The sequence below is a fragment of the Carassius carassius genome, chromosome 26 (assembly GCF_963082965.1).
Source record: "Carassius carassius chromosome 26, fCarCar2.1, whole genome shotgun sequence".
In the NCBI taxonomy this organism is placed as follows: domain Eukaryota; kingdom Metazoa; phylum Chordata; class Actinopteri; order Cypriniformes; family Cyprinidae; genus Carassius; species Carassius carassius.
The window spans coordinates 13,820,665-14,039,627 of record NC_081780.1 but is presented as its reverse complement, the minus strand read 5'-3'; the positions used below and the strand labels follow the sequence as shown (position 1 = coordinate 14,039,627).

The 218,963-nt window shown below is 38.8% G+C and overlaps 1 protein-coding gene across 4 annotated transcripts; it reads right to left on the bottom strand.

Annotated features, from left to right (window-relative positions):
• Positions 1 to 2,239: 2,239 nt before the first annotated feature.
• LOC132105860 (neuron navigator 3) lies at positions 2,240 to 171,849 on the bottom strand. Of its 4 annotated transcripts, XM_059511319.1 has the most exons (42): positions 171,340 to 171,849; positions 104,479 to 104,596; positions 103,804 to 103,856; positions 91,472 to 91,544; positions 85,238 to 85,421; positions 77,695 to 77,763; positions 73,849 to 73,997; positions 69,366 to 70,392; positions 64,558 to 64,670; positions 57,118 to 57,226; positions 47,202 to 47,570; positions 44,763 to 44,894; positions 33,272 to 33,392; positions 32,781 to 33,048; positions 29,832 to 30,561; positions 27,935 to 28,369; positions 27,722 to 27,763; positions 26,336 to 26,487; positions 26,021 to 26,209; positions 25,812 to 25,864; positions 24,041 to 24,061; positions 23,678 to 23,701; positions 23,077 to 23,100; positions 22,766 to 22,843; positions 20,122 to 20,205; positions 19,180 to 19,291; positions 18,970 to 19,091; positions 14,587 to 14,610; positions 13,608 to 13,783; positions 13,216 to 13,302; positions 12,286 to 12,439; positions 11,039 to 11,225; positions 9,084 to 9,181; positions 8,909 to 9,004; positions 8,656 to 8,824; positions 8,330 to 8,565; positions 7,944 to 8,101; positions 7,750 to 7,821; positions 7,388 to 7,584; positions 7,191 to 7,309; positions 6,893 to 7,096; positions 2,240 to 4,094 (listed from the first exon to the last, which is right to left on the bottom strand). In XM_059511319.1, the coding sequence occupies exons 1-42, from the start codon at positions 171,613 to 171,615 to the stop codon at positions 3,975 to 3,977; spliced, it is 7,224 nt and encodes a 2,407-aa protein (XP_059367302.1). In that variant the 5' UTR covers positions 171,616 to 171,849; the 3' UTR covers positions 2,240 to 3,974. The 4 variants fall into 4 exon arrangements, with proteins under 4 accessions (XP_059367302.1, XP_059367303.1, XP_059367305.1 ...); XM_059511320.1 differs by lacking the exon at positions 14,587 to 14,610; XM_059511322.1 differs by lacking the exons at positions 13,216 to 13,302; positions 14,587 to 14,610 and having other exon boundaries at positions 7,944 to 8,098; positions 171,340 to 171,848.
• Positions 171,850 to 218,963: the final 47,114 nt, after the last annotated feature.

The window sequence follows — 218,963 nt, the reverse complement described above, 5'->3', positions numbered from 1 at the left end:
TAGCATTACATCACTTGCCAACCGATGGATCCAGTGCAATGAGAATAAAAGTATAATATAACACACATGAACACAAAATGTTTAAAGGCTTATATACATGAAATAGATTAGTTTTAGATGGTGTTTATTGTTGTACATATTTAAGAATTCTATATACAAATATACTTCTGTATAATAATGCTTATGCATGTCACTTAAATTTACAGTAAATTTACAGCTATCACAAACAGGCAGTTCTGAGACACCTTATTCCAGTTGATATTTAAGTTCACGGTTTGGTTTCTGGGAAAAAGCCACAAGTTTCATTAAAGGTCACCTGATTGAATAAAGTGTGGTGGTAATACACACTTTTAAGAACAAACCTATAGACAACATCTTTATTAGCACTTATATAATGCAGTCAGACTACAGATCACTCAGAGGTCAATCATGCCAGCATGATTTCCGCAGATCATCTGAAACATGTATTTATTGTTTGGTTCTTTCATAGCAAGCATGCATAGTAATGCAACACAAAGAATGCAAAGATTCTGAAGTGCACGTCCAATGGAGACTTGACTATATGATTTGTTCATTGCGGTGAATGAGCTTTAGGTCACATCACATGCAGTACATCTGGATTACGTTCAGACACATCGATTCTTTATAGAATGTACATTCCATAAAGAATACACTGTGATGGCTGAAATGTAATTACATATTCTATTAAGACAGCATTCAACTTCATAAGCTTGGCAACCTGAAAAAGACCTTTTTGAAGATAATCTAAAAATGTGCTTATTTTTAAATATTGCTTTCTTGATACATGCAGTAGGGTTATTGCAAATGAGACACCCTGAAACCTCAGCTCATCACAAGTCTAAAGCGAGGTACTCTGGTCTAACACACTGTAATGAATTCAGAAGAAGATGAGGCCACAGCGCAGACGTGATGCTATTACTTCCAGAAGCACAAGAGGGCACAACAAGGTTCATGAGCGAATCATTTATTGGTAAAACTGAACTGAATAGTACTTTGCCACACAAAATATGACATACACACAAAACAGATAAAAAAAGAAAAGAAAAGACAAAACATAATTATAAAAGCATGTTGATAAATATATAAATAATAAATCAACACTCAATGCCCAGGTGACACCAAATACCATTTATTAGGGCTTTACAAAGACTACAAAATCCCCCAGATGAATTAAATTGTGGTCTCTTTCTATTTACATGATATGTTACTTACAAATGTACAAAATATAAAACATCTACCAACAAATGTTTCGCCTGAAAAGAAACATTTTTCAAAGTAGTTCAATGTTATGCGCTCACCGAGAGATGTGTTTGCAATAACATGAAGAAACTGAAAAAAAATTGGATTTCTGATGTACCATGGACAATCACTATTTGTGTTTGAGGTTAGGGACCAGTAGGCAGTTGGAAACCTTTACTGCACTTCTTATAAATGTTTCTGTCGAGTAGTTTTACACTGAACATGGTTGACAAGCAAAGCATCAGGCACAGAGTCACAGAGTTTGGAGGTTAATATATAGCACCGCTGTAGTGCCGAGGAATTAAAAAGAAGCAGTTTCCTGAATCAACAAAAAGGTAGATTGGAAAGACTCGAAGGTTAAAGCCTGTAAAACTGTGGCAGTGAGGATGACTTACTTTGAGAAGTAGTTTGAGTCAGAAGGTGAAGCTGGATGTGGTAAAGGCCTGATCGGATAAGACGCAGAGCTTTTCAATGATTCACCTTTAGCACCTTGTATGAAACACCTTGTATCTTCCTGACCATGTACATCAAGCAAGCAGAGATTCATTTACTGTAAACATGTGCAAACTCTTAAAATGTAATCCAATGAAAAGTCTTTCACAGTAAACTGGGATTCATTTTTACTTAATTGTAAGTGATTTTCAGTGGCCCTAATTAGTATTCAGACACTTTATTCAAACTTGAATACTGTTGGATTACATTAGATAGCAAAACACCAAATCAAGTTGCATCTTCATAACAAATGATGTTAAACCTTCAACTAACTTTTTTTTTTTCGTCTCCTGTTGATTTAGTGGTTGAGCAAAGTAACAACCTGTTGTAACAAAGTAACAACAGGTGTAGTTCTTCTATGTCTGATGACCAGAAAGTGTCCTCTAATACTTTTTGTATTCATTTTGAACACTGTAATGCTTCATTATTTAAAAACATCACAAATTTTGTGAAATGATAGCTTGCAAAATACATGCCGCTTGATTTGATTTTGTTATCTAGTGCAATGCTACACATGAGTTTTAAAAAATCCTATGAAATCAAAATGAAGAGTCTTGTGGTTTTTTGTCTGCCTATTAGTTTTGAGGTCATTTATAAGCTCTTGTACTCTTAAAAGTACTCTTGAAATACTTTAAGCTGATATACACTTTTAAAATGTACAGTTTTTATCTTTCATAAACATATTTGCATTTAAGGATGCATACACATTTCATTCCAATCTTTAGAATGGCTATTTTGTACGGCAGTCGGGTTCTACAATAAAACATTCATGGGGTCTTTAAGTGAGGTTTACGTCCAAAAGGACCAGTGTCTCTGAAAGCTGCAGGACAGGAAGTGTAACAGTGTTATGCAGGTTTAGATATGGTTGGGCTCTGATGCATTGTGAAGATAAAACAGTGAATCGCTTTGAATGATTTTACGCCCTTAACACTAAGGTTTTCTGAAATTGAAAAACACTTCACCTCTCACTGTACAGTTTAGAGCTCTGTATAATAAGCAGTCAATACAAGACATATACAGTTTGGACAGGTTGCTGGTTTGCCTTTTTTTTTTTTTCTCTGTAAATCACAAGAGCGTAATGCTAGTCTAGAAGAGCAGAAACGCAATACCGACCGGGCAGAGTGCATCTTTAAGAGGCTGTGCAAGACTTGGATATTTACAATCACCTTTTCAACTGTGCAAAACCCATGTAGCAAACTAAAGAAAGGATGAATGAACGTCGACTACACAAACACTGGCGCACGGGAGAGTAAAACGTTTCCGTGTGCAAGTACACACATAAAGCAAAGTAAAAACCGCATGCTAGCGAAGCGACGAGTCGGATTTGTGCTCTCGTTTCAAGTGATCCCAGCTCAACTGGGATTACATAAAGATCTTTTTTTTTACTTTTATACATTTGGACCTTTTTAATGCCATGTTTTACACTAATGTAACAAAAATAAAATATGTGGACGTGGCATATTTCGGAAAATGTCCGATTGGTTCTGTCCTACCCCATCATTTCTGCGAAAAAGGACAGTGGCACCACATTTAAATGTCTTCAGAGCTCAGCACATTTAAGGCAGCAAGAAAGCACCATTTTCTGCTCTTTTTCACAAAGCTGGTACACTCTCCTACAAGCGGTTGCCTCGTACCTGCGGAGAGGAGAAAGAACTACGCACACAGCCGTGGGATCCAACGAAATACTAGTGCATGGAACGGTGTGGTGCAGGGGTGCTGTAGGTCACTATACGCTTGGCAGTGAAACGAGTGGTGGAGATTTGCGAATTTGCGTATGATTTCACAGTAGCGGTAATGACACGTTGCACGTTTGTGCTTGTTGGCTGGAGCCGTTTCATGAATGGTGCTGGCGAGATAAGTGTAAGCCGCAAGTTGGTTTTGGCACCACGGCAGCACCAGTTTATCAACTGAGGTCAGATTTCAGAATGTTGCCCTTTAGGTTTTTGCACCTCAGTGAATTTAAAAGAAACACTTGCCTCTGTAAACATGTTTAACTAACAGATCACCTCCAACAAATTCCAGTTGTTGTGTTTTTTTTTTCTTTATTATGTGGGCACACACACTTTTCGCCAGTGTTGTGTGTGCCACCAGCACCTTTTCATTCCCCATATCCTGGACTCTGCATCGTTTTACCACTGGAGGCATGTACCACAAAAGTCCTGTAGGCCCTTTGCTCTGCTTTTAAACCAATTAGAAGACGACTTCTTCTGATGGGGCGGGGCTTAGAGGGCAGACTCCAGTGAGGAGTCCAGCAGGTCGTCGTGGTGACTGGCACTGTCGCTGTCACAGCTCTGGGCACTGGAGTAGTTAGCAGCTTCCTGTAGCCTCATTAGCATATTCATCTAATGGACAGAGAAGGAAATATATACAGAAAGATGTTACTCAACAGAGCATGAAGTCTGGGTTACAACTAACAAATCTATGGAATTAAGTTACTTTTCAATCGTAAGAAGTATGTTATGCATTAAATTTATTTCCAGTATGTAACATACCTCTCTATTTATTTACTTACAAATAGAATTAAAAAAAGTAATTTGTCTTCTAGGTCACTAGATCATTGTAAACAATGTAATTAAACAATTTAGCTAAATATTTAAAACAATGAATAGACTTGTTGCTGTATATTGTTCTGGGAAAAAACATAGGCTGAAAGAAAATGGAAACACAAGTAGCCAGAATCTTCAGATATAGTCACATTCACAGTTCACCAAAAAATTTTAATTCTGTCATTAATTACTCACCACATGTCGTTTCAAATCCGTAAGACCTTCATCTTCAAAACACAAATTAAGATACAGTATTTCTGATAAAATACAAGAGCTCTCTGGCTCGCCATAGACAGCAAGGGTCCAAACACAATCAAGGCTCAGGAACGTAGCAATGAGATTGTTAAAATAGTTGAATAAAGTAGTTATTTTTTTCGCACAAAAAAAGTATTTGTAAAAAAAAAGTATAAAACAAAATTACGGTTGATCTACTGAAGTCACGTGGATTATTTTAACAATCTCCTTATATGTTTCTGGACCTTGATCGTGTTAGGATCCTTGCCGTCTATGGGGGGGTCAGAGAGAGCTCGGAATTCATCAAAAATATCTTAATTGGTGTTCCGAAGATTAACGAAGGTCTGACGGGTTTGGAACGACATGAGGTTAATTCATGACAGAATTTTGAGTTTTGGGTGGACTAACCCTTTAATAGTGTAGCAATGTACTGTACGAAGCAAAGCAGACACAGAAGTCACTTTCAAACCAAGCAGCTTTCTGTTGGTCAACATTTTGAATTGATGTAACCAACTTGAACCTGTTGTGAAATCTGTGTGGGGTTTTTTCCCCTAATGCAAAATTCACACTTGCATATATTTGTATTGATGAAATGAAATTAATGCCTGCAAAATTTGCCAAATATTTCTAAATGTGACCACCTTTCACACGTTCCACAAAAAGTAACATTAAATGTTTTTGAACTTACGTTTTTGATAAGGGCACATGTAGTGTAACACGTTACTTTGAAATGTAACATTCCCCAATAATACTCTGCTAATCAAACAAACAGCACACTGCTTTAGTTATACAACACATGAACTCACACATCCACACTAGTGATGTTCAAAAACACAGCCACAAAGCTCAAAACTGATGGTGTTTACAAAAACTCATACATAAATTCACATCAATGGCTGTGAATAATCTAAACACCAGCTCAACACATCTGGAATGTAAATATAAAGTGTAACTAAAAGACAAACACTGGATCAAACACAGACAGATGAAATGTTTGTACCTCAACATTCACACAAGAGACACTACAACATTAAAATCCTTTAATCTATAAACACAAGCGCTATCAGACTCAATTAGATCCAACTAATCACTGATATTTAAACAAACAACAGCAGTTCTGTCACCTTATAATCTCTGAACGTCTGTTCTCAGAAAAAAAAGAAATGAGAGGAGACAGCAAGATGAGACAGCGCACCAATGTTTGTTTAAAAAAGGTGTGCCATAGACCTTAGGAAGCCAAAGTTATTATTATTCCAATGATTAATAATTAACACTATTAGATATTTGTACAACATAAAAATGTGTAGAGAACAGTGTTTTTGACACTGGGCCTTATTCGTGAAAAAGATATCAGAACAAATTTCTATGTACAAGTCCATTCTCATATAAACTGTGCAATTTCACTGAATGCAACAAGTTACAAGATTAAAAAGTTAAGATTTACAAAGACATTTGTTCTGCCCATGTGTCATGATTCATGGATAAGTCCCACTGCTTGTGCTGAATATCTAAGTGGTGCCACCTAGAGGACATTAATATCATAGCGTTCATAATCAGACTCTTACAGTACAGTGATGTCCACAGGAGGGTAGGAGAGAGCTCGACTCTTTGACACACACTCTCTCTCTCTCTCTCTCTCTCTCTCTCTCATCACTGACAGACAGATTATCTGAGCCCCTAGTCTTTATTGTCCATTGACATGTTAGAAAAATACTCTATGTGAGAATTAGATCTAGATAACACTGTAGACTTCACAGTTTCTATGAAATATTATCTTATTCTCTGAAATATTGCCCATGTTTCACCTTGCTCCTCTGGGCAGTTTCTAGTCTATATAGAAAAAGATCTGGTTATCTGGCAAGACAAAATGTAGCACAGTATCTTTTAGTATCTTATAACATACAGTATACACTACCGTTAAAGGTTTGGGATAAATAAGAAATTCATGATTTTATTCAACAAGGACACATTAAACTGATCAAACGTTACAGTTAGGACGTATAATATTACAAAATATGTATTTAGAATAAATACTTTAATTCTAAACTTCCTAATCATCCTGAAAAACGGTTCCCACAAAACTTAAGGCAGCACAACTGTTTTCAATACTACAAATAATAACGAATGAATGATTCTTAAGAAGCAAATAAGAATATCAGAATGATTTCTTAAGAAAGAGTAATGCTGCTGAAAATTCAGCTTTGCTATCACAAGAATAAATCACATATGAAAAATACACTAAAAAAATACATTTGAAATTAATAATATTCCATAATATTGCTATATTTTTTATTCAAGCCCAAACTTTTGAACAGTAGTGTATTATCTAAATGAACTATGTTTTCTGAAGCTATCTTTACCAGTGGGTCTCCCTCTGTGTCGCTCTGAGATACTTGTTTGGAGGCGGCTCCGTCTTTAGAGGAGCTGTAGCCATCATAGCCCACGTCCTCCGGCCGCAGCTGCAGCAGTGACTGGCCTTCATGCTGCAGGGAGGCGGAGCTCCAGGGGTAGGTGTCAATCACCCATTTGGACGGGTCCTCCCATGCCGCCCTCTTACCATACAGCTGGAACAATGAGCCAAGCAGATAACGAAAAGTTTTAGCTACAAACTGTGAGAAAAAAAAATATATGCATGAGTGTGTGTGGCTGCATGTGTACCTGCAGTCCTTCTCGTACTGCTTCCAGCAGATATGGCACCAGAGAATAGTTCCACAGGTCAGTAAACCACACACGTGAGCCACCAGCGTCCATCGGACAGGACAGAAACAGCCGAGGACCTGGGAGTGACATTAAATATCTCACCTCTGCTCTGTGAATAAACAGATCAAATGCGGATCATGCGTTGTGTGTATTACCGATGGTGACGTCTGAGGAGCTGTGAGCCTCTAAGAAGGAATTGAGGTGTTGCCAGGTTTTAGGAATCCAGTCGATGATCTTGATGAGGTCGTTACTGCGCATGTTTTTATCAATCTCCGTTTCAATCAGCTTTCTTCTCAGGAATCGGCCCAGGAAGCCCTTCACTGGCTCAGTGTGATTGGCACACAGCACCCACCTGAGGGAAAGAAGGTCTGATATTACACTGAGAACATTACTGGAAAGATTTATGTACTGTACGAGTTTCTATATGTTATTGACAAATGTAAAATATGATCATTTATGGCCCCCATGTGGCAAGAGGCTGTAATAACAATCATCAGATCCTATCTGAGCACCATACCTGAAGTTGTGATGCAGCTCCAGGTTTGGAGATGAGGACACACCCTGGTTCATAGTTCCTATGACATACGGGCTGTGAAAGGGACAGTTGCACGTTATTAGATGTAATTAATTTATATTTGATCAGTTTGATAGACAAGAATATACACACAGCTAAATAAATATGTATAAATGTAAAATAAGAGGAATATTCACCATTTGTGATATTTACAGTTGAGGAATCCATTAAAGATGTCACTAAGGGAGCCAATGTGATGGAGGTTATCAAGAATAACTACAGAGGGCAGCTCGATCTCACACTCCTCTGTGTTGCACTGCTCAGCCAGGCTTGAAAGGAACTGCCGAAGATCCTGCTTAAAGCAAAGCAAGAGCACATTAAGTGTTACAGTCTGCAGAAACCCTACTTAAATACTATTATATAACATATATTTCAGCAACATTGATGGATGGACTAAGATTAAGGTGGTTCAACCAACGGCAGATGGGGAAAATATGGAAAAACTTAATTAAAACACTTATTTAGCCATTTTCTCTAGCATCACACATTACAATAATTTATTTAGAGTCCTGGAAATATGTACCTTGCTGGATTTCTGGTCCACATTGAAGCTAGCCAGGTTAGTGTCAGTCACCTCTTGACCAGTCTTGGAGATGATGTAGTAAGCTAGTTTAGTGGCTAGGAAGGATTTACCGGTTCCACTGGGACCAGACAGGATAATTCTACGGTGCTCCATCAGCAGGTTTAAGTAGCGTTGAATGATGGGTTTAGGAATCAGTGTGTCAAACACCAGGTCATCAATGCTACCCTCCTTCACACCTACATAAACAAAACGACACTTGCGTCAAATCTTTGCAGCACATTTGGCCTCTTTTATGGAGCCTCCAAGAACCTTCTGAGGATTCTCACCTTTGAGACTGACTGTGATGACGTTGTTGTCGCCCACAAGATATCCACACGGCAAGAGTTCAGGAACCTCGAAAGCATGAGATCGGATCACATCCCCCATCCTGTAGCACACTATACTATCCGAATTCAGGCCCAAACTGGTCAATGGATCCACACGGAACACATACTCCTAAACCCAAGCAAATGAATCTGTAAGATTTCAAATATGGCACCTGAAATATACCTCTAATTTAGCAAAAGGCTAAACTGGCACCTTAAACAAGCGCCGTATTACACTGTCCAAAACATCCCACTTAGTCTTGCCGCTGACGCCAATGGAGCCAATCAGATACTCCTTCTTCTGCATAGCCTAAAATGATATAAAAAGGTCTTTTTCATGTCAAAATAGCTACTGTAATTAAAACAGACTAGTTAAAGTCACTCTATACCTTGGTTTTGTTGGAGTCGCTGTTGATGGTGACCACTATACGGACACTTCTGCCCTCTTTGCGTAGATTGCCCTCATAGCCATCATCCAGCAGAATATCTGTGCACACAAACGCAAACTTTCAACTCACTCTGTGACAAAAATATCAAAGGCTGAACAACTCAAAAGACTTAATGAATCATTAACTGTGGGGGAGAAGAACTTTTTTCAGCAACGAAGACACTAATGTTCAGCTTTGACTGTAGTTAAACGCCGACTGCTTTAAGCTTTGCTGTCTGCGGGGTTGAGCTGTTTGGTTTTAACAGGGCTTTGAATACAGGAAGAAGGCTGTTAGTGGAGGAGTGCGGCTTTGATGGGCATTGAACGAAGAGCTTGTGAATGGGCGGGAGGGAGGTGCTTTGTTTCATCTGGCACGCTTTGCTCTGCAGAGGGGTGATAACGTCCTTCCACCGCACGCCTGCCCACGCTCTAGTGCTCGTCCACACATCTCTCCATCAATTAAGCAGCCCGAAGTCCAGAGAGAACTCAGAAGTCGCTACTTTTAATTAGCCAGAGCACAGACGAGCCTCCACCAACCTGTCCCGAGATGTGGCCACAGGCCCGGCGTTCAAATCCTCCCTTACAGAAAAGAGGCCATTTCACTCTTCGCTGCGTTCATTCTCTTCCGGCACAGGTGTGAAATGGTCTTCCCCATGCCAGAGTTTTAATCAGCGCCACAGTAGAATCATCAATAATACAGCCATATGCAAATCTACTCTGCGGTCCGTGTGCCCGTGCACACTGGTGGAAAACAAAATCATCAGTTCGAAAAAATCTACATGCACAGTTATGATGAGAAGATTATATGTATCAAGTTTGCTTGCAGTGCTTTTAATGGTGACCTTATATGCCAAATAGAAACACTAATGCAGCACTGTTTATCATGTATCAACAAAACATTTGAGTCATAAACTTTGCTTGGTTAGATCTCTGTCTGCTTCTCCGTTTCTGTTACAAGATTTGCACCTCGAGGCAACTACGAATTACACAAGCTTCAGTCTGGATCCAACACTTACGAAGATCTGAGATGATGCTAACCCTGGAACAACCTAGAAAACTACCAAATTTTGCTTAATCGCAATCACAACATATAATCATTGCAGTTAATAGTTTTCACTGTCTGTTTGATCACGTGTAATTTAGAACTAACTGCATCATTTTAACTGTACATTTCTGCCATAGTCACCGCTAATAACCTACTCCGAAATATAATGTATAAACGTAAAATTTTCAGTAAAGTTGCTTTGCAACAATTTGCATCGTGAAAAGCTCTTTACAAATAAACTTAAATTGAACTGAATTTTAAACAGCCATTTTTATGGCTCACATATAATAATTAAGGCTTATCTGGCCTTTACACCAGATTTCAATTTTATTTTATTTTTTTTAAATATGAGTTGTACTTGCCCATGTAAATTGTCAATGCCTTGACGCTAGTTACAGATGGTTGCAAGGGTATTGCTCATTGGTTTGTAAGGTGTTCTGAGATGTGGTTAAAGGGTGATTTTAAAGGTTGAGAGATGGTTGCTTATTGGTCCATATTCAAATAGTCCAATCCCAAATCTCTATGATATTTAGATTAAAAGATAGGGCCCCATTAATGTAAGCCTATGGGATTTTGTCAATGATTTTATCATCCAGCACTAACAATCAAGATTTGTATCTTTTTTATTTATCTGTAAACTGTTATGCTGTACTTTTGTTGCATAATATGAGGTATTAGCTTTTATACTGTGAATGCCCATGTTGCATAATGTATATACTGTTATATCTGACCAGGATAATTGCAGGAAAATAATAATAACATCTGCAGAACATCCCAGGGCTTTACAGGATCCTCCAAAACAAGGCCAGAGCCACATTTTGATGTTGCATACTTCACATAGAAATTGTTAGACCCAAATAACAAAGTCTAACCTGACATTATGGTGTCTGTGATGTTGAGGTTGTTCAGCGACAGCCCCAGAGATTGCCGTGAGGATGAGGAGGATGTGCTGGAGGTTTCTGAAGGGGGACGGGCTGTTTTAGCAGGTGTGGCAGCAGGTGTGGTGTTGCCGCTGGACTTCAGTCTGTCGTTCTCAGCCTTCAGCAGCTCAATCTCATTCTGCATGCAAAAAACCCCCCAAAAAAACAGGTAATGTCAACAATACAGCAACAGTTTTGACAAATCTATGAATATATCCCTAACTGAACAGAACCACATATTCAATTCACACACAATATTAGGTGAAAAAATAAAATAAAATCACTAATCCACATTTGGTAATGTTAAGAAGGGAAAAGTGAAAGTAACCTTCCCCACTCACTTTTCCCATTGCTTAAGACTTGCTTTCTGTTGGTTAAGTTTTTGAACACTCTCAATGACTGTGAGAAGTTAGTTTAAAGATTTCTTTAATCTTAAGATTAGTCTTGCATTTCAGGCTCTGCAAACTGGTGCTAAGGGAGCTCAGATAGATACTTCAAAAGTATGAACAAACTCGTGAAATTAGATTAGTTTAGCCCTTTTATCAACAGTTTCTCTGATCTCAGTCATTCAATCACTCTGTTACAACTTTAAATTATGTGGTCTGACTTTGTAGCACAATGTAACACAAGTATTTGCCAGAAAACAGTCTCTTAAACAATTAACTCTCTCTGGTTGATCATAATAGTGTGCTTTGCCATAATATTAAAACACAAATATTCATGTATTATTATTATTATTATTATATACACAACTGTTCAAAGTTGAATTAAATTAATGAATACCTTTATTCAGCTAGGACACATTAAAGTGACAGTAAAGACATTTATAATTTTACAAATAAATGCTGTTCTTTTGAACATGAAAGTATCCTAAAAATTCATCATGGTTTTAACACTAAAGACTGGAGCAATGGCTGCTGACAATTTAGCATTTCCATCACAGGAATATATGACATTTTAAAATATACTGAAATAGAAAACACTGATTTTAAATTGTTTTAATATTCCAAAAATGTTTTATGCAAAGACATAAATCCTTGATAATCATGAGAGAATTAAATGTTACTCAGATTTCCATAGATCACTGCACTGCACAAAAACACTATACGAGTTCACAAGGCATTGTTATAATGTTACAGTGCTGTATACGCGGTTATGTGTGTGTGAGTATGTGTGTGTGTGTGTGTGTGTGTGTGTACCTGCATGCGGTTCATGGCTTCTCGTATCTGGTCAAGGTGGTGGGCGGAGCTTAACGCCTCCAGCCTGATATCAGTCAGCTTCAGCTCCTTCTCTCTCAGCTCGTTCTTCAGCTGGAGGATGATCTCTGCCTCGGCCTCTGTACATTCACACAGTCTGCACAAACATACACCGCACAGGGAGGAGGGATTCACAACACTGTTACACATCCAAGAGAGCTACAAAACACAGGCGGGTGTAATGCACAACAAACTCCTGGAGTATTAAACCTGGTCAGAATATTTATGTACACAACTACTTTACACTCTGGGCTATGTGTGTTATATTTGTGAGGGGTGGTTGCTGCATTCCATTCAAAGTTGGACATAGTTATTGATATCTCTGAAATATTGTTTAAAGTTTGAAAGTAAATGTTTAGCATTAACTGTGTAATTTTCCTTGGGTGCCACCATGTTCAACTGACATCATACATCAACATGTTTGAAATCCAGACTTTTACTAGCAGTCTATCTGGCTTTTCCAGGTAAGAAATTCCAACATTTTGAATTAAATAGAATGCAGCTTTAGAGATTACGTACATTAACGACAAAAACAGGAAGTGGAAATCCTCCATGTTGTCCAGTATTAAGCACAGGCAAATTATTAGTTGAAGCACCATGTATTAAATACAATTTTAATGTAGCAACTTTTCAAACTCTGGCAATCTCTGATTTTATTACCATTATACGAGTCTGACTAAATTTATGTAGTTTTTACAAAAATGTTCTAATAAAATTACATTTTAAAATGATTACATTTCCCATCACAATTTAAATTCAAATTAGTTTGCTCATGTGAAATGTGCCTGAAATATAGGGGAAGGGATATATTTTGTTAATTTTAGTCACTGCACACTCTCAACCCTTCCCAGCATGCCACACTCTGCCTGTTACCGAGATCTGTGCTTGTAGACCACATGACCGTTTGACTTTTTCTTTGGCATCCAAATTGGGGAGGACTTGCTATCGCAAAAACACTTTCTAAAGACACATGACATTGAGGAACAGGGACAGAATACATATGATTAAGGGAAAGGGTGAAATATGAATATGATTATCAAAAAAGAAAGAAAGCAAAAGATAATATATTTAAAAATATATATATATATTTAGCAATAAAATCACTGAACAATACAACAAGTGGAAGTTACTGATGAAGAATAATGATGATTTATTGGATGTGTTGTGGTCCTTCATGAAATAGAAATGAAGTGTGTAAATGTTTTTGCATGTACCTGATTTCACAGAGGTGTCTATGTACTGTATGTGTGTGTGTCTGTACTCACTCAGTGGTGGAGGGTGAAGAGCGCAGTGGTTGGGGGGTGCTGGTCTGTCTGTTGGCGTGTTGTAGTTTGGGTGAAGAAGGGAGGGAGGAATCAGTCATCTCTTCAATCTCATCGTGAGACGACTGGGGCTTGTTGCTCTTTTTCTTGCTGAAGGCCTGCTTGAAGGAGCTCCGCAACTGGAAGTAAACAACACAAATCAACACAATTAATATAGCCAGACAACATTCGCTTGTTTCAAACTATTCTGTGGTCAAAAAATGGATTCAAAAGATTCATAGCTCGGGAGAATTATGTATCTGTATTACCTCTGGATATTTCAGTGACAATTTATATCAAATTTCATTAATACTATTAAAGGAATAATCTGGCTCACTTGCACGCTGTCAGTTACCACAGAAAATAACTTACCTTACAATTAATCAACAAGGTCAAGTTTGTACAGAAATGCACTTACAATGAAACTTATACAGCATACAAGCTTTCTGTATGACATATATTACATATATATTACTGTAAACATATATTTTATTTTTACAAGGATAATTTTCCTTGGCACATGAGTTTTATGTAGCCCAAAATATTCCTTTAGCCTTTTTTTCCATATATATATATACACATACACTTACAGAATTGTCCATACAATCCAAAATTAAATACTGAATTGCATTAAAAAGTTGTATAAAGTGTTACTGTTTAGATAAACACATCACATGGGTTATTTTTGGTCAGTTTAAGATAAAGGTTAAAAATAAGCTTGATTGCAACATTTCGGAAGGGGAGATAAGGTTTTGCTCGTATAATTCACTGAGCAGAACTAATTAAGCAGCAGAAACATACTGGCAGTCAGTGGGACTGGGGATGCTGGTGGCATGCACATGTTTCTGGAAACACTTAGGATTTGGCCGGGAGGGGGAAGTTAATGGGGGTAAGGTTATCAGAGGCAATCGGCCGCAGTGATGCGGGACGTGGAAACACTGACCTGGGCGGGGATGGAATCAGCCACCTAAGGACAAAACACATTCACTGTTACCATTGACTGAAACACGCACCGCTGGACCAGTATATCCAGACACAGCGGCATCATTTGTTCATTGTTCATTTGATTAGTTCTGAATGACTTATGGCTGTCTGTCTGCATGGAACTATATAATTTCACTTAACAACATTCCACAGGATTTTTTTTTTCTCAGCTAATATCAAATTTCATATTTTTATGTATATATGTATGTATGCATGTATTTTTAAAAATATATATTTAAATGTATTTTTATGTTTTTAATTAAACAGTTAATTTTTATTTTGTACACAAAAAATAATTTGTTACATATTAAATATTAATTTATTTACTTATTTATATTTATTTTATATCTATTTGTATGTGTTTTAATGAAACATTTTCTTTTTTTTCATGTACACACAAATAACATATTACATATCAATTATTAATTAATTTTTTATTAAAACTATAATATATTATATATTATTTAGAAAAATCTGAAGGGATGTAAGATGCAGTGATAATGAGGTGTATTGAAATATCAGTGTATTAAAAAAGTATTTTTATGTGTTAGAACAAATTTATAATATATATTTTTTCCTTTTTATACAATAATAACATTTAATTCATGACATTTAGACATTATAAATTAAGACATTTATATTTATCATATATCTTAATTAAAATATGTAGTATACACAAAAAATTTAAACAATCATGGAACATAGAGTGAAGTGACAGTGCAAGAATAGTGTATAAGATTTTATTTTTAGATTTTATCTAGATTTAGAAAAAAACTGAATTTTATTTCATTAAATATTTCCATATATGAATATAAAGTGATTTTTTTCATAAGCTAGTCCTGCCAGTCTCTCCTTATTGATAAGCCCTGCTGTGAATATATTGTTTTGCAACCCGTCTAACTCACTTCCTCTTTAGTTTGCTCTCTCACTGTCTTTCACCTTTGAGCAGCATTTCCAGAGCCTTTGAATCCAGAGACCACACTGCCTCAAATTATGCAGATGAATAATTAATAGGCGCAGAAATAAAGAGGTGATTTGTATTTATGAGCTCAGTTTGAGCTCTGCTCTCATTACAAGAATCCAGGGCAGCTCGAGGAAAAGTAGCCATAACTGCTGCACACAATGCCAATGTTATTTTTCAAACAGCTGTTTACCTCCAGTGCTCTTGACTTAATGCACACCCTTAATGAGAATAAACAACAACCCTCTAGCATTTGGAGATAATAAATCTGTGAAACTACAACAGCTGACTAGAACTAATACATGCACAATTGCATCTTAACAACATAAATATATCATCAGCAGTGTTGGGAAGGTTACTTTGGAAATGTAATAGGTTACAGATTACAAGTTACCCTGTTTAAAATTTAATAGTAGTGTAACTTTTTCAATTACTTTATTAAAGTAATGTAACTAATTTGAGTACTTTTTGATTACTTTCTAAATTTGTGAAAATTAAAGAATAATAAATAAAAGCATATACATCAACTTCAATACAGTTATCTAATAAGCATGTGACGTATTCTGTGTAATAAACTCCTGAAACATTGGTGTTTTTTTGAAACTGCTGTCTCTGTATATGATGATAGTTTTCTCAAAATAAGTAAAATGCACATGAAGTGACACAGAGCAGTTCTAGAAATTATGTTTATGTGCTCGTGTACTCCTATACTGAGGCAGGCCTATGTGTAGTAAATGAAACCATGTCTTTGCCATTAATTTAAAAAAACTATTTTTGTATGGACCTGAAATAAAAAAGGTTTAAATCTTTAATTTGGGGACATGCAAAATAATTAAAAGTTCTCTCCTGAACTGCACCTTCACTTCCATTTTTCTCTTCAGTCTCTTTATTTTGCCCTGTTATCCATCTCTCTTATGACTTTAATACTCAAGATTGAACAAAACTATACTTTACAATACAATACTCTACAATACTACAATATCTTTATAGAAAAATCCTAATACTGTACACGAGTCATGTTTTTCCCTTACAAAAAATTAACATGCTTTTATTAGCCTATATAAAAGTAAAATAACCTTGTTTTTTTGCAAATGGATTTGTATTTATTTTTAAATAAATACATTTGTAAAATAATTTTACATTTTTGGTTATCACAGTTAAACAATAGTAGGCTAACCATTTTCTCTGGATTTATAGTTAAATATTAAAATGTTAATTTTCTTAAGGGTTGTGTTGTTGTCTGTCGTAGCTCCCCCTAAACCTATAAAAAAAATCGGAATTTTTTTCAGCTAAATTACTACTGTAACATTACAACAGATAATAATGATGTCCTTTATATAGTATTTTGAGTAATGACTGATGAGCAACGTGCTGCTGCTTAATTAAATAAATAAAAAAACAAAGACAAAAAAGCATCTTTACAGATGAAACCCAGAACAGGAGTTCTGCTTCTCTGCTCCAGCAGTCCACTCTAGTCAGTCTCTCTCTCTCTCTCTCTCTCTCTCTCTCTCTCTCTCTCTCTCTCTCTCTCTCTCTCTCTCTCTCTCTCTCTCTCGCATTGATTACTCTGAGTCTGATCCAAACCGTTTGTCGGAGGCGCGGAGAGCGCGCGAGTCATGACTAACAATTCATGACTTATTAGAGATTTAATTATCAAATGGCGGATTCGCAAATGATCGCTTTAGTACATTCGGCAGGCAATTATACAATAATGATATTAAATAGTGGGGCAAAATGGGCTGCCAGGTCACCGGGAATTGTCCCGGTTCTCCCGGTGTCCAGTCCGCGCCTGATTTCCACAGACACGCAGAATGTGCAAGTCATAAATTGCATTTTTGGGGCTTTATATTCACAGACACTAGTCAATGTCATGTTTTGATTCAAGTGTACTGACCTACTTTTGATTTAGTCATCCAAAATGTGGCATATTCCGTCCGCGTTTCGTTTTTATGACTGGATTCTACGAACCAGACTGTATTTCCGCATCCCGGAAATTATTAGGGCGGTATGTCTCAGAATAGTCAGTGCAATTTGGGAAATAAATCAGTTAAATCTGTATGTGGATGTGTGTAAATATTCAAATGTAATCCCCTTTGTAATCGTAAAAAATTTCATAAGTAACTGTAATTTAATTACTCATTTTTTCTTAGTAACTGTAACTAATTACAGTTACAATAATTTTGTAATTAAATTACGTAACGCCGTTACATGTAACTAGTTACTCCCCAACACTGATCATCAGTAATGACTGCAACTTGAGCAGAAAGATGTTCTTAATTAGTGCATTCCTCAAAAGAAGATATAAAGATTGGTTTTCTAAAGGGTAAACACTGAAGGGTGAGGAAGTTTAGGGGTTTGAAGGGCCAGTGATGGGGAAAAAAGTGGCAAGAGCATGTCGGATCCTCCATAAGGGCATGCAGGAGAGTTTGAGGGTGTGTTATAGTCACCTTGTGCCCTCTATCCTCGCCCTGGTGGTGTGGTGAGAAAGTGAGAGAGAGGGCGAGAAAGAGGGAGAGACAGCCGGAAGGGGGTGAAATGACAGAAATGTTTGTGTACGTGTACTTCATGTTCCCAAAGTCGAAACTGAGTGAGAGTAAATGCCACTACTAGAATGATGACTGAATTAATATCACTTCATAGTAAAATAATTTGACAAATGCCTTATAATATTATCTTGTTAGTTTTTGCAATGCAGGTCAGCATTGCAAAAGCAGTTGCTAAATACCTAAAATGCATTAATATATAGACATAGTTTACAACGCCATAACTGAGATGGCTTTCCATAGATTGGGGAAATATATTTGGACACTTACTGTAAGTCACATTTATACATGGACATCATTACATAATAACGAAATGTGTGAATGATTACTTAATAAAAATATGAAAGAAAATAGTGATTCTTTAAAGACAAGAAAATCACATTTTATGTAAAACTAGATATTTTTCTTTTTTTTTTCTATATTTGAATATTAAATTATATTTAATATATAAGGCAAAAAAAAAAAAAAAACAGTCCTGTGATCATTCAATATAAATCATTCAATATCTGTTCAAAATTAAGTTATGGAACATTTCTGCTTATAAAATCTTAAAGGTCACTAAAATAACCTGGACAAAAAACGCAGGAAATTTAGTTTTGAGTGAAGTTCTAACATATTTAATGCAATATGCTACTAAGTATGATATTTTGTTGTAGTGACATCAATATATAATTTTTTAAATCTTGCTTATGTGTCCGCATAATTTTGAGGGCACTGAAGTTCATCAAATTCTTTTTTTTTTTTATGTATTCTGTGCTCTTTCATCCGAGTTGTAGTCATCATTCTAAATGTGGACGAGCTTTGTGGTGTGATGATGAAGCTTTGTGCAATGACTCACCCAGCTTTTCTTCTTTTTCTTCTTGTCATCTGCATCTTTAGTGCTACCCATACTGGAGTGGCTGGCTGCACTGTTAATACTGGACATACTTTCTGATGAGTGCTGTCGACGGATCCTCAGGTCTGCTACACACACAAAGGTCAATTTGTATTTATTTATATTCATGTAAAACAGAAAGTTCTGACAGATTTCAATGTACACAAGCAGCACCTTTATGAATGTGATCGGGGCCGTTGAGGGCCACTTGAATGGCCGTCTGAGCATCTGTGTTCTGAGCTTTCAATGCCTCAATGGTCTCTCTTAACTCTGCAAGCTCAGACTCCTACAACACAATCACACAAACACAGCTACATTAAACACGAACCACTTCCTTTAATTGCTTAGAAAAGTAAAAGCACACCTCTTCCCATCAAGCCACGCGATTATGATTAAAGTCTGTTGCTCAAACAGTACAGGGCTGAAGTTGAACACTTACAGTCAGTGGTTTGTTCAAAGTATGCACAATAATATTAATATAATATAGCAAACATTGCTAATTAAAATATCACATCAGCTTAACTTCGGAATCACTAGACAGGAAGTGAGCCACATGGCACTTTCAGTTTTTGACCCTACACAAACTCTTTTGTATGCAAAATGCAAACTCCCCCTCGTACCACCAGCTGTCTTATTCCTCTATCAGATGTTTCCTGCCAAAAAAAGCACATGTGGAGATAAGCTCCCTGCTGATCTGAGGAACCGAGCATGTGTTGTGGGCCCACAACCCTCCTTTTCACCACCACTTGGTCTCTGTATATGCAGAGTTTAGGATTTTACAGCCTTTGATAGAGTTTCTGATTTAATTGAAAGTCGGGCCGCTTTAACAAAGATGTCCCTCTGTAATCTCTGATGGTTTATTCAAGAGGGATTAACAGCGGCAGGAACTCATTAAGATGATGATGGTGCTTCGTGCAAATTAAGGGAGCAGTTTCACGTTTTAACTTGAAGGTTACATTTACATGATGACTGGAAGGTTTTGTTGAGGGAGGTTGGAAGAAAGGAACATTTTCTGATTGGTAGAATACGGTATGTGCTATTGAATCTCAACTAATATTGAAAACTTTTCAATGTTTTAGTTATTGGGCTTATTTTTGTGAGCAAGACCCATCGAACCTTTTGCTCCGCTGTCATGGTTAGACTCTGCAGTCGACAGGTCATGTTCGTCAGACTTTTCTCAAACGCCGCCACCAGGTGTGCCTGTCAAAACACACACAGAGGTTAACACAAGGTTCTCATAAGATCCTCATAAGAGACAGAATTCTGGGAAAACTGATGCAAAGTGAAACTTGCAATTACTATAGGTTCAAGCTAGGTTATCAAAGTTCAGTCATTGAAAATCTAGAGGAAGACATATGAAGAAATGATAGCTATCTAATATCTCACTGATACAAACCTTTAAGATTTTGAAAGACATTTCATTTCAAAAACCTTTTCACGGCAATGTATTACATTGCAAACATATGAAATCAACTCACATTGTCTGTTTTCCTTTCAGCTATACAAACTGATGACGCCAGTAGTGTGAATGCAGTGGGTGTAAAACAAGTGCACGGTGAGACCTGCATTATAGATTCACAGCTCTATTAGGTTTATCCTTCCGTGTATGAAAACTTTAAGCACACTCTGGGCATCTGAGCACGAAAAAGTATTATATATTTTTGTATCCACCTAGTATGAGCCTCCAGAGAGTTTCTCCTGGGTAATTCTGATCTATACTGCACCGGCAAGCTGAATAGTGCTGTGAACAACTCAACAGTCGCCAAGGGCTTTGAAGCATGTTTCAGGTTTAAGCTACTGCGATGGAGTTCAAAGGATCCACAATGTCTAAGGCTTGTCTGAACATAAAGCCCCAGGGCTTTGGTGGAGGAGACGTCTCTAACGCTGACCTCAGCTACTCGGAAAGACTTCTGATGTCAGTGAACGCTAAGGAGAATATATAAATGAGCATGTTCAGAGAATAGGAGAATATACGAATATACAAATATTCACACAACAAAATGTAAGACTTTGATTTAAAACATCAAAAACATCGTTTGCCAATAGAAATGACCCAGTTTATCATCTGACCTTTGACTCATAGTCAAAACAAAACAAAACTCACACAAAATAAATAAATAAAAAAAACAACAGCAAAAAAGCTAAACAAAACAAAATGAAACAAAACAGACTTTAATAATGCATACGATAGTCAAAGCTGTTGTAAAACTAGCAATAAAAGTAAAATAAAATAAAAGTGGTAAATGCATATCTTGTCCTTATTGATTATTTCTTGTTATATTTATTACTTTACTACAACAATGACACAATAACCAAATATCACAATTTAAATAAAAGCTATAAACTGTTATACAATAACATTCTAATAATTTTAAGTAAATACCACTGAGTTGTATTATACATTCAGCAGTAAGCAGAGCTGTACTGAAAAGGTTCTTGGTCCATTCTATTTAAAATCCCTGCCAGGAATTGAAGCCAAGCGAACACTGAGAGGCACAATGCCAAATGCTTGAGTGATTCTAATGGGAGAGCGCCTCTATAAACACACTTTTACGACATGCCCTGCCCTGCCCTGACCTGTTTGTCCATCCATTTATATTCCTTCAACTATCTTTCCACACTGAGTCTCTCAGCCCAGTCCAGAAACCTGCAGAAACCGTAAACAAAGGTGCCTGGCACATGAATCCCTCAAAACAAACTCTCGCCTGTCTACAATCTTTCAATCTTTTCAAAGTTGTGAATGGAAGAAAAAAGAGAAACTTTGAAGGTTCATACCCAATCTTGGAAACTTATCCTAATCTTTGAAGCATTTTTTTTTACCTTTTGCTTGTTATTTGTAGCTGATTTTCAGTGGACGATTATCTTAAATTCACACAGGTGTCAAGTGTTTTGTTTAAAAAGTGTGCTTGTGCAAATTTTTTTAATAAAAGGTTTGATATTGGTTTGATATCTAATGGAATGGCAATCAGGCAACTTTAAATTATTTTTGGGTCCAAATGTAACAACATTTCTTCTTCATGTAATACGTTGTTAATTCATAGTTTTAGAATACACCATCTTGCCGTGGAGCATCAGGATTCAACAGAAAGAAACAATCTCTTTTGAATCCCTGAACAATGAAAACCAACTTCCAAAAGTTGTTCTGACACTGAGAATTTCAAAAACAACCGGCTGGAGAGCAGACATTTCAATCCACTCAACTATTGTACAACTTGAATAGATGTAGTTCGGAGCCGTTCTCCCATACACGATTCCTGTCAAACACAAATCACAGAGGAGGTCGAGTGGAGAGACAGCAACCGTCTCATGCTCTGTCACACTTCTCACTAAACTGTCAGAGAGCAAAGCCCTTCATCACACCTGCCTTCATCACTCCAGGGACAGCAAAGTGAACAGAGCTCAGCCCGGTCCAAACTTTGCTCTCTTCCTGCGGTGCCTTCACACAGAAATCTAATGTGACGCTGTGAAACACAATGTCTTAGTTTGACAATGTAGGGACACAAAGTAAGACTTCTCAGAATACCACAGTCAAAAATTGAACGTCTGGGATTTTGAGCTGCTTTCAGTGCACAACTCAGATTATGACAATTCAAATTCCCAAACATATTGACTGTGAACAGTTTATCTTTAAAAGTAAAAAATGCTGTGCATTTAAAATCAAAGATTTTTTCTGCTATAACCAATAGTGTTATATTATATTTAATATTTAACATTAACTTTATTATTTTCAAAATTAGCATTTTTTTTTCATTATACTTACGTTGGCTGCCAGTTGAGAGGTCAGGGTCGCCACTTTCTCCTGAGAAGCATCCAGCTCTCTCCGCAGTTTTCTGATTTGCTGTAGGAAAAGAAGTGGTTTCTCATTACAAACCTCTATGAGCTGTGCCTGAAGTAATGGAGAATAAACTTTCTCTTTCTCTTTTAACATTGTCTTTGGCTAACAGTAATAAAATAACCTATATATCAGTCAGTGGCCTCTGGTAAGCACTTTGGCATGTAAGATTTTGAAATACTTTCCAGTGCTTTCTCTTGTATTATTCTAGATAGAGTGTATGTAAAATGAGAAATTACCGTTGTATTTTGGACTGTTTGGCCCTTGATTGAGAAAAGAAAAGTACAATTAACTCTATGTTGCATGTTCATACAAAATGCAGGTTTAACCATGAAATAGGAATACATGTGTTTTTAGCACATCTAGGGAAAAGTTAACCATTACATATGAAACATTACATGACACAGCATACATGTATACAAAAGTTTGCAGTCTTGGACAAAAATGTTAGCAGGAGAAAGAACTGTGATGGCACACAACTACAAAAGGAGTGAAATAAAAGGAAAATCAGTGATCAAATGAACAAGAGTCCAAATCAAAGTGAACCTGGGAAATTATGGATGTGTGTGTTAAATATGTTTGTCCATGACTGTATCTGTGCCAGTAAGAAAGTGAATTATAGATACTGATTCCATTAAAGTATTTATTGAAATAATGCAACATAGGGTTAAATTTTCAATTTTGAAAACAATTGTTAAATGCATTGGTTTGTTTGTCCGATTCAGTCAACCAGCTGATGTTGGACTTTGTGAAAGTGTATCACTGTTTGACCTTTTATTACTTTTACATATTTAATTCAACCAAAATTACAAATATAAGTAGGAAACAAGATATTCTTACCTCTGAGTGGGCCTTCTCCTCTGTCTGTGGAAGAAAACAACAGTTAAAGGACACAAAATTACCCAATCACAATATTAAGAATTCCCCAACAGCTTTTTTTGCACACATAACCTCAAAATCAGTCTCCTAATAGATTTAGAATTAAGAAGCCAAAATCCACACCAACTCTTTGCAAACAATTAAAAAAGTAAGTCACAAAGCCATACTCAATAACCAATGATCAGAATTTTGCCATTTGGATCAGAATTTTGGTTATCTGTTAGTAGCAGCTGATTTGAAGCCAAATGTTAGACTGTTAGGGTTTGCAATGTAATTAAAATGTGAAGGTAAATACAAACTGCTTTCTGCATGATGAATTATTACCTTGTCTAAAAATGCCAGCACCTGAAAGTGAGAAAATGTGTGTTCAAATAGTGGCAAAGACACATGCTGAGCCACCATGAGCTTCTGAGGTGGATAAACTACCTCTCTAAATCACCTCATTATTCTTTATTCATAGCCTTGATGAATAGTGGATGTTGTACTGTAAGTATACTGTAAGTATTCAAATGAATGACTTTTTAAAGAAATGAATCTTTAAAGTTCTTAGTTTTTTAAGCTCAGGCAAATGAAAACAGTACGTATGATGTTACTGTTATTTAGAGACTAGAAGTTAATATCGATGAATCTGCTATGAACTAAATGTTCCCTTTCTAGGGAACTCCACGCTGCGCCCTCTAGGGGCACATTGGCAGATGCAGTCTGTATGTGCGTTGCCTGAAGCACATGTGAAATAATGCCAATTTATTGGTCCACCTGGCCCACGACATCATAGGCGGCCTCCTTAGTATAGCCATCTGAGGGTGATTATATTATAGCCATTGTTATGGCAGAACGGGCTAACTTGAATACAGCTATCTGAGGCTAGCTATATGGTATGGTAGCCTCTTCCTAGGTACAAAGCTATCTGAGGATAGCTATAGTACAGACCAAAAGTTTGGACACACCTTCTCATTCAAAGAGTTTTCTTTATTTTCATGACTATGAAAATTGAAGATTCACACTGAAGGCACAAAACTATGAATTAACACATGTGGAATTATATATGGAATTATATACATAACAAAAAAGTGTGGAACAACTGAAAATATGTCATATTCTAGGTTCTTCAAAGTAGCCACCTTTTGCTTTGATTACTGCTTTGCACACTCTTGGCATTCTCTTGATGAGCTTCAAGAGGTAGTCACCTGAAATGGTCTTCCAACAGTCTTGAAGGAGTTCCCCAAGAGATGCTTAGCACTTGTTGGCTCTTTTGCCTTCAGTCTGCGGTCCAGCTCACCCCTAAACCATCTCGATTGGGTTCAGGTCCGGTGACTGTGGAGGCCAGGTCATCTGGCGCAGCACCCCATCACTCTCCTTCTTGGTCAAATAGCCCTTGATGCCTTCAGTGTGACTCTACAATTTTCATAGTCATGAAAATAAAGAAAACTCTTTGAATGAGAAGGTGTGTCCAAACTTTTGGTCTGTACTGTATGTCTGTCGTTTCCTTGGTGCTCCCTCACCAGGTGGAACAGCATGTGCCCCTCGGGACGGCATGGTTAGATTTCATTCCCCAATGTGCCCCCAGGGGGGCGCAGCGTGGCGTTCCCTCTCTGGGAACCATGGTTACATGCGTAACCCGAGATGATTTTTAATATAGATAGCATGGTACAAGCATGGAATGTAAACTGTATATATTATATTGGGAAGGGAAACAGTTATACAATTAAAAAGATAAATAGATACATACATATCAAATATTTAACAAATTAAAAGCAAAATGTAAACAAAAATGAGTTAAAATACATAACTGTACTCAAACCGTACACTTAAAAAAGTCTTTATCATTATATGGAACAACAGGGCTTAAGTCATAACTTATGGAAAATCTGTTTTGATAAATAATTGTATTTTATTTTATTCAATAAATACATTGTCATAAAATGTTAATTATGAGTACAACTTTTAAATCAAGAAACATGCCTATTCACAAATGTAAAAAATCCCAAAGAAAGCTAAAGCCAAGATTAGCTAATTCTCTTGCTAAATTGAAATTTGACTGTTTAGTCAGTCTGTTTATTACAACCTTTCATAAGAACACTACAACGTGACTCACCGCAGAATACAAAGAGGATGTGCTCGAGACCAAAGACAGAGAAGAGCCATGAACTGCAGATAGAACAGAACACAAGAGTGTAAATTTTTTTATTTTTTTAATGTTACAACCAACTGTTTTCTAACAGACATCTGTATAAATAAAAAAGTTATCGATGTAAAGATGTAAATAAATAAACTGTTTTCAAGTAAAGTAATTTCTATGCTAACCTTCATCTGTGCTGTCCCGGAAGGAGCCGGACCGGCTCATCCCATGTGGTCGTTCCTCCAGCGAGGTGGCACTGCCCCCCAAAGTGTGCCCCTCCCCATACAGCTCAAATGAGTCCTGTGCTGGAATACTGTTGGAGCGGCTCATACTGGTGCTGGGAAGATTATACTGCGACATACTGGTGGGGCTCACTGCAACACAAATAGCAGGATGACACGAAATATAGTTCATTTTTTTATATTTGTCCATGGTATAATGAGGAATCATAGGGGCGGTTCTACCACTGAAAATCACATATCAGATATATGTTAACATACGCAGGTTTGAGTAGTGGTATTTGCCAGTGTTGGTGCTGGTTGTGCCCGGTGGTGAAAGTGGACTTCCTGTGTCCTGCAGTCCTCCAGTGGAGTGAGAACGCAACCATTCCTTTCCTTCCTCATGTGACGTCTGTCTGGAGGATGGAGGGTACCTTATTGGGTGCAAACAGACTATTTTAGCCTTTCTGTGAGATAATAATATTTCCCCTAAATGCAATGCTTTTTCAAATACTTTTTTGGAAAATAAATTATGTTCCAAATATTAAGTCTATAAAACTAAAAGCACTAAATATCTGTCTGAAAGGTGTAAAAATGATTTATGCAATAAAGCCTGATGATAATAACAGCCCACAGAGTTTCACATCCATTGTTCTGCAGTAATAGCTTTAGGAAGTGGGCATTCTTATCAGCATGCTTGAAAGACAGTTTCCATAAAACTAACAGAGATCACATGGATCTTCCTGGCTGGACTATCTTCAGTGTGCACATCACAACTGACCCGAGCCTTTAGTATTAAAATACCATATTGTGACCTAACAGACTATAACTGATTTGATCACATTTCAATTTAACTGCAAACAGAATGTCACATGCATGCAGCATTTAGGCAGTTTATCATTCATCATGACTGTGTGTCTCTTTTATAGTAGTTTGAACACAAAAGTCTGACTTTATTTTAATGCTGTGCTTATCTTTGTGAATATTTAATTGCTTCTTAAGAGCATTGTGATGTTTTCCTGCTGTGGTTTCTGTGGTCGTCTCTTGCTAAAAGTGTTAATAAATGGAAGACTGGTTTGACAACTCACTGTGAATACAGTATGCAAAACATTTCCAAACACTGCTAGAATTGTGGTTCATTGTCAGAAAGATGCTATGCAGTTGCTAAGGTGTTCTAAGTGGTTGTTTGGTAGTTACTTAATGGCTCAGGTCAAAAGAGCCCAAACCTAAGTCTCTTGATGGGCTATAGATCTGACTCAAATGCGTTACTGTACTATTTATAATAAAAAAAAGTAATCTGATTACATAACTTACGTTACACCCAACACAGCTTTTAAATAATTTAATGAGTCCCTGCTCAATTAAAATATTAATTTCTTTTCACCCATTTTACCATTCACCAGGTAAAAATGTAGATTTATTCACTTTGAAAAGTAAACACACAAGTCTCATGATTTGAGATACGTTGTGATACGTAGAGCTGGCAAGCAAGTTTAGTATCTAGGGTTAGGGGTTTGTTCAAATCGCTAACTTAGTGTTATAGCAAACACCCCTGATACATAGACTGGCACATGTAGTGACAAATCCAACTGCTAGTTACTCGATAGAGGTGAGAAGACAAAAACATACTTATGAGGACAATTAGATGGATAGTGGTTACATTAGTACCTTAATCCCTTTTTGGGGAGAGTGTTTCTGTCAAGAGGCATGCTGTTAAAACAGAAGAAAAATAAGACTGTTATCTATGACAAACAGGCAGATTTAAATAGCTAAGATAAAATCACGACTAATAGATTTAATGCTCCATTACTTCATTAACATATCATGTAATAAGCCTTTTATCACTCAACGAATACTATTTGCTGGATATATTCCACTTACCCCTCAGAGAGGGTGGATTTGACGCTGCCTGTGCGGGTGACTTTTGGCCCATGGTGGTGTGGGAGCGGCAGGTCGATGGACTCTGAGCTTGTGTGTAAACTGGTCATACTGTGGCAGCTCAGTGTGTCTTTACTGCCTGCAGATGAACTGCTGAGGTTTGGTGGCCAAGGCCGGGCGTTAGAGGGCAGAGAGAGGCCTGACGCCGGACTAGATGCCGGGGAGTCTGTACACAGGTCGGGGGTTTTGCCATATAGTGGGCTGCTGCCTCCGCTCTGCCCACCCATGCTGCCCAGGCTACCTGTTCCTGAGGAGGGTGAATCCAGGCTGGCCTGCCGTGCCAGTGTGCCATGAGGGCTGCTCAGTGCTGATGGGCATTTACCAGAGTCAGGGGTGCCAGGGGAACTGGGTTTACTGCTGGCCTTACTGCCAAACAACCTGGGCAAAATGATAAGGCAATAAATTAATCATGTACATTGTTGCATAGAATTGAGGTGATTTCACAAACAGTTTACACATGAAAGAATGTAAATGTAACATGCAATTTCAATTTCATTTGCCAGATTTTACTCCAAAATAATCAGTGGTGGATCTGCCTATGGTTATCTCTGTAAGGCTCCAGCTATAACAATTAACAGTCTGAGGTGATTCAAGCAAATCCAGTTATACACTTCGGCTTCACAGAGCAGAGGAGCGCAACACGCATACATGTTTTTAAATGGACACACCTAATAATACAAAGATCAGTGTGCTGGAAACTTGCTCACATGTCTGCTTTAATTAGCTCTGAATTGATCTGATCTGAATAGCAAATCATGCTCCCTGAGGAGTGTTTCCATATATGCACTTATACACTATAACCACCAGGTGGCAATGTGACCCTCCACCGTCTCATGCACAATTGTCCTCTGAAGTGAGAAAGAAATGCTAAGACAGACTGCATAAAATAGATAAAGATAAAAAAATGTTTTAAATATAACAGATACAGCTGGAGTGTGATTTAGATTTTCAAAAATGGGTTGCAGGTCTAATATGAGAGCAGAGTCACAGACAACAGGGAAATACAATGCTAAATGCATAAATGATAAAGTACAATTTTGAATTCTTGAATCTTACAATACAATTTAACGCTTAATTGTGTAAATTAAACAGGATTAACTTTTAAAGGCTTTTGGCAACTTTTGTTGAGATGAAGGCTGTGTTCAATCAAACTTCATAGTGTTTTAGCACAAAATCAGTTTTTTAGAAGCTAACCAAATTAGCTAGTCACCACGGACAGGTTGCATAACAAGACCTCATCCTCATAAGCAATGAACAAAAGTATAAAAAAAAGAAAAAGAAAAATTAGCTTATGCCGTGGTTAATCAATTTGCATATTGTTTAGCCTATCTCAGTCCTATCCTCACTGCATTGGGTCATCCCTTGATGTCCACAGTGAAATCTGGTCCTGAAGCAAAACCAGTTAAGAAGCACCGATTTAGATTATATCCTGGTCTATTTATCAGAGCTTCTATGGGCTGCTGACAAGATTTCAGTTTGGATAAGACTAAAACAATGAGTTCTGTAATCCATCAAAAAATTTCCTAGATCTCCAAGGTAAGCCTTAAACTCATTGGCGAACCAATTCAGCAATGCAGCGCAGCCCGAGGCAGCTCACATACTAAGGAACACTTCCTCCACTCTGGACAAGAGGTCACGACATCACAGGAGTGAGCCTAGCCACAAAAAGCAACTGTTCTTTCTTACTGTCTGCCTGTGTCTATTTGTCTCATGCTAACTGCCTACTTTGCTTTCATATTTTAGTCTTATCTCTGCTTATGTCTGCCCTTTGTCATCTTTGTCTAACTTTTCTTGTCCTCCTATTACCCCAGTCATTTTATTCAGAAAGAAAGTCAGTTACCTGCGGAATGTGGGGGATGCAATGTCTGGATATTTGGAGCCTGGCTGTCTGAGTCCAGATTGGGTGGACGTGGGACTGGATTTGGGGGAGGTAGACAACCCTGTTCCCTCCTGATCTGACCCTGCCACTTTCTCTTTATCAGTCTGGTTGATGGTGATGGGACTTGAGCGTCCTGAGCTTACTTTCCCAGGGTCTCTTCTCTTTGTGCTGGTTGGGGTTCCTGCCACCCCTCCACTACCTCCTGCAGACTTTCCACTGACATTTGAATCAATGCTGCTAGAGCTAGAACGATGCCCGCTGTGGCCCACCACGCTGCTTCCCCCACTAGATGACTTTGCTGGTCTAGGTAGGGAGCGATACTGGAGTGGAACCTTTGAGCCTCCACAACCTAACAAAACAGCGTCGTCCTGGTGTTGAGCATCATCAAGACTCGTCTTCCGCCCATTGCCAATTCCTGTGCCTTTCCCGATGCCTGCAGACTTGGGTACCTTTCCTAAAGTAGCAGAACCACTTGACAGAGTTGCTCCACTGGCTGTGATGAGGGCTCCAGCGGGACCTGAAATCTTCTTAAAGCCAAAGGAACTTGTGGTTGGCGGCCGACCAATGCCTGATGGTGGCTTCTTCCCTTCATCTCCGCTACTCTTGCCCGCATCTGATGGTGAGCGCTGAATACTTGGACTCTTAGATGGGGCTTTAACTTTCTCAGACGCTTTGACATCATCTGTTTTACCTGTCAGCATAAAGATGTTTGTTAGGGCACTGGTACCTCTGGGCTTCTTCGGGTCAAAAAAGACCGAAACCATGTACGTTTTAAATTTTTAAATTTTTTTGCTTCATCGGAGGGGGATGAAACTTGGTGACTTTTGTTGTATTACCTATGTGAACACACAAAAAAATCAAGGAGATGATTCTGATATGTTAAAGGGTCGTAAAAAAAAATTGCACACTTAGCTTCCTACGGGTCAAAAATGACCCACATAGGAAATGAATGGGAAATACAAGAAAATCCGAAAACTCAGAGAAACTTTGGTGGTACAAACTACAGATCAGCCACTGTGCAGAAAAAAAGTGTACAGCAATGAAGGGGTGACACTCTAAAACATCAAGAGTGCAAATAAGACACCCTCCCCCCCACACACACACACCCACACACACAAACACACACACACACAGAGAAATTAACTGGTAAGACTGAAACAGCAAATTTTGCTATATTTTACTATATAATCATAATAACTCCAAAACTATAGCAAGGAGAGTCAAAAGGTAGGTATCGTTTGAAAGAACTCTTTTTAAATTTTTCAAAAATATAAATTAGATTACATTTAGACATTGTCCTGCAGAGAAATTGCGGATAAAAGACAAAATATATATATAATTTGTATTATGATTTTGCATATCTTTCTTATTTGTCATGGAATAACTCAGGAAGGAAATAAGGTAGGAGGAAAATTCTTTTTTAGTGAAGTCCCCCTACATGTTAGCTGCATCTGGATAAAAAATAATAATAATTTGGATAAAGGAATCAAAAGTTACAGCATTTGGAACAGAGATAGCCTTTTTGTACAGTCTTTGACGCCCCCTCATGGGCAATTGTTTCTCCATGAAGAATATCTAGTCATAAAAGCAATAGATTATGTTAATTTTAGGCTCATTGTAATTGTAATAATATGCTGTAAAAAATGAAGTGCCATTTTCAATGATCTGTGAATGTTTCATGAGCTGTATGATGTTTTTGACACATTGCAGTACATTATTTTATAGATTATGAAAAAAAAAGAAATTGTATTTATCACCAAATAACTCAGCAATACTTAAGATTTTTTCAAAGTGGATACATTCACTGTAAAGGTCATACCCTAAGCTTTCAAATGACATCAACTTTGTGTTAATCAAGGCAATATTTTTGAAAAATATGGTAATGAATATTTTCGCAGCTAGGTGGCGCCTGCTGGCGGTACACTCGGTTTTAGAGGGATTACTCAGCACTCGTTAAGAGTTAATAAATGTGATTAGATGCATTAAAAAGCTGAGATCCTAAGCTTTAAAATGATATATAGATTGTGTTGTTCCATTCAGTGGTTGCTTAGTAATTCGATTTTTTTTCTTTCCAAATGGGAATAAAAAAAATAAATAAAAAAAAGCTATGGCAGCCTATAGGCGGTTACAGGACATTACACACATTTATTATATTTTAAAGCCACTGGATGGCGCTCTTCTCACTTGAATTTTTTTTTATTTTAGGCCTGCACTCTATTTTGATGTGCAATGGTGCATTTATTGAAAAAAAATTAAAATTAAAATAAAATAAAAATATATATATTAATTCTAATGGAAAAAATTGCTCATAAAAAATATATAATTAATGCAAAGTATCATAAAAATCTTTAAAAATTCTAAATAATATACAAAAAATATTATTGAACAAAAATATATTTGATTGGTTTTCCTGGGAAAAAAAAAGTTACATTTTTAAGGCTTCGGTCTTTTTTGACCCGGAGAAAGCTAAGTGTAACCCATTTACGAAGAAGCCCAGAGGGTTAAATCATTCAATACTGCTAGCCATGGGTGGCCAGTTTTTGCACATTTTTTGCCAATACTTTCATAACCCAATCAATCATCACCAATACAATGCAAAGCCACTCTGCCAAACACTGCTGTTCTAGCCAGTGGCACTTCTTTGCAACTCAGCAAACAGCACAGTTACAGTTCTCACAGCCAAAGTTATTTGTTCCTGCTGAGTATCCCAAAAAAAGTAGCTTGACAGAGGTTCAGTTGCAAAAGTTGGCTGAAAAAAAAACACTCAACAGTCCCTTAAAGTTACCAAAAAGCCTCTACTCTTTTGATTTCACCTTCTCTTTGAAGCTACAGTAAGCAATTTTCAACATTCTGAGGAATTCCTGCTTCTTTTAATTTTTTACAACATACAACTGTATAAGAGTTTGATACCTGGTGTTTTGAGAGAAGTGGATGTGCCTTTGGTCCTTGGTGGCGTGATGCCAACCTGGGCACTCATGCCCCTCCTCCAGGAGCCTGTTTGAGACATGGACAAACCTGTCTTCTGGCCAACATCCTCACCCTGACATGAAGAGGAAGGGGATGAAGTCTTCCACTTGTCCATTCCTGGCTCCATCTCTTCATCAACCTTCTTCAGATCCTCAGCACCAGCCCAGCTGCTAGCATCCTGCTCGGTATGTCTGTGCGTATCTTTATTTGACTGTGAATCACACAGACGCACAGAATATAGCTCACACACAGAAATCTCACTTTGGCAATCCAACTGACAGATGGCCAAACTTTTCTTACTAGCCAAAGCAAAATGTCCAAAACTCTCAGTCTGTTCAATCTGCTGTGGCCTACTGACAGATTGCTGATCCAAAGCTATTTATAAAAGAAGTGTCTGTGAGGAGAAGAAATACAGAAGACTAGAGTATGCACACCTGTGCTGCTTTGCTCTTGCGAGATGAGATGCCAGAATATGTGGATGGATTCAGATCGTCAGTGCCGATGTTATCTAAAGTATCACTCAAACCACTGCTGACTGAACTACTGTCATCCCAGCTGTAAAGACAGAAAGAGAAAAGTGTGAAAAATATATTACCTTAATAAGCAGAAACAAAAACAGCCAAAAAGTATCATTAAACTCACACTTAAAGTAAGCTTGCCTGGTTACCATGCCTGGTTAAGCAATGGTGTAGCACTAATGCATCTTTGCCATTTTTAGATTCAGTTAAGACATTATTTGTTTGATTTATGAGCATGTTTTGTCTTGGGGACATGATCGTGCTTTGGTCTTTTTGAAATGTGAAGTTCATTAGTCCTTTCCAAACATTCTTCAAAAAGACCAGAAATACGATTGCAATGCACGTTCATTCATATCTCAAACCCCGCTATTGTTGACTCACTGTCACCATCTTATTCATATTAATTTGCTTAATTAGTCCACTCTGCAGCTTCGCCACTTCAATTCTCATTAACTATTGACAATATTTCTCATTTCTCTCCATTTACCAGACCGTGTCTAATTAATGAAGGATATTAAACAGTAGCTATGACACCCTCGACTTTGTTGACCCAGTTGAAAATCCTAAAAGAAAGCCAAGTGTGAATGCATATTAACCTATTATTACCGCCAAAGTGGAATTGTAAAGACTTGGCCCAGTCAAATGCAAACTAATTTTCTGTCTATTACACCAGATATATCATATATTTATCACCTTTTTCTCTCGTGTTGCTAAGCGAACTGTGTTTGATCATGTGTGTGAACACAAATGTCCTCATATTTAATGAATTCTTCAGATCTGATCATAGAGATATTGTCTTCAAATCTCTGATGACTGGTGGCTGTTTGCTACCCGGCTCTACAGACTAAATTGACAGCTTTACCGACACAAAATCCATTTATACAAGACAAAGAGAAACATCCAGGCATTTACCGACATCTTCTGACATAAAAAGAGACCACTGAAATATTCAAACCTCTTTTCTGATGTCAGTATCTACAGTTCAATTATTCATATCAATTCTAGGATTCTGAGTAATGCTTACAGAACAGTGTTGGCATTGAAAATTCATTATATTCACATCTACCCAGGAGACGTGCCTGTCCAGGATGTTTCTCTTTTTGAAATGTTTGACGAGCTAGTAAAGATTCGCTCAACTTTTATAATGTATGCAGGACAGAGCGAGAAGGAAAGAAAAAGTTTGAGAGGCTGAAAGCGACTGGATAATAATTGTTAGAGACCCCGCAGGGCTCTTAACACCAGCGTGTGGGTGTTTCTGAAGATTCTAGCATTAGAAAGAGGCTCGGTGGGTGCGAGTATGTGCGCAATCACTCTAAAAATATCATTATTGATTTTTCAAAATCCTTTCTCCCTTATTTAACTCCAGGAGCACTTGGCACATTTTGCTGGAGATCTGATACTGTTATATAATGATGTAAATTAAAGATTAGACATGCCAAACTTTAAAGTCTATTATACAACAGACCGGTTTCTTTAATATGATTAGATGGGCATTTGAAGTCAGTGTAACATATGCACAAATTCTATATTAATGCAAAAAGCTGCTACACAACATTAGTCTATACTTGGCAGATAGTCTCACTTGTGATCCTCTCAGTCTTTCAAGCATAATAATCATTAAAATCTATTGATAACATCAACAATGGTTGTGCCTAAAACTTGTGTCTAAACAATGCATTAGTTGGAACCTTTCAAGAGTGAAATGACTTCAGAATCTAGTGGCCTGATACACATTAGCAGCTAATGCTTTAACACCTGGGTAGAGTTATTGACTTGTTTGGTGCTATGATGTGCTGGCAGTCCTGAATTCAGACAATTGTTAAATCAAGCTTAATACTGCAAGTTGAAGTGCAAAGTGTTGCAACAGAGCACCTACACAAATCAATAACCACCAAATGCTCAAGTCCAGTTGACAGTTTCCTATTATGCAGTCTGCTGAAACCTTACCCTGCCTGAGAGCTTTTTCTGCATTTGCCCTCCCACAATGTAACAGTAAATATCTAAAACTGTGGTACTCAAGCTTAGGTGGGAATCCTTTGCCAGCGGGACATTTTTTGGCAGGGGCTCACTGGTTAAGGTCACCTTGACAGTCTTGTTGCCACACACCCTTGTCCCTGCTGAGTGTGCCCACTGCTTCGAGAGAATGACATCAGTAGGAAAAGAGCACCATCACTGTTATGCAGCCAGAATGGTGACTAAAGCTCTACTTTAAAGCTCCACTGCACATAGGAAACAAATTATCTCATTTTGGGTATGTATGTTAAAAATTTATTTTTGGGACTTACTTTTACATATTATTTCATAATATCTTGAATTTTGAGAATTAATGCTTAGGGCCATGGGCAGCATTTCAAATATAAATTCGCGGTAATTGACCATGAGAAATGAACTGTGACAAATTTTATATATATCAAAGCACATTGTCAATGATGGCAAAATTCTTTTAAGTGCAATTTAAGATAACATTACAAGGCTTTCTACAAAGCACATGACTAGAATTTGAACAGTTTGATAGTTTAAAAGCATAATCTTTTTTCTTTACATTTTCTTATGCTTATTCGGCAGAATATAATTGTTTGTTCTCTTGAACACATGGAAATGAACCTAAATATCAATTAATCAATTAATATTTTAATGAAGTAGTGAATAATTACCTCAACATTTGACTAAAATTTGGCACAGTTAATTCAGCACAATAGCCATGAGGTGTCTGTCAGTGAATATCTAGGGTGGTACATTTCTTTTCTTTCTTTTTTTTGGTTTTTGATTTTTGAGAAATGCGATGCCCTACAGACAGCAGTGGATCCCGGAAAAGGCTAAATATATCATAAGCAGTCTGTTAGGGAGGTAGGAATCTCTGCCTCAGCATACAATGAGACAAACAGTCCACTTTTGAGTTATCTGCTGCCATTTTACAGGAATATGCATGCTGTCTGTTTCAGTGTTTCTTATTTAAAATGAATCGTGATTAAGCAGATATGTTTTCCAAGCCTAGTCATAAATTTTCCTTTTCTATCCCCTCTCTTCCATTTTAGGCCACTATGCATCATGAAAAAAAAATTGCTAAAATGCTATGCTTTATATGCTAAAAGTCAATAGTTAATAAAATCAGAGCACTAAGCTGTGGAAGAAGCAGCTGATTACCACGATCTGGTATGCTTTACTGGGACTGTACAACATGAATCCCCTGCGATTCAGTATATATAATTTTTTTAATTTTTTTTTTAAACAGTCAGACCTAATGCTGCTGGCGAGATAAAGACCTGAGAGAGCTGCCCTTGAAGCTTGCCTATATGGGCTGAATATTTTATTGAATAATTTTTCCTGTGCTGTTGTATTTGTGATGGGACTGACAGTCAGACCAGGGTTACATGCAGTCTCTGGACTATGTCCTTAGACACCTGTCCATTCATGACAGCAATTTCAGCCTGAGAAAACACACTCATACTGCCTGCAATGTTTGCCTCCACTTCTGTCTTATTGAAGATGATGTATTTTCTAGTTACAACCCATCCATAATTCACAGATTATTTACATAAAATGTGTTTCTGACTGTTTTTGACTCACGCACTTGTGATTGCTTTTTTTTTTCTTTACGCCTCACAGTATGAGTGCAGGCATTCACTTTACTTTCATTGAGTGTGTGGTGCAAATGTCCATTCAAGCATACAGTAATATTCTCATGCAATATTCAGTGATGAAAGAACCATGCAACAATAACACTCAATAAAAATAGATTTGCATCCTGCGTGGATCAAAACAAATCAATTTCTCGATCGCTAGCTGTGTCCATTGGTCTGTTAAATATGTTTCATGCTGTGGAGTAATTATAGAAAACCAACATTTCAGAGGAAATTAACCATTGTCTGCATGGTTGCATAACAGTCCTGTATCTGTACATATATATATATATATATATACATGTATAAAGAACTAATTCTGTCATTTCCACCTATATAAATCTACTTAAATCCTCAAACAAGAAATACAAGAATTCAAAGATTACAATAAAAAGTCTTAAGGACATGATGCAATATTAAATATTTTTTAATTCTTCATGATGCCACGTTAATAAATTGAAAAAAAAAACAAAAAAAACCCTCATTTACAGAAACAATGTCTGCTATCCAATGATCCTCAATGGGAAAACTTACAGCATTTAGCAGTCTTTTAATTTTGAAGCTGATAAAACCGCACACTGACAGCTTTTTCAAATGTACAACATAAAGAATAATCCAATTTAACTGAGTAAATCTTCTTAACATTCATCAAAAAATGAAAACACAGTATTTTGTACTAACCTGATGTTAATATCTAGAGCTTTAGCTGTACATTAAACCAAATGAAGACAGGCCTGTTAGACTCACCAACGTACCAAAGTATGTCTCAAAACCAGTGACCAGTATTGAGTGAGGCGAAAGGGTGAACACTAACTCACCGCTTTGCGATTGATGCTGTCTGTCTGTGTGCAAGCTGCCCATGTCATGCTGTAGCTCCAGGGGAGGAGAAATCAAAAGAAGAAAAGCAAAGGAGAGGGAAAAAAGGAGGGGAAAGAAGATAGAGGAATAATGCAACCCACCTGCTTGGTTACGAAACACAGGCTGAAGGGAAGAGAACGACATCTCGCCACTTCTTACAGCTCCACCCCACCCCCCACACCTCACCCCTCCCCTGGGCCCATCATGCACTCTGAGAAATGCTTCAGACATCCTCAACCAACTGGGGCGTTGCCAGAAGAGACAGACTCCAATCAAAGTCAGAGTCAGGGTCAAACTTGAAGTTTGCTTGCTGGGTAGCACAAGGGAAATGACGCACAATGACCTTAATGCGCTAAAACTTTGGGAAATGAAAATATCCAGCTCCTCTTTATAAATTCTTAATGGTCCTGATTAAATAAATGCATACTGGCCTTAACAAAATGCATCATTTAAAGTTAATTATGAATTAAATCAGTTTGAAAGAAATGACCTTGTGGAGGCAGGGCATGACAACGTCTCTTATGAAATCAGGGACAGTCAAACGTCACTCCACTGGATTGAGTGAATTTTTTTTTACTTGATTTCTGCATTGCCAAGGAAATCGACAAATAGCCACCACGAAACGCTAAATCCTCAGACCTGAGCTTCAGATACACAGCACTGCTTCTGTAAATCAATAGACTGGCACCACTCAGGGCTATAGAAGCTTCAAACAGACAAACCCACAATCACGGAAGCAGTAAACTTCATTGTTGATTAGTAATTGTATGACAACATGTAGAAAGGACAGCTGATAAACAGTATGACTGTGGTGATCGTGCTAAAAAAAATCTGTCTAAATGTCCAATCCTCATTATTCTGTTTCTACCACAGCAGTGCATGTGCCCAATCTGGCTCGGTCCCATTTGTTCCTTATAAAATAAATATAATGAGATCAATTTTGTCTGAGAATGCACTCAATACTGTCTATATACCCCCCCCCCCCCCCAAAAAAAAATAAAAAAAATAAAAAATAAACAAATAGACAGACAGACAGGAAACTAAAATATATACTACAAGTTAACATAAAATGTAATAAAAACAAATATATATTATAATATATATATATTAATAAGTTGCTTTGAATTTATTTATTTTTTATTTATATTAATATTACTGTGAATAAATAATATATTCAAGATAACATTTTAGTATTTGCTTCTGAATTAAGTGCAATGACAACATACAATTACTACTTTATATACTACACAGTATAAATGAGTCTAAAAATATATATCTGACTTTATACTATAGAAAGTGAGACTTTATATTTAGAGGTCTTCTGCTTTAAAAAGTTGAAAAACCCACTACATAATGTAGTAATGCATTTCTGCCTGGGCACTAATGAAACCTCTTGTTTGTTTATGCGGACAGTGTTTCTGTTTACATCCCCAGGGCAATGATCAATCCAAGTGCTCTATTACTTACTGACTTTGAACAGTGTTTGTCACTAGCAGAGTTTCCTATTAAATCTATTATTTAAACAGATGCACACCGTCTGCATGAAGAATTGAGTAGGAATCCCAAAAACCCAGACAATGCAAGCAGAGAAAGAATGGCTTGATTTTTGTATCATTCATTCTAGAAAACTATGCCGATAGTTATGACATACATTAACATCCCTGGGGGAGTTTGAAGAGATTTACATTGATATACCAACAGAGTCTGTATACTGAAAATTATGTAGAAAAGTCTCAAGAGAAGAGAAAATTGTATTAACATGAAACTGTTACTTCTGAGGAAAGAAACTATGTGGGTTGACCATAAACTGTCTAGAGTCAGGTTCTGGTTGATTTGGTGGACTTTGATGGATGGTCTTGAATGCAAATGGAAGGAAACACAAACCGGGAGGCTGGCAGGGGGTCTCAGTATCTGGAGTCATGGGAAACATGGATGGAAATTGCAGAGTTTTACTAGAGACTTCAAATATGTTTTCAAATGGTGAAAACATAGTTATCATTAAACCACCTTATCAAGCACCTATCCACTTTTAATAAGCAATTTAACTTGTTTTTGCAATTTCAATGCACTTTATCTAGATTATTAATAAACTGCACATAATGCACCATCATGTTTTGAAAAAAAAAAGTGTATTTTGCATTTTGGAGACAAACCACAATATAAGTGTAATAAAATCTATATATTATGGTTTAAAAATTATAACCTGTTTGAATTACTGACAATTTTCAACCTTTGTTTGATGTTTGATATAAATTTGATTAGATACAATTATAAAACAAATATCGTTTTTTGTTTGTTTTTTTAAAGTCTCTCTCTCTCAAACTCTCCCTATATATATATATATATATATATATATATATATATATATATATACAATTAATCGTGATAAATCGCTTTCAAAATAAACGTTTTTGTTTAAATAATATTTGTGTGTGTACTGTGTATATTTATTATGTATATATAAATACACACACACACACACACATGCATGAATATATTTAAAAAAAGAAGTTGTTTATATTTTAAATATATTTTTTTATAATATAAATTATCTGAATATAAATATATACATGTTAATACATGTAAATATTTTCGAAATATATACTGTATTTTTGTGTATTTATTTATAACAAATATACATTACACACATACATTATGTAAACAAAAACTTTTTAGTAATATTAATCGTTTGACACACACACACACACACACACACACACACACACACACACACACACACACACATATATATTAACCTTTAAATCTAATGGTGAGGAATCAATAATGAGTTAAAAGAGCAGCTTTGTGGAGCAGGGCAAGAATAGTCATTAATTTATGAAGCGAGCAAATGAATCTCAATTAGCGAGTTATTTCCTGCACCAAATGAGATAGTACGGTGACCATCTATAACCTGAAAGAACTCCATGACTCCATTTCAGTGTGATAAATGAAGGTGTGAGAATTTGAATCATTTTCAGTTTAGAATAATAATTCATCCTGTCAGACTTGTGTATAAAAACACTGAATCAGTCACAAAACCACATTTGTCTAATAGGAATCTTTGTAAATGACTGTGAAATCACATCCCTACAAAATCCTCCCGCTGTTTACCACAGAATAACAAAACCACAGATCAGTTTAACATCAGTCCTTCAAACACACACAAACCCTCATATCTTCGCTCGCTCTCACTCCCTGTTCACGAATAACACAACCCAATCCCCAAAGTTTTCCTTTCAAGTACAAAAATGCAGAGCAAGCTGTCATAAGCAGCCAGCCTTTTTCTCTGATTCTGAAAGCGAAGGGTTTTACTTATTCATGTCCGCTCGCTGTCGCACGGGTCCTGCTTTCTCAACCTCGGAGCTGCCGCTAGCCATGCCTCATCTATGTTGCATGATGGGAGTATTTATAGATAAAGTCTTTTAGCCACCATTGGATTAATCTCATGGTAACTGATTTCCAGACATCATCACAATGATGCATATAAAACTTTTTGTCAGACAGACACTCAATTCCCATTCCATTCAGCCTGCAAAGGCTTCAAATGACCTGTTTCATGCAAGTCAACGCTGTCTTTTGTCTTTTTAATGAATATATTACAGGATTACTAAAGGCAACACTGTGAGATTATGGTGAGATTTACTAGCAGCAGCCCACTTTTGCACGTTAGGCTGGATTTCTATGAGATTGCCATTATACGGGAGACGTGTTGCTGTTGGCCCGGGCTGCATCACTGCTTATTCAGCAGTCAGAGTTTTAAAAGGGCAACAGCAGATTGAAATAATCTCATTTTCCCCAGCCTGAGGGTTTCAAACTGAGCTACACGCCACAGCAGGAGAGAGAGGGAGTAAGCTTTGTTTAAATGCCCAAATCTCAGCAGTCACACTCTTTGAGGTACTACACACAGATGGCCGCTCAAAGCATATGACAGCCACAGTTACACTACTACACACTGCCAGTATGCAAACACACTACTGACTGGCTCTTTTATTTCAAACGGATGAAAGTTAGCGAGCCTCCAGCATGTTGAGCGATGATATGTATTGCTAACATCAGCCGCATATGTCAACACTTCAGCCTTTGCCTGGATGCTCATGTAGGCAATGCTACTTTGAGTCTGGCTCGCATCATTTTTTTTGCTTCTGTCTTCTCTTTAGGGTCAATCAAAATGGGCTAAAATACATATATATATATATATATATATATATATATATATATATGTATTTTTTTTTTGTCAGTGTTGCAAAATAAGAACAAAAGTTCCCATTTGGTGAAAACTCTTCTTTTGATACCATAAACTTTACAATTGTCTAATATCAATGAGATTTTATATAATTATTGTATAATTAAAATATAAAATATCATGCAATATAACAATATATACTTATTTATTTATAACAACATTACAATATATTACATTATATTGTATATTATACAACATAATACAAATATAACATAACTTGTCTATTTAATTAATTAATATTGTCTATTTAAATTCTTAACCCTTAAAAAACAAAAAACCCTGTACAATATTAAGTATGTTCATCATTTTTGGAAGAAAATACAAGCTATCCCCATTCACCAAATAATATAATATAATATAATATAATATAATATAATATAATATAATATAATATAATATAATATAATATAATATAATATAATATAATATAATATAATATAATATAATATAATATAATATAATATAATATAATATAATATAATATAATATAATATAATATAATATTCGGCGTCTGATCAAATCACTAACCCATAATCCTTGGAAACACCACTTATATTAAAAACAGTTAATCTTTAAGTCTTAATCTTAATCTTGTTTTGATTAATTTTCAGTATTATTCAGATTACTGCAGCAGGAACCAAAGTGATGCTGCAGATTATCAGTGCTTTGCAGAGAAGAGTCAGATTCGGACTCGGAACGACATTACGCAGCGACTGTAATGAGTCCCTCTGGAACATTCTGCTCTCTCCACCCCATAACATCACAGCGCACAGAGAACAAGCACACAGGGATCATGTTTATCTTGCCAATTAGAGCTGGTAATTGGTCAGAGAGTCAGGGGTCGGTGAAATAAAAAGCATAAAACACACAGGTACTGACTACTAAACATTCAGTAATCATTCACAGCAATAAAATAAATGATATGCTACTAAAATAAAGTGAAAGCTATCATGATTGGAGAGAGAGAATACTCAGTGCCAATCTAAAGTCGCAGGGGCTCTGAGCTGACAGTTTTCTTCAGTCACATCCCCTTTGGACAGGTGGGGTTCATTAGTCTGGGGAGCGAGGTTCAGTCTGGGGACCTTCAGCACAGCTGATCCTCCTCCACAGAATGACTGACTGTTACTGGAGGCAAGACCAAAATACGATGCCTCCCTGAGGCTCGAGACTCTGCCAGCTTACTGGATTTTAGGTTGTGAAAAACATTTGACACCGGTGGGGAATGGAAACTGTTTGAATGCCAAGAATTCAAAGCGAAGCAGCAGGTAGTCCATGGACGGAACTGTCTAACGCAAACTGTACACAGAAATGGCAAGAGCTGTCAAAATCATAAGCTCCAAACTTCATCATTGCATCATGCACTTTCAATGAAACGTACACGGATCATATCATATAAAATTTTATAATACTAATATTAATACTACTGTTACTACTAGTGGTTGTTGTTGTGGTTATGATCAGGGTTATTACAGTTAACTAAAACTAAAAATGCAACGAAAAAAGTTACATGAATAAATAAAATACAAGACAATAATAATAATAAATAAATAAAAAAACAGCTAGTTCCACAAAGGTAATATTTCTTAATTTAATTAAGTTGAACTCAACATATTAACATAAATTAAATGAATAAAAATAGACGTTCAAAAACATACTAAAAAGGAAAAAAAAAGAAAAACCACAACAAAATGACAAAAACTTTAACAAAAATATAAAAAATAACAACTATAAATATAACAATAGTATCTCAATTATACTAAATTAACATTGGTTATGATCATTATTTTAAAACAGGCTAAATAGTTTACAATTAACAATCCTACTGGTTATTCCTACAGTAAAATGAATGAATAACCAAATAAATAAAATATCCTTTGCTTGACTACTAGGAAAAAGTAAACAACATATTGTTTAACACACTTGTATTTCATTTAGTTCTCAGAATTACATTTTACCGAAATTACCGATTTTATATGCACGACCCTAAACGTCTTGTACACACTGATGTTCGGTCACTAATTGATTTTGGCCAAAAGGTTGCTTGATATATAATCAAGCAATTTTCAGTCCAAATAAGCTCTTATGTAGAAGAGGCATTATGCCGACTGCACCAGCTATGTGAAACTAACCAACAGTTGAATCCTGTCAAAATATGCTTTGCATTTTAGATTTGCAAAGATTTGTTTATATACAGATACTAAAAAGATGTTTGGCAGCAGACAAGATGCAGGTCATATGAGACTGACAGGCCGCTGTGATACCGTCTGGACCTCATCAGTTACAGTCACATCCCAGTCATTAATCTCTGCTCTCGAACAGCACAGACAAAGATCATTGATCACAGGATTGTCCATCAAACACTGAATCTCATTCATCACCTGACTTGAACTCTGTAAAAGTCTTGAAAGAGTTAGGCATCACGAAATGGTGTTACATTCATTTAAATCACGTGGATTAAAAAAATAAGAAAAGTATCAAATGACACAGTGTATGAGACCAGCAATGTAATGAACTCATTAAAAAAAAAAAATTGCCAATATCCCATGGTTATGGAAGGTGTCACACATTCATTTAAATCTTGTCAAAACTTCTTACTTTCCTCTCAACCTGTCAACACTTGGCTGTTTCAATGAAGTAAATGTATTGGTGAACTCTTATTTGTTTGATCCATGACAGGAGGTCTTACCTGTCTTCCCCTTGCATCTCTTTGACCCCTTTCTGAACGACCTCTTGAGCAGGTGGCATCTCAGGTGGGCGTCCAACATTTCGAGAGTAGAGGTCGACATTCCGAGAGTAAAGGCCCCCATCAGTGTGGTACCTTATAATTAAACAACAAAATAATAGTGAACTATTATCTGAGAACATTCGTCGTGGGTTATGTTAGTGGGTTTAAATAAAGTGAGGTTATATATAGGTTATAGCCTTTTGGGAATACAAACAGTTCACCCAGAAAATGAATAATTGTTCATCATTTACTCAAATTTAGTTTGACCATGTTTTTCAGTGTGGGCAAATGCTATTGGTCCTTGCATGTCTTGTAAGTTTGTGCAGACGCACAAATTGTATTTGAGAGCTATGACAGGGATATTCAGAGAATGATGACTTCAATTACAGCCTGTTTCTCACACAAAGTTGTTTGATAAAAAAAAAACTGCAGTGCATGAGCTTTATGAACTATGTATATATGTTTTTATGTATTCATTCATTCATTCATTCCTCGAAAATATCAATTAAATTCCAGTTTGGAATGGGAAGATTGACATTTAAGTTTTTGGTAAATTCCTTTCTTAATGTAATATATACAGTACAGACCAAAAGTTTGGACACACCTTCTCATTCAAAGAGTTTTCTTTATTTTCATGACTATGAAAATTGTAGAGTCACACTGAAGGCATCAAGGGCTATTTGACCAAGAAGGAGAGTGATGGGGTGCTGCGCCAGATGAACTGGCCTCCACAGTCACCGGACCTGAACCCAATCGAGATGGTTTAGGGGTGAGCTGGACCGCAGACTGAAGGCAAAAGGGCCAACAAGTGCTAAGCATCTCTCGGGGAACTCCTTCAAGACTGTTGGAAGACCATTTCAGGTGACTACCTCTTGAAGCTCATCAAGAGAATGCCAAGAGTGTGCAAAGCAGTAATCAAAGCAAAAGGTGGCTACTTTGAAGAACCTACATTATGACATATTTTCAGTTGTTTCACACTTGTATATAATTCCATATATAATTCCACATGTGTTAATTCATAGTTTTGATGCCTTCAGTGTGAATCTACAATTTTCATAGTCATGAAAATAAAGAAAACTCTTTGAATGAGAAGGTGTGTCCAAACTTTTGGTCTGTACTGTATATATATATATATAATTTTATTCTATATTAAAAAGCGACATCAAAATAAATTTACATTTAATCATTTAGCAGACACTTTTATCCAAAGCGACTTACAAATGAGAACAATAGAAGCAGTCAGGTCAACAAGAGAACAACAACAGTATACAAGTATAGAACGCATAGCCAGGTTTATTTTTTTATTTTTTCATTTTTTATTTTTATAAATGAAAAGACAAGAAAAGGAAAAGTGCTAGTATTAGTTGGTTAAGTGCTGTCAAAAAAGATGAGTCTTTAGATGTTTCTTGAAGATGAGTAAAGACTCTGTACGAATTTAGATTGGGAGGTCATTCCACCAGCTGGAAATACATTTCATTGTGTCAGTGTTGTTGTATCAAAACCAAATAAACTATTAAAACAATATTGTTTTATCTGAAATAATGCTGAAATATAAATATAAGATGGACAAAACTGCACTAACATGACTAAAACAGAAATAAAAAGAAAAATGGCAAACACATACAAAATTACTAAAACAAACTAAAATTCTAATAAAAACTGAAAATATCAAATAAAAACTGAAAACATCAAATAAAACTAATTCAAAATATAAAAAAATATACTTAACACTTCTTTGTGTGTATATATGAGCATCATTTTTGTGTTAATGCTCCTAGGTGTGAGTCAGTGAGTTATGAACACGTCACAGATGAGAGAACACCAAAAACATTAATGTTCTGATAATTAGCCTCATGCTTCAGCTAATTGCTGCTTTAGGCTGATGTACTGCCTGCAGCTTTGACGGCAGGAGCTTTATTGTGTTTTTAATATTCGCAAATCCATCACTTTCACGCTAGTTTCTTCAGGTTCAAGTAGCAATACTTCAGTTCCCGTGCGAGTCAGTCTTTTATAGACTTCATTTCTAGTGTTATTTTTCTTTCTCCATCTATTCATCAGCATTGAGACAGCAAGGGCAGAAGCAATAGTGCATCGCACAGTGATGTATATGTGACCCTGAGCTATTCTTCCAAACAGAGATATATGACGGTGTTTCTCACCCACATAAGGATGTTGGGAGACAGTTGCAACTGCTTCTCTGCTCTGATGGAATGTGTGTAAATGTTATAAATCGATCATCATTTTTTCAAACAGCCTTCCTTTTGTGAACATTGCATACGGCAACAGAAAAAGTGACTGATAGTTTGACCCTACCTGATGAAACTATAATAATCTCATCTGTAAAAAAAAAAAAGGCCTTGTTTGTTTTTCAACCTGGTTTCTAAATTCATAGTTTCTTACCCGCTGATATTATCTGCGTGTACATTCTTGGCGAGTATGTCACCATCGCTCCCGTATCCGGTCACATCCACCTCAGGCCCCGTCTCCAAGACCCCACCCTTCTCTCCCGGCTCTGGCCCTCGAGCCCCTGAGGCGGCCGCTCTCCTCAGGGGGGCAGTGTATAATAACCTCGAGGGGTCACCATAGCGAGCAGTGGTGCTGGCACTGGATCTGGGCGGAGCGTAGCTAGGAGCGTCGCCGGCCTGAAGACGGGGACTCGACGCTTGGCCGAGACGCCAAGACATTGGGGAGGAGCGGCTTGAGAGGGCGGGGAGGCCACGACCGTTCACTTCTGTAGTTACAGTGGTGTCGAATGTTGTCTCAAGGGTACTACAAAGAAAAAAAATAGAGGAAGTGAAGGAGATTAGAGAAGAGAATTTTGGGACTGCAGGCGGATTTGGGTAATTAGATCAATATCCTGCTTCCGAAAGAAGCTGACATGGCATTTAAAGGGATAAGGTGAGGAGTCTGCTTGACAATTTGAGGACAGATCTGTACCCTGCAATGCAGCACTGTTTTTAAGTTTAGAGAGAAAATATCCACCAAGTGTCTTGACTATTTGCACTGACTCAGACTTATATGTTGAATACTCAGATATGATTGACAACTGAGCTGATTCGTTACAAAACAATTGTATCACCACTTTCTAAAAGTTTGTGGTCAGTAAGATTTTTTAAATGTTCTCGAAAACAGTATCTTATGTTCTCCCAAGTTCCATTTATCTGAGCAAAAATACAGTAAAAACACTAATACTGTGAACTATTATTAAGATTTCAAATAACTGTTTTCTATTTGAATATATCTTAATAATATATTGAGATGGCAAAGATGAATTTTCAGCATCCAGTCTTCAGAATCACACGATCCTTCAGAAATCATTCTACATTACATTTACATTTAGTCATTTAGCAGACGCTTTTAACCAAAGCAACTTACAAATGAGGAAGCAAGTCAGTGGAAGCAATCAAAAACAACAAAAGAGCAATGATATATAAGTGCTATAACAAGTCTCAGTTTGCTTAAACACTGTACACATACCAAGGGCTTTTAAATAATATAATAAATATAAAGAAAACAGATAGAATAGAAAAAGAATAAAGAGCAAGCTAGTGTTATAATTATTCTAATATGCTGTTTTGAAAACAGCTGTGCTGCTTAATATTTTTTGTAGAAACTGTTACCATTTTTTTCAGGATTCTTTGATAAATAGAAAGCTCCAAATAAAATAATTTGCAACATTATGAATATATTTTGTCAATGTTGATCAATTTGACACATTTGTGCTAAGTAAAAGTAATAATTTGCTCAGTTTTGAATGGTAGTGCTTTCCATAAAAGTGCCGATGGGAGGGGCAAATTCTGCAGGTGATTTACTAACAATGCGCACAGTTAATTTATACTAGTTAACCTGAAATTTGGCAGTCCAAAAATAAAAATAATAAAATAAACAGCTATGAGTTATTTTATTTTAGTTAACATGAAATGTGGCCGTTCATAAGATAAAATAAATTAAAATAAATGTCAGCGCCAATAGCCCTGTGGGTAGTGTGTCGACATATAGCGTTGTGCGACAGGTGTCCCGAGTTCGAGCTCCTTTCCCCATCCCACCCCCCCTCCTCCCACTTCACTTCCTGTCTAAATACTGTCCTATCACAATTAAAAGGGCAAAAATGGCACCCAAAAATAATCAAATAAAGTAAAACTATTAAAAAAACTATTCAAAATGATAATAACTAAGCTGATACATACAGTAGTGTCTTTATAAGATCCTGCCCACATCAGATCCTTGACATATCTATATTAGACCGAGTCTCTCTCCACAGCAGGTCTTCTATCTGTAGGTTGTGAGTGTTCAGCGTGGTGTGAAGGACTCAGCTGAAGCAGAAAGATTGCCAATGTGGCTGTGTTTGATTCCTGCTCTCTATAAAATGGAAGCTATTCTCATCGTGTCTAATCCACTTCAACAAGCAGCAGCCCATCAACAAGCATGTTAGGACGGGCACAACTTTAGTCTGACCTCCTGACCCTTGATAAGTGCTCCATCCACGTCTCTGAATGCGTGACTATCAATGTGTGAACTGACGTGTGCATAGGCGTCTCCACACATCACAAGCTTGTTGATGCGGGAACGTGTGAGAAAACAGCATATGGACAGATGCTCAAATGCAGATGCATCTTGACACACCCATAACGAAAGAAGACTGTCCTGCAACAGCGCTCTCTCGTGGTGAGACAATCACATTACAGGGACATTTTTCCATTTCTAGGGTAAATTTTGAGGTGCTGTTTAATCTTAGAATGAATATAAATATTCAGCATTATTCATGAACATAAAATAGTCTGTTTAAACAATCTTTACAAGCAACAAATCCACAATAATATGAGAGTCAGTTACTTGCATGAGGGGACAACAGCAGGGGGCAAAAATGAGTGTAACTTAACAAATAAGTCATCGGCACAAGGCGATGTTGTCAGGACTACAACGCCGGAATATTAATATCCTCATCATCAAAGTCAATTCAAAATGAGTCTCATTAGTGGTTAGCTTAGCATGCAAGCAGGTTAACAAGGTCCTATGAAAGAGAGACACTTTCAAATACTGTGAAAAAGTGAGCTACAGTTTAATTGTACTGAACGATCCAAAGCTCTCATTTACAGAAACAGCTTCATGCTTATTGTTATTCTGCTGTGCTTGGTATATTTGAAAGGGTGGCCGCCAGCGCTAAGTGTGGCTATCAAAGCATGTTCTGTTTGTGTGTGGATGCTCTTGTTATGAAATACACCAGAGACGTGTGACTCAGCAGCAATGGAGGATGGATAACAAGCCAGTGATGGTCATATACATGGCTGACCAGTGTTTTTGTATAGATAGGACATCTGAGCAGTAACATTGAATTTTGCAGTCTGAACACAACACAGTTTATTCATTTGAAGTTTTTTATTAAAATAGTGCCAGTATGTGGACAAAGACAAATAAAAATGAGAAGCATGCATATACAAACATACAAGCAAAAAAAAGAAGGGTGCTTTGATCGGGTACACTGTAGGAATCATTTGAATAAAGATTACGGAAGTATGTTTAAAGAAAATACCATACCATTCAAATATTTCAAAATTTCATGTTTAATTCAATGTGTTACTTTGTTGTTTGTTTGTAGTTATTTGTAAAATTTTACTAGCAACGTCTTTGAAGTAAGCAATTACTTTAAAGAAATAAATCCTATTTATTTATTTTATTTATTTATTTATTTTTAGTACAGGCAGAAATGTATTAGATGGATTCATGCAGGAAGGCAAGGACTACTAATGTTTTGCAATCTATAATTATTTTTTAATTATTGGGGTACAGAAACATTTTACAATAAGGTTCAGTTTATCAACATTATGCATTAAATATCATAAACTAACATTTTTCACAATTTATTAATCTAGGCCATAATATAATAATAATAATAATAATGATAATAATGATAATAATAATAATTATATATATATTTATATATATATAAAAATAATATATAAAATAATATATAAAATAAACCTGACAGAAATATTAAAAAAATATACAACAACCAATAAAACTGCACAAAGCACATTATAAATCACTCAAATTAAAGTAAAAAAAAATACTGAAAATATGAAAATAAATGCAAATTAAAAATATCAATAAAAACTCTAAATTAACAAAATCGATTCATACAATTCAAGATAAAATCAATGCTGTGAAAACACTGTTCATTGTTATTTAATCGCACCTAATAATCAATGTTAATAAATGTGAATGCCTTTTGCAGCATTTTTAAACTTCAATCTGTCAGAATTTTGTTTAGATGCTAAATTTGGTCAGGTTTAAAGCCATCTGGTCGCCCTGCATTTTCTAAAAGTGGCTCCGGAACTGTGTATTGTGAGCATCCCTGCAGTATGGTATTATGTGCTACTCCCAATAGTGTTGAACAAAGAACCCAGACCAACTAAGAAACAATGACTTTCCTTTTCGTCTACAAAAAACTAAGTCAACAAGAAGTGTATAAGCTGAGGTTCATGGCTTGCTAAGACCATAAATCATGTATTTGGAGTAAGTAAATGTCACTGGATGCAGCAGATTTGGGCAGGTTGCTCTTTCTAATCTATTGATCAGCTGAATCCCCCTCTGGCCCAGTCACCAGCGTTTATTTCCCTCTCTGATGTCACTCCTCATGACAGCTGACAGTTCAACTATATATATATTCCTGATGTCTTGTCTTCTCGACAACCCCCGTTTCTTAGCAACATGCTAGTGCTATTGGGAAAGGGTAAGACTGCAGCATTTTTCTGAATCTGCCATCCTCCTCTGCTATCCCTTGAACGGACGGCCAGAAATCAAATGGCCAGATGAAACAGGAACACAATTACAGAAGCCACCGGTGGGAAAAGAGCTAGAGGTTATTTCATTTCAACATTCTATTAGATGAATGGGATCCTATGGGATTCTACTAGATAGGGAGGTGCTGATCAGTTACATATTAGTCCGTTATGGCTTATGATGCTTTGGAATCTTGATTCACATGTACACTACATACAATGAGACATGAAACAAGCTCTAGATTGATAAATATGCCAACATTTTGAGATTATATCAAGCATGCTTGTCAGTTAACACAAGCGGTTCCAAAAACCAAATTCATAATGCATAAATATTTGTGTGAAATTTGAGTAAATGCTTTGAGTAAAATAAGTGTTTAGTTAAGGTTAGCAATTTCATACACATAAATCTGGAAACATATACAAATATTTTATATTTTTAAAGTTATGGGGTAAAACAGAAGAAATATTCTATTTCTAGTACACTACTGAAGATTTTGCAATAAAAATGAAAAATATAAAAATTTAAAACAATTAGTAATTAATAATAATAATAATACAAGGACAAGGTTGACTAAATATAATAAACGTACATCTGACATAGGAGTAAGACTTAGTCTAATTTAAAAGACTAAGGGGCAGATTTACTATCAACTTGCACCAGCGCAAACCCTCATGTGATGTAAAAAAAACTACTATCCGAATTTACTAAAGACACACAGGGGGAAATTATATGGAATTACATTTAGTTCAATAATAATGAACGTAACTTTTTCAGAAACTATCAAACATATGCCATTACAAAAGAAAAAAAAACAAAATGAAAATGAAAAAAAATTAACTCAGTCGCACAAATGTAACAGGCTCTTCAAATATGCTTCATTTTTGTTAATGTTTTTCAAAGATTCGTTTTCGCTGATCGTGGATTCTGAATGCATTGCCACAGACTTCGCTTTTGCTTCACAGTTTTTGTTTGGAGTTTTGACACAAACTTCTCATGGGGGCAGGGTTTACAGTGATCTACCCTGATTGGATAGTGAGCTTTTGATGGACAGGTGCTCTCTGACCGGGAAGTACAGACGCCACTCAGTGGCACGCGCCGCGCATATTGAAAGCTCTCGTGGTGATTTAATCTGGTCTCTACTGCAAAAATATTTACAGGTTCTACCCTGTAAAGAAGTTTATACAAAGATTTAAATCTGACATTGATCTTACACGCTCTTTTTGTTCGAGTTCTGAAGAAACTGTACACTATTTTGGTCATGTCACTACACTCAGAAACTTTGGGATGGCATTGGTGTGTTTGTCAAGTGTACAATTTTGCCAGACTTCTCAGTACATATGAAAAACATTATATTTGGGAAATATGACCCCACAAACGAAAATATCAGTTTTGTTATTAATTTAAATTTGTTCCTAAACAAATTTCACATTCACAAATGCAAATTCTCCAACTGTAAACCTGTCTTCTCTGTTTTTCTAAAAGAAATGGAAAACTATTTGAATGTAATCTCAGTGTCTAATAAGAAAGGACTGTTAGAATTTGCTCCGCCTTTGATCGCGGTGATTTGTACGCAATACAGTAGGTCGTGCCTTGTATTACTAAATATGTAAATAGTATTTGACCTTCGCTCATCTCAGTCTGTAAAGATGAGCTCTCAGGAGAGACGGAGTGGCGCCATCTTCCTCTTTTTGTCCATCAAGGCAGCTTGAAGTAAGCTTGTGTTACTGAAGTCACCAATAACATCGATACAAGTTTTTCATGTTAGTGTGCAACAGTTGTTGCGGGTAATTATTGTCATTCAGTAACACAAGCTTACTTCAAGCTGCCTTGAAGGACAAGAGCTCATCTTTACAGACTGAGACGATCGAAGGTCAAATATTATTTACATATTTAGTATACAAATCACTGCGAGAGCTTTCCAATATGCGCGCCACTCTCTGGCGCCACTGACTGAGTGGCGTCTGTACTTCCCGGTCAGAGAGCACCTGTCCATCAAAAGCTCACTATCCAATCAGAGTAGATCACTGTTAACCCCGACCCCACGAGAAGTTTGTGTCAAAACTCCAAACGAAAAACTGCGAAGCAAAAGTGAAATCTGTGGCAATGCATTCAGAATCCATAATCAGCGAAAATGAATCTTTGAAAAACATTAACAAAAATGAAGCATATTTGAAGAGCCTGTTACATTTGTGCAACTGTGTTAATTTTTTTCATTTTCATTGTGTTGTTTTTCTTTTGTAATGGCATATTTTTGATAGTTTCTGAAAAAGTTACGTTCAGTTTTATAAAGTTTCGTTCATTTTTATTGAAGCAAATGTAATTCCATAAAATTAGAGCTATTTCTGTGGCTCACCTTTTTTTAATTTGCATTTGTAGGAGGTTTCTTTTCGATCTGTAAATTCATGGGAGGAGAGTATTTAAATGAATCATGCAATGGAATTTACTAAGATTTGCGCTTGCCAATTCACTGGTATTTGCAGATTTATTTAATGCCCCAAGAAAGCATGTCTTAAAGCAGTTTGGTTATTGGCGTTGCTCTTAGACAAAGACAAAATTTAAAAAGGCTGAAAAAAATTAACACTAACGTAAACTAGCTATATAGTAACTACATAGTTTTTCTGAGTCAACATTTGATAAATCCTTTTGAGATTCTTGATTTTAAGTCTAGAGACTTCTAGGCTGGGAAGTTGTGGCCTAATGGTTAGAGATTTGGACTCTTAATCCAAAGGTTGCTCTGGGTGTGTGTGTGTTCACTGCTGTGTGTGTGCACGTTGTATGCGTTAAATGCAGAGCCAGATTTCTGAGTATGGGTCACCATACTTGGCTGTACCCCACTTCACCTTTACTTTTTTCTCTTTTTTTTCCGAGACAGAGAGGTTGTCTTGACCTTGAAAAAGGATTTTTTTTATTCTACAACATCAATCAATACAATATTTCATCTCTGAGAATTTTCAAAACGTGAACACAGGCTCAGATCAATGGAGCTTTGTGGCGTTCCCAACACAGCGGTGAATAGATGTGAGCAGAAGCTTCTGAAAGAACACTTACATTCCATACTCTTTCAGAATATATACCATATGGTTTGGAGATGAATGGAAGTCAATTTGAAAAGCTCTTTTGAGACTCCCCTATGTATGATGGAATCCACATAGTGGGCCAATGTCTCAGGAAACCACACTTTAACCTTCTGACGGCCAAACAGTGTCACAAAGGTGAAAAATGGAGCTCTTCCGTACAATTAAAACAGTCCTGGCTGGATCACTATCTTCTTTCCATCTGTCAGATGTAATGAAACATATTCTACTGAATTACTCGGTTTAGTTTGTAACAGTGAAGAATAGCTTTTCCTTATCTTCATTCATTGCGAGCATAGCCTGACAGCCGTGTGTCAACAATATATATCTGACCATTATGAACTCCAAGGGTTGGAGTTTTTTGATTCATGGGCTCTTTACTGGTTAGCTTTACTGGCGAGGGAGTGTGAGGAAGTGTCTAACACCTTTTTGGCTCCTTTGAGAAGCAATGTGCTATAAAAAAAAAAAAAGGCCAAGCATTGATTTCCAAAGAAGATGCTCCCAGTGAGGGAAAGAGAGAGAGTTAGGGCCAACACCATCTGTCATGTCAGTGCGCTGCCTCTGAACCACTTTCCTGTGAAATTACATTCACATTGTGAGTGAGATAAAGAGAGAGGTGCTGAAATAGGCTGGACAAATGTGGTTACGCTTATGTATTTTCTGCAGTAATTGGCTGTTTGGGAATTTGTGTTTTAATAAATGATTATCTCGACAAAAATGAACACATTTTTCTTTTCACAATGAGATTGGTGAACATCTTTGTTAGCAAAGATGTTGGCACAGCAAGGGTTTGCATTGTTTATGAATGCCAAACTGAGCTCTGTCTTTAAAGAAATTAAATTGGCAAAAGAGACCCAATTTTTGGAAAGTGCAGCTGTCACTGCTTTGGAGCTAATGAACTGTCTTTTCATGATGTCTTACTCAACTGCTATATATATCTTTGTGGATAAGGCAATCCCAGAACGCACTGCGACAACTTTGCAAAAAGCTTTACAAGTAAGATCATGCTTGTTCATCAGCTTCACCATCTACATTTTGCTGTCCATTAGCTAAATTAGAGCTAAACCAGCATTAACTAGCCTGGAAATCTGTCATTGCACTATTTTTCCTCAATGGCCAAACACCAGAGGTGGGGGACTCGAGTCACATGACTTACAATTTTCAGGACTTGCGACTTGCTTGATTAAAGAATAAAAATGACTTGACTTGACTTTGACTTGAGAACAAGTTACTAGAGACTTGACTTGACTTGAAGTGGAAGACTCGACAATGACTTGAACGTATAATAAACAATCAGCAATAAAATTGATTGTGACATCAGCACCACTAATCAGCGTCTGTGCCTTTAACGCTGCAAAATTCAAACTGCGTCAAACATGGCAGACAGTTGTCGAGCTCCACAAATAGGACTTTGAAGTGGACCGTTCCGATAAAAAAAATATTTGCCAGATGCAAAATATGCAACGCAAGAATATCCGACACGACAACGTCAAATTTCATTCGACATTTCAAGAACCACAAAGAAAGGTAAGAAAGTAATCTCTTTATAGTTAGTTTCATTAAGATCTATAACGATTACTCATGTACGTTAATTAATTAATCTTTTATGTTTGTCATAATTTGGCCCTGGTTGCATTTTCTTTTTTACTTATTAGAAATGTGACCATTATCATTACTGATATGTCTCTTAAATAGATGTATTGGGGAATTTAGCTATAACAGTGGCATAACCTGAATTTTAATGCTGGACGCGTCTGAAGGAAACGGTTCTCGGAAACTGGATCTTGACTTGAGAACGAGTCAATTGATTGTTCGTTATCTGGCTCGGCTCGGTGTTCATCTTCAGTTCTCTCTTCACAGCAGTTCAGTCAGTGTACTGTTTGAGTAAATGAATTACTCCGGGATATTGCTTTATATTAACTCAGAGGGAGTGTTAGCCACATTAAAAAAGTTAACAGCTTAAGTCATTTGTGGATTAATGGCAAACCTTGTTTTCTGTAAATGCAACACATTTTAGACTGTTTCAATTAAATTGAATTAGACGACTGGATTATACATTTTAGACTCGATACATCTTAGGCTCGAAACGTTTTGTGTAAACAACACAATTTAATTTTATTATATATCAGATATTAATGTAGCACATATATGCGTATGATTCATATATAGCAAATGTATAATGAATAAGATACATAATAATTGTATACAAGTTCATATTTTCTGTGCAAAAATAAATATGTATCGAACAAAATTTACCTCTATTTATTTTAGTACTGACTTTACTTGACTTGAAACTTATCAGGACTCGACTTGACTTGCTTAGGGTGAACGCTTGACTTGACTTGCTTGATTTATCTGATCTGTGACTTGAGACTTGACTCGAGACTTGATGATTAAGACTTGAGACTTGCTTGGACTTGACCATGTGTGACTTGTCCCCACCTCTGCCAAACACTAACCTGTGGCTAATCTGCGTCCCGCGTAAATTAGACATGGTTTCTTCAAGATTCTGTCTCAGGTCGGCAATGTTCTTCACTGTACGCATTCGTCTAGTTTCTGGATCCTCCCCTGGTGGATAGAAAGAAGAAAACATTGGTTACTGACCCTATTACAGGCACCAAGTCGCTTGCTAGTAAATAGTCTGGAAGGCAGAACGTCATATGAACCAGTCAAACATGCTGCGGCCAGCGGTTAGGGAGTGGAGGCTGTCTGCTTCTGCATGTCAACTCAGATGCTAAAGTTACAGCTTGCTGTGCAGCTGATGGGATAAAGGGACAGATTTCACGGTCATCACTTTTCCGCGAAGCATGGAGTAATCTGTGTGCTATGACACCACTTCTTAACCCCTAAGCCCTGCTCAAAATTTGGCTGGAGCATGATTTGCCTATAAAGCAGAAATCTGCCAAATTTAAACAGACATTTTACTGCACAGATTTTAATACTCGTTTTCTGAACACAAGTGGATTCCTTTCAGTGATATACAAGTTATTTGGATCTGTGCCCTCAGTAAAAATTGATTTAGTGAATCTTTTCTGCAGGTTACAGCATTATTGTTATTGACTAATGAGTCATTCACTCAACTGATTCATTTAAAAATCTACTTTGAGATACAAAGTAGATTCCAGAAATGCTGTTTTTTAATGCTGTTTTCCCACAAATGTATATCTATTGTTTTTATCCATTCTCTATAATTTTATAAAATAAATAAATTATAATAAGTAAATTAACTAATAATAAATTGCGAAGCCAGAAAAAGACATCAAAGGTAAGAACCTTGATTTGAATATGTTTTGTTCACTTGAAAGAGTTGTTCATCATTTTGTGTGTTCAACACCACTAGAACACAGGCTCTGGATCTGCAGAGGTTCAGTTAAGTGCTTCTTTTCCACTGCATTAAACTCATTGAACAAAGACTCTCATACAGGCTGATGATGGCAGTAGGAGGTCTAACAGCAGGTCTGCAGAGCTCCCACATCCCATCTGAGACTTGCTAATTTGATCCAATCTGGTCCTAATGCACACCTCCTGACTATAAAATACAATGCCAATTGCATATAATGTAAAACACTAATTATAAAACGGAAAAAAAAAATAGTATAGCTGTTCACTGATTTTAGGTGTGTTGCTTGTATGATTTTGTTGCAGTAAAACAGTGAGACAGTATGTTAACATTTAAAATGAGTGTTACAGAGCATCAGAACTGCTCTACTTTCACAACACACATTCATTTTACAATTTATTTTAAATGTGACCTCATAGATAAATATATATATATAAAAGGTGATTCCCATGTTGAACCATGATGAATCGCATTAAGATTTACACCCACAACCATTTCCAACAGCACTTCTCACTTGTCAAACACCTTAAGGTCAAAGCTTATTTTTCTCTTGTGTAAGTAAACGTCACCCCATACTTGTTAGCACATCTGTGCTTCTGCTGAAAGAACCGGACACTCTCCTATACACAGATAAACAGTCAAATCAGTCTGTTTTTTTAGAACACAAACTGACAAACAAGACGCACTCATGCAAGTGAGCCTGACTCAAGCCATCTGAGTGGAAGATCCGTCTGAGAGGGTAGAAGATCGATGAAGAGCACAACCAAGTGCAAGAGTGTCATGACAAACTAACAATCCTAGGCGAAAATGAAAGCAAAAAAATTGGTCTTGAAGTGGTTTTATATTCCTTTTTTCAGAAACATTTGCAATAGTTATTATTATAATCAAAATAGTATTAAATTGCTAAACTTCAATCTAAAAAAAGCAAAGTTAATGGTCTAAAGCAGTATAAGATGTCTGTTTTTTATAGGTACTATACATAGAGCACTGAATATAGTGGTGAAGTAAAGAGAATGTCTATAAAATGACACAATGCATCCAATATATAAGCAAAAACGTCAACCTAATGAAGAAAAAAAAACACATTTAATGAGTTGACCATCCTGATCCCTACAGCACAGAAAGGAATGACCCTGGGCACAAACAAACACATACTGAGTCACTGTGAATGTATCATGCTCTCTTTTACCCAGAAGGCTTTGTTTTATGGGATTGTAATGAACCATTCAGCCAAATTTTGTAACGCAAATAAAGTAATTTCACCCCCTTGCATCTCACATAAAGAGCTACAGGGCCATTTCAAACCCACACACACATAGCAGGTGCATGGCTATTCTCACTGGATGTGAATGCTGGATACGAACAAACCATACAACAGCTTTTGACTCTTCTGACAATATTTGATGATCAAGAGGGCTCTGGGTGGCATAATGTGCACTTGTTGCCCTCTGGGTGAGCAGACACATTTCTGCAAGCACCACTTGAGCCTGTCAGCAGCAAAGGAGGACGTGAGGACACAACGCTGGTTCTGTCTGATCAGATGGTAACTGAGAGTTTGCACTGATTTAACCTCATTGTGGCAGTGTGAAAGCTAACCTCAGAGTCTACAGCTTCAAACCGGAATCGAATGCATTGTGAGGTTTGTGTTTTGAATAATTCAGACCTGTGTTGTACTGTATCACTCATTTCAAATGGAGATGCAAATGTGTGACACAGCAGGTTTGTGTGCCCTCATAGCAAAGAGCTTAGCAATTTACATACAGTGTTAAAGGTACAGTAGCAAAAAAAACTCCTTTATTCTCAGTGCCAGAGAGAGGATGGAAAATGTTCATGTAAAAGAAAACAATGACCACAAAAACAATTTTTGGTCAAAGAAACCTTGATTAATATTAAAAGTTGACTTTAGAGGGAAAAATAAATTGTACAAATTTGAGTGCCATAATGCTAGGATGTACTGGTTGATTGATAGGGTCTTGCTATACATTTATGAGTTATGAGTGGGTGTTAAGGTGTTCCAAGTGGTTGCTTTTTGTTATTCAATAGTGATATTGTGGTCACTATCACTTTTTTTTTGTCTTTTTGTCATCTGTAAGGCTAAAATCATTAGTCAGGTTGCGTTATAGGCTAGCACATTTTCTCTGAAAAAGCTGCATGATTCATCTCCATAACAAATAACTGTGCATAATGAGTTACATTCCAGAGTTTCTTAAGCACAGATACTTGAACAGACCTCTAACTTTATAGAGATTACCCTCATGTCTTTCAAAATAGTATTTCTCTTTTCTGAGAATATTTTGAAGAATGCTGGGGTCCAAATAATATCAGAGCCTACTGACTTTCAAAACATCTTCATTTGTGTTTCACAAAAGAAGAAATGCACAAAGGACGTGATTTTTAGACAGAATGTTATTTTGTTGTTCTTGAGCTATTCATTTAAACATTACCAAAAGTAAAATTTACCACTAAAAAAATAGCATTTAAAGCACTGCCTTAGTCAACTCAAAAGCTGAACTACAGGGAACTGAATTACTTCAATAAGATGCGGTGTTGGGCTTGTGAACAAACAGCCCCTCGGTTGACGGTTAACACAGGATGGACTAGGAATAAAAGCATGGATCACACAGATGGGAGGGTAAATAGAGCTATTGATCAGAGCAGCAGACATCATGGCAGCACTTCAATAGCCGGCAGGTGAATCTGGCTTCTAAATGTTCTCCTATAGCACAATCAGAGAACCATAATTCAACCAGACACCTCCCAGATCTGTTTCTAATGCAGTTACACACACACTCGACCCAGAGTTCAAGGATAAAACTGACCATTACAACAGCAATGCACAATCAAAGACTCTTAAAGTATGTTACTGATGTGTTTTAGTGATTCGCTATGCGGCATTGCACTTACGGTGTGACTGTGGGTTCAAAACCTGCTCCAGGTCTCCCAACATAGTGAGTATAACCTCTTTATCCAGCTGTGCTGTCTCCTCCCTGGCACTCTCAAGCTCCCAGTCTCCTCCAGAGCCTGCCGGACCTGCCTGGAGGTCCTCATCCGATTTACGATTGCTGCCCGCTTTCTCCATCATCTCGGGCCGCTGGTGCTGATGGGCAGGAGCCATCCGGGTGGACTTACGACCCCAGGGCACAGGAATAAGGGAGTGTTCGGATTGGGAAAGCACCTTGGTGAGGGACAGCGAGAGTGAGCGAGCTCGGGCGCTGCTGTCCGGATGTCTACGGGCACTACCTCGGCCATGTAGGGGCGAGGGCGATGAAGACGATGTCCCGGAGGATGTCGAAGGTGGGCAAGGAGGTTCATCCAGCTCAAAGGCATAAACCCTCTGCTCCCCATCACTAAGCAGCACGAGATTGCCGAGAGAACGTTGCTTGCGGAGGTTTAAGTTGTCTAGGAGAGGCTGCGGTGACTTGCGAGGTGGGCTGCCGCCCTGGAATACAGAGAACTCGGCTCCTCGCTTCATATTTTCACACGTTCTTTATACTTTTTCTTCCTTATGTTGAAGTTAGTTCCTCCTCACATGATCTGCGAGCCTCAGGTGGCTGCAGGCACACACGCTCAGTCGCAAAACTGCCCCTTGCACCAGGGAGCTTCAAATATCATCCTGCCCACACGCACGCTCGCTCGCCGCAGCCAATAACCAGCATCCAGGTGCATGCTCCTCCTGTCTTCCTCCTCTCTTTCTCTTCTCTCACTTCTTTCCTTCAATGCAGCACGGAGGCTCGTGGGAAGAAGATCTGCACCAGATTACGGTGAAATTGTGATACACGTCATTCACGGCATCTCCCCCTCTTTCTCTTTCAGCGAGCGAAGACTCTTCACACACTCTGTCTATTAATTACCGGCTGGAGCGAATGCATGTGGTTCGCTTCAAGGGACAGCAGGAGAGACTGAGTGTGTTTGTGTGCACTCTCAGACACTAGCTCAGGGTCCGCCTGCTCCTTTTAACATGCTGTGAGCTGCTTCATTCTCTTTATCCATCTCCCTCTTTCTTCTCTCTGTTTCCCTTTGCAGCAATGATGGCTGTTTCCCTGTTGCTGATAGCTACCAGTTTAGCACACACCTTTGCAGCAAAACGTGTATGTGTGTGTGTGTGTGTGTGTGTGTCTGTGTGTGTGTGTGTAGTGGGAATAACATAAGATGAAACTAGCTTGTAACACTGTGATCTCTCCTTAGACTTCCTTTACACTGAAGAAGGTTGTTTAGATGATCCATTTGTAAATGCTGCAGCACACTGCTTAACTATCAGGAAATTATACAAAAAACAATATAATATAATATAATATGATGGCTTTCTCCATCATCTCGGGCCGCTGGTGCTGATGGGCAGGAGCCATCCGGGTGGACTTACGACCCCAGGGCACAGGAATAAGGGAGTGTTCGGATTGGGAAAGCACCTTGGTGAGGGACAGCGAGAGTGAGCGAGCTCGGGCGCTGCTGTCCGGATGTCTACGGGCACTACCTCGGCCATGTAGGGGCGAGGGCGATGAAGACGATGTCCCGGAGGATGTCGAAGGTGGGCAAGGAGGTTCATCCAGCTCAAAGGCATAAACCCTATTATAATATATTATTATAATATAATATAATATAATATAATATAATATAATATAATATAATATAATATAATATAATATAATATAATATAATATAATATAATAATACTTTTAAATAAATATTGTAATAACATTCTATAAAATTACTATATAGCACTAAAAACAGGCATATTATATTATATTTTATTTCATGATTAATTCATTATTATTTTTTTCATTCACTGTTCTGACAAGCTATTTACAAATTGCTTGCCTAATATTTCATTTTTTTCTCAGCACTGAACTAATAGGTTACAACACAGAAGATTACCCTAACCAGACTCCAGAGAATTCAGAAAATAATGATTTTTTTTTTGCCATTAACTTCAGCAACACCACCGACCAATCAGCCATCTAAAAACGAACAGGTGCATACAGAGATTTTGCTTCTGTACTTGCATCGAGTGTAGCATATTTTAAAACTAGGCGGAACCCACAGTGCACTTCAACAGGAAGTGAGTTCTGAGGTTAACATCTATAAACAGTAGATGTGAGGGTTTTCCTGACCGCATCACTGGCCAAACCACGGCATTTCAAACATGGACAGATGTAGAGAAAAGCCTGCAGACATGCTTCCTAAGATGAAAAAAAAGCTTTTTCTCAGATGTTCCAATTTCACAGAAAAAGAAATATTTTCTGTTTAAAGTACGGATCATCTCAGATGTTTCTTCTAAAATTAAAACAAAAATTAAGGCTGTTGTTAGATCTGAAAAATCTGAGATTTTTTCAAGACTCCATTTGATTTCCATTTAATCCCACTGCTGTCTACAACAGGTGCAACTATTAAGGTAATAAAGCAATATTTTTACTTCTATGGGACAATTAATACTTTCTATGCATATCAATCTGGAAATTTCAAATGCTTATAACAACTTAATCTGTATTAATTTTTAATAAAAACTAGTAAAAACAATCTTGAATCTACATGTACCACTTAGAATGTGTGTTCATTTTCTTCATTTGTTTTCAGCAGCTCAGGAACCAATAACAATTTTATGCTTTCCTAACTTTCTTCAGCCATAAACTGTCCCAAAACTCTCCAAAAGCAGTGCAGCACATAAAACAAACATCTGATCATGAGTCAGAATGCTATTGCTGCTTCTAGAAACACTTGCAAACAACATTGTCCCTCACCTTCAAAATGACCACAGCAGGGCTGCGATCTCATTGACGTGCAAACACTGACCGCTTTTTGCTTATGTGTTCGTCGCTGCAGTTTATTCGCTTTAATTTGACATTCCAGGCATTTTTGTGCAAGCTGGAGCCCTAATTTATATCTCATTAAAGAATTTGAGGAACTATTTTCCAGTCGGGTTTGTTTTGAGCTTTTTTAGATTGTTAATTACAAACAAAATGCATTAAAGTAACGACAGGGAACCTCATAAAATGATCAGATTCCAAACCGATTAAATCTCATCGCGTACAGAATTAATGAAAAGCACCAAAAGCATTTGCAGAGGGATATAACGACAGTGGCTGTGCTGATAAATATGCACACAGGAAATGAACAACTAGGAACGCATGTCATAGTGCACTCTCCAATTCCAGAAACTGCAGTGCAGGTAAATGCAGCATTTGGGCACAATTTGCATTTATTTCTTACAGTTGCTCGCCGACTGGTTGTTAAGAGATGTGTGCGAGCAGCGCCTGAGCCCTAGGCACCTATCTTCAGCTATCAGCTGTCACATCACAGTCCCACACACACAGAAATACACACAAGCACAAATAAACAACACATTCTGCAGCCTGGCTTCCCAAACAAGGCCAGCCTTTGTCCACCTGTCATATCTGACCTTTTCTTGCTGCGACAGCAACATGGAACTAGCAGCCTGCAGAGAGAATCTGTGGCTGATTTCAGCTTCTCTGTGTGTGTGTTAGGCTTGTGTCGGTCTCATACAGTATGTCTGACTGTGTGTAGGTATGCATGTGCACATGTGGCAGTACTCGTCCTACTGTACCTGAGATCTCCTCCAGGCACTGTTTAGCGGTCTTGCCGTAGACCAGGTCTTTTGTGGGACTGAGACACGGTTCAGGGGGGACCACAGTAGTGCAGTCATTCTCTGAATACGTCCTGAGTGAAGCAAAAGGAAAAATTAAATACAAATTAGCTTTTCACATAGAGTAGATTTTTTATTTTTTTTACAGGCATGCATAAATACTATCATACAGTCAACATGAATTTTGCATTAGATTAACCCAAGTGCCACTTATTTTAAAAGAAAGCAACCTTAAAAAAACTTTTAAAAAAGCATCTATGCACTTTTTATTTTAGTAACATTGATATACTATTATAGTTTTGGATATATTTTCAATTAGATGTCATTTTTAGATTTTATGTTTCCGTTTTAATTAAAACATTTTAAACTTTTTAAACTGTGTTTTTGTCATTTTATTAGTTTATTTTTTTCCTGTTTATTTATTTAAATATGTCTATATGTTTTTTATTAAGTTTTAGTTTTCAGTAGATTTTTTTTTACATTTATTTTTGTTTTATTTTAGCACTTAAAAAATAGCTGAAATAAAAGTTGTTGTTATTTTTAAATATTTAATTTTTATTTCAGTTTTATTTATGTACTTAATTGTTTACTTTTCAGTAGTTTTATTGTCAGGTACAAGTTAACAATAACCCTGCCACTAATAACAACCCTGGAACCATATGGCCACAAGTCATTTAAATTATAAAATATTATTATTATTATTATTATTATTATTATATAAAATTGTTTATTACATATATGTATAATAATAATAATAATAGAGCTGTTTAGGCTCCTACCTTTCCCTATATTTTTTCTCTAAGGAATAAATCACAGATTAATGACTTTATGTAGCTGTTTTCTTTATAGGGTTTTTTCGGTTTTACAACAGGTTTGTCATTGTGGGGACACCTGGCCTCCCAAAATATACAAAAACCTGGCAAACACATGCACATACAATGCTGTTCAGACATAGGTGAAATAGACTGGGAAAAACTCTGATTGAAAATGCATAACAACAACACCTACAACAAAGCCATCCCAGGACACCTGCACTCGCCCAGATAAACATTCCCTCTCACACACACAGGCACACACACATACACACACACACACACACACACACACACACACACACACACACACACACACACACACACACACAATTCACCAGCCAAATATTTCAGTGGCATATAACACTGTTAGTTTCACCATGTGTTCCACACTCTTGCCATTGAGATGCTGCATTACCTGTGACAGCACACACACATATGAACTCACACGCTGAATGAACTCAAACAAAACAGACAGATTCAACAGAAGGTCACCTCATGACACACAGATTTTACTGGGAGCAGATGCATAGTTTAATCTTTTTAATATATTTTTCGAGCAACATCACTGAAGCTGAGGGTGTTGATGTGAGCAGAGGCAGTGAATGGGAGGTCAACCTACTATTCTCAATGCCAGTGGAGACAAATACAAAAGCTCTCTTCCAAACCTACGTGAGCTGCCCACCTAGACAACATTTTTAGGCATTTTCACTCCCAACATAAAGGCTCGAAAAGTAGTATGCAAAATTAGACTGCTTCAAACAGTACCTAAGGCAGCAGTACCTATACATACTAGGATAAGAAAAACCTTTACTGTGGATATTAAAAATATTTATATTTTAAGCTATGTGTCAACCAAACCATTTTTTTTAAGAGGCTAACATATTTTTTCCAATAGGAATGGTGCATTTCTTGCCATTTATCAGCCCCGAAAGTTGAAGAATATTTAACTTTGGGTAAAACGCAACGCTCATCACTGTCACTTACTCAGCTGTCCAATCACAGTGGAGGATGGGCAGGACAAATTCCACAATGACCAACCACCTCATCCTAATTGTACAACAGCAACAGACATCAACAAGAAGCACAACAAATCAGATCGTTACAGTGCAGCATATATTCTGTATCATAACAGCCAAAGCAACTTAAATGAAAAAAAATGCTGCACCTTAAAAGCAGTCAAGCGCTCATAGCTAGGCATTTTCAGCAGAATGCCTGGTGTTTTCAGCTTTCCTAATACGCTTCGGTGAACACGTGACCTTAATGTATATTATATATTATTTAGTGCAGAAAAGTACTGAATAATCGGATAGATCGGTGCACTGTGTTTTTGTGTTTATTACCCTAATGTAAACATAAAAAATAAAACATTTTACAATTGTGGTTCATATATATGACTTATTATTCATATATTTATATATATATATAAAATTACATTTTAAAATATAAGCAAATAGGAAATGGTTATAAAAGTTGTAATAACAATATCATAATATTGCTATTATACTATATTTTTTAATTAAATAAAGCCCCCTTGGTAAAAAATAAAATACAATTCTTAAAAAAAACTAAAAAATTCTAAACATAACTGAAACCTTAGAATGATATGAAATATATAAGTGAAGTTATATAAAAAATAAATCAATCAATCAATCAATTTTGAGGCTGGTAATACAATGCTCTCAACTCACTTGCCCTCACATGCTAAACTAAAAGTTTAAATCTAAGTGTAGTTCTTAGAGCATGATAACCACGCGGACTTGTTCAAAATGCATTGTATCATCTCGCACACCGTCAAGTGCTGTCACAGCCCTGCGGGTTTTACAGAGTCAAGCAGAGCTCTCCAGAGGAAGATCTGCAGTGGTGGAAGGGAGTGTGATAAGGGCTCCACTTTAAAATTCCATAAAGACTTTAGGTTATAATCCTTATGAGATGGCACTAAGAATGCCAAACACAGCATTAAGAAAACAGCATCATCTTCCTGTGAATAATGAACCTGTGCAAAGAGTGTGTTTTTATGAGAACTGTTAAACTCTTAAGGTTCAGTGTGTGCAGGTATGACACACAGAGGTCACCGGTTTTGAAAGCTATTTATTCAAGCAAAGGATTAAACCTGTTACTGAACATAGACTATCGCTCAAGGACAATTCCCTTCCACTCTGGTTTCCAACCCTTTCTCGTCTTTCATGTCAGTTTTTGTCTATCACAGGCCCATTAACGCTCTCTTTGTCTCTTTAATAAGCTGACTCAAACTGTTATGAATGCCCTCTGCCAATCAATCACATATCCTCTTTTCTGTTCCCACTTCATCTTCCTCCACTCTAACCTATTCACCCTCATTAGTCATCATTTGTGATGTCATCCATCTATTGATAAGGACTGAAGGAGGCCACGCCCCTTAAACGAGGCGGTCTGGCAAACGGCTCATCGGTTCCCACTCGGCCTAATAATACAGTCGAGATGAGACATTTACCCACTGCTTTTTCTTGCAAAGTATTGCACGATTGGATAAGTGGCGCAAGGGACAGATGATCAGTGGGTGTGTGTTTGCGCATCTAGAAGATGGTTTGATAAACTATAGATAGATTGCTGGTTCAACATATATTTGCCTGTAATTAACAATGCTTTATGATGCTCTGTGTGTAAACGGGGTCTCGCTCCGTCTGGTCAAAAAAGGACTCTTGTCTAGACAGTCTATCCTGAAAAGAGATCCATTCTGTTAACATCACCCCCCACAGTCAGATTTAACAAGACATCTTCCAAATTTCACGTTCTGCCTTAACTGACAGCAGAGCAAAGAAATGATTGATTTGAAAATGAAACCCGGGTTGCCTGCACAGAAACACCACAGAAACACCACAGTTCCCTCCAGGCCACCTCTAAAACACTCAGATTTTGGTAGATCTTTCATCTTTCAGATATTATATTAAAATAAATTATCTTTTTTGTATTGTTTATGGTGCATCTTCATGATTAATGATTACGAATTGGTTACACCCGTTACATTTGGCATCAGAGATTCTTTAAAGTATCTGTCTTGTTAGTGGTGTGCAGAATAAGTAAAAGATGAGGTAATTATTCTGGACCTCCTGGGGATAAGGGTTTCATCTTTGCCTGTCTATTGAGGGTAATTACAGAGACATGGTCGTGCTGTCTCACGGATAATGATTTCACATCCCAGAATAGAACCCAGAAACTGAGTCTGAGTCTTGCCCTTTTATGTCTCTAAGCATCATTGAATATATGGACCCCAGTAGCCCTACCAGGACTAAAAGTCAGCTGAGTCTATGATGAGGACATAGTAAGTCTGAAAAATGACCAGTTCTGTCCAAATGAACTGTTCTGTTCAACTAAGCTAGTTCCAAAATAATTTTATCCAAAGGAACGAAGTAGTCTGATCACAAGGAAAGCCCACCTGCCATTAATTATCTTGCCTGGGGACGCAATGATAAATGAAAGTGACAGCCCTAGTGAAAAATAAAAGTACTAAAATATATTTGAAATAGATTTAAATTTAGATTAAAACACATTTTAGGCTTAATATAAAGGAAATGTGCATTGTGCCAAAGTAGTACTCTAAATAAAGTTAAATATAACTTTTATATCAGTAAGTCTCGAGCGATACATCAATAAATATACTAATAGATTTGAACTGTATTTTTTTCTTTTTCTTTTTATATGAACAAAATAACATTCATTCAAACAAACAAACAGGGAAGGGGGAGCAACAGACATATTATTGATAATTTACAAAGATTTGAACTGTATTTTAAATATATTCCTTTTTATTAGGGAGAAGTGGGATCTTACGTACTTTTCTGTGATTGAACATGACAGATCCAGATCTGTAATCTTTAAGCTACTACTCACAACTTCAGCAACCATCATTAACAACATGCAAAGCAAGAGATCAGAAAATGCAGCAATCATGTGCATTTGTGTTTAGGAATCACTCACCGATACATGAAGGGGGCGACAGTTGCCGTGTTGGGATGGTTGTGTTGTTGCTGCTGGGGAAGTTGTACTGCCCCGTTACCTCCTAGAGCTCCTCCACCACCCAGCCCAGATGTGGCGGATCCAGAAAGTGCTGAGGTACTTGTTGATGACACCATGCTGGTCTTCCGATTCTCCAATCCTCCCAAAGATCTCTGCATATATATAGACTGACCACCTTTACTAAGTTTGGTTTTCTCACCACCTGTAGCAGGTACACTAGTTGCAGGTACACTGGATTGGCTAGCTGCAGGCTTGGCAGTTGCTGTTGGAGCCTTCAGACCAGGCTTGGGGATGCCGCTAGAGGCGGGGATTGCACTTTCTTTCTTCACTGAGGCTGTGGACGTTTTGTTTCCTTTGGGGATGAGGCTGGCAATCTTGGAGCCTTTCTTAGATGCCTCAACTATTACTGGCTCCTCTTTGGGTGGCGTGCTTGCTTTGCTCTTGGTCTTGTTCTTGTCCTCTTTGTCTTTGGGTTGTGGCAAGGACTTATTGTTCTGGTTCTTGCAGTTATTGGTCTTGTTTGGGGGTGGAAAGGAGGATGCTGGGGTCTTGCCCTGCTGTTTTGAGATCCCACAAGGTGGTGTGGGACTGAAGGTCCCCTCATCTCCAAACTCAGACAAATCGTCCTCCTCCTGGAGAGCCATTTCAGCCACCGAGGGAGAAGTTCTGGAAGCGGATCGAGGGTTGATGAGCCGGAATTTCTCCAACATGGAGCGCTGGTTGCCGGGAGCTGATTTGGAGGAGTCTGTGATTGGAGGACGGAGACGATCGGATGATGAGGGAGGGGTTGGGGAAGTGGTTGGGCTGGGTGGCTTGGTGGCCAGCATAGACGAGGTGGCACTGTGCTTCATGTTCATGGACTTGCTGCGCCAGGATTTTCCAGCAGTGGGAGAGGGGATGGCAGAGGCCAGCTGCTGCCCGCTGGTGCTGGAAGGCACCACACCACTGCTGTTCATGCTGCCTGGTAGAGGAATGCCCTTCACCGACTCTGTATCATAGAACAGACCACACAGCGGACACATCTGTTAGTCTGATATACAATAACTACACCCTAGAAGCAATACAAAGTTTGTTTTTGGCAAGGAGGAAAAAATATGACTACAACAATAATCAAATATTAGCATAAGTGGAAAGAGATTGTGGGAAGGCAAAGCGTTCCACAAACACATGAGGAACAGATAGCGCCCCGTCCAAATCTTTACTCTGCAATCCCACCGCATACTGAAATCCCAAGCAATGCTGCAATGCACTCAGCACTCAAACTATTTCTGCTTAAATTCTAATTACCATAATATAAAAATTGGTATATTGCACTAATAAAAATGAGAATCTCATCACTGAGAATTATTTTAATTCCAAAAAAATAGGAAATAAAATTAATACACTTTTAAAACACAATATATATTTTATGAGCCATAAAACTGTCATGAAAATGAATAGATAGACAGACAGACAGACAGACAGACAGACAGACAGACAGACCGACCGACCGACCGATCGATAGATAGATAGATAGATAGATAGATAGATAGATAGATAGATAGATAGATAGATAGATAGATAGATAGATAGATAGATAGATAGATAGATAGATAGATAGATAGATAGATAGATGGATGGATGGATGGATACTGCAACTCAGGTTGTCCCTAACTTTGATTTGCACCCAGATGTATCAAAGGGTCAAGTTGAAAAATTCTAAGCACAAAGGAAGAAAGGCAGTGATGGGACTTCATTTGGTTCCATTGAAAATCGTGTAGAGTGAACAGTGATTGGACTGCGAATGAGCTCTGTGTGGATCGGGCTTCAGTGCATGTGTCAGCTAAATTAACCCCGTCTTTGGAGATAACAGCAGCTTAAATAACAGCCTCTCTCACACACATCAGACCAATCGAAACATGGTTACCATAGCTACCCTTTTCTCCACACCAATCTCTGTGTTGAAAGTGAAACGCCACTTTGTTCTAGGAAGTCTGATAGGATGCCACGCACATTTCAAAACAAACACATTGACAGGTGTGATGAAAGAAAACATGGCATTGAAGACTTTCCATCTTAATTTACTATTGTCTACTCCACAATGGATTGCATTAGCCATTTTCTTTGCCTCTGGCTCTATTTGTTATCTCTTCTGCCCAGTTCTGATATCTTAGTCACAGGTGCTACTGTAGGAAGCTATGCCAAAAGTTCAATGAATGTACTAAAAACACTGATTTCCTGCAAAGTAATCCAGGAATTGGACACAGGGCTTTTGAAAGCTGAGCTAGTGCTATAACAAACATGCTGATTCACTCCTGCAGCCAGTGTGGATGGTGAAATTAGCTTTGTTATACAAGACTACTTAACATGCAAGTGTTTGTGCCCACTACATTGGTATAGGGCTTATAAACAGTGTGAGATTGTGACCACAGAGAGGCGTTGTGCTGAAATATGTAGGTAAGACTACATAGAACCTAGTGAGCTGCCTAGCGGGCTACAAAGGCAGCATCCTAACTGTCACGAAACCCCATAAGTAACCACTTTTGAACATTTTATGTATGCAAAATTAAGCACAAATTAGATTCAACTCACAATTTAGATATTAGCATGTTGCTAAGCTGACAAAGTTGATAAAATAACCAACATCAAAGATCTGTGAACATCTGAATGTGTCTTCAAAAATATTTTATGTCAGAGGAATTTGTAACTGTTGTTAGAAATTATGCTTTAACAACACATTTCAAATCAGGATTAAAATTCTACAACTGTATCATAAAAAATGGTGCTTTTTAAGCTCAAATGATTTTTTTTTTTTCAGGATGATCCAGCTAATGCATGCCTGTGATGTAAAAACAAACATGCAATTTGCTCTTTTAAATGTACCGTTATTCCTACAGGCAACAATTTAAATGCTAGAAAGCCTCTTTAACAGGTTTAACTGTCTTTTAACAGTGCAACAAAAGCCATGATCTCTCCCATTTCTGAATGCATTTCAGAATAGCTTCCTTGTGAAGGACACGTGATGCTGTCTTTATGTACAGTCACATGTATTTATTTATTTCCGCAGGCAAAATTCAGTCATTTTTGTAGAAAACCACAAAATCTCGTTTTTATTTGAGGGTGATGGATTTCCTCAGGCAGATTTGGCAGTGGGTCAAACAGATTCACCATGTTGACCAGAAAGATGATTGAAATCTATTGCTATGTGAGCTTTGCTTCATACATTGCTACAAATTTGACAGTAGATCTGTTTTGCCTGCAAAATTTCACTAAAATGACTGCACCTTTAGAATTTGGCCAAAACACTGTATCTCACAAGGCAGCATAATTTTCTGCCTACTGCATGGAACAGCTTTTGTGTCAACTGTACCCCTACGATGCCTTAAAATGCTAGGTAGGCAGCTCACTAGGTTTTGGAACAGAGCTCTGTTCTCTCCCTACCAGCCCCTCCCATAGTTCCTTCACAGTGTGACAGACTTTTTGAACAAAGGAAAAAGGAAGATGAGGGAAAAAAAGCAGATGGGAGTTTGCTTTTCTCATCTGTATAAGTATTAGCGCAGTAGCCCTGTAAATCAAGGTTTTGAGTAATGTCAGGCCCGTTGCAAAAGGGCAGGAATGGGTTTAGAGAGAGACGTCGCCTATTAGGACTCTCTGATTCATCTAAGCCACATCTGCCATGTGAGACCCTTCTGTCTGGCTTTGTGTGTAACATCTCGCCCTGTCCCGTAACCAGTGTCTGGGAACACCAGCATCTGTGCTAACAACGAACGAGGACCAGTAAAGTCCGGTATAAATCTAACTAGCCAGTACAGCCAAAACAAACAGTCTGTGAGGGAAATCAGTTGCATTTTGTTCATGGATTCTTGCTGGGAGGGGTGAATCAGGGGCGAAATACGGGTCACACGTCTTTGAACTCCCAACCCGGCTTCAATCGACACACTCCATCAAGTCTAGCACAGATTTATATAGTAACCAACTAGCCTGTGGAGATTTACACACTGGTTGCTAAATAGCCATGTGGTTTTATGAAGTCAGCTTTGAATGATGGTTCGGCTTTGACAGGAAGATGAAATCAGAAGTGAACTCTGAATAGGCTGGTTATGTGGAAGAAGCAGAAATGTAACATGAACGTCATCTCCAAATATGTAGGAGGAGGACAGTGAATGCCGAGGGCAGATCACCTATTCAGATGTGAATAACACACCAGAGAGGAACCACAGTGCAATATTATACTTAAATTTCCCAGGAAATTGTGTTTTCCCACAGATTTACTGTATTTCATTATGAAAATGTAATAATAAATGCATGAGGGAGCCACCTCAGAGCATCTTGCCCTGTGCCACAGCGCCGTAGTTCCTGTGATAGTGGCACCATCTAGTGGATAACAGGATATAGCTGTTGCTGTTCCATTTGAGTATCATACAGAAATTTTGATTTTTATATTAAGATTCTGTATATCACTCACCTCTGTCATTGCCGCTAGCATACTGAAGTGGTTTGCTCTTGTCAATACTGTTGAAGCTCTGGCTTCGTCTGTTCAGGTTTAAGGATCCGTGGGCTTTACTACTGCTACTGCCGCTGCCTGCAGCGGGGACTCTGGAGGGACCTGGTAACCTGGAACACATAAAACACACTTATTAGTTGGCTTTTAATCAAATGACATTATTAAATATGAACTGTATCAAGTGGAGGGTAGGCATATGTTTAGCTGTATAAATTAGAGATCTGGTATTGGTAATAATTTGACTAATATACAGTCTCCTAAAACAGCTTTTCCAATATGTCAACACAATAAACCTCTTAATTGCTCTAAAATTTGCCTGGAGTGTGTGCGTGTGTGTGTGTTTCTTTCTATTGTGTATTATTGTATTCATATTGTTGATGATTTATTCGTGCACAAAGCTTGTTAATGACTCACAAGTGCCAGTTTTTAATTGGGAAACACGACCCTGTGACACATCAACCTAACAACGGCTCATAAACATGTCGTGGAGGAACAAAACAGCCGGAATTTAACATTCTTTGACACCGTCGCTGTTTCTTATAGCTGATTCAATTTTGCACCAAACAAAGATGTTTCTCTTTACTCCAATCTGATTACGGCCCCAAAAAATTGATTTTAACAAACCAAACTGATGACCTAATAAAGACCTAGTTATAGTTTCATTTTAAAAACCATCTGAAATTCCCATCATCATTTGAAATTCTCATTACTAATCAAATGTTTTGAAAACTCTTATTACAAAGATTCAGAGCAAATAGCTTTCCTAGAATTGATGGATTGGAGAACGATGATTCAGGCAGTTAGGTGCATGTCTCATCAAGCTTCTAATGACACTGCTTCATCACTCGCTCATTTCCCATCAGGCACTTCTGCTTTTCCCCATTAACCTGTTGTGCAGGCAACCATTGCCAGCTATGATAATATGCAAGCATATCTGATACTATTTCTCATACAGGTTATTTGGGTGAAAATTGGGATGGACTTGTGTCTGAATTGAGGACAGGGACTTAATGGAAGAGTTTTAGACGTTTTAGTTTTAGCAGGCCCACACAGAACTGGCATCAGAGAGCTGCAGATTCCCAGTGGGTTATATGTGTTTGTTTATTAAATATTCCACTTAATTTCATCATGTTTTTATCTCAGTAAGACTGTGTTACTCTCAGCTGCACATGACACATTTTATCAAGTAAAAATCAGCAGATTTTCCCTTCAAAAAAACTATCAAAAGTGAGCAGATTCAGTTTGGCCTGGCTCAAAGACAAGGTAACATCTGACACCAGCATTAATAACACATTTGGTTTTCTGATTTGATCTTGAAATGTTCCTTAGAACATAAATATGTATCACGTATACATCCACAAACACAAATATGCCTGTAGATTAGTGCTTACCAGGCATCCGAAGACAGTGAACGTTGCTAAAATAGACCTGAATTAAAGCTGCGGTGCATCATTTCTCTTTATTCTATCCCGACTTACAATCAGAGACAAGTATGATATTTATAAGTTGATGTGCCTGGAAAATCCATGTCACTTTCAAAGCATTGCTCTTTTTTGAGCATCCCAACGAAGCCGACACAACAACACACTGGCTTAACCAATGACATTAGTTGGGGGCAGGACTATCTGTTTGTTTGGCCAGTAGCAAGGAAGCAGTTAACATGAAATGTTTCATGAAAAAACAGTTTACAAGTTTTAATGACACTAATGTTAAAGATGTGACATATTCTGCTTTAAAGGCTATTACTGAAAAGTCAGTACCTGAATCTGACTGAAGTGGTCAGCTGGAAGACCAGATCTCTGGATTTGCTCTTGTTTATATTAGGGTATTAATTAAAGTGTCAATGGGGCTAAGATGGAAGCGTGAGGATTCAACTGTGAAACATCTCTTCTTCTGAATAAATCACAGATTTTTAATAACACGTCACCTCTTATCCAATCTGCATACATAAAAAGGCCTTATGGAAGATACAATTTTTCAAATTATGCCTATTAAAATTTAGAGCAGGATGTTTAAGGATCAAGTAAGACTCCTTCTGTCATCTGTGAATGAATCTCTTAATACTATCTTTCCAAATGAAGTACACTGAATATAGCTTGCAAGTTTTGGATTCTAGAGGACAGCTAATTTTATGCATTAATATATATCCTGCTTTCCTTACTTTAAGAAACAAGATTATAGGTTGTTACAATTTTCTCTCTAACCCAGATTACTGCACAATAATCTTGTGTTGAATTGATCAATTAGGCCTCAGACATAGAGTTTCATATGCATCTCTCGGAAGAAACAAACAGGAGTGTGTATTTTTGTTTGTGTGAATGTATGTGTGTTAGTCACCTCTGAAGCCTCATATCAAATGTCAATTCAATGTAAGAACAAATAAATCCATAACACTGCTGAAATTAAATTAACACTAATTTTAACATGTACTCAAAAAACAGATTTATTTATGAATAATAGAATTGAATAGAACCCGCCAGCCTATCACTGGAACATATTAAATATTAATTAACTATAATTAAAATGTGTCTGAAATTCATTAATTGGCTTACGAAGGCTGCACTTATTTGATCACACACGCACACACACACACACACACACACACACACCCGTTACTCCAATCCTCATGTCACATGATCCTTCAGATATCATTCAAATATGCTGATTTGGTGCAAAAGAAACATTTATTATTATCAATGTTGAAAACAGTTTTGTTGCATCTTTTTTTTTTTTGGAACTTTTTTTTTTAAGATTTAAGATTCTTTGATGAATAAAACGAGCAGCATTTATTTGAAATAGAAAACTTTGTAACATTATAAATGTCTTCACTCTCCCTTTCAATCAATTTAATGCCTCCTTTCTGATGAAAAGTATTAATTTCTTAACAATGAATTATTCATTCATTTTTATAGTTTTCTCTTTGGAGATAATGCTTTTTGCAAACACCAATAAATCTGATTTCTTATCTGACTTTCAAAAGAAGCTATGCCCAGTTGTGAAGCCCACTGATAACATTAGGTGTGAACGTCTCTCTACACCCTTGTGCTGAATCTAAACTTCTAAATAATAAAGTACACAGCACATCTAAACTTAGGATGGGACCAAAGTCTAGCATTAAAAAACTGATTCAGGACAGAATGAGTGTCTCTTACGTTTGTATATCAGTGCTTTGAGAGAAGATCTCAGATTTCAGATACTTCAATTAAAACTGCAACGTCTTCATTCCCATTCCTCTCCCTGCAGACATATGTTGTCTTTGAGTAAATAATGCCGTCAGTCGAACCCTACCCATCAGGTTGTCAGTGGAGTAAGCACTATATCACACATAGTGTCCATCACATATCTCACATAGTTTGGCCAGGGGCTGCTTGAAATGCTTTGCCAGCACAAAGGTTCCCACCAGCTCTGAGATGAAGCAAATGCTTTCAGGGCCAAACAACTGCTGCTTGAGCTTGAAACAGCAAAAAACCTCCGGTCAGAAATAAACCGCATTCAAGATCTAGGGTTCATCAGGCACTTTCTGTATCCGTTCATCATGACTCAACCAAGCTATTCAGCTCAAAACCCTCTAAAAAGCTCAAGAAAGATTTCTGAAACGTGAAAAAGCCAGACTACAGTTGAAGAACGGACACCATCAGCAAGCATTTATATCGTACACCACTCCCATCACCCAAATCTGTTGCTACATCAGTAGATCAGCTTTGAACATCAGAAGATCAGCTTTCCCGGTCTCTAGTCTGAAGGTCTGCGGAGAGTTTCAGGTGTCAGAACAGAACGAGAGCAGGCAGATACAGTTGAAGACTCTACCTTGTGTTTTTCTTCTGAGGGGCTGCTATTCCACTGTGACCTGGTGGACTTGTATATCGTGCGGTGAGACTGTAAAGAGGTAGTGGGAGAGAACGAGAGAGAAACAGGAGAGAAAAAGAGGGAGGGAGAGAGAGAGGAATGAGGTTAATGATTGGATTGAATTTTTTTTCAAACTGTGGCATCTTTCTCTCTAATGCAATAAGGGCGGCACTTGGCAAGGGCTGGGCGCACACGTGCAAACACAAACAGCATGGCCTCTGTGTGCGCCTACTCAGATTCACATGACATGTCACTCGTCTCAAACCACAAGTATGTGCATTTCCTTCAACCGTCCTACTGTTCTAGTCAATGTTGTATGTTGCAGATCTGAACAAGTTCAAAGCCAAATCACAATCTCCATATATTGTACAGACCAAAAGTTTGGACACACCTTCTCATTCAAAGAGTTTTCTTTATTTTCATGACTATGAAAATTGTAGAGTCACACTGAAGGCATCAAGGGCTATTTGAACAAGAAGGAGAGTGATGGGGTGCTGCGCCAGATGAACTGGCCTCCACAGTCACCGGACCTGAACCCAATCGAGATGGTTTAGGGGTGAGCTAGACCGCAGACAGAAGGCAAAAGGGCCAACAAGTGCTAAGCATCTCTCGGGGAACTCCTTCAAGACTGTTGGAAGACCATTTCAGGTGACTACCTCTTGAAGCTCATCAAGAGAATGCCAAGAGTGTGCAAAGCAGTAATCAAAGCAAAAGGTGGCTTCTTTGAAGAACCTAGAATATGACATATTTTCAGTTGTTTCACACTTTTTTGTTATGTATATAATTCCATATATAATTCCACATGTGTTAATTCATAGTTTTGATGCCTTCAGTGTGAATCTACAATTTTCATAGTCATGAAAATAAAGAAAACTCTTTGAATGAGAAGGTGTGTCCAAACTTTTGGTCTGTACTGTACCTGTACCTTCGAGTATGTGTGTGAATGCAGTGAGGGTTTAATCCCAATAGTGGTGACTCACTGAAGGGTTTAGATTTACCTCCACAACAACTCAAAGAAAGAAATCCCACACAACAGAGAAGATATTCCTGTAGGTCCAGTCACAATGTTAAAAAAGACATATTCACACACACACACACACACACACACACACACTCTGTCTCACAGTGTATATACAGTAAAACTTGCTACTACATTAATACAGAATTCAATATAAAATTAACTTTGGTTATAGGACAGAGTAGTGTATCAGCTTTAATGGCTTTAAAAGTGTTTAATCCAATGAGATATTGGAACCCCAAAATGGTAGAACTTTATTTTGCAGTCTTGTTCCTTAAGTAAATACTATGTTCTTATTATAGCAATTACAATAACTAGGTAATAACTAGGTACCAACTCTAAACCTACCCCTAAACATAACCCTAGCCCATGTAGTTACTAGTTACTATACATAGTTATATTACCAGAACTTTATTCGATAGGTACACTGCAAGAACATGTAAGTACATGTACTGTAATATAAATTGCAACCCAAAATATAATATAATATACATATCTTATATCATGAAATACATGAACTGTGTATGTTTTAAAGGTATAACCATGAAGATATAAGTAGCACATGTAGTATATCTACAATTACTGTGAAAATGCATACTTCAATGTACAATACGGCATTAGATTTACTGACATCAAAATAAGTCTTATCCAGTTTCCTTAAATTCAGAGTGAATGTAAAGTAAATATAGTATATTGTATGTGTTTTGGGAAGATTTTTGGTCATTAGTACCATAGATGTAACTGAGTCCATATAAAGCCAGAGGCTGGATTGGCTTTCCTGTAAGACTTGATGCATTACTGAAATAAACTTCAGGCAAACATGTTTTATGGCTGCTTAGGTGAAAGTACTATACATTTCTGAGCTGATCACTGTACGGGCAGAGAAGACCCTTGCCTGAAGCTGAGATGAATGAGTGAATTTTGTCAGATCTTATATATGATGGATGGAGGCCCTGCTAGTAGGACTTGTACTTACAAAACACACACACACACACACACACACACACACACACACACACACACACACACACACACACACACACAAAACAAAGCACAAACACCCTAGGCCAAAGCACACATACAGGTCTCAAATCTCTTACTCTCCAGCCACTGACAGCTGATTGACACTGACTTTGTTTGTTCTGGGTGTGCGGCTGTGTTTGTCTATGTTTGGATATGCTGTGTCTAAGTGGGAAATGTGCCTTGACAAGCTTTGGCATGTAGCAGGTTTGTGAGCGCTGTGTGCTGGAATGAGAGTGTCTGTGAATGGATGGAAGTTGATTACAGTCAAAGGACGAGAGAGAATGTGAAAGAGGGGATGTCCAGTTCGCAATGAATCAACAATTACTCCATCTAAACAGCATCTAGGTGGTATTCCCATCTGCCATGTTGAAAAACAACAGATCATTTTAGCTGAAGGTCAGCAGTATGATTTGTTGCCAGTCCAAAGTGGTCTACCACATCCAATCAGCCTGACTAAGATGGTTTACAAGGTCAAAACCAGGTCTAACAAGTGGCAATTAAGCTGATCAACCATCTACACCATCTTGAAGCAGCTAAAGATCATGAACCAACTGTAAATGTATGATGATGTATGTTTTCAGTCATCTGATTTTTGTTTATTTGGTGTTCCATGCTAGATAACCCCAACCACAGTGATCTCTTCAATCCAAAAACCTGTTCCACATTATTGAATATAAAAAAATTTCTGATTGGTTGCGATTGTGCAATACCCCATCAAGTTAGTCATCCTTCTGAATTCCAAAAGAAATTCCAAAAAGAGTCACACATTTGATTTATTTTTCAAATTGAAAAAGTTTCTTCCAAAAGTTGCCCAAAATGAGTGAGAAGGTGGGTGTGTATCCTCAGAAGGAGATCATTATGACCACCATGAACGCTTCACTTTAACAAGTTTCTACGGCGAGTGCGTGACAAGGAGCTGGCTTAAAATTACAGACTCCCTCAAGTGAAACCTTGAGGAGAGACAAAGACTTCACCAGACTGGGAGAACCAGAGGAAGACAGTGAAACAGGGAGGCAAGACAGCAGGTTAACAAGCATTGTAACCAAAGACAGCTCCAGTGAGACACTAACATTGTCTTTCACTCTCACATTTACTCTCTCTCATGAGAGCGTGATCATGTCCACGTGATTAATGAGGCCCATCGTTTCTCCTCCTGCTCAAACAGGGACTCAGCTGGGACAGAATGGACAAAAAAAAAACACTTGTTTCTCTACAACTTACTTTCTTTTCCCCTCACTCCTTAAAGCGTTCAGCCAAGCAGCATGACAGTGGTGAGTCAAACAATTTCAAGAATAAATTTGTTTGCCATGGGGTATCTAGACACACTTCACAGTGAGAAATCATAGACAGAACAACTGTGTCATGGTAACTATTCTGAACATTTTAAAATGAATATAAACAACAAGGTTTATTGAGGAATACAAACCCACTCACTACGGTTTCTAATAAGATCTGCTCAATTTAAAAACATCAAAATGTCGAGGATGCTTATGAAATGTACTTTTAAATAAAGGTTTCCAGTCATATACGCAACAACTTTTGTGTGTGGGTACAGTACATTCACAAAAGGTGTCAGTATAGAGTTCAACACCACTGTCTTATCAAACAGAGACATTAGACACATTACAAAAGTGTAAATCAAAAACATCTATCTTCTTTAGAACTTATTAGTAAGTTCTAATGCAATAATACTATGCCTTCCAACAGTAAAAGACAGGAAGCAGAGAATGACCAAACTCCAGAAAAGTTTTGAAACTGAGAGAAGCTCAACAACCCATAAAATGAGTTTAAACTTAGCTCCCGAGAGAGAAACATCTCATTTTCAAAGCGGAACAGACAACTTCCAAAAAAAGGAACTAAACACCTAAATATAAAATGTCACACTGTGGACCCAGAATAATGATCAAATCTGGAGGGACACAGTAGCCTCAATACACCACAAAGCACAGACCAAAAACTTGTGCTATAAATGTTTAAAAACTATCAAAAAATAAGCAACAACCATATGGCTTCCCATCAAAGTTCCTGATATGTAACATGGGTAGTACTACTGTACCTAATGCTGCCAGACTTTTTCCCATAGGACAGTCGGCTCTTCCTGTCCCGTGAGCTGAGGCCAGACAATCGTGAGCATGAGACCACCGAGTCGAGCTGTTCACCTCGGGACATGGTGCGCTGAGAGAGAGGGATGACACTTCACCCCCCATCTCTTCCCCAGACCTAAAGGCACCGCAGTGTCCAGCTATCCCTCTCTCTCTCTGACCGTCACTCCAGCAGGTGTTGGCTATAGAAAGCCTGGACCTCTAAAACTGTAAATGAGAGCAGTGCCTATGGATAAAACCAACCAGTGTGTGTTATAAAAAGCTCACCCCTCATTGCCAGGGATCTCAGACAGTGCTGTATTATGGTACTTAGATCTTTAAAACAAAACAGATACCCAGCTGACAGCTCACAGTGTTAAAAGTGATTTTTTTATTTTATTCTTTTAAAGCAAAAGCAACAGCTTCCTTTACCATATACTAACTAGCAACAAGTGCTAAAAGTTCTTTTCTTTCACTAATCGCAGCAGTCTGGGTGCTTTTTTTGTCTTCCTGTGCCAGTGTACTTCCTATAAGCAAGGATTCATTAAATTGATACGTTTAAAACGGAAAAGACATTGACATTGTTACAAAAGATTTCACCAAATCAGCACATTAGAATGATTTCTGAGGAATTATGTGGCTCTGAACAATGGAAAAATGGCTGATGGAAATTGTAAATTAAAACAGAAAATAGTCATTTTAAATTAATAATACATAAATAATAATAATAATAATATAATATAATTATAAATTCACAATATTGCTATTATTACTGTGTTTTCATCAAATAAAGGCCTTGTAAGAATAAGAATTAATTCAAAAGTATTGAAAAACGTAAAGAGCCCAAACCTTTGAAAGATGGAGTACATTATATTTAATTGAATTTAAAAAAAAGTTTCCCCTCAGATGAGAAGCAATGGGAGCAAAGTGAAATTTAATTGGTCCTTCTGTACTGTATTTAAACATGAAATATCTTCTCACTGGCTTTTGAATTAATTATTTAGCACCAGCAATCTGATGAATGATGCTTACTTTAGGACAGCATAAGGAAGACCATTTTAACAATTAATTATTTTTTTAAAGGAAAAAAGCACCATAAGGGCATTAAACATAATGAGTTTATTCACTGAGTATGCAGTACACTTTTGCCAGTAAGCTAAAATGCTTTAAGAAACCCCAAGAGTCTGTTTAAGTGTTTCTGTGCAGTTGGCCAGAGACCAGAGTTGATGAATCTCCCAGACCCCTGTAACTGTACAACACACACACTCACACAAAGATAATCAGACTGCCACCCATTTTAACACCTGCAACCCCAAGCCAGTAAACTTTTGAAGATACACTTCCAAAATGCCATTGTGACGAGTGGGGCGGGGCCGAGGGACATGGGAGCGAGGCCGGTGGAGTGATTGGAGATGAGCTACACCTGTTCGACCCACCGGTCTCGAGGCCCACGGAGGAGATGGAAGGATATAAAACTGGAGCGACGACAGTGAAGGACGAGAGAGGACCAGGCCTGGGCTTTTAGTTGTGTTTTGGTTTTTATTTGCGCGCACCGGTCGTCTGTGAGGGGCTGGTGCGCTGTTTTGTGTTTATTTTTGCTTTATTAAAATGTTGTTTTGATTGTCCGCCGGTTCCCGCCTCCTTCTTCCCGATGATTATTAGAGTTTAATTCATTACAGTGGTGCCGAAACCCGGGAGAAGGAGGGACGCGCTGCTGAAGATCCCTCGCCGCTGTGGTGAATCCGCGGTGCCAACGAGCAGGCGAGGAGTGTGCCGCCATGGACGCTCGAGGCGGTGGGCTGGAGCGAGTTGCCGGGGACGGGCGAGCTCGCTACCGGCCGCCCACGATGTGGAGAGACGGCTGCCGTCCGTGAGGGAGCGGAGGAGTCGGCGCCGTTCGCCAGGTGGCCGGAGCCTGCTGCCATCCGCCGGAACGGGGAGGAGCAGGGAACGGGGGACTCCTGCCGGCTGCCCAAAACCGGAGGAGCCGTCGCCGTCCACCGGGCGGCGGAGGAGTGTCGTGCCGTCCACCGAGGGCCGTCCAGTGCCACCGCCAGGTACCGCGGAGGAGATCGCCCAGCTGGTGGAGGGCCGAGCAGCGGTGCGTCTGGGAACCGGATTTTTTTTTTTTTTCTCCTCTCTCCCCTCTCTCGTCTCTGTCGCTCCTCCTTCCATCTCCTTTTCTCTCGCCTCGCCTGTCCTACCCCCAGGTTCCCGCAGGTCCCCGTGAGCGGTCCCCCCCGGAGGGAGGGGGGGGGTGGGGAGTAGAGCGCAGTCTCGGGAGTACCCCCCGGCCTGCGAGGGGCGATGGGGGTATGTGACGAGTGGGGCGGGGCCGAGGGACATGGGAGCGAGGCCGGTGGAGTGATTGGAGATGAGCTACACCTGTTCGACCCACCGGTCTCGAGGCCCACGGAGGAGATGGAAGGATATAAAACTGGAGCGACGACAGTGAAGGACGAGAGAGGACCAGACCTGGGCTTTTAGTTGTGTTTTGGTTTTTATTTGCGCGCACCAGTCGTCTGTGAGGGGCTGGTGCGCTGTTTTGTGTTTATTTTTGCTTTATTAAAATGTTGTTTTGATTGTCCGCCGGTTCCCGCCTCCTTCTTCCCGATGATTATTAGAGTTTAATTCATTACAGCCATACAATAGCTTCCTTTTTACCCGACTTTCTGGAGCTGGACAGAGAACTAAGATAGTTATCTGAGGAGACTGCGTTTACAACATCCTCCAGCAGTGCAGCCAATCTACAGCGCTCCTGGCCCAGTTCTGCTTGCTGATGTCATCTGGTTGTGGGAGTGTGTGTGTGTGTGTGTTTCAGGCTGGCAGTCCAAGGCCCTCTGAACACCTGTCACTGCTGGATGTGGGTTGAGAGAGCTCCCATGGGCCCTGGACAAGAATGAGGGGCAGCTGTTGTCTTTCTCTCACTCTCTTCCTCTCTTTGCACTTGTGAATGCTGACAGGACAGAGAACTTAGCACTACAAAATGCACACTCGTGTTTTACTGCCTCACATACACACAAATGCATTCTGGGTCAGGTAACGTGAGCCAGGCTGGGTAACGCCACTCATGTGTGGCATCTCCTCTTCATAGCTGCTGCTAAGATTACTCATCTATTTACATCACAGTCGTGGCATTGCTTTTTTACCAACACACACACACTCACTCACACTCACACACACACACACACACACACACACACACACACACACACACACACACACACACACAGTATAGAATATCTATTGCTTTTATATACAAACATTTATAAATACTGTAAACTAACCCTAACCCTAGCCATTTATTTCATGATGGAATGCAGAAAGATACAGAAGTCAAATGGAGGAGCAAAATCAATAGATATCATTAGATGTGTCGTACCTGGACTGCATGTCTTGTGATTTGTGTTGGCTCGCTGGCGCCGCCCCTGTGGTCTGATGTGTGACGTGCTGCTGAAGCTCCACTAACGACTGCAGGTACTGCTGCTGGTGCTGCTGTTGCTGCTTGTAGCGAGACAGGATGAAGAACAGACCCAGGATGCTCTTCAGATTCCCATTACACACTTCTGAAGATCAAACACACCAGATTTAGAAAGTACCACAGGAAGAGCTCTTTAATCCTGCATTCAACTGATGCACTAAACCTTAAATACAGCATGTTTTTAAGTACAGAATCAAGTCATGAGAAACCGTCGTTGTGTCGCATGGTAGTTAACCTCATCATAGGGAAGTTGAGGTTTTGTTGACATTGAGCTGAAAATATGGTGCAGATAAGTTCACCTCTGAATGAGGAAGTGATATACAGTATGACAATATGCAACTGTCTGGAGAATCCAAGTTTAGCGCGGTCATTTGACCGTCTGGAATCTTGTGCGTCATGAATTAGACGTTAACATTTATAAACAGTCACTGAAATTATTGACTTCTAATTGATACCTTTTATGAGGAGACACTGATTCAATAAGCAAAGCTTTGAAGTGGCGGATGGAGTTTAGAAGCCCGAATGCTATTATCCTGATAAAGAGCCGATGCAAAGGAGCGCTGTGAGGTGTCCTATGAGGAATGCTTTTCAAACTTCCTTCCAAAATTGAAGTTGTGAGTTTAAATAAGTGCCAGCACGGCGTTTCTGATCACAGAGATAAAGGACTTAAGATGAAGGCTAAGGCATTGATTGTCTGTGCTCCGCCTGCCAGCGACGCTTTACTCTCCCGTGCCCGTTTATGAAATGGCCTTCATTCATACTTACACACTGCTAATAGCTGGTGCTGAAAGCGACTGAAGGATGGTGGTGCTGAGGCAGCGCTAAAGAGAAGAATCCGGCTTCATTCTGACAGCCTGCCTGTTTGTTCTGCCCGTCAGCAATGTTTGGGGTTATTAATCTCCCCCCGGTTCAATTTGGGATCGTACAGAGCTGTAATTTGCATTCTACATAATAAAGCACTCAGATGGTATGTTTCAGTCGAACATATTTTCTGGGTCAGGCAACAGAAATTTGGCACTATTTGGTGTCGCTGCAATACAGATCAATATGGAAAATGAAAAGCACGATAATGTGTTTAACTGTTTATTCTGGCATGCTAATTTGCTAAATAAATTTTGTATGTTTGCATTAATGGAGGGAAATAATATTTTTCTTCACAATTGCTCTGAGCAACAGCATATTGAATGGTTTGGATTTTGGCAAAGGCTATGTCGATTCACATTAAGCTAATACCACGCTGTATGATAGCCACAAACACCAGTGTATGCCATTATAGAAAATAATAGTTACTAGTATAGTACTACCATAAAATCATAATAACTACTGTAAAATCATAATAAATTATTATGGCATCTACTTCAATGAAGGAATCTTTCCGAATCTTTGTATTTTTTCATGAAAGTGCAAGTACAGTTTAGTTTAGTTACAATGTTATTACAGTTTAGTTACAATTTTATTTATCAAAAAATCCTGAAAAAAGTATCATGGTTCCCCCAAAAATATTAAGTAACAACAGTTTTTTAACATTGATAATAATAAGAAACTTGAAATAATAACAAAAAATGATTATTTATCTGCTTTTCTATCAATAACCAGATAAATAAATAGATAACTAGTCACAACCAGAAACAGTAATGAATATTTTTCATACGAAATCCTCTTCTAGTGTGTTAAATTATTGCACTTGCATAAACCTGTAAATACACTAGCTAATAGATCATGCTACACTTTTTGCAAACTAACACCAGTGAGCTAGGACTTAAATTGGAAACTTGAGGTAAAAAGCTGTCAGTAAATTAACACACTTTTAACAGAAGTTTAAATGTGAAGTCATTAGGTCTTACTGTCGCTAGCTGCACAAGGTCAAATGTGTATCTGTTCAGACAGGCTCATTAAGGGAAGTGAGATCAGAGAAGTGTGAATGCATTATCTATTTACGGTGATGTGCCCTTGACCACTTCCTCTGTGTACAGTTGTGTTCTAGCATTCGCTGGCCAAAATAGTCATTAAACACTTAAAACTTTGTTTAGATTTACAAAAGTGGATTGGATGTGTGTAAAAATTATCATTCAAACGTTTGGGGCAAGTAAGATTTTTTCAAAATGTTTTTGAAAAGTCACTTACAGTATGCTCACCAAGGGTTTATTTTATCAAAAGTAAAAACACCAATATTTTCAAATATTATTAGGTCTTAAAATAGCTGTTTAATATATTCTAAATTGCAATTTATTCCCATGATAGCAATGCTGGATTTTGAGCAAGTCACACAGCTTTGCAATGAGGGTGAGTAAATGATGAGAAATTCCTTTTTTGAGTGAATCATCTTTAAGGCAGCAAAGATTAAGAAAAGTGATTTCTATGAAAACAGGCTTCCTGTATTTAACATATTAATGAATGTCTTTAAATTTGAATACCTCAGAAGGACATGCTTGATCTCCTTTGACTAGTGAGAATTCCTTTTTTTTTTGAGCGAAAGGATTAAACAGCTCAGCGGAAGTGCCTTTTCAGAGTGAGCTTGGAGTGTCTTCATACACGTGTGTGTTTCTTGTCAAGGTGGGTTTCATGGTCAGGTCACCAGTGAAGGTGCCCCCTCTGAACCTAGGAGAAGTCTTTTTTTTTGTTAAATTTGTTACAGTTACATTTATTTGTTACATTAATATTATTTACATCAAGCTTTTGAATGGTATAGTATTGTATATTGTTATTGAAACTTCATAATATTTCACTTGATTATACATTTAGTCAGGAATTATAGTTTGGAAAAAGTCTAACTAGTAAAATGTTTACACGTTTAGACATTTCTCAAATCCTCAACCACATCACATCTTTTTGGGGTGAATTATGTCTTATTCCTCTCATCGCGAAGCAAACAGTAAAATAAAAAAACTTGAAGAACAGTCTGGCTGCGTTTTCTTCTGTGTGGGCGTATTCAAGCCGTGCACTTCAGTTTGAATCTGAATAGCGCGTTCAGCGCGGGGGCGTGGTCACATTAGATATAATGAAGGGAGACGTGAAAAACGGACATCGCGTTGTTTTCATATGGATTACTTTATCACAGAATATCTGTTTTCGGCGGCACTTGTTTAGTTTAAAAGTAGACATGTCAAGCTTTCTATAGATATCTCTCATGTCTCTTCGTTGAGTATTCACGGAGTTACAATTAATTTTAATGACATGTTTGTAAATGACGCAATCGTTAGCCTATTTTTACAAAAACTGTTTCTACGGGGCCATAATGTAACATAGAAGGTAATGGAGCCCTTTATACATTGTCGTGTATCTTTAGAAATAAATAATGGACAAATGGAGTCTTTAAACGCCTCAGATGTAAAGTTATTCGCTGTCAAAGTGACGCCAAAATGAATGGGAGTCAATGGGATGCTAATGCAAGTGAAGTTCTGCTACAAGATGGTGGCACGCGGCCGACTTCAACTTCCGGTCGACTTCCTTCCCGCCTGAGACTGACATGCTCTATAACAAATGGCACCTTTTTCACCAGATCCTCACAGCCAATGACATCAAAGCTCACTCTGTGCAGAGGTCACTGCGTGCCCTGCACTTAGAAACACTTAAAAACGGGGCCCCGCTGTGCATTCTGATACCCTACAAACTGTGAACAGGGAGTCATGGCCACTGCAGCAGGAAAAGGAATATTGAGGTTTTGCACCTATCATTATTGGGGAAAGAAGGCTAGGATAACACTCAGCAGGGGTCAAGAGCAAACTTTCCCAGAGGACGGTTTTATTGCACAGATGATGTGCTTTCATGGCACAGGAGGTTAGGTTTCATTTTAGTATCAACTTTGTCTCAAGTGTTTCTTAAAAAATTCCTTCTGGAAATAAAAATAGAAACAAACAACTGTAAATATACAGTGCCATTCTATGAAACCAATGCAATTTGGAAATATGTTTTGTTTTAAAATACATTAAACATTCTATCAGACAAAGAATGGCATTAAGTGCTAATAAAATATCTGAAAGTAACTTAATTCAGATTAAAGTGACAAAAATATTCATTAATAATAATAATAATAATAATAATAAACATTGTCTGACTTTTTTATTTTTCTGTTTTATTTGTAATTTATATATTTAAGCTTGCAACAAATCTTCTTTTTGACAGAGTTATTCAATTAAAACATTTTATTTAATAAATTCATGAAACTTCAGGAGTAGTGAAGTTTAATCTGCTGTAAATCTTATCATTTAATAAGTAAAAAAAAAAATATCAAAAGTAAAGAGAAAATTCTATATATGTGACATACTGTCTGTGGTTTAGACATTATTGCTCTTATTTTCCTTGGAAAACTCCTACACACTCAGGCACATCAAATACAAAAAAACAACTTCTTTCATAAAGGTCTCGAGTCGGCATGCCTCATAAAAAACTAAACACAAGCGTATGCAAGCCTTCAAACACCCTAACTCTGGAACCTCCACTAATTTAATTAAGATTGCTACTCACAGCTTTAGAAAAGATGCTCAAAAAGCACAAACACAGCCCTGTGCAAGGAAAAGTGTGTGTGATAAAAACCTTGAGAAACCCAATACACTGTATATTTATGGACCCTGTGCACTCACGGCTCTGAATTTAGCAGGACAGTGAATAGAGTATCCAAGCTGCTTTAGGTTAATGATATCATTCCACACTGCATTTAGTACACTTAAGCTTCTACTTATGCTAAAAAAGAAAATCAAGGATATCTGCGGTTTGTCGATGCAGCAGTTCTAAGAAACCTAAAACGTTTCAAAAATGATCAGATTCAAACATCAACAGGTCTCTATGGACTCAAACACACTACACTCATGCAGCTTATGAATGAATTAAAATGATGTGGTACTTAACGGTGCATGTATGGAATTAAATGGAAATTATAAAATTATTATTATTCCATCTTGTTTTGAGATGTTAATGTGTGGTTGTTAATATTTCCTTTGGTATTTCTGCTATATTTATGACAATTTTTTTTTTTTTACTTTTTTGTTAACAGAAACTGGAAGTGTTAACACATTCAATTAATTAAACACTATTTATTAAAAACCTGCTTCTATTACATTTTTAGATTTAGATTCTGAATGTTTTTCAATAAAAATAATGGTAACACTTCACAATAAGATCCCACTAGTAGTTTAATGTAGTTACTGCATTAAATAACTTTGACTAATAGCGAGCAATACATTTATTACAGCATTAATCTTTGTTAATAATAAAAATACAATTGTTCATTGTTAGTTCATGTTTGCTCAAGTCCATTAAACAGTATTAACAGATACAGCTTTTGATTTTTAATAATGCATTAGTAAACATTTGAATGAACATTAAAGTTCATTATATATATATATATATATATATATATATATAAGCACTTTCTAAGCACTCAAAGCACTGTACATGGTCAGGGGGGTATCTCCTCATCCACCACCAGTGGACCATTAGTTAACTAATGTATATTAGATAATGTTAACAAATGTAACTTACAGTAAAGTAAAAGTTATTTAAGGGGTACAAAACATAATTCATGGAATATTTGTATAATTCAATTTTAACTACTGTTATTATAATTATTATTTATATAGTAGTCAACATTTGAAGTGGATCAAAAAAGTACACAAAGTCTTGGTTCTACGTTTTAGGACAATTTTGATGAAAGGTTTTGATTCTCTTCAAATGCTGACTACTCTACTTTAGTTTGGGGACCAATTCTCATGATTAACTGACTACTATGACTTTTGCCTCAATAAACTCCTAACTTGCTTAGTAATAGTTAGTAAGGTAGTTATTAAGTTTAGGTATTGGGTATTGGTTTTTCTATAAATTCTGGGGTCCCTAGACATGCCTTAAGCCCCTCCTTCTATGCAAATCTATGGGAGTTTTACCCATTTTATAATTTGGGATGCAAATTCCATTCTTTGATTAAAAACTTTGATTAATGCTAACTAACCACACAATTAGATGTAACATTAATATTCCTAACCCTTCAATTCTTTAAAAACTGTTCAAAGGCCATTCATTCTAATTATAAACAGTAATAACACTGATGTAAACAGCACTAATGATAAGAATAGCAGGCCTATTTGTGTATATGAAGGCATTTAGCAGTTGTTATCGAGTTTTAAGCAGACAGAAGGGTCTTACCTTCAGCAGAGAGCCCTTGAACACTGACTCCTCTGGCCCCTAAGAAATTCAGACAAGCCTCCACATTCTCAATCTGAAAGACAAAAACAAAGAGATCAGACATACAGCAAACTCATCAGCGGATGGTTTTGGCAATGAGGATGTGGACCGTGTAAGTGGGAGGTGGTGTCAGAGAAGTGGCTTTTGAACCTCACACACATTTCTGTCAGAATACAGAGTTCAACAAAGTCTTTGATGCAGAGTGCGATGTTTTCTTCAGAGGGTCGCCTTCAGAAAAAGGGTATTTCAGCATGTCTGACAGCTCAACTGGTGGCTGACGCACGCATGTCGTCGTTGTGCGAGGACAAGTCTTCGGCCTTATGCCCACAAAGGCTCTATTGTCGGGCGTCAGACAGTGTCATGACCCCTGACTAACCTTTGTGGGTCGGACCCGGAGTGGACAGCCAGACCAGGCGTGACGTTGTGGCCCAATCGAGGGTTGTTATAATACAGCACTTGACTGAAAGTGGGGTAATATCCTGGCGCCTACACTCATGGGTGCACAAAAGGACTTTGGCCATGTGATACGCATGTTACACATTTTTTGCATTAGTACAGGGCAGAATGCTGGAGAAGTTGTACAGTAAGGTCAGAGCTGGTCAATGGGCCAGACCGCACTATATTATTATGCGACAAGCGCAGTCTTATGTGGAATGCATTGTGCTGTATGACAGTTGACTCAGCTCGTACAGTATGAAACCCTGAAGGATTGCTATTGTGCACAGTTATTAATATTGTCTATAATACACTGTCTCACTCTAGCTACAATTTCCACTGTTTTAATGCTGTTTCAAAGAGTGTTTGTAAAGCCCCAGCTATCCCGTTTAGATGATTGTGAAATATTAATAGATAATATTCAGGTCACACTTTAGTTTGGGGGCCAATTCTCACAATTAACTTCGACTTTTACCTCAATAAACTCCTAATTTGCTGCTTAAAAATAGTAAGGTAGTTGTTAAGTTTAGATATGGGGTAGATTAAAGGATTTAAAATATGGTTATGAAGAATAATGCATTAATATGGGCTTTATAAACAGCTAATATGCTAGTACTATGCATGGTGATAATCAACTAGTTAATAGAAATAATTGTTCCTAAAAATAAGGTGTCAGCCATTTTCATATTTAATATACACACACAGTGCAATAATATATAATTTTATGTTTATTGTAATATTATTAGATTACCTTTAGTTTTTTTTCTGGCCATTAACATTAATTCATAACTCTTTTCATGCTGAAAAGTTAATGCTAGCTTGTTGATTCTAATATGTGTTTCATTAAGCATATTCATATTACAGAAAAAATTATCTGAATAAACTTTTTCATATAGTGGTTAAAATATCAGATATTATTACATGGCAATATAAAAGTAGAGAGAAATAAAAGTACTTGAAGGTGACTGGAATACATTATTCTGATTGGTCAGTCACAGCTGTCTATGGTTATTGGTACATGCCATTTGTAATTTTTATTTATTAATTCATTTATTCATTCATTCATTCATTCATTCATTCATTCATTTATTTAACAAGGCAAAAATGTCTATGAGGACTCAAATAATGAAGTGTATATCCACAGTTCATACACTGACATTATTTACAAAAAACAACAACAACAAATAAAACTTTGCTGCAGTGCCGCTGTGAGGGATGATTGGACTAAATTTAAGGTCATTCTCACAGCTGTCCTAGTGCAGAAGCAATTTACAGTCTTCCACCAACTCCATCCATCCAGTACCCTCTGACCTCAGTGCCTCACAGCCTCCGACATTGAGCCTGAAAGATCCACACAGATCGCATACAGTATTAACTCCCACACACACTCGGAAACAAATAGGACACTGAATGAATGAGCAATTGTTAACGTGATCCGTATCGACAGCATCTTGTTTCTTCTTACATCTGTCCCAACGGCAAGTAGTTGTTTTTCAGATGACACACACATCCCACACACAGCCACACATGCAAAGAGCCTAATGCACTTTAAACATTTGATTATCTTCTCTCATAAACCTCTTTTAATAGCAACATGGTGCAGAACATGTGTGGTGCACCAGAGACGGGCTGTTTTTCATTGCAGTATCATTAAAACGACGGCACCCACGCACATGGGTACCCGACAGCATGTCCCGACCAAAAACTGATTCAGACATTCTCAACGAAAATCAAACATTCTAATGTGGTTGAATGCTAAACACTGGCCTGGCATTTTAACCGCATCATTTAACTGTTTTCTGGAGTGTTTATGATATATGATATCTGGTAATGTCCCAGCGATGGATTGAACATTTGTTGCCGACACTAAAAGTGTGAGCGGACGCTCTTGATTGACAGACATGTGCGAACAGACGTACAAATGGGGTTTACGTTCTAAAAGCGAGGAGATCATCAAGTCTGGTGTCCGTTACGGATATAATCCCCTAAGTAAGGATGGAAATTCCATCCACGTTTTAATAGCGGTCCCATCAGCCCATCGTTCTGTTTATTTTTAGTCTGTCTCTCGGCCTACAGCGATGTACACAAACATAAACCGTGATTCTGTTCGCTAATACAGCTTTAGATGCCGAACCGCCGCTTGCCGAGCGGTTTTTCAAACCATGTGGGATTTTAACAACTCTCCGGGAAAGTCAGATCATCTGTTTTTCCGACATAAACTGACATTTTCCAGCACCAGATATGTCATTAAACGAAATTAGGGAGGATAATGTTTTTGATGAGGTATATTTTCACAAAATAATATTGAGAAATTTATAAGCGATCACTTTTCAGGGCTGACATGGATGCAAAACGGATGGAAAATTACTACAGGTCGGCTTATGTCCCTTACTTGAAATGACAACGACGAGCCGTTTAATTTTACTGCCGCTACGAAAGGCAAACATCATAAATCTGATCGTGTTTAATCTATACAACACACTTATCAGAGCAAGGCTTTAATGCAGAGTAAATGTTTGCACTTGGGTCCGGCTGTGCAGATCCAGATGCTGAGGGGCCCAGCTAGTTGCGCAGGGACCGGCTCCAAGCATATCGGATAACCGTAGGGTGAGTGCTGGCTTTGGAAAGTGTTGCTGCTCCAACACTACCAGGAAATACAAATGGTCTCAAGCCTCAATTATATGGCTTTCACTTAAAAACCACTCAAAGCCAAGAGAACAGATAAATGCTGTATTTTCTCCAGCACTTTTGGTTTTACAGAGAAACAGCTGCAGTCGTTTTGCTCATTTCATTTCCTCTGATCGTAGTGACCACATGCATATGAATTTGATGAGCTGTCCATAAGAACACAGCAAAAACATGGATTTTTTTTTTTTTTTTTTTAAATATGAATAAGTACATTGTGCAAATCATGTACATACATAAAATCATCCATACAACGTTTTGGAAAACTGAAAAAAACTGGAAAAGTAAAAAGTAGTCCCACCTACTTCTACGTAATTTAATCAAACAGTTATTTATTTATTTACTTACTTACTATAAAGTAGGGATGCACTGATACTACTTTTTTCTGGAGGAGACTGATACCGATACTTTCATTTCTGGTACTCTGAGATACACATACCGATACCAGTATTATTACCGATATTTTCACAGTACTTTTCAATTTTACAAATATTGGGTACAGAGACAAAATAATAATAATAATAATAAGAAGAAGAAGAAGAAGAAGAAGAAGAAGAAGAAGAGGAAGAAGAAAAAGAAGAAGCTCCATTGCAGCAGCTCAATACTGTAAACACAAAACATTTTCCTAAAATAATGCACGGAACCACTCGTTATATATTATACAAGTACATGCACACTATTTTGGTGATGTAATTTGCATCACGCACACTGTAAACAGACCGTCGCATATGAATAAAAAACCTAATTTTAAAGCAAGCTAAACATTCGCAGTGTGCACACGTTTGCACTGGTGCAGAATGAGAGAGAAACTTATAGCCTAGTGCATTTTCACACAGTCTGCTAGTTTCACTTTTGCTTTAATCGTGTATGCTTGACATTTAAAATAAATGTTGTTTTTAGTAAATGCCCCTATAATTTTTGTTTGTTTTATATTTAAGATTTAGTTTTAATCCAAATGCATGCGCTAATGGAGCAAACAGCAATCAAGATCATGCAACAGAAGTTCATGCTCTCTGACTCTCTCTCTCTCCTTACCGTCAAATAACTTTAGTAACATGTGCACTGTTTTGTTTGCTTGCTTTTGACATATCCGACTGAATTACAAACTTTCCAGTGATGTCTGTGAAATATTCACTTGTCAAGCTTGTGTATCTGTGTAGCTGCACGCTCAATCCACTCACCGTGCTCTGCTTATCAGCCCTTGCACGTCCGCTATACAGGGGTGAATATTGAATGTTTAACATTATATTAATTACTTACATGTACTTTATAGACATCCTTAATCTGTAATAACTCCATTTTACTCTCTGTTGATTTGTTGTCTGTGTCTCTTTTTCTGGGCACAGCTCTGTTCACACGCTGTGTAGTATTGGCTTTTGGTATCGGGGGATTTTTACAATACAAATACAGTAGCGCAGTATTGTGCCCGATACCGGTATCAGTGCATCCCTATTATAAAGTGCGATACTGAATGGCTAAAAGGCATTATTAGAATTAAAAGTACTGTATAATCCAAGTCAAAATAAAAATGTCACACTTTGCTCATCCCGGACTTCTGTGCTAAATTAATTATAACTTTTCTTAATGGTTTTAATTCACAGATGCAACAAATAAGACCACATAAAATAATTTCTGCACTAATATTATTACAGTAATGCTTGGCAGGTCTCTTTGTTAGAGCGACCTCAGTGCCAACTTTAGCAAGGCATTCTATGTGCCCAGTGGGCACCGAGACAAACAACCGTAGCTGAGCCATTATGATGCCAGCCAATGAAGACAGCCATTAAATTCCTGTTGCCTCTGTTTAATTAACAACTAAATGGATCAGGCTGCAGCACTGCCCTGCACAAGACTGGTGGAGGTACAGTACAGCACCAGCGGATGGCCAGCCTGAAACATGTGCTTGGAAGTGTCTGCTTTCTCAAAGCATCTGACAATGCCAAGATTTCATATTACAGATCCACCATTTAGGACAAGGTAAAATGGCTGCAATTTTTAAGAAAGCACTTATGCTGTTCCAAACCCATATTATTTTCTTACTTGAAACCTCAAAAAAGACTCAAAAGCACCACAAAGTATCATAAAAGTGGTATATGTGCAGTATATTCCAAGTCCACAATATGTTGTTTTGTGTGAGTTGGTGGCTTAAACTCCAGAACTGAATCAATCTGAGTCTTTTTTTTTAACTAAATTGTTAACAAGATTTGACTCAAAGAATCTGATTCTTTTATTAATTTGTGTTGACACACAACTAGAGAAAATGTCAAGATTTATAATAATAAATGACTTGGAATATATCACACTTTTACAATACTTTTGTATGCTTTTTTTGAATCTCAAAAGCTTCAGTTCACTTTCTTTGTAAATGCATAGATTGGAGTGACCAGCACAGTCTCACATTTTTCTCCTTTTTGTGTCCCACATAAGAAAGATGGTAATACAGGTTTGGAACCAGTAAATGTTGACAATTTTCATTTTTGGGTATTCCTTCCTTTAAAGGCCATCATCTCATAAATGAGGCTTGCGGATCTTTGAGTAATGTTTTGGGTGACGGATTTGCTCTCTTAGTCACGTCACACATCTAGCTCTTCCATATTACCATCTGGAACCAAGAGCTTTTGCTGTGGTTCTCCTTGTCACTGTCTGTTTTACGGTTTGATCTTTGTAGATTTCTTAAAAGAGTCAGAGTTGCTCTGGGATTTAACAGGCTCACTTCTTTAGTTTTCTCTGTGTTGTATTATTAAGCTTCCTATTGTTGCAGAGCAGAATTTGAATGAACCACAGAAAAGCATTCAAGTGAGATGTAATCAGAGGCTTTGACGTTCTGATTTTCACTCTGGGAGACTGGATATTTGGAGCTCTATTAAAATATCTGTCAAATATGTTTGTCGACCATACAGTGTAGTAACAATTCCTTCTTTCGTCTGACTGTAAAAATGTCTTCAAAGACATGTCAAATGCTGCACGTCACAAATCAAATGCGAACGTCAATTGTCACTATGTGGTGTTAAACACATGAAATGTCAAGGCGAGAATCTTGAGGTCAATATCATACTGGTCATCCCCTCTGAGAGAGCTTTGCAGAGAAAGAAAGAAAGAAAGTTTAACCAAATGACTGATATTTAAGCTGACCACCACCTGCTAGACCAAAAAGTGTCACAGTAGAAGAGAGAAAACAGGGATAAAAGGGAAAAGTCTGTTAAAAAAAGTGTGTGCTTAATTATTAAATGTAATGTGTTCTATTTAAAGGACACTTGTTAATAATTTACTAAAAATCGAACTCAAACAAGTCCAAAAATACATCCTTTCAATAATCTCACTAAGCAACCATACAAAGTCATGTTTCTCGGAGAACTTACTTAGTAAACAAAATAACTGATTAATCACCAAAAGCAAATTCTTTTGATGAACTACCTCATTAACTAACTAAATGAATTCAATAAAGTTCCAAAGTTTATTCTCTTCAGGAACAGGCTAAATAACCAGACCAACTCAGTTATGACCCATCGCCATGCTTAACTCATTATGCAAACTAACTAAATCAACACCAAAAAGCCAATCCTTTTGATGAACTAACTTTACGACAAACTAGACTAACTCAATAAAGTTCCAAAGCTCATTCTCGAGAACTTAATCACTGACCAAATCTAATAACTTAATCAAAGCCATCATGAATCAACATGTTAACTAACCAAACAAACTCAATAAAGAACCAAAGTCCATCAGTTAAGTGCTTCATTGATCGTGACATCATGTGGACCAGCCAGCTGATATATACAGCAGGAGATTAAACCAGCTGAGAATCATGTGCTCTCTAGCCAACAGTTGGGTGGAATGCTGTATAAATCACATGAAGGTGAATGCGGTATGCCATCAGAGGGATATGCTGATCTCTGTAGACGAAGCAAGGATTGTATCACTCAGCTGTCAGGCTGTACGCTGCTAACAGATGGAGCCCAGATGATGCAGCCACTTTACAAGCCCTAACACACTTAACTGCACCAGTCCTCCCACACGACCTGGAGAGGTAGCCAATCAGTCAGCATCTCTTGATGGCCACAAACTCAAACCTGCAGAAGACACTGGCAGCAACTCATATGTACTGTATATAGAAAGATGTGACGTTACAAGAGTAAGAGTTTACAATACCGAGGTTTATGTGGTGCATTCTGGGAAGGGCAGTCCAATTACGGTATATGCTTACACATCTGTAGACTTTTGAAGTGCAATGTGGTTTATTAATGAATGTTTTAATGACATAGATTAGTATTCTGACGTTTTGTTTTGAGTCGAATGGTTTGAATTTCTTTCTGTCTTTTTCCGAGCTGGAGGGTGTCTGGTTGTGTTCAAAGACACTCTCTGCATGCTCAGTTCCTGTGGTTTCCAGTTTTAGGGACGAGACAACACCGTCAGACCGAATTTGTCTTAACAATGCTTGATGAGAGAGGAAAGAGGTGCAAACAGGGATTTGATGAAGCTGCCATCAGCCACAAATCAACCACTAAGAAACCAAGAGACTCCTCAGTGACATCTTAATGTTAATACTAAATGAGATTACAAACTGCATATTAAATCGGCCAATTTTCTGGTTAATGCAGACTAACCATGTTCCATACACAATGATGTTCAATACAGATTAAATTTTAGCGGTGATCGCTACATAAATACTTCGAAGGTCATACATAAACTATTATATCCGTATCGTCTTTTCTCCTTATTTCACTCCGGATCAAGACAGAGACCCACCCGCCGTTTGTTTCAGTGTTAAAATAAATACTATTTGGCTGGCTAAAGAGGCAGATAACATGGCTAATTAACTAGCTAATGACAACTAGTTTCCTCCCTCACGTTACTTCACAGAGTTGGGAATAGCAGAATACAGTACTACGTTTCTGCGATTTAGTACAGTAATTAAATTTAGCTGGTATCACGTCTATACTTTTACACCTCCTGCCATTGTTTACATCTGTTCAAAATCACGACATTTAAAAAACAAACAAACTGCTGGCTCTCAGGTGTCTTTGCCACTGTTTGAGTGTTGTACAAAAAAAGACCTTGTGTGTGTGTGTGTAACACGCACACTTTCTCTTTCCTCCAAACTTGATCCAGGAAATGTGAACATTCCTGCATCATAACTTGGACTGAAAAATGCATGTGTAGAAAGTCAGCATGGGCAACAATTTATAATATACAAGTGATGAGTAGTTTACACTTTAGATTAGGGGATGCAGAAAATGTTATAATTGACTTGTGTACATATTCAAATAATTTGTAACAGGTAAGAAAGATCTTCAAATGATATGTAACACATTTACAAGTGATGAATAGTTTACACTTTAGATTAGGGGATGCAGAAAGCTTTGTAAATTATTTATCCATGTGTTTACACATCATCTATAACAGGTGTTGAACACTTTGTAGTGTGTATTAGGTACTGACTGGTGAGGGTATAGACAGCTGTCTTCTCTGACACACATGGAGTCTTCAACTCTGTGCACCTGATCAGTGGAAGGTAAAAGCGGTTGAGAGGTTCACTTCATCACTAGATCCACACACTCCAGACAGAACACAAGTCTGTGCAAGGAAGAGTGTAAGGATTTAGCACAAGCCACTGGAATCACCTGACTAAGGCATTTAGAAATGTTTATCCACTTCAAAACAAATGAGTTACTCTTCTTAAAAATAGTGCTTTAGCATACCTGCATGTTTGTGCTTTTGAACACAAACCAGCTAACATATTTGCCAATAAATCATATACTGATCATTTACTAATGGGTTGTTCATCATTTGTTTATGATTAACAATTGTTTATTGAGATAATTATACAAAACAATTTTGACATAAATACTTAAATGATTTATAAGTGATAAATAATGTATCAACTAATAACTTAAATCAGTTTGATTTATTTCATGATTTCAACTTTTTAAGATAACTTACAACACATTTGTAAATCGTTAGCATTCCACTCATTAATCATTTATGAACATATAGTCATGTTTTGTAAATGATTCGTTCATCATTAACCAATAACTTATAAGTGACTTATAACTGAATTAATAAATCATAACTAAACGGTTAACTTATTACTTATTAATCATTTCTGAAAGTATAGTCATGTTTTGTAAATGATTAGTTCATCATTAACTAATAATTTATAAATAACTTATAACAGAACATTATTATTAAGTGTTAAATTTTTTTTTTTACAAAAATTATGTTTTGATTACGTCTTTGTTTATTGAGCTGCAGGTTTAAGCTCACTGAAGTGACTGCATTTTTTCTACAGAAAATAATTTATGTTCTGATTATTGTTGAGCTGCAGGTTTAGGCTCACTTAAGTGATTATTTAACCTGACATGTTTACAGTTCCAAAATGTTCTATATGTTTCTTAAAAATAAAATATATTGTGTTCTGTGGGAAAAATGTATATATATATATATATATATATATATATAATTATTATAATTTTTTTTTTCTATCTAATATAATCATACTGTCAGAATCTCATACCGACCCATGCCTACTCAGAGACATCTCCACATGTTGCAATCCCTGGATCTGCTAATCAAGGCAGGCTTATGGGATATGCTCATGTCAAGGGGAACTCCTATTCTGATGCATAACTTTCAAAAATAGCTGTCTCTCACTGACTAGTCCAAAAATGGCAGCAAGGGCCATTGTTGGTCCATTTGGTGGACCAACATGTTCAGAATTCCAGACTAGTCAGAATACCAGCCTTGGGGTCTTAGCCAATGTTTTTGGGAAAAGTGGGTCTTACCTTTTTAGCTTCTGGTGAAGCTGCGGTTCAAAACACAAACATTTCCATAAGGGTCAGTGAATGAACAGCATGTAGGCAGCGATTTATCTGCCTCTCTTCATGCCAGTTTAATTAACCCCCAAGAGACCAATCAGATCAATGAGAGAGAGTTTATTACGCATGTAATTTAGCAACCATTTTCACTGCCTGGGAAAGCACCCAACAGTACACTCATTTAACTGAAGCTGAGTAACTTTTAACAGGTGCTTTTAATGGATATGAGCAAGTATTTTTTACTAAGTTGTAAATTTTTATTGGTTCATAGCAGAAAAGGCATGGAGGGCTATCTAATCCTAATTGATTAGGAATTTCCTTTCTGAAGAATAGTTATAACTGATCATTCCACAATGGCAGATTGCAGACTCCCTGAGCAATGAGGCTTGACGTGATTTACTGTTTAATATTAACTGCCACACAGTAACAAATACAGGAAAAGGGGCACAATAGATTAGCTTCCTGACTTATTCCTGAACATGTTAACCAGACTGTGGCCAGGATATTTCTTATCCTCTCATTTAACACACATAAATGACCCCATCCTACATAACACCCTCCAGAAAAGACCTGCTTAACCAAGCATGAATTATAATGGTGAACCAGCAAAACAAAAAAATGTTTCTGATCAAGCTTGATTATGGGAGGTGGAGCTGGTTAAAGGACTAGTTCCAAACCGCTATGGTAAAAAAAATAAAAAAATAAAAATAATAATAAAATATTAGGAGACACAAAAAATTATTTTAGAACATTTTGATTTGTTTTTGTCCATTCAGATCAATTCAATTGGGTCAACTGGCTCACTTTGTATACACGCGTTTGTATATATGTGTCCCTCCAACAATGTTAGGTAACACTTTATTTTAGGGTCTCTTAACTATTTGCTTATTAGCATGAATATTGCTGGAATATTAGCCATTTATTAGTAGTAATTAAGCACACATTAATGCCTTATTCCACATGACCTTATTCTACATCCCTAATCCTACCCATAACTAAACTTATCTTACTACCTAATAATAAGCAGCAAATTAGGAATTTATTGAGGGAAAAGTCGTAGTTAATAGTGAATAAGTGTTCCCTATTCTAAAGTGCTACCTAATGGGACCAATATGTCAGCATATTGACTTTCACTGCATGGACAAAGAAAAAAATAATAATTATTGGCTGAACTATTCCTACAATCTATTTAAGAACCCTGTATACCAGCACCCTATCCATCAACAAAACTTGCTGTATTTACACAATACCTGTTACTATCCATCAAATACTGGCAAATACCTCAGCAATCATAGAGAAGTCCCTCCATTAATCTGCAACGACATGCTGATGTTTTGGTTGTGAAGCTTGGCTGTGATACAGTGTGTGTAGGTCAAATTCCTCCATAACCTCAACTTCCCGTAAATAGTTTCTCATAAACAGACACACTTCCTCAGTGTAAAACCTCTACATACGTGTACACACTCATGCTGGCAGCAGGTGCAAGATCAATGGGCACTGAATGGAACAATGAAACCTCCTACGCCTTCCCCAAAACACTCTCACACACAAACCACAGTTAGCCTTGATTGTAAGCTTTTACTGGGGTCTTTGTGCTGTTCCAAACTGACAAGCATTGCTACATGGGAGTTATTAGTAGAAGCCCACAGCAAATATCCCAGGATTCTCTGCTGTATTCATTGACATGCAGAGAGCTATAGCCTAGGACTCGGCTGGGCCATTCTATTGCAGAAAAGACCTGTGGGGCCACTAAAGCCTTTACTTTAGTACAGTTTAGCAAGAGTTTAATCACTGCAATGTGCTATAGTGGAAACAAAACATAAGCATATAAATCTTATCTACACAGATAATCTTTATTTTGCAGAATCATCAAAAACGTCATGATTTGGCAGGCCAGAAGAAACTAAATAATAATATGTTTTCTTGATTTTCTGACAGGTGCAATTTGACAGTTTTTTTCTAAATGACACAGAAACATGTGCTGTTTATGGTAAATATGCTATAAAAATAACACTATTATACTGTTGTGACATTTAAATAATAAATAAATAATAAATAAATAAATGAAATTTTATTTGCATGAAATTTGGACACTTGTTTCCTTCACTATTAGTTAGTAATAATATTAATTTATACGCAGACACAATTTTGTGTCACAATTACAGCATTTTCGCTTTTTGACCAAAATATTTATAACTGTAAGAATGATCTATAGCTGTTAGATGTTTACAAATAAAAACAAAGTTAATATGCCAGGGAAAAACAATCAAATATAGACAAGAAACATTAATGGAGAGAACAGGCATCATGCTGTTAATGTATTACATTATAAAAAAAAACAAAAAACAAAACACTTACCATTTGAGAGTGACTCTTGGGGCAGCTGTTGATATCTTCTACTTTCTCATTAGCTGCAACAGATATATTGCTGGGTTAAACCTCTGCAGAACCACAACCTCTGGCCTTTCTATCCACAGGTTACTGTCATACTGTCACAGGTTAATTTGCCTTTGCAGTTTGTGAGAGCTTGTGATTGAATGAGCATGTGTATGTTTGCAGTGTGGGAGAAAACGCTGAGAAAATGAACGGCTGTTAATTCATCAGCTGTTGGTTGCGAGTTTGTGACATAAAATCTGCCATTGTTTGCTAGCGGTTCATAATAAAGTTTCAGGACAGCCCAGAGGAGGGAAAAATTGGGATGGGGAAAAGAAAAAAGAAAAAAGGAAAAAGAAAAAAGACAGACTGACACACATGCACACAACGCACACCACTCTGGGCTCTCTAAAGTGAACACATGGGAGACACATGCTTTAATAGTGCTGAAATAGCATTCAATTCTCATGTTGCAGATTTTCTACAGCTTCTAATCCAGTTTAACGTGAGCAGAATAACTTAAAGCTGAATCACAGTAAGTAGTTAGGTTTTACACAAATAATTGTATCACTGAAATGAGCTGTGAAGATTTATTAGCCTGCACTGTGTGTGTTTGTGTGTGTATGTGTGTGTGTACAGTATGCACGCTTGTATCCTTACCTATTATCTGGATGATTTCTGCCAGCAGAACTCCATCGGGTATGTCCTGAGTCAGGTCCTTAATAAGCCTCGGACAGCCGGACTTGGCCAAATAATGGTTCGCCCAATCAGTGTAGATCTATAGGGAATATGAGGGAAAAATTCTGATGAGGAACAGAAGATGGATGAACAACAATGGAAAAAAAACATCTAAAAAGACGATATAGATTAATGAAAACTTGTCAAAGAGGACCTGGGCAGATAAAATGCTTCTGTGGTTTGATTGACAGAAGATTGAGTCATGTTGACCAGAACCATTAGGAAAACAAAAACTATTAGAGTAAGAGAAAAAACATAGCAGCTGGCTTGAGCATAAGGGCAATTTGATCAAAACTATCCCTCAAATGCCATAACATTTGTAATAGATTACCTGGATTTTCTAATGATTTTCTTACATGACATTGTGACGCCACTGATCCATTTAATAACTTGCTACAAGTTACAACAAATTAACTTTTCCAAAGGCTAATTCCTCTCTAAAGGATGTTGTCATTGCACATTAAGCTTTTAAACCATTGTTAAAGTCTTTTAAATTAAGTCCTTGCGCGGCAAGTTTTTATAAAACTCTTTCAGAGCAATACCAGAAGTGCAACAGCAAAAATGTTGAAACAGCATGCAGGGAACACTAAATTAAGAAAGGCCTTATTTATTGCTTAATATACTGGGTCTGTATGAACAAATGCAACCCCCTGGTGACTCAGTAATATGTCTAAAAGATTCCTTGGATAGGTGTTCCTCAGGGGTCTGTTCCAGGGCCCCTTAAAAACTCATGTCACAAATCTTAGAGCTCTGCTCTTTCATTGTGAAACGGTTTTCCATTTCCCACTTTGGCGAAAGCACCCCAGTGGCAAGGGACACTCATGTGTCATCACATCCTCTCACTAACAGAATCGCCTGTACAGGTCTTTTGTCTGTATGGTTTCAAATCATTGTGTGAATTATACAAATACTACTGGGAGGTTCAGCTTTTTCAGCTCATCCAGACAGCATGCATTTTACTTTTTATGTTTTGTCAAAGTACCAGCCGATTTTGATCCTGACAGACAATGATCAACCATCCTATTGTTTCCATAGTAAAAACTTTTGTTCTGGCTTCTTTTAGACAGTTTCAGCCTTAATTAGGGTGAAGAGACCTCCCCAAACCCCCATAATCTGCACCCTGCATAATGATAAAGTTATGAATGACATACTAAAATGTATTTAAAGTGGTCAATTTAATTTACACCCACATATTCAGTAAAAGTTCAAAGGATTTTTCCTCTACATAGTTATGTTTATTTTAGACCATATTATAATGCCTCATAATATATATATATATATATATATATATATATATATATATCATATCAATCAGCCATTCTGTCTCACCACCTCAAACACAGTGACCAATTAAGCACATTTATGCCTTCGCCAGACAAAAGAAAGCATTCCGCTCAAAGATGCCACAGTTAAAAGGTTTGTCTTTTGTGGTTTCAGCATATGATGAGGAGTCGTTAACAAGAGCAGGGTGATGAAGAGCTTTTTAGTCATCCTCCCACTTAAACTCAACATAATACAAAAGAAAGCCAATAAAGGCCTCTGCTCACCACTCCAAACCACAGTCAGCTCCAAAATTAAACAAACTGTCACACTACCACACATGCCAACACCTCCAGTCATGGCAGAGAAAACAGCAAAGAATTTACACATTTTCACATCTAGAAAACCAGGTGAATTCAGCTCTGGTTTGGCTATGGCATATATGCTTTGGTTCATCTTGCGGCCCAGGATGTAGAAGGAATTTGTATTTCTGTGGCATAACCTGAGTTAGTGAGGTAAACTTAAAGGGATAGTTCACCCCAAAATCATAATTATGTCATTAATAACTCAACCTCATGTCGTTCCAAACCAGTAAGACCTCCATTTATCTTCGGAACACAGTTTAAGATATTTTAGATTTAGTCTGAGAGCTCTCAGTCCTTCCATTGAAACTGTGTGTACGGTATACTGTCCATGTCCAGAAAGGTAAGAAAAACATAATCAAAGTATTCCATGTGACATCAGAGGGTCAGTTAGAATTTTTTGAAGCATCGAAAATACATTTTGGTCCAAAAATAGCAAAAACTAAGACTTAATTAAGCATTGTCTTCTCTTCCATGTCTGTTATGAGAGAGTTCAAATCAAAGCAGTTTGTCATATCCGGTTCGCGAATGAATCATTCGATGTAACCGGATCTTTTTGAATCAGTTCACCAAATCGAACTGAATCATTTTAAACGGTTCACGTCTCCAATACGCATTAATCCACAAATGACTTGAGCTGTTACCTTTTTAAATGTGGCTGACACTCCCTCTGAGTTAAAACAAACCAATATCCCGGAGTAATTCATTTACTCAAACAGTACACTGACTGAACTGATGTGAAGAGAGAACTGAAGATGAACACAGAGCCGAGCCAGATAATGACTCGTTCATGAGTCAAGAACCGGTTGCATCCGTTTTCGGAAGACCAGTAGTTCTTTCGGACAGTTCGATTCAATAAATCAGTTGAAGAAAACGGTTCTCCTGTTCTTTTGCGCTCGACGTAATGGCATCATTAGCGATGCCCTTGATTCAAGCCTTCGGTCTACCCGCGCTCATAACATTAGCACAGAATCAGTTCAGAATCAATCACCAAAAGAATCAGTTCGGTTCAGACGCTCTGTGTGTCAGTCTGCTTCACGCTGAATCACTCATGCGCAGTATCATCAGCTCCTCGGTTCTCGAATCAGACGCGTCTGACAGAAACGGTTCTTGACTCGTGAACGAGTCATTATCTGGCTCGGCTCGGTGTTCATCTTCAGTTCTCTCTTCACAGCAATTCAGTCAGTGTACTGTTTGAGTAAATGAATTACTTCGGGATATTGGTTTGTTTGAACTCAGAGGAAGTGTCAGCCACATTAAAAAAGTTAAAGTCATTTGTGGATTAATGCGTATTGGAGACGCGAACCGTTTCAAACGATTCAGTTTGATTTGGTGAACTGGTTCAAAAAGATCTGGATACATCGAATGATTCGTGCACGAACCGGATATGACAAACTGCTTTGTTTTGAACACAACAGACACGGAAGAGAAGACAATGCTGAATAAAGTCGTAGTTTTTGCTATTTTTGGACCAAAATGTATTTTTGATGCTTCAAAAAATTCTAACTGACCCTCTGATGTCACATGGACTACTTTGAAGATGTTTTTATTACCTTTCTGGACATGGACAGTATACCGTACACACAGCTTCAATGGAGGGACTAAGAGCTCTCGGACTAAATCTAAAATATTTTAAACTGTGTTCCAAAAATAAACGGAGGTCTTACGGGTTTGGAACAACATGAGGGTGAGTTATTAATGACATAATTTTGCAAATTGGGCGAACTAACCCTTTAAATTTAAAAAAAGAAGTGGAGTATAAGACAGTGATTCGCTGCAGCCTAACCTTGTTCCCCTTTTTCCTGCCTGACGGAGGGCTGAGAGAATTAGGGGCGCCGCAGTGCCACAGTAGTTCATGCGCTCAACGGGCAGAAAATGTCCATCTGGACCTTTGAAAGGAAGGAAAGAGAAATCACTCTGTCTTCCGCTTATTGCCCCAAGCGCCCAGAGATCCACAAAGAAAGCAAGTGAGACATGGGAAGAGAAAGCAAGATGAGAGAACGAAATGACAGAGATAGAGAGAGAGAGAGAGAGAGAGAGAGAGAGAGAGAGAGAGAGAGAGAGAAATACAGCAAAGAACAAGAGGAAAATCAAGAGACTAGTGCACATATTTAAAATTGTTAACCCAGAATCTCGTTCATGCTTTACAGTAGTAAGGTTTTTCGCACAGTATATTTTTAACCTTGGGTTTCCTATTTGCATATTAATGGTTAATAACATCAACTGGACAGATACAGGACACAGTGAGAAAACGACCTGAAGAAAGCTAGTAGAAAATTTGTGATTGTTGTGACTGGCCGAATATCTCAAGAGTGTGACGGAAATGTTACGCCCCTTCCCATACTGTGATGCCTTGTCCCAGTCAGAACACAGGCACAATGAGACAAAAACAATAAAACACATTACAAAACGAGCCATTTGTTGCACCCAGTGGGGACATAATTACAGATTATAATGACATATATTGTCTTTTTACACACTGCGTTGCATATGGCGCTGAGCAAACATAAAACCATGTCTGCATTTGTGATCAGAGAAATGACAAACAACAAGCACTGCTCTACAAAGGGTTAAAACTCATGTTTGAATCATCAGTGGCAAATCTTTTAAATATGTAAATGTACTTACAGATGGCACTATAGTCTTTCCGTACTCTCCCAGGATCAGGAAACAGTCCTCCATAAAATTTGAAAATACAATCTAATCACTGATTTCTAGTCGTGTCCTCTTTTGGAAGGCGAAACTAAGTATTTTCGCTTTTACAATGAAACACACAGTGTCTCCGCAACATGGCGGCAGCAACAATACTACAGCTAGAATCAAAGTTACATCTTCTTTCTGTGCATGAGCATTTGGGTGGCGTTATGCAAATCTTCCCACATCGTGACGTAGACATGTGGGGCATGTTTTAAAAGAGGCATTTTAGGAGGGCGTGGATGAGTCTTAACTTTTATAAAGAATATCTCTTTGGGTTTGAGAATTTAGTCTTTGCAACTTCAGGGATCTTATCTATTCACGAACAGCTTGTAACATTCCAAAGAGAAAGGAAAACGTCTGGGGTTACGTATGTAACCCTGGTTCCTCGAAGGAACGAGACGCTGCGTCGAGAACGTTTGGGGAACGCGTCCAGTGTGACGTCTCTGAATAATGTGTATAATCAGTCAAAAGGAAGGGCGAGACGTCATTGGCGGGTGACGTCAGAGACCAGGAAGCATAAAGCATGAGCGGCGAAGCCGGAAACCAGCCTCAGAGGATGAAGCAAGCGCCAGCCAGAGATGCCGGAAGTGTGGCACTGCGACGCAGCATCTCGTTCCTTCGAGGAACCAGGGTTACATACGTAACCCCAGACGTTCCTCTTCAGGAACTCGAGCTGCGTCGAGAACGTTTGGGGAACGAGAATGCCCACGCTGCCAGACTTTCAAATCTCTGCCTAGTGTGGAAGAGCACAGCTAAAGCAAGAGAAGGAGCATGACAGAATTCGGGGACAACCCGTCCAATGGCCAAACTTCAGAAGGAGTGAGTCTTGACCCCCAGGAGAGGGGAGATCAGAGGACTCGAGGCTTAGGATAACATCCTGATCATCACTTAGCATAAGCTTCTTCTGGCCGGAGGCCTCAGCCTCAGCGCACCATGGAGGAAACATGTAACCAGAGGGTTTCTGCCCACTGACTGGCCACCGAGAGGGGCGCAGTAGGCCACCATGGCAGCCACGTAGACCTTCAGGGTGGAGTGGGTCAACCCTGCGGAGAGCCTGCAGGAACTCCAGCACTGTACCATACGGGCAGTTAACTGGGTCAAGCTGGCGGTCTCCGCACCAAGAAGTGAAAAGCTTCCACTTCAAGGCATACAGTTTCCTCATTGAGGGAGCTCTGGATTGGAGAACGGTCTTACAACCTCGGTTGAGAGACGGGAAGCTAAGAGTTGTGCCTCTTCAGAGACCACACCTACAGTCTCTAAGCTCCATGCGGGGGCGCACCCTCCGCCTGCGAGAGGAGATCTCTCCTGACGGGAACCTCCCATGGAGTGCCATCAAAAAGAGAAATCAGGCCCAGGAACCATTCCCGGCCCGGCCAGAACGGGGCTACTAACAGCAGCCGACTCCGTCCCAGCGCAATCTCTCCAGAATTTTAGAGAGCAAAATCGGGGGAAAAAATGTACAGATGAAGCCTCGGCCACGTCTGTACCATGGCGTCCAGCCCCAGTGGAGCTGGATGAGTCAGAGGAAGCCAGAGGGGACAGTGCGATGTGTCTCGAGTCGCAAACAGATCCACCCGAGTCTGGCCCAACTCTCCAACTCTGCTTCATCACCTTGGTGTGAAGTCGCCATTCCCCGGGCCTTGGCCCCTGCTTCAACAGGATGTCTGCTCCCATATTAAGATGTCCAGGAATGTGAACTGCTCTGAGCGAGAGGAATTCGTCCTGGGCCCACACAAGGATCTGGTACGCTATTATATAGTGCAGACCTCCTTGGTGGTTGATGTAAGAGACCACCGCTGTGTTGTCGGTGCGCACCAACACATGGTGTAACTGGTGCTTGTGTGACTGGTGCTTGAACAACTGGTGAGCTCATCGACGCCTTTCCATATCAATCTCCTCTGAGAAAGACAGGCAGTGCGTCGCGCCCTCTCATCGGGGAGAAAGTACTGCAAACGCGGGCTTCCGAACCCCCGAGAGCGGCTCCGGATCTGGTGGCTAAGAAAGAAGATAGGGACTGCTGCCCGTCTTACATTCCTTCCAGCAGATCCGAAAGCGAATCCCGCGCGCACAACCACCGCTCCGTTTTTTCATCGACAAAAGCGGGGCTGGCACCGCGAGAAATGCCAGTGAAAGCTCTCTCTTCAAAGAGAGCCTTCTGAGAGTGAAGCAAAGGCTCGAATCGCAGCCGTCAAACCCCCTCGAGAGCTGACACTGCGCGCTTCACTCTCAAGCAGACAACACACGAGCTGCGTGTGTCCCTACCTTTTTTTTTTTTTTTGGCAGGGAAAACACACAGCCTGAACGCTGCCTGCTCTCGCCCAAAACTTCTCTTGATTGAAGCTTTGACAATGGAGTTTATCAGTGGACAAACGACACTAAATAAGACTCACAAACAGATAGCGACTGACGCACACACACAGAGCGCTTGCTGAAGACTTCCTGGTCTCTGACGTCACCCGCCTATGACGTCTCGCCCTTCCTTTTGACGGATTATACACATTATTCAGAGACGTCACGCTGGACGAGTTCCCCAAACGTTCTCGACGCAGCTCGAGTTCCTGAAGAGGAACTTGAAAATGCATCATATGATCCCTTTAAAATAAAGTGTGAACTTTAATACTGTATTCTCTACCTTTAAGACTAAAAAAATTAAGCTTTATAAACTAGGGTAGGGCTGCAATTAATGATTATTTTGATAAGTGATTAGTTGTCCGATTATTGCTTTCAATTAATCAATTAATCGGATTAAAACCCCTATTTTCTTTATTTTAATTTTACTGACAAAAACACACTATTCCACATTCTGCCCAATGTTCTTAATACAAATGTGCCAACTGAATGCTAGCAAAACATACAGTGCTTAACAATTTAATAGACCACCTGTCATAAGAAAAAACACAAATATTTTAGGAATCTGTCAAAAAAATGAATTATATTTTGAATTCTAATGTTATTGTAATTTTTGGACAAATAACAAACTGAAACAACTAAATATTATTTATTCACATAATAACAAAAATGTCCTCCTTTGCCTTTGATATCAGCTCACATGCTTGCTGGCATTTTTTATGTACTTTTTGATCAATTGGGTATATGAATAAAAAAAACCCCACTATAAATCAATATAGTGCAATATATCTGCCTTTCACAGATAACAGCAAAAATTATATATAATAATTATATATAAAAATTCAATTATATATAATAATAAAAGGCTTTCGCATATTGGAGGTATAACCAATACAATAAGCTAAAAAATTATTTTGGTAAATACCAATACTGATACTTAAGAGCAGCAGTGGCTGCTAAAACCCTAAAACAATGGTTAAAAACCTTACATAAATTTTTTTAAATAAATTTTTAATCACTGTAGGCTACATAGTGAATATAAAGTTTAAATCTCTAGATCAAACATTAAAACAATAAAGATAATAAAGACATCACAGTAATGTTCTGCAGGAACACGCGTCGCGTGGACTTTGATCACAGTTAATCTACTCTTACTGTCATTTCTTTATCCTGTAAAAGCGTCTGATTATTAATATTCAGACAATTACATGCTGCTGTCCCTTTACAGTTCCTACTCTCAAAAATTACTTGCACGGCATGTTGAGTATTATACCTAAATATAAATGTTAAACAACAGATATTTCAGCACAGTGAATGTTTCTGCACTGAATATTGTGTCCCTCGTCTCTCTGTGTTCTGTCTGTTTAATGCACACCCGCCGCTCCAGCGATATTTCAGTAAAAACGTAAACAACGCAGACTGTCAGGGAGTGCCTTTATGCAAAAATGGAAAGGCTTGCGTGAATTTGTGACATTTACAGATAAGGATATGATTGGTAACTGAATGTTTTAAAATAAAGTTAAAATAAAGATTTATCAAGTTTTGGGCAGCTTGGATCACGTACTTTTCCTGCAGGAGCTAATTCTCTTTTCTCCAGTATTTGTAGATGCATTTTTTCTCCATAGAAATGCATTATTCAGTTCTATAATTAGCTGGCTGCAGTTGTAAATGCACTGTGGGTAGACCTGACTAATCGATAATGAGAATCTTTGTCGATGATTTTAATTATCGATAATAATCAATTTCATCGATTAGTTGTTGCAGCCCTTTTTTTTAGTAATTTATCAAAATAGTTTTTTGGAGAACAAAAAACAATATATATATAGTCACATTTTATTCTTTCATTCAGAAATAGGCCTAATGCAGACACAAAATGTTTACAGACATTATGGTAAACACTGTAAACATTAGTTCCCCTCACTCCACATCAAATCCTTTCATTTGACAGTATTTAGAAAAGAACAAGAATTAAATATATAAGAAGCTATAGCAATATAAACGACAAGCCAAAGCCAGTTAATTTAGGCTATAACGAAACTGAAAGCAACGTTGGGTCTCTCATTTGACACAAAATCAAATCACAGAAGAAGCAACTACTCCTTTCAGTCAAAAAGATAATCAGAATTGTAAAAAGTTTGCCTTTATTTGTGTACATTGACATTAAAAACAAATCTTTGTGCTTTTGTAAAATAACCCTAAAGAAAAATAGGATGCTGCTTTCTGCTGTCTGGTTTCCTTTCGCATAGCACAAGAGCCAAAGCGTTCTCACTTTTCAGGGAAATTGGTTTATTAAAAGTTGTCTCTGGATATTAAGCTTTAACTTGGGGTTTAAAAGATAAGCAAAAAAAATTAAAATGATAAAGCTGACAGGTAGAGGAAGAGGAGATTCTCATTAAAAGAAGTATCTTCGCCGTGGAATACGAGCGAAATCTCCCTGAGAGAACCATTACCACAGTCATTTACTTTCTTAGAAACAGATTGGTTTATCTGAAAACCACCATTAACATTTTATCAGCCTAGACAGCCAACAGTATACCGAAGAGAAGCTCTGTTGCAAGCGAGCTGGCATCTCGAATGCACATGATAACCAGCAATGCACTGTAAATGCTTTAATCAATGCTGCCATTAACACTCAGGCACGAGGGAGAGTGAAACGGGCCGGTCTGCAGCTGTAAATAAGCGACTGTTATGGCAGAAGGAAACTGGCTGTAAAGCAGTCTTTCAATCTGATAGTTTCACAGAGGGAAGTACACCGAGCCAAGGTGAAACAGTTTCCCGTCCCGTTATTTTAGGGGATGAACTTGCTGGTGTTTCCCACTGTGAGACCGGTAGAAGCTCATATGAAAACAAACACATCACAAAGTCAGTCCCAATGCTCCATAGTCCCCAGATGTGGGCTGAATCCCATCTAAACAGCATTAATCTAATGCCCTAGTGCCCTGTGACTTCACTCACAGCTATTCATCATGCGTCACTGTTTCTTTTCCTGCGACCCATTATTTTCGATTCATCCCAACAGCTCTGGCACTGTGGTTTTGTCTCTATTAATGAGCAAGCGCTTGTTTGGCTTATGCATCACTTCACTGTGAAACCCAACTATGCCACCCTCAGCGTTCACACAGCATTAAACAGACACACACACACACTCATACGGCCGTCATTCATGAGCGCTGCCTCCTCCCCTCAAGAGCAGGTTGCCAACGCACACATACATGCGTCCAGACACACACATCCATCAAACAAACACACAAATTCCCTGGCTTTGTCCCTGACTTAAGCAGTTAACAGTCCCTGCTGTTTCAGCCTGCTAGAGTTAAGCTCAAGTGAAGTGTGTGTACCTCTTAAGAGTATCTGAGCCCAGGTTGTCCCCGTCCTCAGTGCCCCGCTGATAAACGGCAGTGTTCGGCTCGCTCTACAGTCTGCTCTCTATGCAGTGCCTATAACTGCGCAGGTACTGGAAGCCTGCATTTACAATAGTCAGGCAATAGGGGGAGTCAGCTGCTGAGAAAATCTGTCATGCATCAGCCAGAAGGGTCTGTGAGTTTATCTCTTTGCGGTCCAAAGACCGTATTTGGGGTTTATTTGAATGCTTTTAGATCAAGTTCAGATTACAGATCACAGAACAGGGGGTGGAGAAGGGATATAATTGTGTTGTTAATAAAAAATGGATAGCATACAGAATATTTACCAGCCTTGAAAGACTTGAGAGCTGTTGTATAATGCTGTAAATTAAGTTATATTGTACTGTACGGGACTGTAAAACCTTCTATATCTTACTAGAGGAATTTATGATAATTGAAAACAATATCAAGGCAAAAGGAAAGAGCTAAAAAAGGAAGGAATTAAAGAATTAAAATATTGGCCATTATTTACTTCCCCTTATGTTGTCCCCAACCAGTATGACTTTTCTTTTCCTTCTGTAGACGATATTCTGAAGAGAGTTTGGAATGACATGAAGAGGGAAGATGAAACATTTTAATTGCTTGCACAAATTATCAAAATAAAGTTAGGGTGTGCTGCGTTGGGTAGAGCATACAGAATGTGTTTGCAGCATTCAGGGATAGAGAGACAGTTCAAGGAAAACGAATCATCGTGTGACACTGTAACTGAGAGACAAACAAGACTGCTGAATCAGGGCTGAGGCGGCAGCGATTGCAGCTCACCGCTGTTTACCCATAACGCACCAGCAGTCATTCTGCAGTTTAATGCAGTTTCTCCATTGATTTCATGGTAGTTTTCCATTTATACCGAGGCACGGCGTTCCGCCACATGAGTGGGAACGCAGACGGCTGACATATGGCTGTGATTCTCTCATTTGGCTTGGGGGAGAGTGGAAGAGGATGGGGTCTAGGGTTTTATTGCGTGTGTATGGTTGTGTATGTGTATTTTAAACATCACTCCAAGACGAGACCCTCAGCGGAGAAGGGCGAGAATGTTTGTCGTTTCTGCAAGGACGAGACGCCACTGTGCGCTTTCACAGGAAGTGCCGGCAGTTGGGCTGTCAGTACAAGTTTCCTGTGTGTGCGCTGGCCCTTGGCTGCCCCTCGTCCCATTGAAAGATGTGCCTCCTAAATACTCTCAGACAGGACACCCACACAAACTCGAACCCAGTGAGACCATGACAAATGTCTCTTCCTCTTACCTGGCATGACATTATCATTGTTGACTTGGCATAAAGTTGACATTTGGAAATGAACTTGATGTTGAGACCCCATACGTCAGGCGAAGGTGAAATTAATAGGGAACGAAACCATGCCTACTCGGTTACACCACGTTCTCATTGGCCCGTTGATGAAATTTCTAAATAAACTGGCAAAACGTCCCTCCTAATTGTATATCAGATAAATACCAGCACATAGAAAGATAACAGGTTTGCCATTTGCGTGCTCTTGACAGAAGACCGACACAACCGACAGCTAGATTCATTAAGTGACCTGAATTAATCAGTGTCAGTTGCTGTCAATGGAGTTCATTGTGTTTATTTGAAGGTTGATTGTGCATCAGAATCTTCATGAGTGTTTCAAACAGAGACTCATTTAGTCTAGTTTCCCTCAAGAATCCCCACGGAGCAGCTAACATCCATACTAAAGCAGTGAAGCACACAGACACTGAGAATACCCAACTCTGCTGTTCAGCAATTAAAGTATCTTCACAGAATATTCTCCAGAGTGATGAAGACCATAAAAATCAATGGATGATGGTGCTTGCGAAACAAGGTTACATAATGGTAAAACGACCCTTTGTCTTTCTCTCAGTATTATAAGTTTGGATATAATACTTGTTTGTGATCAACAGTTCTCCATTTGAGCTGTAACAGTAACAGTAAAGTTTCAAGTCTGAGTTTAAATAGTTTATCAGCATACTGCCTACTTAGCAAAGACAAATATTTCAAATAGTAATATGCAACATGGTTGACACCTTGAGATATCTACTGAATGAACCAAACGGAACACATCTGGAATATATCACCATGCCAAACCTTTCTTCTCAATGCAACTTTAAACAGTTCCTGGTTTTCCTCTTTCCAGGAAAAACATCATTATCTTGTCCAAGGGAGCCAGTAGCCCTTCATCTCATTTAATCTTCCCAATAATAGCACCTGTCAGCCCCACGGTCGCTTCATTAAAGGTCTACAAACACTCAAAGCAACAGCCAAACTCTTCTACTTTGAGCACTGTACGGAAAAAAAATCCCTCTTTAAGTGTAAAGTAATGCAACACATTGTAAAAGCAAACACATTTGTAACCTTGCCACTTGTTAATGGCTGGAACCTCTGCCAAGCAACAAATAAAATACCTTTCTATTATGTAAATGGACTGTAGTTTGTTTTTATAAAACCCAAGGTGCGTCTGTTTTCCACACAAAACCCTTCAAGAAACATTTCTAGGCCACATTTCACCATAAAAAAATATAAATGCATAAATAATATTTTAAGTGATGTATAAAATGTTTATAATTTATATGATTATATTATTAAATTATATAAAGTAATAAAGATATTTAAAATAATGCATTGCATTAATGAATATCCAGTCAGATTCAACTTTAAGAATAAATAAATATAACACTCACTTCTACAACTTTTCAAATACTTTTCTGAAAACCGGAAAAGTGGGAAAGTTTTTCAATCTGTTACAGAGACACATGCCAACAAAGCACTCTTCGTTTGATGAGAGCTGAAACAGAGATATGAAGGACCTCACGGCAGGGGAGCCAGTGTCTTAAATTCTCCTCCAGTTGTCAATCAACAGAAGTGGAGAGAGTGAAAGCAAGAAGCAGGGACAGAAAGATACAGAGATTATGAAAGCTAGAGACTGAACTGTGAGGGAAGAAAGTACATAAGCCGTTTTAAGCTTGAGGCATTTTATAATGGCTCCTTGAATTTCTCGAGTACAAACGGTGAAGGACACACTGTTCCTAGCGTCAGATGAAAAACTTTGGCAAAAATGGCACGATTTAATTGGATCAAATATGACTGGTTGGTTTTACACAACCTCAAAAATGTGACAAAACTGTGGTAAACAAAAAGTTGGTTGCTTTATATGTCCATCAAATAGTCTTCCTATCCGAGTGGGTTGATCTTGACCAGAATAAACTGCAACGAGGACCAGATTTATGTCACAAGTCTTCACGACAACACTGACCTCAACCTCGGTGGGGTTTGAGTGACAGCACTCCGTCATTCAACTAGTTACCTCAGAAATCATAATAAACACAGCTAGATGTCGTTTACCTTGACCTACGACATGGTCACACTGTTGCAGAAAAGAAGAATCTCCCTCGGCCTGCTCCATTTCAAAACACGTCATTACTAAAACAGGCAGTGCTTCCAGAGGAATATTTGTCAGCTTATTAGTAAGCACATTTCATTCAGTGGAAAGGAATAATGAGCGCCACGCTAGAAAATGAAAGTATATCCAGTGGGATCTTGGGAGAAATAGAGCTTAACCATCTAAATCTTTAAATAATTCTGTTGTCTCAAGGTGAAATGTAGCAGTGGGATGCGGCAACACTCAGTAAGACTTTCTATGAAGCCTGTAGCCTATATATAATGCATTAAAGGTATTCATAATGCATTACAGTACAAATTATAATCAGGTTTATGTTGCCATGAATAATTGTAGCTGCTGTTTAATATATTGTAATACTCGTCTTTCCACATTCATCGAGTACGGTGCATTTTAACACTTGGTAAACCCCAAATGTGATGCTGATTGTGTGCTATAACGAAAAGTCAAATAATTAATCACTAAGTGTTGATATGTCTCACAACTGTGATTAGACTTTTACAAGTATAAATGTATCATATGAATGCACAGAGAGTGAATAGCTCATTACTACTGCATTTATACACACTTCATGAAAAGTGTTACTCAAAACTCCTTTAAATAACTAAACTTAACTCATTATTTAATCTGAAATAAAACACTATTTATCTTAATATATGTAGCTCTGGTCTGAGAAATAGCATCTTAGCTCTACTAGCTAGAACTGCTTGGTCTCTTAGTGACACAAAGCTATTCCTGTCTCTCCGTGTGTCTCTATAATTAGAAGCAGACCTGTAAGAGCCACCTTCACTAAATTACCCAGAAAAAGTAAATACCAAATACCAAATTAGCTTCCATCAACTCCTTACCGAGCACCAGTTAGACTGCAACAAGTGACTGGTGTGTGTGAGAATGAGGGTAGAGGCATTAGCTGTGTTCCAAAACCTATGAGCTGCCTACCTGGACAGTTTTTTAAGGCATCATTGAATGCTATAATTATTATGCTACCAATCAAAGGTTGAAGAAAAAAAAACACTTTTATTAAGCAAGGATAAATTAAAATGATCATAAGTAACTGTAAGGACATACACGTTACAAAATTGTACAATCAAGTAAATTTTATATTTGATTTTGATTTTGTTTTTGTATATGATGTTTAAATAAATGTTGTGAAAGTTATAATAATAAATAATTATACTACCAATCAAAAGTCAAAAGTTTATTATAAAATAATAAATACAACTAATAATTTAATAAAATAAAAGTATTCAGATAGAATAAATTAAACTTATGAAAAGTAAAAGAAAGAATGTACATTTACATTACAAAATATTTTTAATTCCGTTTTTTTTTTCATAAAAAAGTTTCCACAGACATATCAAGCAACAAAACAAATTCCGATATTGATAATAAATCATGTTTCTTAAGCAGCAAATCTGTATTCTAGAATGATTTGTGAAGAATCATGTGACACTGAAGACTGCGATAAAGGCTGATGAAAACAGCTTTTCTGTTACAGGAATTAATTAATACATTTTAAAATGTATTGCAATAGAAAACAATTATTTGAAATTGTAATATTTCACAATATTACAGCTTTTATTGTATTTTTTAATCAAAGAAATGCAGCCCAGGTGAGCATAAAAGACTAAACAGCATAAACAATAGTACAAATTAATTAAATTTTTATGATTATTAGAGCAACATTATATTACTTGCGCAATATGCTGAACTGTACTGGAAACGATTGTGAGTCGAGGTTTTCTTGCACTTCACATGAGTTTGTGCGGCCAATGTAGAGCATTCCAAATCAGTCACTTATAAGGTCCCATTTACAGTTTCGAACTTAGAAAGCAGCTGCATATAGACGACTCACTAGGGTTTAAAATAGAGCACTAGATCTGCATTTAATTATCGTTATCTGACATATATTTGTAAAGATGCCAATAGGATAGGCAGGGGTTTTTCCTCCGTATTTCCCAATCAAGAAAAAAAAAACTCACAAGCCGTCCTGTTAATACATGACAACAGGCCAATAAGTAAGCTGGGGTCATAGTGAAAATCAACGCACTTGTTTTCCTGTATCAGGCGTCTGACTTAACATCCCATGAGTGGATATCAGTGAGGATGTATTGCATTTGGAAGAGCAGCGATTGCAGCATTGCAGCAAATCAGTCTGCTTCCTTTGGGTGATTAGTCACACTTCCTGCTACTTTTCAATTAAGTCTGGCCTCATGCTCACCCGCGACAGAAAGGTGAGTCAAAGCCTGTGGAGAACCAGTGACACACACCAAAATAACTGTGCACTCAATGATAGCATGAACCTGTGACCTTCACTATAGAGAATATATGAATGCACACTATCTGCTTTTCATTTATTTGATTTTTTTCCCCCTTCCACTCACACACACACACACACACACACACACACACAGTTGCAGTTAAGCCGATTGTAGAAACACGGAAATGTTACTGATTAGATTTAATGCCCAAGTACTTTCATGAAGCCTTCAAAAAGTCAAAGTGTGCTGCCAGTTAACTGAACTGCATCCCATCGGCCCTGATATCATAAACTGAGGAATTACGGGTAATGTAGCTACCATGTGTATTCTGTACCCAAAACCCCCTGATTTTCACATAACCATGATGCAAGAGGGATGCCACATAATAAGTGTCAAACCCAGAGCTCATCTTTGGTTTTGACGTGGCATTAAACTAATATTTAATACAGATGGGGCTGTTTTTCATCTGGATTTTGCTGCACATTCCCGTCACATTGACGTAACTTTAATTGGTTTTATAATCAATAATTATGTGGGCTGGTCAGTCGAACACTTGATGCAGAAACGTTGTCATGTTCCATGGACACAGAGAGTGGGATTATGGTTACTTTGAATTCAGGAGACACATTCTCTCTCTATGTAAATCAATCTGTGCAACCTTCACAAATGTGATTTAACTCGCTGGCTTTCTCTAATGGCTTTTTGATTTGCATCTTCACCCGGACTGGTTGGAGCCTGACTGTCTGCTTACCACCCCACTACCAGCAGCTCCCACTAGAGGGCACCAATTTCACTCAATACTGTGGTGTATATATCGGAGGGTGGGGGGAAGCTTGGAATTTTACCCACACCAGAATCCAACAAGCAAGAAACCAAATAAATGCTGAGTCACAAAACGCAAAAAATAATGGGTACAATTTGATACAAAAGCCTTGCCGTATAGCAGTGCTGTATATCTCTGTGCTTCAAATCTTATGAACCAATAAAACAGGCTTTCATCACGTCACGCCGACCTCCTATCAGAGCCGTGGGGTCTGTCATCATTCTTATTGACAGCGAGAATGGGGTTGCTGGGTTTGGGTTTGCTCTGACCTCCACGATCCACACACACACACACACAGACACACACACACACACACACAGAGAGAGAGAAACACACTTTGTAATAGAGCAGTTCATTTTGTGGTTAAAAGTCTTTTGTTGAAGACCCAATGAAATCAAAATGAGATGTACATCACCATGTGCATCAGACTTAAGTCCATCCAGATGCAGGTTTACTTGCTGACAAAATAAATTTCTAACACATTTTTCTCTTTTAGGAAAGACTGAAGATACTGATTGTATCTTCTCACTTTACACATAACTGTGTTCAATCAAATGGTGTTTATATGAGAACATACTCGTTCGTCCTAAAAGTCCTGTTTCAACAGGAAACATATCAACACACACCAAACGTTGCTTCTCAAGCAAGACTTTAAAATCAATTAAAAAGATTTTGTTCTACAACATAACTCTCATTTTGAAAACCACTTCGTGCTTTAAAACTTGTTAAAAGTTTATAAGTTACTACAAACGTACTACAAATACCACAAGGATGTTCATGTATGTGATTGATCAGACAACTTTGGTATAAACTTATATTATAGACCTTAATCAGGTTAGACGACACTGAATTTCAACACGGATGAAAACATTAGTTTCATTAGTTGAGCAATCAGTGTGTTGTTAAATAACAGTTAAATCCATTGAACATACTGCACTTTTATCTCTCACAGCCGTGTTTTATTCCTGACACAGATCTTTTAAAGTCATTTTAAGCCATGTTTTGAAATCATTGTGTGATTTAAAACACAAGATGCTAAGCACTGCAACTACCATCAAGTGGTCAGATTAAGTGCTTGATGAATCAGACAATTGTTGTAGTCCTTTTATAGAATTGTGCATTCTTAAAGCAAAAATCAATGTAAATTCACTATTCTAAAAACCCATTAGAAATTCCAGAGGGAACTTATGGTGAATTAGCCTTCCAGGTCAGCCTAAAAACTGACGTCATGACTGAACACCTCTTTATACAGCAGTCATCCAATCCTCTCCGGGAGAAAAGGACAACATTAGTCATCATACAGAGGAAAAAAGCCAGACTTTTTGTGTGTGTATGTGTGTTGATGGATAGCACGAGTCTGCACTAAGACCCTTAACAAGTTAGTGGCTGCTAGACATTAAGTTTTAGTCGACCGTGTCACGTTAATTTACTTTATGTAATCCATAATGATGGCATTTACAGTAAAAGCTTATTTTCTGGATGTTTGAAACATCTGCCAGCGAATGAGTGTGTGTTTGTGTATTACTCATGTCTGACATACCGTGAGTCATCACTGGTAAGTGACAGCTACTTATTTTTTGTGTGTTTACCTCATTTTAGCTTTTTCATCTGCCTTTAATCAGTGCTGACTCATTCAGGTTCAAATGCACTTCCCGCTATCTGAGTCATGTGACAATAAGAGGTCAGAGGTCAAGAGCACTCCAGTCGTTCAGGATTTCCCTGGGATGCTTTTTAAAACGCCTTGATCTGCTTTACCAGTTTTCCTGCATGAAATTTCCTCCTCCACTCGACTGAAAGCTTTTGCTCGTGTTGGCACATGGCTCATCCTTCCACTCTTTCACTCAGCACAGCTATAATAACAATATCAGCTCAGGAAAGAGAGGGGAAACACACAGGCACATGAGTGCACACCTGCCAGGGCAACAGGAAGAGAGAACCCAGTCTTAAGATCACTTTAAGGATGTTTATAAAGGCCAGACTAGCTGCTAGAGGGAGAAAGATGATTCTGAGTCATCTGAAAGGAATGTTCAAAATAAGTTATATCGACAGCTTTTGAATAATGGTATTGATTGCAACTGAAATGAAGCATAAATAAATAAACAAGAAATTAGTATTACTATTTTCATTATCTGTAATCATATACACAATACTGCTAAAATTCTAATAAAATCAAATGTTTTTTTTTTCTTTTTACAATTTAAATATTAAAATAATAATAATCTGTAATAATAATTATAACAGCAACAACAGTGTAGTTGTTATTAATTAAAATCACTAACATTATACACATTGTTATATAAATTATTGCGATTTAAATATTATTATTATTATTATTGATGTAATAATAACAGTGATAGTAGTAATAGCAAGTAGAAAGCTTGCTTAGCTTGTTTGTAACTTCCCCATCACACTTTTTCCTCTCTCTTTATTGTTCAACTGTGTCTTAAAAATACAATTTGCCTCAAGACACTAAAACACACAGTCACAACTTCAGAGTTCTAATATGATGTGGCTCACAGAGCAAAGCCTTCGGAGATGAGAGCTATCTAAGGAGAGGGCTGTCAGAAGATGAAACCTGAGGGGGGAAACCCAAAATCCCTCTCCTTTCCCCTCTTTCTGCAGTTGGCAGGTGGGGAAACTGAGATGGCAAAGGCCCCCCTTATATGGCTGGAAAATCGAGTGTCACAAATCACATCAGTTCTTTTAAAAGAACCCTTTAGGAAAACGTCAACAGCTCTTGCTGCTTTTTTTCTCACTCCTTCCGTTCTAAAGGTCTATTAACTTTCCAAATTATTATATTTCTTCCAGAGTGAACTGCAGTAGTCAAGCCCTGGGCGACAAACAGACCTAGATGAGTTACAATGGCCACGGCAGTAGTATTAGTTAAAGGCTGTCGCTAAAAGGCCTCACACACACACACACACACACACACACACACACACACACACACACACACACACACACACACACACACACACACACACACACACTCCTTTCTCTCATTCTCAAATGGGTTAAAGGTGAAGAAGAGTTGAGCTACTAGAGTTCTGTGATGTATTGGCAGATTAAAGACAAAGATTTGCAGTCTCTCTCTCTCTCTCTCTCTCTGTCTCTCTCTCACACACACACACACACACAGATGCGAAGCCCTCCAGCATTTCGATGTGAGGACACTACATCCACTCTCTATCTCTGGCCTTCTCTATTTGCTGTCCGTCTAGACCCACAGTCAACTCTGCAGTCGTAGAGAGGGAAAAACTGAGATCTAAAATTACAACAGTAATGGCTTGTCAGTTCAGCTGGTCAAGTGTTGAGAACTTCTCAGTGGCCCTTTGAAGCCTTTGCTGTGACCCAAAACTCTCTCCTCCTGAGCTCAGTGCTTAAACTCTGAGAATTTTGGGCCGCCACAGCTGAATGAAAAGCTTAAATAATATTCCAGCTCTCCTGACCACGTGGCTGAAACTAAATAAACACATTTTTCTAATAAGTCCTGTTGAGTACATGGAATACACAAGCGTTTTTATGAACTATTAGTCATTTTTTAGTTATTGGCTTGATTAATGATCTTTAACTTGATATATGTGTGAATGCTGAATACATTAAAGAGGGTCAAAAAAGACTGGATTTGAAAACTTCCTGACATTTGGATCCAAATATCTGTTGGGAATTTAATTTGTCACTGCCAGATCTACAGCAATGTGCATGAGCAGGTTGGAATATTTTAATGAATGAATGAATGAATGAATGATTGAATGAATGAATGAAAAAGTAGGATTGACTGACTAAAATGAATGAATGATTGAATGAATGAATGACAATGGACAAGCAAAGGAGGACTGAGTGAATGAATAAATGAATGAATGAATGAACAGAGAAGTGAATGAATGAAAAAAGTAGGACTGGCTGACTAAATGAATGAATGAATGAATGACAATGAATGAGCAAAGGAGGACTGAGTGAATGAATGAATGAAAGAAATGAATGAACAGAAAAGTGAATGAATGAATGAATGAATGAATGAATGGGTAAAGTAGGACTTCATGAATGAATGAATGAACCGACAAGTGAATGAATGAATGAATGAAAAAAGTAGGACTGGCTGACTAAATGAATGAATGACAATGAATGAGCAAAGGAGGACTGAGTAAATGAATGAATGAATGAATGAATGAATGAATGAACAGAAAAGTGAATGAATGAATGGGTAAAGTAGGACTTCATGAATGAATGAACCGACAAGTGAATGAATGAATGAATGAGCGAAGGGGGACTGAATGAATTAATGAATGGCTAGATGGATGGATGGATGGATGGATGGATGGATGAATAAATGAACAAACAAGTTAATGAATGAATGAACAGACAGCTAAACAAACTGATGGATTCATGAATAAAAAATTTACAAATGCATAAATGAACAACAATGTATGAATAAATGAACAAACAAGCAAAATGAACACAATGAATGAAGGAATGAATGATTGCTGGACCAAAGGAAATGATGAATAAATAAGTGTACAAATGAACAAACTGATTGATGAAAGAATGAATGAATGAACGAATAAATGAAATGAGGAAAGAAACAGACAGAAGAATAAAAAACAAGTAAATAAGCTGATGAATGGACCAACTCATGAATGTGTGAATTAAAAAAATGAGCATGACTAAATGAAGAAATTAATGAATGAATAAATTAACAAGCACATTAAATTATGTACAAATGAACAAACTGTTGAATGAACAAAAGTATGAATCATCAGATTAATAATAAACAAATATTAATGAAAGAATGAATGAATCCATTGAGCTGCTCAGCATGTGCGTCTGGATTTTCACTAGATGAACCGTCTTTATGGAATGATATTGCGGACTTTATTCAAAAGGAATTGCAAATTGTATTTGCAATTGCGTTTTCAATTTGTGGACGCATAAAATGTGACATAATCCAAACGCAAATGCAAATCGCGCATTACCGTTTTCATTTCCGATTAAGTGAACGCACAGTGTCTGCCAAATTTAAAATGGAAATGCAAAGTCCGTTTGCAATTGTGTTTCCCATATCTTACGAGCTATGAACCTGTCATATTTAAATAGCAATATTAATTACCACATTTGCCTTTTCACTCTCTCTGCACTGTGCATGTAAACTGCCAAAACTCAAATGGAATCGCAATACCTTTTGCATTTGAATTTCCAACGTCTACACGGAAACCTGTCAATCAAGTGACAGGGGTGGGGCCATTTTATTGGGCGTGTTTGCATTGGGAAGTGACGATCGTACTAAAATGTACCATGTTTTTACTAGGGTAAATGAGTTAACGATAGTGTTTATAATTAAGCCACAGTAGCCACAAATGTACAGTTGTCTGAGACGTTATGAAATGTTCTTTAACATCATGAACCATAAAATGTAGTCAGTGTTCTGCTATTGTTTATTTTCATAATAGGTAAACACAGGCCACAAGTTAACATGGTCACATTTCCTTGATTCAGCAGCTGCACGATGTACAGCCGAGCGTTCTGACTTGAATTTAGAGATCTGGTGCTGCTTCAGTGTAGCTTGGTAGCTCAGTGGTTAGTGACTGTCATCTCTCATGGCATACCGTCTTTTTTGCGCGTGTTCGAAACCCGGGCCAACACAGACGTTCTTTATTTTTTTGTTTATCCTACTAACTTCAGCCGCCAAACGGGCGATCATACAGTGAGGAAAATTGCAGTAGTCAAGGCGAGCTAACATGTTATCAAGTACGCTGCTGTTTGCAGAATTACCGGACCTGCGTCCTCGCAGACATCACACTCCCGAATCGAATGCACAAAGTCTGAACTACTGAGGATGCAAGTCCGAAATCAGCGGCTGAAGTTAGTAGGATAAACAAAAAAATAAAGAACGTCTGTGTTGGCCCGGGTTTCGAACACGCGCTAAAAGACGGTATGCCATGAGAGATGACAGTCACTAACCACTGAGCTACCTCACTCAGCTGTTGAATCAAGGAAATGTGACCGTGTTAACTTGTGGCCTGTGTTTACCTATTATGAAAATAAACAATAGCAGAACACTGACTACATTTTATGGTTCATGATGTTAAAAAACATTTCATAACGTCTCAGACAACTGTACATTTGTGGCTACTGTGGCTTAATTATAAACACTATCGTTAACTCATATTTACCCTAGTAAAAACATGGTACATTTTAGTACGATCGTCACTTCCCAATGCAAACACGCCCAATAATATGGCCCCACCCCTGTCACTTGATTGACAGGTTTCCGTGTAGACGTTGGAAATTCAAATGCAAAAGGTATTGCGATTCCATTTGAGTTTTGGCAGTTTACATGCACAGTGCAGAGAGAGTGAAAAGGCAAATGTGGTAATTAATATTGCTATTTAAATATGACAGGCTCATAGCTCGTAAGATATAGGAAACACAATTGCAAACGGACTTTGCATTTCCATTTTAAATTTAGCAGACACTGTGCGTTCACTTAATCGAAAATGAAAACGGTAATGCGCGATTTGCATTTGCGTTTGGATTATGTCACATTTTATGCGTCCACAAATTGAAAACGCAATTGCAAATACAATTTGCAATGCCTTTTGAATAAAGTCCGAAATATCATTCCATACCGTCTTTGTGCGCAAGCCCACAATACACAGACAAACACATCTGTCCTTCATGAAGAACACAGTGTGTCTTAACGCTTTCGTAAACGTGAATCTGACCTGTATTTGAATGAGGACGCAGGACAATCAAAGGAGCTGAATGAAAGAATGACAGTGAGCAACAGAAAATGAGGCAGTGCAGCTCAACTATCCTTAACCTCACTGTGCCAACACGCTGCATCACCATGGAAACAAAAGAGCCTTAAAAAATACATGTGAACACAAGAAAACTATGCCTTGAAAAATGACACAGAGATGGAGGACTTAGAGATCAGTTTCATTGCTTCACTGCATTCTGCGTTCTAAATACTCATAAAGACATTTCTCAAATCATTACTGAAACCTGAGAAGTATGAAGAGCAAACAACCTTCACCTTTTGTAAAGGTGCATTCACGTTGACTTCTGTTTGATTCACCTTTGTAGACAAAATCCATGACATTACAATAGGAATCCAAATGATTGGGAAGTTCTCAGAAGGGATAAATATTTCTCCACAAAGATTTTGCATAAAGATTTTGCATAAGGTTTGCATAAGATTTTGCATTACGTTGGTAATGCGAAAAATGTCACCCACAACAGCCACAAATGTTTTATAAAAGTGGTACAGCACTTGAGGCAGTGTAATATTATCAATATAGTCAATGCTAAATGGGTTATAGACCACTAAACCACCCTTTAGTAGTGACTTTTCTCAATATAGTATCAAAATAAGCCTTTTTATGTATTTTTTCTTTAAAGGAATATTCCAGGTTCAATATAAATTAAGCTCAACTCAATCTTACAATGGCCATAAATGCACTATAAAAATAGTTTTTCACAGTTGTAAAAAAAAAAAGGAAACCTTTCTGCTTGAAAATGTTACATTTAATTCAACATGTTTCTAGACTTCACTTACAATTTATGAGTAACAATTGTTTCACTTTTTCACGTTCAAATACATTATTTGTTTGAAGCTTTTAATTTGATAAAAAAGCACAATGTACAATAACTGTTCTGTTAAAACTGATGTAAAAATAATTTTTACAGTTAATTTTAGAATTGTAATGGCAATCAAACTGGAAAATTGGAAATTGAAATCATGTTAACACGCTTATTTTATAGCTTAAAACATTGAGCACTCTCCAAACTGTTTCCATTTACTTCCATTGTAAATGTCTCACTGTAACCCAGATCAAGTGAAATGATTTGTTCGTGCCATCGATTGAGAATCCAGAATACTATTTAATTGTCACTGATACTGAACTCAAAACGCTATATTGCCTCATCATAGTGGTTTGTATATAATAAAAATGAACCATAAACATCTTTATTTACTATAGAGGTCTAGTGTGCTATTAAAGGCACTAGGCCAGCATGTGTACTCTCCCATCTAACAGAAAAAATGGGAAAGAGCAACAGGAGGGAAGAGGTTTGTCTGGTAAGCTGATGAGAGAATCAGGTGCTGAGTCGTCTGGTGACATAATATGATATAAAAGCCATCTCATCCCAGACTGCTTTCTCCCGTTCTGTCTCTCTCTCACTCCGATATGACTGGAAACGTGAGCCACTGCGACAATCGATTTTCCAGCTAGCCCTTCCTGCATTTTTTCTTTCTTTCTTTGCAAAGAGAAAGAAGCAAAGCGTGTTTTTGATTTAGCATCTCAATATGTGGTGGCGGGGCACGAGCTATAGAGGGAGAGATCGCCTTTCCATTCCTATTAAGTTCTCACATAGAGGCAGGCACTGATGCAGCAGGCACTGACGCAGCAGGCGAGCGGCCTGTGTGATTTTGTATGATTACTTTATTACCAATTTGCTCTGGATGCAGCAGTAAATATCCTAGTGATATAGTGGCGCAGGCTAATAGCCTGTAAATGTCTGTTTGATATGAATGAGGCTGGACTGATGGAGCGATGTTGCGCCTATCCATTGTGGCAAGTCTCACTGCACGTCTATCCAATCCAAATAGCCGTGGAAAGTGACGGTCACTCGCAATTTGAAAAGTGGGGCTTCACTGGAGTCATCAAGCAAAGGCTCTTGAGAAATACATCCATCAGTTCTGATAGAAACCTACAGAGAACGAGTGTGTGTGAGAGAGACAGAGAAAGAAAGAGTGAAAAAAGAGAGGCAGGCAGTGCCTGTGCAGTTTAGATGTGTCTGTCTGGATGCAGTGGCCAATCACCATTAAATCCCATATGCTCATAAGACACTTGAGACACTTAAAAATGCAGTTCAGAATTTGTTTTTTTATTGCCTTTTCTTTGAGTTACTGGATTAAAAAAAATAAAATATCAACTATTAAATAATGATGCACAGAAATTTCGGGAACTGAAAATATTCAGCCAAATAGCAAAAATATAAGTGTTTAATTAGCACTTATCTGATGACACGTTTTAACTGTGTTAGTGCACACATTTCATGTACATAATGTGGATAATTTCACAGGGACCAAAAATTATGCTCGAGTAGCAATATGTAAAATATTTTAGCTGAATTTTATGTAAAATAAATATATAAAAAGGCTCATGGACAAGAATTTTTAATTTGATGTTTAAATCATCACCTGAAAACATGACACTCTGAACAGCAGAATGTTTAATTACGGAAATCTAAATTACTCTTTTAAGTTTAAGGCTTTCGATTAAAAAAACTCCAGCTGGTGTTTCTGTAAAAATATATAATTTGGAGCATCACTAGTAATAAAATCACTTTCCTTCGTAATCAGACTTCCATTTTTTGCTTGGCAGATGATAAAACAGGTAAAAAAAAAAACCCACTGAAGAAGAGAAATCCAGAGACCTGATAATCATTGAGACTGCTTCGAACAGTAAGCAACCACCTAGCAACCACTCAGAACACCCTAGCAACCACATAACAACTTCCTTAAAATAATTTACAACCATACAACAACACCCATAGAAACCATCCATAATATTGTAGCAACGTTAAACAAACAAAATGGCAGGGACTTGTTTGTTTGTCCTTTTCTTTTCTTCTTTACTTTCTTTCTTTTCTCACGCTCCTCTTGTTTTTCTCTTTTTTCTCTCTCTGGGTCATGTAGCGCTTTCAGGGAGCTCTGTTGGAGGTTTTTCTAACATATGTATTTTGGTCGTTTTAAACTCATTCATCAGACTCTAACCGTGGCCTCTTTGAACGCAAAACGGCAAATAAAAGAAACTTTTTAAGAGCGTGATGATTTTCTGAGAGAGAGAAACCACTAATTACCACAAAACCAAAAACGTTCATCTCTGGCGATGTAAACTGGCACAGATTTAAAAAAAAAAAACCCTCCAAACAACACGCATTGACAGTGGCTCTGTGAAAATCTGCTCTCTGGCCCAATTCATGAGTCATACTGACCGATAAAAATGCAGTCCCGGGGAATGCTTTGTAAATGATACAGCCTGCTCAGAAAAGGTCTTTAAATCTGCTGCCTGTAACTCAAACCCGACTGCTGGTTTTTGTGGTTCATGTCGTTAATTCTTCCCAATGGGCAGAAAAGTGATATTTTGCTGCCGTAGGGGGAATGCCCTTGTCACCACAAACCCATCTTACCCCTCACATACGCTCACATACACCCTCACACACAGCTTAGTGCTGAGAAAACTGTCTCTTTCATAATATGTCAGATCACACATGGGTAAAGTGTTCTGTCATTCCCACCTACGTGTTAGCACACCTGATAAAAGTGCTATAGCTCCATACAGACCCGCGGTTCTCCCACAGGAACTTGATCCCTTGCACTTCAGAGCTCCCAGAAGCTCCAGCACCTGCTGCATTGTTTCACATGTTCCTTGAATACAGAAGTAGAGCAGCGTCAAACGCGCACGTTTGAGGAGAGATGGCAAACTCTCTGTGAAAATCTGCTCAAGTGTCAGGCCTGGTGTTCTCTGTGAACATGTGTGTATAAAAACAAGGACAAAAAGCCCTGAACACAATATCACTGTCAGATTCTATTCATGACATGGCCTGTGGTGTCAGAACCAATAAATTAAAGTGAATCGGTTTTGTTACCAAGAGTTCTGTTACCAAGGAGGATCAAAAATTGCATTAACCTCTTTAACTAAACTTCTTTAAATTCCATAATCAATTTAAATATCTAATTCCGGTGCTGTAGTCGAGACCAGCTCATTCGAGTCCGAGTCCAGACCGAGTTCAGAGAGGGTTGAGTCCGAGTCCAGACCGAGACCAGAGTGTTGCGAAGAACCAGACGGAGTTTGATCCATTTGCAGCTCTTTATTTGGGATAGTCAAACAGACGGGGTCAAACGACAGCAAACAGCTTATATGGGTGTGGAAATGAGGTGCAGGTGTAAGTGTAATTAGTCCCAGTTATGTGGCCTCGTGGGAAATGGAGTTCATAGTAAAACTAATATTCGGGCGATGGCTCCCTCTGGTGGTGCCAGGGAAGCGGTTGAGGAACGTCCTCTGTAACAGAGCCCCTCCCCTGCGAGCGGCTCCTGAAGTGAGGATGCAACTGACGCCGGGGTCTTCCTCGAGGTCGGGGGGCCGGCCTCTCTGGATGCGTCCGGTGAAACTCCTCAGTGAGTGTAGGGTCGAGAATATCATCTGCATTAACCCAAGAACGCTCCTCCGCACCGAATCCCTCCCAGTCGACCAAGTACTGCAGCGTACCCCCACGGCCCCACCCCCACGGAGCAGATGGGTATAAGCCTGATCCCAGATGGCCTCGCTTTTCTGCAGCCATTCGGTTACTGAGGGTAGGTCGGTGGGTTCACCTGACCAGGGGAATAGCGGTGGTTGGTAACCCAGGATACATTTGAAAGGTGTCATACCTGTGGCAGGCTTGGTGAGGGAATTTTGGGCGTATTCTGCCCAGAACAAATACCGGCTTCACTCAGTTTGATGTTGTTGACAGTATGACCTTAGGAACCGGATAACCTCTTGATTGAGACGTTCCGTTTGTCCGTTTGATTCCGGGTGATATCCGGATCTGAGGCTGACATTGACATTGAGATGTTTAAAGAACACTGTTCAGACTCGGGAGGTGAATTGTGGTCCTCGATCTGACACAATATCCTCGGGTAGACCATAGAACCTGAATACTTGACTGCAGAGAAATTCGGCGGTTTCCAAGGATGTTGGTAGTTTAGGTAGGGGAATAAGGTGGCAGGCTTTGGAGAAACGGTCAATGATGGTGAATATAGTGGTGTTACCCTGTGAGTTGGGTAAGTCAGTGATGAAATCGATAGCAATGTGTGACCAAGGTCGATGTGGTGTGGGTAGCGGAGTCAGGAGGCCGGCTGGTACTTGTCGGGGAGTCTTTGACATGTTGCAGTTGGTGCAGTCATGAATGAATGTGCTTGTATCAGTTAGCAGAGTGGGCCACCAGAAGCGGTTTCGAAGGAGTTTTGTTGTGGCTGTGATTCCGGGATGACCTGAGCTGGGTGTCGTGTGTACCTGGGTCAATGAGTTGTTTGCGTAGAGTCTCAGGGACATAGATGAGGTTGGCCGGACATTCGGCTGGAGGTGGTTCTTGACTGTTAAATTGTTCAATTTCTGTCATATTTCATGTCATCATTCTGTCAATTTCTGGATATCCCATTGCACTGGGGCTAAGAGCAGACTCTCCGGGATGATGTTCTCAGAAAGGGTGGTGTGAACCGATTCCTCCATTTGGCGGGATAGAGCATCAGCCTTCGTATTTTTGGATCCTGGACGGTAGGTCACAGAGAAGTTAAATCGTGTAAAGAACAGTGCCCACCTGGCCTGACGTGGATTCAAGCGTTTGGCTGAACAGAGATATTCCAAGTTTTTGTGGTCGGTGAGTACAATGAAGGGGTGTGTGGATCCCTCTAACCAATGTCGCCACTCCTCAAGGGCCAATTTCATAGCCAGAAGCTCACGATTGCCCACATCATAATTGCGTTCAGCATCAGACAATTTGCGAGAGAAGAATGCGCATGGGTACATCTTGGCCGGTTGTCCATGACCGTGATAGAACTGCCCCTACCCCTGTGCTAGAAGCGTCGACCTCGACGATGAACTGTCGTTCAGGAACTGGGTGTCATAAGATGGGCGCTGAAGTGAATCTGATCTTTAGTTCTTCGAAAGCCTGATGTGATTCTGTGGACCAACTCAGACGGGTTGTATGACGTTTTGTCATGGTGGTTAAAGGTGAAGCAATTGTACTGAAGTTCCTGATAAAGCGGCGGTAAAAGTTGGCGAATCCTAAGAAACATTGGAGCTCCTTCACTTTTTGAGGTAAAGGCCATTCCAGAACTGCACTAACCTTCTTGTCCTCCATGGTGACTCTCTGCTGACTGATCACGTACCCTAGAAATGATATACTGGTCTGGTGGAATTCACATTTCTCAGCTTTGGCATAGAGTTGATGCTGGCTGAGACGATTTAACACTGACCTGACGTGACGGATATGTTCCTCCATGGTGTTAGAGTAGATTAAGATGTCATCGATGTATACTATTACCCATTTATTTTGCATGTCCCGGAAGACGTCATTCATGAAAGACTGGAAGACAGACTGACTGTTGGCTAGGCTGAAGGGCATGACAAGATACTCATAGTGCCCACTAGTGGTCGAGAAGGCGGTCTTCCACTCATCCCCTGCACGAATGCGGAGGAGATTATTATCATTGCGGAGATCCAATGACACTCTGAACAGCAGAATGTTTAATTACGGAAATCTAATTGGATCCATGGCCCGATTGAGCTGTTCTCACGCAGCTGGTACCAATGGCAGTGGGTAATGAAATTTCACAGTGATATCATTCAGGCCACGAAAGTCAATACAGGGCCGCAATCCCCCATCCTTCTTTTTAACAAAAAAGAACCCGGCTGAAGCTGGTGAAGATGAAGGTCTGATGAAGCCCTTGACTGATTCTTCCTCGATGTAGCGCTTCATTGCTTCAGATTCTGGTTGTGAGAGAGGGAAGATTCTTTCCTTAGGCGGTGTGGTACTGGGTATTAGGTCAATAGCGCAGTCTACAGAGCGGTGTTCAGGTAATTGAGATGCTTTTCTCTTGCTGAAGGCTGTTTAAGTCTAGGCTGTTAACGTCTGGATCAGAAGGGTCAGAGGCCTTGCTGTGGATTCTTGAAATCTTGGACAAACAGCGAACTTGACAAGAGGGGTCCCACTGGATAATTTGATTCTCTCTCCAGGAGATGTGAGGGTTATGGGTGCGCAGCCAGGGTAGTCCAAGGATAATGGAGTGAGTGGATGAATTGATGACATAGAATCGGATGGTTTCTGTATGCAAGGTTCCAATGAGGAGCGTGGCTTCCTCCGTGATCTGGAGAATCCTCCCGTCGCCGAGGGGTCGTCCATCTAGCGCCTCCACTGCCAAGAGTGAGTTACAGGGAGTTAGGGTCAATTGGCACTGAATAACAAACTCACTTGAAATGAAATTCCCCGCTGCCCCCGAATCTACGAGTGCTGAAGTCAAAAATACTTTGTTCTGAGTGATTAACTGAGCTGGTAGATTAAAGCAAGAGGAGGAGGGGGAGTTCTTGGTTCGTTGACTCACCGTTTGAGACCTTGTCGACAGACGTACAGGGCAGGAAGTCCTCATATGTCCCGGTTGACCGCAGTAAAAACAGAGGTGATTTTGCATATGACGTTCGCGTTCCTCAGACGTGATGTGGGTCGTTCCTAGTTGCATTGGTTCCTGATTCATGGCCGCTTCGTGAGACATGTGGACTGGAGCTTGTGTTGGGCGTCATGAGCGGATCAAATTGTCAATTCGGATGGTGAGACCAATGAATTCATTCAGATTCCTACCCTCGTTGCGGCAAGCCAATTCGGACTGTAACTATGGTCTTAATCCTTTTCAAAACAGCAGTTTCAGTGGGTCCTCTACCCAGGTGGTTTGAGCTGCGAGTGTGCGGAATGAGAGAGCATACTCCACAGCGAGCTCCTCCCTTGAGTAAGGGTTAATAGCTGCTCTCCAGCATCTCCTCTCTCGTAGAATGTTCGAATACCTCACGGAACTGTTGAAGGAATGCCTCGAATGAGGGAAAAGTGGAACCATCCGTCCTCCAAACTGCTGTTGCCCACTCTAACGCCCTCCCGGTGAGCAGCGAACAAACAAATGCTATACGGCTGGATTCCGTGGGGCATAATAGTGGTTGTTGATTGACAAAAAGAGACCACTGTAACAGGAAACCCCTACACTTAGTCGGAGTTCCGTCAAACCGTTCTGGGAAGGTGAGGCGAGGGCTGACCGGGGAAGTCATCGACGGCGAAAGGTTACTTGGCGCTGGCGGTTGGGCAGCCATGGCGCTGGTTGTCGAATGACGGATACCTTGAAATGCTTGAACAAGCTCCTCCGTTAGAGTTGTCAGTCGGTTCAGCTGATGCTGTTGTGATGCCAGCTGAGATGCTTGGGCGGTCAATTCGGTGGAGAGTTGCGCGAAGGCCGATGGATCACTAAATGGCGAAGTCTTCTGTTGCGAAGAACAAGACGGAGTTTGATCCATTTGCAGCTCTTTATTTGGGATAGTCAAACAGAAGGGGTCAAACGACAGCAAACTGAGCAATAGGGGCGAGGCAGAGACAGAGTCGGGAAATCAGGCAGAAAGTCGAGGCAGGCAGAAAACAATCAATAACGTGAAACAGTCCAGGGTCAAGAGAAGAAAACAAAACACGGGTAATAACGCTCAGAACTGACAGCCGGGGCAAATCAAGACTTCGCAATGAGTGTGTGTGTGTGAGCAGCTTATATGGGTGTGGAAATGAGGTGCAGGTGTAAGTGTTATTAGTCCCAGGTATGAGGCCTTGTGGGAAATGGAGTTCATAGTAAAACTAATATTCAGACGATGGCTCCCTCTGGTGGTGCAAGGGAAGCAGTAAAGGAACGTCCTCTGTAACACAGAGAGGGTTGAGTCCGAGTCGAGACCGAGACCAGAGAGGGTTGAGTCCGAGTCGAGACCGAGACCAGAGAGATTGGGTCTGAGACAAGACCTATAGAAATCTTCAAGAGTATGTAAAATGTTTGGTGAAAAACAATAAAATTGGTACCATACTCAAACAGTATATAAAATATAACATGGCTTGTACACTGTATTTGATTTACTTGATATAGGTTTAAAAAATATTATCAGTTAAGGGTAAAAAGTCTACATATCACAGAATGTTTCTTTTTTTAGAGTCTTACTGCACACAAACTCTTTGTGGCTCTTATATGCAAACTGAATAATAGATGATGTAACAGACGTTTTAAAAAGTTTATTTGATAAGTTCATGAGACATCCTGACCTTCATGTCCTGCTGCCACTGTACTAACGTTACTCTAACATCTCACGTCACAAGAAAATCACAAATCATTGAATGTGTCAATCATATGAAATCTGTTTTATTTTTTCCCAAATTCCATTTTATTTTTTTCCAAATTCCGTTTTTTCGGTTTTAATTTCTCCTTTTTAATGGTTAAATTTAATTGTATTCATCAAAAAGCATGTGTAATTAATTAATCTAATTAATTAAAATCATAACACTTATACATTTTCACAACAATTTATAAAAAGTTTAACAAAAATTACATGTTTAGGGACCTAATGTTTTATTTTTTTCTTTACCATATGTTTTATTGTTACCTAATTCTGTGTTTTAGAATTTCTAATTATTTAAATGCATTAAATTTTTCTTTTAATGATTGAAAATTGAGCAAACTTTATTTTTTTGGTAAACAAAGGGGATTTACTATTAAAAATAAAACATGGAAGAAATGTTGTGTGATTATTCCTTAAAAAAATAATGTTTGTTTCATTTTAGTAGTAGTAGTAGTAGTAGTAGGCTAGGGACATTCTGCTGAACAATAGTAATACATTTCTGGGTTACCGTGAATACCTTTACAGTTCTGTGCATGTGATATGACGCTAGTTTTACTCAAGTAAAACGGTCAAATGCTCATGAAGTGACTCAGTGCAGCTCTGGAGATGTTGTTCATGTGTTTACGTCCTCATTTTGTGAGACGACAGACACTGAAATCACTGCGAGCGTCACACGCGCTTCAGTGTGTATGTGTGTGTGTGTGTGTGTGTAAACCGCGCATCTGCGCAATTCATTAACAGCGATAGGCAGAACATAGCCTACATGATTCATATTTAAATATACTTTTCCAGCTTAATATTTACAGATATTAGTCCATATCGTGATTTGATGTAAGTGCAATAACCTACTTTTTATTAATTCATTCAAAATGGGACAAATTCTGTGACATTCCGTGTTAAACTGTAAATTCCGTTTTTATGACTGGATTCTGCTATTCCGTTCGTGTTTTCTGCATTGCAGAAATCATGGGGCCCTACAAACATATATCAATTTAAAGAAATATTAACATATAGTAATAATCATGAAATACTTTGATTGGGACTCGAGTGGACTCCGATTCCGAAATAAGTCCGATTCCTAGTATGTTCGAGTCCGAGTCAATACCGAGTCAAAATGCACACGAGTCCATGACAAGCCCAAGACCATTAAAGTACGGTCTCGAGACCGAGTTCAAGACAGAGCCCGAGTCTCTAGTACTCAACACTAATTCTTTAGAAGAAAGACTTTTTATACACTGCAAAACATTTTTTTAAATTAATATTGGTGTATGTATTACATGAAAATACCTTTTCAGTCTTTCTACTTCAAAATTTCAAATGTAATTAAATGTTTCTTGATGTTTCTTTGTAAATATGAGTGCAATTTTTAAGAGCGATTTCTGAGTAAAAATTATTTCACCACTTTTATTTGTTCAGTGTTGGAAGGACATCAACATATTTCTGATGACATCAGGAACTCTCTTAAGAGCGTTAAGAACTGTATATAGTGTAGTAGTAAAAATTATGTTATGTAGAGAGGTTTTAGTTTAATCTGCAGTGCAAATTTAGTTCTCCTTTTCCTGTCTGCCTTTCCCTTTCTGAAAATGAAGACTTTAAAACCAAAGTGAAAATGCACAAAGAATGTATCACATGAGAAAATGACAGTTTATTCAGTTATAAAGTGCCGCTTTAGATAAAGACTGTAACTACTCCTCATAATGTTCATAAACAAAACTTTGCGTCTTTATGGAGCTCTGCTAAATATCCACAGAACCTCTGAGGCAGTAATAATCTCCTGTCTCTTTTCCACATGGCCACAGAATACTCCCCTGTCTTTTTTTCACATGGCCACAGAATACCCCCCCCCCCCTCACCCACATACCCCGTGAGGTCAGATGAGCATGGTAGGTATGCAGCCTTGGGCTGGGATCTCATTGTAAATATTGGCCTTATCTCCTTTTCTGTTTGACTTCTAAATCCATTCATCTCCCTAATGGTCACTGGCTAAATACCTGTCATTTTGGTGAGCTGCACAAGCATCTTATAGACTAAAAATGGCCCCAGCAGGCAGATTCCTGTTAAACTTTCACTCGCAGTATCTCTTTAGAGGGATTAAGTCAGAAGATCTTAGATTTCATATCACGAATCTTCATGTGATTTATCAGCAGCGTGGTGAACCACCATGCCTGTGCCCACACATATATATGATTTAAGATTGGACCACCAGTTAAGCTCTGCTCCAACTTTATTTCATCTCTAATAGATCTGGAATGTGACCTATCAGTACTTCATTTATCTCCATTCCATCCTCAACAATATGGTGGACAACACATCAGAATCTCCACAACACAATGGAAACAAGCCGCAACACAATGAAATTAGCACAACAACGGAAACAAGCCATAACTCATCTGAAACAAGTCACAACTTAAACAAATTAGCACAACGCAATGGAAAACAAGCCGCAACACAACAAAATTAGTAAAACACAATGGAAACAAGTCTCAACACAATGGAAACAAGCCACAACACAACAGAAACAAGTTGCAACACAACCGAAAAAAAGCCGCAACATAACATAAACATATTTCGCAACAACGAAAATGAGCTGCGACACAACAAAAATAGCCCAGTGCAATGAAATTGGCACAACACAACGAAATTAGCACAACACAACGGAAGCAAGCTGCAACACAACTAAATTAACACAACACAATGGAAACAAGCCACACAACACAATGGAAATTAGTTGCAACACAACAAAATTGGCCCAATACAATGTAAACAAGCCACAACACAATGAAATTACCATAACACAACAGAAACAAGTAGCAACACAACAAAATTAGTACAACACAATGGAACAAGCCACAACACAGCGAAATGAGCTGACAACACTATGAAATCAGTCCTTCGTGTTGTGGTGTAGTGCTTTCGTTGTGTTGTGCACTAAAGGGCCACTGTACAACAACCTTCTAAACAAGAGATTTTCAAGCTTTCTGATGGCAAAGACCCCCAAAACTGATGATTTTCTCCTGAGAGACTCACTTCCTAAAAACAATAATTGGCTTTTATAGCATTACTGTACTGAAGTAAATTAATAAAACCTTTAGCTAAGATTTAATAATTAACATTTGAGTAGCACCACCGTGGGAGTTCCCTAACCGAAGTTTACAAAGCTCTTTGGAACACAGTTTCGAATGAAAAAAAGACTAGGCTACATGGCCAAATGAATAAATGAACAAATGAGCACTTCACTATCTGTTCCTTTAATATGCTGGGGAAGCCTGATGAGAAAGTGAGAACTGATTTGTGGCAGCTGGTGTTTGTATTTTGTTTTTCATGAGGGGATGCAGCTCACTGTGAGGAAGAATGCAACGAAGAACAAATGTCACTGAATGAGCATGTGAAGACAATTAAACTGCACAAAAAAAGGGATGGTCTGCAATGGAGAAACCAGAGTGATGTCAGAAGACATTAACATTAACAGGATATCAGTCTCCAGCTGAGGAAACGACATTAGACTACAACTGCTTTGATACATCAGGTTCATTTCCGTGACTAAAGGGCTTAACACAGAGTTTAATTAGAATAACAGGTCAAGATTTGTATCGAAACACAACAACAGAGACAAATTCTGTATTAAGACACAATCTCCATCGATGGCAATTAGATCTGAGAGTCTTATCAGTCACCTTGACTCTTTAACAGTATAACAAATGTAGTTTAAGACAGTGCTCTCGGTTTTCTTAAGCAATGATAGAGCAGGTTATCTCATTGCGGCAGCCTTGGCTAATCGAATTCAGAGCACCAGATACAATCAGCTCAATGTGTCAATAGATTAGTGGGAATTTGCGCATGTGGTAGCTCTGGTAACGGCGGAGAGGGCTTCCTTCCTGATGAGCACACGACATCAGTACTGAGTATCAAGAGATAAAAAAAGAGACAAAGAGCCTTGAATTTGTTTATCAGGAGGAAATGAGAGAGATGGAGTTGATGGGGATTTGTTCCTGATGAGCCGTGCATCAGGTGCTCCTTAGAGAGAAGGGATATCTATTAATAAGATGCATGTGGAAGGATGTTTGATTGAACCTCGTTGTTGTTTGTCTGACTGTCTTTTTTGGTCCTTTCCTATTTTGCCATTTTATCTCATTGTAGAATGATGCAAACACACAAAAGCTGTGTGTTCGGAATGGAATACCAGTAGTCTAAATAAAAACTAAGTCAAGAAAAAGAATCAATCAAAAGTCAAGCCAAACATGATGCATTGTGGAATACAGTATCCATTTTAGTGTGCTCTACATAAAATCCTGCATACTTAGTATTCATACACACAATGTACACAACATACAGTATACTGGTGAAATCAATTGAGTAGTATGATATTCCAAACACACACATACACACACACATGCAAGAACATAGAGACACACATACAGTTTACACTAATAGACTGTTTTATAGTGCCTCAGTTGCAAAGTCATACTCCCTGCTGATCCAAGTCGAGTGAGTGAGTGAATCAGTGGAGTGGAAGCAGAAACCACATGACCAGTTTGGCCATGTTCCTCTCAGGTAGATAGGCAGCAAGCTCATAGCACACTAACACGCTCCGAACTTTCAAATCTGCATTGCCTCAGAATGAAGAAGAACAGCCTGAGGAAAATGTTTCCAAAAAAGAATCCTCCCGGATATAGAAAGATCTTCTCTCTTCTAAGTTCTGCTGTTCACATGATCTCAGCCAGCTCACTCAGCTGACCCCAAATTAACTACCCTTCCTCCCACTCTTCTTCCTCTTTCTGTGCCTCTCAGGAACACAACAGTATTTGGAAACTCAAAGAAACAGAAGAAATATCTAAAGAGAAATCCCTGGTCTACTGTAGAATGCATTAAAAGCAAATCCAAGAATATTTTCACATAATTTTGACAAATCCAAGCCCAAGCTTTGAGATACAGTGCATACAGGTGGTGGATCAGAGGAGAAATCACCACTACTACATAGCTGAAAGTTAAAGAACAAGACTAAGCAGTTTAAAGTTTCTGTCGCACTCTCACTTTTCATGTTTCATGGCTGATTTCCAGCAAGTGTAAACCTCTTACACAACATGAGAGACATGAAAGCGAAAACATCGGTGGTCACAGGAGTCATTGCCGCCCCTATCATAAAAAACAGCTCAGGGAAAACAATAACCTGGATCTGGTCCAAACAGGTGCTGATTGTTTCCTCCAGTCAGCAGCGACTGATCTGAAGGAAAGCACTTTTACGGCCTTATGGTTATGGTTTCATTATGTCTTTTAAGGCTTTTTTAATTGGCTTCCAGCTTATCACTGACTATCTAGAGCGATGGAGATAAATAGAGGTGCTCTTTTGTATCAGTTCCAGCTGAGGTGAATAATAAGACTTCAAACTCAAAAGTTGCACACAGGTTTTTGACAAAGGTTGACAGGTATTGATGTTTTCTAATGCCTTAAGAGAGCACAGGTGGCTTTAAAAAGCCTCTCTGACAACTATCTTGAGGGGGAGGTGTATACTCTCAATTGGCATGAAATGTACATATACCCTGTGGAAAATTCAATGAAACCCTATTTAAGGTAGCAGCTAGTTCTACATGATTTCTAGTTGGTCCAAACTGAGTACAAGTCACTTCTGATTTCAACCTAGTACACCAACTTTACTTGTAGACAAATCTAGACCAGCAACATATCTACTGTTTCTTGTTCAAAACCCATCTGGACCACCTTACTTATGCTGGTATGACTTTCCAGTATATGGAGTTTTCCAGCAGTGCAGCAAACAAAATATGACATGGTTATACATGGTAACATTTTTATAAGAGGACCCACATACAAAAACTGTTAAACACAAACATATTTAGGCCTGGAGACACTAGCACTATTTTATCTTTCAGTCAATATATTATGCTCTCTTAAGAAGACAAGAAGACACTGGAAGACTGTTGTCTGGAAGCTGTGGGAAGATGAAGGTGGCATCAAAGTATCTCTCCCACAGTGTCAGATCACTCAGTGCTCCAGATGACCCTGCCGTCGATCTGTAAGTGTACACCGGAAGATACCACTGAGAGAAATGAGAACACAAGATCACCCTGACACTCGACTGAAAAAGCAGTTTGTAATTCATCAAAGCTGACACAAGAGACTTTGAAGTCAAATTTCATAAAAGCATAACACATGCAGTGCAGTTTATGTGAGACTTACTCTCTGGGAATGTGTGTTCTTGTATGGGCCAATCGAGTTAAGCCAGTAGCAACAGGAACAATCTTCAGTTTAGCAGTAAAACATGATACTAAACACTTCACTGCAATGCTAATTCAAGAAAACAAACCTTTCTCACATTTGGATCCTGTGTTTCCTTTGAGACTTTGTGGAGATTCATGATTTCCTGTGAGACAACGGGTTGTGGGAATGAGGACAGAGAAAGTATGGATGCAATCACAGCAGTTTTAAAGAAGAGTTTGCTAATAACTCCCCTACCCTATCTTACACTCTCTCTGCCAGATGATATTGCATAACCATCATCAAATCAGTTCTCGACGTGGGAATGTCAGCGATTGTACCAAGGAAGCGCTTGTTTTAAGCAAGCTGTGGATCTGTCTGCTTGTCTATGATTGTGAATGTAGGACAATGGGTATTTGTCCAGCCGTGAGCAATAGGATCAAAGCCTTCTATCTTATCATCAGCCACCTGAATCAATATGGTGTATTCATAACACCTGTATGACTATGACTAAGCAGAACCTGTGCTGCCCATCTGGATGTACCCTTCTCCGCAGGACTGTGACGTCTATGTTCCTCTTTCGACTCATTAGCGCAGCAATCTGCACCATTTCACACTCCCTGTTAGGCTTCAAGGTGGCATAAGACACTTTCAAAATATTGTGTCTAAAAATGCCAGATCAACTTTCGCAATTCCACCCAGGGGTTTCGAAAATTGTAGACCTGCCAAAAGACCAACAGCTGGAGATTAGAAGGGATGTCAGCAAATAAATCTGTGAAGCAGAAGAGGTCGAAAAATAAAACAGTACACTGGTGCATGACATAGTTATTATACAGGGCACGGACAACAAATAATAAAAACACCAGTACTGAATTCAGTAGCTCTAACAAGCTACTATGCTAAAAGACTCCAAGCTCAACAAACAGAGTTCTTCATAACCACAGATTAGATTTTAACACAGGGAAGAAAAGCCACTTTGGCAGAGGTGATGGTCTTAAACCAGCAAACCTGGCATTTGCATCTTGACCTTGGAAAAAGAACAGAGAGTGTGAATATCATTAAGACTCTCTCTCTATATATCACCTCCCTAATTAATAAACCCAAATGCAAAGTTCGGTGAATATTTGTAGCTTTGGGCAATCAGTGTATCATGGCTGAAGGTCATAGCTGGGGGACTTGGGCTACAAGAGTAATCAACCACAGGCTTTGAAAATATCTACTCTGGCTTAAGGGTCAATATTGCGTGTGGGATGCTTGTAATAAACTACTTTCAAGAATGCTCTCAAATTCGGAGAATGGTGAAAACACTGTTCCATAAAACCTATTAACCCCTATGATCTAGCAGAGCCGTTTTCAATGTCAGGACACGGTAAAGTTCAGGACAGGCTTAACAGGGAGGTGATGACTGCAATTCTAGGTACAACTTTTCAAGGAGGGTATGGATTTATCAGTCATAATTTTGATCTGGCACACTCACACAGTATAGGCAGTGCACAGTATAATTTCCAGATATTTAAATACAGATTCAAAGAGCTAAAATTGCTCTCCAACTGAAGATGAACAGAAGGAAGTGGAGACCGGGTCTCAAGTGAATAACCAGGTTATGACATTATATTGACCTGCACCCAAACTCTTGGAGAGCTGTTTGATTGGCTTTCAATTTCTGAATCTTTGGATTGGCTTCCTTTTTTCACTCTACAGAACAGGAGAGAATGTCTCTGTCTTGCTTTCTGCTTCTTATTTCTCTCTCACACACATTAAGAGTTCCCACCTGAGGGGCCCTGCGCTCAGAGACTGTCCAAATAGGGCAGACATGTATCCGTGAGTCTGAGGAAATGATGCCAAGCACAACAGTATAAAGTTTCAGCAGTCACCCTTGAGAAGCCGTCCACTTTTTCTCGAACCAAACCACCAGCAGCAACCTACAGGACCCTGCTTCACTGTTTAACCAACATCCCTCAGTAGGTCACTTTAAAGATGTTCTCTCCCTGATGTTTATACGAGTATGAATCTAAATGTGTATATCTATGTCAGTGTGCGTAGATTATGCCCTGTCGCTCTTATCCAGACAGGAAGGGCGATGTTTGGATTGAAAGCAACGGTTGCAGAGGCAGACAGTGTCTCTGAATTGGCCTGAATTGTCAACGTTTGCTCACAGAGGATCCCGCTGGGCCAGCATGAGGCCAAGGCCGTCACCTGACTTGCTCCTGTCCTCTTGCAGCTGTGTAAATACAGACTACGACACATTCGCTTGAATGCACAGAGTGCTGCTCCGTTGGAAGCCCACATAAAAAAAACAGGTGGATTTTATAATAGTGTCTGCATGCAAGACATTTAGCCATTGTTGGAATGGTTTATGCACACATAGATAGATTTGTTGACCTTTATTGAGACAGTCACGCAGACATCTGAATGTCTTTGTAAACACATCACATGCAGATGCTAGAGAGCATGTGATGCTGCTTTTCCAAATTTGATTAACTACTTAGGCACTGATTAGTTTTTGTGTTCAAGCCAGGTGCAGCTATTACATTTATATTCTTGCAGTTATGAGCCTGAAATGTAGGAAATACACAGGGCTTCCTTCTGCACCTGACCTTCTTGTGTACAATCAGCCTTGGCTCGATTTGAACCCTTAAAGCCTCTTCTGAGGGAAGCAGACCACCCCTGAGTTTTACTACACCAAACGCTTTGAAAATCCAGACATTAGGCCTGGGCCCGGCAGCCCGTATGAGAGATTAAATCAAAAACATCCGACACAAAATTTACTTTTTTTTTCTGAGGAAGTCCAACACGGTTGTTAAATGATTCATTATGGACCGCTGTGGAACAAAAGACTTCAGAGACCTGCTTCAGTCATAGATAAACCAATGTCAATCAGCAGGTGACCTTTATAAAGAAGCCACTTAACTGCTGAAAAACTGGACAGTATAGGAATAGACCTTAAATGGTCATGTCTTATAACCTATACTGAGAAAGAGGAGGTTTATATTCCAAGCCATAAAGATGTGAAAAAAGACAGAGTCTCTACTGACCAAGTGCAAGGGTAGCAAAGAGAGAGTGAGACGATGAATCTAAAGAGGAAAACCCAGAAACATATGCACTCATCAATTACTCGCAACCTCTGGGAGAGTACTTGTGGAATTTTTCAGTGTGGACAAATAGAGCCAAGGCCAAACTCTTCCTTCTGAGAGCCAGGACCTTATGAACGGTTGCCAGGCGTATGAGAGAGATGAACATAATTCTCCATGTCATTGACCATCAACAAGTACAACAAATAGTTGAACAAATTTCCTAAATTATAGTCTTTACAGTAGTGGGAATGGAAGTCCTGTTGGAGCTATCAGCGGGGGATCGTGTTGGAGAGACCACAAATGCAATCCTGGTTTAAATCTGCCCGATAGCTTCACCAGTCTGTGTGAGTCTTGAATAAGCGGTGTACCCCTTAATGCAGATGTGGTCCAATCCAAACATTCCTTAAGGAGCTGTCTGCCAGGGTTAAGAAGTTTGGTCTCTCTCTATACCATCATCTGCCTTCTCAAGGTCTCGACAGAAGGCTTAGCTATTGGCGGATGGCTACCCCTGTCCTGGGTTCAATGGGTTCTCTAATCTCTATTACAGGGTACCGTTGAGTCCCATCAAAGCCAGGCCTCTATATTGTAGATCACGCAATGGCTTACCGCAATAACAACCTTTCATTTTTGTCCTCAATCAAGATCATCACGTAAACCAAAGCCCAATCTGCTCTGCATTTCCTATGAGCAAGAGATGAAAGATCAGGTGCATGTGGCATTCATGCTGCCTCTTGGCCAGATGTAAAAAAGTCCAGCATTTGGCAAGCACACCTCTTCTTTCATCCCAAACAGACTCCCCCACTGGACCCCCTGTCTCAATTTAATCCTTTCCTTTCAGGATGCAACAGAAAGCTTATGGACCCAATATCTATTCATGCAAGCCATCTGAACACATTGTCTGTGAGTCAGTGAGTTCACAGTGTTTATCACCCTGTGGTGTTGAATAAGTCAGAATGAAGTAGGCCTAAAACGGAGGTGGGTCTATTTCCCAAGCTCGTTTGCATTACCTATAGCTATCATAAAAGAGAGGCACTATCTGGGCAGATTGTAAAATCAGTTAGTAAGATGGTGGTGGGCATGATACAATGTTAACTTTACTGCTCAAAGCGTACCTGGCAGCAAAGTGGCAGGATGCAAAGTAGAGTGCATCCAGAGTGGGTCTGCAGAAAAGAGTAAACAACTGGCCTATTAAAGTGTAACTGCTTTCAGCCAGCAGCCAAGTGCTACTTCAGAGTATAAACCTGAGAAAACAAGCTCACAACATGCACATGAACAATGAAGGATCAGGGCAAGCATGGCACGCCTGTAGGTCCTCTGTCTGCCAGACAAATATTTTAAGAACTATGCCTACCCACAGTAAAATATTGTGCAAAAACAATGCTTCTCAGGTCCAAGTTTTAATGTTTGCCATCATACTCCTTTTACATTTATGTGGGAGCAATTTGATTGGACCACCAGGAATACATATCCAACTTGTTGACTAATCACTATACTTGCATGAAATCAAATGGAATTCTGTGCAAAGCTCTATGGAATTGGGAAATTATACCTCCCTTTGCTAATCTGATCAGAGTGCATTCAGTAATATAAACTCCTACTTTAACACTCTTTTTAACCACATCCATTCCAAAATTACACAGATTTTCAGCTCACAATCAATGCACAAATATAATGCAGGGATCAAAAATAAAGATTATGTTTTTCTGCTCGTCTAAAGGTAGTTCCATAACTAATCCTACACTACTCTCTGTAGCATTGCACTTTATATATGCTAGGAATATCCATGTCCATATATACAGGTGTATCTCAATAAATTAGAATGTTGTTGAAAAGTTCATTTCAGTAATTCAACTCAAATTGTGAAACTCGCGTATTAAATAAATTCACTGCACACAGACTGAAGTAGTTTAAGTCTTTGGTTCTTTTAATTGTGATGATTTTGGCTCAACAATAAATACTCAACAAATTAGACCAATAAAAAGACAGTTTTAGTGACTTGTTGGCCTTCTGGAAAGTATGTTAATTTACTGTACATTTACTCAATACTTGGTAGGAGCTCCTTTTGCTTTAATTACTGATTCAATTCAGCGTGGCATGGAGGTGATCAGTTTGTGGCAATGCTGAGGTGGTATGGAAGCCCAGGTTTCTTTGACAGTGGCCTTCAGCTCATCTGCATTTTTGGTCTCTTGTTTCTCATTTTCCTCTTGACAATACCCCATAGATTTTCTCTGGGGTTCAGGTCTGGTGAGTTTGCTGGCCAGTCAAGCACACCAACACCATGGTAATTTAACCAACTTTTGATGGTTTTGGCAGTGTGGGCAGGTGCCAAATCCTGCTGGAAAATGAAATCAGCATCCTCAAAAAGCTGGCCAGCGGAAGGAAGCATGAAGTGCTCCAAAATGTCTTGGTAAATGGGTGCAGTAACTTTGGTTTTCAAAAACACAATTGAACCAACACGAGCACATGAAATTGCACCCCAATATTGCACTTCCATATTTGTTCCTTCCACTCAACTTTCTCTTAACATGCTTGGATGCAGCACTCTGTGGAGAGCCAGCTTCTTTGGCAATTCATGTTTGTGGCTTACCATTTTGACCATTTCGAAGGCTCAGGAAAACTTTGCAGGTGTTTTGAGCTGATTAGCTGATTGGCATGTCACCGTATTCTAATTTGTTGAGATTGAATTGTGAATTGGTGGGTTTTTGTTGAATGTGAGCCAAAATCATCACAATTAAAAAAACCAAAGACTTAAACTACTTCAGTCTGTGTGCAATGAGTTTATTTAATACACGAGTTTCACAATTGGAGTTGAATTACTAAAATAAATGAACATTTCGATGACATTCTAATTTATTGAGATGCACCTGTATATAATATCCAAAAATTATACATATTATCAATTCTAATATAATAATATATATTATTATATTATAATATAAAATTATACAATTATAATGAAACACTTACTGACACTTTCAATATTATCACAAGGGTTTTTTCTTTTTTTTTGCTAAGTGGTTTTACAGGTCATTTTTGCTAACAAACAAACAAATAAATAATCTATATTTATGTCAGCCATCTAGTTTCTTATTGAATTGGCAGAACCTGCAAAATCAGTGCAGAACATATTGCAGACAATATCAGTGTACATGGCAATAAAAAATGGATGAACTTTTCATTGGCAACACAGCAAAGGCTTGAAACTCTCACACAGGTACTGTTGAGCCCTGTAAAGTCATACAAAAAAGAGACCTTCAACCATGGGGTAGTACACTAATTCACCTAAAGGTCACCTTTCTGTCGAGATGGTGCAAAAAATATCTTTCTTCCTTTCCCCGTCTCCCTCCCTCTTTTCTTTTCACCCAATATTTCATTCTGCACATCAGTAATACTGCACTCCAGCATCCTGTTTTTATGCAACTCTCAGCAAAACAGGCTTTGCCCCCTAAGGCAGCAAGTGCAAGGATCATCTTTTGCCCAGAATATAAGAGCTGTCACATGCTGCCACACCTATGAACAATTTAACAGAAAAGCAAAAATTGCTGGCAAGTAGTTCCAAGGCTGTTGCAGTTTTGAAGTACACACAGAGATACATAGCAGCACAGTAGGAACTGGCATTTTCTCAATGCTGTGCTCTTTAGCCTGTAGCAATGTAACTTAGCCATCCTTCGTATGACTAATAGCTCCTGTCAACGTGGGAAAATGAATATCAGTGCATGCCTTGGTTATATACACCAGCAAAGCAGCCCGCTTGGAGACTCTGTGCCAGTGCTATGGGTGTATGTCTGGCATATGAGTGTATGTATGAGATCAAAGTACTTACTTACTTACTTTCCAGATTACTATAATATTGGCTCACTTTGACTACACAGAAAGGAGGTTTGTGATCCGTGAAAGACAAGCAGACCTCTTCATCCACCCTCTCTTCCCTTACCCAGTCCTATTTGTTCTTTCCCTTCTTCTCTCAGCTGCTCCTTTATGAAATTATTATAAAGCATGAGTGAGAGAGAGTGGAAACAGGCAGATGTGGGCCGATTAAAGCTTTAAAAATCTGCAGTAGGTGCTTCCAAGTCTTTCTCATGCACATCTTCTTTGAAGGTGAGCAGGGGTGTGAGCCAGACACCCATCACCACTTCAGCACGCAGTGCCAATTCAGCTGAACTAGTCTTGCTGAAAAGACCAGCATTATGCTGTGTTTTAGATGCTGGTGTACTGGCACTGGTGCTTGTGTGCTGGTACACTGGTCTATCCATTAGGCTTCTTAAAGGGATGGAGAAAATTATGTTGTAATTTTCTTGCACTCATGTTTTTCTAAACCTGTATTGTAATTTGCTAATTAAAACGAAAACTACTAAAAATAGATAAATGATTAAATGAATGGATGAAAAAACAAACGAATGAATGAATGTTTTCTTCGCAAATAACCACAATACGTTTAAGCTGAAGTGCTACACTAAACAAAAATAAAGTAAACAAACTGAAGCTAAATATAAAAAAAAGTCAAATGACAAAAGCACAACAAAATTACTAGAACAAACTAAAATAAAAATAAAAAATAAAAATAAAGCTAAAACAAAATAACAATACATACTCAAATAGAATATAAATAATGCTAAAATTTCACTCTTCCAAACTTGTATGATTTTATTTCTTCTGACAAACACAGTATTATACACACACACACACACACACACACACACACACACACACACACACACACACATATAAAAAAGAAGAGTGCTTGATTTTCTTTCTTTTGATGAACACAGTTCAAACAACAAGATTAATTTGTTTATTCAAATATATACAGTATTATATATATATACACACATTAAAAATCATACCCGTTTGGAAGAGTGTCATTTTAGCATTATTTATATTATACTGTATAATGTATTATTATTTTAAATTAGCTTTGTTTGTATTTTTTATTTTTATTTTAGTTTGTTCTAGTAATTTTGTTGTGTTTTTCTCTTAGATTTTTGTAGATACCTGGTATGCCGATATTTATCAACTTATTTTGGCCAATAGCCAATGCCGATACCAATATATTTCCTTTTGTTTGGAAACAACACCAAGTCTTGCCTGTGTGGAAATTATAAACGTCTCATGTTACGAATGTAACCATGGTTCCCTGAGAGGGAACGAGACACTGCGTCCTCTGAGGGGACACTATGGGGAACACCTCGTCGTGACCCGTGTCTGAAGTATACTTTGAAAAACGCCAACGTGTTGGCCGGCGACAGCCTCTGACGTCACTACCAGCACGACTATAAATATGTGCCCGTAGGACCCGTCATTTATTTTCTTCGTGAAGCTTGCGTCCAAGCATGGCAGGGAGCTAGAGGATGCAGTGTCTCGTTCCCTCTCAGGGAACCATGGTTACATTCGTAACCTGAGACGTTCCCTGTAAAGGGAACTTCGAACTGCGTCCTCTGAGGGGACACTATGGGGAACAGTATACCCATGCCACCATGCTGAGGGGAGTGCAGACCAGAATCATGGCAAACACTAAGTACCAACTCTACCACTTCATCGGGAGTCGCCCCTGGGACGGTTCAATGGCTGTCTATGACATTATCCCTTACGGCCAAAGGCCTAAGCTACATACCCAACTTACCTGTAGGGCCCTGGCCCGGGGTAGAGCTGAAGGCTTGGAATCACAAAAGATTCCTTTAAAGGGATACGGCTCAGAGCCTAGCACTTTCTTCTACCAAGTCTTGCCTGTCACACAGGGGCTACTGCTAGCTTTCGCAAAAACTTGCCGAAAGAGCTGTCCCAACAGTACTCTAGTAGCGGCGCCCTGTTCTAGATAGGTATCAGAGGATACCTGGGTGGAGTGGTGCCCAAGATGAACGGGGCTTTAACCGACTTAAGAAAGGGCACGAAGCAGCCGCGCGAAGCCCTTACCATATAGGATTTTAGAAAGAATTCAGAGTACTAGCGTGCGAACTTACCACAGTGTGGATTTCAGAAAGTGTGCAAAGACTTCACATGCACACTTACCATAACATGGATTTACAAATACTGTTCTAAGGAGGGGCTCTCGTGGAACTCTGATAGAGCAGCTCGTAGATGGAATGGCCCGGGAGCAGAGCAATTGGAGGACGGAACGTACAGATGAAGCCTCGGCCACGCCTGTACCATGGCGTCCAGCCCCCAATGGAGCTGGATGAGTCAGGGGAAGCCAGAGGGGATTGTGCGATGCTCTCTCGAGCCGCAAAACCGATCCACCCAAGTCTGGCCAACCTCTCCAACTCTGCTTCAACACCTTGGTGCGAAGGCGCCATTCCCCGAGCCTCAGCCCCTGCCTCAGCAGGATGTCTGCTCTCACAGTGCGTCTCAAAACAGTATGTATTACTGGAGCGCTCTGAAAGAACCGAGAATCAGTCTCCCATGAGAGGAGGACTCAGAGCTCCGAGCAGCATGCTCATAGGCGACCCTTTCAGAAAAGGGGAGCGCTGCTAAACTACCGCGAGAATTGCCCACACAGCCCCCCATGTTGAGGGGCGACGCTTGAGGTGTATAACAAATACACACCGGTTGAATGAAGCCCAAGGAACCCCGGGGCTAATCATCTCAAGAAAGGGAACGAAGCGGAGCGCGTAACCCTTACCGTACAGGATTTCAGAAAGTGCGCAGAATCTTGCGTGCACACTTACCACTTTACGTGGATTTCAGCAAGTGCGCAGAGTCTTGCGTGCACACTTACCACTTAGGTGGATTTCAGACAGTGTGCAAAGCGTTAACGTGCACACTGACCACCATGTGGTTTTGAGAAAGTACACAGGCTTAGCGTGTGTACTGAAAGGTTACCTGACAACCACAGTATGTGGGAGCTCACATTCAGAGAGACCTGTGAAGTCTACTACCTGATAACCACAATATGTGGGAGTTCACCTACAGAGAGGCCTACTACCTGTGACCAGATAACCACCTCAAGTGGAAACTGAAAGTAATATGGAACTCGACTCCAGGGAGGCCTGGTGAGGCCTACAACCTGACAACCACAAACCGTGGGAGCTCGCTTTTTAGTGGAAACGCACAGTATGTGGGAGCTAAATCTCCAGGGAGGCCTGGTGAGGCCTACTACCTGACAACCACAGAATGTGGGAGCTCACCATCAGAGAGGCCTGATGAAGCCTACTACCTGATATCCACAATATGTGGGAGTCCACCCAGCCCCTCATGTTGAGGGAAGCGATGCTTGAGGTGTATAACAAATACACACTGGTTGAATGAAGCCCATGGAACCCAGGGCTAATCATCTTAAGAAAGGGAACGAAGCGGAGCGCGTAACCCCTACCGTACAGGATTTCAGAAAGTGCGCAAAGTGTTCACGTGCACACTGACCACCATGTGGTTTTGAGAAAGTACACAGGCTTAGCGTGTGTACAAAAAGGTTCCTAAGCATCGCAGAGGCGCAGGATCGCACGGGAGAGGCGAGCTCCAACCCTCAAGCGAGGGGAGCATCACATACAGTACATACAGAAGAATTCCGTAACTACCACCTCCCCGGATGCGCCAAGCGGCCAGACGGCCCCTCAGGGTGACCTGGCCGGACGTCCATGAAATTCCCCACAGTGCTGTGCCAGTTCTGACGATCAGCCAGGCTCCTCTGAAGGGGGTGTGGGATCGACAACTGCAGAGCGCTTGCCTCCCACACGCGGGTCTGACTCCGCGATGGGTGTCGCGCTCCGGGGGGGGCGGAACCCACGCAGTGCGGCCGCCTGCCGAAAGCCTGTGATCTTGGCCACCTAATACCTAGAGCACTGTAAAGGAAACTCACAGAGTTTGTTAGTAGACATATAACCACCAGCAACATAACACCCATAAGCAGGTAAAGCAAGGGTTACGTACTCACCCACCCTCCTTTACTGGAGTCCCGCTTGCGGGGCGCCCCGTTCTGGTCCGGACTGTCAGTAAGGGGGTTACTATGAACATAGAACCAACCAATTATAGGTCCAGGACAGGAGACTGTTATGTGAGAAACTTTCCACCTAACCTCGATCAGGTGGAAAGCTGGTGGCTACAGGGGAATTAGGCAGAGGAGGATAAAACAGAAGTTAAAACAGAGGTTAAAACATCCAGAGCTACTAGGTATCGCTCTGATCCGAACGAGGATGCTGCCTCGTCTGAATCACATCCCTTAGACCCTGCTTACCTCTCCATGACCCGCGACTCCTCTTGTCCCTGCCCTTAGGCGGGGAAGGAGCGCGAGCCGCGACACTAGCCTTCTGCGCCCGTCTCCGATCCTCAGATCGAGATGGGCCAGGACCCCTTTGTTGTTCGGGCTCGGACCTGGACCTTCGCCTGTATCCAGGTCCTTCAGCAGGCCAGCCTGGTAAGCCTAAAGCACTGCCATCGTGTGCAACGAAGCCACAGCCTGACCTGCTACCGCGTATGATTTGCCATTTAAGCGGGATGTATCCTGGAGGGGCTTAGATGGCAAAGAGGGAGATTTAAGAGAGGACGTTTCCCCCACAGAGAGATGGCTAGCCAGCATCTCTTCTACAGGGGGCATCCTCTCATAGCCGTTTTCGTGCATGCCTTCGATATCAGCATAACTCGTATGCTGAAACCGATGGATGCGAGAGGAAAATGGCCTCTTCCATTCCTTTTCGACTTCGCCCAAACAAGAGACGCAAATAGTGTGTGTGTCATCAGGTGTCAAATAACGCTGACACGGATGCACACACTGTTTAAACGCCTTGCTAGTGGATGCCATGACAACAATAATAGATCGCTCTTACAGTTTTGGTCGTTTCTCAGATGCACGCTTCAAACAAAACAGTCAATGAAGACAAAGAAGATGAGTGACGGGTCCTACGGGCGCGTATTTATAGTCGCGCTGGTAGTGACGTCAGAGGCTGTCGCTGGCCAACACGTTGGCGTTTTTCAAAGTATGCTTCAGACACGGGCCACGACGAGGTGTTCCCCATAGTGTCCCCTCAGAGGACGCAGTTCGAAGTTCCCTTGACAGGGAACACATTATTATTAATAGATCGTAGGAGACATCTTGAAACACTTGTTAAGTAATCCCAGAAGGTGCTTTTTGGTTAGGTTTGAAGCAACTATTATATAAAAAAAGAAGAATCCAAGGCACTTCTTCGGGTCCAAAAAAAGTTAAATCAGAATCATAATCAGCTTTATTGCTAGGTATGTTTACACATACAAGGAATTTGTTTTCATGACAGAAGCTTCCGCAGTTCAACAGAATGACAGTGACAGAACAAAAACACAGAAGAAACAAAAAAGGACAAGTAAATAAGGAACTGTAAATAAGCAATACACAAATTTACAATTTACATATGTATGTGCAGGTATATTCCAATAGACAGTTTTGTATTTACAGGTAAATTATGTGCAAATTTGAAGTGTAGACTAAGTGTGTGTTAGATAAATAAGTGTATGAGTGTATACATAGTGTTGTGTGTTCCACAGTTATGTCAAGTGTTCATGAGATGGACTGCCTGAGGGAAGAAACTGTTCCTGTGTCTGGCCGTTCTGGTGCTCAGAGCTCTGTAGCGTCGACCAGATGGCAACAGTTCAAGGAGAGAGTGTGCTGGATGTGAAGGGTCCCGAGTGATTTTGCCAGCCCCAGATTTTTTGCTCACTCTGGATGAGTACAGTTTTTGGAGAGTGGGGAGGGTTGTACCAATAATTCGCTCAGCAGTCCGGACTACCCTCTGTAGTCTTCTGAGGTCAGATTTGGTAGCTGAGCTGAACCAGACAGGTACTGAAGTGAAGAGGACGGATTCAATGATGGCAGAGTAAAATTGTTTCAGCAACTCCTGTGGCAGGTGGAACTTCCTCAGCTGGCGAAGGAAGTACAACCTCTGCTGGGCCTTTTTAACAATGGAGTCAATGTGAATGTCCCATTTCAGGTCCTGAGAGATAGTAGTGCCCAGGAACCTGATTGGCTCCACTGCAGTCACAGTGCTGTCCATGATGGTGAGTGAGGGAAGTGCAGGGGGTTTCTCCTGAAGTCCATGATCATCTCCACAGTTTTGAGCGTGTTCAGCTCCAGCCAGGTCTTTAACCTCCTGTCTGTAAACAGACTCGTTGCCATCCTGAATAAGGCCGATGAGTGTCGTGTCGTCTGCAAACTTCAGGAGCTTAACAGAGGGGTCTTTAGAGGGTGCAGTCATTGGTGTAGAGGGAGAAGAGCAGTGGGGAAAGAACACAACCCCGAGGAGCTCCAGTGTTGATCGTACGAGAGCTGGATGTGAGTTTTCCCAGCCTCACTAGCTGCTGCCTGTCTGTTAGGAGGCTGTTGATCCACTGACAGATGGAGGTGGGCACAGAGAGCTGAGTTAGTTTGGGCAGGAGGAGGTTTGGAATGATCATGTTAAAGGGCGAGCTGAAGTCCACAAACAGGATCCTCACATAAGTCCCTGGTCTGTCTAGATGTTGCAGAACATAATGCAGCCCCATGTTACTGCATCGTCTAAAGACATATTTGCTCTGTAGGCAAACTTAAAGAGGATCCAGCAAGGGTCCAGTAATGTACTTCAGGTGGGCCAGCACCAGTATTTCAAATGACTCCATGACCACAGACATTAGAGCCACAGGCCTGTAATTATTTAGTCATGTACAGTACAGACCAAAAGTTTGGACACACCTTCTCATTCAAAGAGTTTTCTTTATTTTCATGACTATGAAAATTGTAGAGTCACACTGAAGGCATCAAGGGCTATTTGACCAAGAATGAGAGTGATGGGGTGCTGCACCAGATGACCTGGCCTCCACAGTCACCGGACCTGAACCCAATCGAGATGGTTTAGGGGTGAGCTGGACCGCAGACAGAAGGCAAAAGGGCCAACAAGTGCTAAGCATCTCTCGGGGAACTCCTTCAAGACTGTTGGAAGACCATTTCAGGTGACTAACTCTTGAAGCTCATCAAGAGAATGCCAAGAGTGTCCAAAGCAGTAATCAAAGCAAAAGGTGGCTACTTTGAAGAACCTAGAATATGACATATTTTCAGTTGTTTCACACTTTTTTGTTATGTGTATAATTCCATATATAATTCCACGTGTTAATTCATAGTTTTGATGCCTTCAGTGTGAATCTACAATTTTCATAGTCATGAAAATAAAGAAAACTCTTTGAATGAGAAGGTGTGTCCAAACTTTTGGTCTGTACTGTAAGTTTGGATTTCTTTAGGATGGGGATGATGGTGGAGCATTTGAAGCATGAAGGGACTTCGCACAGCTCCAGCGATCTGTTGAAGATCTGTGTGAAGATGGGGGCCAGCTGGTCAGCACAGGATTTCAGACAGGCTGGTGTAACACAATCTGGGGCTGGTGCTTTTTTCCTTTTCTGCTTCCGGAAGACCTGGCGCACCTCGTCTTCGCTGATCTGAATTGCAGGTGTGGGGGAGAGGTGGGTTGCAGGAGGTGTGAATGGTCGTGTGGAGAGGTGTTCAGGGTGGGTGTGGGTTTTTTTTCAAACCTGCAGTAATACTCATTCAGATTGTCTGCCAGTTGTTGATTCTCCACGGTACTGGGGATGGTGTCTTGTAGTTGGTGATCTCTTTCAGACCTTTCCACACTGATGCTGAAGTCGCTGGAGGTGAACTGAGTCCTTAGTTTTTCCGAATAATTCCTCTTTGCCACTCTGATCTCCTTTTCCAGTGTGTATTTGGCCTGTTTATACAAGACATTGTCTCCCTTCCTGTAAACATCTTCTTTGGCCTGACGGAGCTGTCTGAGTTTGGCAGTGAATCAAGGCTTGTCGTTGTTGTAAGTTAGATGAGTACTGGTAGGAATGCACATAACTTCACAGAAACTGACATATGATGTTACAGTCTCTGTCAGCTTATCCAGATAAAAAGCCTTTATTCACATTCTGGCCATCTCAATAAACAATTAACATCTCAATAAATGCATCAGTGTGCAGAGCTTTAGGCATTTTGATCATGTCTGTGAATAAAGGCTTTTTAAAACTTTTTTGGGCATTGGATTCTTTTCGGTTTTTTTTTTGCCGTTATGATGTAAATGTTACCATAATCACAAACCAACATACCTCCCAGACAGCTTCAAATTGAAGTCCGTGCGAAGGTACACCCACTTACCGACATAGCAGCGGAGGAAAAGAGACAATGAGCCTGCGATTGGCTCGAGTCACTATCTGCAATGATGAGTGTGTTATCATGGCTTCACTGAGACACAACGGACCCCTGTGCCACTGTCATAACCCCAGTAATGGACTGTTCACTCAAGTATAACCTCCCTTTCACACTAGATCATTATGAGAGAAAATCTGTTTGCCCATTTTTTTATTTTTTTATTTTGTTGGATATTCAAGGCCCATCAAACATCAGCCACTCCATTAATGGCTGACCTAAACCATGCATGAACCATTTGCAAGCCAATAGTTCTCTCTCTCTCTCTCTCTCTCTCTCTCACTTCCAGTGTGACGTTTGACTGCTGAGTGTGAGAGGAGCGTTTGTGAGGGTATTGGAGATTGTGCTCGAGTGTTTGTTGAGAGCAAGTCTGTTTTCTGTTTCATGCTTTACTTTTTTCTTATTTTTTTCTATCTTTCTTTCTTTCTTTTTTTCCCTTCGGTATTTGTTTCTAATCTCTTAGGTAGAGGGAAAGGGCAGGGATAGGAAAGTTGCGGCTCTGAAGTCGCGTGCGTTTAGACGCCGGTATGGCGTCTGCTCCCGGGTCAGCACTGACACTCCGGCATGGTTGCAGGTGCGTGCCAGAGCCGGGAGTGATGGTAGAAGATCTGCTTCTGGTTATTGGGGAGCAGATCGGGTTTGAGAATATAGTGTCGGCATCACGTATGAATAAAGCTATTGTGGTGTTTTTGAAAACTGAATCGCTGGTTAATCAGTTGACAGCGAGCGGCCTGTGGGTTAAAGAAGCGTTTGTTGCTGTTAGCCCTCTATCCGCTCCGGCAACAAAAATTACGATCTCAAACGCACCTCCGTTTGTCTCAAATGAAGCAATTACAAAAGAGTTATTAAGGTTCGGGAAGATTGCGAGCCCAGTTAAAATGATTTCTCTCTGGTGCAAAAATGCAGCGCTCAAACATGTACTCTCTTTTAGACGTCAGGTCTATATGTTTCTTACTTCACCGACACGTACTTTAGAGGTTTCTTTCAATGTGACTCACGGAGAAAACTCGTATATGGTTTATGCGAGTACAGAGAGTTTGAGGTGTTACGAGTGCGGTATTTTAGGACACAAAAGTTTCTCTTGCCCTAATAGAGATGTTCAACGGCCATCCACATCTACAGCTAGTGATGTTGGACTTCAGAGAAATGATGAATCAGAGCAGAGGAGTGTGGAACAAGGTGAAGGAGTCACAGAAGAGGTGAAAAGACAAGAGGAGGTGAGTGAAAATAGTGTCAATGCTGGAGATGGGAATGTTATTGATGTTACTGATAGGAATATCTTGCAGTCTGGTGCTGCTGTGGCTGATGATGATGAGGATGATGATGATGATGATGATGATGATGATGATGAGGATGATGATATAATGGAGATGTATGATGGAAAAAAGGGAGTAATACAGGAGGTGAATGATGGAGCTCAGGCTAGAGGCTCAGAGGAGAACACTGTTGATGAGTTAGAATGTTTGTCACAGTTTACTGAAGATGCTATGGGAGAAGGTGAGCAGGATTCAGATAGACTAGAAGAGACTGGTGAAGATCTGTGCACTGTTGAAGAGATCAATGCTTTCCTAGATAAGACCAAAGGAAAAGCAGGGGTTGATGTTGGTAATTATTTCCCTGACATTGAAAAGTTTGTCAAATCCGTGATGAAGGCAAGAAAAGTGAATAGTCATGAAGAACTTTAACAACAAAAAAGATTTCGTCTGAAAAAACAAATAACTGCTATTAGACAAAATAGGAGAAGTGGAAGAATAACGAGGGAAAATACTAAACATTTATGATGTATTTAAGTATTGTCTTTTTTCTTTTCTGCCCCCCCCCCCCATTTCTTCTTATGGAAATCTTGCGGGGGGGATCTCTCAATATTAATGGGATGAGAGATGAGAATGGGAGGAAAAATGTGTTTTTTTTATCAGAAATGATACATTTGAAGGAGTTGAATGTTACTTTCCTACAAGAGACCCATAGTACATATGATAATGAAGTTGATTGGGGTTTATGGTGGAAAGGAAAGTATGTTTTGAGTCATGGGACTAATTTAAGTGCTGGTGTAGCTGTTCTTTTTTCCCCTACTATTAAAGCTAAAGTTTTATCTAAAACTGAAATGGTGCCCGGAAGGTGCTTAATAGTAAAGTCTGAAATTGGTAGTTTTAAGTTTTTGTTTGTGAATATCTATGCTCCTAATGTTGGAGTGGAACGAATACATTTTTTTTACTAAGTTAGAAAATCTTATCAAAGGACAAAACAATGATATAATTTTTTTTTTTTTTGGAGGAGACTAGAACTGTACTATTGATTTCACACTAGATAGAAATGGAGAAGAGCCCCATGCAATGTCAGCTGCCTATTTTCCTGGCGTTGTAAAAAAGTTAAAGTTCTTAGATGTATGGAGAGAACATAAACCCTTTTTAAAGCAATACACATGGGTGAATGTTTGTCATGGAAATATTTCTGCTGCCCGTCCGGATCGTTTTTATATATCTCAAAATATGAGGAATAGCGTTGTTAATACAAATATTATTCCTAAAGCTATTTCTGATCATAAATTAATAACTGTTGCTTTAGAAAGAAATAAACATGCTTTAGAAAGAAATAAACATAAGAGTTGTTTTTGGCATTTTAATACTAAACTTTTAGAAGATAAGCACTTTTGTGAAGCTTTTAAATTGTTTTGGGAGACCTGGAAAACAGAAAATTGTTTTTTTGAAAGTATTACACAATGGTGGGAAGTTGGGTAAGTGCATATAAGAGATTTCTTGCCAAAAATACACATCTCATTCTTCTTTTCACTTAAAAACGACTTTGGAGTGGCTGGAAACTGAGATTTTGGACATTGAAAAAAAAAAGACTGATAATGATGATGATAATCTAAAGGGATTATGGACTGAACAAAAAAGTCAACTGAGCTCAATCCTGAATGAAAGAGTTAAAGGAGCTCTCATAAGAAGCCGGTTTCTGACTGTAAAAGACATAGATGTTCCTACTACTTATTTTTTTAACTTGGAGCACAAAAAGGGTCAACAAAAACAGATGCATTTGCTGAAGGATGATAACGGATATGTCACCTCAGATCCGACAGAGATGCGTAGACTGGCCGTGGGTTTTTATTCAAAGTTGTATGCTGCTGAAAACTCAGATGAACATTCTAGGAATGAGCTACTTAAGGATCTTCCTGTTTTATCTGAAGAACACAAGGGTCTTTTAGAGGCTGAGCTAACTTTTGAGGAAATCACTTCGGCCGTTATGAGTCTCTCTTCAGGTCATACTCCAGGATTGGATGGACTGCCTGGTGAATTCTATAAAGTTTTTTTGGCCACTATTGGTGAAGATTATTTTAAAATGGTTAAAAAATGCTTTCTTGATGGAATTCTTACTACAAGTTGTCAACGTGCTGTTTTATCTTTACTCCCAAAAAAGGGTGATTTGACACTTTTAAAGAACTGGAGGCCAGTAGCGATTTTATGTACTGAATATGAAATAATTTCTAAATGTTTGGCTAATAGATTGAATAAGGTGTTACAAGAAATTGTGCATAAGGATCAATCTTATTGTATAAAGAATAGATCAATTACTGATAATCTTCACCTAATAAGGGATGTTTTTGATTTTACGCATTGTGATAATAATGTGAACTTGGGTTTGCTATCTTTGGATCAAGAAAAGGCTTTCGACAGGGTTGACCATGTTTTTCTGTTTGATACTTTGAAAGCTTTTGGTTTTGGGGATAATTTTATTTCAAAAAATAAGTTTTTATATAATGAGGCCTCATGTATGATTAAAATGGCGGGAGGACTAAGCATCCCAATAAAAGTAAAAAGAAGTATCAGACAGGGTTGTCCTCTCTCAGGACAATTATACAGTATTGTAATTGAACCTTTGCTGTGTAAATTGAGGAGAGGGCTAATGGGTCTACAGGTTAACACCCTACACTCCAACATTAAACTTTCTGCATACGCTGATGATGTCACAGTCATAATTCAGGAACAAAATGACATTCAGATGCTAAAGGAGGCTTTAAATTGTTATGGTAAAGCCTCTTCAGCTGTTGTTAACTGGGGTAAATGTCATGCTTTGTGGTGTGGAAGAGATTTTAAAGGTCCAGTACTTCCTGGTGGTTTAAATTGGGGAAGAGTAGGTTTTAAATATTTAGGGGTATTTATAGGGACAGAAGAGTACCAAAGAAAAAACTGGGAGGGCCTTGTGGAGAAAGTGTGTGCTCGGTTGTCTAAATGGAAGTGGTTGCTACCCCAGTTATCCTACAGGGGGAGGGTACTAGTTTGTAATAATTTGGTTGCTTCTTCTTTATGGCACAAAATGACAATAATTGAGCCTCCTGTTGACTTGGTGAGCGAGATCCAGCAGCGACTAGTGGATTTTTTCTGGTCAGGCCATAATTTGTTAAAGGTGGCGGTGTTGTATTTGCCTGTACTGGAAGGAGGCCAGGGGCTGATTGATGTCGCATCAAGAATAAAGGCCTTCAGAATCCAGACAACACGAAGATTGCTTTATGAGGAGGATGTAAGTTGGGCAGGAATTGCTTGTGCTCTACTGAGGAGAGCGGGAAACATGGGCCTAGATCTTCATCTCTTCCTTATGGATGTTAACAAGCTGAACCTTTCTGGACTGAGCCCTTTTTATAGATCAATTTTAAGATCATGGACACTTTTTAAGTTTTCACGGAGTGGAAATGGATCACAGAGTCTATGGCTGAAAGAAGAACCACTACGTTTTAATCTCGAATTGGATTTGGACATTTCTAAATCAGAGACTCTTAGAAAACCCATGTGGAAAGCAAATATTATAAAAATTGGTCATTTAATGGAAACTACAAGATGGATTACTGCGGAAGTTTTTGCTTCAAAACTGGGACTAAGATCAATCAGAGTGGCACAGACAATGTTGAATCAGATTTTAGAGTCACTACCACAGGACTATAGACTGGCAATGGAATCTTTTAATAATGAGGTGGATAAATGTGTGTTTCCAGAGCTAAGAGTCTCTGCAGAGACTGGAACTTGGCAAGAAAATAAAGGTAGCTTGCTATCCTTTAAAGCATCTCAGCTGTTCCGTGATGCTGGAAAGAAAGATATTTACACTCTGTATGTTAAAACATGGCATTTCAAAACACTAGAGAGTGTTAAAGAATCCAAATGGCAGGAGATGTTCGGGTTAGACGCTTCCCCTAAAGATAGCTGGAGGTCCTTGTACAAACCACCCCTGGAGAAAAGGTCTGGAGACCTTCAGTGGAGAATTGTACACGGTATTATAGCTACAAACAGATACAGAGCACACCTTGACCCACAGGTAGGGAGGGGTTGTCCTTTATGCGGTGAACAGGAAACAGTTTTTCATTTGTTTCTAAAGTGTGAAAGGCTTCAGCCTCTTTTTTACAAATTGGAAGAGTTGTGTAATACTTTGGGGGAAGTTTTAACACCAGTTTATTTCATTTATGGACCAAAATTTAGTAGAAATAGAAGGGAAGTTCATGTTTTAATTAATTTCTTATTTGGGCAGGCAAAACTAGCAATATGGTTGTCACGGAAAAAGCTTTTGAATGGTGATGGATCAATTGATGTGGTGTCCATTTTAAATGGATTAGTAAAATCTCTAATTAAGATAGAATTTACTTTCTATAATTTGATCAATGATATTGAATTGTTTAAAAACAAATGGGGAGTAAACCAGTGTTTTTGTGATGTTGTTGATGGTTGTTTGGAAATTTATATTTGAGTGTAACTGTGTGAGGAAATGGTTTTTTTTTTTTCTTCTCCTCCTGTAAATATCATTGTTTATGTTAAGAGTTAATTGTTGTTAATTTATTCTTTGTAAATAAATATACCTTTAAAAATCAAAATCTCTCTCTCTCTCTCTCTCTCTCTCTATATATATATATATATATATATATATATAGACTCAGTACCAAGAAAATGTTCAAAGCATTATACTATTAAGAAGATTACATCATAATTATGAGATTAGGAGGCTCTGTTATTCGTCAATGAAGCACAGAGAAGAGTTTGTGCGGTAAGAGAGAGAGAGAGAGAGAGAGAGAGAGAGAGAGAGAAAGAAAGAGAGTCAAAGTATGTGGTAAAAGCCAGACCCCATCATGTCTGGTCTCCCAGGTCTCGACCTCAACAGTTTTGTTGTCCATAAGGCTGCACTTCACTTTTAAACACTGTTAATGAGGAGCTTAACACCTTTCCAACGTAATATTAAATTATTATTATTAAATATTAATAGTTATTAAATATTAATATTAAATATTCAATTTTAAATGATGGGAAATATTTAACCTCTGGTCTGCAGGGGCAAGATGGTGAGGCGGGATATGAGGATCAATTTTCAGAAATGATCAATGTTTAAACTGACTACAAAGGTAAATATAAAGCTGAGGTTTTTAAAGGAGGAAGTAATTTGCCACTCACTTTACAAAACAGAATTGCTAGAATAAAAACCCAAAACATTGGTGCTGAGCAAATAAATCTGAACAATCTCTTAAAAAATAAATTGCTTATCTGATTTATTTTGTTTATGCTGGCACAGAGGGATGTTTTTTTTATTGTATGTTAACTGGTGTGACAGGACACACACACACACACACACACAATGTTTTCAAAAGAGGTCTCTCATTCTCATTAATGATGCATTTATTTAATTAAAAATACAATAAAACTGATCAGGAGCCATTACTCCAGTCTTCAGTGTCACATGATCTTTCAGAAATCATTCTATTATGATGATTTGAGGCATTCATTCAACAATAAAAAACAGGCAGACTTCCAAGATGATTTCTGTGATCTTGTAATATTTGAAGATGCATGTGACATTTTGAAGAAGAAAAAAATCAGTTAAACAGTAGCCAGCAAAAGTTTCCTGGAGTGTCCAGTAACCTCTAAACATTCACAAATGTTAGTGCACGAAAACACTTTTGCCCATGGGGCAGGAAATCCCATGATTCTGTAGCAGGTCACAATGTTATCATGCAGTCTGACTCACAGAGGGGCTGACAAACTGAACTCTTTCTGTTTACCTCTGCTCTACTTTATGAACGAGTCAACTAGTCGTTTTAGTAGAAAATGAGACTAGTAAATGGTGCCTAGTGAACACAACCCTGAACTAGCAGGAACAAACAGGGTTCCTATAGACCAGCTCGTCTAGTAGTTGTTCAGACAAGCTCACAGCTAGTCGATCATGAAAATACGTAGCCATGCGCATCTCTCCTTTCCTTTCCTGGTGTGCATTAACGGCACGCTGAGATGTCAGCTCTGTCCCAGTCCCTGCTGATTGCTAATGAACCCCATGCTTTGCTTTCACAGATGTTCCTCCTTTGTGCCGAGCCAAGAGAAAGACTGTGTGTGTGTATGTGTGACCTCTGTGTGCGGCATTGGGCTCGTGGCGTGTATCAGAGCCAGTTATAGAGACAGTGCCAGGTGTGTGCACTGCCTCCATCCCTTTATCAGCACAACATCAGAGAGAGAGAGAGAGAGAGAGAGAGAGAGAGAGAGAGAGAGAGAGAGAGAGAGAGAGAGAGAGAGAGAGAGAGAGAGAGAGAGAGAGAGAGTGCACAAGCTGTGAGAATGAGAAAAGGAGAGCAGGGGTCTGGAATGAAGTGAATGCTCCAGGAAAATGAGAGAAGTTTATGTAACAAATGGCAAATGCAGCTGATTAGAGCAATGAAGAAAAGGGAGTACAAGACCAGAAAGATTAAACTAGAAGACTGGAAGTAAAAGGTAGTAGACTAACCACTTAAATGTGGGTGTTCACAGGTTTGCTTACACACACTTTGTGCAAAATTATCCATAGAAGTTAGCTGACGAAATCATGTTTTCAAAGCTAGAATGATTCATAAATAAAGTCAATTATTTTGTATTTATTTTAAAATATTGCATTTAAAATAAAGACTATTCCGGCTTATATACATATTTATTTATTAACTGATTTATTTATTCATTAATTCCAAAAAAACAAAAGGTTCCACAACAATATTCCACACTTGTCGATATGTGTTCATAATGTACTTATTGATAAGGATTTTTAAAAATATATTTTACTCACAATTTCATAAGCAGTAAACTGAATTAAAATACAGTTTTATTTTTGATTTAGATTATTTTTAAAAGCTAATTTGAATGCTTGTTTTATCTCATTCAAAAGTAATTCATCTTGGATGACTGCTGAGGGCCCCTAGTGGGCCCCGGCCCCCTGGTTGAGAACTACAAGTCTTTGGTATGTCATTAGATAACTAGGTAAATTTGTCTTCACTAGTCAGTCTGTTCTTTGGGTACTTTTATGGCATTACACAACACAAAAGTGGAAGGGTATACAGTTTTTGTCCCTCTCTTTGATTATTTAATGGCAAAAACTTTGAAATAGCACAATGCCTGGAGGTACTGCCTGGTGTGTGCGAGCAGTTGTCTGAAAGCATATAGGTAACTTCCGCCTATTGGCTGCACTGTGCAAATAGGTAAGACATTTTGCAGCTCTGCAGTGCCTCGTCAATAAACACCATTCTAGAATATCAGATATAGCAGGGGGGCTCGACCACTTAATGATACTGGTGATAAAGTCCTCAACTGAACCGAGGGAAACTAAATGACATCTGCCAGATCATTAAATGTTATTAGACGTAATTTTTTCTTTCAGATTGAGCTGTGTGCACAGAATGTTCTTGGTCTCTGGACTGCTCACCCCTGTAAAAAAAAACAAAAAAAAAAACACACACACAAAAAAAAACAGGATGCCTGGCAGGATCTTTTGTGTAGGTTGCATGCTGTTTTTCTCACCAATTTTTCTTCCTGTTTTAACTAAAGACTGATTTGGCTTCCGGGGAAGTTAAATATAAGCTTGCACGGCTGTTTTGTAAACAAACTCTATAATGCGACCACAAAACACTTACAGGAATAGTTTACCAAAATATCTAAATTCTTTTATCATTCACTCAACATTTATTTAAAACTGACAAGAATTTCTTTCTTCAGTAAAACATAAAATTTGAAATTCTGAATAATGAGCTGGTTGTTCTTTTCCTTGGAATTATAGTGGATGGGACGGGGAGTGAAGCTTTTCCGTAAATAAATGAAATAAATAATAACAAAAGTGAAACTTTTTGGTGCTTCTGCATCTCTTTTGAAGCTTGAAAGCTTTATATTATCTGAATGAAAAAGTTTGGAAATAACATGGGGGTGTGTAGATAATGACAATTTTTGTTTGCAGGAATCTGAATGAGCATTTATATTAAAATAAATGACTTGACTCTGAGCAGGAAACCCTTAAAATTAAACTACACAGTATAAAGCAATAGGTCTGATTTTATCTGAATAAGCACCATAATCACTCAACCCTTGAGTAGGCACAGTGGAAAAGAATTTGAGTTATTAGATTATTTATATTTTTTCCAGTCACACCTCTTAAGAGAGCTGTAGGATAGTATGTTGAGTTGTCTAATGGTTCTGAGCCTCCACCTCTGCTTGTCTAAGGTTGAGCATCATCACTTGTCTTCAGTGTCCTGCACTGTTCCAGATAAGGAATGCAGCACGCCAGACCACCCATGGCTGCAACATACACAGACAGAAGAACCCCCCTTCCATCCTCAAGCCTCAGTGTTTCAACAGTGACAACACCTTTGTTGCTGGGAAACGCTGGCACTGTCCCCTTGAACTTTCAACATTCTCCTGCCTCCCCTTCTAAAACACTGTGAGCTGTCAGTGGCTTGTTTACATTTACTGACTTCTTAAACTTACACATACAAAACTTGAATGGGACAAGTACAGCGCTCTGGGGAACTTCGCTATTAGACAGCACCAATAAGCTTACTAAGAATGAAGATGAATATGCAAAAACAAGTTTAATATTCTTCAAAATATCCTCTTTTTGTTAGAAAGTCATACAGGTTTTAAACTACTGTATCCCCCCTAGATACACAAAAATTTAGCAACTGTGAGATCTGAGTTTAAGGGAGTCTGCTTTTCACTGGATAGTTAAACTGTCAACAAAAATGAGAGGTGTAAATACAGCAGCCTAATCGCATCTTATTGTTGACAATCCAGTTTTGACAGTTAAGAACATCTGGGGCTTTTCACATAACTTTAATCCAAAAGACATGCACCCCAACAAAACACATTAAAGAAATATGTAAGGTGGCAAATCAGACTGAAGATTTGCACAGGGCAAAAGACCCATGCTTTTCTTAGAATGGGATTTTTGGTGCCATACTTCTACACTGGATGCTAGAACAACATCTCAGACAAATCTCAATTTCCACATGCAGTATAGAAGACTGTCTTAACCACCCCATATGCATTCAAAGCCAAGCACTCGAAAGATTTTCACAAAGCTGTTGGGATAATAAATAATGCAATAAATATGAGTAATAATTTATAACAGATGGATATATCTCAACAAAACATTTCTGGATCATTATTTTTGGATCTATATCAACAGCTGTTTTATTTGATGATCTAAACACAACAAAAAAGTGCTCGCTCTGAACAAGAAGAGAATTCTTCATGTCCCAATTTTTGCCTTGTATAACAGTGAACAGCACCCTGTGTAGTCATTCCATTTTCAATTCAGTTGTCAAGTGCGTGGAATGCAGTGCAACAGAAGCTGAATTAGAGTACTTTTCTGATTTTCATTTACTGTACTAGAGTTGTTTAACACAGAACATTGTTAATTAAAATACCCTTTTGTTTCCTTCTTGTTCTCATGTATTTTCTCTCACCAAGCCTTCCAAACACACCTCACTGCCCTTGCTCTCAGGAGTAAAAAAGTGTATAGAGTCAGCTATAATCACTTCACCAACGAGACCAACCATATATTTCCTGTTTACTACGAGATATTGCACTTTTGTCCTTTTTTACACTTTCTAACACTGTCGTGAGAGGAGGCCCTTGCACACTGTAAACGTGTCTCCTGTGGATGGCTTCTCTTACAGGCATCCAAAAGTGCTTCTACAGCACACCCACAGTCTATCTACACATTAGCCATGAAGTTGTTCTATGGGTTTACTTTAAATCTTGCTCTGCAGAGCTTTTGTTTGTTTGGAAACTTGATAAATTGCACCGGCAGATCACAACACCGCCAGCTGCGCTGTAGACTGATGTCCTTGAGTGCAAAGTTTGTCATGAGTTTGTTGTCCCGCCACACGATTCAAATCAAACTGTAGCCGCATAAAGCCTGTGTCAACACCAAACAAGGTGATAATGCTGCCCTCTGTGGGACTGACTACAAACGTGTCCAAACAGGCAAGTGGGTATAAACAAATCCACATATACTGAATGAATGCACTCTGACATGCCATTGGATTATGATATTCACTAGCCCCACCAAAACTAGACTGTCAGGAGAAAGTAAGTACTCCCTCAGGCTCTTCAGCCCTTTCAAAGTGAGTTGAAAGACCTGAGTGGACAAGCCCACATTAGGACTAATTGTTCCCCTGTGATCAGTCAGGAAGGGACAGGTGGGACATTTCTTTTTATTTAAGGAGACAGAAAAACATTTAAAAAATCAGTCACATGACATACAATAACATTATTAAAATTCAAATATAGTGCCTTCTCTGTTGAGAATTAATGACTAGTCTTAACATTCTCACTGCATTTTTAACAGCAAACTAAAGTGAAAAGACAAGTATAGTCTTTCTTCTCACTAAAGAGCATGACACTTGAGTGAACAGTGTCTTAGGTCACAGAGCACTGAGTTAATAATAAAACACACTTCCCTTCTTTCTTGGCCCCGCTGCCCTGCAGCAACCCTGAACATGCTTGTGACCGCTGCACCAGAAACCCTGCTTAGTCAACCACAACCCTGCTTTGAAGTTAGCACACACTTCCTGCAGGTTACAAGAAAATACTGCCTTTTAGGATCTGAAAATGAGGGGTCTACTAAATCTCAAATGAATCTGCTTGGCGGGATTTTTTGAAAGATTCTCACTTCCTTCACTCAAAAGCACCCCGCCTTCATTCTGTCTCCGCTCTGGTTTCCAGCCAAATGTAAAGCCAAAATTGCTTTCAGAAACCTTGGCATGCTTTTGTTTTGAATGGGAAGGAGTTCAGTGCAATCCATACTTCTCTATCATTTGCTAGCAACTGTGCTTTTTTTCAATATAGAGATGCCTGAGAAAAAAGCAGTAGAGCAGGGGGGAGACACCAACCATCTATCTGTAACTGAGCACCACACGTGGGGGATAGGAAGTTAGTGTTCTGCACCGCTCCACTACACACAAGGGTTTCTCAGGTGGCCGAATCTCCCCTGCAAGCACCCCCCTAAAACTGCCCTCATGCTTCATTTCACAGATAAAGATCTTAATAGCCTCAGAAAAACTACTACAACAGCCAGCTTGCAAAATGGAACTATCAGCCACATGAATGGCATGGTTTGTAATGATAAACTAGTCATGCTCAAGCAGTACACAATTCAGCAGTGCGAGTTTTCTTGCAGATATTAAAGGGATAGTTAAGTCATAAAGTAAAATTCTGTCATTATTATGTCACTCTCATTTTCTATGACATAGGTAATTAATTCTATAGTTAAAAAATAATAACTTCGTTTGGAATGACATGAAGGTGAGTAAATAACATAATTTTCATTTTTGGAAATAAATAAATACATCCAAATGTATAAATATGCACTACAGCTTAACTGCTACCACATAGAATACAAATGTCTAGACATGACAGATCTATGGCACCTGCTAAAATTTTGCAGTGGTGAACCGGGCATCTAGCTGGTCTATTTCCAAACATGCATGAAATCATAATTCCACAAGAAGAGTTACCAGCTTGAGGCAACATGAGAGCCACCTGTAGAGCGAATCAGTACCTGCTCCAAACACCAACCCAAACACAGCACATTTTAAATGCCATCATCAGTCTCACTGACCTTACAGATCTTGCTCTCCTCTGCCTCTCTGCTACTACGTGCCAAAGTTGTGGCTGGAGCCGGGACCAAGCTTGACCTCCTATCATGGATCTCCGTCTTGAGTGACAGCTGACAGGAGAGCAAAGAAGATTCTGTGACTCTGAGCTCCGAGCTCCTGGGTGAGAGTCCATGTGCCATGCTGCTTCTCCCAGGATTGGGGATGGGCAGTGCAGTGTGGATGGGTTTGGACCCCACAGCTGGCTGCCGGAGTTTCGATGCAATGCCAACTACCGGCATAATCCCTCAGAGTGCAAGTCGGAGAGAGAAATAAGGAGGGGAAAAAGTGGAGGAGTTCTCTCTTGTGGTTTTCTCCCACGAGAGAGAGAGAGAGAGATAGCCCTGGATCTGCTCTTAACGTCTGGCAGGGACTGTAAGATGTGGGAGGGGGCGAATGGTCTCTTAGAGAGTGCTGTTAGCGGGAGAGAGCGCGGACACGCTCATTCTGTTGCCGACAGCGTGTGCTGCTCTCACTTACTGAGAAGGCTCCTCCACTACACATTATCCCCTCCTCCTCTCTCTCTTCCACTCCTCCTCTGACAGAGTGCCACTACACAACCAAACAGCTCTCGGGGGCGTGAACTTCCCTGGAAGGTAACCACCACTCTGCTCTCTTCACTGTCTGATTACCCAGACCTGAGTCTCTCTCACATGCACACACATGGATCTAACTCTCTGGTTCCTCCTCTGTCATTTGAAGAACATTCCACAGCAACACGTCACACTTCGAATGAAACTGTCAAAACAGTCTCTCAGTAACCCAGCTTAGTTTGGTGGACATAGACACCTCGCACTGGCTGCAGTTGGATCAACTGAATCCAGTGATGAAAGAATGAGTGCAAAAAGAACACTCCAAAGACAGGGGAAACGTCTAAGGTTGTTTGGAGTGAAAGTAAGTCTGTATATATGTGACGTCCAACACAAACAGATATTGGAGAAGGTCTATTCTTTTTAATCCTGAAACAATCCACATTAAAGTTGTTTGTCTGGTTCCCTGGATTTAGCTGCCAAACTCCAATTCGCTGTGTCTAGTTTCCTTTTTTTGTGCTGTCAACTTTACTTTCACTCTCATCTCATCTATCATCCCCACCCAGTTAATGGAAACAGTTGGTGAAGAATCAGAAAGACAGGAAGGCTCGGAAAGGTGGACTGACAACAAAATTTGTGTTAGACAATTTGCACACATTTGTGGCGGGTGAAGAGAAGAACCTGAGAGTGGCGCTGACAGCACTGGCACTGACCTCCCTGCTAATTCATGTCAAATAAATAATCAGGGCATTTTCTTGTGTTTAGCCCAGGAGATATGATTCATTTCACATGAACAGAAGACAGACAAATGATCATTGAACAGTCTGTCATTTTGTACCTGTCAAAATGTCTGCATACATGGATTTTCAATGGTGGTGTGAAACTGAGCAGCCCTTGATGTATTAAAGACTTTATTAAGTGGGCAAAATATGACATGTACCATGGTTTTTAACAGCCGTTAGCCCGGTGTGAGACTTGAAAGGGAGTGAAAGTTTTATATGGAAAGAGCTCATCTGGTTCAGTTTAAAAGCAGGGATGTGTGGAGGAACAGCAAGGATTTCCACCACATCGGAACACTTTAACACTGCAACGTCCAGTTCCTAAGCCTACACTGAGCACCTAAAGTTTATTTAATACCTCAAGGGATAGACTCAACACTCACAAAACTAAGCCTATGTGTATGTCTGTTTGGTATATTTAGAATCAAGTGCATTTAATGAGATGATGAACATGTTCCTCCTTCATTAACATCATATTTTACTGTAGAGTGCATTCCAACGATTTTGCAAAGCAATGAATGACACCTATACCTTCAATCTGAGAAAATTATATACAATTATATATTGAAAGAAACTGCTGTGATTTACTCTTCAGTATTCCAGGTGCTCAGAGAATTCAACACAACAGTGAAGCAGGATTTACATTTTCATGTCTTCCGTGTAGAGTTCACCAAGCCATTCTGGAAAGCACTGCTGAATGCTGTACTTCAAGCTACCCGTGTTTTCTGAAGGCGCTGCGGTGAAGCTGAGCTAAAAATCTGCCACTAACTGCCTTGGAGAAGCCAAAGTCAACAGGAGCAGAGCAACCTCCAGGTTCAGTTCCATCTGAGCTCGGTAGGTCATGGCTAGTGCGCTGTTCAGACATTCGGCAGCATTTCTCCACATCAGAGCCCATTCTCTTAACGAGCTGGTTAAGTGGGGACAAAGATCATAAAACATGATTTGGATGTTGATGGGAATGACAGCAATATTGTTGTTGATGCCGCAGGGTGATGATGGTAATCATAGAGTTTGCTCCCTCGGGCTTGTCTAGTGATGCACAGTTGACAACTGTGGCTTGTACCTCTGAAGTACCATAATTCCTATAACAAACAATGCGTCTTATGAGATTGGCCATGGGCAATGCTCTTTGGAAGAGGCTAGGAGCCCTGACAAGAGCTAAATTTACAGCCTTAATCTCTATTTCTGAATGTGGGCTCAGCAGAGTTGCTCAATTCTAGGTAGCCTCCAAAGCCACAGTGGAGTATCTTGTGGCAGGGAAAAAGGGCATTCCAACAGGACCGGGGGAAGGGGTGGGCTGAGGGAGAAACCTCAAGATTTTCGGGTTGGGGGAGAATTATGGAACACGCAAAAGCCACAGCCCAAGAGAGGAAATAGGAACTCAGCAACTCAAGACTCAAACCTCCTGGCCAAGCATCATAGTGTATGATTAAGTCAACTTGCTGCTTTCCACGAAAGAGCCTGAAAGTAAATCTGCTGCTGTGTTTGCTGAGATACTCTCTTTTCTTTCTGTCTGATAAAAGCAGGGGTTCAGCATTATACAATGAGTCCAAGCATGCATTGGGAAATCACCAGCTGACTTGCTCCCAGTTGCCACATTCATCCATGAATCGGAATATTGTGAGAGGCCTGAAGCTTTGCAGTGACCGTTTGCAGAAAAATAAATACCAGGCAGAACCAAAGCAGTGGTTCCTGATTATACGGAACATCCCTGTGTGGGACCTGACGTCAGAGAGTGGCCTGCGCTCTCTGTGAAAACAAGCAGGGTGAGAGAGATGGCAGAAAGAGAGACTGAAAAAGAGAACAAGAGAGGGGTTGACCCTCTTGCATCCCCTCTGGACCTTCCCCTGTCAAAACAAATCCCTTGAGAGGCTGATAGTCACGCACCTGGTCCCCACCACAAGCACATGCTTATCTCGCCTCTGCATATAGGATGTCATGGAAATGAAAACACACACAGGGTGCTGGAGTCATGGATTCCTACTCTCCAGTGAACCTTTGATGCCCTCAATGGGCTCTCACCCTCTGCCTGATGGGCTACAGGTTCTAGAGATAAGCTTTATATGGCACTATGATCGTATTCATTTTTTCATCATTAGCATCAGAAGAGCCATGCTAATCCTCAAGAAGACTTCTAGTCTGGAGTGAATCATAGAGTATCAAGACATGACAAGGGTTAGAGGTGATGGAAGAACATCTCTTCAATTTATTATTTGTCGTTTCTTCTTCGTATTGAAGTCTTGAGCTCTTAAGGCCACCATGATGGAGAAAAGTAGTGAAACAGATTGAAACAATTCATTTTAGTGGGAGCAATTGCACTCTATTTTGGATTCAAAGGGGTGGGAACAAATGGAATGTGAACTATCCTTTTTTCAGACGGCCAAACTTATAAACACGCATTTAACAAAAATGTCAAAGAAATTCCAGCTGCCCGGAGAACATGTTTGGAGCGGGTGGCTTGGCCACAACCCAAATAGGAGTAGGTGGAAACAGTACTACATTCAATCAAAGCCGCATCCTGCTTCCCAACAGGAAATCTTCTACTTTCACCCCAAAACAGTGCTGCCACTGTCCTTATTTGCAGTCAATTTCAGATCGTCTACAACAATCAAACCTCAAAACCTGCTGAGTAATCAAGGGTCAATGATATATAACCATGTATTTGATAAAAAAAAAAAAAAAAAAAAAAAAAAAAAAAATATATATATATATATATATATATATATATATATATATATATATAAATATATATATAAAAAAAATATATATATAAAATATATATATATATATATATATATATATAAACTGGTATAACACCTGTGCCAAAATCTCAGCAATGAACTCTTTTCAATTATGTTGGTTTTATGTAGCTTAACACACTTTTATACCATATTAAAGAAAAGCTAAAGAGATAAATAATCAAGTTAAACAACTGTATTATAAATGTAAGTATACACATCTTAGTCACTACTAAAAATAATTTAAAGCAAATCTTTTTCTAAGAAACCACAATGGTCCAATTATTCTTTTAACAATGTTAAATTCCTCATTATGATTTTATGACTTGTATTCCCTTTCGACTACTGAATTGAATTCTTCAAAAAATATACTCAGGTCATTGTAAATTATATAAAACATAAGTGCACAATAATATAATAAAGCCGTGCAGACCTTACTCCAGATTCTGTGCAATTTCTTTTAGATAACAACTATGGTCTTCCCCTATCAGTCCGCATGTCTTGGTATCTCCCTCTGTTTATTTCTGCTGCCAGATTTTGACTCTTTCTTAACATTTTACAGCTGGTTTTGATAAAACCCAAGCAGGGAACCAGTGCCTTACCATTCAGAACAATAAGCGAAAGGCAGGGATGTACAGGAACTACAAATGTGTCTATTGTGGCCTAAAAATAACATGAAAAGGGAGGTCAGCCATCATTCCGGACAAGAGAAAGAGGCCACTGGGCTCAGTCCCAACTAAAGATCCCAGCAGAATAACACTAACATGCACAATAGTAGATCAGTGAACACTCAGCTGCCCAGGAGTCAGCAGTTATGTAGCCAAGGTCAGAATAACAAACATAGACAAACTGTTAAAGGTCTGGCCCTCTATGAGACTGACTGAGAGATTATTGGATCCAGAAATGTGCACACCAGACATTGTGAAAATTAGATGGAAAGCTATGTAAATAAAAACACACTGATACTGTAGATCATTCAGAGAGAGCAGAAATGCTGCTGTAATGCTTCTCTGAGGCTCTATTTCAAACCCAGAGCCGGACAGTAACGGAGTACATTTACTTGAGTACAGTACTTAAGTACAATTTTGAGGTATCTGTACTTTACTCGAGTATCATTTTTGAGGAATACTCATGACTTTACTCAAGTACATTTGAGAGGCAAATATTTTACTCTTTCCTCCGCTACATTTCTATCCATGACCGTAAGTACCCGTTACTTCTTCGGCCCCGTCCACAAGGAGACGGAGCTTACCCCAATCCGATCTTTTTTTTCTCGTCTCAAGAAATATTCGCGTCCACACGAAACCATAAAACGATGTAGTATACATGCCAGACCAACATGTGGCGCTGTAATTCTGCCACAGAGATAAACTTAAAGCGGAGATGAAGACATGGCCTATTCGTACATTCTTGATAAACCTTGCGCGTGGTTCACAAACAAACATGGAACAATAATATTAGTTAATAAAAAGACATTTGTTCAGTGTTTGTTCATGTTTTTGTTCATGTTTTTGTTGCTGTTATGGGACGTAGTGGTGTCTGACTAGGGGCGTGACGTGGGCTGATGACGTCATCGTTTCAGAAAATATACGGATTCACCATCCAGATGAAAACGCAAAGGCAGCGTTTTCAAATTTATCAACTCTGGGCCACGGTTTAAAAAAAACATCGGTTTCACTGTCCCAAAATGCCGGATCCATGTAGACGAAACGCCTATCGTTAGCCGAAAAGGCCACGACTTCGGGCATTTGCATTTGCTTTGTTCTTGAGTATGCGGTGTGTTTAACACAGTCAGGTTCAAATGTGGGTGCAAAAAATCTATTAAAACTCTAGCAGAGGTTTGTCAGAGCGTTGACATTGTGCTATTGCCTTGTGGGCAAGTGAGAAATGTTAAATAAAGCAACATGGTAAAAAGATGAAAAAGACTTGATTTTACTTTCAATTCCTTTTACATTCTCCAAGGCATTAACATTAACATTTTTCATAACTCCATGTAGGACGTTTCTGTACATAAATGTAAGCACTGTGGCAGTAGTAATGGAATATTTAGAAAATGTACTCTTGTACTCTTGATACTCAAGTACTTTTAAAAACAAGTATTTCAGTACTTTTACTTAAGTAGACATCTGACTGTAGTACTTGTACTTGAGTAAAATGTAGCAAGGGGTATCTGTACTTTTACTCAAGTAATGAAGCTGTGTATTCTGTCCGCCTCTGATTAAACCCTAACATATTACATCGGCACACACACAGCTGGCTCATCAGTAAATAGTCTAGTCTTTTCACATCAACACTAACACACCAGCCTGCATTCCGAGGTGGCTTATCCTGGCACAAGTTTCTTTTAACAAACAGCATGGAGTCACAGCCATCCAATGCCTTACAGGGTAAAAGCATTTACCAAAGCCAAGGATGGGTGGCTGACAAATGACAGCTAAACGTAACCTCATATAGCAATACCTCAGCACTGAGTCATTAAAGTGCAATTTAATAATAGTAATAATAATAATTCCTTACATTTATACAGCACTTTTCTGGGCACTCAAAGCACTTACAGAAGGGGGGAATCTCCTACTAATAATAATAATAAATTAATTAATTAAAAAAGAACAAATCAGGTGATCAGTTAATCACAATAATTATATAATTTATTATAATCATATATAACAAACAAGCAAACAAGTAAGTAAATAAATAAGTAAATGAATATAATAAAATCAGGTGGTCATTTAGTCACCTATATGATTTTTTTTTAAAGAAATAAAAAAAAAATAAAAGAAATACAATAACAACATAAAAACAATAAATGAATACATTATTTTATAACTAAAAATAAACAGCTGCAAAAATGTGTCATTCAAAAACCACATGCCTTTTATGTCACAACCTATTAAAACATTACTCTAGAATTAATGCTATTTACATTTAGACAACTTAAACGTAAGGTAGTAAAAACAGCCTGTTTAATCAAATACAGTCATTTAAAACTATGGTTACTTTGAAAAGTTTCTGGTGCAAGAACTCTTATTAGTTTGCTTTAATGGGGGGAAATGCTATGAATAAAAAGAGCCTCTGATACATGACATGTCTATAAATTTTGGAGCCTCCAGGTTGTGTTTAGAGCACACTCTCCCCCTATGTAAACAGGTCTGTTGCATCTGTTTTTATTTTAAACATTCTTTTATACTAGATGCCCCCCCCCCCAAGAATCATTATAGTGTTTGCTGTGGAAATCAGCATGTGTGCCTTGTAAATAGCACTCAGTCTCACAGTTTCTCCATGCGATAAACATACAGTGCTGTCACCTGTGGCTGCATCTCCTGCTCATTACAGATCGCTCATAACACTGGAGCTGTGCTCCCAGAGAGAGAGATTCTGATTAAAGGCTCTGCAAATGAGCCCGCGCTCCTGTGGTACTCTGCTATCAGTTCCTTGCACCAGCCTCAGCACCGCAGCACCAGATGTGGAGACACTGGGTCATTACTGGAGGCCTCCCATGTGGTATGTGCTAACTGTCTTCCAGCTCATTACATGGAAAAGCTCATGGGAAGTCGTGGCCTAGTGGTTAGAGAGTTTGACTCCTAACCCTAGGGTTGTGGGTTCGAATCTGAACCACTTCAGGCCTACGAGAGCCTGGTCTAAGCCTTAGACGGCACACGCACAGACATTTAAGAAACAAGTGATGTGTACCCTGTTGAAAAAAAGCCTGTTCCTGCCAGGCTTCTTGACCAGTTAAACATTAAAGAATGTGCTGGTCGACCAACTGTAGCAGCTAAATCTTGCTGGTGAACAGCCTGGCTTAAAGGGGTCATATGATGCTGATTATTTGGTGTAATGAAATATGTTTATGTGGTTTAAGGTAAAAAAAAAAAAAAAAAAAAAACATTATGCGAACCATTCAAACAATTCAGTTTGATTTGGTGAACTGGTTCGACTGGTTCACTAAGAAGATCTAGTTAAATAGAAAGATTTGTTCGCGATCCGGACATCACTAGACAAGACAAAACCAATACAGCCCATTACAAACGAGGCATTTGTTGTTAGGTGTGTGTGGTTGACTGTTAATTTTATAAATAATATCTCTCTGGAGATATTACTCCAGAGAGAATCTGAACTTTACAGATCTTCTTTATGCACCAAAAGCTTTTAACACTCCAAAGAGAAAGGAAAAATTGAAACCGCATCATATGACCCCTTTAAGGTTTTCTTTGAGACATGTATCATGCTCTCAGGCTTCTATACAATTTCAGATGAAATATTTGTAATCATTTTTTAAATCTTTTTATTAATTCAATGGATAATCAGGTATTGCTGGATATTGATTTGTTTCATTTGTTCCATCTGAGGTTGAGGGAGAAAACTAGGACTAGTTTGCAAAAGTAGGTTTTTAACATGCTCACCAAGTTTCATTCTGTTTGGCCTCTGTTAACCTTGTCCAATAGGTGCTTAAACTTCATTGGCCAATGGAAATGTTTTTTGATATACACAAATGTCCTCATAGACCTTTGTGGCACTTTGGATACTGCAAATAAATTTTCAAGTCAACTATTTTCACTGTCTAGAGAATCTTTCTGCATTGGCTTGGTTACAATAAGGCAAAAAAAAAAAATTAGGACTATCTCGCAAAAGTAGGTTTTGGTTGGTAGAGGTCTGTAAGCTGAGTCCATTCAAGCCAGACTCTGGCCATTTTATTTAAAAAAATTTGCACAGATCGGGATTGGATCAGACTCAGGCTTATTTAGCTTCTCTCCTTTTATTGAGCCCATATATGAGCAAAGCACACATAGAATACTTGATTAAATATTGTTATTTTGATTGCATTATAAATATTATACATCGGCTATGCAATATGTAATGCATATTCGCACACATTAGCACACAAGTGACAGTTGACCATGCACAACATCAAAGAGAAGTTGGAGCGTGGGGAGTTACTAAAGTTCCCAATGCTTCATGAAAAGCTGCATTTTGGATCATACATGCATTTGAAGATGATCCTGACTCGCCATCTTCTCAATGGATGCACCTTTAGTGAGAAATGCATCTTTAGGGATTTTATAATGAAAGCAATTTTGTTTTTGATTTGAATTATTTTGCTTTAAAGTAGTAACTCAAAACGTTCTATAGATATATTTATTTTGAGTCCACACAAATAAAAGTACACCCTTTACAGTTCAGAACAATGTATTACTCTTACATTTATGAGCAAAAATGATGGCGTATTTTGAAATGTTTTTCAATGCAAGTGATTGCACTGCCACCTCCATGTCCTGTAAAGTGTGCTTCAGCTTCCACTCACTGCACAAACGATTGGATATGCGTAAGCGCACATTTATCTAGGTTAAGAATTTAAACTAACATTGTGGAGCTGTTTTATAACTATAGATTTAATTTTAGACTAGTCATGATGATTTGAAAAGCCTAAATTGATCAAACACAGGATATGATCAACTCACTGTCTGCCGCTGGACACTTGGTCATTACTTTAAAAAACAAAAACTTACATTTAACGAATAAAAATGATCCAAAGGTTTTTCTAAGTTAACTTAATAAAATAACGAAACCAAATACAATCACTTTGCCATTTCATACAAAACTGAACTATTTTAATAGCTGAAACAGTACTATAAGCTGTTTTGGTAGAAAGACTCGGGAAAAGTGTCGGAATTGGGCAGAGAATTGTGATCAACTGTCAGACATGGGACAAGCTAGGGTCTGAGTGTCTCGGCCAGGGCTGGGCTAGGGCCTAGATTTGTGTCTTGTGAAAGGCTCTTCACTAGAGTCTATGACAAATGGTCTAGGAGTTAGCTGTAGCCCCCCTTATTGGTCAATTGTAGTGAGTCTTTGGACCTGAGTAATACAGTAGCTATGAATTCTAAAATCAGATGGCCAACTTCTATCTAAATGGGCAATTTGTATCCAGAATTAGAAAAAGGAAATGGGTTGTTCAATACAGAGTTTATCCCACTGTTTGTCTAGCTTCCTGTTTGTCTTCAACAAATTTGGGCAGGTGCTTTCCTACAGTACTAGTGGAACATCATACAAATGTTTTCCCCCATCAGTTGTGATACAAACAGCCTCAGGTTGGCATAGCCAGAAGGCCAACTACATACAATATGAGCATATACAAGACTGTGTATATATAATGGAAGTGCTGATATTCATCTGCAGAGTGAATTATCCCTCTTCACTCCATCCCTCATTTACAGATAGGTATAAGAGGTTGTAGAGTCAGCACTTTGTCCCATGTATGTGAGCATGCTGAAAGCTTAATGGTGCTTTGCCCACACCGCTTGTGAAAATCAGAGATTAGCGTGTGTTTGAGCAGAGAGCACGACTCTTTCATCTGCAGCAGTTTACGATGGGCCTCTGCTCTGTGTAATCATCAACTCTGAAAGACTTAAAGAGAAACTTAAAATGCCCAAGTGGCTGCGATGCGAGAAGAAAGGCCCCTTTAATGGATTCTGACTCATTAGCTACGAGATACTGTATTTACATCATGTGCATTATCCTCTATTACTAATCACCCACGCACACAGATCACTGCTCTGAAAAAAATCTTCTCCACTAAAGCTATTCAAATGTCAGATTCACTAAGATTATGGGATTTTTTTCTTTTGAACTTCTTTAACATTTTAGCGCAGAGGGCAAATTTAGCTCCTTGACTGTTAAGTAGGATTGGGTATCGATTGGGTTTTTTACGATACCGGTGCCTTATCAATACTTTTAAAACGATACCGGTGCCTGAATTGATACTTTATAAAAAAGCCACAAAAAATTATGGATAACATTAAAAATATTTAAAATAAATCCATACCATTCACATGTTCCTTGGATGCTCTCATTTCCCAAGCTTCCCTTACTCTAAGGCTAATAAATGTATTTCCCGATCTGGGTCATTATTTAATACAAAACCAGACATAATGTTTCTACTGTATCTCTGTCAATCACTCTGATATTTAGTTCAAATGAGTGCTGTCTGTAACTGTCTTTAAACAGTTCTGTGAATGACTGTATGGTCATTCTTTATAAAGTAGCAACAATGTCATTTGTAAAGTACGGTACTGTGCAAAAGTCTTAGGGTTTTAAGCCATTTATTTATATATTTTGCTGTAGTGTGTCAGTAGACACTAAATCCAGAAGAACTGTAGCAACGTCTTCAAGACATTTTAAGAAACCTGCCTCCAAAGCTACAGTACTTTAGGCACTTGTGTAAATATGCTGTAAAGTAAGGATGCTTTCAAAAATATTGTCATAAATGGATTGTATTTATCAATTAACTTCTATTAACTAAATCAAATCAATATTTGGTATGACCAGCCTTTGCATTTAAAACAGCTTTTGTCCAGGTACAATTGCACATTGTTTTTCAGGTAGCTTTGCAGGAAGGTTTCTTCAAGCGTCTTGGAGATACGAACACAGTTCTTCTGGATTTAGTTTGTCTCAGTTTCATCTGTTTCTTCATGTAATCACAGACAGATTCGATGATGGTGAGATCAGATCTCCATGTAGAGCACCAGGTGTTGTCAGACTGCTTGTGCATTGAAAAAATCTCACTAGATTATTATTAAAATTAATGGCAAAATTAATGTTTGGAAATGTAAACTGATATTTTCTACTGACACACTACAGCAAAATATATAAATAACTGTCCGAACACCATTCTTTGAGGTGAAAATACTAAAGTGCCTATGACTTTTGCACAGTAGTGTATGTATAAAGTAAGTATAATTAAATGATTAAATAATTATAATTAAAGTATGCATTAATGTGTGTTAAGGGCTAGATTTTTGCTGGAGGAAACAGCTGAGGTGAGATGAGTGGTGAAGGGAACGAAAACGGAAGCCGATTGCTCCCTCGAGACCTTTTGTAAACTGTATTTATGACAAAGAACTGAACAGATACAGATATTTTAACAATCTATCAATAAACACACCTTGTGTCCTCTGTTTCTGTTTGAGACCGCTAGCGCTGCTCTGCCACAGTCCGCGGATTGCGCTGAAAGATGAGGAAGAGATAGGTCTGCCGCCACTTTCATATGAAATTTAAGGGGACTGACTCTGAGGTGATTGCAAATTTGTGTACAATTTATGGAGCTAAATTCTATAGCCCCACTAAAAATACCTAGCGACGCCCATGCTTCTTGCATACATTTTGGAGAACCAGGACAAATATTTAAATTGATCACTCAGATATTTAAGAGGCACCGAAATGAGGCACTGAAATCTGCGTTCTGATTTGGTTCGGTTAACACCGGTTAGGTACATATTACATAGGGTTTCAGTACCCAACCCTACTGTTGAAGCCCCGATATAATTCAAATAAAGTTCTTTTTTATTGATCTATTCAATGGCAAAGCAAAAGAACAATGACAAATGAGGTGGTATGTGTGTCCACTTAATGAAAACAGAAAGAATGGCGATGGCGAGTTTGCCCTTTTTATTCAGCAAATGTAGAGCACAGATGAGTAAGTGCATATTTCATACTTCAGAATGTGTACGTACGGTTTGGGTTTGACAATCTCTTGAAAAGTGTATCGCCATTTGTGAAAAAAAAAAGGAATAAATGGGTACACACAGGTGCATTCTGGTTTTCTACCTGCACATAAGGCATGTAAACATTCAAATTTCAAAACTGTATTTATTTTAGTATTTCATTTTTTATATAAAACTTTCAAACTAGATTTTGTCTTGTTTGTGACATCAAATCAAATTCAGTTACAAAGCAGTGTTATTTTAGTATTGTTTGTTAGTATTGTAAGCTTCAAACTTCAAAAACATATTTATTTTAAATATATTTCAAAAAAAATTTAAGCAGTACTTTTTACTTTAGTTTTTTTTTTACATTGTTTAATTGTAATATTTATATCCCATTATATTTCAGCTTTATTTCAATTTCCTGATTTTTTACAGTTTTTAACAATAACAAAATTGCCATTCTCAACTAAATTCTGAATGATGCACAACTAAATTTATCCAACTTGCTCCTCCCATATAAAAAAGACAGTTTTGAATATTGCCATCTACAGCACTCCATGCTAAATGATATAAATTAAATGATCCGTGAAATCAAGCTTGTGTACTCTAGCTAGCAGCAGTTGCCTTCATATATGTGGATAAAGAATGTTTCAGGCCTTCCTCTCAAAAAACCCATCACAAAATTGTTCTTCTTTATTTGTGCACACATATAGTCAGTTTAGACCATGAAACGAACATATTATACATTTATAAATTCTTCCCATTGTAATTCAAAGACTAATATGAGCGATGGTGGACTTCCATACAGTTTCTAGAAACTAGAATAAAATTTACTTTTGGGATACGAAGTGGACCTTTGCTATCACAGAAGTACTGTAAGTATAATAATCAATATCCAGGTCCACATTCTATTAATCTCACAACCAATCTAATAATTTAAGCAGAGAGTTTTGGAGCCTGTTTGCTTAACTCTTGGAACTGTATGGCCTCCAGCACATGATTACATGGGATGCTGTGTTTTCTAACAGTGGATGTATTGTCTTTGGCCAGGAAGCAGGTCCGGCCTCTGGAAGAGCGTCTAGTACTGTGTTAGGTTTGGCACGACAGTCTCACCTCCGTCAGCATATACAGATTGTCTTGAGTTCCCACTCCCATTCTCCCCTTACACATGTACTCGTACACTTGAACAAACTCTTTTTCCAGGGCTATTCCCAAACTCATTGGTGACATTGACAGGATGTAAACTAATATTTACTACAAGCTTATCAGATCTTAACTCGCCTCAAAAAGGCAAGAACAACTGAGGGTTTTGGATTAAGGGCTCCGCAGGTAAAATATCACAATCTGCTTAGACGTGTCAAACAGATAAAGCCATTAGAAACAATAATACCCACAGCACCCAGTTTTAAGAACATGCCCACCGTCAGATCTCCACAGCCAAGCTGTGGCCTGGGAGGCGAAAGCACTCACTACATTTCTCTTCATTATGGCCAGCTGACGAAAACCAAATGGGAAGCTGGAACCGGCAGGAATCCAGAGCACGTGGTGCCCAATTAAGGGCCTGAGCAGGGAAAAGGGTATGGCATTGCCAGAGCATAAATAGCGGTGCTAATCTGTGCCATGTCTGCCTTATGAATGACCCAGCACTTCATCATTTTATGGGTGGGTACTAGTGTGTGGGGAAAGGCCTGAGAGAGGATGAGGGCCGTCTAATCCTGAGAGTGCTTGTGCAGTGCGGCCCCTAGTGAGAAACTGGTGGGGGCCCGTAGCAGTTCAGTGGAACATAAGGACTGGATTTACAAAGGAAAAAATTATTTTGATTAATCCCTAATCCTTATTTTTAAAAAAAAAGGTTGTGGTGAGGCACTCTGCAGTACTTATTATAGAAGTGAACGAGGACAATTTTATGGAGGATTTAAAAGCAAATCTTTAAAAGCAAAGTTCTTAATAAACTTTGTTAGAACTGTAATGTTGTTTTCATCATTTTCAGGGTTACTATCGTTAACTAAATCTATTTTATATGGTGGCCCAGTAGTGCACAACACATCAAAATCTCCACAATACAACAAAATTGCCACAACACAACAAAATCACCACAACACATTGTGCAAAGGACTAATTTTGCGGTTTTGTGGCTTCTGTTTCTGTTCTCTGTAAATGTCTTTTTTTTAAGAACCAATTTTTTTAACAGGCGCGAATCATTTTTGTAGTAATTTCAACATCATGCAAGAATTGCTTTCAAATGAGCTTAACTAGCACTGAAGTAAAAATGTTCCTTTAACTGTGAGATTGTTTGGAACGATAAAATCCATTGATATCTGATTATCATGTCACGAAAAGGTTCCTCTACATCCAAAGAAAGCTTTCCGAAGGAGATTGAGTCATGCACACTGGGCTGACATCGCATTTGTCAGCCTGATTCAGTTTTTCCACACAACGACTAACATTTTCTTATTATGCAGAACTTTCCTGCTGTTTGTTTACATCAGTGCGGTGCGTAACACTGTGCGAGGTGATTGATAGTAGAAAAGCTTGGCTGGAGGAGAACAATCAGTTTTGTCTGTGTCTTCAAAAGAGCCGATGCATGCATTATCTCAACATCACAGAATACTCGGTCCGGCATGCAATTTGTAAAGTGCTTTCATCCAATGAGGAAAATTAGTCTGTCTGCAGGTCTAGACACAAGGTGATTGATCGAGTCAGATAATTTCGCAAACACGTCACGGCGTTCCCGCAGATTTAGGGTTTTCTCTTCCTACATCAGCTCATCAACCTCCCATCGTTTTAAACAAACCAGAATGTTGAATGATTTCATTTTCTTAGCTTCAACAAATGCCCGGTAAGTAATTAGTCCCACTTTTGGGCTTTTCTTACTTATCTGGAAGGAATGTGGTAGAACTCGCTTCACATGTTTGGCTTCACTGATACGGTGGCTCCAGCAATGTTCTCCACTCAGCGACCCGGGCAAAATCAGTTGTGCTCCTTGTATTGTACGAGCTTATTCAAAGACAAGTTTTGTTCTTAATAAAAAGGTAGGCAAGATGCTTAAATATCCTTTGCAAAAGCTACACTGTTTTCCATTAAGATTCACAGGCTCTGTCATAAGGCTGCGAATCCTTATTGGACTCGGTCTGTGAGCATAATGCCTCTGCTCTGCTGTGATATGATTTTCAACCCAAACAAATGCTGTCATGGCACATGTCAAGCCAGCAGACACAAAATGCTACAGACAAAGAGAGAGACAGCTAGCTTACAGTTCAGGCCAAAATTGAGCCAAAGCAGGACCTTCTGACCAAATGATGCTGTAAGAATTAATTCATACAGTTGTTAAGATCACATGGTGATGCCTCATGCCTGTGCTCTGAACTGAATTAACTAGAGAACTGTCAAATACAGATGTTTTAAAAATCATCACTTGACAAATGACAAATTAGGCTTCTTGGCAGCAAATGCATAATGCCCCCTTTTAGTTATTGCACAGTATCCCTGAATAGGGATGCACAATATATCACATAATATCAGTTATCAGTGCATATTAGATACATATCAACCAATATTGGTTATTCAACTGTGCATGCTCTTTTTTTTGCCCATTTTAATTTTGGATTACCTTGTCTAGAGCTCAAAGTTATTCTTTAATAACACTAATACTTTCATAAAACTGCTTAATAATGTACAGATAAGAAAACAAAATCAATATGTCAAAATCAATAAAAATTTATCCATCTATAACTCATTGACTTCTTCTCTGCCGAGCAACCAGTTTAAACAAATTGCTGAAGGGTACTATATAGTGATAGCGGTATCAAATGAGTTTAACCAAAAACTTACACTATAATAATAAACTATGAGAAATAAAGCAGTATATGCAGTACATACTACAAAATTCATATACAAATGCATATACACGATATGTGAACACACTTCTAGTTACTGGCTTTGGCTATTTCAGTAACATTGATGACTAACAGGTGCATAACATCAAGTATAGAGCCAAACATTTTTACTAAAATGAAGTATGCTTTCTTTTCTGATGACAATGTCCCTCTGCGCAAAGCAAGGTCCATTAAGGTGTGGAAGAACTAGACATGAACCCCACTAAAGACCTAAAGATGAATTGGTATGGCGACTATTCATCCCCTTTGCATGATTTCTTTGACACATTTTAGGATTCTTTTTGAATAAATTTTGTCAAACTTAAAATAAACCCCTGAGTCTCTGAACTGTAAGCAAGCACAATAGTTCTGGGCTCAAGACTGAAGGAAAGCTTACCTAGAAGCCGTAAAAGCAGCAAACAGAGGACCATCTTAATTTTAATCCCAGTGGTATTGAAATTAAATTCTCAATTGGCATTGAGTGTCCTCATAATTGTGGTCAAATAGTGTTTTTTTTCAGATCTACCAATAGTGTGGTAGATTGTAGGGTAGCTAAATGTTCTTGGATAAGGACCACGTCACACTGGGTTTGAGTTTGAACAGCCAGTGAGATCTCAGATTCAAAGGCAGGAGGCTCTCTGGGAAATACTCCGATCGCTCATCTGTGAAATTGCAACAGATATACAAGAAATCTCTATTTTTCTTAATCCTAGAATGTTAATTTAATAGAAATCCTCCTAAGTGCAACACTTATATTGCATCATTAGCATTTTGAGCACTGCATACTCATACAAAAACAGATATAAAAAAGGGGGAATTAAAAATGTAACATCAGCTTCATTCAGAAAAAGGGCTGCAAAAAAATAAAGATAAAATACTGTATATAAAAAGAAAGCCATGTATTGATGTTATATGAACAAATTTTATATACCACAGAAAAGCTGCAACACAGCCAAGTGCAAATGACAGAAAAACACAAATACACTTAGACAAATGCACAAAACAACAAAAAGCCATGAATAAATGTATAAATCAGCTAAATATGGCTTGCAGAAAACCTCAAAAACAGTAAATGCAGGGTGAGAGAGAAGCCATAATTAGATCCACGTAATGATTTTCCTTAGTCGTTTGTAGTTTTCCTTCATTTTATTTCTTTTAACCCAGAGCAACATTCTTTGCACACCCACTTAAACATGAGGTCAGTGGGGAGCTCGGGCTTGGCCGGGCCTCATCAGTGGGAAAGAGCTTCTCTCAGCTTAATATCACTGGAGACGCTGAACAGGAGCATGGAGAAATACACTCGGCAGGCAGCTAATAGCAGAGGGGGGAAACACTTTTGGCAAATGCTAGCGAGATGCTCCGCTGAATGTTTGCACAAATGGGATTGCACTTACTAATTATGGTAACGGAGTGCACTTAAAGGCTGACGTATGGACAAACTGTTGTGGTTAGCTGGCATGGACGAAAGACCGAGGTCGTGAGGTTCCAGGACCAAGCCAAGGCTGCGTAACCCTTCTGGTGGTAGAAATTTTAATAGGCCTTATGGCCGACGTGATGAGCAGTTTGTGAGAATATCACAAACCCTTTCAAGAACATGTCATGGTCATATTAAAAACCAAAAGAAATGAATCATTTTAAGACAATGAAGCACATTTTAAGTTCAACATGACACTTTAGAAGTCATTTCCATAACAATTAAGATATATGTACATTTAGCTATATACTGTGTATAAAATGTATTTTATTATCGTAAAAATACAATTGCAGCTATGTATCCGCCATAGCACTTTATAACTATGCTGGTTTGGTATGCTATACAAAACAAAACAAAGATCTATTTTCTGTTATCTTTTGTTACTATAATTAAGATTGCATCTTTTTCAAAATGCAATATTGAACATCACTCAGAAATAAGGTGGTCAATTATTAACCTATAACAGATCAAATAAAATAAAGATAATATAATTTGGAGTACACTTACATAACAAATAAATATATAAAATACAATAAAAACTGAATGAATGAATGAATGAATGAATTAATTAATGAGCTTACTTTTTATATTTAAAAAACAACAAAACAACAACAACAACAACAAAATCTAAAAAATGAACTGGTACATGGCCTTGACAGGTTTTGTGAAATTCACCCATATAGGAGAAGTATACTGTAATGTCAACACATAAGGATAGTGTTCCACTACAACCAAAGGTTATGTCAAGTCAGAGCGTGACGGATACACTGCTAATTTGCTTGAATGATACTCCTATCCCTTCCATGGCATGTATCAGACAGCAGTATCCAGACAAATGCTAATCTAATCTGCAGAAGTACTGATAACAACTGTTCTAAACACAAACACCTGTGACTGTTCAAGGCACTGAACTTCAAGGCATCATGTCTGCTTGTAAAACACTGCAGTTCAACAAGATTTTCTGCGTTGGTCTGTAGAATACATCTAAAACTAGCACTGACATGCTCGGAGAAGAAGAAGACCTTTCCCCTGCGGACCTCCGATGATCCAGCTTAAATGAACAGAGACTGTGTGGGCTATAGATCTGAAGGGAAGAGTTCAATAGCAGGAAACCCAGTGGACTACTTCTCTCACAGCAGCATTGTGTAAGCTTGTCCCTTTGCTCCCTCTGGTTGAAATCCCTTTGAATGCATAGGAATAATGAATAGAGAGACTGAGATTAGAAAGTTCTTCTATGACCAAGCATGTATCTTCATCTCTGACAGTCATCCAATATTAAAAATGATGTCAATTAAAGCAGGATGATATTGTGTTTGGCCATGTGACGTAAGAACCAATGGAGTTTGGTGTCACTGATTTTCAATAAAAAAAAATAATAATAATAATAAATTAATTAAATACTGTAAATTTTTGTTATACAAGTTTTCACACACAGAAACTACTGCATGGCTTCAGAAGACTTTAAGAGGTTTATGTGAATTTTTAAATCATTTTAATGGTAGTTTTGTGGTGTTTTTTGAACCTCAAACTATGAGAAAATGGAAAAGAGACAAATGGGAAAATAGAAGTGTTAACATGATTCATAATGTTTCCTTTAATGTTGCATGGAAAAAATAAAATCATATTGATTTGGAACAACATGTGTGAGTAAGTGATGGCTATTTTCATTTTGAGTGAACTGTTCCTTCAAGAAAAGTAAAGTTTGAGACTGGAAAACCTAAGCTGACAAGCCAATGGGGAAAACGGCACACGCTGTGAGACAAAGCATAAGCAATGAGTTTGATCTGTTGATAGTCTGTCTTATTTTTTTGTGGGTAAACAAATAAGAAAGCTACATGTGTTTTTGCATCTTCAAACTAAAATAAAGACAGCTGACAGCTCACCAACTCGATGGGAAGCAGTTGTAATAGTGAACAGGCAAAAAAAAGATGATTGAAAAGAAGACAAGCTTTTTAAAGGGATAGCCTAGTTCAACAAAATTTCAACAAAAACCAGACAAATGCTGGTAACCAAACAGTTGACTGTAGCCATTGACTTCAATAGTATGAGGAAAAAATAGTATGTAAGTCAATGGCTACTGTCAATTCTTTTGTGATCAACAGAAGAACAAAACTTTTACAGGTTTGGAAAAACTTGATCTTGAGTAAATGATGACAGAATTTCCATTTCTGGGTGAATTATCCAGACCGTTCTCATCCCAAGGCGTCATATACTGACACTCTTGACATTTCGTCAACATCCTACGCACATGGCACCCTCTAGCGTCAATATTAGAAGCAGATAAAAATGGGCCAGAAGGCGCCTCCTAGCGGTCTAACCCTAACCCTAACCCTAACCCTAACCTTAACCCATAATCTGTGTCTCATATTGACGCTAGAGGGTGCCATATGCGTAGGATGTTGACGAAATGTCAAGAGTGTCAGTATATGACGCCTTGGGATGAGAATGCGTTAGAATTATCCCTTTTAAGAAAGTATGGTAATAAGTGACTAGAAAGAAAGAATTGTATAAATGCACGTTTGACAGCAAACATTCCTAATCTAGAAGTGCTGAAGAATGGGATCATGTTCCAAAAAGCACCTTTGTATAAGCATGCTTGATCACAATGGATTCCATATCATATCCACAGAGGTTTGTGAGACTGGCTTAGTTTCTCTGTTCTTTAAAACGTCCGCTCAATGTATAGCTAATACTCTGTGGTAAAAAGAGCTGTCAGAACAGGGATTAAAACCACAGTATTCTTTAACAATGACACTTCAGTCTCACTGCCAAAATAATTACAAACACTTTCTCGTATAACGTAACTAGAGCATTTGTGGTGTAAAACAAAGCCTTGTTTCTGTACTCCCATTTGCACAGACAACCGAATAAATGCATATTTACACACAGAGGTTGACAGCACTGACTAATATCTATGTCTATAATCTAGACTAAAGAAAAAAATACTCTATATTTTACCATGAAAAACTTACAGTAATAATAATTTTTATACATATGATTTTTATAGAATTTTTCAATTGCTTGGCAAGATTTTTTTTTTTTCGCAGCAATGATATAATTTACCCAAATAATAGATGGTGGTAGAGTAGGATGGTGGGTTTGCATCTCTTTAAAATACATGCTGAGAGACCAGCCAACTGTGATTTCTAAAAGATTTCAAGAAACCAGGCTATTTTATAATTTCCAATTAAATTCATGTAACTCCTTTAATTGTAGCTGGTTTTCCTCTATCAACTTACAACACGGTAATATAAATGTCTGTCATTCATCAACGTGCTTCCTATCATCTTACTGGAATACCATCAACAAAATACCTCATTCTGTATCCCTGGACTACTGTAGCATGAAGCTCATTTATCTGTACGACAGTCAGGAAATGCTTGGCCGCAAGTAACCAATGCAGACATCTTTAAACTGAGCTATGGCGACTTGATTGATGCGAGCACATATATATCCAGGCCTCAGGCAAATTATGATATTTTGGCAGTATATAGTTGTAAAATGCCACAGGATGTTAAAATAAGGACTAAAATCAAAGGAAAAGGGAGGGAGTGAAGCGAGAAAGTGAGGAATGCCATCGAAACCTTGGAATATGTGGAATATCCCACTTGCTCTGACGGAGCCATGAGTCAGATCTAGTCACGCTGCCACACGGCAGCTATTCATTCATGAAGTGCTTTTTAATGAGAGCCTTGTGAGTGCGGATTTCACTCTGATTACGGCCTTGGAAGGCATCCTGCATTTTCAAACCATGTTTCAGTTCGCTCGCGAGAACTAAGGCCAGTTTTGAAGAATGTCGCTGCATCCTGGTTTCAGAGAGAACCTGGTTTTCCTAGTTCAGCGTAACATCCAGCCAGTGTATCCAGGGTTGGTCCCGCACTCTGATTGGACCACTGTTGGGAAACAGACACAGACCACTCAAACAAACGAACCGTGCTGGGAAAGCTTGCACATAATCATCTTCAAACCCACACAATTTTATTTAGCAGCACACTGGAGTAATTACACGAAACTTTCCCATGAAAAATCATTGTGTAACTTTCGCTTTTTTCACGACTTTTTACTTTCACTCTTTCTCCGCTGTTTTCCAGCCTTGGAGGAGGCGTAAGATTTAGAGACCTTGTTGCAAGGCACTGTGGGATGGTTAATCTGGGATGTGCCACATGGAGGATTACACGGAAACAGGGAAAGCGCTGAGCTGAAGATGGAAAGAGAGTGATAGAGAGCTTCCTTTCATTTTTTTCTTGGAAAGAATCCGCACGAGGTCGCAGCAGCTGTGGGGAAGAGCAGCAAAGAAAAAAAAAAAAAAAAAAACAAAGAACAGCCAGGAAGCGGATCAGAAACGCAGCTGCATCCCAACAACCCACTGACACGTGTGACGAAGCAGTCGCACATGCTGTTAGTCAGCATCCAGCGTCCTGGAGAGCTTCTTCACACGCAAGTGAAGAAAGAGAGATGGACGTGGCAATACCATCAAGATATCAAGCTGTGCCAGACTGCAGAGGCTCGATGAAAAACTGCAGGGAGCTTGAAACTCCAGGCAGCAGCAGGAATGACAAATACAAGACTTCATAGAACATGATAATATGAGGTCTTCCAGTCATTGGACAATAGTCAAAATCAGGTAATTTGGGGCTGATGCATTTGCCTACATAAGCATCAGAGCCTTTTTTGTCTGCAAAGGGAAAAGAGGCAGAGCTTTGAGGTCAAAGGTTAATGCTGCTAATAGCCCTCATTTACTCATAATACATTCTGAGGAAGTGGAGGCTCATTGTATGCGTTAGAGGTCTGCATTAAGTTGAAGCCTCAATTTAGCTTGTAAATGAGGACCTGTGTCTTAACCCGACCTGACCTGACTGGTACTGTCAAATTTAAGGACCCAAACCCAAATTAGCTCTCGTCTTTTATTTCCTCCTAGAGCAAAAGGACCCAGAAGCATTCTTGTAGCAATAAAGGTTGAAAGTATATGTGGATATAAAATGAACACATAAAATAAATTCTGCAGCAAATCAAAATGATCATATTTACGAGATAAGTGCACATCCGCCACAATGTCATGATTATTGCTGGGACAATTCTTTTAGCTCACAGTTGGTGTTATCAATTAAAGACTGACAGAAGCAAATTGAATAGGTGATAATTCAGTTTGCTGTGAATGGTTACAATTTAAGTGGTAACTGACTGAAACCAACCAAATCTGGATTGCAACAGCAAAAGCTAGCTGTTAGCATCCCCATTCATCTTAATGTCATTGATCTCCCCTTTGGCTCAGGTCGGGCAGACCTCCCATGTGTGCATATTGTATGTTAGAACAAGCCGTCTTTTGCTAATGTTCAGAGAAAGAGGGAACAAAAGAAAGAAAGCAGCTGAACAAGATACAGAGAGTGGTTTGTTTTACTCCCTCGCATCGATGAGAGGCCCACTAACATTAGTTCAGGGTGATTTGGGTAATTATTCCAAAAGCAGTTGAACGTGCTTGGACAAATAACAGCGGTGCCGCCCAATCTCAAAGGCGCTGAGTGAGCAGGTAGAACAGCTCTCAGGTAACCAATGCAGTGCTGACCTTCTCACCTATAATACAATCAAATGAATAAGAGGAATCAGTGACTGCAGGCGTCCACTTTGATTCCTCTGCACTACTGTAAACGGGAATGTTTTTCAGCATGGGAATATAATGAGAGGATTTAAAGTAGCTTCTGACTCAGCGTTTTCTCCAATGAATAAATAAATGGAGCAGAGCATTTTCTGGCAGCATTTAAACTGAATATAGTGTTGTGGTCAACAGTGATGGACAAGTGTGGTTGTTACAGAGGGAAATAGAAAGGAATGGTTGTTAAAACCTGGCTACTGTACCCATTCCTTCGAGGTTAGTGGGTAGAGCTAGTGTTGCTTTCGTCAACAAAAATTATGACTAAATATCGTCATCAACAAACATTTATCACGTGATGAAAATGAGACAAGATGCAACATAAATGCTGGTCATGTGACGATGACTATTATTAAATGTATAATGCAGTATTGCATTACTAAAATGTCTCTTCATTTTCGTTGACCAAAACGAGACGAAACAAAATGTTATAACGTTATTTCCTCTCTTTTAGTCGCATTATTATTATTATTATTTTGCAGTATTTCTGCTTCCTGTGTCGCACTGCGCAGATGCAGGCAACATCACTTCCTACTTCCACAACATGACTATAATTAAATGTATAATGCAATATTGTTGATGAATAAAAACAAGATTAAATGTGATTTACAAAATAAAAACTATGCTAAAATGTCTCTTCATTTTCATTGACCAAAATGAGACAAAACAAAATGTTATAACATTATTTCCTCTCTTTAGTCGCATTATTATTATTATTATTATTATTATTATTTTGCAGTATTTCTGTTTCCTGTGTCGCACTGCGCAGATGCAGGCAACATCACTTCCTCAAGCCCCACTTGGCCATTATTTAGAAGTCTGACACAGATAAAGGGACCGATGTGTGTACTTCTAACATGTTTGGTTGGTAAAATAAATGTTGTAAATTCAAATCAGAGGGTCTTCCGTGTCTGGAATGGATATATTCTTGAGTCTATAAAGTAACAATAATATAATAAGATAACTTTGTTTGAAATGGGTTTGGCTAAAATAAAATTTTGGTTTTGTCTATACTTCTAGGTACTTATACTATATTAACTGGGTTAAATAGAATTGCATATAAAAAGCGACTCAAATATGATTTTCGTCGACTAAAACTAGACGAAAACAGTCATGTCTAATTCTGACTAAGATAAGACTAAAATGCTCAGACTTTTAGTTGACTGAAACTTGACTATACTAAAAAGAGTATGAACGTGACTTAAACTAATACAAACTAAAAAGACACAAGGGCTAGACTAAAACTCAAATTAAAACACACAGCCAAAAACAACACTAGGTAAAGCAAGAAACTGAATAAAAAATACTGTGATAAGAATACAGATATTGGCACAGAAAAGTTGTGCCAATCTTACCAGTTGATATAAAATAACCTGCATGAGCGTTTACTGGGAAATGAACCCATGATCTTTGTATTGCAAGTGCAATGCTCTACCTTTTTATCTACAATGGACAAAGCATTTTTCAGTGTTGTAGTCAAAACCAGATCATTACAATCGGAGCCCAAATCAAGACAAGTGGGCAAAAAGGAGGCTAATTTGAGTAAAGACCAAGAACATAAGAGGGTCAAGTTTAAGTCAAAACCAAGAGGGTTGAGTCTGAGCCTTGATCATGTCCACATGCTTCCAAGTTCATGACAAGACCAAGACAATGAAAATGGGATCTTGGACTTGAACTCAAATAAGCTGGTTTTGACTACAACACTGACATGTACAAGACAGGACCAAGAGCAAAAACTTTACTTTAACTTTTTCCTCCTCCTTTGGTTCCTCAAGCATTTCCTCTTTGGATATCATCCAAACATAATGAGAATTAGTTTTTCCCCAAAAGTGGTTTTAAAACATCGAGGTGATTTGACGGTAAGCGGTCATAAATCGTTGACTGTGGGTGTGCTGGTCCTGTGCTGAGTGGGTTGTTGAACTGTCATTATCCGTCATTAGACTAATGCAGTCAGGCGCTAAGCCCTTGTCAGACCTCGAGTCAGTTCCTGTAGACCTTGTCTGCCGTCTGTGGGATAACAGAGTCATTTAACATGCACTGGCTGATCTTCATTAGTCATGAGATTGTACAAACATGGCACAAACCTCACCACCCACATATCTCAACACTCAAAGTGAGATTTTAAAGTCCATATGTGAAGCCTAATTGGCATTCCTGTAACACAAAACTAAAATCTGCTTTTTCACACATCAGATGTCTTTCAGATGTGTTCAAAGCTGTATTTTAAGGCTCCAAACCCAGTGACCAAACATTTCTAAAAATTAAATGAATAGAATAAGTGTATAAAAATAATTACATATTAACAATATTTATAAAATCTTAACACACAAATACATTATTATATGAATGACAGTATTACAATAAAAAAAATGTCTAGCCCTAGATAGAACAGGATATTATTAATAAACTAATTATGAATGCAAAATGAAAAAAATAAATAAATAAAAAATTAACGTGCTAGCAAACTGTCTGTCTGCACTGTCAACAACAATTTGGCATGAAGCTTGAATGTTAAGTATGACACTGAGGGAAAGGGTATTAACTTTCTGATTGGGATTTTATGGGTGCTTCTCAGAGATAAGCCTGGAAGCCATAAAGATATTATCATACAATAACGGTGTCATCAGCCAGCCAGCAGGACTTAATGCATCTGAAGCACGCCATGAAATCCAGACAAAGCAAATCCAAACAGAGTGCACACGAATAAAACACATATACATTCAAATTAATGCATATAGAGGGGCTTTATTCTGTAAAAAATTATTGTGATGCTTCATGGATTAAAGTCGCTGGGCTACTGCATGTAAGTTATCAGATAGATATTCTAAAAATCTCAATAAAACAATCAACCACAGAATATATTGCACTTATGACTGCATGGACTAATTATTTATTTGAGTCTCCAAATGAAGCACCACTTGCAATTTAGCCATGGCTTCAATCTATCTTTCTCTTCAGATTTCTTACCTGCTTGGCCGAGAGGTCCTTCTTTGAGGGCATGCTCGGGCTGGAGGTAGGGGTCACCGGGGCACTGCGACTGCCCCTTTTGAACAACGATCGCACAGTCTCCAACCACCTCATCTTGGAAAAGAAATTTGATTTTCAAGAAGTTTGGACTTCTCAAAGTTGGAGTAGGCCTGAAGACCTTGAAAGAGCAGTTTGTAACTTTGAGATCTTCTGAAGAAGTCCTGCTAGATGTGTCTAGAGGTATAGATGGAGTAGAGGCCAGATACCGGAGCAGATTACAGAGCAGACTGGTTATGATCTGCTTTACAGGTCTTGTCGTTCTCTGATCCCCCCTCCTGCCTTCGCTCCAGCAGCCACCAACAGAGTGACACTCAATCCTTTTCCTGCATTTCTCCTGCCACCATCTGTCGCTTTCCCTTTCGCCCCCTCCCAATCTCTGTCTCTCTCCCTATCTGCTACCCCCTCCCCCATTTCTTGCCCTTCCGAAGTCCCCATCTTTCCTCTCTGCATTTGACTGAGCACAGTCCCCTGGGGTGTCCCATGTTGTAATTGAGATCATTGAGTTGATTCAGTGGCATTTGGCCTAGCACTCAAGATTCCTTAACGCAAACTAAGCCTTAATACAATACAATCACACTGTATATGCTAGGTAGCTTAGCATTAGCATAACAAAGCATTGGCGGCAGGTACTATAGACAGCCTCTTTAAACAGAACAGACTGAAAGTAGCAGCTTAGAGTGTACCAGACAGAATGAAGAATGCTAAGCCGCAGATATGGGCACTCAGTAGTGTGCCAGACCCCCAACTGTTTCTGACACAGCCGGAACAGTAGCTTTCCACTGGCTAACAAATATCCCAACATGCTCTCTGTTGCGACAGGCATGTGTGCTTTTGTTTTAAATGTTTTCAAATAATCATTGAGAGACAAAACTAAGAAAACAAAAGAAAGTTAGTATATAGTTATAGTACACCCAAAAATGACAGTGACAGTCAATGGGGTCCAGTGTTAATTTAATTGTATGGAATAGAAAAAACCTGGATCATTCTTTAAAATATCATTTGTGTCATACAGGTCTGATAAGAGGGTGAGTAAATTATGATTTTTTTTTTCATGAGCTTTCCCTTTAACTGGCTATAAACAGTAGCACTGTATGCATGGATACACTCAGTCCCAGCTGTATGTGTCTGATCTTCAATTAAACGCTGTCCTGGAGCATCTTGTCAAACTCTCTTATGCTCTGTGTGCCTTCACAGTGTCTTCATGCAGACATGAAAAGAGACACATTGGAAAACTTCTGACAAGGACAGGATAGGACATGAGACCAGGCAAAGTCAATATTATAGACAAAATGAATGCAGATTAATAGCACTCTATATTAAATATTCTATTATATGCGGTTTACTGCATAAGAGGCACCTGTGTTCCAATTAGGTTTTTTTTTTTTTTGACTTTGCATTTGAAGGCACCATGTTTGACTTTTAAAAGAAACAAATATGTCCTATTTCCAGATTTGGAGCACTTAAGTAAAATAATGAGCTAATAATGCAATATTCCAATAATCTATTTTTAAGGAAAATGTTTTCCTACTGAATGCAATTTTATTTAAATAAAACAGTTTCTTGACTCGTACTGTACTCTATGTTATATGTTCTCCTTTTTTCCCCACTAAAATTGTCAGGATATATTCTGGGTTTTGCATTTTCTGTGAAGGATACATGCAATGCTGCCTTAACATTTGGCTAAAATAGGTATCTTAAGCCAGTATAATTCTGCAGTTGAAAAAGCCCTTTAATTGAGAGTTCAAAATTATGCCTTAAAATGATGTCTATGCAGACAGCATGCTGGGTTTTGAAAAAAAAAAATGGAACTGCTGTGACTTTCAACTGAAGTAAAAACAGGAAAAGATTTAGGGATATCTATCAAATACATCTAAAGAAATTGTTGAGAAAAGAAAAAAAGAAGGCAAAAACATGGTTAATGTCAGTTACAGTATATTTGAAATGACCATTTTTCAGTATGTGTGTCATTACGTTAATCATTCGGCATTAGGAGAGGCAAGTTTGACAGGGTCAGACACACAGGCTGCCCCATCTGTGGCCCACGGCTCCGGCCGTACTGTCTGCGGAGAACTGGATACTACAAAGCAGAAATCATATGGAAAGCTTTGGCTTAACTTGTCTCGGTAATCTCTTTCATATACCACCACGACTTCACACTGCGAATGACTGTGCCAAACCGCATTTTACTTGTACTTTTGGAAGGATGAACGTGAGAACAGGGAGTGATATATTTTATGAGGCAAATAAGATGTGTCAAAATGCGGTTATTCAGCAAAGAATAGAACAAATCTTGCAGGAGAAACACGAATCAACTCCTCATCTTTGTCTCCGTGGGTTTACCTTCTCATTTCCCATTATGCTACATGTTTAGCCTCTAAACGTTGCAGACCAGACGCGGGGGATATGCATTTGTCATACATAATGTGTTTTGTGTTTACATGCCAGCACGTAATAGACTTGCTCTGTATGTAAAATCATTCAGCTCCGGACTCGTAACAATCCAATTAAGCTTTAAACGAAGTCAAACAGAACAATATCCCAGTTTAAATAAGCCCAGAGGGAGGGCAAAGAACAATGGATGGAGAAAGTATTCCTCAGCTGCTTCACTGGAGTCTATTTTAGATGTTATTATGAATATAATTCACCCAAAGCCCCTGAAATAAATAGATTTGCTCTTGGCAGATCCAGATCATTCAGTACAGGAAGACCCCATATCTGCTTCATTTGTAGCATCTGCTGAGCTAAAACAAGCTAAATAAGCCTGGCACGAGTGTAAAAATAAATAAATTGATTTGCTGTGCGGGCAAGTGAGCATTTTAGAGTTGAGAGGGTATGTGTTAAGACTTCACACGTTGAGTGCTTTAAAACAGATGGTGTGAAGACCGGCTGGAATAGTGCGCTGTTTCCAAAACTGAACTTTCAGCAACGCAATTATGGGCTGAATCTGAAAAATCTACTTATTTAGATGTGTGTTTAGATGAATTTAGAAACATCACAGTGTTTACAGAGTAAAAGGCAAGCAGTTGTGCTCCATAAATCTCCCCACAATCTTCAATTAGATTTCCAGTTATGCTACTTCCAAATTACACCACAAGCATCTGTTGACCAAACATTGATACTATTGACATCATAGAGAAACATTGGAATTCAGTTTTTCCCACTACAGTCATTTCTATTACAGACTTAAAATGTCATAAAAAGCAGACTTAGTTACTTTAAAGCAGAAATATTATACATGTATTATTATTATTTTTAATTATAAAACTAAATCTGTGCCAAAATATGCCACATAAACTGCTAAAATATTCTGCTGTTTCCAATAGGGCCGGGGCGATATTTCTAATGATATGATCATGCGCATCTAGTCAGTAAATCTGGTTCCGTGATTACCACTAAATCGCCATCACCTGCTTTCAAATGGAGCAGCATTTAATAGAGCCGTAGATCACTGACAAGCTACGCAATATCGAGTTCATTATCGCCTTTGATTCATATACAATATGATCTTGATATTTCGTAGCTTGTCAGTGATCTACGGCTCTGTCTATTAAATGCTGCTCCATTTGAAAGCAGGTGATGGCGATTTAGTGGTAATCACGGAACCAGATTTACTGACTAGATGTGCATTATCATATCATTAGATATATCGCCCAGCCCTATCGGAAACAGCAGAACATTTACAAACATTCTGGGTTTCTGATCAGCTAATGCTCATCACTGACCTGAAAAAGTGGGTTGTAGTGCTTAGGCACTAACTCATGGTTCAATTCAATTCAATTCAATCTCCAAACCTAATCAAAGACACCAGTTAGCTAAGCTAATCAAGGTCTTCAGAGTTACTAGAAAAATCACAGGTAGGTGATTGAACAGGGTTTCAGCTAAACTCTGTAGATCAGTCGCCCCCCAGGGCAGGATTAGAGGAACACTATATAACTAAACCTCTGTGATATCAAAATTTGAATACGTTTAGAAAAAGTAATTTTTTCCCCACAGATTCAGATTTGAATTTATGAGAGTTACTGTATGTTTTCATAGTACATCAAGCTATTTTATCTCAAAGGAAAATTTGATTCCTCGTGATATGACCCAATGAAACAAAGTCCAGGATGTAGAAAACACTGCCAGTTCACGCTTTCACAGAAAAATAAACACTATCTTCGCCTAACCAACCAGGACTATGGTTGCTCCAACAACAGCAAACGGTGGTTAGGCTTTGGCTCCATTTCACAAGGGATTCAGCCAGGCTTCCCTCAGCCTCTGCAGACCCCAAGGTAAAGAGGGCCGGGTCTGGGGATGATGGTTTGGATCCTCTCCCTGCACTTCAGCTATCCCACCACTGCTTTTCAGCACTCACTCTATAGTGAGCGCCTGCCGGGGACCTGGTCCTTCATCCCGGGCCAGGCGGCTAGAAGGAAAATCAATAGGGTAACCATCTCTCCATAAGAAAGCCATTAGCACAAACCAAGCCATGCAGCCCTGTTCATACACATGCAGAAAAAAATAGGGTCATTTCTTTTCAACTGCAAGGGGTGAAAATGACAGACTTTTGTAAAAGGAAGATATAAAATAGGCTATATATCTTATAATAACAATATAATAGTTACTGTATTTTTAATCAAATAAAGGTAGCTTCGGTACTTTATTTATTATATATATATATATATATATATATATATATATATATATATATATTTAATAGTTATAAGTAAATTACTTTGCTAAAATTCTAATAGAAAGTTATGCTCAACTTGTCTATATATGGCCGATGCTTTTGAGACAGAAATTACACATTTCACCTCGACATTGCATGCTATCAGTTTAGAAATCCATAATATTTCCATAAACTTTTATGGATTTCTATACCTCTAAAATATTTTATAAGAAATAGAACAAGATAGAACAAATAGTATCAAAAATAGATGCACCAGCATACACAAACACTGTCTTGGCACACATTTAAAGAGAAGTGGACCTCTAACAACTTTTTGGCATGTGATCGGAGTAGTAAACGGGTCATTTTATTAGACTACAGACCAATCATTGACGAGATGAAAGTTTTGAGTTATATTTTATAGTTTATATTGTAACCGCCCTTCATGAGGCCCCACACACACTTCAAAACAGAAGAACAAACTAACATTTTTGTCCTACTGTTTGAAACCTTTAGCACATAAAGCTCCCTCAGCATCCCTCACCTCAAAAGACTGTACAACCCTGTAAATCCTATTAAACACCATACACTCTCAGACATTCCCATTCATCAAATGTGCAGCGCTGTCGAATAGGAAATGTCACGGGTTGCGTCTAGTCTGTGCTTCAGATGGTGTGCATTAAAAACAGCAAGTATTTAATTCCATCTCAAAACCTGCTGTTGATATACTGTAAGGTTTTCGAGGCAGGTTGTTTGCAAGCAAAACCAAGGCAGATATGCTTAATTGAAGGTCCAACAATGCACAAAGCGGGACTTTCGATACCATATGCAGCGCAAACATCGATACCACAAATTGCAAGTTTACAGATGTGAAAAACTAAATCATAAAGTGAAATGCCTACATATCCTAGCTGTCTCTCTCATCCTGTGCCAGTGCCTCCCAGAGACTTTCAACAACAATCCACTTTGTGTCGATGGCTCATGGACACACACACAGATGTCAACAATTACACAACCAAAGAAAGGCCGACACACATGACAACTGGAAATGGGCTTGAATTAGTGAAACCAAAGCCTCAGTGTTTGTATTAATTGAGTCCTGCTGTTAATAACTGGCTGGTGACCTCAAATGTGTTTCCAGCCCAGAGTTTTTGGAAGAGTGTGTCCAATACCTGCCGCTCCAAAGAAAACAGAGGCCAGATAAACAACACAGATCGCTACACGGATTGCGTCACTCAACGGAACTTTCAGAGCAAAATTTTCCAGTGTCATTGTAAAACGTCAGCTACATATGTTCTAATGATGTTTTTGGGGAAAAATAGTCATAACAGACAACTAGATATAGCTGGTGAATAATCCATCTAAAAGTCCAAAGTGTTTTTTTTTTGTTTGTTTTTTGTGGTGCAAAGAGTAAAAAAAAAAAAAAAGTTTTGTGTTTTTACTTTTAACTCCCACCAACATGTGATTGGGCGAGTCCACACTACAAAAGACGGCTTCTTCCTTTTCAAATCTCATATCAAATTAGAAAGGCATTTATTGTCAATAAAAAAGAAGGGAATAATCAAAAATTTGAAATTAAAGAAAGGTAGGTGTATGGAGGGCTTTATTTCCCTAGAAGGTGGCATCCATTTAATAATTTGAATTCAAATTATAATTTACACTCAATATATTATTATTGCATACCGTTTTAAAATGTACTAAAAATAATGAGGTGCAGATGATTGCCACTATTTGCATTAAGTAGTATAAACAGCAAAACACCCTGCTAATCTACTGTATAGCTAATTTAATTGAATGTAAATAGCATATAGCTAAAAAATACTATTTTCACTTAGTGTAAATAGAATCCATTGCTATTTGTACTTAGTATAAATAGCATATATCACTAAGAAAATTATTATTATTGTATTTACTTTAATGGTTACACACCTTGACATTCTGAGAAAAATAAAATCTAAACTTTAGCCTTTTTCAAAAAGCACATTTCTAAAAACAGTTACATTTGATGATTCACTGCTTTTATAATAACATTTTGACTTTTAGATAAAGAAAGTCCTGAACTGTTCAGAGCACACTTCCAAGAACACTTAAAAGAGCCCCATTCTTTTCCTGTAATGGGACTCTTTTACAACTTGTTGAAAATGCTCAACAAAAAAGAATCCAAAAATAAGCTATGAATGCCTCTCTGTAATCTGAATTTACTACTCGCATAAGACTCAATTCTGCCAGACCTAAAAATAAGCGGGCAGTGACTTTTTCATCTTTAAAGACAAAACAAAACCAAACCTCAGTTACAAAGCATGGGCACAGCAGTGGAGAGCAGGGCAGATCTGGGGGCAGCGTAATGTGTTTGTGTGTCTGCAGTAAAGGGCAGGTGTTATCGACAGCATCCATCATAGTCAATAACCCATCTGGGTGTAGAAGCCGGGACAGCCTAGAGGGATGGGTAAATGAAAGCAGAAACATGGGCGGAATTGGTCTCCCGCACCACAGCTGGTGGAAACAGAGGTCCTGCCAAAACAAACGGCAACAAAACAACACCTTGCTGTATACAGGGGTTATGTAACTGGGGTTCCCCTAAAGCATATTATCTTCATCTTAAAGATTTCAGCAGACTTCTGCCTATCTGAAGCAATAAAGGTCTCTCTTTATAGTGGTTTTTAAAAATTTCTAGTGCATTTCTAGCAGCATGATAAAGCTACAAAAAACAAGCTGCTTATAGTAGCTATTTGATGTGTGACGACATGCCAGTCTTGCTCATGAGCGAGACCTTTCCATGGCCAGACAGTGGAACCACGCAATCCCACAGGACTCGGCTACAGACATTATACTCACATTAATCATTGCATTTCCTGACAATGCAATCAGGTTAGTAAGACATGGTCCCTGTCTCATAGTTTTTCCTGCTCGCCTGGCAGGTGCAGCTTAGGAAAACTGACACACTGCAGTGTTTGTGCAGTACATCAAAGCCACAAATGTGTGTGTGTGTGTGTGTGTGTGTGTGTGTGTGTGTGTGTGTGTGTGTCCACTGCGTGAATGTGCGCACACCAGGTATTTACTTACGCCCTGTGCTGCTGGTGAAGTTTCCCTGGGAAAGTTGCTAATGTGATTTAAATGAGCATGTATGGCACAAACAGCATTTAGGATCAGAGCGCCGTAATAATACCATTCAGAAGCAGAGCAAAGGGTCAGACGATACACCCCAAACCACACAATTTTTACTTAGATCAGCGCACCAGGATTTCACAAGGCAGAAAAGAAACAACTCATTTTAGAAGCACTTTCACTCACTTTTCAGCAACTGGGAGTGAGGGAGTATAAACAAGCTTCCTGTGTCCTTTCCTTGACCTGGCAGAACCTATAAGTGTTTTCAAGTCTTGAAAAAGCACAAAATGCAGGGCTTCACAATGCTGCAGGTGTGCCATCAAAGGTCTATCCCACTCTTGTATTAACTACTCAATGCTTGTTATAGTTGTGTTTAATCTGTGTGATTAAGACACTTCCTGTAGCATAACCATGGTATGCTGCTTGAAACAAACCCGTTTAGCTAGTATTGCTGTTAGCTGTGTTTTGGAACATGGTACCTTTTTTTACCTTAAAGCTGGTTATTATTTGATCTAAGATGGTCTTTAGTTAGTCTAAATTGGTTATTATCTGGTCTAAGCTGCTTATCAGCTAGTCTAAAATGACCAATAACTTCATAAGAAAGTGAATAGCTGGTTTTAACTTGCCTAAGCTGCATAATAAATGGTATAGATTGGTCATTTTCTAATTTTAAATGGGTGTCATCCATCTTATCTAGTCTAAGCTGGTCCAAGTTGGTCATTTTGGAACACGACACTTGAGTTTACCTTAAAGCCAGTCATTAGTTGGTCTGATTTTAGATGATTTTAGCTAGCCTAAACTGGTTATTAGAAGGTCTTAGGTGGTTTTACCTGGACAAAGATGTTCATTAGCTGGTCATTAGATGGTCTAAGATTATCTTTAGCTAGCCTAAGATGGTCATTAGATAGTCTAAGATGGCCTTACCTGGTCAAAGATGTTCATTAGCTGGTCTACACTGGACTAATTAAGCGGCAGATTAAATAGGATATGATGGGTAATAGTCTAAGATGGTCCAAGATGGTAAGCATCTGGTTAAGATGGTCATTGGCTGATCTAAACTAGTTTAGGCTCCTCATTAGCTGGTCTACAATGTTCATTAGCTTCTCATTAGATCTAAGCTGCATATTAAATGGTCTAATATGATCACTAGCTGATCTAAATTTATAGCCAACTGGATTAAGATAGTCATGAACTGTTCTAAAATGTTCCAAAGGTCTAGGCTGCACATTTCTGGTTTTAGAAGGTCAGTGGTTAATCTAAACTGGTCAATAACTAGTCTAAGATGTTCATTAGCTACTCGTCTAGGGTCAGAAATTGGACTTAGTCTAGACTGCATATACACTGGTCTAAGATGGTCACTGACAGATCTTAACTGGACTAAGATAGTTGTTAGCTGGTTTAAGCTGTTCCAAGAAGGTCTGAGCTGCACATTTACTGGTCTTAGATGATCAATCGGGGATCTAAACTGGTCAAAAACTGGTCTAAGACAGTCATTAGATAGTCTAATCTGGAGGACCCCAATGAGTCATATGCTACTGCTAATGCTAACTTATCAGCTGGGCTTTTTAGACAGCTGCCAATCTCTAGTGAGCAGCCAGAGTGGCCTGCGAGTGGCGCATCTGTTGTGGTTCTGGCATGCACGGCAGAAATGGCCACAAAGGAATCTTGCATCCTTTTTAAAAACCACTCTGCGCTGGAGAGAAAGCAAGAAAAATGAAGGAAAACAAAAAACTGCTGGCTAAACATATTGTTATCGAATGGAAATGTCCATTTTCTGAGAAGTGTTGAAAAGGCGCCACAGAACTGATGTTCTATGTCCGATAGACTCATTACTATTATTAGTCGAGCATGGTTACAAGGCCACACAGATTTCTAGGATGGAGATGAGTCAGCCGAGATATTGAATATGGTGTAATATCTTGTCATCTGGGCCCTGTGAGCCATATGTGAATTATGCAGTTGAAAACAGCATGAATATGACTACTTCTTTGATTGTGATCCATGGGTCATGCCTACAGAACACTAATGGTATTCATTACACACTATCAACTCAAGCACACTACCAGACACATATCCAAGTTCATTCTCTCAAGCTATTGAGAATGAGGAGTCACGTGCCGATTTGGGTTGATTTGGGAGGGGTCTGAGCCGGTCGGCCATGATGGTAGGACACGCTATCGGTTGCCAGGGGCAATGCCTTCAGAACTTCACAGAGGCGCGACTAAACATTTCAGAGCTCTTTAATTTTTGCTCATTTATTATGTCAGCGGAACAGAGACGGATCTACGAATACGAGAAAGAAATGAAGAAAGTAAAGCAATGCAGAAAGATAAGGCGAAAGAAAGGGGACCTTACAGGAACAAGCGCAAAACAGTGGTATTTGGAGAAGCTCTCAGGCATCCAAAATATCGACCCATACGAGCTCCCTGCAGCGGCAGAGAGACCTGGACCATTACCTCCGTGCACACATATGGACATTGTGAATTATATTGTTTACGATGTAAGTCACCTTGCATTCATGCTGTTAATGGCTTTAATCTAACCAGGACATTTACATCTTGCAATCACACATTTAACTACCCTAGCCAACCCAGAACTGGTTTGTCCACTTTGCAGCCCCCAACACAAGAACCTGGTACAGTGTGTGTCACTGGGCTAAAATCAAATTATAACTAAACATACAGAGCTTTAGCCTAGATAAAAAAACATGTTGGAAACGTTTGTGTACATTGAACATCTCATAACAATCTAGTGTTTACGAAACAGTCGCAGTTATTTAAGTTACTTTGTCGTTTTGGTCAAGAAGTGTCTGCTAAATCGCTAAAACACATGTGAATAAACTTACTTTGGCCAGTACAACGCTGTTTTCACCACCTGGAGGCTTGTGGATGGACCCAGCCACAGCAGAAAGCCTCGTAACTTTCCAAAGACTTGTGGCTTTTAACTCCTGCATTTTGTAGTAACTTACACCAAAAACTAGATAATTCACAATGTCCATATATGTGCATGGAGGTAAACGGTTCAGGTCTCTGTGCCATTCCGCTGCGAGGAGCTCGTATGGGTCGATATTTTGGATGCCTGAGAGCTTCTCCAAATACCGCTGTTTTGCGCTTGGTGCAACCTAAAAAAAACTGTATTCCATTGTTCCATGTTTTCCATAAGTATCTTGTGAGGTACTGGAGCAGTTTTTAACGCAGCAGTAACTTCCAGGCATGGTAAAACACTGCGGAATTGCAAAAACCTCCTCTACTACCGAGTTAACAACACATGTAAACAATCCTGTTTCGCCGGCGGTGTCCTGCCAACATGGCGGAGACTGTGATATCGAGGGGAGGGGCTCTGTACTATGACGACAACTCCTCACTCTCAATAGCTTATTTTTTTTTCTTCCATTAAGTCATACGTTAGACTTACTGGTATAAAGAAACACAATTCAAACATTTATTTACTTAAAACATTTCCTATTCACCATATGTTTCACATGCCATCTTGCTCCTATTTCTGTGTGTTTTAATGCACACAGAATTAGGAGTGACATCTAGTTTTATTGGTTCTCATGTGCCTCATGACTGCCATTGATGTGATGCATCTGAATTGAATATAAACATGAATTAAATTTGAGAGCTTCTTCGACGGTTCCCTTTCATAATCTAGAAAACAGCAGTTTAACAAAATATGTTTAACAGTTTTAATTTTAGTTAATTAAAAAAGCGAACAATAAAAGCAGAAAGCAGACAATAAAATGAACTGAGAATGGGATCAGGGCATGTCGTAAGACTGAATTCGAAACGCTCTAACGTGTCACAAGCACAAGTTCTCCCCACAATGCCACGACTTTGACCTTCTCTCTTATTCCAAACCATGTTTTTTCCTTCTATTTTATTGCTTTCTTCCCCATCTCTCCCTTATTGCTTTACGGTGGAGAACATTAGCATAGGCGATTCCAGAATTGTGTAAAACCATTTCTGTTTGACATCAAAACAAATCAGAGTAAATGAGCTAACAGCGTTTGCCAACAGAAATATGAAAAAATATGAGAAAATATGAGTATGCTCGCTCTCTCAGTGACAGAGTACAGCAGATCCAAAGAAGTGTGCCATGCTTTGAGCCCTGTAAGGCTGGCTGTGGTCCCTGCATGCTGTGTTAGCAAACAACAATCCTGTAGCAATCCTATTCCTTCCCTCTCCGTCCCTCCGCTCTGCTATAAAGAGATAACACACTAAAATCCTGGCAAAACCGCTAATGGTGCTGTAAAACTTTCTCTGTTGACGGGCACCGATTCTCTGGTTCTGCAGGACGCATGGAGAATTCCCCTATAACGATAATGGCAGTTTAAGGCCCCGTCCACACAGAGATGCGTTTAGCTGTATACGCATACATTTTGTATCATATAGGCATTTCATCCACACAGATCCGGTTTTTTGGGATAGTGAAACTGATATTTTTTTTTAACTGGGCCACCCTCGCATTTTCATGGGGACATCAAATCTTTATATTTTCTGAAATGGTGACATCATTACCCCACGTCTCGCCCCTAGTCAAACAAACAAAACATGAACAAACACTGAATGATAGTTGTGACGAGTGGGGCGGGGCCAAAAGCAGTGGGAACGAGGCGAGGCCAGTGGAGTAATTGGAGAGAGGACCAGGCCTGGGTTTTATTTTGTATTTGGTTTTTATTTGTATTTTGTAATTAAAGTTTGAGGCGGTGGGCTGGAGTGAGTTGCCGGGGATGGGCGAGCTTGTGCTGGCCGCCCGTGATGTGGAGGGGCGGCTGACATCCGTGAGGGAGCAGAGGAGTCGGCGCCGTTCGCCAGGGGGCCGGAGCCTGCTGCCATCCGCCTGAACGGGGAGGAGCAGGGAACGGGGACTCCTGCCGGCTGCCCAAAACCGGAGTAGCCGTCGCCGTCCACCGGGCGGCGGAGGAGTGTTGTGCTCTCCGCCGAAGGCCGTCCAGTGCAACTGCCAGGCACAGTGGAGAAGATCACCCAGCTGGTGGAGGGCCAAGCGGCAGTGCGTCTGGGAACCGGAATTTTTTTTTCTCCTCTCTCCCCTCTCTCGTCTCTGTCGCTCCTCCTTCCATCTCCTTTTCTCTCGCCTCGTCTGTCCTACCCCCAGGTTCCCGCAGGTCCCCATGAGCGGTCCCCCCCGCAGGGAGGGGGGGGGTAGAGCGCAGTCTCGAGGGTACCCCCCGGCCTGCGAGGGGCGATGGGGGTATGTGACGGGTTGGGCGGGGCCGAGAGACGTGGGAACAGGAGCGAGGCCGGTGGAGTGATTGGAAATGAGCGACACCTGCTCGATCCACCGGTCTCGAGTCCCACGGAGGAGATGGAGGGATATAAAACCAGAGTGACGACAGTGACGGAAGAGAGAGGACCAGGCCTGGACTTTATTTTGTATTTGGTTTTTATTTGTGCGTGTCAGTCGTCCGTGAGGGGCTGACGCGCTGTTTTGTCTTTATTTTGTAATTAAAGTTTGATTTGATTGTCTCCCGGTTCCCGCCTCTTTCTTCCCGATGATTATGAAGTTTGTACATTGATACAATAGTCTTTTAATTAACTAACATTAATATAGATTAATATTTTTTTGTATTTGTATACCGCACGTAAGGTTTATGCGCATAGTCCAGATCTTCTTCTCTGCTTTTAGTTTATCTCTGTGGCAGAATTACAGCGCCACATACTGGTCTGGCATATATACTACATCGTTTGTGTCAGATTTGTGGTTTCGTTTGGACGGAGATAAAAAGGTTGAATAGGGAAAGCTTTTGCTTCGTGTGGACGTAGCCTAAGAGTGAAAACCACAGCAAACAATGGGATACATTCAGCACAGGCAGATACCACACAGATGCTGGTCCAGATTAAACATACAGTGTGGGCGAGGACCTGCACTTTGTCATGAAGTCTTTATGTGTGCGTGTCTTCGTATTTTACAGCTCTGTAAAGCAGACTCACATCAATGGAGGAGAGAAAGAGGCTATAAACAAAGAACTGGGAGACATACGTGATTGAAGGATGTCCAGCATTTTTACCAGCCCCAAATGCCCCAACTGTGTGGATTATTTCTAAATACCAGAATACATATGCATCAAATTGGAAAGAAAGAAAAAAAATACATCTGTCCAATTTCAAGGTTGCTTTGCTGAAAACACCAGCCTGGATTTGTTCACTGAAAAAATTCTGACACCATTTACTCACCCTCATTTCATTTCAAATATGTTTAATAATTGTACATCTTTAAATGGAATACAAAATAAAAAATTTTATAGAACAGCCACGCCACATGTTTTAATAAAATGCAAGTGAATGAGAACTGTGTCTTTCAGGCTTCAAAAGCACACTTAAAACATCATAAATGTGGCCCAGACAACTTGTGCACAACATTCAAGTCAGCTGATGTAATATAATAACATTATGTGAGAAAAAAATATAATAATAATAATTTAGATATTTATCTTCTGATTTGTGAAAATATTAACAAGATCATTGAGGTAATAAGCTGAACGTGTAAGTTGAAAGTGAAAGTGTTGGTGAAAATAAATTCTGGCCTTCTTAGCAGGGTACTCCTTCCTGTACTATCAGATCCGTGATAACGATACATATTTTCATATTGAACTGTTCGGTATGAGACTTTTGGTTCAGTATGCATTACAAACCGAAACGATTCATTGGACTAATCCTATTACATTTGGAAAATTAAATTAAGGTGTGTGAAATGTAATGTTCTCAGTGCCACTGCGCTCAAAAAGGCAGCCTAAATGATGTTACAGGCAGCATGCTGTCTGCTTAGTGGCGTAACGTTAGAGGACAGCACGCAGGACACACTGCGAAAGGCCCTGCGATAACCTCCCCTTGCTGGGGTGCGTCTAAACATGATGATCTTGTATCGATGATAGCCAGAGATATTGTAAAAAACATTCATTATTGGCGATATTAAGATATCTGGATCTTCTAATTAATGCAGGCCTGTAACATTCTTATTTTTATTTGGCCTATTATTAGGGGTGCATGATATATATCGGCCGATGATTAATGCACATCTCGTCAGTAAAGCCGGTTCTCTAATCAGAGGTAAATACCATCTGGCGTGATTTCACATAGAGCAGCTGTTACCACACAGAGCCGTTGTTAACTGACAAGCTGCGCAAATCCACGTTCATTATCAGCTTGGATTTGCACGGCTTGTCAGTTTACTGACTAGATTCACATTAATCATCGGCCGATATATATTGTGCACCCCTACCTATTATTATTATGAAGTTACATTTATTATTAAATGAAAATTACTATTAATTTGGCCCGCAATAATTACCAAATAGCTGACGTGCTGCGAGGATAACAAAAGATTAGGCTATATATTTACTCTTCAATTAAAATGTTTTTTTAAAAAGGTATTTTAAAAAAAGTCTAAACAATGAAATATAGGCCAATGATTAAAATATTATCACTTCAGTCCTAGATAAAATTAAATGAAATAAAAGGCTTTTATTTCAAGCACTGACTTTCATAAACAACCTGTTTCACACAAAAAGTTTCTTCTCATGTTTTTTTCACTATGTAGTATTAGAAATAGTTTGCTATATACCGTTATCAGCATATGCTGAAGTAGATTCGTCTCATCGGCACTAAAATAATATGCGGCGTCAGATGCCGAAAGCTCTGTCATCACCCCGTCATTCATTCCGTTTTTACTTTCACTTTCTGCATAGTAAACTGACTGACATTAAGATGTTCACTTGGATAATTATTGAGCAAAGTTTGCACGTTGCTTGTGTGAGATATCTATTGGCTCGCCTTCATGGTTTAAAACTATTTCTAGAAAAATATTTCCAACATTGTGACGTTACCAATTATCCCCCATCTGTATTGAAAACGCACTGAAGCATGACACCACTGTGTCCTATCGAACCAAACCGTGAATTTTGTAAACTGTTACACCCCTACTCTCTCTAGATACAGATAGATATATCCATATATCTCAGGGTTATGGGTCACAGCAGGCAGGCCCGGCAGAATTCAGTACACCAATCACTTTAATCAAACGTAATCCCTTTGTCATGTTGTGGTAATTTAAACTATAAGCTTTCATTGAGTATTCAGCACCTAGAGTCGTATTGCCTTTACCTGACACAGATAAATAACTGCCCTGGTGTTTGGTTTCACATGCAAGATGTGTTGCATGGTGGCACAGACTGAGTTATGAAATCTGGAAATAGAGGCATAATTATCTTTTTCCATGCAGGTGATGATTCAATCAACCACAGTTGCCTAAAGATGGAAATGCTGTCAGGATTGTGAAGATTCAAACTGTGAGGCATTGTGTGCTACTACGTCACCTTAAGACTATATACAGGTACTGAATTAAATAACAGCCTTGTACATGACCATATTATGGTTTTGATTTCATGATGAACTGTGAAGATCTAACTGTCAGATAGTTCTGGTTTTTCTCAATATAGAACAAAAAGTTCCTTTCAATTGCTCTACAACAAAAGCTGAAACAGATAAGTTCTGCTTGAGTTCTGCAGATGTAATTCTTAAGGTGAAAAAGTTTAAAATGCTCTTATCTTTTGTCTTGTAACTCAAATAATTAAAGTCTTTGAGAATTACCCAATGGCATTTAGAAAGGGAACTATATAGTACTGTAATTCCACATCCATTACTCCTGCAGACCACCTATGCGAGAGCAGACCCCAGAGCGGTGAGTGTACGTTAACAGCGAGGACCACCAGTTCAGTCCATTGCGGGTGACATTTCCTTTCTCTGACCACAAGAATGCCCAGCATCTGAGAAACAGAACGCATAACCGCAGCAGCCAAGCACTTGTATTCATCAGCTCTTACTGTTTCAAGCTGTTTCAACTTGAGTTCACGCTCTCCATGACAAAATCGTGTTTCACAGAACATTCCATTTCATTATTCTATTCCCATCGAATGTGAGATGTGAAATCTGGTGTGGAAACTAAAGAACAAGCTGTCTTTGGCAGTTTTCACACTTGATTTGCAGTCTGGTGGTGTGCACCAAAATTTGGAAAACCGCTTTCACACCGACTGAATGAAATGAACTGCTGTAGTGTGAAAGCACTCTTTATCTTTCTAAGTGCAGCGCTCTGCCTGCATTATAAAAACCTGCACCACCAACCCCACCAAAGCCAACATGACTCAACTCTTAAGGCCGCTAGTCATTTTTATGGTCGAGTTTAATAGAAATTGGTAGTAGCAGCGGTTAAGAGTGGGCAGGAGATCCAACAGGCTCTACTAATGGACCATCTGGTTCAACTGAGCATTCAAAGGCACCAAGAAAAAGATCGGAAGTGCTTATGTTTGTGGACACCATCACAAGTCTCACTTCGGAAACCTGAGGGAAATCACGAGTTGCCAAACACCGCATGAACAAACAGTAAACAGTGTGATTTATCTGATCTCAGGTTAGCTTCCTCTTTGATTAACAAAACTAATGGCTGTTAAGTCTTTTGCCGGGTGCTTGTTTCTGTTGTTTTGGAGGTTAGATGAGAGGAAATAAATCGGTTGTCTGTGTCAGATATAATCAACAGGACAACATTATGTGAGGAGCTCAAATAGATGGTCAAATACAGAAATAAGACATCCAGAGCAGTGGTTCTTCAAACCTCTCTAGAACATCTGCCGCAGATTCCCAATATGCCAGCTTTGGTTTAGCCAGGTTACACAATACAGATCCTCAGGGTAATTACAGCAATTGTGTGGCTGCACATACAAGGCTAAATGTCTTGGCCTGCTGCATCATTACATCAATTACTTAGGCTTTTAGGAATCGTGTCTTGTCTGTGTAGTTACATTTTTAGAGCATTATAGTAATTTAGGATAACAATATAATGTGGAAAAAAGAGGGATGGTAAAAAACAACAACAACAACCATAATGCTGTGTTAAATTCACATGTTCTTACTAAATACTGTGTGATGCACTGAATGCCAGATTTAACTACAGAGGTCTTTGTGGGAAATTAGCTGCTGTGTTACAATGAAAAATAGAATGCTTTGATTTTACCTCTATATATACAACCCGAATTCTGGAAAAGTTGGGACGTTTTTTAAATTTTAATAAAATGAAAACTAAAGGAATTTCAAATCACATGAGCCAATATTATATTCACAATAGAACATAGATAACGTAGCAAATGTTTAAACTGAGAAATTTTACACTTTTATCCACTTAATTAGCTCATTTAAAATTTAATGCCTGCTACAGGTCTCAAAAAAGTTGGCACGGGGGCAACAAATGGCTAAAAAAGCAAGCAGTTTTGAAAAGTTTCAGCTGGGAGAACATCTAGTGATTAATTAAGTTAATTGATATCAGGTCTGTAACATGATTAGCTATAAAAGCTTTGTCTTAGAGAAGCAGAGTCTCTCAGAAGTAAAGATGGGCAGAGGCTCTCCAATCTGTGAAAGACTGCGTAAATAAATTGTGGAAAACTTTAAAAACAATGTTCCTCAACGTCAAATTGCAAAGGCTTTGCAAATCTCATCATCTACAGTGCATAACATCATCAAAAGATTCAGAGAAACTGGAGAAATCTCTGTGCGTAAGGGACAAGGCCGGAGACCTTTATTGGATGCCCGTGGTCTTCGGGCTCTCAGACGACACTGCATCACTCATCGGCATGATTGTGTAAATGACATTACTAAATGGGCCCAGGAATACTTTCAGAAACCACTGTCGGTAAACACAATCCGCCGTGCCATCAGCAGATGCCAACTAAAGCTCTATCATGCAAAAAGGAAGCCATATGTGAACATGGTCCAGAAGCGCCGTCGTGTCCTGTGGGCCAAGGCTCATTTAAAATGGACTATTTCAAAGTGGAATAGTGTTTTATGGTCAGACGAGTCCAAATTTGACATTCTTGTTGGAAATCACGGACGCCGTGTCCTCCGGGCTAAAGGGGAGGGAGACCTTCCATCATGTTATCAGCGTTCAGTTCAAAAGCCAGCATCTCTGATGGTATGGGGGTGGATAAGTGCATACGGTATGGGCAGCTTGCATGTTTTGGAAGGCTCTGTGAATGCTGAAAGGTATATAAAGGTTTTAGAGCAACATATGCTTCCCTCCAAACAATGTCTATTTCAGGGAAGGCCTTGTTTATTTCAGCAGGACAATGCAAAACCACATACTGCAGCTATAACAACAGCATGGCTTCGTCGTAGAAGAGTTCCTGGCCTGGCCTGCCTGCAGTCCAGATCTTTCACCTATAGAGAACATTTGGCGCATCATTAAACGAAAAATACGTCAAAGACGACCACGAACTCTTCAGCAGCTGGAAATCTATATAAGGCAAGAATGGGACCAAATTCCAACAGCAAAACTCCAGCAACTCATAGCCTCAATGCCAGACGTCTTCAAACTGTTTTGAAAAGAAAGGGAGATGCTACACCATGGTAAACATGCCCCGTCCCAACTATTTTGAGACCTGTAGCAGAAATCAAAATTGAAATGAGCTCATTTTGTGCATAAAATTGTAAACTTTCTCAGTTTAAACATTTGCTATGTTATCTATGTTCTATTGTGAATAAAATATTGGCTCATGTGATTTGAAAATCTTTTAGTTTTCATTTTATTAAAATTTAAAAAACGTCCCAACTTTTCCGGAATTCGGGTTGTACATCACTACTAAATGATGATGATGAATCCATTAATAATCATCATTTGTAATATTTCTAATAATGCTAATACAAAAACACTAATAACAATAACACTAATTCAAATCAACAATGTATAAAAATTTAAACAATGCTCACAAATAAACAGTTTAAACAAAAAAAAAGTGTTTTCAAAACTTTATGAAAACAAACACTGAATATGTAGTAGAGCATATGAGATTTCGTCAAATTATAACATACATTTCAGTCTGTTCTTCAATTTTCTGTGTTGTTTTTGTAGCTTGACAGTGTCCGCCCCAGTTTTACATTCACTGTATGAAAACAGAAGCAGGAAGAATCTATAAACCTCTCCTTTTGTGCTCTACATAAGAAGGAGAATCAAACTGGTTTGGAACCACATGAGGCTGAGTAAATCAAGAGATATTTTTCATTTTCGGTTGAACTATTTCTTTTAGTTTCTTAGAAGGTCAGAGATGTAGCCAGCTTATTCTCAGACATTGAATGCTTGTTTGAACAAGAAATCTTTTGACAGAAAGCAACATTTGTCAAGGTTGGATGCTACAGTTTGGCCACGCTCCATTCATTTATTCATCATTATTGAATCAGTGAGACCTTGTTACTAGGAGCTTTTCTTGGGATGAGGATGGAACAAGAGCAGGGTGGACCTAAATAAAAGCTATTTGTGCCACAAAGTAATCTTGTTGGAACCTGTAGCTTAAACTTTGTGAAGGATGGGTTGTGAAGAACTGGCTCGCCGGTTTTAAAAGACTGCCTGTCAAAAGATGGAGAAATAGTAAGAGACTTGCACTCCCAGCTTGCATGCAAAGACACATACGTTCACTCATATATACACAGAGAAATGTCAATGCCCCGAGGCAAATAACTCCCAAAACTGAGCTGAGAGATTTATGCAATATCACACAGAAGGGCTGGTGGATGGATAAACAACTTGATAGAATGATACAAACACTGATCAGCCATAACATTAAAAATCACCTGCCTAGAATCATATAGGTCCCTCTCATGCAGCCAAAACAGCTCTGATGTATCGAGACCTCTGAAGTTATCCTGTTATCTGGAACCATTAGCAGCAGATCCTTTAAGTCCTGCAAGTTGAGGGGTGGGGTTTCCATGGATTGAATTTCTCGGTCCAGTACATTCCGTAGATCTTCATCTGGATTCAGATTTGGGGAATTTAGAGGCCAAGACAAATTTTGCAGTGTTGCAGCATCTTCTGCAAGCTCATCTGTCAGTGGTTTTAATGTTGTGACGGACGGACGGACGGACAGACAGACAGACGGACGGACAGATATATAGATATTCTCTCTAAATTAACACTCTGCAGTTAAACTTACTAGATCTGACAACCTGGCACCATCTCAGAGTATAATCAGCATGTAGGTATATGCCCTTATTTTAAGAGAAAACACATAGAAATATCAGTTGTACTTAGAATCAACCTTGCTTTCATTCATAAAACTGTCCATCAAAAGCTCAAACCACAAATGAGTGCACCGGTGCCTCGAAAACCAACTCAAGCAGAAATCACACAAGCCTGTCGGGCTTAAATAATACAAAAGTGAAAGAACATATGCCAAAAAAAAAAAAGTGTCAATTGCAAGCCTATAAAGAGCAAAGCTGAAGATTTCCATCT

Bases quoted from the DNA above. Each gene is read 5' to 3' on its own strand.
- LOC132105860 (XM_059511319.1), bottom strand. From the start codon at position 171,615: ATGCCGGTAGTTGGCATTGCATCGAAACTCCGGCAGCCAGCTGTGGGG. The intron at 64,671-69,365 runs GTGAGTGATTCC...TGCTTCACTCAG, and splicing joins GTCGCCCCCTTCATGTATCG to GACGTATTCAGAGAATGACT. The intron at 19,292-20,121 runs GTTCGATGGGTC...ATTGTGTTGTAG, and splicing joins CCATGACAGCGGAGCAAAAG to GAGTCTGAGCTTGCAGAGTT.